Below are 272,765 nucleotides of genomic sequence, written 5' to 3' on the forward strand. Positions count from 1 at the left end.
CTAGGAATCTTTGTGTTGTCCGAAAATGTATAGCATAACTTTGGATGATCCTTGGTTGGAGTCTGAGCAGATTATTTGTTGCGATTGCAAATGTAATAAAATGGTGGTCCAACAGTCCAGGATTATGAGGAAAACATTAAGATCCACAACATTTATTCCACGGGACAAAACTAGGTCCAGGGTATGACTGTGGCAGTGAGTAGGTCTGGAGACATGGTGAACAAAACCCGCTGAGTCGATGATGGCTCCGAAAGCCTTTTGGAGTGGGTCTGTGGACTTTTCCATGTGAAAATTAAAGTCACCAAAAATTTGAATATTATCTGCCATGACTACAAGGTCCGATAGGAATTCAGAGAACTCAGTGAGAAACGCTTTATATGGCCGAGGAGGCCTGTAAACAGTAGCTATAGAAAGTGATTGAATAGTCTGCATAGATATCATGACTAGAAGCTCAAAAGACGAAATTGAAATTTGCTATAATAAATGTTAGCAACACCTCTGCCTTTGCGGGATGAGCATGGGGATATGGTTACTAGTGTAACCAGGAGGTGAGGCCTCATTTAACACAGTAAATTAATCAGGCTTAAGCTATGTTTCAGTCAGACCAATCACATCAAGATTATGATCAGTGATTTGTTCATTGACTATAACTGCCTTGGAAGTGAGGGATCTAACACATTGAGTAGCCCTATTTTGAGATGTGAGGTATCACAATCTCTTTCAATAATGGCAGAAATGGAGGAGGTCTTTATTCCAGTGAGATTGCTAAGGCGAACACCGCCATGTTTAGTTTTGCCCAACCTAGACCGAGGCACAGATACGGTCTCAAAGGGAATAGCTGAGCTGACTACACTGACTGTGCTAGTGGCAAACTCCACTATCCTGGCCTGCACCTTATCTCATTGTGGAGCTAGGGGAGTTAGAGCCCTGTTTATCTTCGTAGATATGATGAGAGCACACCTCCAGCTAGGATGGAGTCCGTCACTCCTCAATAGGCCAGACTTGGTTGTTGATTGTAATGTGTGTCTGTGTTTGTATTTGTGTTTGTCAGGGTGACTCCACCCTCAGTACTCCTTCAAAGATGACGAGGAATGAAAGCTATGCCATCATGGACAGATCTCTCAGCACCAGCTCACTGGAAGGTACTGTATGATGGCCCACATGGGACATGCAGTGCACAAACAAAAATACCAAATATCGCTAAAAGTACAAGAACAGAAGAGAAAATAGAGCGATATTGAACTCATTTTAATCTCTCTCTTCCTATTTCTTTTACAGTTAAAGGTATGTGCATGCCTGGGGGTGTTGACAAGTGTCTCATTCCCCTTCAGCGGCACAGGAAGTCTCGGTATCCAGGATGTGTAAATGGTACATCCAGAAAATCCTTCCCCAAACAGTGTTGCAACTACAAAGAATACCGTATGCTGCCCTCCTCCAAAACAGAGGGTAAGTTTAGCTTGTTCATTTCAGTTGTTATGTTACTCCCATGTGTCGTATGTCGTTAAAAAAAGATTGACTGATTAAACCAATAACAACCAGTTGGACAGGCTGTGACCAGGCAAGGAAAATGCATTCATGATAACTTGGCGATTTTGGAAATAAATAATAATAATAAAACATGTAGAAATCTATTTTTAGACAGGCACGCAATTGATTTGGACAAATTATATCCTTTGTTTTGTAATCACAGTCCTTTTCCATGACTTGGTGCCAGTCAATGAACTGTCCTCCTCAGATGATGGTTGATTGGTGGTTGGCCCAAAGCCATTTCCTCCCTACTTACGTACTGACTCCATGTTTTGTTGAGTGTGTAGGGGTTGACTTTTTGTGCAAAGTTACATACGTACAAATATCATACCCCCTCAAAACGTATAACCTCCCCTGTTATTGTAATGGTGAGAGGTTAGCATGTGTTGGGGGTATGATATTTGTGTGTCTAACTTTCACACTCATCATTATTCACAATTAATTCAGGATTATGCGTAATTATGGTAGCATCCACATTAATGTGTTTAGAAACATATTCAATAACTATTTACAATAACAGTGACTCCAAAATGACTTACCTACTCCCTAATGATGGACTGACTTTGTTGTGTGTGTAGGGGTTGCCAGTCGGCTGTTGGGCCCATCCATTGAGACCTATTGTCTGCCAGAGCTCACCCGCTACGACTGTGAGGTCAACGTCCCTCTCCAGGGCAACCTACACCTGCTGCAGGGCAGTGACCTGCTGAGAGCCCTGGACCAGGCCACCTAGACCCAGCCCTATACCCCTTACTCCCCTACCCTAACCTGGACCAGGCCACCTAGACCCAGCCCTACACCCCCTACTCCCCTGCCCTGAACCAGACCACCTAGACGCAGCCCTACACCCCCTACTCCCCTACCCTACCCTGGATCAGGCTACCTAGAACCAGCACTACACCACCTACTCCACTACCCTACCCTGGACCAGGCTACCTAGACCCAGCCCTACACCCCCTAACCCCCTACCTTCCCTTGGACGTGGCTACCTAGACCCAGACCTATACCCCCTCCCCAACTTTCCCCTCCCCTACCCTACCTAGATATATCCATCTTCAACCCCACCCTTACCCATTCAATAGCCTTAGCCAATACAATCTACAACCCTGACTGAGGCCTCAGCCAAGCCCCCACCCCAACCCCCACCCCTGCCCCAAAGACCTAGCACATTCAAGATACAGTTTAAGACGGACGTTTACATACAATTAGGTTGGTCATTAAAACTCGTTTTTCAACCACTACACAAATTTCTTGTTAACAAACTATAGTTTTGGCAAGTCGGTTAGGACATCTACTTTGTACATGACGCAAGTCATTTTTCCAACAAATTGTTTACAGTCACATTATTTAACTTATAATTCACTTTATCACAATTCCAGTGGGTCAGAAGTTTATATACACTAAGTTGACTGTGCCTTTAAACATCTTGGAAAATTCCAGAAAATGATGTCATGGCTTTAGAAGCTTCTGTTAGGCTAAATGACATCATTTGAGTCAATTGGAGGTGTACGTGTGGATGTATTTCAACGCCTACCTTCAAACTCAGTGCCTCTTCGCTTGACATCATGGGAAAATCTAAAGAAATCAGCCAAGACCTCAGAAAAAAGACCTCCACAAGTCTGGTTCATCCTTGGGAGCAATTTCCAAGCGCCTGAAGGTACCACGTTCATCTATACAAACAATAGTACGCAAGTATAAACACCATGGGACCACGCAGCCATCATACCACTCAGGAAGGAGATTCTGTCTTCTAGAGATGAACATACTTTGGTGCGAAAAGTGCAAATCAATCCCAGAACAACAGCAAAGACCCTGTGAAGATGCTGGAGGAAACAGGTACAAAAGTGTCTATATCCACAGTAAAACGAGTCCTATATTGACATAACCTGAAAGGCCGCTAAGCAAGGAAGAAGCCACTGCTCCAAAACCGCCATAAAAAAGCCAGACTACGGTTTGCAACTGCACATGGGGACAAAGATTGTACTTTTTGGAGAAATGTACTCTGGTCTGATGAAACAAAAATAAAACTGTTTGGCCATAATGGCCATAATGACCATCGTTATGTTTGGAGGAAAAAGGGGGACGCTTGCAAGCCAAAGAACCTCCTCCCAACCGTGAAGCACGGAGGTGGCAGCATCATGTTGTGGGGGTGAGTTGCTGCAGGAGGGACTGGTTCACTTCAAAAAATAGATGGCATCATGAGGGAGGGAAAGTATGTGGATATATTGAAGCAACATCTCAAGACATCAGTCAGGAAGTTAAAGCTTGGTCACAAATGGGTCTTCCAATGGACAATGGCCCCAAGCATACTTACAAACTTGTGGCAAAATGGCTTAAGGACAACAAAGTCAAGGTATTGGAGTGGCCATCACAAAGCCCTGACCTCAATCCTATAGCAAATGTGTGGGTAGAACTGAAAAAGCGTGTGCGAGCAAGGATGCCTACAATCCTGACTCAGTTACACCAGCTCTGTCAGGAGGAATGGGCTAAAATTCACCCAACTTATTGTGGGAAGCCTGTGGAAGGCTACCCGAAACGTTTGACCCAAGAAAAAACAGTTTAAAAGCAAAACTACCAAACACTTATTGAGTGTATATAAACTTCAGACCCACTGGGAATGTGATGAAAGAAATAAAAGCTTAAATAAATAATTCTCTCTACTATTATTCTGACATTTCACATTGGTGATCCTAATTAACCTAAGACAGGGAATTAAATGTCAGGAATTGTGAAAAACTGAGTTTAAATGTATTTGGCGAAGATGTATGTAAACTTCCGACTTCAACTGTAGTACTACTCCTCTACACCTTACCCCACCCGACCATACCAAGCCCCATAAGAACCTGTTCCATCGGCTAATCCTCCTTGTCATCCATCCACCCTACTGCCTCTATGTATCATTAGAAAAACATGTGTTTTCTATTTTGTCAACTTTATCATCATAAATTATATACCACAGGAGGCTGGGGAGGGGAGGATGGGTCATAATAATGGCTGGATTGCAACTCATGTAATGGTATTAAAACAAATAGAAACCATGTGTTTGATGTGTCTGATAATTCCATTCCAGCCATTACCCACCATTCTCCCCAATTAAGGTGCCACCAGCCTCCTGTGGGAGGAGGCATTTTTAGTTCTGAGTCTATTTCTGTTTCATTGATCTCAAGGTCTATGTTGTCCCCCCAGTTGTGTGATCTGTAGCAGGGGGATGTCATACTTTTCCTCTTTCACAATCTCTCCCCCTCTGTCTCTCTGTCCGTCCGTCTGTCCGTCTGTCCGTCCATCCATTTGGCGCTGTTAGAGACAAATTACCAAACACAACCGTCTAAAATCTGGATGGTACATTATCTACTGTAAGCATGATATCTGGGGTTTTCCTTCCTTTTCCCTTACCGTCTACCTTCCTTCAATCCCATTGACCTAGTCTGTCTCTCATTGCCTTTGACTGGTGTCTGTTTGCACGTTTTTCACTGGATAGTTACAGTGCTTGTCAGGCCATGAAGTTGATTGGTCAAATCAGAGCATACCTTTACATTGAGAGAATAGTCCTACTTTTGGTGCCTTTGTTATGGCATTAGAGGTCATATCAGGATCAGGGAGACTTTGGCCTTGATCACAAGAGGCTGGTGAGAGGAGGACAGTGCATAATAATGACTGGAATGAAGTGATTGGAATGGTCAATACCATTCCATTCCATCCATTACTATGAGTCCATCCTCCCCAATTAAGGTGCTACTAGACGCCTGTGGTCTAGATTCAATCATATCAAACGTTAACTGGCTATAGCTGACACCCGCATAAATCACCCGCAGATTTTATTGGTCACATAAACATATTTAGCAGATGTTATTGTGGGTGTATCAAAATACCTGTGTTCCTAGCTCCAACATTGCAGTAGTATCTAACAATTCACAATAATACACACAAATAGAAAAGTAAAAGAATGGAATTAAGAAATATATAAATATTAGGACGAGCAATGTCAACAGTAGAATTGAATACCATATATACATATGAAATGAGTAAAGCAGTATTTAAACATTATTCAAGTAGCCAGTGATTCCATGTCTATGTATATAGTGCAGCAGCCTGTAAGGTGCAGGGATGAGTAACCGGGTGGTAGCTGATGCTTTGGTGGTGTCGGAGGGTTAACTGCGTTGGAGCTGTCAAAACAGAGTGGCTGCTGGTCATTGTCAGGAAGACCCACCCGTTAGATGTTCAGAAGAAGAAAGTGTATTATATATAGAAATAATGATGCTGAAATCATGAGGGTTTCTAGCATCCTAATGGTGTAGATTACATCTCACATTCCAGTGTTAGAACTTGTAAACAAAGCTGCAAGGGATTTCTCTTAATGTGACTCCATACAGCCAATGGCAACGTCCTCTTGAGGTATAATGCCAGGAGCCGCTTGTGGATTTGATAGCTCTAATACAGTTCCACCTCCAACACCACCAGTACAACTGCTATGAGGGTGTCGGCTAGCACAGATCTGATAGAATTTAGCCCTTAGTTTAAGAGATGAGGCTATCGACAATTCAGACAGTTTTTCTGGATTCCTTCTCTTTCTTCCTGTCTCTTTCTCTTTTTTGAAGGTATTTGTTTTTGTGTGCTAACCCCTTTAAAATTTGACTTTAGCTTTGTACACACATATACAGTACATTTAAAGACATAAGCTCGAAAGTTTCTACTATAATGTCAAGATAGTGTTTTAGTGTCTTGGTACTTTGTCTTATCTACCCGGTAGATACAGATTGTATTCCTGTGTTTTAGATGTTACTCCATAGTGCTGGTGTCTTTTTTCTGTACAAGTATAATGAATTACATGGCAGGCCAGTAGTGATCTGTTATTGCGCTTTAAAGAAAAAAGAAAATTGAGAGAAAAAAATATGAAAGATACACAGTATCCGTCAAAAGTTTGGACTCCCCTACTCATTCAAGGGTTTCAAAATTATTTTCTACATTGTAGAATAACATGAAGCAGGTTGAGAGAATGCCAAGAGTGTGCAAAGCTCTCATCAAGGCAAAGGACGGCTACAAGAATTTAAAATCTATTTAGATTTGCTTAACACTTTTTTGGTTATTACATGATTCCATATGTGTTTCAGTTTTAATTTTTACTTGAATGAGTAGGTGTGTCCAAACTTTTGACAGGTACTGTATAATTTTGAATATTGTAAACAAATGAAATTGACACAGTAATCTCTTTCAACAGTATCTAAAAAGGTGCTGATGCTCTATGTATAGATATAAAGTAATCTCTTTCAACAGTATCTAAAAAGGTGCTGATGCTCTATGTATAGATATAAAGTAATCTCTTTCAACAGTATCTAAAAAGGTGATGGTGCTTTATAGATATAACCATCTAGCATTTGTAGAGGAATCTTTATATGTTTATTGGATCCACTTTTATTAACACTGTATTTTGTTGTTGTTTATTTTTCTTGCTGACATTGTCTTTAAAGGTGATTTATAGCTCCAACAGGATTGGCATAGTGACACATTTGTTGTTGTTTTAGCTCTGTAATCCAGCACTTTGGATTTGATATATTATATAATATAATGAGGTCAAAGTACAGACTGTCAGCTTCAATTTGAGGGTATTTTTATCCATATTGGGTGAACCGTTTAGGAATTACAGCACTAGTTGTGCAAAGTTACAGACGCACAAATATCATACCCCCTCAAAAATGATAACCTCCCCTTTTATTTTAATGTGAGAGGTTAGCATGTCTTGGAGGTATGATATATGTGCATCTGGAACTTTTCCACTCATCATTATTCACAATGAATTCAGGACTATTCATAATCATGGTAGCATCCACATTAATGTAGAAGTGTTTAGAAACAGATTTTATAATTATTTACAATGTGACCAAAATGACACAGTACATTATTTAGCATTAACTTCTATTGCGCACAAAATACTCTGAAACTCAACCAAAATAAACAGCAAATGCATCCAACAAGTTTGTAGAGTCACAAGCTTGATTTAATCAATGCGTGCTAGGAATATGGGACCAAATATTTAACTTTTGACTGCTTTAATACTGCCCTACCAAGCAAAAAGGTAGGAACTGAGAAAAATGGCTTTTATTTATTTACCTTGGTTTACTTTGTGCAGTTACTGCTAACATGACCCCCAAAACCCAATACAATAGAGGCAGGATACTTGTCCACATGATTAAGCATGTATTTAATGTAGCAAAAATGACATTAACTCTTTGCTTGGTAGGGCACCATACACATAAGTGAATTTGCCCCAAAACCTTTGGTCAAATAAAATGGGGGGACTATGTACAAAAAGTGCTGTAATTCCTAAACGGTTCACCCGATATGGATGAAATACCCTCAAATTAAGCTGACAGTCTGCACTTTAACATCATAGTCATTGTATTATTTTAAAATCCAAAGTCCTGGAGTACAGAGATAAAATAACAACAACAAATGCACTGTCCCAATACTTTGAGCTCACTGTAATTTGCCTTAACATTGCCTTAAGGTTGTCTCAATGTTGACTCAGCCCAGTGTTATGCCCTTCAAATGCACAGATTGTCTCTGTAAACATAGACGTCCAATAAAACCCACACTATACAAATCCTGATGTTTAGCTTGGCGAGCCCTAGCTTAAGATCCGGTATGTTGACTATGTGTAATTATGTTGAGTATATGTCATTAGTCCAGTGTAGACCTCCCCTAGTTGTGATAACGAGAGATGTTTTGAGGAGACAATTCTAGAAGGATAAAGAATCTGATTCACTACGTCGACCTACAGATGTGGTCAAATATATTGGCACCCTTGTACTTTACAATGGACTGCAATGGAGCAGAATGTTGAATGGCTATTTTTACCCTGTAGGCACCTGCAACTTAAATAAATTACACAGTAATGGAGAATCATTGCCTCCAACCAAATTATACTGAACAAAAATATAAACGTCAAGTGAAAGATTTTACTGAGTTACAGTTCATATAGGAAATCAGTCAATTGAACTAAATTAATTAGGCCCTAATCTATTTATTTCACATGACTGGGAATATACATATGCATATGTTGCTCACAGATACCATAAAAAAAAGTTGGGCATAGATCAGAAAACCAGTCAGTATCTTGCCTCATGCAGCGTGACACACTTCCTTTTCAAAGTTGAATCAGGCTGTTGGTTGTGGCCTGTGGAATGTTGTCCCACTCCTCTTCAGTGGCTGTGTGAAGTTGTTGGATATTGGAGGGAACTGGAACACGCTGTCGTACACGTCAATCCAGAGCATCCCAAACATGCTCAATAGGTGACATGTCTGGTGACTATGCAGGCCATGGAAGAACGGGGACATTTTCAGCTTCCAGGAATTGTGTACAGATCCTTGTGAAATGGGGCTGTGCATTATCATGCTGAAACAAGAGGTGATGGCAGTGGATGAATGGCACGACCATCGTTCTCAGGATTTCATGTGGGTTTGGGTAGTTCAATAATAAGAGGCTGTAATGTGGTGCAGAGGGTGTTAATCAGTGAGGGTGATATGTCTGTCCTACATTGGTCCAACATCATTTCATTGAAATGAGGTGGAAACAATGTTGATTCAACCAGTGTGCCCCCAGTGTGTGAGAACTTTAACGACCAACCGTCAATATCAAATACTCAGGCACTTCCCTTGACCTTTTGGTAGCATATGTTTTGTCAATACCAGTGGAGGCTGCTGAGGGGAGGACGGATCATAATAATGGCTGGAACGGAGGGAATGGAATGGCATAAAACACATGGAAATCATTGGTTTGGTGTTTTTGATACCTTTCCACATATTCCGCTCCAGCCATTACCACGTGCCCGCATTCCCCAATTAAGGTGCCACCAACCTCCTATGGTCGATACACAAATCTCAAAATCAAAACGGTTGAACCTCAGATTATTTCTGTGTTAGACTCAGTAATAGTTACATGTAGAGCAATGGGTGGCAGAAACCTGTTGAAACCTTTTGGGACCTGTTGGGACCTGTTGGAACAAATGGTGATAGAGCTATAAGACAGTGACAGAAGTAAGACGGAGAGTTGAGGGACAGATAGAGAGGGACTGTGGTGCTGAACTGTGACTGACATATAGAGAGGGACTGTGGTGCTGAACTGTGACTGACATATAGAGAGGGACTGTGGTGCTGAACTGTGACTGACATATAGAGAGGGACTGTGGTGCTGAACTGTGACTGACATATAGAGAGGGACTGTGGTGCTGAACTGTGACTGACATATAGAGAGGGACTGTGGTGCTGAACTGTGACTGACATATAGAGAGAGGGACTGTGGTGCTGAACTGTGACTGACATATAGAGAGAGGGACTGTGGTGCTGAACTGTGACTGATGCACTTATTTCTCCACGCTACTTCACACATTATTCAGCTCATCGCTTTCTCTCCCTCCCTCTGTCATCCTCTCTCTTTCCCTCCCTCCCTCTCTCCCTCCCTCTCTGTCATCCTCTCTCTTTCCCTCCCTCCCTCTCTCTTTCCCTCCCACGTTCAATTTTAGGATCAGCCCTGTCAAGTTTAGCTATCCTGTCAACCTTAGAACATTTTAGACCAAATATTGTTTCCACTGTTAATGGAAATATAGACGCCGTGAGTTCCTCCAAAGACATGAGAAAATAAGCTCCTTGTTGTCGTTGAGCCAAAGTGAATGGAATGTGGAATGTTTCCTTAAATTAGCCATGTTCCAGATAAATAAACACAAGGATAAAATGATGGGATGTTTAATTTCATATATTTATTTATTCTATGGGAATGAGGAGGAGGAGTACATAAATGAGTTACCGATAGTTAGATCAGACCATTTCTGGTGTTGGTCCCTATATGCACAAATATGCAGTATTTAACAGATAAAAGCAAGATAAATCCCATGCTTTGCATTTGTGATTTTAAACTTCTTTGAGTGAAAATCTCTTGTTATTACTTGAATTTTAAGCGATAGAAAAACCAAAGTAAGATAAAGATAAAGTTCTCCACATTGCAGGCCATGCTCCTGTTCCTGACGGAGATGAGTCAAGGCTGATATGTCAGATAGAACTGCAGATGTGATTTGGCCTAAATTGAGTTCCGGTATGTGAGAAGAGTTGGCTAGAGGGAAGTCACAAAATAACTGCAGAAACAAGGCGTAGCACCAGTCCTAGCTGTAGCTACTGTGACACTTCAAGGGCCAAAAAACAACATTTAGCAATATGAATAATTGAACAATCTCAGTTCTCATCCTCTTTAAAGGCAATATCAGCATTCTAGGCTACTAAATATAATGAGGGTTGTTTTTTCTGCTTTTATCCATTACATTTTTGGATGTCTTAGTTATTTTAGATGATCCTATGATTTATATAGAATTCATTATATTGTTATTATTTTTGTTATTACTGTATAGGGAATTTAACCCAATAAGATGTATTTCTGCACTGATTTCTTATTAAAGTGTACTGATCTGCCATTTGTGATGTGATACATGTGTTCTCTTCCCTGTATCAACACTTCCTATACTCCCTTCATAACACATAGGCACATTTACAATAATAATAATGAGCTATACCTAATGCATAATAATGCACAACACCTTAAATTGGAAAGCCAAAATTCTAAAATATAAGTCAGGAACTTGATAAAGACTGAAAACACCTTATATTATACATGGAATGTACACTGAGTGTACAAAACATGAGCAACACCTTCCTAATATTGAGTTTAATCCCCTTTTTTCCTCAGAACAGCCTCAATTCGTCGGGGCATGGACTCTTTCAAGGTGTCAAAAGCGTTCCACAGGGATACTGGCCCATGTTGACTCCAATGCTTCCCACAGTTGGGTCAAGTCTTTTATTTTTGATTGAACCTTTATTTAACATTTCCCGACAAGATAGAACTGCTGAAAGGGGCGGAGTTGCAATCTAATGCAGAGAGAGCCTGCAGAGTTCCATCTTACTATCCAGGTCTGTGCAAACAGAAACTTGCATCCTGTAGCACTAATTCCAAAATGTTTTGAGACACTGTGAAGTCCCTGGAGAATAAGACCACCTCCTCCCATCTGCCCACTGCAGATGGACATGAAACATGGATATGAAACACTGTCACCACTGATAAATCTACGATAATCGATAGTTTCAATAAGCATTTTTCTACGGCTGGCCATGCTTTCCACCTGGCTACCCCTTCCCCGGCCAACATCTCAGCACCCCCTGCAGCAACTTGCTCAAGCCCCCTACAAATCAGCTGGGCTAGACAATCTGGACCCTCTCTTTCTAAAATTATCCACCAAAATTGTTGCAACCCCTATTACTAGCCTATTCAACCTCTCTTTTGTATCGTCTGAGATCCCTAAAGATTGGAAAGCTGCCGCGGTCATCCCCCTCTTCAAAGGGGGAGACACTCTAGACACAAACTGTTACTGACCTATATCCATCCTGCCCTGCCTTTCTAAAATCTTGGAAAGCCAAGTTAACAAACAGATCACCGACCATTTCGAATCCCACCTTACTTTCTCCACTATGCAATCTGGTTTCAGAGCTGGTCATGGGTGCACCTTAGCCACGCTCAAGGTCCTAAGCGATATCATAACCACCATCAATAAAATAAAATGTATTTTTACTTTAGTTAATTTGTAAACTCTATTTATTGAACTGCATTGTTGGTTAAGGGCTTGTAAGTAAATAGCTCACGGAATACCTGTTGAATTCGGCGCATGTTACAAATGAAATTTGATCTATCATCCTTCCCTCCCTTCATCCATCCATGCAGGCATTGAGAGAATAGCCTCAGGGCTTGCCTCCTCTCCTCTCACTCTTCCTCTCTTCCACATTTCACCCGGACAGAGGGGTTCATCAGTGTTGGTTCCCTAGGACGAGGGAGACGACGGGCCTGTGTGGTTTGGAACCTCCTCTTGATAGATTACTCACCCCTGCCCCCTCTGGCCTGAAGTCTGCCAGAGGAGAGGAGAAACAGCTTCAGAACGTTGGGCTGTTTCAGGCATTAAGTAAATTAAAGGAACATTCCTGTACTCATGGTTGGGGAGTAACTGATTACAAAAAACGGTAACTGTAATCCGTTACCAGCAACAAATATTGCAATCAGATTTCCGATACTTTTGAAAAACTAGATTCTCGAGAATTACTTTTAAATTCAGAAAGGATGTTTGCATAAACAAATCTTTGACACTTCTCTGATTTCTCAATGACATTCAAATCAACATTGAAAAAAGGCACAATTTTAAGTTTGTTCCACCTGAGTGAAGTCAGATACCACTATGATGACACATGCAATGTGTTTGATGAAGCGCAGAGAAAAGAGCAGGAATGGGCTTTTGTAGGCTACAGTACAAGCTATGTCTTCCAATGGTGTGACTGCTGTCGGCAACCAAAGATTATCCAGTTTGAGTAAACGCTTGGAGGCAAGGATGACAGTAGCCGTGTACTCTACGACGATACGGAGATAACTTATTATTGATATCTACATAGCGCATTGATGTCAATCACACTGCTGCTGCTCTCTCATTTAGCTATTTGCGCCTCACTGGTTGTGGTTGTTGTGGATGGCTGTTCACAAATCTAAATACGTAGTTGAACTCAAGAAGTTTAAGCTGCCTGTCAATCATTGTTTTTGAAACTAGTGGGCAGTCATTGAAAAATGTGCTCTTGCAACAGCTGCATAGTTTGGATCCAAGCCTACGGAATGAAAGTGTGGCTTTTATTGCTCAAAATCTAATTCATGCTGATAAATTAATTCATGCCTATTCCATAGGCCTAATGGACACATGCTCAAACTTGCACACTTTTGATAGACTTAAAGGGGCCATCTATAGTTATTACATACCATTACTGGACTTAAATTATATATACAGTACCAGTCAAAAGTTTGGACACACCTACTCATTCAAGGTATTTTCTTTATTTTTACTATTTTCTACATGAAAGTGAAATCAAAATTAGGCTTTATTTGTCACATGCGCCGAATACAACAAGTGTAGACTTCACCGTGAAATGCTTACTTACAAGCCCTTAACCAACAAGGCAAGTTAAACAAGTTCAGTATCTTTAAATATTTTTGTCAAATGTTACTTTGGAAATCTGAAGTATAATTACAAGCATTTCATATGTTTCAAAGGCTTTTATTGACAATTACATGAAGTTGATGCAAAGGGTCAATATTTTAACATTCACACCTGTGTCAATATCTTTAACATTCACACCTGTGTCAATATCTTTAACATTCACACCTGTGTCAATATCTTTAACATTCACACCTGTGTCAATATCTTTAACATTCACACCTGTGTCAATATCTTTAACATTCACACCTGTGTCAATATCTTTAACATTCACACCTGTGTCAATATCTTTAACATTCACACCTGTGTTAATGAGAGAATCACTGACATGATGTCAGCTGGTCCTTTTGTTGCAGGGCTGAAATGCAGTGGATTTTTTTGGGGGGGGGATTTGCGTGATGTATTGTTGTCTCTACCTTTTTGCCCCTTGTGCTGTTGTCTGCGCCCAATAATGTTTGTACCATGTTTTACGCTGCTACCATGTCGTGTTGCTACTATGCTGAGATGTCATGTGTTGCTGCCTTGCTATGTTGTCGTCTTAGGTCTCTCTTTATGTAGTTTTGTGTTGTCTTTCTTGTTGTGATGTGTGTATTAAACACGATCGCTGGTTGGACTACTTTGAACACGATCGCTGGTTGGACTACTTTGAACACGATCGCTGGATTGATGGTTGGACTAATTTGAAGCATGATCGCTGGTTGTACAACTTAACACGATCACAGGAGTGCTGGTTGGACTACTTTGAACAAGATCACTGGTTGGACTACTTTGAACAAGATCGCTGGTTGGACTACTTTGAACAAGATCACTGGTTGGACTACTTTGAACAAGATCGCTGGTTGGACTACTTTGAACAAGATCACTGGTTGGACTACTTTGAACAAGATCGCTGGTTGGACTAATCAAATCAAATGTACAGTATTTATATAGTCCTTCTTACATCAGCTGATATTTCAAAGTGTTGTACAGAAACCCAGCCTAAAACCCCAAACAGCAAGCAATGCAGGTCTAGAAGCACGGTGGCTAGGAAAAACTCCCTAGAAAGGCCAAAACCTAGGAAGAAACCTAGAGAGGAAACAGGCTATTTTTCACCTTTATTTAACCAGGTAAGCTAGTTGAGCACAAGTTCTCATTTGCAACTGCAACCTTGCCAAGATAAAGCATAGCAGTTCGACTCATACAACAACACAGAGTTACACATGGAATGAACAAAACATACAGTCAATAATACAGTAGAAAAAAAGAAAACAAAGTCTATATACAGTGAGTGCAAATAAGGTCAAATAAGGGAGTTAAGGCAATAAATAGGCCATGATGGAGAAGTAATTACAAATGGAAATTAAACACTGGAATGGTAGATGTGCCAGTAGAGATGCTGTGGTGTCAAAGGAGCAAAATAAATAAATACAGTATGGGAATGAGGTAGATAGATGGGCTGTGTACAGATGGGCTATGAACAGGTGCAGTGATCTGTGAGCTGCTCTGACAGATGGTTCTTAAAGCTAGTGAGGGAGATGGGAATCTCCAGCTTCAGTGATTTTTGCAGTTCGTTCCAGCCAGTGGCAGCAGAGAACTGGAAGGAAAGGCGACCAAATGAGGAATTGGCTTTGGGGGTGACCAGTGAGATATACCTGCTGGAGTGTGTGCTACGAGTGGGTGCTGCTATGGTGATCAGCGAGCTGAGATAGGGCGGGGCTTTACCTAGCAGAGACTTGTAAATAACCTGTAGCCAGTGGGTTTGGTGACGAGTATGAAGCGAGGGCCAGCCAACGAGAGCGTACAGGTCGCAGTGGTGGGTAGTATATGGGGCTTCGGTGACAAAACGGATGGCACTGTGATAGATTGCATCCAGTTTGCTGAGTAGAGTGTTGGAGGCTATTTTATAGATGACATCACCGAAGTCAAGGATCGGTAGGATGGTCAGTTTTACGAGGGTATGTTTGGCAGCATGAGTGAAGGAAGCTTTGTTGCGAAATAGGAAGCCGATTCTAGATTTAATTTTTGATTGGAGATGCTTAGTATGAGTCTGGAAGGAGAGTTTACAGTCTAGCCAGACACCTAGGTACTTATAGAGGTATTTGTAGTTGTCCACGTATTCTAAGTCAGAGCTGTCCAGAGTAGTGATGCTAGATGGGCGGGCAGGTGCAGGCAATGATCGGTTGAATAGCATGCATTTAGTTTTATTTGCGTTTAAGAGCAGTTGGAGGCCACGGAAGGAGAGTTGTATGGCATTGAAGCTCGTCTGGAGGTTAGTTAACACAGTGTCCAAAGAAGGGCCAGAAGTATACAGAATGGTGTCGTCTGCGTAGAGGTGGATTAGAGAATCACCAGCAGCAATAGCGACATCATTGATGTATACAGAGAAGAGAGTCGGCCCGAGAATTGAACCCTGTGGTACCCCCATAGAGACTGCCAGAGGTCCGGACAACAGGCCCTCCGATTTGACACACTGAGCTCTATCAGAGAAGAAGTTGGTGAACCAGGCGAGACAATCATTTGAGAAACCAAGGCTGTTGAGTCTGCAATAAGAATGTGGTGATTGACAGAGTCGAAAGCCTTGGCCAGGTCGATGAATACAGCTGCACAGTAATGAGCCACAATGAGGGGTGGCCAGTCCTCTTCTGGCTGTGCCAGGTGGAGATTATTACAGAACATGGCCAAGATATTCAAATGTTCATAAATTACCAGCATGGTCAAATAATATAATCACAGTAGTTGTCGAGGGTGCAGCAAGTCAGTACCTCAGGAGTAAATGTCAGTTGGCTTTCCATAGCCGATCAATAAGAGTATCTATATCGCTCCTGCTGTCTCTATAGAGTTTAAAACAGTAGGTCTGGGACAGGTAGCACGTCCGGTGAATAGGTCAGGGTTCCGTAGCCGCAGGCAGAACAGTTGAAACTGGAGCAGCAGCACGGCCAGGTGGACTGGGGACAGCAAGAACTCACCAAGCCAGGTAGTCCTGGGGCATGGTCCCAGGGCTCAGGTCCTCTGAGAGAGAGAAAGAAAGAGAGAATTAGCATACCTAAATTCACACAGGACACCGGCTAAGACAGGAGAATTACTCCAGATATGACAAACTGACCCTAGCCCTCCGACACACAATACTGCAGCATAAATACCGGAGGCTGAGACGGGAGGGGTCGGGAGCCACTGTGGCTCCATCCGATGATACCCCCGGATAGGGCCAAACCCCACCCACTTTGCCAAAGCACAGCCCCCACACCGCTAGAGGGATATCTTCAACTGCCAACTTACCATCCTGAGACAAAGCCGAGTATTGCCCACAAAGATCTCCGCCACGGCACAACCCAACTATTTCGCAACAACCCGTCACTTATGTGACGCACCCCTCCTAGGGACAGCATGGGAGAGCACCAGCAAGCCAGTGACTCAGCCCCTGTAATAGGGTTAGAGGCAGAGAATCCCAGTGGATAGAGGGGAACCGGCCAGGCAGAGACAGCAAGGTCGGTTCGTTGCTCCAGAGAATTTCCGTTCACCTTCACACTCCTGGGCCAGACTACACTCAATCATATGACCCACTGAAGAGATGAGTCTTCAAGGTTGAGACCGAGTCTGCGTCTCTCACATGGGAAAGCAGACCATTCCATAAAAATGGTGCTCTATTGGAGAAAGCCCTGCCTCCAGCTGTTTGCTTAGAAATTCTAGGGACAATTAGGAGGCCTGCGTCTTGTGACCGTAGCGTACGTGTAGGTATGTACAGCGGGATCAAATCGGAAATATAGGTAGGAGCAAGCCCATGTAATGCTTTGTGGGTTAGCAGTAAAACCTTGAAATCAGCCCTTGCCTTAACAGGAAGCCAGTGTAGGGAGGCTAGTACTGGAGTAATATGACCAAATTTTTGGGTTCTAGTCAGGATTCTAGCAGCCGTATTTAGCACTAACTGAAGTTGATTTAGTGCTTTATCTGGGTAGTCAGAAAGTAGAGCATTGCAGTAGTCTACCCTAGAAGTAACAAAAGCATGGAATAATTTTTCTGCATCATTTTTGGACAGAAAGTTTCTGGATTTTTTGCAATGTTACGTAGATGGAAAAAAACTGTCCTTGAAACAGTCTTGATATGTTCGTCAAAAGAGAGATCAGGGTCTAGAGTAACGCCGAGATCCTTCACAGTTTTATTTGAGACGACTGTGCTACCATCAAGATTAATTATCAGATTCAGCAGAAGATCTCTTTGTTTCTTGGGACCTAGAACAAGCATCTCTGTTTTGTCTGAGTACGTTCGCAGCCATCCACTTCCTTATGTCTGAAACATAGGATTCTAGCGAGGGTAATTTTGGGGCTTCACCATGTTTCATTGAAATGTACAGCTGTGTGTCATCCACACAGTAGTGAAAGTTAACATTATGTTTCCGGATTACATCCCCAAGAGGTAAAATATACAGTGAAAACAATAGTGGTCCTAAAACGGAACCTTGAGGAACACCAACATTTACAGTTGATTTGTCAGAGGACAAACCGTTCACACAGACAAACTGATATCTTTCCGACAGATAAGATCTAAACCAGGCCGTGTAGACCAAACTTGTCCGTGTAGACCAATTTGGGTTTCCAATCTCTCCAAAAGAATATGGTGATCAATGGTATCAAAAGCAGCACTAAGGTCTAGGAGCACGAGGACAGATGCAGAGCCTTGGTCTGATGCAATTAAAAGGTCATTTACCACCTTCACAAGTGCAGTCTCAGTGCTATGATGGGATCTAAAACCAGACTGAAACATTTCGTATACATTGTTTGTCTTCAGGAAGGCAGTGAGTTGCTGCGCAACAGCTTTTTCAAAAAATTTTGAGAGGAATGGCAGATTCGATATAGGCCGCTAGTTTTTTATATTTTCTGGGTCAAGGTTTGGCTTTTTCAAGAGGCTTTATTACTGCCACTTTTAGTGAGTTTGGTTCACATCCGGTGGATAGAGAGCTGTTTATTATGTTCAACATAGGAGGGCCAAGCACAGGAAGCAGCTATTTCAGTAGTTTAGTTGGAATAGGGTCCCAGTGTGCAGCTTGAAGGTTTCAAGGCCATGATTATTTTCATCATTGTGTCAAGAGATATAGTAATAAAACACTTGTGTCTCTCTTGATCCTAGGTCCTCCTAAAAAGGAGTCCGTAATTTGCTTTCTAATGATCATGATCTTTTCCTCAAAGAAGTTCATGAATTTCTGACTGCTGAAGTGATAGCCATCCTCTCTTGGGGAATGCTGCTTTTTAGTTAGCGACAGTATCAAAAATACATTTCGGATTGTTCTTATTTAACTCAATTAAGTTGGAAAAATAAGATGGTCGAGCAGCAGTGAGGGCTCTTCAATACTGCATGGTACTGTCTTTCCAAGCTAGTCGGAAGATTTCCAGTTTGGTGTGGCGCCCGTTTGGTGTGACTACTTTGAATACAATCGCTGATTGGACTACTTTAAACATGATCGCTGGATCCCTGGTTGGACCACGTTCGAACACGATCCCTGGTTGGACCACGTTCGAACACGATCCCTGGTTGGACTACGTTCGAACACGATCCCTGGTTGGACTACTTTGAACACGATCCCTTGTTGGACTACTTTGAACACGATCCCTTGTTGGACTACTTTGATCATGATCGCTGGTTGGACAGCTTTAGAACGCAATCTCTGGTTGGACTACTTTGAACGCGAACGCTGGATTGCTTGTAGGGCAACTTTGAACACAATCCCTGGTTGGACTACTTTGAACATTATCACTGCCAGTTTAAAGCTTTTGAAAAAGCTAAGATAGGTGCATGTGACAGACAGGAGAAATAATACATTTCCCACACTGCAATCTTCATTTAAATCCATTTTCCTATTTTAATTGGAATGACAAAACATGTAAGTGATATAATGCTCCACTACATTGTAGAATTGTATTAAAGCTGTAATATGTAACTTTTTCGGCGACCTGACCAAATTCAGCCAGTGCACTAAGGTAGATATACAACAAGATAGATATACATCACAGCCATAGAAATAAACATATTTCTCTAACTGTTATTCAGAAAGTTGTATTTGAAGTGTTCTTGTTTTTTTATGTTGTAAGATACCTTTGAACACGATCGCTGGATCGCTGGTTGGACTACTTTGAACACGATCACTTGTTGGACAGCTTTGAACACGATCGGTGGTTGGACTGCTTTGAACACGATCCCTGGTTGGACTGCTTTGAACAAGATCCCTGGTTGGACTACTTTGAACAAGATCCCTGGTTGGACTACTTTGAACATAATAGCAGGAAACCTGGCATGACATCTTTGAACATGATCCCTTGTGGGACTACATTGAACATAATAGCTGGAAATCTAGTAGGACTTTTTTTAACATGATCGCTGGTAGGACTACTTTGGACATAATAGCTGGAAATCTATTAGGACTTCTTGAACATGATCCCTGGTTGGACTACTTTGAACATGATCCCTGGTTGGACCACTTTGAACATGATGGCTAATTGGATGACTTTGGACATGAACCCTGCATGGTCTAATTTTAAAATTATCGCAGGATGGACTACTTTGAACACGATCCCCGGTTGGACTACTTTCAACATAATAGATGGAAATCTGATATGACTACTTTGAACATGATCCCTGGTTGGACAACTTTGAACATGATCACTGCATGGTCTAATTTTTAAATGATCACAGTTTGGACTACTTTGAACATGATCGCTGGTTGGACAACTTTGAACATGATCGCTGGTTGGACAACTTTGAACATGATCCCTGGTTGGACAACTTTGAACATGATCCCTGGTTGGTCTGCTTTGAACATGATCAGTGGTCAGACCACTTTGAACATGACCCCTGCTTGGATTACTTTGAACATGATCCCTGATTGGGCACTTTGAACATGATCACTGGTATGACTGCTTTGAACATGATCCCTTGTGGGACTACTTTGAACACAATCACTGGTAGGACTACTTTGAACACGATTGCTGGTTGTACTGCTTTGAGCACGAACACTGGTTGAACTGCTTTGAACACGATCACTGGTTGGACTACTTTGAACACGATCCCTGGTTGGACTACTTTGAACATGATCCCTGGTTGGACTACTTTGAACATGATCCCTGGTTGGACTACTTTCAACACGATCGCTGGATCGCTGGTTGGACTACTTTGAACATGATTGCTGGAATGGATAACACTAGAGATCCCTTCAGTCTCCACTGTTTCATACATGTGTGAGCCTTGTGTACAAGTGTAATGTGTACAAGGCTCTATTGTAAAATAGATGTTAAATCTCAATGGAACTCCCTGTTAAAAAAGGGAAAAAAATAAAAAATAAGTAAAAAATTAAGACAACCAGATGAGGGGAGTTCCTTACTAATTTGTGTCAAATACAAGGGAGGAACAAAACCCTGCAGACACTCGGCCCTCCGTGGAATGAGTTTGACACATTATCTACACTATATTTGCTTGTTTTTCCACAAACTGAAATTAGGAGAACTATTAGAATTTTAGCAACCAGGAAATGTCGGAGTGATTTCTGTATAGTTGACCTTTAATAAATGTACAGTTGATACTCAGCCATAGAAACAACAAAGTCCAGAAAATACAGATTTTACAACTTTAGTTCAGAACTGAAAATAAACCTTATTTCAACGTCTGGAAACATGTATTTTAGATGTCTTTTTACATCATTTTTCTCACTGGGTTGTGCAGAGGACTTCAGGACGACATAGCCAGGCATACAATTTAGGAAACACAGTCCAACTCTTTGTGTGTATCTTCCTTACCTTATGAAACAGATTAGAAACCAACCTTTGTCCAGACTTCCATTCTTCTCCAGCTACAAAGATGTATTCTTCGTTTCAGTAGCCTCAAACAGTTATCTTCCTTTCTTTTAATGAAAAAGAAAACAGAGGGAGGTAAAATAGGAGCAACCTGAGATACAAGCTCATCAACCTCCAGACTCATGTTTCCAGAAGAGTATTTAGGCAGCGGTGGTATCAAACAATTAATGTTGGCAGAAACCCTTTCAAAGGACTCACAAAGAATATTTTGCTTTATTTTGTGCCTTCAAACCCAATCTCTCACAAAGTCCGGTATATCCACAACACACTCAGAACAATATCTGTAAAAAACAAAAACATGCTTACACACAGGCATTCAACTTTGATAAGTACCCTTTAAAAAAGGTGTATCCAACAACCTTTCACTTAAGGCTGTGAAAACATGAACAAAAGCCTGTTGTCCCAAATTCAGTCATCTGATCACAGTGTCCTATAATTAAGTGTGTGTACATAGTGTAGTCATTCGTTAGTAAAGATCCCTTGTCTCTGGATGGTTGTAATAATAGGTAGTACCAGAACCTGTCCAAGGAACAGGCAGACTACTGCATCTCGCACATGAAGCCCTACCTAGACAGCAAGGGCTGGGAAATGCCCTCGGCCTTAGACTTTGGCGAATTCACCCGCTCGCTTTTTGTCAACTGATCCCTTGCCTCAGATGCCTGCACCATGTCTCTATGTTAATTTGTAATTCATTATAATGAGCTTGGATTTCTTTGCTTAAGAAAAAATGTCTGTACTGCCGGCCCCTTATCATTACCATCGGCTGTATCTTAACTCACATTGAGGACACTGTGATAGATCAGTCTGTGTGCAGTTAAGGGAAAAACAGAGCTCCGATCTGCCTCATGGATAATTACTTTAATAGTCCCTGAACAAGACTGAGATTGTCTGAATAGAGCTCCCCGCCTTTCTCAGCCAAAATGTTTACTATTCATTTCAAAAAATGGCACTAGCCTATTTTTTCTGGACTAGGGTGGTCTGTTCCCACCAAGGGTAAGGACAGTTCAAAAAGACAGTTCAATAGAGGCTGTGTCAGCAATGTGTTACGACCCACAAAAAGAGTGATGTCAGCAAAATGAATGGGGCAATTGTATCTGTTGAAGTTTGACTGTTCTGCAGCCAAACGATGCTGATGATGACATCCATTGTAACATTGTGGAAAGACACACTTTTCTGGGCCGTGTTAAGTAGGGAGAACACGTTTCAGAATGGTTTTAAAATACTACCTTCATTAAACTAGTACCTGAATACAGTATGTCCAATAAGAACAAAACATTTCGCTACAAAGTCGCCTCCTGAACTCGACCCAGGAAACACTAATGTGTGGTCCTATTAATGAGAGTAAACAAACTGGCTGGCAGAGCTAGACACAAAGACTGCATGGATAAAGATGTCTATTAAATACGGGATACTTCTGCCTCACAAAATACTTTGATTTTTTACTTTTAAAGTGAGATATTGTTTCGCCATTGATTCTTGAAGAATATGAATATAAAATCTTCATGAGCTTGGTTAAACCCCATCAGCACCCAAAATATGAGTTTTTACTCCATTGTTTGTAAACAATGTAATTGTGAACAGACACAATATAACTTCAAAACTATCATTTTGATATCATGGATGGTGCTTGCATCCATAGCTCTGTATAGAAATTTGAGTGGTTACATTTCTCCAGCCCCATACCACAGCTGTATACCAAATCAGTGGTGGGGTGTCAACTTTGTTTTTGTTTTTTTACTGCAGATTAACCCTTTAACTATGAACCTGCACTGTGCTTTCAATCATATTGCAGTCTGTAGTCTAACAACACGACATGAAACTCAAACTTGAATACTCAGCAAAGCATGGCCATAGACCTCTACTAGACACTGTGTAAAGGACCTCTCCTGAACCTTGTCAAATTAACCAGGAGATTAACTCTTGACGGTGTGAGTTCCACTGTGGTACCAGTCCAGTATGGTGCCATGTCCCTGCCCGCCGCATAATGCCTCCTCCCTACCCATCAGAGGGCACTGTCCTGGGCAGAGTGCTCAACGTTCCAGCTAATGTGGCCAACCCAATGCCAGTCCTCATCTCTGAATGGGCACATAGTGTCCGCATGCATAATGTTCCATCACTGCAGTTGATTATGTGCAAGCAGAGCGGAAATAATCCAATATGGATTGAACAATGTCACTGATGGGAATTGATGGCATGACACAGATCATGAAGGTTGTTAACCCCTGTGATGTCACAAATCCCTCTGCACTGCTAGAACACAGGAAGGTACAAGGCTGAGGAGAATCTACCTGCTCCTCATGTTCCAGTGCTGCTCTCTATTTCCTATCACTCTTCTCCTCTGCTGTCCTGGACCTATTTGTTCATTAGTATATAATAATAATAATAATATAATATAATATATGCCATTTAGTAGACAATAAATGCCTGGTCCCATGGCAGCTGCCTGATGGTCTGATCCAAAGGCAGTTTTGTTTGTGTTATGCCCTAATCCCAGGGCATAATGTTTATATCTCACTAGCTAGATTTCCATAAAATTGACAACATATTTTCAAGCAAATATTCTTAAAGGTACATTATGAAAAATTGCTCCGCCATTTCCTGGTTGCCAAAGTTTGAATAGTTTGCCTAATTTCAGTTTGTGACAAAACAAGCAAGTATAATGTACCGCTGTGAAAAATCTTATCCATATCCCAAAATATAATATTTTCAGCTGTTTGTAGCTGGTGTACAAAACCTAAAGTAAAAGATGCAAAAACAAAACTTAAGAATGGGAAGCATGCTTTCAATTAAAAGTATAGATCTATAACTCACATTTCTATGTGAATTTGGTCGGGTTGCCAGTTTTACATCCTTATAAAAACAATACGCTCATTTTTCCACCAGAGATGCGATTCCATCAAATTGACTTGTTGCTGATAAAAAGCTGTGTGATGTCAAGGTGCACATAAAAACACCCTTTGCTGTTAAATTCCTATGTACCAAACACAAAATACAAGTTAAACAGGTTTCCATTGCATTTTCAACAATACTGATGGTTTGCTCATAAGAAATGTTGCATTATATATGTGCCCACTGGTATTGGCACGTGCACTATAACCAACAGCTCGCTATACACCTACATCAGTGGTTACCAACCTTTTTTGGTTACTGTACCACCAACTGAATTTTGCTAAAGTACAGTGCCTTGCAAAAGTATTCATCCCCCATGGCGGTTTTCCTATTTTGTTGCGTTACAACCTGTAAGTGAAATGGATTTTTATTTGGATTTCATGTAATGGACAGACACAAAATAGTCCAAAAAGGTGAAGTGAAATGAAAAAAATCACTTCTTTCAAACAATGAGAAAAAAAACAATGGAAAAGTGGTGCGTGCATATGTTTTCACCCTCTTTGCTATGAAGCCCCTAAATAAGATCTGGTGCAACCAATTACCTTCAGAAGTCACATAATTAGTTCAATTAAGTCAAACTGTGTGCAATCTAAGTGTCACATGATCTCAGTATATAAATCAAATCAAATCAAATTTTATTTGTCACATACACATGGTTAGCAGATGTTAATGCGAGTGTAGCGAAATGCTTGTGCTTCTAGTTCCGACAATGCCGTAATAACCAACAAGTAATCTAACTAACAATTCCAAAACTACTGTCTTATACACAGTGTAAGGGGATAAAGAATATGTACATAAGGATATATGAATGAGTGATGGTACAGAGCAGCATAGGCAAGATACAGTAGATGATATCGAGTACAGTATATACATATGAGATGAGTATGTAAACAAAGTGGCATAGTTAAAGTGGCTAGTGATACATGTATTACATAAGGATGCAGTCGATGATATAGAGTACAGTGTATACGTATGCATATGAGATTAATAATGTAGGGTAAGTAACATTATATAAGGTAGCATTGTTTAAAGTGGCTAGTGATATATTTACATCATTTCCCATCAATTCCCATTATTAAAGTGGCTGGAGTTGAGTCAGTGTCATTGACAGTGTGTTAGCAGCAGCCACACAATGTTAGTGGTGGCTGTTTAACAGTCTGATGGCCTTGAGATAGAAGCTGTTTTTCAGTCTCTCGGTCCCAGCTTTGATGCACCTGTACTGACCTCGCCTTCTGGATGATAGCGGGGTGAACAGGCAGTGGCTCGGGTGGTTGATGTCCTTGATGATCTTTATGGCCTTCCTGTAACATCGGGTGGTGTAGGTGTCCTGGAGGGCAGGTAGTTTGCCCCCGGTGATGCGTTGTGCAGACCTCACTACCCTCTGGAGAGCCTTACGGTTGAGGGCGGAGCAGTTGCCATACCAGGCGGTGATACAGCCCGCCAGGATGCTCTCGATTGTGCATCTGTAGAAGTTTGTGAGTGCTTTTGGTGACAAGCCGAATTTCTTCAGCCTCCTGAGGTTGAAGAGGCGCTGCTGCGCCTTCTTCACGATGCTGTCTGTGTGAGTGGACCAATTCAGTTTGTCTGTGATGTGTATGCCGAGGAACTTAAAACTTGCTACCCTCTCCACTACTGTTCCATCGATGTGGATAGGGGGTGTTCCCTCTGCTGTTTCCTGAAGTCCACAATCATCTCCTTAGTTTTGTTGACGTTGAGTGTGAGGTTATTTTCCTGACACCACACTCCGAGGGCCCTCACCTCCTCCCTGTAGGCCGTCTCATCGTTGTTGGTAATCAAGCCTACCACTGTTGTGTCGTCCGCAAACTTGATGATTGAGTTGGAGGCGTGCGTGGCCACGCAGTCGTGGGTGAACAGGGAGTACAGGAGAGGGCTCAGAACGCACCCTTGTGGGGCCCCAGTGTTGAGGATCAGCGGGGAGGAGATGTTGTTGCCTACCCTCACCACCTGGGGGCGGCCCGTCAGGAAGTCCAGTACCCAGTTGCACAGGGCGGGGTCGAGACCCAGGGTCTCGAGCTTGATGACGAGCTTGGAGGGTACTATGGTGTTGAATGCCGAGCTGTAGTCGATGAACAGCATTCTCACATAGGTATTCCTCTTGTCCAGATGGGTTAGGGCAGTGTGCAGTGTGGTTGAGATTGCATCGTCTGTGGACCTATTTGGGGGTAAGCAAATTGGAGTGGGTCTAGGGTGTCAGGTAGGGTGGAGGTGATATGGTCCTTGACTAGTCTCTCAAAGCACTTCATGATGACGGATGTGAGTGCTACGGGCGGTAGTCGTTTAGCTCAGTTACCTTAGCTTTCTTGGGAACAGGAACAATGGTGGCCCTCTTGAAGCATGTGGGAACAGCAGACTGGTATAGGGATTGATTGAATATGTCCGTAAAAACACCGGCCAGCTGGTCTGCTCATGCTCTGAGGGCGCGGCTGGGGATGCCGTCTGGGCCTGCAGCCTTGCGAGGGTTAACACGTTTAAATGTCTTACTCACCTCGGCTGCAGTGAAGGAGAGACCGCATGTTTTTCGTTGCAGGCCGTGTCAGTGGCACTGTATTGGCCTCAAAGCGGGCAAAAAGTGATTTAGTCTGCCTGGGAGCAAGACATCCTGGTCCGTGACTGGGCTGGATTTCTTCCTGTAGTCCGTGATTGACTGTAGACCCTGCCACATGCCTCTTGTGTCTGAGCCGTTGAATTGAGATTCTACTTTGTCTCTGTACTGACGCTTAGCTTGTTTGATAGCCTTGCGGAGGGAATAGCTGCACTGTTTGTATTCGGTCATGTTACCAGACACCTTGCCCTGATTAAAAGCAGTGGTTCGCGCTTTCAGTTTCACACGAATGCTGCCATCAATCCACGGTTTCTGGTTAGGGAATGTTTTAATCGTTGCTATGGGAACGACATCTTCAACGCACGTTCTAATGAACTCGCACACCGAATGAGCGTATTCGTCAATATTGTTATCTGACGCAATACGAAACATGTCCCAGTCCACATGATGGAAGCAGTCTTGGAGTGTGGAGTCAGCTTGGTCGGACCAGCGTTGGACAGACCTCAGCGTGGGAGCCTCTTGTTTTAGTTTCTGTCTGTAGGCAGGGATCATATATACACATATTGTCTGGAAGGCCCCAGAGTCTGCAACACTACTAAGCAAGGGGCACCACCAAGCAAGTGGCACCATGAAGACCAAGGAGCTCTCCAAACAGGTCAGGGACAAAGTTATGGAGAAGTACAGATCAGGGTTGGGTTATAAAAGAATATCTGAAACTTTGAACATCCCACGCACGAAGCACCATTAAATTCATTATTAAAAAATTTAAAGAATATGGCACCACAACAAACCTGCCAAGAGAGGGCCGCCCACCAAAACTCATGGACCAGGCAAGGACAGCATTAATCAGAGAGGCAACAAAGAGACCAAAGAGAACCCTGAAGGAGCTGCAAAGCTCCAAAGCGGAGATCAGAGTATCTGTCCATAGGACCACTGTAAGCCGCACACTCCACAGATCTGGGCTTTATGGAAGAGTGGCCAGAAAAAAAGCCACTGCTTAAAGAAAAAAATAAACACGTTTGGTGTTTGCCAAAAGGCATGTGGGAGACTCCCCTAACATATGGAAGAAAGTACTCTGGTCAGATGAGACTAAAATTGAGCTTTTTGACCATCAAGGAAAATGCTATGTCTGGCGCAATCCCTACACCTCTCATCACCCTGAGAACACCATCCATGTTATCCAGATGTTTTTCATTGGCAGGGACTGTGAAACTGGTCAGAATTGAAGGAATGATGGATGGTGCATAAAAAGGTTGCCTGGTTAATGTAAACAAAACCCCTCTTTCTCATGATAGTTGCAATGGATTCTTGACCAACATTAAATTCTAGCCATTCAGATCCTTATTATCAATGTTTCCATATTTATATGCCTTCAAATAAAATCTACACAACTAACAATAAAAGATAAGACTAATCCATGTAGACAAGAGCGTCAACAGAAAAGGTCAGAAAAATCCCCCAGAAAAGGGTCCTGAAAATAATGTTCAGGCCTCTGTTTATCAGAGTAGCCAAAATAATCTAAAATGAGGTACATGCGAGAGAAAGCATCATTGTATCTTTTCATTCAAAGAATAAGATAAAATCACATGGACTTCAAGAGAAGTACCCATAATGAAGCCCTGGTACATTTGATTAGCAATCTCCTTCCTCCTTGCATTGGAGGACCAGTTTTAACAAAATTGAGCATAGATATGATCATATATTCACTAACTGTTCAAATTCGGTGTGAGAAACGCAAAGTACATTATCAGAAACTAAGCCCCTTGCCTTTCCACTGTTCAGTTTGCATGTCAGGAAGAAGCCAAAAATAAGTGATTTTACATAAATACAACTCAAGTAGACAGGGTATCCTTTACAGTACAAATGGAAATAAACTAATTCCTTCAAATAATGTGTCAGGCAGGAATCATTCATCAGGATGTGTATTATAGATAAAAAGGTTGCCTGGGTTTTCTTTCCTCGTTTTGTGTTACATAAACATTCAATATTAGGAGTTAAGATACAGTGGCATGTATTCATGGATGCCAATGTAAGCCCGGCTTCCCCCCCAAAATGTACCAATACAAAATATATAAATATTTAGCCTCTCTGTGTTTCATAATTTTCCTTCAGTTCGCAAGAAGCTGAATGTGTCTCACAGGAGAAAGCATCAGAGCGAGCGAAACAGCCCCTAATATCTGATGCTGTCTGGTCTGACAAGTATGATATTGTTGCTGCCCGTAGCATTGAAGGCAAGGGAAGCCAGCGAACATCTGACCTCCCTTGTCAAAATAATTATAAAAAATTGCCCAATCAGCGTTGAGCTAAATTGAGCGACCTCAACTGTGAATGGTCCTCGGGCACCAAAAAAAGTGTCAAAGGAAGCCAGCTTGTATTTGGCTAATGTTAACTAGCTGACGTTGTCCATGAATGGAAGTTCAGATAGCAAGCCAACATTTTAGCCAGGTACCCTAGAACAACAAAAAAATAAAAGTGTGTACTGTATTTGTATTTATTATGGATCCCCTGCTGCCAAAGCAGCAGTTACTCTTCCTGGGGTCAAGCAAAATTAAGGTAGTTTATACAATTTTAAAAACATTACAATACATTCACAGATTTCACAACACACTGTGTGCCCTCAGGCCCCTACTCCACCAGTACAACATATCTACAGTACTAAATCCATGTGTATGTATACTGTGTATGTTATCGTGTGTGTATGTGTGTCTGTGCCAATGTTTGTGTTGCTTCACAGTCCCCGTTGTTCCATAAGTTTTTTTAATCTGTTTTTTAAATCAAATTTTACTGCTTGCATCAGTTACATGATGTGGAATAGAGTTCCATGTTGTCATGGCTCTATGTAGTACTGTGTGCCTTCCATTGTCTGTTCTGGCTGTGTCTGTGTCTGAGCTGTGTGCCAGGAGTTTAGACAGACAGCTCGGTGCATTCAACATGTCAATACATCTCATAAATAAAAGTAGTGATGAAGTCAATCTCTCCTCCACTTTCATCCAGGAGAGATTGACATGCATATTATTAATTTTAGCTCTCTGTGTACATCCAAGGGCCAGCAGTGCTTCCCTGTTCTGAGCCAATTGCAATTTTCCTATGTCCTTTTTTGTGGCACACGGCTGAACAGTAGTCAAAGTGCAACAAAACTAGGGCCTGTAGGACCTGCCTTGTTGATAGTGTTGTTAAGAAGGCGGAGCAGCGCTTTATTATAGACAGACTTCACCCCATCTTAGCTACCACTGCATCAATATGTTTAGACCATGACAGTTTACAATCTAGGGTTACTCCAAGCAGTTTAGTTATCTCAACTTTTATCATCAATGTCTCTCAGCCAATCATCACTCATTTGTGTAAGTGCTGTGCTTGTTGAATGTCCTTCCCCATAAGCATGCTGAAATTCTGTTGTCAATTTGTTTACTATAAAATAGCATTGTATCTGGTCAAACAAAATTTCCAGAACTTTACTAAGGGTTGGTAACAGGCTGATTGGTCGGCTATTTGAGCCAGTAAAGGGGGCTTTACTATTCTTGGGTAGCGGAATGACTTCAGCTTCCCTACAGGCCTGAGGGCACACGCTCTCTAGTAGGCTTAAATTGAAGATGTGGCAATATCGTCTGCTATTATCCTCAGTCATTTTCCATCCAGATTGTCAGACCCCAGTGACTTGTCATTGTGAAAGACAACAATAGTTCTCTCCTCTTCCAAACTGACTTTACGGAATTCAAAAGTACAATTCTTGTCTTTCATCATTTGGTCCGATATACTTGGATGTGTAGTGTCAGTGTTTGTTGCTGGCATGTCATCCCTAAGTTTGCTTATCTTGCCAATGAAAAAGACATTAAAGTAGTTTACAATATCAGTGGGCTTTGTGATGAACGAGCCATATGATTCAATGAATAAAGGAGCCAAGTTGGCTTTTTTCTCTCAAATTTAATTCAAGGTGCCCCAAAGCTTTTAACTATCATTCTTTATATAATTTATTTGTTTCATAGTGTAGTTTATTTTTATTTTGTTTAGTCACATGATTTGCAGTACATTTGAAAATCAGTCGGGCTGCCAGACTTAATTGCCATACCCTTTGCCTCATCCCTCTCAACCATAGAATTTTTCAATTCCTCATCAATCCAGAGATTTAACCATTTTTACATAGGTTTTCTTAATGGGTGCGTGCTTATTAGTAACTGGAATAAGTAGTTTCATAAATGTGTCAAGTGCAGCATCTGGTTGCTCCTCATTACACACCACAGACCAGCAAATATTCTTTACATCAATATATGAATCACTACTAAACTTATTGTATGACTTCTCATGCACTATATTAGGCCCATCCTTTAGAACTTTGGTTTTCCTAGATATGGCTATTATATTGTGATCACTACATCCCATGCTTTTGGATACTGCTTTAAAGCAAATACCTGCAGCGTTAGTAAAGATGTGATCAATACATGTTGAGGCGACCAGTTTTGATAGCCTTTAGCCGCACCCTCATACTACTCCTTCTCTGTTCCGCGGGTGATGTGGAGGTAAACCCAGGCCCTGCATGTCCCCAGGCACCCTCATTTGTTGACTTCTGTGATCGAAAAAGCCTTGGTTTCATGCATGTCAACATCAGAAGCCTCCTCCCTAAGTTTGTTTTACTCACTGCTTTAGCACACTCTGCTAACCCTGATGTCCTTGCTGTGTCTGAATCCTGGCTCAGGAAGGCCACCAAAAATTCAGAGATCTCCATACCCAACTATAACATCTTCCGTCAAGATAGAACTGCCAAAGGGGGAGGAGTTGCAGTCTACTGCAGAGATAGCCTGCAAAGTAATGTCATACTTTCCAGGTCCATACCCAAACAGTTCGAACTACTAATTTTGAAAATTACTCTCTCCAGAAATAAGTCTCTCACTGTTGAGAGTAATAAGCTCTCACTGCTACCGACCCCCTCAGCTCCCAGCTGTGCCCTGGACACCATTTGTGAATTGATCGCCCCCCATCTAGCTTCAGAGTTTGTTCTGTTAGGTGACCTAAACTGGGATATGCTTAACACCCCGGCAGTCCTACAATCTAAGCTAGATGCCCTCAATCTCACACAAATCATCAAGGAACCCACCAGGTACAACCCTAACTCTGTAAACAAGGGCACCCTCATAGACGTCATCCTGACCAACTGGCCCTCCAAATACACCTCCGCTGTCTTCAACCAGGATCTCAGCGATCACTGCCTCATTGCCTGTATCTGCTACGGAGCTGCAGTCAAACGACCACCCCTCATCACTGTCAAACGCTCCCTAAAACACTTCTGTGAGCAGGCCTTTCTAATCGACCTGGCCCGGGTATCCTGGAAGGACATTGACCTCATCCCGTCAGTTGAGGATGCCTGGTCATTCTTTAAAAGTAACTTCCTCACCATTTTAGATAAGCATGCTCTGTTCAAAAAAATGCAGAACTAAGAACAGATACAGCCCTTGGTTCACTCCAGACCTGACTGCCCTCGACCAGCACAAAAACATCCTGTGGCGGACTGCAATAGCATCGAATAGTCCCCGTGATATGCAACTGTTCAGGGAAGTCAGGAACCAATACACGCAGTCAGTCAGGAAAGCTAAGGCCAGCTTCTTCAGGCAGAAGTTTGCATCCTGTAGCTCCAACTCCAAAAAGTTCTGGGACACTGTGAAGTCCATGGAGAACAAGAGCACCTCCTCCCAGCTGCCCACTGCACTGAGGCTAGGTAACACGGTCACCACCGATAAATCCATGATTATCGAAAACTTCAATAAGCATTTCTCAACGGCTGGCCATGCCTTCCGCCTGGCTACTCCAACCTCGGCCAACAGCTCCGCCCCCCCCCGCAGCTCCTCGCCCAAGCCTCTCCAGGTTCTCCTTTACCCAAATCCAGATAGCAGATGTTCTGAAAGAGCTGCAAAACCTGGACCCGTACAAATCAGCTGGGCTTGACAATCTGGACCCTCTATTTCTGAAACTATCCGCCGCCATTGTCGCAACCCCTATTACCAGCCTGCTCAACCTCTCTTTCATATCGTCTCTTTCACCTCTTCAAAGGGGGAGACACCCTGGACCCAAACTGTTACAGACCTATATCCATCCTGCCCTGCCTATCTAAGGTCTTCGAAAGCCAAGTCAACAAACAGGTCACTGACCATCTCGAATCCCACCGTACCTTCTCCGCTGTGCAATCTGGTTTCCAAGCCGGTCACGGGTGCACCTCAGCCACACTCAAGGTACTAAACGATATCATAACCGCCATCGATAAAAGACAGTACTGTGCAGCCGTCTTCATCGACCTTGCCAAGGCTTTCGACTCTGTCAATCACCATATTCTTATCGGCAGACTCAGTAGCCTCGGTTTTTCGGGTGACTGCCTTGCCTGGTTCACCAATTACTTTGCAGACAGAGTTCAGTGTGTCAAATCGGAGGGCATGCTGTCCGGTCCTCTGGCAGTCTCTATGGGGGTGCCACAGGGTTCAATTCTCGGGCCGACTCTTTTCTCTGTATATATCAATGATGTTGCTCTTGCTGCGGGCGATTCCCTGATCCACCTCTACGCAGACGACACCATTCTATATACTTTCGGCCCGTCATTGGACACTGTGCTATCTAACCTCCAAACGAGCTTCAATGCCATACAACACTCCTTCCATGGCCTCCAACTGCTCTTAAATGCTAGTAAAACCAAATGCATGCTTTTCAACCGATCGCTGCCTGCACCCGCATGCCCGACTAGCATCACCACCCTGGATGGTTCCGACCTTGAATATGTGGACATCTATAAGTACCTAGGTGTCTGGCTAGACTGCAAACTCTCCTTCCAGACTCATATCAAACATCTCCAATCGAAAATCAAATCAAGAGTCGGCTTTCTATTCCGCAACAAAGCCTCCTTCACTCACGCCGCCAAGCTTACCCTAGTAAAACTGACTATCCTACCGATCCTCGACTTCGGCGACGTCATCTACAAAACGGCTTCCAACACTCTACTCAGCAAACTGGATGCAGTTTATCACAGTGCCATCCGTTTTGTCACTAAAGCACCTTATACCACCCACCACTGCGACTTGTATGCTCTAGTCGGCTGGCCCTCGCTATATATTCGTCGCCAGACCCACTGGCTCCAGGTCATCTACAAGTCCATGCTAGGTAAAGCTCTGCCTTATCTCAGTTCACTGGTCACGATGGCAACACCCATCCGTAGCACGCGCTCCAGCAGGTGTATCTCACTGATCATCCCTAAAGCCAACACCTCATTTGGCCGCCTTTCGTTCCAGTACTCTGCTGCCTGTGACTGGAACGAATTGCAAAAATCGCTGAAGTTGGAGACTTTTATCTCCCTCACCAACTTCAAACATCAGCTATCTGAGCAGCTAACCGATCGCTGCAGCTGTACATAGTCTATTGGTAAATAGCCCACCCATTTTCACCTACCTCATCCCCATACTGTTTTTATTTATTTACTTTTCTGCTCTTTTGCACACCAATATCTCTACCTGTACATGACCATCTGATCATTTATCACTCCAGTGTTAATCTGCAAAATTGTAATCATTCGCCTACCTCCTCATGCCTTTTGCACACATTGTATATAGACTCCCCTTTTTTTCTACTGTGTTATTGACTTGTTAATTGTTTACTCCATGTGTAACTCTGTGTTGTCTGTTCACACTGCTATGCTTTATCTTGGCCAGGTCGCAGTTGCAAATGAGAACTTGTTCTCAACTAGCCTACCTGGTTAAATAAAGGTGAAATAAAAATAAAATAAAATGTTGATGATTTAATTCCTGTTCTGTTTGTAACTACCCTGGTAGATTGACTGACAACCTGATTCAGGTTGCAGGCATTGGTTACAGTTTGAAGTTGTTTCCTGAGTGGGCGGTTTGATGAGAGCCAGTCAATATTTAAATCACCCAGAAAATAGACTTCTCTGTTGAAATCACAGAGAATATCAAACAGTTCACACATATTATCCAGATACTGACTGTTAGCACTTGGTGGTCTATAGTAGCTTCCCACCAGAATGGGCTTTAGGTGAGGCAGATGAACCTGTAACCATATTACTTCAACAGTATTTAACATATGATCCTCTCGAAGCTTTACAGGAATGTGCTTCTGAATACAGACAACACTGCCTCCGTTAGCATTTCAGTTCTTTTGGTAGATGTTATAACCATGTATTGCTACTACTGTATCATCAAATGTATTATCTTAGTGAGTTTCAGAGATAGTCAGATTATGAATGTCCTCGGTTACAAGCAAGTTACTGACTTCATGCACTTTGTTTCTTAGGCTACATATGTTAATATGGGCTATTTTTAGCACTTTTCTTTGATGCTTGATTGATTTTAATCCTCTACTGGGAAGCTTGTCAGAGGTAGACTTACTCATGTTATTTACATTGAAACTGATAGTGAAGGGTGAGCTGCATAAAGTGGTCTTCCTACTATTGCACACCTCAGTGCTAACAGTGTAACTATGGTTTTTAGGCTCATGATTACTGCTTACAATAGCTGTAAGATAAACAGATGTATTCGGTGCAATTAGGGGTACATAAATGACTTACGTTGTGTTTGCCAATGCCCCTCAGATCATGTACATTTGATGCAGCATTATGACGACGTATTGTCACAATAGTAGGGATTGACGGAGCTGCTCTTGGATCATTTACCTGTCATTGTTTCAACGCAGTCTTGACATGTGTGGAGTCGAGGAGCCAAGATGATTTGGATGGACTCCGTCATTCCTGTAGAGTATCTTTTGTTTCCAGAAGTTGTCAAAGTTATCAATAAAAGTGACGCTACTGTAGTCTTTTAGTGAGATGTGTAATGCCAGCAGTCTGCTGAATATTTCACACCCGCGGCCCAACAATGGTACTGGACGTGAAATTATTGGCCGTTTTTTGGAGTGTTTTAATGCTAAAATCAGTTCCTTAAAATCTATTTTCAAATGTTCCGAGCTAGCCCTCCTGATGTCGTTTGACCCCACATGGACTACGACAGTGTCATCTCTCGGCATCTTTGGTAGAACCGTCAGAAGCAGCCTTGTTGTGTGCCGTACTCGCGCTCCTGGGTAGTACAGGATTTTTGCCTCGGGGACCCAGATGTTTCTCACCATAGAGCTGCCTATGATGACAGCTGGTGATGTTGAATGGGCCGGTCTCTCAGGCAGCCTCACGGTCTGGTGAGGCTGGGAGCTCCGAAGAGGATGGCATTGTCGTTTCTCTACAAGTAGGGTGATTCAACATGAAAGAGAGGAGGATGGCATTGTTGTTTCTCTACAAGTAGGGTGATTCAACATGAAAGAGAGGAGGATGGCATTGTTGTTTCTCTACAAGTAGGGTGATTCAACATGAAAGAGAGGAGGATGGCATTGTCATTTCTCTACAAGTAGGGTGATTCAACATGAAAGAGAGGAGGATGGCATTGTTGTTTCTCTACAAGTAGGGTGATTCAACATGAAAGAGAGGAGGATGGCATTGTCATTTCTCTACAAGTAGGGTGATTCAACATGAAAGAAAGGAGGATGGCATTGTCGTTTCTCTACAAGTAGGGTGATTCAACATGTTATTCTACTTACATGAATGTGCACTCACACACACACATAAATCAGAACCATGGACAACCACATCATATTTAGCTTACGTTGATTGGACTAAATTGTTTTTGGTATCTTTGAGTTGTCAATGTATTTGACTAAGCAGAGGTGACTTGATGATATTGAAATTGAAATGGTGCTGGAATTGTGGAGGCAGCTCCTGTTTACTTTGCGACTTGCGGTAACAAACTTGGTTCTAAATAAATAGTTGTTTAGTGGTCCGAAAATGTCTAACTTGCATGACCATGCTGTTACTGTTACTGTACATGCAATATGCTTGATGGACTTCACTGAACAGAGGTTGCTATCTGGATTTGGGATAAAAAAGGTGCAGTTGAATTTATTCTACCACGTCTTCTTATTGTCTCTGCCTTTAGGCCAATATATCACTTTAGCAAGGGATATGGATTAAAAGGTTATAGAGCAAACAACTCCATTTTCACAACACATAAGTTGTAATGTGGCTTTTTCTTTGGGGGGGGTCTTGGAACCCCAAGTGATGGGAAAGAGCAGGAAAAAGAGTGGGAAAGAGCAGAAATCGCTCCTAAAACCTTCCATTTCACACATTTTCAGACAGATTTTAAATTGTCTGCGTTTTCTGTCCATAAACAATTACTATTTACAGCCCTGTACAAAATTACCATTTACCCCTAGAGTAAAGGATTTGTAGTTTGTTCTTGGGGTTATTGATTTTTGTTTTTTGGGGGGGAGTTGCAGAAGTCATTAGCAGATTAGCAGAAGTTATTTAGTTCTAACCTTAGGTAGGTCATGGCATATCCCAGTGCTGCTCTCAGTTCTAACCTTCAGTAGGACATGTCATATCCCAGTGCTGCTCTCAGTTCTAACCTTTAGTAGGACATGTCATATCCCAGTGCTGCTCTCAGTTCTAACCTTTAGTAGGACATGTCATATCCCTGTGCTGCTCTCAGTTCTAACCTTCAGTAGGACATGTCATATCCCAGTGCTGCTCTCAGTTCTAACCTTTAGTAGGACATGTCATATCCCAGTGCTGCTCTCAGTTCTAACCTTTAGTAGGACATGTCATATCCCAGTGCTGCTCTCAGTTCTAACCTTTAGTAGGACATGTCATATCCCAGTGCTGCTCTCAGTTCTAACCTTTAGTAGGACATGTCATATCCCAGTGCTGCTCTCAGTTCTAACCTTTAGTAGGACATGTCATATCCCAGTGCTGCTCTCAGTTCTAACCTTTAGTAGGACATGTCATATCCCAGTGCTGCTCTCAGTTCTAACCTTTGCTAGGACATGTCATATCCCTGTGCTGCTCTCAGTTCTACCCTTGGGTAGGACATGTCATATCTCTGTGCTGCTCTCAGTTCTACCCTTGGGTAGGACATGTCATATCTCTGTGCTGCTCTCAGTTCTACCCTTGGGTAGGACATGTCATATCCCTGTGCTGCTCTCAGTTCTACCCTTGGGTAGGACATGTCATATCCCTGTGCTGCTCTCAGTTCTACCCTTTGCTAGGACATGTCATATCCCTGTGCTGCTCTCAGTTCTACCCTTTGCTAGGACATGTCATATCCCTGTGCTGCTCTCAGTTCTAACCTTCGGTAGGACATGTCATATCTCTGTGCTGCTCTCAGTTCTAACCTTCGGTAGGACATGTCATATCCCTGTGCTGCTCTCAGTTCTAACCTTCGGTAGGACATGTCATATCCCTGTGCTGCTCTCAGTTCTAACCTTCGGTAGGACATGTCATATCTCTGTGCTGCTCTCAGTTCTAACCTTCGGTAGGACATGTCATATCCCTGTGCTGCTCTCAGTTCTAACCTTCGGTAGGACATGTCATATCTCTGTGCTGCTCTCAGTTATAACCTTGGTTAGGACATGTAATATCCCTGTGCTGCTCTCAGTTAAAACCTTGGGTAGGACATGTCATATCCCTGTGCTGCACTCAGTTCTAACCTTGGGTAGGACATGTCAAATCCCTGTGCTTCTCTCAGTTATAGCCTTGGGTAGTACATGTCAAATCCCTGTGCTTCTCTCAGTTCTAACCTTGGGTAGGACATGTCAAATCCCTGTGCTTCTCTCAGTTCTAACCTTGGGTAGGACATGTCAAATCCCTGTGCTGCTCTCAGCTATAACCTTGGGTAGGACATGTCAAATCCCTGTGCTGCTCTCAGACCTACCCATTGCTAGGCCATGTCAAATCCCTGTGCTGCTCTCAGACCTACCCATTGCTAGGCCATGTCAAATCCCTGTGCTGCTCTCAGTTACCCATTGGTAGGACATGTCAAATCCCTGTGCTGCTCTCAGACCTAACCCATTGCTAGGCCATGTCAAATCCCTGTGCTGTTCTCAGACCTACCCATTGCTAGGCCATGTCATATCCCTTGCTCTCAGACCTACCCATTGCTAGGACATGTCAAATCCCTGTGCTGCTCTCAGACCTACCCATTGCTAGGCCATGTCATATCCCTGTGCTGCTCTCAGACCTACCCATTGTAGGCCATGTCAAATCCCTGTGCTGCTCTCAGACCTACCCATTGCTAGGCCATGTCAAATCCCTGTGCTGCTCTCAGACCTACCCATTGCTAGGACATGTCAAATCCCTGTGCTGCTCTCAGTTCCAACCTTGGGTCCCTATGCATCACTCAATTATAACCTGGGGTAGGACATGTCATATTGATGTGCTGCTCTCAGTTAAATTGTGGGTAGGGGATGTTATATCTCTGTATTGCTCTCAGTTCTAACCTTGGGTAGGACATTTCATATTGGCGGCAGGTAGCATAGTGGTTAGAGCATTGGACTTGTAACCGAAAGGTTGCGAGATCGAATCCCTGAGCTGACAAGTTAAACATCTGTTGTTCTGCCCCTGAACAAGGCAGTTAACCCACTGTTCCTAGGCTGTCATTGAAAATAAGAATTTGTTCTTAACTGACTTGCCTAGTTAAATAAAGGTCAAATAAATTTTAAAAATATTGCTGTGCTGCTCTCAGTTCTAACCTTGGGTAGGCTATGTCATATGCCTGTGCTGCTCTCAGTTATAATCGTGGGTAGTAGATGTCATATCTCTGTGATGCTCTCAGTAATAATTGTGGGTAGTAGATGTCATATCTCTGTGCTGCTCTCAGTTCTAACATTGGGTAAGTAAGACATGTCATATCGCTGTGCTGCTCTCAGTTCTAATTGAAAATCATGCATTGAACCTTCCCCCTCTGTGGGCCTGCCAAGAAAAGTGAAACCTTTCTTACTGTTTTGAGTCGGACATAGGCTTTGGGTAAGAAAATATCACAGCATCATGCAGAATTTGAAGGTGGAAAAAAAACTAGAGAGAGACTATCATCAGGCTAATCCCATTAAATAAGGGAAAGGGGGTATATAACCATCTCCAGGAAATAACAGACCTGCAGCTGAATTCAACCAGATTGATCAATCTACCAAATTGGTCTTCACATCTTGTCATCTGTAGCAGTTGGTATGGCTCTTACAATGCCGGGATAGTGTGTTTGTTTCCCGGGACCACTCATATGGAAAAATAATAATTATGCATGCATGACTGTAAATCACTTTGGATAAATACATCTGCTAAATGGCGTATATTATTACATCTCAAAATAATGGTTTTGGAACCATGCCTCAAACAATGTTTTCAGCTATATCTCTGTTTTGAATATCTGTGTTTTGAGTAACCTTGTGACCCAGCCAGTTGTCTGCCTAACCCTTTGACAACATGTTCAACCCAGTGTTTGAAGGTTTCCTGTGGGGGCTGATAAGGCACATGGGTCCTTTGAGCGTCAACTGCAACGAAACCACAGCCACCACAGCTTCTGGGTTGAGATGAAGTGCTGAACTTTCACAACACCTTCCTAATATTGAGTTGCACCCCCCGACCCCCAATTTGTTGGGGCATAGACTCTAAAAGGTGTTGAAAGTGTTCCACAGGGATGCTGGCCCATGTTGACTCCAATGATTCCCACAGTTGTGTCAAGTTGGCTGGATGTCCTTTGGGTGCTGGACCATTCTTGATAGACATGGGAAACTGTTGAGCTTGAAAAACCCAGCAGCATTGCAGTTCTTGACAGAAACCGGTGCGCCTGGCACCTACTACCATACACCGTGCAAAGGAACTTAAATCTTTTGTCTTGCCTATACACCCTCTAAATGGCACACATACACAATCCACGTCTCAATTATCTCAAGGCTTAAAAATCCTTCTTTAATCTGTCTCACCCCCTTCATCTACACTGATTGAAGTGGATTTAACAAGAGACATCAATAAGGGACCATAGCTTTGACCTGGATTCACCTGGCCAGTCTGTGTCATGGAAAAAGCAGGTGTTAACATTTTGTATACTCTTGTATATATAGAAAATAGGGGGGATTGATCCGGGGTCTTATAAATGGGGGTACGGGCAGCCAGTTGCCCATCCCTGGTCTAGATGTTTACCGAATACATTTTGTGACCATTTATTTGGACCAGTATTTACATTTCTTTAGACATTGATGGGGGGGGATGCACCGTTTTTGCAGGTAGCGCTGACTTCCGATATGAACAATAACGTTTGATACAAATGTAGCTTAGGCCTACATTTCATTATACAGTTAGCCTACCATTTTGCGACTGAGTAGGCTATTTTCCCTAATGCCCTGTTTGGGAAAGTTTATCATGTGCCAGGCCTACCCGGAGCAAGGGGTAGTACACACCTCCCCTCCACCCCAGTGGGAAGTCCACACAGTCCAGTCCACTAGGGATTCATATTTTCCAGGAAATCGGAAGTGCCCATTTAAAGCAAATAAGAGGGGCGCTGCACCACATCATTGGACTCCTGAACAGGTAATCAAATGGCTACCCGGGCTATTTGCGTTGTGTGCCCCCCGCCCAACCCCTCTTTTACACTGCTGCTTCTCTCTGTTTATCATATATGCAAAGTCACTTTAACTATACATTCATGTACATACTACCTCAATTGGCCCGACCAAACAGTGCCCCTGCACATTGGCTAACCGGGCTATTTGCACTGTGTCCCACCACCCACCAACCCCTCTTTTACGCTACTGCTACTCTCAGTTTATCATATATGCATAGATACTGTAACCGTATCTACATGTACCAACTACCTCAATCAGCCCGACTAACCGGTCTGTATATAGTCTCACTACTGTATATAGCCTCGCTACTGTTATAGTCTCACTACTGTATATAGTCTCACTACTGTATATAGCCTCGCTACTGTATATAGCCTCGCTACTGTATATAGCCTCGCTACTGTATATAGCCTCTCTACTGTATATAGCCTCTCTACTGTATATAGCCTCTCTACTGTATATAGTCTCACTACTGTATATAGCCTCGCTACTGTATATAGCCTCGCTACTGTATATAGCCCCGCTACTGTATATAGCCTCGGTACTGTATATAGCCTCGGTACTGTATATAGCCTCGGTACTGTATATAGCCTCGGTACTGTATATAGCCTCGGTACTGTATATAGTCTCACTACTGTATGTAGTCTCACTACTGTATGTAGTCTCATTACTGTATGTAGTCTCACTACTGTATATAGCCTCACTACTGTATATAGCCTCACTACTGTAATAGCCTCACTACTGTATGTAGTCTCACTACTGTTATAGTCTCACTACTGTATATAGCCTCACTACTGTATGTAGTCTCACTACTGTATATAGGCTCACCACTGTTATAGTCTCACTACTGTTATAGTCTCACTACTGTTATAGCCTCACTACTGTATGTAGCCTCACTACTGTATGTAGCCTCACTACTGTATGTAGCCTCACTACTGTATATAGTCTCACTACTGTTATAGTCTCACTACTGTATATAGCCTCACTACTGTATATAGTCTCACTACTGTATATAGTCTCACTACTGTATATAGTCTCACTACTGTTAGTCTCACTACTGTATATAGCCTCACTACTGTATGTAGTCTCACTACTATATATAGGCTCACCACTGTTATAGTCTCACTACTGTTATAGCCTCACTACTGTATGTAGCCTCACTACTGTATGTAGCCTCACTACTGTATATAGTCTCACTACTGTTATAGTCTCACTACTGTATGTAGTCTCACTACTGTATAAAGTCTCACTACTGTTATAGTCTCACTACTGTTATAGTCTACCTACTGTATATAGCCTCACTACTGTTATAGTCTCACTACTGTATATAGTCTCACTACTGTTTATAGTCTCACTACTGTTTATAGTCTCACTACTGTATATAGTCTCTCTACTGTATATAGTCTCACTACTGTATATAGCCTCACTACTGTATATAGTCTCACTACTGTTATTTTTCACTGTATTTTTTCCAGTTTTTATTTCTTTACTTACATATTGTTCACCTGATACCTTTTTTTCACTATTTGTTAGAGCCTGTAAGTAAGCATTTCACTGTAAGGTCAACACCTGTTGTATTCGGCGCACATGACAAATAAACTTTGATTTGATGTCAAAGCAATTTAAACTGAAATTTAGTAATGATACCCACCCATACAGACAGCGTGGTGAAGAAGGCGCAACAACGTCTCTTCGAACTCAGGAGGCTGAAGAAATTTGGCTTGTCACCGAAAACACTTACAAACTTTTACAGATGCACAATCGAGAGCATCCTGTCGGGCTGTATCGCCGCCCACAACTGTAAGGCTCTCCAGGGGGTAGTGAGGTCTGCACAATGCATCACCAGGGGCAAACTTCCTGCCCTCCAGGACACCTACACCACCCGATGTCACAGGAAGGCCAAAAAGATTGTCAAGGACAACAACCACCCGAGCCACTGCCTGTTCACCCCACTATCATCCAGAAGACGCGGTCAGTACAAGTGCATCAAAGCTGGGACCGAGAGACTGAAAAACAGCTTCTATCTCAAGGCCATCAGACTGTTAAACAGCCATCACTAACATTGAGTGGCTGCTGCCAACATACTGACTCAAATCTCTAGCCACTTTAATAATTAAAAATTGGATGTAATAAATATATATCACTAGTCACTTTAAACAATGCCACTTTATATAATGTTTACATACCCTACATTACTCATCTCTATACCATCTACTGCATCTTGCCTATGCCACACAGCCATCGCTCATCCCTATATGTATGTACGTATTCTTATTAATTCCTTTACACTTGTGTGTGTGTATAAGGTAGTTGTTGTGAAATTGTTAGATTACTTGTTAGATATTACTGCACGGTCGGAATTAGAAGCACAAGCATTTCGCTACACTCGCATTATTTGATTTGATTTTGTTCATCAATCAGTAGCGGTGCATGGGTAAAATCACTGATAAAGCCAAGCAAGGGAAACAAGCCATATTACAACATATGTATTGTGATAATGCCTTGCGACCGTGATATATTGGCCTAAAGGCCGAGACAATAAGGTGGAATAAATTCCACCACACCAACCACACCTATCCCCAAACCAGAGAGCAACATCTGTCCGTTGGAGTCCAGAAAGCATTCTGCATGTAACAAACAGTTACATGACCTACAGCACAGCCAATCAAGTTAATGTTTCCGTCATTTTGGGACTACTGAACTACCAGTGATTTAGAACTCCGGAGAGTTACTGCAAGTCGCAAACAAAACAGGAGCTGCCTCCACTATTCCAGCACCATTTCAACTTCAACATCATCTAATCCCCTATGCTTAGTCTAATACAGTGCCATCATCCTCTCTTTCATGTTGCCGAAATTGTCTGTCATACAGTACAGGCTTTTAGTTTTTTGTTGTCCTAGGCTACCTGGCTAATGCCTGCTTGCTAGCCTAACTTCTACTTATGGGCAACGATGAGGCAGCTAGTTAACATTAGCCTACTACATCTAGTTACATACATAACTTTCATCCTCTCAGGCCAGGGGCACAATGTGTGAATTTATGGCCGGATCAGAATCGCCTTTATAATCATTAGCCAGTATGGAGAATTAAGTAAAACCACAAGTCCAAATCCCTATCTCCATCCGTGGCTAATTTACGAAAGGGACAACTTTTGCTAGCTACCAGAGGACAACAACACAACAAGATGCAACAATTAACATTTTTTTTGTCAATTATGTTTTGCTTCTGAACCTATGGATTACAGAATAAAAGTTAGGATTTGGGGTTTCAGTGGAATTTGACTGGAGAGTGATAAAGCCTAGGATCAAGGACAGGGGAAGATATCCACTTGGCTCCCAAATGGATGGGCCTATGCCCTCCCAGGCCCACCCATGGCTAAGCCCCTGCCCAGTCATGTGAAATACACAGATTAGGGCCTAATGAATTGATTTCAATTGACTGATTTCCTTACATGAACTGTAACTCAGTGAAATCTTTGAAGTTGTTGCATGTTGCATTTATATTTTTGTTCAGTATACATAACATATTTTTTTGGATGGGATTACAGGACAGCCTGAAGAAAAGCAAACTCGCAGAACGTTGATTTCTCCAGGTCATATGGAAGCAAACGGACACAGACCCACCGCAGGAGACCATTACACTCCATTCACACCTGTGTTTTGATGGTTGTTCCAGCGCACATTCCCAAGTCTTATCTAGACCCATTGATTTGTTTGTGAGCTGTTCCCTCCCTCTTATATGTAAAAACTAAATAGATGTTGCGCTTGCTTGGCCAAATGGAGGATCTCATTCATAACATACACACGGCTGCATCATTATTAATAATGCAGAGACCAGAATTAGCCTCTACACCGTGACGCGTGCAGTGTGGGACTTTATAAACTAGACATTGGCCTATTTCAAATTGGAATGAGGGTGCAACTCTGGCGGTAGGGGATGTTGCCCTTAAATTAGCAATGCGGGAAATAAATAGCCAATCAACCATATCACTTGTTAATCAATCTTTTGTGTCAGAGAGAGAACCAGTCGGTAGAACTGGAGTAATGTAGAATGGCCAGTTGGTGGCGACAGAGCTCCATCTCCTGTGGTAATCTGTGTTTTGGTCTGAAGCGTTCCAGCCGGCTATTGTTTGTGATATTGAAGCAACATTTGATCCCCACACGTACTTTATGGGTTATTTTTTCTCAACGTTGCTTTAAATTGGAATTTATATCAGAAAAGTTCTCTCTCCTTTCTGATTGGGCAATGGATTACCAAGTGACTGTTGAAGGTAATACTTCTGTACTTTATTACAGTCAAAGTAGTTATTTCCCATGTTTAGAAATATTCAAATGTCGACATCAGTTTTTTTTGTACCCACGACCAGAACAGTCTTTCCCAAGACGTACAACCTTTCTCCAAACCTATTGTAGGTATCACTTCTATGATCCAGTGTAGTAACTGTTCTTACCTGCCGAACTGCATCTTGGCCTCCCCTTTTGCGAAGGCTTTGGTGCCAGTACCTGAGGGAGTTCTGGGGGAAACTCCAGAATGCCCTGAATACCCAGAGGTCCCTCACAGAAATGTCTGAGGTGACAAAGCTGACAGGCAAATAACATTAAAACGGTTATTGTCCGTAAATACAATGAGACCACACAACCGGAGGACTTTGCTGTGTGGCTGGGCAAGGACTGCAACGTGAAGTGGTCCCTGACCCAGATGAAGGATCCAGGGATCCCTGACCCAGGTGAAGAATCCAGATGGAATCAGTACGGGGACCTGGAGGGTCACTGTCCAGCAGAGAGCGGATCCCAAGGGCTATGGTGGGTTGAAAGCCATCATGTCCACCATAGTCCTCGGGGAGAACAGGTGCCATGTTTATTACCAGGGCCAGCGCAAGCTGTGATGGAAATGTAATGAACATGGCCACCTAGCAGAGGCTTGTGACAAAGTGGTCTGCATGAAGTGCTGGGAGGTGGGACACTGCTACGAGGAGTGCAGAAATGGAGGGGCGTGCCACCTCTGTGGAGAGCGGTCCCACCCAGCCATGTGAGGGGAACGGAAGTTGCTGCAGAGGTGGAAAATGTGGTTGCAGAGGAGGTTGTTGTTGTGGAGGGTGCAGAAGGTGCGGTGGTGGAAGAAAGTGTGTGGGGGGGAGATCCCCACCCCAATCCCCCCGCTCCAGACTAAAGTGACCCCTGAAGGAGAAGGGGCCAAGAAAGACGGCCTTGCAAAATCGATGAGCGAGACCTCCCCAAACGGGTCCAACAGTATGGAGATGGTGTTGGAGGGCAAAAGTGAAGAGAGCACAAGAAGCACCCTCTCCATGCTGAGGAGCTCTCTGACCCTGAATAGGTGGAGGGGGAAAAAGGTAAAGTGGGGGGGAGAGCTCAGAGGGCGGGAGGAAGACTAACTCCCCCAACCAAGCTTTCTTTTTAAGGCTGACTTTGAACCTCCTTTCCCTGCCACCTTCCCTTACCCGGAGCAAGAGAGGGAAAAAGCCAGCACCCCTCTGAGTGTCCAGAGTAACCCCTATTAAACTGTTTTAAAGCCAGTACCCCTTGATGAGAGAGACACCACAGGTGGTGGTAAAGTCAGGTACAGTGGTGGTTGGTGGGTGTGCTCTTTAAGCTAAATTGACCTTTTATAGAGAGGGATTTTAATGTGCTAAATGTTTATGGTTTGAATGACAAGAATGACCGGTGCACACATTCAGAAGACCTGCAGTCCCAGATGGTAGGGAGGAATCCTTCAGTTGTGGGTGGGTTGTGCAAGGATTTTCAAATGACTGACTGTTTCAAATCCCTGCATCCAAGAGAAGAGGGCTTCATCTGGACCAGTGGGGACGGCACCAGAGCCTTTCTATCGACTATCTGTTTACCCATGACAGCCCCCCAACTGATGCTAGAATAACCCTTGCTTCTTCTCAGATCACATAATGCTGACGTGTACCCTTTCACTGACTTCGGGTGTGACTTTCGGAAGAGGGCCCTGGAAACTGAACTGCTCCCTTTCTCATCGTCTAAGACTAGTTAGCCAGTACATGGTGCAGTTCAGCCAGCAGCAGACATTACAGGACTCTTTTGACACACAAGCACAGTGGTGGAAAATGGTGAAGGGTAAGACGAGGACCTTCTTCAGAGAGGAAAAAGACAGACGCCGCATGGTGGGACTGCAGAGGCGACTGGAACTGTGTTTAAACTTAACAAGGCCTTGATTTTAACGAAATAAATAAAGGAGGTAAAGAGAGAAATTTCATTTTTAGCAGAGCATAAAAGAAAGGAAGTAAACAGAGGGAACTAGAAGAAGGGGGGAAGTGGCCAAGGTCCTTTAAGAAAATAGTTAGCAAGGGAGGTGTAATTATGGGGTTAAAGACTAAAGATTGGTGTTTTTTCTAAACGTATTCAGAGGGAATTAAAGAAGTAGTCAAGGACTTTTATGGGGTACTGTTTGGGGGAAAAGATGTACAGTACCAGTCAAACGTTTGGACACACCTACTCATTCAAGGGTTTTTCTTTATTGTAGAATAATAGTGAAGACATCAAAACCATGAAATAAGATATATGGAATTATGTAGTAACCAACAAAGTAGCCAGGCTTTGCCTTGATGACAGCTTTTGCACACTCTTGGCATTCTCTCAACCAGCTTCGTGAGGACTACAGGAAGAAACCCAGCCCAGTCACGGACCAGGATGTCTTGCTCCCAGGCAGACGAAATAACTTTTTTGCCCGCTTTGAGGACAATACAGTGCCACTGACACGGCCTGCAACGAAAACATGCGTTCTCTCCTTCACTGCAGCCGAAGTGAGTAAGACATTTAAACGTGTTAACCCTCGCAAGGCTGCAGGCCCAGACGGCATCCCCAGCCGCGCCCTCAGAGCATGCGCAGACCAGCTGGCCGGTGTGTTTACGGACATATTCAATCAATCCCTATACCAGTCTGCTGTTCCCACATGCTTCAAGAGGGCCACCATTGTTCCTGTTCCCAAGAAAGCTAAGGTAACTGAGCTAAACGACTACCGCCCGTAGCACTCACATCCGTCATCATGAAGTGCTTTGAGAGACTAGTCAAGGACCATATCACCTCCACCCTACCTGACACCCTAGACCCACTCCAATTTGCTTACCGCCCAAATAGGTCCACAGACGATGCAATCTCAACCACACTGCACACTGCCCTAACCCATCTGGACAAGAGGAATACCTATGTGAGAATGCTGTTCATCGACTACAGCTTGGCATTCAACACCATAGTACCCTCCAAGCTCGTCATCAAGCTCGAGACCCTGGGTCTCGACCCCGCCCCTGTGCAACTGGGTACTGGACTTCCTGACGGGCCGCCCCCAGGTGGTGAGGGTAGGCAACAACATCTCCTCCCCGCTGATCCTCAACACTGGGGCCCCACAAGGGTGCGTTCTGAGCCCTCTCCTGTACTCCCTGTTCACCCACGACTGCGTGGCCACGCACGCCTCCAACTCAATCATCAAGTTTGCGGACGACACAACAGTGGTAGGCTTGATTACCAACAACGACGAGACGGCCTACAGGGAGGAGGTGAGGGCCCTCGGAGTGTGGTGTCAGGAAAATAACCTCACACTCAACGTCAACAAAACTAAGGAGATGATTGTGGACTTCAGGAAACAGCAGAGGGAACACCCCCATCCACATCGATGGAACAGTAGTGGAGAGGGTAGCAAGTTTTAAGTTCCTCGGCATACACATCACAGACAAACTGAATTGGTCCACTCACACAGACAGCATCGTGAGGAAGGCGCAGCAGCGCCTCTTCAACCTCAGGAGGCTGAAGAAATTCGGCTTGTCACCAAAAGCACTCACAAACTTCTACAGATGCACAATCGAGAGCATCCTGGCGGGCTGTATCACCGCCTGGTATGGCAACTGCACCGCCCTCAACCGTAAGGCTCTCCAGAGGGTAGTGAGGTCTGCACAACGCATCACTGGAGGCAAACTACCTGCCCTCCAGGACACCTACACCACCCGATGCTACAGGAAGGCCATAAAGATCATCAAGGACATCAACCACCCGAGCCACTGCCTGTTCACCCCGCTGTCATCCAGAAAGCGAGGTCAGTACAGGTGCATCAAAGCTGGGACCGAGAGACTGAAAAACAGCTTCTATCTCAAGGCCATCAGACTGTTAAACAGCCACCACTAACATTGAGTGGCTACTGCCAACACACTGTCAATGACACTGACTCTACTCCAGCCACTTTAATAATGGGAATTGATGGGAAATGATGTAAATATATCACTAGCCACTTTAAACAATGCTACCTTATATAATGTTACTTACCCTACATTATTCATCTCATATGCATACGTAGATACTGTACTCTATATCATCGACTGCATCCTTATGTAATACATGTATCACTAGCCACTTTAACTATGCCACTTGGTTTACATACTCATCTCATATGTATATACTGTACTCGATATCATCTACTGTATCTTGCCTATGCTGCTCTGTACCATCACTCATTCATATATCCTTATGTACATATTCTTTATCCCCTTACACTGTGTATAAGACAGTAGTTTTTTGGAATTGTTAGTTAGATTACTTGTTCGTTATTACTGCATTGTCGGAACTAGAAGCACAAGCATTTCGCTACACTCGCATTAACATCTGCTAACCATGTGTATGTGACAAATAAAATTTGATTTGATTTGATTTGAGGTAGTCACCTGGAATGCATATCAATTAACAGGTCTGCCTTGTTAAAAGTTAATTTGTTGAAGTTCTTTCCTTCTTAATGTGTTTGAGCCAATCTGTTGTGTTGTGACAAGGTAGTATACAGAAGATAGTATTTTACCAAATAAGGCTAAGTCCATATTACGGCAAGAACAGCACAAATAAGCAAAGAGAAACGACAGTCCGTCCTTACTTTAAGACATGAAGGTCCGTCAACACGGAAAATTTAAAGAACTTGGAATGTTTCTTCAAGTGCAGTCTCAAAAACCATCAAGAGCTATGATGAAACTGGCTCTCATGAGGACCGCCACAAATGGAAGACCCAGAGTTACCTCTGCTGCAGAGGGTAAGTTCATTAGAGTTACCAGCCTCAGAAATTGCAGCCCAAATAAATGCTTCAGAGTTCAAGTAACAGACACATCTCAACATCAACTGTTCAGAGGAGACTGTATGAATCAGGCCTTCATGGTCAAACTGTTGCAAAGAAACCACTACTAAAGGATACCAATAATAAGACGAGACTTGCTTGGGCCAAGGAATACGAGTAATGGACATTAGACTGGAGGAAATCTGTCCTTTGGACTGATGAGACCAAATTTGAAATGTTTGGTTCCAACCACCGTGTGTTTTTGAGATGCAGAGTAGGTGAATGGTTGATTTCCGCAAGTGTGGAGGAGGTGTGATGGTGTTCTTTGCTGGTGATTTATTTAGAATTCAAGGCACACTTAACCAGCATGGCTACCACAGCATTCTGCAGCGATACGCCATCCCGTCTGATTTGCGCTTATTGGGACAATCATTTGTTTTTCAACAGGACAATGACACAACACACCTCCAGGCTGTGTAAGGGCTATTTGACCAAGAAAGAAAGTGATGGAGTGCTGCATCAGATGACCTGGCCTCCACAATTACCCGACCTCAACTCAATTGAGATGGTTTGGGATGAGCTAGACCGTAGATTGAAGGAAAGCAGCCAACAAGCGCTCAGCATATGTGGGAAATCCTTCAAGACAAGCTGGTTGAGTGAATGCCAATAGTGTGCAAATCTGTCATCAAGGCAAAGTGGCTACTTTGAATAATCTAAAATATATTTTGATTTGTTTAACACTTTTTTGGTTACTACATGATTCCATGTGTTATTTCATAGTTTTGATGTCTTGACTATCATTCTACAATGTAGAAAATAGTACAAATACAGAAAAACCCTTAAATTAGGTGTGTCCAAACGTGACTGGTACTGTATATCGTACTGTACAACATGTGATGACATCACCTAAGGCAGACATATGGAGTACTTGCTACACAGGGTGAAGTCATCCTCAGGCGAGGTCAGCAATCAAAGTGTTAGTGACAGTCACTGCTGTTACTAGCTCTGTATTTAGAGTTGCTGTGAGGAGTGTACCACAGTGGGCTTAGAGTTGATTTGTATTTTTTTAACCTTTATTTAAACTAGGCAAGTCAGTTAAGAACAAATTCTTATTTTCAATGACAGCCAAGGAGTTAACTGCCTTGTTCATGGGCAGAACAAACCATTTTCAGCTCAGGGATTCGATCTTGCAACCTTTCGGTTACAAGTTCAACACTAATCACTAGGCTACCTGCCGCCCCTGTGAGGACTGCTGCTGTTGGCTGAGGCTACCAGTTGCTGTGAGGACTGTACCACCGTGGGCTGAGTTGCTGTGAGGACTGTACCACAGTGGGCTGAGTTGCTGTGAGGACTGTACCACCGTGGGCTGAGTTGCTGTGATGACTGTACCACCGTGGGCTGAGTTGCTGTGATGACTGTACCACCGTGGGCTGAGTTGCTGTGAGGACTGTACCACCGTGGGCTGAGTTGCTGTGAGGACTGTACCACCGTGAGCTGAGTTGCTGTGAGGACTGTACCACCGTGGGCTGAGTTGCTGTGAGGACTGTACCACCATGGGCTGAGTTGCTGTGAGGACTGTACCACCGTGGGCTGAGTTGCTGTGAGGACTGTACCACCGTGGGCTGAGTTGCTGTGAGGACTGTACCACCGTGGGCTGAGTTGCTGTGATGACTGTACCACCGTGGGCTGAGTTGCTGTGAGGACTGTACCACCGTGGGCTGAGTTGCTGTGATGACTGTACCACCGTGGGCTGAGTTGATGTGATGACTGTACCACCGTGGGCTGAGTTGCTGTGCGGACTGTACCACCGTGGGCTGAGTTGCTGTGAGGACTGTACCACCGTGGGCTGAGTTGCTGTGAGGACTGTACCATCGTCGACTCCTAATAAGATACTAACTTTTGGCTGATGATGACGTGTCAGAACGGTAGCCAAACACGTGACCTTATGATTAAAGGCAGATTGAGATCATAACATGAGATGGTAACTGTGTTGATAGATGGGTAGTATAAAGGGTAGAATGACATGTCATTGGTAGTTATGGTCCATTGGATGAAGCCAAGATTAGCAGTGTTGCACCACAGATAGAAGTGGCTGAACATTTAATACATATCTTTCACATAGATCCTTCTTAATGTGAGATAAAACACACCTACATTTCTCTCCATTTTGTCTGATAGATTCATCTGTACAGACCGAGTGTATGTGTGACAAAAGAATCACGTAACCATAGCAGGGAAAGATGGTGCAACAGAGCAATCCACTCAAGACAGTTGACCAGCCAGGATCCCAACTAGAAATTGTTGACCAGCCCGGATCACAAGGCAACCCAACTAGACATCGTTGACCAGCCAGGACCACAACAAGGCAACCCACCTAGACATTGTTGACCAGCCAGGATCACAAGGCAACCCAACTAGACATTGTTGACCAGCCAGGACCACAACAAGGCAACCCACCTAGACATTGTTGACCAGCCAGGATCACAAGGCAACCCAACTAGACATCGTTGACCAGCCAGGACCACAACTAGACATCCAAACATGCCCAACACTCCATATCGGTCCAAAAATAACTAAGCACCTTTAAAGTGATGGCTACTAATTTGCCTCTCTGTGCTACTCCAACAGTTTCTCTTGACAGGCGTATTCAACAACTCATTCTGCTATTTATTTATCTTGAATTCTGTGTTGACCTATCAAATTAGCTGCACGTTTCTTCTCTCATCTGTTAAAACACGATATAGCAACTGATCAAAAACAGTGTGAATGTATTGATCTTAAATATAATCATTTTACTTCATGTTTAATTTACATGATAAATATTAACATCTCTGCACAATGAACAAATCAAAATGGAGAAGGATGTAACGGTTGTCGTTGGTGGAAGAAGGAGAGGACCAAGGTGCAGCGTTTTAATTACACTGAACACTTGAACAAAACGTAACAAACAAAATAGTCCTGTCTGGTACAGAGACAGAAAACAACTACCCACAACTCAAGGGAAAAACCAGGCTGCCTAAGTATGGTTCTCAATCAGAGACAACGATTGACAGCTGCCTCTGATTGGGAACCATACCAGGCCAAACACATAGAAATACAGACATAGAATACCCACCCACATCACACCCTGACCAAACTGAAAATATAAACATACAAAGCAATCTACGGTCAGGGCGTGACAAAGGACAAGAGCCACTGTTATTATGGAGAGTTCTCGTTCATGTTAAGACAATCGTCTTCTTTCCAGAACATGTGTGTTTGTGACGGAACATTGCAGTGTCAATGTTTACTCAGTAAATAAGTCCCACGCAACTCATTGCCTAAAATGTACCTACTCAGAAATATAGGAGAGGAGCTGTATACAGTATAACATTTTATCAGAGATGCCTTGAAGCACTGGGCTTCACGGGATCACACAAGTTTCATCCAAATGATGAACTCAACTGTCGTCAGGTTGTCAGTTAAATGCGGATGTCACAGGGCGGCAGGGTAGCCTAGTGGTTAGAGCGTTGGACTAGTAACCGGAAGGTTGCAAGTTCAAATCCCCGAGCTGACAAGGTACAAATCTGTCGTTCTGCCCCTGAACAGGCAGTTAACCCACTGTTCCTAGGCCGTATTGAAAATAAGATTTGTTCTTAACTGACTTGCCTAGTTAAATAAAGATTAAATAAACAGAGCATCTTAATTATGCTTCATGTATCCCAGTCACAAACAAAATTACACAAGGTATTGAGGGGTTTTAGGACCCTTGAGACATCTTTACACAATGGTGCAAATATAATGTTCCCTATATCCTCCAGACCCAAATTCCCGCTGGCATGAGAGAGTGAATGTACAAAAAGTACAGTTTGAAGCCGGTAGGGAACTTTGGCCTAGATACATGTATACAGTATTTTCTGACCATAAAGCTCCCTGATGAGCAGGAAGTACGACACGGACAGCTGACGAGAGAGAGAAAATTAAGTTGTCAGATATAAATCCAACTGAACACTAAACAGATGTCAAGAGATGTCCTAAACAGATGTCCTACTTGGATTCCAATTAATATAGGCAAGAAAGAAACCGTTCTCAAACTCATCTCAGAATGCAATGACACTCTCCTGATGACAAGTCTACCAACCGGAGACTAATAGTGTTGTCAGCAACAACATCCAGAACAAATCATGGATTAGGTGCCTAATTGTCACACTTTTGCTCCAGCCCCATTTATCACACCGGACTAATCAACTAATCATGATCTTCAGTTTAGAAAGCAATTAGTTTAAATCAGCTGTGTTTTCTAGGGACGGGGAAAGTGGGCCCATCCCTGATCTAGAAACACTATCCTCCTGCCTGTCCAGCCAGACAAACAAACCAGGTAAATCGTAGTCTTTCCAACTGGACCGACCAGGAAGGGGTTCCCTAGTTTGGGCAGGAGCACTTTGTAATAAACCTATAAAACATACTTTCAAGGTGTTCATAGGAGGAAACAGAATACTAGATTAGATATGACAAGTTGCTAATTCAACAAGGACATAAACATGAGTATTGGTGAAAGCATCAGTCCTTTATCCTGACAACAGGCCCAAAGCCCGAGCAAACCAGAAACTCTCAATGGAAATTTAAGAAATTCATACACCATTTCCTGGTTTGCATAATTTCAGTTCATGTCAAACCAAGCAGTAATTGTGTAGAGAACAATCATTTCATTATACCATCTAAACCACTGTGAAATATTGCATCTTCAGCTGTTTGAAGCTGGTGGACAAAATCAAAAGTAAAAGGCAAAAATTAAATGTAGGAATGTGAAGCATAGAAATAGCGCACCTAAAGCAGATCTACCGCTTCTTAGACTTGCTTTCAATGAGAAAGACATGTGAGTTATAAATCTGTCAATGTGAACTTGGTCAGGTTGTCCAAAAAGGTACAGATTGTAGCTTTAAATCAAGACAGTAGGTAGAATACAAAACATTGAATTTATTCATGAATAATAATTATAAATCAAGTACAGATATGAACTATTTTTCTTCACAGCTCTCTCTCAAGAATGATTCAGAGGCAGTACATTTCAAAAATATATTCTACGCAGCATAAAACATTAACCATAAGAATATGTACATGTTTCCAAAAATGCATCCTATTTTTCAGCAGATGGACAGCTTGTCTTCACCTCCATGTTCTTCACATATAATCCTATGAACATAGATGAAAAGGCTAAACATGAGATGACTAGGTAAGGAAACAGATACCGTATACTCTATACTGAATTACTCTGAAAGAGACCACTTCAGTACACCTCAACGTTAATACAATAAGTTTTATGGCCAACCAGCTCTTACAGTGCACAAAGCTGTTCTTTGATCAAATATATCCAAGATCCATAATACATATATATCTTACTCTCATGTTGTAATGTCATCTATTTCATAAAACACATTTAGATCAAAGGTCTAGTAACAATATGAAATGTACACACCATTAGTTTGCCTTTAAAAACATGTAAGATAGTAGATCTCTAGTCTAAACATACTATGATCAATCTGAAAAACTGAAATGTAATACCTCCTCACTCAGAACAGTGCCAAAAAAGCTATTAGCACAAGTCTGAGATTGGCAGGAGCCAGGGTAATCACACCGCAGTATGGGTTGAGTGTGTGTGACAGAGAAAGAGAGAGAGAGGCTTAATGTTTCTCTCCCAATCCTGCAGGTTGCCCAGCCTCTGCCAGAGAGCGTTTGTAGATTTCAGCAGCTTGTCAGACTGGTTATTAACTGAGCATGGAACAGAATGAAGACGAATGGGCTTCGGTTTAGACTCTTTGAAACTTGTTGACAACATTATTAAGGTGCCCTGTCACAGGCAAATTTCCCTAATTGATTGATGGTGGGCAAATCTGTGGATATGTTATGTGCATTTATAAAAGACATAAAACATGTTTTAGTCAGGCATTGGGTGGAAGCCCTTGGAGTTGGGAGTAAATACAACTTTGATATATTCATACACCCATGTTTCAGCTAAGCTTGTCTTTAGTTACTTGTCTTGAAGATCACTTTGGCCACAAGCACAGAATGTTCCAACAACGAAGGACACAGAATGTTCCAACAACGAAGGACACAGAATGTTCCAACAACGAAGGACACAGAATGTTCCAACAACGAAGGACACAGAATGTTCCAACAACGAAGGTCACAGAATGTTCCAACAACGAAGGACACAGAATGTTCCAACAACGAAGGTCACAGAATGTTCCAACAACGAAGGTCACAGAATGTTCCAACAACGAAGGTCACAGAATGTTCCAACAACGAAGGTCACAACTAAATGAAACAGAATGAGAAAGAAAAAACAAATGGTCAAATGTAGAGAAGTTCAGAAAGGTTTGGAAGGACAGAGTTCCTGGCCGTGGCTGCATGTACATCCAGTCCTTGCTTTGTTTGTCTATGAAGGCTTCCAGGGCTTCGTTCAGCCAAAGTCTATTCGTGGCCTGTACTCCAGGACCATGGGATATCTCTGAGGAGAATGTAGAAAGAGACATTAGTGTTGTGTATTCTCAGTTACCTTCAAGTTTATTCAAAAGACAACTTGCAAAAGTAAATAGCCTAGTAGATGCTGACAAGCAGAGCGTATTTAACTAATGAGCTTTGCAATTCCATATTAAACGGCCCATATTTCACATGAATGGATGCCACGAGACAGAATTGCCCCTTTCAACAGACTTCAAGCCAAAGTTTTCCTGGATGGTGTTTTAAGGAGAACACACTTTCCTGTGAACCATCCCAGATCCCTAAGGCTGACAGTTGAAACAAGACAGGAGGCAGCATTGGACATTCAGATGCAGAGCATTGAGTAATGCTTTTATGATTTCTCTCTGAACTAACTGCAGTCAGTCCATACTTTACTGCAATTGATGTTTCCTAGGGGCTTGCTCAATATGCATCTATAAAACACTGTCTGGATTTATTTCTAAGTGTTTATATGGTAGCCATTCACCATCAAGGCATTGAGAAGTAGTATAATTAGCTGAAATGGTACAGGGAACAGAAGGCTGTCATTTAGATGTTGTGAGGACATGGCCAGTCCCCCCGCCCGCCAGTCCCCCCCCGTGTCCTGTCTCTGAGGTTAAACACACCCGTACCTGCGTCAGCTGCCTGTGAAAGGCTGTTCAGCATTGCAGGACTTGTTTTCAGCCCCAGGAGAGCAAGGCTGGATTCCAGAAACATTGAAAACCAGTTTTTACTGAAGATTAACCATAAATTCTTTAACTTCAAGTAATCAGTGGTGATGTCCTCATATTTCTACAGTGAGGTTGTGTGCAGTTCTATACATGTAATTGTGATGAGCTCATCATCTACATTTTTTTTTATGTATAGGGTTCTATAAATTTCTACAGGATGTTCAGTCTAAAGCAAAGTGACTGATCGTAACTGCTTGCGATTACTGTTTATATTCCTTCATTAAGGCATAAATATATTTTGTCTGTATGATATGTATTTTCAAGTGTTGCCTATTTGAGAATCCACATTTTTTTATCTGAGCACTTCTTGCATCCGTAAGACTGTTACCTTTCAGAAAAACTCAAGCTCAAACCAAATAAAAGGTCTGGCTGTTTTGCTTTTTGGATATACAGCTCTTACATACTTTTTCCACCACTGCCCCATGTCCACCCCCCAGTATGTCCAGTTCCCCACCATGTCCCCCATATGCAGTTGGCCCCCATGTCCAGTTGCCCACATGTCAGGCATGGGGGGGGATTGGACCTTGGTAATGACAGTTGTCTAACAAGACAGACAAACTAAAGCTGAACATGCCAAGGTAAAGACAGCTGGTCAGAGGGCAAGGAAGGTAAAGACAGCTGGGCAGGGAAGGTAAAGACAGCTGGTCAGAGGACAAGGAAGGTAAAGACAGCTGGTCAGAGGACAAGGAAGGTAAAGACAGCTGGTCAGATGGCAGGGAAGGTAAAGACAGCTGGTCGGAGGGCAGGGAGGGTAAAGACAGCTCGGAGGGCAGGGAGGGTCAGAGGGCAAGGAAGGTAAAGATAGCTGGTCAGAGGGCAAAGACAGCTAGTCAGAGGGCAGGGAAGGTAAAGATAGCTGGTCGGAGGGCAGGGAAGGTAAAGACAGCTGGTCAGAGGACAGGGAAGGTAAAAACAGCTGGTCGGAGGGCAGGGAAGGGGCAGCAAATGACATAACACAATCCCATGATGTTTATACTGTAGATTTATGATGTCATACTTTACATGGACATGGTGTATTGGGAATTTGGGTGGGTGTGGAAGATGTCAGGACATGCCAGAAAGAACATGATCAATAACCGGGCATTGAGAAGTACAGAGGTTACCTAAGAACTGGATGAGATAGGGGGAGTGTGGAGAAAAGAACAGGAAGGAATGACATAACAGACTCACGTGGTCACTGTGCAGCCTCCAGCGGGTCATGTAGATGAACTCCAGAGTGTGGTCCTTCCCCATGATCTCCCCATTACACAGCACATCCAGCTGGGGAGAGAGGACACACACAGGGGCGGACTGGGACAAGAATTCGGCTCTGGTATTTTATTCTCACCAGCCCATATCACCGCACACGCCCCCACCCCACCAACAGGTCACCATTAATACATACGCCCCATCCCCACACATACACCCTGACCCTACGTAGACACAGGCAGTAGTGCTGACACATAACATTGGCAGTACAGTACAGCGTTTCTCAACCATTTCTGTACCAGTGACTGGTGAGACATGGTCCTCTCAACTCACCACTATAACTGTTCCTCTGTCTGGAGATCCAACTCACCACTATAACTGTTCCTCTGTCTGGAGATCCAACTCACCACTATAACTGTTCCTCTGTCTGGAGATTACAACTCAGCACTATAACTGTTCCTCTGACTGGAGATTACAACTCAGCACTATAACTGTTCCTCTGTCTGGAGATTACAACTCAGCACTATAACTGTTCCTCTGTCTGGAGATTACAACTCAGCACTATAACTGTTCCTCTGTCTGGAGATTACAACTCAGCACTATAAGATGGAGATTACAACTCAGCACTATAACTGTTCCTCTGTCTGGAGATTACAACTCAGCACTATAACTGTTCCTCTGTCTGGAGATTACAACTCAGCACTATAAGATTACAACTCAGCACTACAACTGTTCCTCTGTCTGGAGATTACAACTCAGCACTATAACTGTTCCTCTGTCTGGAGATTACAACTCAGCACTATAACTATTCCTCTGTCTGGAGATTACAACTCAGCACTATAACTGTTCCTCTGTCTGGAGATCCAACTCACCACTATAACTGTTCCTCTGCCTGGATTACAACTCAGCACTATAACTGTTCCTCTGTCTGGAGATCCAACTCACCACTATAATCCAACTCACCACTATAACAGGGCCTCTGCTCTAGCCATTTTGTTGTGCTGTCCAGCTGTCTCCTCAGCATCTTCTCTGCGGTCACTGTGCTTATTCTTGTTCTGTGTGCATGTCTGCTTAAACCATGTACAATGCCTTCGAAAAGTATTCAGACTCCTTTTTCCACATGTTGTACTGTTACAGGCTCATCCTAAAATTGAGCTGTTTTTTTCCTTTATCAATCTACACGCAATACCCCATAATGACAAAGCAAAAATGGGTTTTTAGAAATGTTTGCCAATTAATCAAATAAAATGGAAATAACACATTTACATAAGTATTCAGACCCTTTACTAAGTACTTTGTTGAAGCACCTTTGGCAAAGATTACAGCCTCAAGTCTTCTTGGGTATGACGCTAGAAGCTTGGCACACGTGTATTTGGGGAGTTTCCCCCATTCCTCTCTGCAGATCCTCTCAAGCTCTGTCAGGTTGGATGGGGAACGTTGCTGCACAGATATCTTCAGGTCTCTCCAGAGATGTTAGATCAGGTTCAAGTCCAGGGCCTGGCTGGGCCACTCAAGGACCGTTCAGATATTTGTCCCGAAGCCCCTTCTGCGTTGTCTTGGCTGTTTGCTTAGGGTTGTTGTCCTGTTGGAAGGTGAACCTTTGCCCCAGTCTGAGGTCCTGAGCACTCTGGGGTAGGCTTTCATCAAGGATCCCTCTGTACTTTGTTACGTTCATCGTTGCCTCGATCCTGGCTAGTCTCCCAGTACATGCCACTGAAAAACATCCCCACAGCATGATGCGGCCACCACCATGCTTCACTGTAGGGATGGTGCCATATTTCCTCCAGACGTGACACTTGGCATTCAGGCAAAAAAGTTCCATCTTGGTTCCATCAGACCAGAGAATCTTGTTGCTCATGGTCATTAGGTGCCTTTTAGCAAACTACAAGCGGGTTGTCATGTGCCTTTTACTGAGGAGTGGCTTCTGTATGGCCACTGTACCATAAAGGCCTGATTGGCAGAATGCTACAGAGATGGTTGTCTTTCTGGAAGGTTCTCCCTTCTCCACAGAGGAACTCTGGAGCTCTGTCAGAGTGACCATCAGGTTCTTGTTCACCTCCTTGAGGTTCATTATGGCCAGGTGGCCAGCTCTAGTAAGAGTCTTGGTGGTTCCAGACACCTTCCATTTAAGATGGGAGGCCACGATGTTCCTGGGGACCAAAAATGCTGAATTCTTTTGGGGGGGTACCCTTCCCCAGATCTGTGCCTCAACTTAATCCTCTCTCCAAGCTCTACATATAATTCCTTTGACTTAATAGCTTGGTTTTTACTCTGACATGCACTATATCTATCTATTTATCAATTTTTTAATGGTACTTTTTACCCCCTTTTCTTCCCAATTTTGTGATATCCAATTGGTAGTTACAGTCTTGTCCCATTGCTGCAACTGCCGTACGGACTCTGGAGAGGCGAAGGTCGAGATCCATGCGTCCTCCGAAACACGACCCTGCCAAGCCGCACTGCTTCTTGACACACTGCCGCTCAACCCGGAAGCCAGCCGCACCAATGTGTTGGAGAACACACCGTACAGCTGACGACTGAAGTCAGCGCCCATGCGTCCGGCCTCAACACAAGGAGTTGCTAGAGCGCAATGGGACAAGGACATCCTAGCCACCCAAACCCTCCCCTAACCTGGACGACGCTGGGCCAATTCTGTGCCGTCTCATGGGTCTCTCGGTCGCTCACAGCCCGGAATCGAATCCGGATCTGTAGACCTTAGACCGCTGGGCCACTCGGGAGGCTGGGAACTTACATAGACAGGTGTGTGCCTTTCCAAATCATGTGCAATCAATTGAATTTACCACGGGTGTACTCCAATCAAGTTGGATAAACATTTCAAGGCTGATCAATGGAAACAGCACGAGCTCAATTTCAAGTCTCATAGTAAAGGGGCTGAATACTTAAGTAAATAAGGTATTTCTGTTTTCGCTTTGCCATGATAGGATATTGTGTGTAGATTGCTGAGAAAAAACAATATTTAATCCATTTTAGAATAAGGATGTAACGTAACAAAATGTGGAAAAAGGGAAGGGGTCTGAATACTTCATGAATGCATTGTACGTTATAATAATAATTATATATATATCAACTCTAACCAGCCCACCCAACTAAAAAAAAATGGTCCAGCCCATCTGGCATTTGCCAGAATTGCCAGATGACCCTGGACACACAAAACAAAGCGCACACATGCGCAAGGAAACACAAAAGGCACGTTATTTACATTATTCCCTTTTCTAAACCCATCATCAAAATAAAAGTGAAGTTACTGTACATTATAATATAAAAACAGTAGTAGCGGTCTTACCTCACAAGAGCTAGAAAGCTTTAACTTTAGACTGAGAAACTTCTTGATGGTTCCCACCGTGACTCGACTAGAGCAATGAATGAACTTCTTCATTAAACACTGGGGTGAATAACAGAAGGATGGCCAAGTTACATTCAGATAGAACACAGAGTACAGAATACCAGAACTGGTCACCTGAGCATATTGAAAGAAACACTCATGGGAAGAGGAAAACGATTCACACATACCTTCACTGTGTTGTCTGCAGCATAGCCATTGTTGTGGAGACAGTCGAGGCAGATGGCTATCTGGGGGTCGCTCCTGTGGTAATCCTGGTCATCTTCATCATCATCCTCATCACTGAGCCCAAGCTTCTTCGACCCAAGGCCGTCTCCTGTGGGATAGCAGAGCACAGGTGATTTTAGGAGATCACACTAGCAATCAGGGCAGAGAGAAGTAATGTACAATATATATATACACAGTGTATTTGGAAAGTATTCAGACCCTTCACCTTTTCCACATTATATTATGGCTGTTACATAACAAAGATAAATAAAATAAATAAATCATTCTCAGAAATCTGCACACCAATTAATGAAAAAGCAAAAAACTGGATTTTAGAAACTGTTAGAAATGTATATATTTAAAAAATATATTAAAAAAACAGAAATACCTTATTTACATACATAGGCCTTTATTTTTTAAGAATAAGGCTGTAACCTAACAAAATGTGGAAAAAGTCAAGGAGTCTGAATACTTTCCGAAGTCATTGTATATACAGTATACACACACTGAACAAAAATATACACCACATTACAGCCTCGTATTATTGAACAACCCAAACCCACATTAACTGTACATACACAGTGCCTTGAAAAAGTATTCATCCTGCCTTGGCGATTTTCCTATTTTGTTGCATTACAACCTGTAATTTAAATAGATTTTTATTTGGATTTCATGTAATGGACATACACAAAATAGTCCAAACTAGTGAAGTGAAATGAAAATGATAACTTCAACAAAATAAAAAACTGAAACGTTTTGCATGCATATGTAATCACCCCCTTTGCTATGAAGCCCCGAAATAAGATCTGGTGCAACTAATTACCTTCAGAAGTCACAAAATTAGTTAAATAAAGTCCACGTGTGCAATCTAAGTGTCACATGTTCTCAATATATATACACACACACCTGTTCTGAAAGGCCCCAGAGTCTACAACACCACTAAGCAAGGGGCACCACGACAACCAAGGAGCGCTCCAAACAGGTCAGGGACAAAGTTGTGGAGACGTACGGATCAGGGTTGGGTTATAAAAAAATCCAAAACTTTGAACATCCCACGGAGCACCATTAAATCCAATATTAAAAAATGGAAAGAATATGGCACCACAACAAACCTGCAAAGAGAGAGCCACCCACCAAAACTCATGGACCAGGCAAGGAGGGCATTAATCAGAGGCAACAAAGAGACCAAAGATAACCCTGAAGGAGCTGCAAAGCTCCACAGCGGAGATTGGAGTATCTGTCCATAGGACCACTATAAGCTGTACACTACACAGAGCTGGGCTTTACGGAAGAATGGCCAGAAAAAGCCATTGCTTAAAGAAAAAAAATAAGTAAACATGTTTGGTGTTCGCCAAAAAGGCATGTGGGAGACTCCCCGAAAACATGGAAGGTACTGTCATTTTACAGAATTTGGCAGTATGTCGAACCGGCCTCACAACAGCAGACCACGTGTATTGCATCATGTGGGCGACCGGTTTGCTGATGTCAACATTGTGAACAGAGTGCCCCATGGAGGCAGTGGGGTTATGGTAGGCAGGCGTAAGCTACGGACAACGAACACAATTGTATATTATCAATGGCAATTTGAATGCAGATACCGTGACGAGATCCTGAGGCCCATTGTCATGCCATTCATCCGCCGCCATCACCTCATGTTTCAGCATGATAGTGCACAGCCCAATGTCACATGGATCTGTGCACAATTCCTGGAAGATGAAAATCTCCCAGTTCTTCCAGGGCCTGCATACACACCACCAGACCTGTCACCCATTGAGCATGTTTGGGATGCTCTGGATCAACGTGTAGGAGATTGTGTTCCAATTCCTGCCAAAATCCAGCAACTTCACACAGTCATTGAAGAAGAGTGGGACAACATTCCACAGGACACAATTAACAGCCTGATCAACTCTATGCGAAGGAGATGTGTTGTGCTGCATGAGGCAAATAGTGGTCACACCAGATACTGAGTGGTTTTTTGATCCAAGCCCCTACTTTTTTTTTTAAAGATATGTGTCCAACCAATGCATATCTGTATTCTCAGTAATGTGAAATCCATAGATTATGGCCTAATTCATTTATTTCAATTGACACACTTCCTTATATGAACGCAGTGAAATCTGAAATCTGGCTCAGTAGTGGTGCCCCCTGTATATAGCCTTGGTATTTTCCTATGTTACTTTTTATTCTTTAGTAAATTATTTCTTAACATTTCACAGTAAGGTTGAATTCAAATCAAATTTGATGTTGCATTTATATTTTTGTTCAGAGTATACATGATTTACTCTACTAATGTCAAATAACATACTTATTACATTTTACAGTAAGACCCAGCACAATTTGTAAGAGTGACCTTAATTGAGACTAATCCCATACCTTGTGAATTTTCTTTTGACTTATTCTTCCTCCAGAAATCAATCTCCTGCTGTCCCTCTTCTGGTCAACACACACAATCATAAAGAAAAGAGGATATACAAGGTCATTTCAGTCCCACTACATCTAATGACTCTCCAAAGAGTGACTGAAATGATTGACTGACTGGGATATCATTAAGAAATATATCTTGGTTTTTCCTAGTTGATGAGAACTCACTTTCTCGTAATCCAGGCACAAGCTTGAAAATGATTTCCTCAAGAGTATTGTCCAACCTCAGAAGAAGGAGAGGATCAGTGAAGATGTGAGAGGAAGGGTAAAGATAAAGAGGAAGCAGTGGTTTGTGTTGACAGTGCACTCGCAGTATTCAAAGCAAAGTGAAGGCTAAATGTTTGGAGGACTATGTTTGTATGTGTCGTACCTTAGCATCTCTAGAGGGTTTGTTTCGTGGACTTGAATGCCACATTTGGGACAGTCATTACTGTCTTCAAAGTGCTGGATGATGCAGCTCTTACAAACTGGAAAACAAGAAAAATCCTATTACATAATGTAAGATGCTTAGAGTCTTTGGGAGAGGATGGACTGAGAGGACATAGAAGGAAGGAAGCAATAGAAAATTAGAATATTTTAAATTTGACCAGTTTCCTCACAGCAGGAAAATGCAGCATATGAATTATTAGGTGGATGATAATTAATGGACATTTTAGTAGAGGTTGATACATTTTTGATACACGTTAGTGGAAATTAAGTTTAGAACCCTTTTTAAACCTTGAATACACATTTCCTGCTGCACAGCAGGGTTCAAATTAATACAGTGAAAAGAAAACTGAGCAGAGAAATAATATTAAGAAATGCTATAGACGGAAGGAAACCTACCAAAAAACAATTAGGCAACAAATTCAATCCCTTTTAGACAACTTCCTGGACAAAACGTTCCTGTAATAGCGAAGGTGTAAACTAGGCAGAAGAAAATCTAAACTGAATATTTGACCTCTCAGCTTCCCTATCAAATAAAAAAAAATGAAACAGAAAACCAAAGAAAATTAACAATGACAAATGGTTTGATGAAGAATGCAAAAACCTAAAGAAAGAAAGAGAACTATCCAACCAAAAACATAAGAGACCCAGAAAACCTAAGTCTACACATTCACTATGGTGAATCACTAAAACAACACAGACATAACACTATGGAAAAAGAAGGAACAGCACGTCAGAAATTCTCAATGTAACTTAATAATCAACATGAAGAATTATCTATCCAAAATGGAGATGTATGGGTAAACCACTTCTCCAATCTTTGTGGCCCTATAACAGAGAACAAATAACAAAAACATATGCATGATCAAATACAAAATATGAGAATCAACTATTAAAAAGACTACCAGAACCCACAGCATTATCAAATTACATTTGAATGAACTACAGGACAAAATACAAGCCCTCCAACCCAAAAAGCCTGTGGTGTTGATGGTATCCTCAATGAAAATATACACACAACAAAACACAATTGGCTATTTTAAAACTCTAACATCACCCTTAGCTCTGGCATCTTCCCTGATATTTGGAACTAAGAACTGATCAACCCAATCCACAAAAGTTGAGACACATTTAACCCCAATAACTACTGTGGGATATACATCAGCAACCTTGGGGAAATCATCTGTATTATCATTAACGGCAGACTCGTACATTTCCTCAGTGAAAACAATGTACTGAGCAAATGTCAAATTGGCTTTTTACCAAATTACCGTACGACAGACCACGTCTTCAACCTGCACACCCTAAATGACAAACAAACAAACCAAAACAAAGGCAAAGTCTTCTCATGCTTTGTTAATTTCAAAAAAGCCTTTGGCTCAATTTGACATGAGGGTCTGCTATACAAATTGATGGAAAGTGGTACTGGGGGAAAAACAAACATTATAAAATCCATGTACACAAACAAGTGGGAGGTTAAAATGGGCAAAAATCAAACATTTTTTCCACAGAACTATGGGGTGACACAGGGATGCAACTTAAGACCAACCCTCTTCAACATATATATCAACGAATTGGCGAGGGCACTAGAACAGTCTGCAGCTCCCGGCCTCACCCTACTAGAATCTGAAGTCAAAAAAAAAAAAACCCAAAAAAAAAACATACCTTTGGCGTTGATATTTAGGCCAAGGTAACTTCCACAAAGCTGTGAACAAGCTGAGAGACGAGGAAAGAAGGGCCATCTATGCCATCAAAAGAAACATCAAATTCGACATACCAATTAGGATCTGGAATAAAATACTTGAATCAGTTATAAAATACTTGAATCAGTTATAGAACCCATTGCCCTTTATAATTGAGGTCTGGGGTCCGCTCATCAACCAAGAATTCACAAAATGGGACAAACCCCATATTGAGACTCTGCATGCAGAAGTCTGCAAAAATATCCTCAGTGTACAACGTAAAACACCAAATAATACATGCAGAGCAGAATTTGGCCCATACCCTATAATTATCAAAATCCAGAAAAGAGCCGTTAAATTCTACAACCACCTAAAAGGAAGCGATTCCCAAACCTTCCATAACAAAGCCATTACCTACAGTGAGATGAACCTGGAGAAGAGACCCCTAAGCAAGCTGGTCCTAGGGGCTCTGTTCACAAACATACCCCACAGAGCCCCAGGACAGAAACACAATTAGACACAACCAAATCATGAGAAAACAAAAAGATAAATTACTTGACACATTGGAAAGAATTAACAAAAAAAACAGAGCAAACTAGAATGCTACTTGGCCCTAAACAGAGAGTACACCGTGGCAGAATGCCCAAGCTTAAGGAAAGCTTTGACTATGTACAGACTCAGTAAGCATAGCCTTGCTTTTGAGAAAGCCAGGTCTGACTACGGTGGCCTATCAAGAGAAGGCAGGCTATGTGCACACTGCGCACAAAATGGAGGTGGACACTGAGCTGCACTTCCTAACCTCATGCCACATGTACAACAATATTAGAGAGACATATTTCCCCCAGATTACACAGAGCCACAAAGAATTTGAAAACAAACCCAATTTTGATAAACTCCCACATATACTGGGTGAAATACTAGTGTTCCATCACAGCAGCAAGATTTGTGACCTGTTGCCACAAGAAGAGGGCAACCAGTGAAGAACAAACACCATTGTAAATTCAACCCATATTTTTTTTTCACATTGTTACACACACAAAATATGACATGTCTTTATTCTTTTGGAACTTCTGTGAGTGTAATGTTTTCTGTAAATTTGTATTATTTATTATCTATTTCACTTGCTTTCGCAATGTTAACATACACTGCTCCAAAAAATAAAGGGAACACTTAAACAACACAATGTAACTCCAAGTCAATCACACTTCTGTGAAATCAAACTGTCCACTTAGGAAGCAACACTGATTGACAATAAATTTCACATGCTGTTGTGCAAATGGAATAGACAACAGGTGTAAATTATAGGCAATTAGCAAGACACCCCCAATAAAGGAGTGGTTCTGCAGGTGGTGACCACAGACCACTTCTCAGTTCCTATGCTTCCTGGCTGATGTTTTGGCTACTTTTGAATGCTGGCGGTGCTTTCACTCTAGTGGTAGCATGAGACGGAGTCTACAACCCACATAAGTGGCTCAGGTAGTGCAGCTCATCCAGGATGGAACATCAATGCGAGCTGTGGCAAGAAGGTTTGCTGTGTCTGTCAGCATAGTGTCCAAACGATGGAGGCGCTACCAGGAGACAGGCCAGTACATCAGGAGACGTGGAGGAGGCCGTAGGAGGGCAACAACCCAGCAGCAGGACCGCTACTTCCGCCTTTGTGCAAGGAGGAGCACTGCCAGAGCCCTGCAAAATTACCTCCAGCAGGCCACAAATGTGCATGTGTCTGCTCAAACGGTCAGAAACAGACTCCATGAGGGTGGTATGAGGGCCCGACGTCCACAGGTGGGGGTTGTGCTTACAGCCCAACACAGTGCAGGAAGTTAGCCTAGTGGTTAGAGCGTTGGACTAGTAACCGGAAGGTTGCAAGTTCAAACCCCCGAGATGACAAGGTACAAATCTGTCGTTCTGCCCCTGAACAGGCAGTTCCAGCAGGCCACAAATGTGCATGTGTCTGCTCAAACGGTCAGAAACAGACTCCATGAGGGTGGTATGAGGGCCCGACGTCCACAGGTGGGGGTTGTGTCGTACCTTAGCATCTCTAGAGGGTTCGTTTCGTGGACTTGAATGCCACATTTGGGACAGTCATTACTGTCTTCAAAGTGCTGGATGATGCAGCTCTTACAAACTGGAAAACAAGAAAAATCCTATTACATAATGTAAGATGCTTAGAGTCTTTGGGAGAGGATGGATTGAGAGGACATAGAAGGAAGGAAGCAATAGAAAATTAGAATATTTTAAATTTGACCACTGTTCCTAGGCCGTCATTGAAAAAAAGAATTTGTTCTTAACTGACTTGCCTAGTTAAATAAAGGTAAAATAAAAAATAAAAAAAGTTTGGCATTTGCCAGAGAACACCAAGATTGGCAAATTCACCACTGGCGCCCTGTGCTCTTCACAGATGAAAGCAGGTTCACACTGAGCACATGTGACAGAGTCTGGAGACGCTGTGGAGAACATTCTGCTGCCTGCAACATCCTCCAGCATGACCGGTTTGGCGGTGGGTCAGTCATGGTGTGGGGTGGCATTTCTTTGGGGGGGCCGCACAGCCTGTGTTACCTCTGAGGTAGCCTGACTGCCATTAGGTACCGAGATGAGATCCTCAGACCCCTTGTGAGATCATATTCTGGTGCGGTTGGCCTTGGGTTCCTCCTAATGCAAGACAGTACTAGACCTCATGTGGCTGGAGTGGGTCAGCAGTTCCTGCAAGAGGAAGGCATTGATGCTATGGACTGGCCCGCCCGTTCCCCAGACCTGAATCCAATTGAGCACATCTGGGACATCATGTCTCGCTCCATCCACCAACGCCACGTTGCACCACAGACTGTCCAGGAGTTGGCGGATGCTTTAGTCCAGGTCTGGGATGAGATCCCTCAAGAGACCATCTGCCACCTCATCAGGAGCATACCCAGGCGTTGTAGGGAGGTCATACAGGCACGTGGATGCCACACGCACTACTGAGCCTCATTTTGACTTGTTTTAAGGACATTACATCAAAGTTGGATCAGCCTGTAGTGTGGTTTTCCACTTTAATTTTGAGTGTGACTCCAAATCCAGACCTCCATGGGTTGATACATTTGATTTCCATTGATAATTTGTGAGATTTTGTTGTCAGCACAGTCAACTATGTAAAGAAAAAAAGTATTTAATAAGAATATTTCATTCATTCAGATCTAGGATGTGTTGTATTAGTGTTCCCTTTATTTTTTTGAGCAGTGTATGTTTCCAATGCCAATAAAGCCCATGAATTGAAAGACAGGTGGAGAAGTACAGGATGTGTGTCTTACATGTGTGCAGGCACTCAGTGACCGTGGTGGGTTTGATCAGGTAACCTCTGCACAGGTAGCAGGTAATGAAGTGGTTAAAGTCTTTGACCAAGCTGGTTTGGACCAAGGGTGTCCTCCGAGTGGCCATGGTGAGCCCCTGCAGAGCTGGGGAGATCAGGGATGAGGTAGGGTCAACAATCACAGAGGTCCCTGCAGCCCCTGACACTGCTGGGGTGTCCCCTGTATATGCGTCATCTTAATCATCCTCAGCCAGTCCTCATCAGCTGGGAAACACAATCTGAAGATATTTCCACTCTCAGATTACCTGTCAGACACAGAATACAAGGGAAAAGAGAGAAGAAAGTAGATGATTATGCCATATGCTACATGCAGATGATGCACAGGTTCATTCACCTCTTGGATTGGCATGTTCATTCAAATACAATGTGCAAAATAAAATAAATAAATACAAGTATTTACCACGTTTCTGAATGCATGACTTGCCTACATGCCTGACAAAATTCTATTTACTGTCACGCTGCCACTAAAACATGCCAAAAACATGCCTCATCTATCCCCATACTATACCACGCATTGACAAGCAGATAACAGTTTAGAAATGTCCTATTGACAAAACACACCTGTAAATGAACTATAAATAGTATTCGTACAAATAACGTAATCGTACAAATGCCTCCCTCGGTTTACTAAAAAAAATAATTGATACACAGTTAAGAAATACAAAAGCTTTGTGAAAATCGGTAGGCTGCACTAGGCTCATCGTAGAGGACCTCAAGCTTTGCGTGACCTGTATCACGGTGTGCATCACCAAAACAGCATTAAAGCACCAAACATATAGCTTGTAGCCACGACATTCGCGACGACCACATACTCGAAACTAAGTTGCGAATCGCAAGGAGATAGCGGAATGAAGTCAAGTCAAATTCTATAACGTAAAAAAGAAAAAGCACTAGCAACCTAAATACAGTTATGTCACACACGACACATACGCAATCATCCCACCCCCAAAGTTTGACTTTAACAGGGATGATGTGAAAGCCGATTTTTTGTAGGCTATTTCTGTCTGAAATGTTTGAACAATATAGGCTACATTTAATCTTACCTCGTAACCTCTCTAATTTTTCCATTAGGTTATTATAGCTGGTAGAATGGGAATAATAGAGTGACCATGACACTGCGTTCTCCTGGTGATATCAGCGACGTAGGCTAGTATGAAACTAGTGGCAAGAATACGGAATTTAAGTTTCGTTCAAGACAACTTGGAACTCGAAAAAAAACGACCTCGTGACGTTATTAATCTTCAGCTCGGGGAGGTAGGAGCTCTAGGAGGATGGGCGACTTTCCGAATTTTATTTACGAGTACGATTACCAATCGGAAATAGTTTTTTTCCAGAGTACCCACTTTGCATGAACGCACGGATGTCGAAGGTCGTAGATATTAATAGTTCCGAGTTCCAAGTTGTCATGAACGCACCATTACCCCAGCCACCAGTTTATGCAGATAGGAAAAGTGGGGAGGGAGATCACGAGCATGTGTGATTTTGCTAATTCATAGGCCTACTACAGTGTTTCCTCGACACCCCAAGGGGTGCATATTTTGTTTTTTGCCCTAGCACTACACAGCTGATTCAGATCATTTAAGTTTAGTTAATTTTTTGAATCAGCTGAGTAGTGATAGGGTAAAAAACAAAATGTGTGCCTCTTGGGGTTCCAAATAACTCATATTTCTCGTTTTGGCAAAAAACTGGATTAAAACAAGCAGGGGCACAACTTTTCATAGCCCCACTTAAAACAGGAAATGAGAATGAGCAGACCTACCAAAAATGTGACATAAGGTTGTACAGCAAACTCAGATTTGTTAACCTACCAAACGTTTTTATAATTTTGGGGGACGGATAAATTTTGGGGGACGGGTAAACACTCCAAACAGCCTACCCAACCATTCGGAGGCGTCTGCATGGTCCCAAAGCACACCATTGCCTAGATTTGTATCACATTCCAATGATAAAACTGGACAAAAATGCCATTTCAGAATGTGGAGGGAATATGCTGCATTAATTATCACTAATAGGGACGTTAACAACATTTAATAGAAAGAAAAAAAATTTGATTATGGAAAGTTTCTGTGACCTTTTACTTCAGCTAATGAAACATGGGACCGACATTTTAAATGTTGCATTTATAGTTTTGTTCAGTATATATATACAGTTGAAGTCGGAAGTTTACATACACCTGTTATTTTCTTTTATTTGCACAACGCATCACCGGTGGCAAACTACCTGCCCTCCAGGACACCTACACCACCCGATGTTACAGGAAGGCAATAAAGATCATCAAGGACAACAACCACCCGAGCCACTACCTGTTCACCCCGCTATCATCCAGAAGGCGAGGTCAGTACAGGTGCATCAAAGCTGGGACCGAGAGACTGAAAAACAGCTTCTATCTCAAGGCCATCAGACTGTTAAACAGCCACCCCTAACATTGAGTGGCTGCTGCCAACACACTGACACTGACACTGACTCAACTCCAGCCACTTTAATAATGGGAATTGATGGGAAATGATGTAAATATATCACTAGCCACTTTAAACAATGCTACCTTATATAATGTTGCTTACCCTACATTATTCATCTCATATGTATACGTATATACTGTACTCTATATCATCGACTGCATCCTTATGTAATACATGTATCACTAGCCACTTTAACTATGCCACTTTGTTTACATACTCATCTCATATGTATATACTGTACTCGATACCATCTACTGTATCTTGCCTATGCTGCTCTGTACCATCACTCATTCATGTATCCTTATGTACATATTCTTTATCCCCTTACACTGTGTATAAGACAGTAGTTTTGGAATTGTTAGTTAGATTACTTGTTGGTTATTACTGCATTGTCGGAACTAGAAGCACAAGCATTTCGCTACACTCGCATTAACATCTGCTAACCATGTGTATGTGACAAATAAAATTTGATTTGATTTGATTTGACCTTAGCCAAATACATTTATACTCAGTTTTTCACAATTCCTGACATTTAATCCCAGGAAAAATTCCCTGTCTTAGGTCAGTTAGGATCACCACTTTATTTTAAGAACGTAAATTGTGAGAATAATAGTAGAGAGAATGATTTATTTCAGCTTTTATTTCATTCATCACATTTCCAGTAGGTCAGAAGTTTACATACACTCAATTAGTATTTGGTAGCATTGCTTTTAATTTGTTTAACTTGGGTCAAACGTTTCGGGTAGCCTTCCACAAGCTTCCCACAATTAGTTGGGTGAATTTTGCCCCATTCCTCCTGACAGGGCTGGTGTAACTGAGTCAGGTTTGTAGGCCTCCTTGCTCACACACACTTTCAGTTCTGCTCACAAATGTTCTATAGGATTGAGGTCAGGGCCTTGTGATGGCCACTCCAATACCTTGACTTTGTTGTCCTTAAGCCATTTTGCCACAACTTTGGAAGTTTGCTTGGGGTCATTGTCCATTGTCCGAAGACCCATTTGCGACCAAGCTTTAACTTCCTGACTGATGTCTTGAGATGTTGCTTCAATTTATCAACGTAATTTTCATTGCCATCGACTTTTAGAAGTGCACCAGTCATTCCTGCAGCAAAGCACCCCCACAACATGATGCTGCCACCCCAGTGCTTCACGGTTGGGATGGTGTTCTTCGGCTTGCAAGCTTCCCCCTTTTTCCTCCAAACGTAACGATAGTCATTATGGCCAAACAGTTCTATTTTTGTTTCATCAGACCAGAGGACATTTCTCAAAAAAGTACGATCTTTGTCCCTGTGTGAGGTTGCAAATCGTAGTCTGACTTTTTTATGGCAGTTTTGGAGCAGTGGCTTCTTCCTTGCTGAGCGGCCTTTCAGATTATGTCGATATAGGACGTGTTTTACTGTGGATATAGATCATTTTGTACCTGTTTCCTCCAGCATCTCCACAGGGTCTTTGCTGTTGTTCTGGGATTGATTTGCACTTTTTGCACCAAAGCACGTTCGTCTCTAGGAGACAGAACGTCTCCTTCCTGAGCGGCATGACGGCTGTGTGGTCCCATGGTGTTTATACTTGCATACTATTGTTTGTACAGATGAATGTGGTACCTTCAGGTGTTTGGAAATTGCTCCCAAGGATGAACCAGACGTGTGGATGTCTACAATTGTTTTCTGAGGTCTTGGCTGATTTCTTGTGATTTTCCTATGATGTCAAGCAAAGAGGCACTGTGTTTGAAGGTAGGCCTTGAAATACATCCACAGGTACACCTCCAATTGCCTCAAATGATGTCAATTAGCCTTTCAGAAGCTTCTAAAGACATAACATAATTTTCTGGAATTTTCCAAGCTGTTTAAAGGCACAGTCAACTTAGTGTATGTAAACTTCTGACCCACTGGAATTGTGATACATTGGGTTATAAGTGAAATAATCTGTCTATAAACAATTGTTGGAAAAGTTACTTGTGTCATGCACAAAGTAAATGTCCTAACCGACTTTCCAAAACTATAGATTGTTAACAAGAAATGTGTGGAGGGGTTGAAAAACAAGTTTTAATGATTCCAACCTAAGTTATGTAAACTTCTGACTTCCACTGTGTTTATATATACAGTGCTGCTTGAAAGTCTTGGTGTCATCAGACCAGATAATCTTGTTTCTCATGGTTTTAAAGTCCTTTAAGTGCCTTTTGGCAAACTCCAAGCGTGCTGTCATGTGTTTTATACTGAGGAGTGGCTTCCATCTGGCCACTCTACCATAAAGGCCTGATTGGTGGAGTGCTGCAGAGATTTTTGTCCTTCTGGATGGTTCTCCCATCTCCACAGAGGAACTAACGAGCACTGTCAGAGTGACCATTGTCTTCTTGGTCATCTCCCTGACCAAGGCCCTTCTCCCCCGATTGCTCAGTTTGGCCGAGCGTCCAGCTCTAGGAAGAGTCTTGGTGGTTCAAAACTTCTTCCATTTAAGAAAGATGGTGTTCATGGGGGCCTTCAATGCTGCAGAATTTTTTTGGTACCCTTCCCCAGATATGTGCCTCCACACAATCCTGTCTTGGAGCTCTACGGACAATTCCTTTGACCTCATGGCTTGGTATTTGTTCTGACATGCACTGTCATCTGTGGGACCTTATTTAGACAGGTGTTTGCCTTTCCAAATTATGTCCAATTAATTGAATTTACCACAGGTAAAAATCAAGTTGTAGACACATCTCAAGGATGATCAATGGAAACAGGATGCACCTGAGCTCAATATCAAGTCTCATAGCAAAGGTTCTGAATATTTATGTAAATAAGTCAATTCTGTTTTTGCATACATTTCTTTAAACTATTTTTTCCTTTGTCATTATTGGGTATTGTGTGATGATTGATTATGGAGTATGAATACTTTCCAAATGCACTTTATATTCATTGTACATATTCCTCTCTCTGCCCGGCTTGCTAGTATTATCTCTTAAAATCACCCATTCTCTGCTATCCCACAGGAGACGGCCTGAAACATGGGACCAACACTTTACATGTTACGTTTAAATTTGGCATACGTGTTGAGACAACTCAAGAATGCAGCCTATGTAAGCAGAACTTCCCTGCCCCAGAGTTGAGAAAACTACAAATTGTGTGGTTTTACATTTTTAAAAGGCTGTGGTTGTGTACACAGTGGAGGTATAGTTTGCAACTGAAGGACTAGGTCAAACAGTCAGGGTTATTGTTCACCACTACAGTGCCTTGCAAAACTATTCATCCTGCCTTGTCATTCTTCCTATTTTGTTGCATTACAACCTGTAATTTAAATGGATTTTTATTTGGATTTCATGTAAAGGACATACACAAAATAGTCCAAAGTGGTGAAGTGAAATGAAAAAAATAACTTGTTTAAAAAAATTCTAAACAAATCAAACTGAAAAGTTGTGCGTGAAAATGTAATCAGCCCCTTTGCTATGAAGCCCCTAAATAAGATCTGGTGCAACCGATTACCTTCAGAAGTTACATAATTAGTCCAATTAAGTCCACCTGTGTGCAATCTAAGTGTCACATGATCTGTCAAATTATCTTAGTTTATATACACCTGTTCTGAAAGGCCCCAGAGTCTGCAACACCACCAAGCAAGCAGCACCATGAAGACCAAGGAGCTCTCCAAACAGGTCAGGGACAAAGTTGTGGAGACGTACAGATCAGGGTTGGGTTAAAAAAAAATATCAGAAACCTTGAACATCCCATGGAGCACCATTAAATCCATTATTAAAAATGGAAAGAATATGGCACCACAACAAACCTGCCAAGAGCGGGCCGCCCACCAATACTCACAGAACCAGGCAAGGAGTGCATTAATCAGAGAGGCAACAAAGAGGCCAAATATAACTCTGAAGGAGCTGCAAAGCTCCACAAAGGAGATTGGAGTGTCTGTCCATAGCAACACTTAAAGCTGTACACTCCACAGAGCTGGGGTCAGAAAAAGCCATTGCTTAAACCTTCTTTGGGACTGGAGGGCAGTATTGAGTAGCTTGGATGAATAAGGTGCCCAGAGTAAACTGTCTGCTACTCATGCCCAGTTGCTAATATATGCATGTTATTGGTATATTTTGATAGAATACACTCTGAAGTTTCTAAAACTGTTTGAATGATGTCTGTGAGCATAACAGAACTCATATGGCAGGCAAAAACCTGAGAAAAAAATACAACCAGGAAGTGGGAAATCTGAGGTTTGTAGTTTTTTATCGAATATACAGTGTCTATGGGGTCATATTGCACATCCTAAGGCTTCCACTAAATGTCAACAGTCTTTAGAACCTTGTTTGAGGCTTCTGCTGTGAAGGAGGGGGGAATGAGAGCTGATTGAGTCAGGGGTCTGGCAGAGTGCCATGAGTTCAGTCTCGCACGCTCCCGTGAGAGTTTGCTGCGTTCCATTGCATTTCTACAGACAAAGTAATTGTTGAAGATTTGATAAAAAACATCCTAAAGATTGATTCTATACTTTGTTTGACATGTTTCTACGAACTGTAATATGACTTTTCGTCTGAACCTTCGCCTGGACTTACCTGCGCCTCGTGAGTTTGGATTGTGTACTAAACGCGCAAACAAAAAGGAGGTATTTGGACATAAATGATGGACTTTATCGAACAAAAAAAAACAAATTTATTGTGGAACTGGGATTCCTGGGAGTGTATTCTGATGAAGATCATCAAAGGTAAGTGAATATGTATAATGCTATTTCTGACTTCTGTTGACTCCACAACATGGCAGGTATCTGCATGGCTTGTTTTTGTGTCTGAGTGCCGTACACAGATTATTGCATGGTTTGCTTTTTCCGTAAAGTTTTTTTGAAATCTGACACAGCGGTTGCATTAAGGAGAAGTGGATCTAAAATTCCATGCTGTCACGTCCTTTTTTTATGTCTCTATTTTAGGTTGGTCAGGGCGTGAGTTGGGGTGGGTATTCTATGTTTGTATTTCTAGGTGTTTGGCCTGGTATGGTTCCCAATCAGAGGCAGCTGTCAATCGTTGTCTCTGATTGAGAACTATACTTGCACCAGACAGAACTGTTTCGTTTGTTCCGCTTTGTTGTTTTTTTGTTCTAGTGTTCAGTTTCTTTATTAAATTTACCATGAACACGGACCACGCTGCACCTTGGTCCTCTTCACCTTCTTCCACCTACGACAACCGTTACACATGCATAACACTTGTATCTTTTAGCAATGTTTATTATGAGTATTTCTGTAAATTGATGTAGCTCTCTGCAAAACCACCGGATGTTTTGGAACTACTGAACATAATGCGCCAATGTAAACTGAGATTTTTGTATATAAATATGAACTTTATCGATCAAAACATACATGTATTGTGTTTCATGAAGTCCTATGAGTGTCATCTGATGAAGATCATCAAAGGTTAGTGATTAATTCTTTCTCTTTCTGCTTTTTGTGACTCTCTCTTTGGCTGGAAAAATGGCTGTGTTTTTCTGTGACTAGGTACTGACCTAACATAATCGTTTGGTGTGCTTTCGTCGTAAAGCCTTTTTGAAATCAGACACTGTGGCTGGATTTACAACAAGTTTATCTTTAAAATGGTGTAAAATAGTTGCATGTTTGAGGAAATTTAATTATGGGATTTCTGTTGTTTTGAATTTGGCGCCCTGCAATTTCACTGGCTGTTGGTGAGGTCGGACACCACCGTCCCACATATCCCAGAGAGGTTAAAGAAAAAAATAAGCAAACATGTTTGGTGTTTGCAAAAAGGCATGTGGGAGACCCCTTAACATATGGAAGAAGGTACTATGGTCAGATGAGACTAAAATGTAGCTTTTTGGCCATAAAGGACAATGCTATGTCTGGCGCAAACCCAACACCTCTCCTCACCCTGAGAACTCCATCCCTACAGTGAAGCATGGTGGTGGCAGCATCATGCTGTGGGGATGTTTTTCTCGGAAGTGACTGGGAAACTGGTCAGAATTGAAAGAATGATGGATGGTGCTAAATACATGGAAATTCTTGAGTGAAACGTATTTCAGTCTTCCAGAGATTTGAGATTGGGACAGAAGTTCACCTTCCAGCAGGACAATGACCCTAAGCATACTGCTAAAGAAACAGTCGAGTGGTTTAAGGGGCAACATTTAAATGTCTTGGAATGGCCTAGTCAAAGCCCAGACGTCAATCCAGTTGAGAATTTGTGGTACGACTTTTGATTGCTGTACACCAGCGGAATCCATCTCAAAGGAGCTGGAGCAGTTTTGCCTTGAAGGATGGGCAAAAATCCTAGTGGCTAGATGTGCCAAGCTTATAGAGGCACCCCAAGAGACTTAGTTATGCATACTCAAGTGTTCAATGTTTTTGTCTTATTTTATAAATATTAATAAATAAAAAATATTTTGCATCTTCAAAGTGGTAGGCATGTTGTGTAAATCAAATGATACAACCCCCCCCCCAAAATCCATTTTAATTCCAGGTTGTAAGGCAACAAATTAGGAAAAATGCGAAGGGGGTGAATACTTTCACAAGCCACTATATCTGGATTTCTGCATAAATTGGTCATAAAATTAGATCTGATCTTCATCTAAGTCACAACAGACAAACCCAGTCTGCTTTAGCTAATAACACACAAATTATTGTATTTTCTTGTCTAAATTGAATCCATAATTTAAACATTCACTGTGTAGGCTGGGAAAAGTATGTGAACCACTAGGCTAATGACTTCTCCAAAAGCAAATTGGAGTCAGGAGTCAGCTAACCTGGAGTAAAATCACTGAGACAAGATTGGAGATGTTGGTTAGAGCGGCCCTGCCCTTTACATTTTTTTATGTATGTATGTATGTAATGTATGTATGTATGTATGTATGTATGTATGTATGTATGTTTTCAATATATTTACATTTGAGAGGGAACAAGATTTCCTTCCTCCTTGGGATAAACTGACTAAAACATGTTCATTCATATTCTATACTACTGCATTGTGAAGAAACCTGTAGGCTACTATTTAACAGTAGTCATGTCATTCAGCCATCCCATAGTATCGGCTGAGTGCACATCTCCGTGGCGTATCAAAGTCTTAAAGGTCCAATGCAGCCATTTTTGTATCCATATCAAATTATTTCTGGGTAACAATTGAAGGTAGACTCTGCTAAATTACGTTACCACGAGCAGCACCACAGATATTGAGATTCCAGACTTTGCTCTCACACAGTCACACACAGTATCTGCTCATGGATTTGCTTCGGCAAATTACAGCGTGGTAGCTCGGGGACCAAACCAGCTGAGAATTTACTGGTGATGTCACCACACAGGCCAAAACTCCATCCCACCAAAACAGCCAGAACTTTTCAAACAGCTCTTACACTTCCAACCTCATAGTATGGAAATATTTATAAAGCACACGTAAATCACGGTTTTTGACTGCACTGGGCCTTTAAATACCATCTTTCTGTTCTCAATCTATTTTGGAACTATTAGCCTTCCCTATAAAAGCAGCCAGAGAGAAGAGGAATGGAGGGAGGGAAGGAGAGAGTGAACGAAGGCTTTCTCTACTCTTGAGATCCTGCATGTCTACTCTCCCTCAGTCTGCTTTGGCCAAGATAAGACTGGCATCATTTGAATAATGAAAAAGGTGGTTGACGCAATGAGCCAAGGGAAATTACGTGTCAGTCATGCACTCTGACTGGTTTAATATTAAAGGACAGTTATTATGATTCTGGACTATCAGCATGCTAATTCCACACACAGTACTTAAGCCCACCTATGGTCAAATCATGCAGATAGTGCAGATTTATAACAAAACCACAAGTACACTGTAAAGGGGTTACTCTGAATTTGACAGTAGCTTACAGGCAGGTCAGTTGCAAATAACATTCTGTATTTCATATTACAGTAGATCTATTGTAATGTAAACACAGTATCAAACCAAGTACTGTGTAATGATACACAGTACAATAGTGTAAAATATACTGTATTATACTGTAAAAAAAAGTAAATGCTACTGTAATCAGAATTAATGAATGAAATAAATTAATTGAGGGGAGGGGCTTGCATTTCACAATATTTTACTGTAACTACAAGGGATTGGTGGAAGCAGGTTGGCTGCTAGGTAAAGTGTTTACACATTACATTATGCATATTGGTGTTTTATATCACTTGCACTTCCAGGCCAAACTTCTTCGGGATCGGTGTCCCGTCCACGGGACGGTTAAGCTAAAATAGGCTAATACGATTAGCTAATACGATTAACAACACTGTCCAATTTACAGTAGCTATTACAGTGAAATAATACCATGCTATTGTTTGAGGAGAGTGGACAATTTTGAGCATGAAAAGTTATTAATAAACTAATTTGGTACATTTGGGCAGTCTTGATACAACATTTTGAACAGAAATGCAATGGTTCATTGGATCAGTCTACAACTTTGCACATACACTGCTGCCATCTAGTGGCCAAAATCAAAATAATACCTGGGCTGGAATAATACATTATGGCCTTTCTCTTGCATTTCAAAAGTGATGGTACAAAAAATACAAAAGAACGGTTGTTTTTTTCTTTGTATAATCTTTTACCAGATCTATTGTGTTATATTCCTTTCACATTTCCACAAACTTCAATGTGTTTCCTTTCAAATGGTACCAATAATATGCATATTCTCACTCCTGGGCCTGAACTACAGGCAGTTAGATTTGCGTATGTCATTTTAGGCAAAAATGGAAAAAAAGTGGCAGCTCCTTAAGGGGTTTTAACAGAGGTTCCATACTGGCAGTGACTACAGGACAGCACAGACCTAAAGGACATGGCTAAATGCTCAACTGTGGAAAAGGAGTTAGACTAGCTGCTCCTCCAGTCTGTTCTCTATAAATTTTAATGGGCCACTGTAAGACCATCGGAGTACAGCATTCTCACTCACGGGTGCAACAAATATAACCTCTTAAAAGGCATGCCTCAAAATATGTTAATGAGTCACAAACAACAATACCATGCACCCACTAGTGGTCAAAAGAAGATACAGTACTGTATTCTGTGGGCTGGAATTACAGTACCAATCGAAATACAGCAATTCTTTAGTTGCATTTTCCCACAATGCATCACAATTTACAATATGCCTCAGTAAAACATTTCAGAATATTAAAACGGTTGATAATACCCCAAACTACTGTAGAATTTACAGTTTTACATTACAGTGTAGGCTATTTTACTTATTATACCACATGCACATGTTTCATAAAGCATAGCGTTTAAAGTAATATGTTTTTGTTGCTCCACTCTGCCTGAGACATATATGAAAGTTGGGCAATGATCAAAGCTGAAGAGTCCATTTGTATTCCCTTCATCCAGAGACATCACAGATCCATTCCTGAAATAGGCTGGGTGACAGCAGAAATGCTTTTATCAACAGCTGAAAGGCAGATAGGCCTATGTTTACTCCACCACGGCTGTGAGAACAGGCTCAATATAAATAATAACACTGGTTCTTTTGGCAGCATCTATTCAGTAGCCTCTGAGGGCATGCAGCATGTTTCTTGCCTGTCATGCTCTGTTTATTGCGTAACACAAAGAGGTATGTACTGGGTCTTTCCACCAATTCGGTGCCTTTTGAGTAGTGTAACTTGGTCAATTTTTGGGGGGGATTTCACCTCATTTTAACAATCTGTCATAAAAAGCATATTCTCAACCTCGTAAAAAACATGTTTTTCCATGTCAATAGGTTACATTTAAAAAATACTAATTGAAGTGCCTAAGTGCCATATAAAGTATTAGTGTTTACTGTAACAGGGTTGACGGTTGACAATTTCATCTTAAGCAGCCATAAATCCCCTTGTTGTGTGCAACAGGAAGTGGCAATTGAATGCAAGCTTCACAAAAAGAATGAAATTGTTAAAACATTTCTAGCTTGTCTATCTATCTATGGGTAACAGGGTTGATGTGTTATGCTAGACCTGTTCAGTTTTCCACCACAAAACACCAGAAAATGGAGGGCTTCCTGATTGTGTTGTGGTGTCTCTACAGCCTGGGGTTCACTTCCAGGCTGTGTCACAACCGGTAGTCCCATAGGGCACACTATTGGCTCAGCATCGTCTGGGTTGGGAGAGGGTTTTTTGCCACAATATTCATTGTAGTCTATATTAAAGGTCACTTCGTTTAATATAACAGGCTTTTAAAATTCAATATTGGTAGACAATTTCTACTTAAAGTATCAAAGGGACTCAAAAGGCACTCATTTCGTGAAACGACCCAAACGATCAGTAATGCTTCCGCCCTCGTGAAATGAGGACCATTCTGTTCACAAAAAAACAAACCATCTTTCGCATCTTTGAAAATATTTGAATTCATATTTTGAACACACTTGTAAAAACAATGTCCCTATGATCTCTTTGCTCCACAAATAGAAAACAATCAAAGTTATCGCTTCTATTTCAACACAGTACATACTGTAGGATTGTGTCATTGTACACTACCGGACACAAGTTTTAGAACACCTACTCATTCAAGAGTTTTTCTTTATTTGGACTATTTTCTACATTGTAGAATAATAGTGAAGACATCAAAAATATGAAATAACACCAAAAAAGTGCTCAACAAATCAAAATGTATTTTATACTTGAGATTCTTCAAACAGCTACCCTTTGCCTTGATGACAGCTTTGCACACTCTTGGCATTCTCTCAACCAGCTTCACCTGGAATGCTTTTTCAGAAAAAACATACCTGACAGTTATTCTATGGAAGTGACACTTCACATTATTTATGCTATATAGCCTACATAGTTTATCTTCATGTAACAGTTTTAACACAATTTGAAATTGTGAGATTGGCATATTGGTAGTTGCCAAATAGTCAGGTTATGACTGCACCATTATTGATTAGACCTATTATTATTATTATTATTATTATTATTAGCTAGTAGACTTATATATAGACAATGATGTGAAGTGTTAAACATCGCCTCTGATAGGACCATCCATATTATATAGTAGCCTTGTCCAAATGACTCATTGTAAGTTCTATGATATACTTGAAAGCACCAAGCTGAAGGCTAGAGCTGCTGCTTTCAAGATGAGGTACACTTATCCGGACGCTTATAAGAAATCTCAAAACCATCAAACAGGCAAGGCATCAATACAGAACTAAGATTGAATCCTACTACACCAGCTCTGACACTTGTCGGATGTGGCAGGGTTTGAAAAATTACAGACTACAAAGGGAAACGCTGATTCTCAATACTTGGGCCCCTCAGGGGTGCGTGCTTAGTCCCCTCCTGTACTCCCTGTTCACCCACGACTGTGTGGTCAAGCATGACTCCAACACCACCATTACGTTTGCTGACGACAAAACAGTGGTAGGCCTGATCACCGACAACGATGAGACAGACAGCCTATAGGGAGGAAGTCAGAGACCTGGCAGTGTGGTGCCAGGACAATCTCTCCCTCAATGTGAGCAAGACAAAGGAGCTGATTGTGGACTATAGGAAAAGGAGGGGCAAACAGGCCCCCATTAACATCGATGGGTCTGAAGTGGAGCGTGTCGAGATTTTCAAGTTCCTTGGTGTCCACATCACCAACAAACTATAATGGTCCAAACACACCAAGACAGTTGTGAAGAGGGCACGACAAAACCTTTTCCCCCTCAGGAGACTGAAAAGATTTGGCATGGGTCCCCAGATCCTCAAAAATGTATTCTGCTGCTCCATCTAGAGTGTCCTGACCGGTTGCTTCACACCTGGTATGGCAACTGCCTGGCATCTGCCCGTAAGGCTCTACAGAGGGTAGTGTGTACGGCCCAGTACGTCACTGGGGCCATGCTTCCTGACATCCAGGACCTATATACTAGGTGGTGTCAGTGGAAGGCCCAAAAAATTGTCAAAGACTCCAGTCACCCAAGTCATAAACTGTTCTCTCTGCTACCGCACGGAAAACAATACCAGAGCACCAAGTCTAGGACCAAAAGGCTCCATAACATCTTCCACCCCCAAGCCATAAGACTGCTGAACAGTTAATCAAATGACCTTTGTTTTTACACTGCTGCTACTCACTCTTTATTATTTATGCAGTCACTTTACAAATGACCTTTGTTAACCTGTACCCCCACACATTGACTCCCTAGCCTGGTTATTGTTATGTAATTTTATTGTGTTACTTTTTGTATATATCTATACATACATATATATTTTACTTTCGTTTATTTAGTAAATATTTTCTTAACTCTATTTCTTGAACTGTTTTGTTGGTTAAGGGCTTGTGAGTAAACATTTCACAGTTAAGGTCTACACCTGATGACATACAATTTGGTTCGATTTATTTTTGTGGCAGTTTTCTTTTTGTATTAAAATGGCATATGTGCGTTAAGGACCTCTCTTCATGTACTTTTTTTTAACCGTATGACCTCGTGCATATCAAACTGGAGTAAGTCAGCTCAGCTCTTCCTGGCAAACGCAAGTGGGTATCACAAACGGAAGCACATAGCTGAGCCGTTTTGTCACCCGCCGCACAGTAAATCTGACTAGGCATTTGGCAGGCATTATGCGATGTCGCCTTATATATGAGGAGAGTGCGAATGATTGAAGGTGTCCAGCAGTTTAGGAATTATTTTCTTACACGCCGCCAATGGTGACATCGGCGCATACCAGGGACGCATGCCAGGCTGGACGATTGACTAGACACCCTGTGTCGTCACTAGTTACCACAGCCACAAAAACAAAAAAACTCTTTCTGCATTTCTCTTCTTAAAATCGTATTTGAAACCTAACCCTAACCTCAACCACATTCCTAACCTTATGCCAAACCCTGGCCTTAAATTAAGACCAAAAAGTACATTTTAGTTTTCATACATTTTCCCGCAATATAGCCTATTCTGACTTTGTTGCTGTGGTAACTAGTGTAAACCGACACCATGAAACATGACCTCACTTCTGTTTTTAGAGGTACCAATACCAAGCGCGTAAGCTATATAAAAGATGATGGATCTCAGCCTCACTCAGAACAGAATTGACACTGACCACTTTGGAAGTGGATCCACTGGACTACTTCTCACCACACAGACAGACTAGATATGGGACTGAATAGCGTTGAAAAACTGGTAGGTTGTTTCTCGCGTGTCAAGATGATTCACTCTGCATCAGTTAGGCAACAAATCGATGATTTCCTCTGGGTTTGGTCTGTCTGGATGTTGTTACTGATAGTATCAGTCTCTGGTTGGTAGGCTTGTGACACTTAGGAGAGTGTCATTACATTCTGAGATAAGTTTGTGAAAGGTTTCTTTCTCGGCTAAAACGGGCATATAAGGCCGAATTGGAATTCAAGTAGTAGTCTCTCTTGACAGCCATTAGTTCTGACATTTCAGATTTTTTTTGTTTCAGTTCGATTATTAGAATTCCATTTCGTTCTGTTCTTTTCGACTAGCTCAATGTACACATTGCACATTTTTTGTTGTTGTTGAGATAAACTGTGCGATGTAGTAGAGTTGTAGTTTCCAACAGGCAACATTCAACAGTGCAGAAAACATGGTAATTAAACACATGTATTTATTTGTTTTTATTTACCTAGGCAAGCCAGTTAAGAACACATTCTTATTCAAATATATAATCCATTGCACGCCTACTTGTCCAGCCTGTGTTTATTTTATGCCTGTAAAGGAGACAGAAGAACGCATAATCAAGAGCAGTTGCTTCTCGAGGTATCTCTACCTGAAAATACAAGATCTAAGTGATTGATAGTTGGTATTCAGCAGTCATAGAAGTATGCCTTATTTACTTTGAGGAACTACTAAAATAGTGATCTTATCAGACAGCACAGGCTGTCTGACAAAGAGATGAGATGATGACTTGGAATGAAATAATAAAGTCAAATAAAACACATTTAATATGGTGTTGTTTTTGAGGTTTAAAAAGGCTTCTGAAGTTGTTCATTTCCAATTGTCCTTCATGAAAAATGTATCAACCCCTACAGAAATGTCCATGAATTATAATGCACATTTCCTGTTGCTGCAGGATTATTTTCACCCTGTAGCAAACTGGCTCTAATTAAGATCCTACAATTAACAAAAAGTGATGGTTTTCATTTGGTCCAAAAGAATCCATCAGTTGGTCACCTAACAGGGTTCACTTTGATTAGTCTCTAAATGGGTTGGACACTGCTCTATTAGCAACATCCATCCTTCTTTGGCCCTTGATTAAGACAGAAACATCTCACAAAGGGAAGGCTCTTGTGTGAATGGCTACCTGACCTCCATTCTGCCTTTTCCTCTCTTGGAATAGAAAGTAGTGCTTAGGAGGATGATCATCTCATCTCCAATCTGTTTTCTCTCCCAGGTCACTGGTAAGAGGTGTGAGGGGAAGGGGGCAGGCGAGCACCTGTCAGGGGCGTGTTCAGAGAGTCTGTACGAGGCAGCCGTCAACCAGGAGAAGCAGGATGGCCGGAGGTCACACAAAGACCTCATCCCAGAGGAGAATGAGAACAACACTCAGGAGGAGATCACAGTTGTCAATCTCAATGTGAGTTTTTATAGCACCTCATGTGCTTTGTACTCAATTTTAAACACTGAACATTCTACTCACCTTCCAATGCTTGATTGCTTCCAAGCCATATCATCTGTTTAAAATGAACCTACTGTATACCTTGTTCCTTTTCAGACAGACAAATCAGGCCGGGTGAAGATAGAGACCGTGGATGACCTTTTCAACATCTTGAAACTGAGGAAGAGGAGGAGGGAGAGGAAGGTGCAGAACAAGAAAGAACCTGAGCCAGAGATCATTGTACGTCCCACCACTTCCTGTTCACAATCTCTCTCTCCCTCAGGCTTAAAGTTCCTAACCATAATCAAGACGAGGGAATTCAATACAAAAGGACAACAATAGACTAAAACAAGTCAAACTACACTAAGCTAATGTAACAAGTCTCTTTTTGTTGTCACACAGCCCGACACAGTGGATGAAGACACGTTCCTGAAAGCAGCAATGGAGAATAAGTTGCTTGTGATTGAGAAGTACCTGTCAGGTGGAGGTGACCCCAACGTCAGTGATCATGTGAGTACTGCATCACGTCTCTCTTATGATGACACATCGACTGCCATGCTACATTGATTGAGATACTAAATATTGAATTACAGGCAGCCGAGGGCCAATATATCCCTAGTCTCACGATGTCATAGGACACGTAACAGGCAGCCGAGGGCTAATATATTCCTAGTCTCACGATGCCATAGGACACGTAACAGGCAGCCGAGGGCCAATATATCCCTAGTCTCACGATGTCATAGGACACATAACAGGCAGCCGAGGGCCAATATATCCCTAGTCTCACGATGTCATAGGACACGTAACAGGCAGCCGAGGGCTAATATATTCCTAGTCTCACGATGCCATAGGACACGTAACAGGCAGCCGAGGGCCAATATATCCCTAGTCTCACGATGTCATAGGACACATAACAGGCAGCCGAGGACCAATATATCCCTAGTCTCACGATGCCATAGGACACGTAACAGGCAGCCGAGGGCCAATATATCCCTAGTCTCACGATGTCATAGGACACGTAACATGCAGCCGAGGGCCAATATAGTCCTAGTCTCACGATGCCATAGGACACGTAACAGGCAGCCGAGGGCCAATATATCCCTAGTCTCACGATGCCATAGGACACGTAACAGGCAGCCGAGGGCCAATATATCCCAAGTCTCACGATGTCATAGGACACGTAACAGGCAGCCGAGGGCCAATATAGTCCTAGTCTCACGATGTCATAGGTCACGTAACAGGCACCCGAGGGCCAATATATCCCTAGTCTCACGATGTCATAGGACACGTAACAGGCAGCCGAGGGCCAATATATCCCTAGTCTCACGATGCCATAGGACACGTAACAGGCAGCCAAATGAATGTGCCAATCCGGTCTGCCCTCCCTCTCTTTTAAAGTTCCTAAGGACAGCGCTACACAAAGCCTCATCTAAGGGCCATGTGGAGGCTGTGAAGAGACTGCTGGAGGCTGGGGCTTCTATTGAGAAGAAAGATAGAGTAAGTTCTCTCTCTGTTACACTCACTCATCAGAGCTCTATTTGTATACATGGAAAATGGTTCGGAATGGATGGGAACTGTCATCATCCTAACTCTTTATGTCCCACTCCCTCCAGTTGGACGCCACAGCAGTACACTGGGCCTGCAGGGGAGGCAGCCTGCCTACTCTGGAGCTGCTACTCAACGAAGGAGGGAGGTTCAACTCCAGAGACAAGGTACATCATTGAGACAGAGAGCCCTTAAACTCCATTTGTGATGCCTAACATTAGAAACATATGGAGTTTTCTTCCATATATATATATATATATATATATACAGAGCAATGTAAAGAGTGTATTTGATTTGTGGTCCCCCCCCTCTCTGGGTTCTCTCAGCTGCGCAGTATATGGATGCTTTGTGGTCTGACCCCCCCCTCTCTCTGGGTTCTCTCAGCTGCGCAGTATATGGATGCTTTGTGGTCTGACCCCCCTCTCTCTCTCTGGGTTCTCTCAGCTGCACAGTATATGGATGCTTTGTGGTCTGACCCCCCTCTCTGGGTTCTCTTAGCTGCACAGTATATGGATGCTTTGTGGTCTGACTCCCCCCTCTCTGGTTTCTCTCAGCTGCGCAGCACTCCTCTCCACGTGGCAGTGAGGACTGGACATTATGAATTAGCTGAGCACCTCATCCATTGTGGAGCAGATGTCAACGCTAAAGACAGAGTAAGACATTCAAACCCTAATATGACAAAATACAATCATCTCAGTACGGCTTCAGAAACCCACCATTGCACTTCTTGTAATATGGTTGTGTTGCTATTAACTATTTTTAACCAGGATGGAGACACACCCATGTAATATGGTTGTGTTGCTATTAACTATTTTTAACCAGGATGGAGACACACCCATGCACGATGCTGTGAGGATAAACCGATTCAAAATGATCAGGCTGCTGATGATGTATGGAGCCAGTCTTAAAACTAAGAACAGCGTTAGTACTTCCTAATCATCCAATTCTCATCTTTTCACATTCATTCAGTATATTCCAGGTTGGTATGATTATTAGTGGCTATTGTATGAGCATAGCACCCCCTACAGTGCATTTGAATATTGATGTTTGCTACGGTAAGGTGATCTATTTTACAAATGCTTAGTTCATTTGAATGTTTGTTTTTTCCCATGCAGGAAGGCAAGTTCCCTAGTGAGATTCTTCTGGCTTGGCAGAGTGGTGCTAAAAACATCCTGTGTAACGTCAACAATGACAAATCTGTCAAGTAGAGCAATGACTGAGGTCTTGGGAAAATCCACCCAATGACTGAGGTCTTGGGGAAATCCACCCAATGACTGAGGTCTTGAGAAAATCCACCCAATGACTGAGGTCTTGGGGAAATCCACCCAATGACTGAGGTCTTGGGGAAATCCACCCAATGACTGAGGTCTTGGGGAAATCCACCCAATGACTGAGGTCTTGGGGAAATCCACCCAATGACTGAGGTCTTGGGGAAATCCACCCAATGACTGAGGTCTTGGGGAAATCCACCCAATGACTGAGGTCTTGGGGAAATCCACCCAATGACTGAGGTCTTGGGGAAATCCACCCAATGACTGAGGTCTTGGGGAAATCCACCCAATGACTGAGGTCTTGGGGAAATCCACCCAATGACTGAGGTTTTGGGATAATCCACCCAATGACTGAGGTCTTGGGAAAATCCACCCATTCATTCAGATGATCATTAATATGTGATACTGATTGATTTGTTGAATGCTGATATTGCTGGCCAGTATTAGGGCTGTAGCTTCCATCCATTTTGATTTTGTTTACAGTGCTACAGTATATTTAGTTTGAACATTTGTTGGAGGAAATTATAGTTGAAATGATTAATTATGTATACATTTCTTTAAGAACCATTTATTTTAATACTATTATGTTATGGTATGAAATGTATGGGTTCTTGGTTAAGCTGTTACTGAAAATGTAAGTAAAACAAATTAATTGTCTGTACCTTTCGGGTTTAAGGGAGAAAGGAGGGCATATATCTTTTCAGACAGATAAGAATGTTTGTTTGATGTTCCATTAGTGGAGAAAAGTATATCTTTTAGACAGATTGGAATGTTTGTTTTATGAGGGGAGTAGAAGACATGTCCAGACCTGAAGACACTGCGCTATTGTGGGGATCGGAGAGAGTGTGTGAAACTGATGACGTCATTTTATGTTCTCTCTAAAATCAAATGCTCTTTGTATTTTGGGTCAGTACTCACTTGAATTAATCGCTATTACCTGACTTTTAAGACTGGTCTCGATCTATTTCATGCATAATTAATACATTTACAACTTATTAATGAAATAGAGAGAGTGCGAATTTGGTTTTGGCTACAAAACATATAGGAATTTAGAATTCCTCTAACAACATTCAAATAAGTTTTAACCAAAACTAGTTTCTGGTTACATTCAGCTGTTTAAACACACAGACAGAAGTGATAACAGTGAGCTGGTAAGGAAAGTTGTTGTTGGTTAAGAGGATGTTTTGAACAGGAAATCGTTTGAGTAATATTTTTGATGTTTTTTAGAAGAGATTCTGGAATGCAAAGCATCAAGAGAGCTCACTGAGTTTTTTATGTATTGTAAAGTTCATCGGTATATTTTGCTTGTTATTTATTGTTCAAGTCAATAAAACAATCTTATGTTTTAAAATAGTTTTTTTGTGATCCATTGTAAATATTTTTGTTGTTTGAGTCTCAGTAAATTAACAATGTAGCCTATAACTTCAAAGTATGAAACTGGGTGGTCCTTGCATTCATAGCGCCTCTCAGTGGCGACCCATCAATCAGGGCATGTTGGGCAGAGCCCCATCTGCTTGGAGCCTGTCACGTATACTCCCTCTCCGGCCTCTATGTCATCAGAATGCTGATTATCCCGCACACCTGTCACCATCATCAAGCACAGCAGCGCCTCATGACACTCACCTGGACTCTATCACCTACTTGATTATCTGCCCTATATCTGTCACTCGCCTTGGTTCTTTCCTCAGGTGTTATTGACTCTTTTCCATGTCGGTGCGTTGTTTGTGTTTATTTATTAAAACACTTCCTGTACTTGCTATCCGACTCTCAGGGCACTCGTTACAGAATAACACCTCACATAAGGGAAGCATCAGTGTTTTTTTGTGACAGTGTAAATGACGTCGGATCAGGGAGCTGCTACATGCTTCAGCCAGATCGCCAGGTTCCCCCTGCCTCCGCCGGCTCGCCAAGCTCCCCTGCCTCAGCTGGCTTGTCGGGCTTTCATGCCTCAGCCAGATCGCCAGGCTCCCCTGCCTCCGCTGGCTCGCCAGGCTCCCCTGCCTCAGCTGGCTTGTCGGGCTTTCATGCCTCAGGCAGATCGCCAGGTTCCCCTGTCTTAGCCGGCTCGTCGGGCTTTCATGCCTCTACCGGATTGCCAGGCTCCCGTGCCTCAGCCGGTCTGTCAGGTTCCCACGCCCCAGCCGGCTCGACAGGTTCCCGCACTTCAGCAGATGTGACCGGTCGGCTCCTGGTCCCCGGGTTCATCCCCTTTATTGGTGTCGAGGAGGGGGTACTGTCACGTATACTCCCTCTCCGGCCTCTAGGTCGTCAGGCTGCTGATTATCCCACACACCTGTCACCATCGTCAAGTGCACCAGCGCCTCATGACACTCGCCTGGACTCCATCACCTCCTTGATTATCTTCCCTATATCGGTCACTCCCCTTGGTTCTTTCCTCAGGTTATTTTGACTCTGTTTCATGTAGGTGTGTTGTTTGTGTTTATTTTGTTAATTTATTAAAACACTCACTCTCTGTACTCAGTGTACGAGTTACAGGGCCCCACATTTTTTGGGCTTGCCTGTTTTGCATGTTATTTTTTACCATTAATATGTGCGACATCAGTTTGCAAAAAATGTAAAAAATAATATAAACTCAGCAAAAAAACACTGTGCTATGAACCATAAACAATTAATGAACATGCATCTGTGGAATGGTCGTTAAGACACTAACAGCTTACAGATGGTGGGCAATTAAGGTCACAGTTATGAAAACTTAGGACACTAAAGAGGCCTTTTTACTGACTCTGAAAAACACCTGGTCATCTAGATGAACGTGCCTTAGGCACGCTGCAAGGAGACATGAGGACTGCAGATGTGGCCAGGGCAATAAATTGCAATGTCCGTACTGTGAGACGCCAAAGACAGCGCTACAGGGAGACAGGATGGACAGCTGATAATCCTCGCAGTGGCAGACCACATGTAACAACACCTACACAGGACTGGTACATCCGAACATCACACCTGCGGGACAGGTACAGGATGGCAGGATGGCTGATAATCCTCGCAGTGGCAGACCACATGTAACAACACCTACACAGGACTGGTACATCCGAACATCACACCTGCGGGACAGGTACAGGATGGCAACAATAACTGCCTGAGTTACACCAGGAATGCACAATCCCTCCATCAGTGCTCAGATTGTCCACAATAGGCTGAGAAAGGCTGGACTGAGGGCTTGTAGACCTGTTGTAGTAAGGCAGGTCCTCACCAGACATCACCGGCAACAATGTTGCCTATGGGCACAAACCCACTGTCGCTGGACCAGACAGGACTGGTAAAAAGTGCTCTTCACTGACGAGTCGCGGTTTTGTCTCACCAGGGGTGATGGTCAGATTCACATTCCACTGAGGCTTGTACTCTGGAGTGGGATCGATTTGGAGGTGGAGGGTCCGTCATGGTCTGGGGTGGTGTGTCACAGCATCATCGGACTGAGCTTGTTGTCATTGCAGACAATCTCATCGCTGTGCGTTACAGGGAAGACATCCTCCTCCCTCATGTGGTACCCTTCCTGCAGGCTCATCCTGACATGACCCTCCAGCATGACAATGCCACCAGCCGTACTGCTCGTTCTGAGCGTGATTTCCTGCAAGACAGGAATGTCACTGTTCTGCCCGGATCTCCCATTGAGCACGTCTTGGACCTGTTGGATCAGAGGGTGAGGGCTAGGGACATTCCCCCCAGAAATGTCCGGGAACTTGCAGGTGCCTTGGTGGAAGAGTGGGGTAACATCTCACAGCAAGAACCGGCAAATCTGGTGCAGTCCATGAGGAGGAGATGCACTGCAGTACTTAATGCAGCTGGTGGCCACACCAGATACTGACTGTTACTTTTGATTTTGACCCCCCCTTTCATCAGGGACACATTATTCCATTTCTGTTAGTCACATGTCTGTGGAACTTGTTCAGTTTATGTCTCAGTTGTTGAATTTTATGTTCATGCAAATATTTACACGTTATGTTTGATGAAAATAAATGCAGTTGACAGTGAGAGGACAATGAAAGCACTTACAATATTCAATGATTACATTTCTCTAAAACAGTTTATAGGCTACAGTAGAACTGAAATTAAGAGCGGTCAATGGACCAAATTATTAGGGTGAGGCACATGGGCTACTAACAGCTTACTACACAACATAAAGTTAGTATTACTTTCTTAGCTACAGGATACATATCTCCATGGCATATTAAATTATTTATGCTGCAGCATACAATACATTTTTGGGCTCACCTTGTTGGGATGTGCACATTTGAACAGGAAGATGGCACGGTGGTCATTTTTGGCATCAAACTGGGCAAATTTTGGCATCAAACTTACCCATCAAAGTCTGGCATTCTCTGGATTTCTGGTGCTTTCAAGACAACTGGGAACTCAAGTAAAAGACCAGGTTGAATCATGATGATGTCAGTGATCTTCAAGTCGGAGCTCTAGAAAGAGGCTAGAGTTCTTGACTTCAAAATGTATTTTCCCAGTCGGAGCTCGGTTGTCTTTCCCAGTTGTCTTGAACTCACTGAAGTCTGAGATTTCCCAGTTTCGAGTTTGTTTTAGTTGTTTTGGTCAATTCTCCCCCTTCAGAACATGTGTAATTGCTGTCTCAAAAAAGCAAAGTTTGGAAGAATTGGGCTTGTGGATCATGGTCATACCAACTCTTTAGGGAAATATGTGGGCACAGTTGAAATTTTATTTTTTTATTCAATCAAGTAAATGTTTTTGGAAAAGTGCTGTTTTACACCGCCCCCTGAAGATTGATGTGTTAAAATCCATTTTATTTTTTTAAATGTTTGAGTAATTGACCCTTAAAAGCCCATGTCTAGGTATCGTATTTTAATTAAATAAATTAAATATGGAAACAAAATGGCATTGCACATCTCACTATTAATGTTGTCAATATGATGAGGTTTTGATGTAAGGTGAGTCTTTTCATTTTAATACTTCCTGGAAGTATCTAAAAAGTATCTAAAAATTGATTGTGTAACTCAATGAAGTCACTTATTGATGATTTGGAAATTATTTGGAAAATGCTAATATAGAGTTGAAGTCGGAAGTTACATACACCTAGGTTGAAGTCATTAAAACTCATTTTTCAACCACTCCACAAATTTCTTGTTAAGCAACGGCTATCTGTGCAGCTTACCGATCGCAGCAGCTGTACACAACACATTTCCAGTAGCACATCATCATCTGCACATCTATCACTCTCTTGTTAATTTGCTAAATTGTAATTACTTCGCTACTATTGGCCTAACCTTCTTACGCTATTTGCACACACTGTATATAGACTTTTTCTATTGTGTTATTGACTGTACATTTGTTTATTCTATGTGTAACTCTTTTTTAAATTTATTTAACTAGGCAAGTCAGTTAAGAACAAATTCTTATTTTCAATGACGGTCTAGGAACAGTGGGTTAACTGCATGTTCAGGGGCAGAACGACAGATTTGTACCTTGTCAGCTCAGGGGTCTGAACTTGCAACCTTCCGGTTACTAGTCCAACACTCTAACCACTAGGCTACCCTGCCGCCTCTGTGTTGTTGTTTGTGTCACACTGCTTTACTTTATCTTGACCAGGTCACAGTTGTAAATGAGAACTTGTTCTCAACTGGCCTACCTGGTTAAATAAAGGTGAATCAAAAAAAATGTACAAAAATTGCGACCAAGCTTTAACTTCCTGACTGATGTCTTGAGATGTTGCTTCAATATACCCACATAATTTCCCCACCTCATGATGCCATCGATTTTGTGAAGTGCACAAGTCCCTTCTGCAGCAAAGCACCCCCACAACATGATGCTGCCACCCCCGTGCTTCATGGTTGGGATGGTGTTCTTCGGCTTGTAAGCCTCCCCCTTTTTCCTCCAAACGTAACGATGCTCATTACGGCCAAACAGTTCAATTTTTGTTTCATCAGACCAGAGGACATTTATCCAAAAAGTACGATCTTTGTCCCCATGTGCAGTTGCACAACGTAGTCTGCCTTTTTTATGGCAGTTATGGAGCAGTGGCTTCTTTTTTGCTGAGCAGCCGTTCAGGTGATGTCGATATAGGACTCGTTTTACTGTGGATATAGATCATTTTGTACCTGTTTCCTCCAGCATCTCCACAGGGTCTTTGCTGTTGTTCTGGGATTGATTTGCACTTTTTGCACCAAAGTATGTTCATCTCTAGGAGACAGAACGCGTCTCCTTCCTGAGCGGTATGATGGCTGCGTGGCCCCCATGGTGTTTATACTTGCGTACTGTTGTTTGTACAGATGAATGTGGTACCTTCAGGCGTTTGGAAATTGCTCCCAAGGATGAACCAGACTTGTGAACGTCTACAATTTTTTTGGAGTTTGAAGGTAGGCCTTGAAATACATCCACAGGTACACCTCCAATTGACTCAAATGATGTCAATTAGCCTATTAGAAGCTTCTAAAGCCATGACATCATTTTCTGGAATTTTCCAAGCTGTTTAAAGGCACAGTCAACTTCTGTTTGTAAACGTCTGACCCACTGGAATTGTGATACAGTGAATTATAAGTTAAGTAATCTGTCTGTAAACAATTGTTGGAAAAATTACCTGTATCATGCACAAGGTAGATGTCCTAACCGACTTGCCAAAACTATAGTTTGTTAAAGTTAGTGAGGGAAATATATAAGACTCCAATTATATATAAGACTATATATAAGACTCCAATTTCAGCAATTTTTGCCATTTTTGCCATTCGTTCCAGTCATTGGCAGCAGAGAACTGGAAGGAAAGGAGGCCAATGAGGTCTTGGCTTTGCGGATGACCAGTGAGATATACCTGTTGCTACGGGCGGGTGTTATGGTGACCAGTGAGCTGAGATAAGGTGGAGCTTTACCTAGCAGAGACTTATAGATGACCTAGAGCCAGTGGGTCTGGCGACGAATATAAAACGAGGGCCAGCCGACGAGAGCATACTTGTCGCAGTGGTGAGTAGTATATGGGGCTTTGGTGACAAAGCAGATGGCACTGTGATAGACTGCATCCAGTTTGCTGAGTAGAGTGTTGGAAGCTATTTTGTAAATGACATCGCCAAAGTCGAGGATCGGTAGGATGGTCAGTTTTACGAGGGTATGTTTGACAGAGTGAGTGAAGGAGGCTTTGTTGTGAAATAGGAAGCTGATTCTAGATTTAATTTTGGATTAGAGATGTTTAATATGAGTCTTGAATGAGAGTTTATAGTCTAGGCAGGTACCTAGGTATTTGTAGTTGTCCACATATTCTAAGTTAGAACCGTTCAAATCAAATCAAATCAAATCAAATTTTATTTGTCACATACACATGGTTAGCAGATGTTAATGCGAGTGTAGCGAAATGCTTGTGCTTCTAGTTCCGACAATGCAGTAATAACGAGCAAGTAATCTAACTAACAATTCCAAAAAAACTACTGTCTTATACACAGTGTAAGGGGATAAAGAATATGTACATAAGGATATATGAATGAGTGATGGTACAGAGCAGCATAGGCAAGATACAGTAGATGATATCGAGTACAGTATATACATATGAGATAAGTATGTAAACCAAGTGGCATAGTTAAAGTGGCTAGTGATACATGTATTACATAAGGATGCAGTCGATGATATAGAGTACAGTATCAACGTATGCATATGAGATGAACAATGTAGGGTAAGTAACATTATATAAGGTAGCATTGTTTAAAGTGGCTAGTGATATATTTACATCATTTCCCATCAATTCCCATGATTAAAGTGGCTGGAGTAGAGTCAGTGTCATTGACAGTGTGTTGGCAGTAGCCACTCAATGTTAGTGGTGGCTGTTTAACAGTCTGATGGCCTTGAGATAGAAGCTGTTTTTCAGTCTCTCGGTCCCAGCTTTGATGCACCTGTACTGACCTCGCCTTCTGGATGACAGCGGGGTGAACAGGCAGTGGCTCGGGTGGTTGATGTCCTTGATGATCTTTATGGCCTTCCTGTAGCATCGGGTGGTGTAGGTGTCCTGGAGGGCAGGTAGTTTGCCCCCGGTGATGCGTTGTGCAGACCTCACTACCCTCTGGAGAGCCTTACGGTTGAGGGCGGTGCAGTTGCCATACCAGGCGGTGATACAGCCCGCCAGGATGCTCTCGATTTTGCATCTGTAGAAGTTTGTGAGTGCTTTTGGTGACAAGCCGAATTTCTTCAGCCTCTTTAGGTTGAAGAGGCGCTGCTGCGCCTTCCTCACGATGCTGTCTGTGTGAGTGGACCAATTCAGTTTGTCTGTGATGTGTATGCCGAGGAACTTAAAACTTGCTACCCTCTCCACTACTGTTCCATCGATGTGGATGGGGGGGTGTTCCCTCTGCTGTTTCCTGAAGTCCACAATCATCTCCTTAGTTTTGTTGACGTTGAGTGTGAGGTTATTTTCCTGACACCACACTCCGAGGGCCCTCACCTCCTCCCTGTAGGCCGTCTCGTCGTTGTTGGTAATCAAGCCTACCACTGTTGTGTCGTCCGCAAACTTGATGATTGAGTTGGAGGCGTGCATGGCCACGCAGTCGTGGGTGAACAGGGAGTACAGGAGAGGGCTCAGAACGCACCCTTGTGGGGCCCCAGTGTTGAGGATCAGCGGGGAGGAGATGTTGTTGCCTACCCTCACCACCTGGGGGCGGCCCGTCAGGAAGTCCAGTACCCAGTTGCACAGGGCGGGGTCGAGACCCAGGGTCTCGAGCTTGATGACGAGCTTGGAGGGTACTATGGTGTTGAATGCCGAGCTGTAGTCGATGAACAGCATTCTCACATAGGTATTCCTCTTGTCCAGATGGGTTAGGGCAGTGTGCAGTGTGGTTGAGATTGCATCGTCTGTGGACCTATTTGGGCGGTAAGCAAATTGGAGTGGGTCAAGGGTGTCAGGTAGGGTGGAGGTGATATGGTCCTTGACTAGTCTCTCAAAGCACTTCATGATGACGGATGTGAGTGCTACGGGGCGGTAGTCGTTTAGCTCAGTTACCTTAGCTTTCTTGGGAACAGGAACAATGGTGGCCCTCTTGAAGCATGTGGGAACAGCAGACTGGTATAGGGATTGATTGAATATGTCCGTAAACACACCGGCCAGCTGGTCTGCGCATGCTCTGAGGGCGAGGCTGGGGATGCCGTCTGGGCCTGCAGCCTTGCGAGGGTTAACACGTTTAAATGTCTTACTCACTTCGGCTGCAGTGAAGGAGAGACCGCATGTTTCCGTTGCAGGCCGTGTCAGTGGCACTGTATTGTCCTCTACTCTGTCTTCAGAGTAGTGATGCTAGTCGGGCGGGCGGGTGCGGGCAACGATCGGTTGAAGAGCATGCATTTAGTTTTACGAGCTTTAAGAGCAAATGGGTCTTCCAAAGGAACAATGAGATGAGACAAATAAAGTGTTTAGTTCAGCAGGAATAGTCGTAGCCAGGGATAGTGTTGGAAAAATGTGTGACATAAAGGGTTTCTGTGAAAATTACAGGGCATGTTCACATGCAAGCGATAAATTGCCATGTGCCGCCCATTGTGACTCGCTTGTAGGCGTGCTGGCAACATATGGCACGTTCAATTGTGCATTAAGAATTCAGCATAGCAAGTTTGCATGAAGGTCTGGTTATTAAATGGGTAAATAGTTCAATAGTAATATGCTCTAAAACGCTCTGGTGACAAACAAAATTTGCTGCCCTGTTTCCAATTGCCCACATGGGTGGGAGAACATATTCAAGTAAGTGAATGCATTTAAAAAATGTAAATTAAAACAAAAAAGTACTATTAGCTAACTAGCTACAGTGCAGGCTAACTCAAATGAGCTAACTAGTTGGCTTGCTATCTAGCCAACTTAACATACTGTATAGATAGCTAGCTAAGTTAAGTATCACCAGCTACCTAACTATATATTAGCTAGTTAGCTTGATGTATTTATCATTGTAAAAAACAAACTCCAAATGCATTTGTAGGTCACTAGCTAACAACCATGGAGGGGGGTGAAAGGATAGCAGCCCTAACTGTCAAAGTGAGAGAGTAGGCTATGCTGGACAGGGCAGGTACTTGTGTAGTTTCAGTCCCTAGAAGTGAGGACGGAGATGGTTAAGCGGAGCAGCACAGGGGAACCCAAGAGCAGACTCAGACGAGGAAACAGAGATGAATGAACCAAGGTATTTATTGTAACACAGGGAGATATGGAGTTCCGATCTGGGGAAGCTTGGATGAGTTGTAGGAAACCAGATGTGGAGGCTGAGGTTGGAGTGTGCTGGGTTGGGACAGGATAAACAGGTTCGGAGGGGAATCAAAGGAAGTGGTGGTGTGGTGAGTCCGGAACAGCGCAGCGAGATGTGAAACAGGAGCCAGAGTCAGGGCGGCAAAACTGCAGTGAGAGGATTAACAGAATCAAGCAGGGAAAAGGGTACAGCAGGGTAACAGGATCTTTAATAATAATAATGGCTAGAAGCATAAACTGACTGAGCAGAGATTACGATCTGGCCGAGTAGAGGTGGCAGAACTGAGTATTTGTAGAGGTCTTGATAATTGAACGAGTTGCAGCTGGTAGGGATCTGCTCTGACTCCAGCACACCTGTCTCCAACCACACACAAACAGAAAGGGAGGGGGAGATGGAGAGAGAGAGAGTGTACTGTGGGAATGGCTGAGGGTCAAGCAGACACCGGTTGACCACTAGGGGGTGTGGCAGAAGCAGATGTGACAGAGATAATAGTAACATAAGTCTGTTTCTTGAGAGGTTTTCAGTCCTCAGATAGAGCTGTGAAAGCCTTTCTATAGATGAAGAGGTCCCAATGAAGAGCAGTGGCTCTCAGTCCTGGTCCTGGGGACTCAAAGGGGGTGCACATTTTTGTTTTTGCAAACGACTCACTCTTCATCAAGCCTCAAGTTGTATTTATGTATTCATTTGTGATGCTATCCTTGATATGATCCTGTTATTGTCACATGCTGCACATGCACATGTGTGCACATGCATCTATCAATCCAATTTGATCATTATTTGTTATAAGGGATATTATACTTTAGTAATCCACAGTTACCTGGTGATGTGAAAGTCAAATAATGACTTTATCTTCCATATTCCTACAGATACCTTGCAACTGGAGATTTTTTCAAAATGATTTCCAACAGTTACCGTGTAGGGCACTGCAAGGTTGGGTGACCAGGGCCATCTGGGACTGCCTCCTGGAGGAATTCAGGCATGTGAAGGCTACCTGTGTCCTTCATATCTTCATGAGGATGGAGACGAGGACCAGGAGGGGATCTGCAGCTCCCGGCGTGTGCTAGAGGAGAAGTCTAGTGCTCTGTAGGATGTTTCAAGGATGGGGTCCAACAACGAGGTAAGACGCAATCTGTGTGAGGGAGATCTTCACCACCTACTTCTTTGAAGAGGGTTCTGTTCCCTAGCAACACCATAGACTACACTATGCACAACCAAAGGCTCTTTTAAAGAGTCATTCACATTACAATAAGAGTATTCTTCCATTTACTTAGCTATGTCAACTGCAGTTATTCAATTCAGTTTCTCTCCCTTTGACTTCTACTTCTCAGGTGAGGGTGCTGTTTAGGTAAGGGTGTAATGTCTGTACAAAAACAAAACAATCTATTTTAAGTCACCCATATTGAAAAAATGTAGAACAATTAGACACCCTGTAACCCACACCGACAAACTCATGCATCAATCTGATTGATGGATTGTGTTGTGCAGTAAGCAGGTTCAGGTGTATAACTGTGGCTCCTTCCACCTTCAAAGAATAGGCAAGAGGGCCAACCATGGGGAATAGTAAGACACTTCATTATTTCTATAACTACGCTATATTGTTTGTCCTTGTGTGTCCGTTCATGTTTTTCAGCATAGAGTACTCTGCAGCCACTGAGTGTGGCCACCAGGTGAGGACACACACACTGATTCCTGTTGAACACTCTTTAACTTCCTTATTTTCTCAATAAATCTCTCTCCTTCACTTCATCCCTCTCTCCCCTTCTCCCTAAATCCTCTAGGTTATAGCAGCTGTGTTGGTGAACCCCTCCAGCATCTGAACTGGCTACATAGAGGGCACAGCATGATCAGAGGTGAGAGGTCACTTGGTCAGGTCAACAGGAAGTATTATTAAAGAGATGCTTTACTTTAAAATCGAGATGCAGTAGTCCCAGAGTTAATGGTCCAAGGTCAGTTTTGCATTTCACCTCCTGATGATTATGACTGACAGTGTTAGAATTTTAAAAAACACACAAGGCTTTAACCTGCTATCTCTCTCTCTCCATCTGTCTCCCGTCTGCAGGTATGTTTTGATGTGAGAGAGGATGCCAACCCCCAGTCCCATCATCGGCACCTCACCCCCTCTTAATAAGATAACCTTCGGGCCGACTGGGGGCCCATGGCTGATAAGGAGACACCTCTAGAGACACTATTATGTAATTGTGATGAACTGAGAGAATGTTAGGGTAGCACTGATTCATTAATCATATGCTGTCTTCCCTGCTTCTGTGTTCTTACCTCTTTCCCTTTGTCTTTTACACCTCTAGCCACCTCATTCTTCCTCTGTTTTTATAATGCACAACAGATGTGCATTGAAGTAAAGATTGAACTTGTATTTATAATATAATATACAATTATAATATTTATAATGCATGTATTTATAACACTTGGATAATGAACTTCTTTCAATAAAGCATTTCACATTCTGTACCGGTTGAAATTAAGTCTCTCATTTGATGAAATACTACACCTATCCTGTATTTATCAGATCAATGCAGATTGATAAGGAAATTAGATATTGAGATGAAGCAGTTCTAGAGTATTTGCATTATGCATAGGAATTGTGATGTACTGTAAATTCTATTTCTGTATATATGAATTACAAATCAGCCTTTAACTAGTTAAATACTGGGTTTTCTGCATGCTAACACTAGAAGCTTATTACCTAAAATGGATCAATTGAAAGAGTGGGTTCACTGCTCCAATCCAGATGTGTTGGTCATTACTGTGATGTAGTTATGGAAGAGTGTTTTGAATACTGATATGAACCTTTCTGGTTATAACCTTTTTCAGAAATACAGATCTTCCACAGGTGGGGGACTGACAATCTTTACCAAGGATCACCTTCAGTGCTCAGTTGTCTCCACCAAGTCTGTCTCCAAACAATTTGATTTGCTGGTATGAAGCATTAAACTTTCAAATAGCTCTTTGTTGACTGTTGCTGGGTGTTATCGTCCTCCATCACCACCAGCCTGAAGCCTACCTGCCCTAAGCTCTCTCCTGTCCCCTTACACTAAGTCTGAATTTGTCCTGCTATGTGACATAAACTGGGACATGCATAAACCACCTGACCAAGTCCTAAAGCAATGGGACTCCCTAAATCTTTCTCAGATTATTACCAATCCCACAAGGTATGACTCCAAACACCCAGAAAAGGCTACACTCCTCAATGTTATCCTCACAAATAATCCTGATAGGTACTGTATCAGTCTGGGGTAATGACCTTTGTGATCCCTGTTTGACAGCCTGTGTTCGTAATGGCTGCTCAGTGAACAACCTATCCTATGTTGTCATAGACGCTTGCTAAAACTTTTTAATGAGCAAGCCTTCCTTCATGAACTGGCCTCTGTAAAATGGTATGCAATCAGCTTGACCTCTGTCGAAGATGCTTGGACATTCTTTTTTGATATTTTCAGTGGTATTGTTAACAAACACACTCCCATAAAGAAAATGAGAATTAAGAACAGGTTCAGCCCCTGGTTGGACAGTAATCTGGCAGAGTTACTCCACCTCAAGAACTGCATTTGGCTAAAGGCTCGGGAAACACGCATAATAAGAGCCGACTGGCTCTCCTTCAGGCAAATGATAAATAAGTGCACTCAGGCTATCCGGAAGGCCAAAGTTAGTTACTTTAAGGAGCAGTTCTCTCTCTGTGGGTCTAACCCCAAGAAGTTCTGGAAAACGGTTAAAGAACCTGGAGAATAAACCCTCCTCCTCACAGCTGCCCATGTCCCTTAAAGTTGCTGACAAGAAGCACATGGCTGAGCTCTTTAATCACCAATTCATTAAGTCAGGATTCCTATATGACTCAGCCATGCCTCCTTGCAAATGATGTAAATATATCACTAGCCACTTTAAACAATGCTACCTTATATAATGTTACTTACCCTACATTGTTCATCTCATATGCATACGTTGATACTGTACTCTATATCATCGACTGCATCCTTATGTAATACATGTATCACTAGCCACTTTAACTATGCCACTTGGTTTACATACTTATCTCATATGTATATACTGTACTCGATATCATCTACTGTATCTTGCCTATGCTGCTCTGTACCATCACTCATTCATATATCCTTATGTACATATTCTTTATCCCCTTACACTGTGTATGACAGTAGTTTTTTTTGGAATTGTTAGTTAGATTACTTGCTCGTTATTACTGCATTGTCGGAACTAGAAGCACAAGCATTTCGCTACACTCGCATTAACATCTGCTAACCATGTGTATGTGACAAATAAAATTTGATTTGATTTGATTTGATTTGATTTTTGCACATCCAACTTTTCCTCATCTCCCACCCCTTCTAATGCGACTATCCCCGATGCTTCTCCCTCTTTTTCCACTGCTCTGCAACGTTTCTCCCTGCAGGCAGTCACTGAGTCTGAGGTGCTAAAGGAGCTCCTCAAACTTGACCCCCAGAAAACATCTGGGCCAGATGATTTTGACCCTTTCTTTAAGGTTGCTGCCCCTATCATCGCCAAGCCTATCTTCAACTTTTTTTTAACCTGTCTCTCCTTTCTGGGGAGGTTCCCATTGCTTGGAAGGCAGCCACGGTTCGTCCTTTATTTAAAGGGGGAGATCAAGCTGATCCTAACTGTTATAGACAGATTTCTATTTTTCCCTGTTTATCAAAAGTATTTGAAAAACTTGTCAATAATCAACTGACTGGATTTCTTGATGTCTATAGTATTCTCTCTGGTATGCAATCTGGTTTCCGCTCAGATTATGGATGTGTCACTGCAACCTTAAAGGTCCTCAAGGATGTCACCATCAACCCTTGATTCTAAGCAATGTTGTGCTGATATTTTTATTGACTTGGCCAAAGCTTTTGATATGGTAGACCATTCCATTCTTGTGGGCAGGTGTCACGACTTCCGCCGAAGTTGGTCCCTCTCCTTGTTCGGGCGGCTTTCAGCGGTCGAAGTCGCCGACCTTCTAGCCATCGCTGATCGACTTTTCACTTTTCAGTTTTGTCTTGTCTTCCATCACACCTGGTTCCAATTCCATCAATTACATGTTGTGTATTTAACCCTCTGTTCCCCCTCATGTCCTTGTCGGTAATTGTTTCTTGTAGTGCTTTTGCACGGTATGCTGGTATTTACCGGGTTTTGTTTGACCCATTTATTGTATTGTTCTGTTGACGGTGGTTTATGGATATTAAACGACACCGTTGTAAATCAGACGCCTGACTCCTCTGCCGCCAGTATGCACCTCACTACAGCAGGCTAAGGAGCATTGGTGTCTCTGAGGGGTCTTTGGCCTGGTTTGCTAACTACCTCTCTAAAAGAGTGCAGTGTATGAAGTCAGAAAATCTGCTGTCTCAGCCACTGCCTGTCACCAAGGGAGTACCCCAAGGCTCAATCCTAGGGCTCATGCTCTTCTCAATTTACATCAACAACATAGCTCAGGCAGTAGGAAGCTCTCATCCATTTATATGCAGATTATACAGTCTTATACTCAGCGGCCCCTCCCCGGATTTTGTGTTAAATGCTCTACAACAAAGCTTTCTTAGTGTCCAACAGGCTTTCTCTACCCTTACCCTTGTACTGAACACCTCCAAAACAAAGTTAATGTGGTTTGGTAAGAAGAATGTCCCTCTTCCCACAGGCGTTATTACTACCTCTGAGGGTTTAGAGCTTGAGGTAGTCACCTCATACAAGTACTTGGGAGTATGGCTAGACGGTACACTGTCCTTCTCTCAGCACATATCAAATCTGCATGCTAAATCTATATCTAGACTTGGTTTCCTCTATCGTAATCGCTCCTCTTTCACCCCAGCTGCCAAACTAACCCTGATTCAGATGACCATCCTACCCATGCTAGATTACAGAGCCATCATTTATAGATCGGCAGGTAAACGTGCACTCGAACGGCTAGATGTTCTTTACCATTCGGCCATCAGATTTGCCACCAATGCTCCTTATAGGACACATCACTGCACTCTATACTCCTCTGTAAACTTGTCATCTCTGTATACCCATCGCTCGACCCACTGGTTGATGCTTATTTATAAAACCCTCGTAGGTCCAAAGCTGCATGTTGTAAATGAGCTCAAACCAAATCTCATTGGGAGAGTATAGAGACCATCTCTTGCAGTCAAGTTTCCATTCATGGGATAGTTCACTTATCTGAAGTTTAGCTTAGCATTGCTACATTACGCAAAAAAATGTTCGCCAGATTATTCTTGAAATTGCTAAATAACCAGCTAATGGATTGACATTTTTTTGGAGGACACAACACTCCATAGAGAAGTAGAAAATAAGCTGAACATCAAAGGGGAACTGTCTGTCTGTCTGTCTGAAAGACATATTTGGCAGACAGACTGTTTATAAAACCTCTAAGTCTTTTTTTAACCGATACCATGCCATTAGGTCTTGTTTTGACTATAAGTACAACATTGTCATTTGTGAAGACCACATGGACAGGATTCAGTAAGCATTTTTCATACTTCAACTGTTTTAATATTTCTGCTCCTTACAGTGTGTGTGATCATGAACAGGGTATGAGCCACACAACCCTTTTTCATGACCAATGTAGCTGTGAGGAAGGGTAACAAAAACATTGTTTATCACACCTTATACCTTGAACTTCAATGTTTTTTTTTTCAAGGCTCAGATGCCATTCATTCTGCAAGGTAACAGGAGATCAAGCAATGTCTTTTTTGTTGTGCATCGTTGCTTTTTCTTATATAACAAAAATGACTCCAATTACCTTACAGTTTCTACTACACAACCTCCATCAGCTTTCTACAGTCCAGAACCATCAATTTGAAATGAATCACATTCTGCAGATGGAAAAAGTAACATTACCATCATACCACAGAAGCAGCAGCATTCTACGAAAAATTAAATGAGTTTTCCCTGGTCTTTTGTATTGCCCGCATTGTGATTGTGTGTGTGCTTTGCAGATCATTTACTACAAGAAGCAGATCTGACCACAGGTGGGCCCCAGCAGGTAGTCGCAATCTTATTGGCAGGCGTCAACGCAAAACCTGTTTGCGTAGCATAGATCGACATTTATCATTCTACATGATTTTTACTAGTAGTGTGTGTGTGTGTGCAGGCTTTGTACATAATGTTGCTGCTACCGTCTCTTATGACCGAAAAGAGCTTCTGGACATCAGAACTACTCACCTCATATTAGAAGAACTGTTTTTCTTCAATGAGTCGGAGGGGAGGGATATACTACAGACACCCGGCCAGGCCCAGAACCCCGTCATTCGCTGGACAAGGAAACTGAGATTTTGCGGAAAAAGATCAGGGTGCCTTGTAAGGATCAGGCGACAAGTGGCTAATCTGCCTTTGCCTTCCATAGCTAATGTTCAGTCGCTGGAAAATACATAGGAGGAAGTGAAAGCACGTATATCCTACCAACGGGACATTAAAAACTGTAATATCTTATGTTTCACAGAGTCGTGTTTGAACGACAACATTAAGGACATAAAGCTGGCTTTACAGCCAGAACAGCAGCCTCTGGTAAGACACGGGGCGAGGACCTATGCATATATGTAAACAACAGCTGGTGCATGATATCTAAGTAAGTCTCGAGGATTTGCTCGCTTGAGGTAGAGTATCTCATGATAAGTTGTAGACCACAGTATCTACCTAGAGTGTTTCATCTGTATTTTTCATAGCTGTCTACATACAACCACAGACTGATGCTGGCACTAAAACCTAAAATCAATGAGCTGTATACCGCCATAAACAAACAGGAAAACGCTCATCCAGAGGGGGCTCTCCTAGTGGCCGGGGACATTAATGCAGGGAAATTTAAATCAGTTTTCCCTCTTTTCTATCAGCATGTTAAATGTGTAACCAGAGGGGAAATATTCTAGACCACCTTTACTCCACACACAGACACGTACAAAGCTCTCCCTCGCCCTCCATTTGGCAAATCTGACTAGAATTCTATCCTCCTGATTCCTGATTACTAGCAAAAATTTAAGTAGGAAGCACCAGTGACTCGATCTATGAAAAAGTGATCAGATGAAGCAGATGCTAAACTACAGGACTGTTTTGATAGCACAGACTGGAATATGTTCTGGGATTCTACTGATGACATTGAGGAGTACACCACATCAGTCACTGGCTTTATCAATAAGTGCATCGAGGATGTCGTCCCCACAGTGAATGGAAGTACATACCCATACCAGAAGACATGGATTACAGGCAACATTCGCACTGAGCTAAAGGGTAGAGCTGCCGCTTTCAAGGAGCTGTACTCTAACCCGGAAGCTTATAAGAAATCCCGCTATGCCCTCCGACGAACCATCAAACAGGCAAAGCGTCAATACAGGACTACGATCGAATTGTACTAAACCGGCTCCGACGCTCTTTGGATATGGCAGGGCTTGCAAACTACTACAGACAACAAAGGCAAGCACAGCTGAGAGCTGCCTACCAGACGAGCTAAATAACTTCTATTTTCGCATCGAGGCAAGGAAATGGAGATGATTGTGGACTACAGGAAAAGGAGGACCGAGCACACCCCCATTCTCATTGACGGGGCTGTAGTGGAGCAGTTTGAGAGCTTCAAGTTACTTAGCGTCCACATCACAAACTAACATGGTCCAAGCACACCAAGACAGTCGTGAACAGGGCACGACAAACCCTATTCCCCCTCAGGAGACTGGAAAGATTTGGCATGGGTCAGATCCTCAAAAGGTTTTACAGCTGCACCATCGAGAGCATCCTGACGAGTTGCATCACTGTCTGATATGGCAACTGCTCAGCCTCCGACCGCAAGGTACTGCAGAGGGTAGTGCGTACGACCCAATACATCAGTGCGTACGACCCAATACATCACTGGGGCCAAGCTTCCTGCCCTCCAGGACCTCTATACCAGGCGGTGTCAGAGGAAGGCCCTAAAAATTGTCAAAGACCCCAGCCACCCTAGTCATAGACTGTTCTCTCTGCTAACACACGGCAAGCGGTATCGGAGCGCCATGTCTAGGTCCAAGAGGATTCTAAACAGCTTATATGCCCAAGCCATAAAACTCCTGAACTGCTAATAAAATGACTATTTGCATTACCCCCCACCTCTTCTACACTGCTGCTACTCTCTGTTATTATCTATGCATAGTCACTTTAATAACTCTACGTACATGTACAGTGGGGCAAAAAAGTAATTAGTCAGCCACCAATTGAGCAAGTTCTCCCACTTAAAAAGATGAGAGGCCTGTAATTTTCATTATAGGTACACTTCAACTATGACAGACAAAATGAGAAAAAAATCTAGAAAATCACATTGTAGGATTTTTAAGGCACCTACAGTACTCAGACCATGAGCAACAATATTATCTGGTCTGATGAAAACAAGATTGAACTCTTTGGTCTGTATGCCAAACGTCACGTTGGGAGGAAACCTGGCACCATCCCTACAGTGAAGCATGGTGGTGGTGACAGCATCATGCTGTGGGGATATTTTTCAGGGACTGGGAGACTAGTCGGGATCGAGGGAATGATGAACAGAAAAAAGTACAGAGGACCTTGATGAAAACATGCTCCAGAGCACTCAGGACCTCAGACTGGGGCGAAGGTTCACCTTCCAACAGAACAGGCAACAACCCTAAGCACACAGCCAAGACAACTGTCACGCTCGTTGGAAGCATACTTGGACCAAGGCGCAGCGGATGTTGAGTTCCACATAATTTATTAGAAAATTAAACTTAACAAAACAATAAACAATAAACGAACAACGAACCGTGACTACAGAGGTGCTACGTGCACTAACTCAAAATACATTCCGACAACCCACAGGTGGAAAAAAGGCTACCTAAATATGCTCCACAATTAGAGACACCGATTACCAGCTGCCTCTAATTGGGAATCATACAAAATCACCAACATAGAAAAACAAAACTAGAACCCCACATAGAAATAATAAACTAGACTAACCCCCCAGTCACGTCCAGACCTACTCCATCATAGAAAATAAGGACTCACTATGGTCAGGACGTGACAACAACCCATGAGTGGCTTTGGGACAAGTCTCTGAATGTCCTTGAGTGGCCCAGCCAGAGACCAGACTTGAACCCGATTGAACATCTCTGGAGAGACCTGAAAATAGCTGTGCAGCTTCACTCCCCATCCAGTCTGATAACACTTGAGAGGATCTGCAGAGAAGAATGGGCGAAACTCCCCAAATACAGGTGTGCCAAGCTTGTAGAGTCATACCCAAGAACACTTGAGGCTGTAATCGCTGCCAAAGATGATTCAACAAAGTACTGAGTAAAGGGTCTGAATACTTATGTCATATTTTTTTTATACATCTGCAAACATTTCTAAAAACCTGTATTTGCTTTGTTATTATGGGGTATTGTGTGTAGATTTGAGAAAAAACAAACAATTTAATCAAATTTAGAATAAGGCTGTATCATAACAAAATGTGAAAAAAGTAAAGGGGTCTGAATACTTTTCGAATGCACTGTAGCTAGCTGCATCTATGGGTGGGCTTTAATGCTTTTCTGTCGTGCATAATGTGCTGTAGCCTATATATTGAATAACGATACAATCGTTTGGGCTTTTTTGGGCTTTGGGCTAATTAAATGTCATTCATTTAGGGCTCATAAATGCATATAATATATGGCTCATCAGGCTCAGGTAGCAACAGGTTTGAATTTAAATGCTGATCAAAGCTGTAATCAAATCCAGACATAATTATGTGCTTTATAATGCTTTTGAATGACACTTTCGGTTTTGGCCGGAAATACCGGGTTGCCCAGGATAAGTTTTTTTGTTGACAGGGCAGCGGTGCTGAATATTTTCTTTTGCTTTAACAGATGGCTATATCGTTCCTCTAATACATGACTAGAAAAGGCCCAGTGCACTACTTTTGTGATAAAAATATATATATAAATTCAATTTTTATTTTGTATTAGTAGGATTTTTCAGGGCTTGCTGCAGAACCCTCAGCACCCTTACTTCCCGCGGCTATGTTGGTGGGAGGAGCTATATGAGGACAGGCTCATTGTAGACGTTGGAATGGATGATATGGAATGGTAAACGCATCAAACATATGGAAACCACATGTTAGACTCTGTTCCATGAATTCCATTCCAACCATTACATTGAACATGTCGTCCTATAGCTCCTCCCACAAGCCTCTTCTGATTCACACAAGTGTAATGGGAGGGATCTGAACCTGGGTGTCCCATGGGAGAAACCAGCATCTTAAAAGGAAACTGTCATTTGGGCAGAGGGACACAGATTCCCACTATGTGAGGGATATAACTAGTAATTAAGTGCACTATTCCTGGTAGAAGTTTTGTAATGAATGAGACTAATCCCATTCATTGTTCAGAGACAGAGAGAATTCATTACCATAACAGGATGTCGCTTGAATAAAACATGTATGCAGTAACAAGGGAATTAAATTCCAACATTCTATTATCAACATACAGCATAAGGGCTCATGAGGTTCTCATGTATGGTGAAATCTGCATCTCCCAGGAAGACATTATGACTTGGTGTTGTGGTACCTGGCAGGACAGCTGTTGGTAGTAAATCTAAGGTCTTCTGCAGTAGTTTGGACCCAAAACAACTCTCTTGAAACACTCCACCGTAGCTCTCTTAGCCGTATGCCCCTACATCAAACATTGTGAACCTGTAGTGGTCATCTTCTCTGTATCTGGCCTATTAAATGTGTTGAAAGGTACATCAAATCTAGCAGATCCCTATTATATGTGTTGCTAGGTACATCAAATCTAGCAGATCACTATTATATGTGTTGCTAGGTACATCAAATCTAGCAGATCACTATTATATGTGTTGCTAGGTACATCAAATCTAGCAGATAACTATTATATGTGTTGCTAGGTACATCAAATCTAGCAGATCACTATTATATGTGTTGCTAGGTACATCAAATCTAGCAGATCCCGAGCAATTTTCACAAATTACTCGTCAGTCAAGTGTCTTCTTCTTTTAAAGTTGTTATGTCTTTACTATGGATTAAGTGATATATGACATGCTATTTTATCAAATCAATTCTCTGTAATTAATATCACCTGATTAAACTAATGTAATTAACTAGGAAGTCGGGGCACCACGGAAGAATGTTTATAGAGCTATTGTCTTCCAAATAAACTCTTAAAGACCTTGTAATCAATTATCAATTGTCACCTCATTCAGTCTCATCTGAAAGTTGTACAATTCTTGGTTATCTTCACAAACCCTGGCTAACAAGTTGAATCAGCAATGCAAAATTTGATTTAATTATTTATTTACTAAATACCTAAATAATCACACAGAATTACATATACACAGGATGGATCAAACATTGATTACTAATTATGTCATACAAGAAAACGTCCCTAGCAGACGGAAACAATATGACGGCTGGTTACACAAAGAAAGGGGGTTGGATTTGAATGAAAGTGCGGGAAGACTGAGGAACAAAAGGATTGGGTCTCTATCGGACCTTATGAAGCTATGCTATCGTAAATACAGAATCTTATGCATTCTAAATAACTGCCCATTTGGAAAAGGAAAATGCTAAAAATATATTTACTCTGAGCTGCGCTTTGATAGATTGGTCAAAGATGGAAGACTGGGTTGCCCAGCAGAGATCTCCCTTGTCCTTTGAAGAATATGTCTTGTGGTAGAATGGATATGTTGTAGTACCCTGTCTTTCTGAAGAGATTGTCTGTCCTTTCCTAGCCCACGTTTACAGCTGCTTCTGATAACTCAACGTCTAGGATGTATCACTTCTTTAGTGAATAAGAGCTCAAAGTTCATACCAAGTTGCCATACTGTAAGCTCATGCTACATTCTGGCTGGTATAGTCAAAATCATCCTTCCAGCATGTTGATCGCCACCTCCACATTGAAATGATCCCTTTTAAACGTATGACCAGCGGCCCTCATGTCCTCGGGAACACAATGTTAATTTCGTTAGGTTGTATTCGTTCAACCATTCGCAACCATAACTCACATTGAAGTTGGCTTAGTTCTGTTGTTGATATGAGCCCTTTTAAACATATGGACAGCAGTCTTCACGTCATCAGGGACACAAATGTTGACTTTCGTCAATGGGCTTTTGTAGTGGGGGAGAGAAGGGTGTGTTTCGCAGTTCACAACCGATGCTTGTTCACTTGGGCGGGGCCACTGAGTGAGCATAGTTCACTTATGAAAACAAATCTCTCATTTAGAAGCTAAAATTAACTTTAATCTTTTAACAAATAGTTTCATATTTAAACATTTAAATTGCACAACAATTCCATGTGAATCTAATGACTAGAATGTGTAGACTTCCCAAGATACAGTTTATGTCGTCCTATCATCAGACGACAACTGATCTGACATAATATTCTTTAAGTACCAACGGATATTTTCAACTGGTTGGATTACCGAAATATGGTTCCATAACTAACCTTTTGATGTTACCAGACTCTCTCTATGTTAACAAAGGGCTTTCCAAGAGTCCAATCTGTAGAGTAGAGAGAGAAAAGGGGGAAAGGTATTTATGGGGCTCATAAACGTCACCAACAGGGCAACGCCATAACAAAGTGTTATGGCAGACTTCACCTATTGGTGTATTACTGCCCCATACTGCACGGCGTATTGAAACAAAACAAAAATGTGATATTCCATTGTGATATTCCATATTGCGGGGGGCATGGGTTTGGGCATGAAGGCTCTCACAAGGAATCTCACATAACCCAAATACACGTGAGAAGGGAGAGACTCTTCATCACAAAACAATAGAGGGGATGGACTTCCTCACTCCATCCACCAAGCAGGTCAGTCGTTGTGCACCAACCACTTGATCCAATTCTTTACGTATATATCCTTTGCATTTACTTCTAGCACACCACCCCAGAGATTACACCCTTGATAGGCGCCCTGCTTCGAAGATCCACACATCACGCAATCCAATGACCATACCAGAGATAGCACCCTGCTTCGAAGATCCACACATCACGCATTCCAATCTGACATCTTTTTGAGGAGCAGAGCATGCTCCTGTTCTATAGAAACACAAAAAAAAACAAATAAGCCCACTTCTCGTTATTCTCATCCAACGCATCCACAATTATAATAGACACTTCAAACGTACATCCCAGGTAACAACCCCTATTCCAACCAAAAAAGACTCAGAACTAGGTTTGGATTTACTACATTTCACTACCACTTTACTACTCTTACTTCCTTCTGCTTTCTCCTCTGAAATCCAATTCTTCTCACGCTCATCTCCACTCAACACGTCATCCGATTCAAACCGAACATCACCCTCTACTGTCCCAGGGTATTATTGTTTGCTCATAGATGGCTATTACCAGCTCATCACCCCCTACTGTCCCAGGGTATTATTGTTTGCTCATAGATGGCTATTACCAGCTCATCACCCTCTACTGTCCTGGGGTAATATTGTTTGGCTGTAGATGGCTATTACCAGCTCATCACCCTCTACTGTCCTGGGGTAATATTGTTTGGTCGTAGATGGCTATTACCAGCTCATCACCCTCTACTGTCCTGGGGTAATATTGTTTGGCTGTAGATGGCTATTACCAGCTCATCACCCTCTACTGTCCTGGGGTAATATTGTTTGGTCGTAGATGGCTATTACCAGCTCATCAGCCTCTACTGTCCCGGGGTAATATTGTTTGGTCGTAGATGGCTATTACCAGCTCATCACCCTCTGCTGTCTCAGGGAAGCTCATCTGCGTGCTTGTTGTCCTCACCAGGGTCTTGACAGACTTCAGTGGGCAAATGCTCAACTTTGATGGCCACTGGCATGCTGGAGAAGTGTGCTCTTCACAGATGAATCCCAGTTTCAACTGTACGGGTCAGATGGCGTTGTGTGGGCAAGTGGTTTGCTGATGTCAACGTTGTGAACAGAGTGCCCCATGGTGGCAGTGAGGTTATGGTATGGGCAGGCATAAGCGTCGGACAACGATCACAATTGCATTTTATTGATGGCAATTGGAATGCACAGAGATACCATGACGAGATCCTGAGGCCCATTGTTGTTTCATTCATCTGTCGCTTCATTCATCTGCCGCCATTACCTCATGCTTCAGCATGATAATGCACAGCCCCATGTCGCAAGGATCTGTACACAATTCCTGGAAGATGAAAATGTCCCAGTTCTTCCATGGCCTGCTTACTCACCAGACATGTCACCTATTGAGCATGTTTGGGATGCTCTGGATTGATGTGTACGCCAGCGTGTTCCAGTTCCCGCCAATATCCATCAACTTCGCACAGCCATTAAAGAGGTTTTGGATAACATTCCACAGGCCACAATCAACAGCCGGATCAACTCTACGCAAAGAAGATGTGTCATGCTGCATGAGGCAAATTGTGGTCACACCAGATAATTACTGGTTTTCTGATTCACGCCCCTATTTTTTTTTTGTGACCAACCGATGTGACCAACCGATGCATATCTGTATTCCCAGGCATGTGAAATCCATTTATTTCAATTGACTGATTTCCTTATATGAACTATAACTCAGTTAAATCTTTGAAATTGTTACAGGTTGCATTTATTTTTGTTCAGTTTATCTGTGCCATCATGGGCAGTGCCATTGTGGACTTTCTTCTGGCAGGTGAAGTGTAGTTCTGGGTCTTCTGGGAACAAGGGCACTCTGCTTTGTCCTACACTAAGGACTGACCCCCTGCCATCACAGTCTACTGTTTAGGGCCTTTTTACACCACACTACTTTGATGACACAAACGAGGTCCAGGAGAGATTCCTGTGAAGTATAAAGAGACAGATATAGATTCAAATCTCTTTTTAAAGATGTCTCCCACACTTCCTCCAGAGGTAGTGTGTGAGATATCTACACCACATACCCCCCTCTAAGTGGTAGAGTGTAAAGACAACGGTTCTCCCACACCACATGTCCCTGCGAGAATGACCTTAACACCAGTAGACAGCATGTTTGCTCAATTAGCCAAATTGAAAATTAAAGGCTTTTAGAATATCCACACATTTGTGGATCATTGCATTAATCGAGTGTGCAACACTGGCTGCGTTTAGACATGCAGCCCAATTCTGGTCTTTTTTTTCATGAATTGTTTTTTTGACCAATCAGATCAGCTCTGAAAAAGATCTAATGTGAAAAGATGAGATGTGATTGGTCAAAAGACCAATTAGTTGAAAAAAGATCAGAATTGGACTGTCTGTCTAAACACAGCGTGCAACATGGTTTAGATGAGAAGCTCCTGTATAGTTTGAATTGCACTGCTTATTTTGTTTGTCTATATACTATGGCAGGGGTTTTCAAACTTTAATTGCCGGCGACCCAGGGACCCCCATTATATGTTAGCCCCCCAAAAAAGTAATGTCTTGTGAGTATTTGTTTTGTAGAGTATTTCTGTCTGTAATAAATCCCCTTTGTCAGAAAGAATGTATTTTGATTGAATGGGTCTGGCTCCCCAGTGGGTGGGAGTCCTATGGAATATCGTCAAGCAGAGGCTGTTGTAAAGGCTGTCTGTGGACCATTAGAATGTGACAAACTGTCCACGAACAGTCGTTAGACCAAATGTAAACCAGCCTTGAATTTTACATAGTCAAAGGGCGCCGCACTGTGGACGTGTTGCACGTATGGAAATGAAACTACATCAATAGCAGATAATGTTGTGTTGTTATAAAATGTGCTGTTAATGCAAGCCAATATTTTCTTTATTGTTTTCATCTTAGTCAAATCCTCTATTATCCCAGTCTTGCTAACACCAGTCAGCCATGCTACTATTGTCCTTAGACAGAAGACAACGATTTTTATTGCTTGATTTTTGTAAAGACTCATCAACAATGTTAGTGGTTAGATCACCTGACTACATTTTAATTGTTTTGTCATTGAATTATTGGTGGAAAAGTGCGACAGTAGTCTAACTTTTGATGAGCAGTTATCAATATTTGCAGCAGCTACTGTCCAGGCTGTATCACAACCGGTCGTGATTGGGAGTCCTATAGGGTGGCGCACAATTGGCCCAGCTTAGTCCGGGTTTGGCCGGTGTAGGCTGTCGTGGTAATTAAGAATTTGTTCTTAACTGACTTGCCTAGTTAAATAAAGGTTACATTTAAGAAATGTTTTACTGTGCTTAGCGTAGATAAGGAGATCAATCAATATGGGTAAGCATTGAAGGGAAAGAAGAGTCCCCGCCCTAAAATGTGATCCTTCAAAAACCTCTAGTGACGTTAGGTCACCAAAGAAAGTATATCTTCGCCATCCAGAGAAACGTAATTTCCAGATTCGCCATTCTGAGAAACGTTATTTCCAGATTCGCGTCCAGAGAAACGTGATTTCCAGATCTCCAATCCTGGATCTTCTCCGAACGAAAACAGCTGTATTGTAGACTGGGGTAAAATTAGTTTCAGTGTTAATGATGTTGAGAATTATAACTATTTGTGGTAACGTGTCAGAGCGCTCCAAATTGACTTATAGATAATAGTTTTTTTATTGGAGAGGAGCTGGTAGCGGATCAATTCCCCGTCTGTGCGCACTGCACCCTATTTACTATGGCAAAAAAGTTGAATAAGTTATCTCTATTGACTGTTTTACGTTCTACAAGTTTTTGCATCGTTTTGGGGAATCTGGCCAATGGTAAATTACAATTTAACCATTTTGCGGTTTCGAAGGACTTTGAACACAACTCTTTCTGTCAAAAGTGATTTAAAAAAACTATAACCAGGCACTACCACACTATTTACAATGCCAAAAACGTGGACTACAATACTTCTATGGACTATTTTACTTTTTCATAATTTGTGGGAATCTGAACAGTGGTAAACCTGACCACTGGCCTGATTCCCCCATGATTGTGCTAACACTCATAGAAAGTAAAATAGTCCATAGACATATTGTAGTCGTCTTTTAAATGCAATTTAACCATTTGGGTTTTTTGGAGGACTTTGACCACAACTCTTTCTGTCGAAAGATAATTATGTATTTGATAAATCAACTGCTGTTTTTCAATCAGTTAATTTTCAATTTGTTCAATTTTCATATTTGTTCATTTTGAAACTTGAGTTTAGATTTATTAGATTCTAAATTAATTTCTTGTGATCTTGTATTTATGAGTAAACATTTTCAATATTTACATTAAATGTATCCTGGCTTCAAGCTATTAATGCGAAACCAACTTCACAACGTACAGACTGCCCCAACATAGATTGATAGAGAAAATATTTTTGATAGCATTTATTCTGTTTCTACTGCAACAATATTTCAATAGAAAAAAAGGGCCATAGACTTTTCTAGACCCATCTCCTCTTTCACCATAAATCATCTCCAACCCAATTTTGAGATGTGCGGACTGGCCTAATTTATATTGCTTGTAAAAGGACTTTGTGTTGGGACCCCAGCCCACGCTTTGGTGTTCATGTTATCCTGCAGTGTGTGTTTAATCCCAGCCTACAGTATAGGCTTGTCAGGATTTCCCAGATTGTACATAAAAAACTAGTCTTACTAGTTACACTTCGTCAGTGCAACTTCTTAAGTATTCTAAGCCTGAGCAGTTACTTGGAAAGCACAGCCCTGTAAGGCAGGTCTACACTCCAATCTGTTTCACTGCAGCATAGTGTCTGGATGTATTGTGAAGGGTTTTGCTGATCAGTGAAGTGTGCTTGACTCTATGGTAAGGATTTTGTCCAGTGCTGAATAGATTCATCCATCTTTTATTCTCCTCCTGTCATGTTTGACATACACACAATAGTGGGTATGTGAAGGGTACATAGTCTATGCCACTGTGGCTGCACTTAAACAGGGAGCCCAACAGAGCCCCACAATGGAGGTGTCATAATACCCAGCGGTCAAACAGGGAAATGGTTCCAGTTGTTTTTCCACCATGAATTAATTAACTTTAGAAACACTTAAAATATGGGCTGTGTTTTGTGTAGGCTTACCCTGGCGTAATGTTTTGATCATGTAAATATGTCTCGGACAAGGTGACTTTTATCAATATATTCGTCTCTATTTACTCTGATTAAAACATGCTAATTAGTATTAAAGTAGACATCATGCAAGACTACAAATCCCTGCAAGCTCCTGCACGCCATCTCTAGTTGGCTCCTTTGCTAACAGGTATTGTGTCAATTTAAAACTTGCACAAGACATTTCAAAGAATTGTCAATTTTAAAGATATTTTGGCAATTTATTAATTGCTACATTTAGCTAACATTAGATAGTTAATCCAGAGATTCTTACTTTTGCCTCAATTTATCAGTCTCATTCAGATCATTATGGCATTTGTAGTTCTTTATAATGGCCAAATTAGCAGCTAATTAGCGTTTCATTTGTGGGAGGTAAATGCAGTGAATATAATGATACAAGTCTCCTTGTCCTTTTGCAACTAATTGGTCTTTTGAATAATCAGATGGTGGCATGTCTTGTGGGGTATGCATGGGTGTCTGAGCTGTGTGCTAGTCATTTAAACCGACAGCTGGGTGCTTTAACATGCCAATACCTCTCACAAATACAAGTATTGATGAAGTCAATGTCTCCTCCACTTTGAGTCATGAGAGATTGACATGCATGTTATTAATGTTTGCTCTCTGTGTACATCCAAGTGCCAGCCGTACTACCCTGTTCTGAGTCAATTGCAATTTTCCTAAGTCTCTTTTTGCGGCACCTGACCACACGACTGAACAGTAGTCCAGGTGCGACAAAACAAGGGCCTGTAGGACCTGCCTTGTTAATAGTGCTGTTAAGAAGGCAGAGCAGCGCTTTATTATTGGCAGACTTCTCTGCATCTTAGCTACTGTTGTATCAATATGTTTTGACCATGACAGTTTACAATGCAGGGTTACTCCAAGCAGTTTAGTCACCTTAACTTGCTCAATTTCCACGTTATTTATTACAAGATTTCGTTGAGGTTTAGGTATTAGTGAATGATTTGTCCCAAAAACAATGCTTTTAGTTTTTGAAATATTTAGAACAAAATTATTCCATGCCACCCATTCTGATACTTACTGCAACTTTTTAAGTGTTGCAGTCATTTCAGTCGCAGAAGTAGCTGACGTGTATAGTGTTGAGTCATCCACGTACATAGACACGCCGGCTTTGCTCATAGCCAGTGGCATGTCATTAGCAATGATTGAAAAAAGTAAGGGGTCTAGACAGCTGCCCTGGGGAATTCCTGATTCTACCTGGATTATGTTGGAGAGGCTTCCATTAAATAACACCCTCTGTGTTCAGTTAGACTGGTAACTCTTTATCCACAATATAGCAGGGGGTGTAAAGCCACAACACAAACATTTTTCCAGTAGCAGACTGATCGATAATGTCAAAAGCCGCACTGTCTAACAAGTCTAACAAAACAGACCGCACAATCTTTTTATCATCAATTTCTCTTTTGTAAGTGCTGTGCTTGTTGAATGTCCTTCCCTATAAGCGTGCTGAAAGTCTGTTATCAATTTGTTTTCTGTGAAATAGCATTGTATCTGGTCAGACATCATTTTTTTCCAGAAGTTTACTAATGGTTGGTAACATGCTGATTGGTTGGCTATTTGAGCCAGTAAAGGGGGCTTTACTATTCTTAGGTAATGGAATTACTTTTGCTTCCCTCCAAGCCTGAGGGCACACCCTTTCTAGTAGGCTTAAATTGATGGTATGGCAAATTCGAGTGGCAATATCGTCCACTATTATCCTCAGTAATTTTCCATCCAAGTTGTCAGACCCAGGTGACTTGTCATTGTTGATAGACAACAATAATATTTTCACCTCTTCCACACTCACTTTACGGAATTCAAAATTACAATCCTTGTCTTTCATAATTTGGTCAGATATACTTGGATGTGTAGTGTCAGTGTTTGTTGCTGGCATGTCATGTTGCTGGCATGCCTAAATCTTGCCAATGAAAAAATCATTAAAGTAGTTGGCAATATCAGTTGGTTTTGTGATGAATGAGCCATCTGATTCAATGAATGATGGAGCCGAGTTTGCCTTTTTTCCCCAAAATGTCATTGAAGGTGCTCTTCATCTTTTTATTCAGTTTAGTCACATGATTTCTCAATTTACAGTACATTTGCCAATCGGTTGTGCAGCCATACTTATTTGTCATTCCTTTTGCCTCATCCCTCTCAGCCATACAATTTTTCAATTCCTAATCAATCCACATGGATTTAACAGTTTTTACAGTAATTTTCTTAATTGGTGCATGTTTATTAGTAACTGGGATAAACAATTTCATAAATGTGACAAGTGAAACGTCTGTTTGCTCCTCTCTGCAAACCATAGACCAACAAATATTATTTACATCAACAAGATAGGAATCAAAGCTGGGCCTGATTCCAACATAGGAATCAGGCCCAGCTTTGGAACTTTGGTTTTCCTAGATATGGCTACTATATTGTGATCACTACATCTGATGGATCTGGATACTGCTTTCAAGCATATTTCTGAAGCATAAGTAAAGATTTGATCAATACATGTTGATGATTTCAGTAGGTTTACTGTTTACTGTTTGGAGCTTTTTCTTGAGTGGGCAGCTTGATGAAAGCCGGTCAATATTTAAACCAGGAGACACTAGGCCTTCCATTGAATGGGTTTTACACCCCTGCTTATCAAATTTTATTTGTTACATACACATGGTTAGCAGATGTTAATGTGAGTGTAGCGAAATGCTTGTGCTTCTAGTTCCGGCAATGCAGTAATAACCAATGAGTAATCTAATCTAGCAATTCCACAACTACTACCTTATACACACAAGTGTAAAGGGATGAAGAATATGTACATAAAAATATGTGAATGAGTGATGGTACAGAACGGCATAGGCAAGATGCAGTAGATGGTATAGAGTACATAGAGGGTTACAGTGTACAATACTGAATAAATTCCATCTATTTTATTATCGCAAATATTTACATCAGCCATAAAATATACCTCTCTGTTGATATCACATGCATTTCACACATGTTATCCAGATACTGACTGTTAGCACTCGTAGTCTATAGCAACTTCCCACAAGAATGTGCTTTAGGTGAGGCAGATAACCCTGTAGCCATATTACTTCAACAGTATTTAACATGATATCCTCTCTAAGCTTTACAGGAATGTGGTTCTGAATATAAACGGCAACACCTCCACCACTTCCATTTCTGTCTTTTCTGTAGATGTTTTAACCATGTATTGCCACCACTGTATCATCAAATGTATTGTCTAAATGAGGTTCAGAGTTAGTCAGAATATGAATGTCGTCTGTTACTAGCAAGTTATTAATTTCATGAACCTTGTTTCTTAAGCTACATATGTTAACGTGGGCTATTTTGAACACATTTCTGTGATGCTTGCTGGTTTTCATTGCTTTACTGGGAAGCTTAGCAGAAGTATATTTTCTAGGGCCTCCCGGGTGGGGTCAATGGTTAAGGGCGCTGTACTGCAGCGCCAGCTGTGCAATCAGAGACTCTGGGTTCGCGCCCAGGCTCTGTCGTAACCGGCCGCGACCGGGAGGTCCATGGGGCATGGCGTCGTCCGGGTTAGGGAGGGCTTGGTCGGTAGGGATGTCTCATCGTCGGTAGGGATGTCCCATCGCGCACCAGCGACTCCTGTGGCGGGCCGGGCGCTAACCAAGGTTGCCAGGTGCACGGTGTTTCCTCCGACACATTGGTGCGGCTAGCTTCCGGGTTGGATGTGCGCTGTTATTCCCCAATCCCCCTGTGATGTTATTTGGTGTTTTTATGAGAGAGATCAATACCTGGATATATAAGGTAGGAGAAATGACAGAGATGGTCTAATATTGTAACCGTTAAGAAGCAGTGCGGCTAGGTTGGGTTGTGTATCGGAGGACGCATGACTTTCAACCTTCGTCTCTCCCGAGCCTGTACGTACGGGAGTTGTAGCGTCTGTCTTGTGATTTTATTAAGAAATAGCCAAACTGATATTTGCCTGATTCCAGATCTGTTTGTACAGTCTTGCCAACAACAACCATAGCAGTTAGCAAGATGGCACATACAGATGGAACGCGGCTATACAAAAAGGTAACTTGGCTGAGACCCAGAAAATGACTAAAATACTCCAGATATTGGGGAGATTTCTCTGTTTAGTGAATGTTCTTCCCTTAGCACAGGGACATGTATTGAATATAAAATGAACTCTGTTCCACCTCATCCTGTATAGTCTCCGTAACATTTGAGTTAGTCTGGCTTGAATCATTTGAGTAGATCCAACTCTGAGGGAAAGACTATCTAAATGTAGGGAACTGAAATGTTAGTTTCAACTGCAGATTATTCCCCAATCCCCCTGTGATGTTATTTGGTGTTTTTATGAGAAATATATCCAGGTATTGACTATTGATCTAAGGTAGGAGAAATGACAGAGATGGTCTAATATTGTAACAGGCTTTGGAAATGACCGTCTCTTCCTGCTCACATACAGCTGAGCATCATGGGAGTCCCTATGTTTACCGTGTCTCTGGAGGACCTGGTCGTGGCCGAGGCACTGTCTCCCCCAGCATGCCAGGACGTCAGGTTCGCTCCACCGTACCTCCCGAGACCCTCATCATACCAGCCCACAGCACGAGGGTCCACCTCAGCCAGGATGACATCAAGAAGCTGAGGTTACTATCTATCAATAACTGTCAGCAAGAAGCTGAGGTTACTATCAATAACTGACACCAAGAAGCTGAAGTTACTAACTATCAATAACTGGGCGGCAGGGTAGCGTTGGACTAGTTGCAAGTTCGAATCCCTGAGCTGACAAGGTACAAATCTGTCGTTCTGCCCCTGAACAGGCAGTTAACCCACTGTTCTTAGGCCGTCATTGAAAATAAGAATTTGTTCTTAACTGACTTGCCTAGTTAAATAAAGGTCAAATAAACTCACATCAGGAGGCTGAGTTTACTATCTATCAATCACTGTTGATGTTGTAATGGTTGTCTTATCATCATTAGGTAGATATTAGATATCCATGGGTTTTTATCCATCAATCTGTGTGCTAACTCTGAGATCCATATGCACATCTTGTTGAGGTGTGTTTCATGTGCAACCCTAAAATTGAAACTCAACTTCTATTCTTTCCCATCCAGGTTCAAGCCCACGGTGGGATCGGTGCACCTATCAGAGGGGCACGACGCCAAGTTCAACTGCTCCATCGAGGTCCCTGACAGCCACCTGGACCTCACCGTGCTGTGGTGGAAGAACACCATGGAGCTGGCTGAAAACCTGCAGGTGGTCATCAACGAATTACAGACCGTCACACACGGGTTCATGACCCTGCTGTCCACTGTCAGGTAACTGTGGCGGGAGCAGGGGACCATGACCGACACAGCATGTGAAGAAAAGAGTGTTAATATTTGGGTTGGTTGGATACTTAGGTCATTTGGGTCAGTTGGATACTTAGATCATTTGGGTCGGTTGGATACTTAGGTCATTTTGGTCGGTTGGATACCTAGATTATTTGGGTCGGTTGGATACTTAGACCATTTCGGTTGGATACTCAAATTATAAAATGTGCAATGATCTAACTGACAAGTTTTCAGCTACAGTCAATCTTCATCAGAGCATCGATAGACAAACGCAAAAAGCGAGTGCAGTCAGTATTATAAATCAGATGTAAAAGTTCTGAAATGTCAGGATTGCTACATTTCACCTCTACTTGTGTGTTTCAGCATAACTCGTGTGCAAAGAGCTGACGCTGGGGATTACCGCTGTAGACTGAGAGTCCGTGACATAGAGATAGAGTCCCAGCCTATCAGCATTCAGGTCGAAGGTGAGTCCCCACATCATACCAGGACATTAAATTATGACTAGAGTTTCCATCAGTGGTTCTTAACATAATTTATTGAATGTGTTTGAGGGGATCAGTTTGGCACAGAATTACCGATCGTGATCATAATGAGTAATTCTTGATCATAATGAGTAGTTATTTGGGATGTAAGGTGACTTGTAGAGCAGTGATTCTGCCAAGTCTGACTGCAATGTAGTCCATCTCAAACATGTACTGTGTGTGTGTGTGTGTTTAGGTCTACCAACGTTCACTAGACACCCAGATGACATGAACGTAACTTGTAACAGCCCCTTTAACCTGTCATGTGAAGCGGTGGGTCCCCCGAATCCTATCACAATCCGTTGGCTACGCAACGGAGTTCCTGAGATGGGGTACCTTACCTCCCGCAGCAACTACACTGTACCAGGTCAGGGAGAGAGAGGGAGACATGCAAGCATGCACACACACACGCACACACACATGGGCGCATGCACAGACGAGCACATGCACGCACGTATACATGCATGCACAGAATGCACATGCACAAAAATACACATATATGTACATACAATCTCTTGCTCTCGTGAGGTAGAGATGGCCGCCTCGCTTCGCGTTCCTAGGAAACTATGCAGTTTTTTGTTTTTTTACGTGTTATTTCTTACACTAGTACCCCAGGTCATCTTAGGTTTCTTTACATACAGCCGAGAAGAACTACTGAATATAAGATCAGCGTCAACTCACCATCAGTACGACCAAGAATATGTTTTTCGCGATGCGGATCCTGTGTTCTGCCTTACAACCAGTGTAACCGAGTGGATCACATGCAGCGACCAAAAAAAAAACGACTCAGAAAAAGAGGGAAACGAAGCGGTCTTCTGGTCAGACTCCGGAGACGGGCACATCGTGCACCACTCCCTAGCATTCTTCTTGCCAATGTCCAGTCTCTTGACAACAAGGTTGATGAAATCCGAGCAAGGGTAGCATTCCAGAGGGACATCAGAGACTGTAACGTTCTTTGCTTCACGGAAACATGGCTAACTGGAGAGACGCAATCCGAAGCGGTGCAGCCAGCGGGTTTCTCCACGCATCGCGCTGACAGAAACAAACATCTTTCTGGTAAGAAGACGGGCGGGGGCGTATGCCTTATGGCCAACGTGACATGGTGTGATGAAAGAAACATACAGGAACTCAAATCCTTCTGTTCACCTGATTTAGAATTCCTCACAATCAAATGTAGACCGCATTATCTACCAAGAGAATTCTCTTCGATTATAATCACAGCCGTATATATCCCCCCCAAGCAGACACATCGATGGCTCTGAACGAACTTTATTTAACTCTCTGCAAACTGGAAACGATTTATCCGGAGGCTGCATTCATTGTAGCTGGGGATTTTAACAAGGCTAATCTGAAAACAAGACTCCCTAAATTTTATCAGCATATCGATTGCGCAACCAGGGGTGGAAAGACCCTGGATCATTGTTACTCTAACTTCCGCGATGCATATAAGGCCCTGCCCCGCCCCCTTTCGGAAAAGCTGACCACGACTCCATTTTGTTGATCCCTGCCTACAGACAGAAACTAAAACAAGAAGCTCCCACGCTGAGGTCTGTCCAACGCTGGTCCGACCAAGCTGACTCCACACTCCAAGACTGCTTCCATCACGTGTACTGGGAGATGTTTCGTATTGCGTCAGACAACAACATTGACGAATACGCTGATACGGTGTGCGAGTTCATTAGAACGTGCGTTGAAGATGTCGTTCCCATAGAAACGATTAAAACATTCCCTAACCAGAAACCGTGGATTGATGGCAGCATTCGTGTGAAACTGAAGGCACGAACCACTGCTTTTAATCAGGGCAAGGTGTCTGGTAACATGACTGAATACAAACAGTGCAGCTATTCCCTCCGCAAGGCTATCAAACAAGCTAAGCGCCAGTACAGAGACAAAGTAGAATCTCAATTCAACGGCTCAGACACAAGAGGTATGTGGCAGGGTCTACAGTCAATCACGGACTACAGGAAGAAACCCAGCCCAGTCACGGACCAGGATGTCTTGCTCCCAGGCAGACTAAATAACTTTTTTGCCCGCTTTGAGGACAATACAGTGCCACTGACACGGCCTGCAACGGAAACATGCGGTCTCTCCTTCACTGCAGCCGAAGTGAGTAAGACATTTAAACGTGTTAACCCTCGCAAGGCTGCAGGCCCAGACGGCATCCCCAGCCGCGCCCTCAGAGCATGCGCAGACCAGCTGGCCGGTGTGTTTACGGACATATTCAATCAATCCCTATACCAGTCTGCTGTTCCCACATGCTTCAAGAGGGCCACCATTGTTCCTGTTCCCAAGAAAGCTAAGGTAACTGAGCTAAACGACTACCGCCCCGTAGCACTCACATCCGTCATCATGAAGTGCTTTGAGAGACTAGTCAAGGACCATATCACCTCCACCCTACCTGACACCCTTGACCCACTCCAATTTGCTTACCGCCTAAATAGGTCCACAGACGATGCAATCTCAACCACACTGCACACTGCCCTAACCCATCTGGACAAGAGGAATACCTATGTGAGAATGCTGTTCATCGACTACAGCTCGGCATTCAACACCATAGTACCCTCCAAGCTCGTCATCAAGCTCGAGACCCTGGGTCTCGACCCCGCCCTGTGCAACTGGGTACTGGACTTCCTGACGGGCCGCCCCAGGTGGTGAGGGTAGGCAACAACATCTCCTCCCCGCTGATCCTCAACACTGGGGCCCCACAAGGGTGCGTTCTGAGCCCTCTCCTGTACTCCCTGTTCACCCACGACTGCGTGGCCATGCACGCCTCCAACTCAATCATCAAGTTTGCGGACGACACAACAGTGGTAGGCTTGATTACCAACAACGACGAGACGGCCTACAGGGAGGAGGTGAGGGCCCTCGGAGTGTGGTGTCAGGAAAATAACCTCACACTCAACGTCAACAAAACTAAGGAGATGATTGTGGACTTCAGGAAACAGCAGAGGGAACACCCCCATCCACATCGATGGAACAGTAGTGGAGAGGGTAGCAAGTTTTAAGTTCCTCGGCATACACATCACAGACAAACTGAATTGGTCCACTCACACAGACAGCATCGTGAGGAAGGCGCAGCAGCGCCTCTTCAACCTCAGGAGGCTGAAGAAATTTGGCTTGTCACCAAAAGCACTCACAAACTTCTACAGATGCACAATCGAGAGCATCCTGGCGGGCTGTATCACCGCCTGGTATGGCAACTGCACCGCCCTCAACCGTAAGGCTCTCCAGAGGGTAGTGAGGACAACGCATCACCGTGGGCAAACTACCTGCCCTCCAGGACACCTACACCACCCGATGCTACAGGAAGGCCATAAAGATCATCAAGGACATCAACCACCCGAGCCACTGCCTGTTCACCCCGCTGCCATCCAGAAGGCGAGGTCAGTACAGGTGCATCAAAGCTGGGTCCGAGAGACTGAAAAACAGCTTCTATCTCAAGGCCATCAGACTGTTAAACAGCCACCACTAACATTGAGTGGCTACTGCCAACACACTGTCAATGACACTGACTCTACTCCAGCCACTTTAATCATGGGAATATATGGGAAATTATGTAAATATATCACTAGCCACTTTAAACAATGCTACCTTATATAATGTTACTTACCCTACATTGTTCATCTCATATGCATACGTTGATACTGTACTCTATATCATCGACTGCATCCTTATGTAATACATGTATCACTAGCCACTTTAACTATGCCACTTGGTTTACATACTTATCTCATATGTATATACTGTACTCGATATCATCTACTGTATCTTGCCTATGCTGCTCTGTACCATCACTCATTCATATATCCTTATGTACATATTCTTTATCCCCTTACACTGTGTATGACAGTAGTTTTTTTTGGAATTGTTAGTTAGATTACTTGCTCGTTATTACTGCATTGTCGGAACTAGAAGCACAAGCATTTCGCTACACTCGCATTAACATCTGCTAACCATGTGTATGTGACAAATAAGATTTGATTTGATTTGTGGCCACCAATATTATCCCAGTACCTCCTCTTTCTGGGTTTCAGATAGTCTGAAGGTGGACTGATTTGTTATCCTAGTCAGCATCTGGTCTAAATTGTTGCACTACATAGGGAATATGGTCTAAAATAGTGCACTACAAAGGGAATATGGTCTAAAGTGGTGCACTACATAGGGAATATGGTCTAAATTAGTGCACTACATAGGGAATATGGTCTAAATTAGTGCACTACATAGAGAATATGGTCTGTACTTCCTGTTCACCCACGACTGTGTGGCCATGCACGCATCCAACTCAATAATCAAGTTTGCAGATGACACTACAGTGGTAGGCTTGATTACCAACAACGATGAGACAGCCTACAGGGAGGAGGTGAGGGCACTCGGAGTGTGGTGTCAGGAAAATAACCTCTCACTCAATGTCAGTAAAACAAAAGAGTTGATTGTGGACTTCAGGAAACACTAAAGAGAGCACCCCCCTATTCACATCGATGGGACAGCAGTGGAGAAGGTAGAACGTTTAAGTTCCTCGGTGTACATATCACCGACAAACTGAAATGGTCCTCGCACACAGACAGTGTGGTGAAGGGGGCGCAACAGCGCTTCTTCAACCTCCAGGAGGCTGAACAAATTTGGCTTGTCACTGAAAACCCTCGCTAACTGTTACAGGTGCACTATTGAGAGCATCCTGTCAGGCTGTATCACCGCCTGGTATGGCAACTGGACCGCCCACAACTGCAGGGCTCTCAGAGGGTGGTGCAGTCTGTACAACACATCACCGGGGGCAAACTACCTGCCCTCCAGGACACCTACACCCGATGTCACAGGAAGGCAAAAAAGATAATCGACAATAACCACCTGAGCTAACCACCTGAGCAACTGCCTGTTCACCCTGATTCCATCCAGAAGGCGAGGTCAGTACAGGTGCATCAGAGCTGGGACAGAGAGATTGAAAAACAGCTTCTATCTCAAGGCCATCAGACTGTTAAACAGTGATCACTAGCACAGAGAGGCGGCTGCCTACATACAGACTTGAAATCATTGGCCACTTTAATGAATGGAAAACTAGACACTTTAATAATCCCACTTTAATAATGTTTACATATCTCGCATTACTCATCTCATATGTACAGTGGGGCAAAAAAGTATTTAGTCAGCCACCAATTGTGCAAGTTCTCCCACTTAAAAAGATGAGAGAGGCCTGTAATTTCCATCATAGGTACACTTCAACTATGACAGACAAATTGAGAAAAAAAATCCAGAAAATCAAATTGTAGGATTTTTAATGAATTTATTTGCAAATTATGGTGGAAAATAAGTATTAACAGGCAGTTAACCCACTGATCCTAGGGCCGTCATTGAAAATAAGAATTTGTTCTTAACTGAATTACCTAGTTAAATAAAGGTAAAATAAATTAATCACTACTGTAAATCGCTCTGGATTACAGCATCTGCTAAATGACTAAAACATGGCGGGAGGGGAGGGTCCTGGCAGTCCGGCACGTTGTGTTATTCCGAAAAGATGTCTGTGTGATCAGTGTAAAATGTGCAGAGCTGTGTCCTAACCCCCTGGGTTACAGTGCTGAAGGACTACCACTTTCAACCGGACTCACTCATGCTTTTACACTGCCGATGTGTATGTGTGGACTATATACTGAGATAACCATGTTGGGGGAAATGGATCCTTTCAGTTAGTCTTGGTGGGGGAGGAATCTGATACTGTTAGGGGTCAACATAAGCTTCTTCTGCAAGGATAAATGTTTTTTTGTGGTTTAATGAATGGGGATGTGCTGTCTGCCAAGACTAAGTAAGGCTACACCATTTTGGAGATTTGCTAAATGGGTTTTGGTTTGAATCTTAAAGGGGCCCTAAAGGGGCCTTAACGATTAAGGGTGAGCAGTGTTGTGAGCATAAACCTTGAGGTTACATGACATAATATTGGTTCTATGCAATTTACAGCAGTTCATTTACTTGGTGCCCTGGAGCAAATCATTCTTGTTAAATCCCCTTGCTGGGAGATGGAGGGTTAAAGGTCAGAGTGGTTATTTTGCCTAGCATGTGCTGTGGCTAGGGTTGTGTGTGTCTGTGTGTGTGATGGGGATTGTAGGGCGATGGACAGATCAGGGGATGGCCCCTTGGCTAAAAGCCTCATTCACGGAAAGGCCAACCACCCCGCTCTGCTCTGCAGGGAGGGCCTGTCTGGGGACTGCCTGGCTGCAGGCTGGCATGGTTGCTTACATCCACATCTCTGGATGTTACCGGTAGCCTTTCCTCCCTCAAAACAGTTTCTTTCCCTGACTCGATTTTGATTTGAAGTTGGGGCCTGTTTAGCTTTTGTTACTAGGGTGGTAGTCCACTATTATTATGGGCAGCCTTTCCTCCCTCAAAACACTGATCAAATAAAATTAAATGTTATTCGTCACATGCTTGGTAAATGACAATGCAGAGAGAGAGTAAACAACAGCTGTGGACTAACAGTGAAATGCTTTAAGGGCCCTTCCCAACAATGCAGAGAGAGAAAGTCAAATACCAGTTTCCATTCCTGTGTATTAATGTCCAGTAAGCCACTGTTCTCTCCCAGAACAATACCCAGCAAACATGATACTATTGGCCCCATGTAGGTATTTGGAGGGCAAGGTGTGCATGGGCTAGTCCACACCAGGCCCTGCACGGGCTAGTCCACACCAGGCCCTGCACGGGCTAGTCCACACCAGGCCCTGCACGGGCTAGTCCACACCAGGCCCTGCACGGGCTAGTCCACACCAGGCCCTGCACGGGCTAGTCCACACCAGGCCCTGCACGGGCTAGTCCACACCAGGCCCTGCACGGGCTAGTCCACACCAGGCCCTGCACGGGCTAGTCCACACCAGGCCCTGCACGGGCTAGTCCACACCAGGCCCTGCACGGGCTAGTCCACAGTGTGATGCCCTAATTTGTCGATCTTGTACATTACCATTGATGAAGTCTAGATTTGGCTCTTTGCCTGGAAAGACTTGATTTTCTGCTCTATGAAACCAGTATCATAGATTTAGTGTGTGTGTGTGTGTGTGTGACCGTACACTGGCTGGTCTACAGTGTCTGTTTGTAGTGGGAGGTTAGTTTGTTTGTCTGATTGAACAGCTTCAAACCTGCTGGATGTATTTACTAACTCCTTGCTTTGGAAAAATTCAAAGTGGACATACAACTAACATTCCAAGGGGCCTTCCGTGGTGGTACCAAGTCGATGTGCGGGGGTACAGGTTAATCGAGGTCATTTGTAAAGTGACTATGCATAAACATATGACCAGCCTTTCAAAACACTTCATGGCTACCGATGTGAGTGCTACGGGGCGGTAATTATTATTTACGTATTAGACTGGGTCAGGGAGAGGTTGAAAATGTCAGTGAAGACACTTACTACACTCACAACACACCACACTAATTCTCTTTAGGCCTACTCAGCACTAAAGCTCTTCCCCCTATCCAGCTGACACAGCTCTCATCAGACTTTTTCATGGTGACTAACACTTTACTCACTACAGTACATGCAGTCCTGTATTCTGTTACAGTTTTTGACAGTTGCTTCCACATGATGTCTGAAATTATGGCTCCTTTTCTCTAGACTCTACACACACAACCCCAAAACACACACACACACACAACCCCAAAACACACACACACACACAACCCCAAAACACACACACACACAACTCCAAAACACACACACACAACCCCAAAACACACACACACACACACAACCCCAAAACACACACACACACACACAACCCCAAAAACACACACACACACAACCCCAAAACACACACACACACACACAACCCCAAAACACACACACACACACACAACCCCAAAACACACACACACACACAACCCCAAAACACACACACACACACAACCCCAAAACACACACACACACACAACCCCAAAACACACACACACACACAACCCCAAAACACACACACACAACCCCAAAACACACACACACACACAACCCCAAAACACACACACACACACACACACACAACCCCAAAACACACACACACACACAACCCCAAAACACACACACACACACACAACCCCAAAACACACACACACAACCCCAAAACACACACACACAACCCCAAAACACACACACACACACACAACCCCAAAACACACACACACACACACACACACAACCCCAAAACACACACACACACACACACACACACACAACCCCAAAACACACACACACACACACACACACAACCCCAAAACACACACACACACACAACCCCAAAACACACACAAACACACACACACACACACACACAACCCCAAAACACACACACACACACACAACCCCCAAAACACACACACACACACACACTACCCCAAAAACACACACACACACACACACACTACCCCAAAACACACACACACACACACAACCCCAAAACACACACACACACACACACAACCCCAAAACACACACACACACACACACTACCCCAAAACACACACACACACACACACACTACCCCAAAAACACACACACACACACACAACCCCAAAACACACACACACACACACAACCCCAAAACACACACACACACACACACACTACCCCAAAACACACACACACACACACACACAACCTCAAAACACACACACACAACCTCAAAACACACACACACACACACACAACCCCAAAACACACACACAACATGCAAAACCAAACACTTCATTCAAAGCTATTTTAACTCTTCTCAAAATGGGGTTTTTGCATCAATTCTACACACAAACCAACAAATGATTAGCTCTTATACACGGCAACTACACATGGATGTGACAAATGTAAAACACTATTTTGTGTCTTTTGCATGTTCAGTGTGCATTGAAGTCCACTTTTTATAGCACTCATACGTACATGTATGTGCACAAATATATACAGTCTGTATGCATATTCAGTATATATTTACACTATAAACAGAAATGCACATGTGGAAAAAATGTAATGTATTTCTTTCTCAAAGCATTGTATTTTCATCTAGATTCTGTGATGAACAGTAACAGACAAAACAAATACAGTAGAAGATAAACAAATAGGTTAGTTACTATGAAGAAAAAAACAATTAGGGTGCATCCTGTCTCCTATTTGGATCTGATCACAGCACCTCATCAACATCACAAGCGATGTTCTCTCTGGCTTAACAGTGGGGGAAGTAGCATCTGGAGTGGCGTATCCAGCCCTGGCATGGCATGCCCCCTCATCTATGTCACCACAATGCCACTCCGAAAATAACTCTTCTATTGGGTTTAGAAATGGACAATATGGTGGCAGGTTGAGCATCAAAGCTTGCAGATGGTCAATGAACCAAATCTGGACTGCTCTGGCCCATTCCTCTGGTCATTGGGAATGAGGATATTAGGCAGGGTGTCAAGGAAGGTGATAATGTGGGCAGTATTGTAAGGACCAAGAGTAACAAGACAATGAAGGACACCGTTCTGACTAATGGCTGCACACATTGTGATGTTGCCACCATGCTGTCCAGGGACATTGACGATGGCGCGGTGTCCTATGAGGTTTCTTCCCATGTCTTGTTTTAGCTAGGATAAAGCCGACGTCATCAACATAGACGAAATCATGATGCTCTGCAGTAGCATCTAGTTCCTAGAAACAGACGAGACAAAACATTATTGTATGAATAGACATAGAGCAGTCAATATGTAGCAGAATACACTGGAATACAGTACCAATGACAGGATCGTATAGCTTACTTGTACGTATTCATAGCGCTGTTTCGCTCTGTCAGAATTTGGCTCAAATGGTACTCTGTAGAGCTGCTTCATACAAATCTGATGGCGTTTCAGGAGACGGCAAAATGCGGATAAATTCACCCTATTTATGTTACTGAATGTTGTGTTATCAGTGATGTGGTTTTGCAGTTGTCGTAAACGTATGCTGTTGTTTGAAGTGACCATATTCACTATGTGTTGTTCCTGCTCTGCTGTGAATAGCTGGTTTCTTCCTCCATTGAAAGGTTGTTTTTCAATTCTGCAAAAACATGATGTGAATGGTTTGGGTGCAATAATTCTTTCATATGAAATTAAATGTACTGTAGTGCTGTAAGTGCTGCAACTACAGTTGCATGGTATAGAGGGTAGGTTTACTTACCTGTTCTCATTTCGAAATGTCCGGATGACACTTGCGGCTCAAGTTAGGCTGGACCCTCTGCCCAGCCTCCCTGAAACTCAAACCATGGTTGACCACATGGTCAACCAAAGTGGCCTGGATCTCATCTGTGATTGTTCTCCTTCCTCCTCTTCCTTGCCCTACTCCTTATCCTCTTCCCCCTCCTTGTCATGGTCCTCTTCCTCGTCCCCCTCTTACTCATACTCTCACTCCCCTGACTCTCTCTCCAAAATTGGCCTCCATTATTGTCCAAACCAAGAACGCCAACCTGAAGCCTATTTATAGTGCTCAATCTCTGATTTCTGTAGGTAATTGGTAAATGAGTGTGGCATTTTGAATGGCAGTGTTTTCCAAACGAACCACAAGACCGGTTAGTTTTGAATGACGTGTCTAATGTAGAGAACTGTTTAGTGTTTTGCAAAAAGTGTGTTTTACAATTGCAAACTGATTGTAAAGCAGATAATGTGCTTGCAGTTTTGCAGACTTGGTCTGAAGATCAGGTACATGAGTTAATGGTTTCACTGAGTGTGCCTCAAGTACCACATTTAGTGTGTAAGAGATTGTAAAAAACTGTAATGATCAATTATTATGAGAGACATCCACTTTCAGTAGTTTCTGTACTGTATGCACATGATGCATGTATTGTTTGTAAAAGTTTCAGTGGTTGAGTTGAACACATTTCAGTGGTTGAGTTGAACTTGAAGAGCTGAATAAGACACTACTACATTTGACATTTTAGTCATTTAGCAGACGCTCCTATTCAGAGTCATTTACAGGAGCAAATGACAGATTCTTCACCTAGTCAGCTCGGGGATTCGAACCAGCAACCTTTATCTTACTGGCCCAATGCTCTTAACCGCTAGGCTGCCGGCCGCCAAACCTTTATTTGGTTATACACCCAGGGTATTACCTTGCTCCAAGCACAGGATGGTCAGAGCATGAATCCAAGTCAAAGTATGCGAAACGGAGCACGGAGGGCACTTCTTGGATGTGTACTATGCTTGTAAACATTTTCATAGCATCGACGCAAGCTTCAACTAAAAGTATTTTTACACCACGTAAAAAATGACACAACATTTCATGAAATCAATGGCAGCCATTATTTGAGCTGAAGCGAGAGAAAATTAACTCTGACTTTGGAATGAAAGGTTGCCCATTCTTATCTCATATGTTGCCTGACTACAATATTGTATCTTGAAAATGTTAATAAATACATTCTGTGTTATTTTGTTTACTTGCCTACAATACGCACTGTAGTGTGCATGGATTGCAAGCCCATAGTATGTCAATAGGGAGAACTGGCTAACTACTACTGTCAGGTAGCGAGCCACAAGGAATTGATAGCTAGCTACCCACAAAGAATGTAAATCTGCCTACTACAGTGCCTTGCAAAAGTATTCATCCCCCTTGGCATTTGTCCTATTTTGTTGATTTCATGTAATGGACATACACAAAATAGTCCAAACTGGTGAAGTGAAATTTTAAAAATAACTTATTTCAAAAAAATAATAATAATAAAAAATGTTAAAGTGGTGCGTGCATATGTTTTCACCCCCTTTGCTATGAAGCCCCTAAATAAGATCTGGTGCAACCAATTACCTTCAGAAGTCACACAATTAGTTAGATTGCACACAGGTGGACTTTATTTAAGTGTCACATGATCGGTCACATGAGCTCAGTGTGTATATATACACCTGTTCTGAAAGGCCCAAGAGTCTGCAACACCACTAAGCAAGGGGCACCACGAAGACCAAGGAGCTCTCCAAACAGGTCAGGGACAAAGTTGTGAAGTACAGATCAGGGTTGGGTTATAAAACAATATCAGAAACTTTGAACATCCCACGGAGCACCATTAAATCCATTATTAAAAAATGGAAAGAATATGGCACCACAACAAACCTGCCAAGAGAGGGCCGCCCACCAATACTCACAGAACCAGGCAAGGAGGGCATTAATCAGAGGCAACAAAGAGACCAAAGATAACCCTGAAGGAGCTGCAAAGCTCCACAGCGGAGATTGGAGTATCTGTCCATAGGACCACTTTAAGCCGTATACTCTGCAGAGCTGGGCTTTACGGAAGAGTGGCCAGAAAAAAGCCATTGCTTAACGATAAAAAAATAAGCAAACAGGTTTGGTGTTCGCTAAAAGGCATGTGAGAGACTCCCCAAACATATGGAAGAAGGTACTCTGGCCAGATGAGACTAAAATTGAGCTTTTTGGCCATCAAAGAAAACGCTGTGTCTGGTGCAAAACCATCACCTCGAGAACACCATCCCCCCCAGTGAAGCATGATGTTGGCAGCATCATGCTGTGGGGATGTTTTTCATCGGCAGGGACTGGGGAAACTGTTCAGAATTGAAGGAATGATGGATGGCGCTAAATACAGGGAAATTCTCGAAGGAAACCTGTTTCAGTCTTCCAGAGATTTGAGACTGGGACGGAGGTTCACCTTCGAGCAGGACAATGACCCTAATTATACTGCTAAAGCAACACTTGAGTGGTTTAAGGGGAAACATTTAGATATCTTGGAACGGCCTAGTCAAAGCCCAGACCTCAATCCAATTGAGAATCTGTGGTATGACTGGAGCAGTTTTGCCTTGAAGAATGGGTAAAATCCCAGGGGCTAGATGTGCCAAGCGTATAGAGAGACTTGCAGCTGTAATTGCTGCAAAGGGTGTCTCTACAAAGTATTGACTTTGGGGGGGTGAATAGTTATGCACTGGGGGGTGACTAGTTATGCACTGGGGGGTGAATAGTTATGCACTGGGGGGTGAATAGTTATGCACGCTCAAGTTTTCAGTTTTTTTGTCTTATTTCTTGTTTGATTCACAATAAAAAAACTGTTGCATCTTCAAAGTGGTAGGCATGTTGTGTAAATCAAATGATACAAACACCCCAAAAATTCATTTTAATTCAGAGGTTGTAAGGCAACAAAATATAAAAAATGCCAAGGGGGTGAATACTTTTGCAAGCCACTGTATGTGATGACATCTAGCTACTGTCTGTTGACATCTGCAAAACATTAGTTTAGTTTAAGGTAATTTGGCTGTTAAAGTAGCTGGCTAGCTAGATTATTACGGTATACATGTAGCTATCTGATAATTTTGAAGTAAAATGTTTGCTTTGTGTATTTCTTTGTCTCTATTGTCGTTGTCCTGGCTGGAAGAAGGTTCAGGGCCGGTTAGGAAATCATAGGCACAGAGCTTTTTAAAAAGTTATAGGCCACTGACTCACTTAATGACGAAGTTGAAGCCATAGGCTACTCACGGTGATGGCCGATGCAGGACATTCAGAGACTTGTCCTGAAGCAACTTCTGCGTTGTCTTGGCTGTGTGCTTAGGGTTGTTGTCCTGTTGAAAGGTGAAACTTTGCCACAGTCTGAGAACATGAGCGCTCTGGAGCAGGTTTTGATCAGGGATCTCTCTCTACATTTCTCCGTTCATCTTTCCCTCGATCCTGACTAGTCTTCTAGTCCCTGCCACTAAAAAACATCCCCACAGCTTGAGGCTGCCACCACCATGCTTCACCATAGGGATGGTGCCAGGTTTCCTCCAGACGTGACGCTTGGCATTCAGGCCAAAGTGTTCAATCTTGGTTTCATCAGGTGTAGGAGGATTCTTTGTGGTACCAAACATCTTCCATTTAAGAACAATGGGGGTCACTGTGTTCTTAGGGACCTTCAATGCTGCAGAAATAATTGTAAAAAATGTTTTCACTTTGTTATTATGGGATATTGTGTGTAGATGGATATTTAATAGATTTTAGAATAGGGCTGTAACATAACAAAATGTGAAAAACATCAAGGGTTCTGAATACTTTCCGAAAGGACTGTATATAATGTGTGTCCAAAATTTGATTATTATTTTTGTGTATACCGTGGGCCCCCCAAGGTCCTGGGCCCAGGGTCTTCAGCAGAGTGTGTGAAGTAATACAGTAGGGGGAGTGTGAGTGCTTCTCAAATGTAATGTGTTATGCATTCTCCATACCCTCGTCCTCACAAGAATGGACTCGAGAACGTCCTCCAAGAATGTACAAGGAGCATGAGAGTGTAGAGTATGGTAGTAAGCATATTGAGAAACACCCACAGTTAAACTTCACATTGGCAGCATGATTATTGTAAAACTTCTCATTACAATATCCTTCTGTACAATTCCATTAACATGCTAATGTATTATGTTTTTATCTGTAGGTGTGGACAAGTATACCCAGTTCAACTGTGAGGCACGCAACAAGAAAGGTGTCACAACTTCCAGGGAGGCTAACATCAACATTAAAGGTAATTTGGACTACAAAGTCTCCTCCCACACTTTGAACTGTTTGAATAAGATAATAATAAGATAACATGGACAGGGGAGACCATCCTACTCTGAGACTCTTTGTGAATATGGCCTTTGATATTTTTTGGTGCACATTCAGACACGGCAAGCTCTCAGAGCAATTATAGTGCCCTATACCTCAGTAAATCAGAATCGTCGTCCGGGTTAGGGGAGGGTTTGGCCGGCAGGGATTTCCTTGTCCCATCGCGCACTAGCGACTCCTGTGGCGGGCTGGGTGCAGTGCACTCTGACACGGTTGCATGGTGTTTCCTCCGACACATTGGTGCGGCTGGCTTCCAGGTTAAGTGGGCATTGTGTCAAGAAGCAGTGTGGCTTGGTTGGGTTGTGTTTCGGAGGATGTACGACCTTTGACCTTCGCCTCTCCCGAGTTATTACGGGATTTGCAGCAATGAGACAAGACTGTAACTACCAATTGGATACCACGAAATTGGGGAGAAAAAGGGAGAAGTTTTGTTTTGTTTTTGTGATGATTCTGTTTGGTATATTTGCAGTGCTTCCAGCTCCTGTCTCTGATGTCACAGTGATACAACATGAATCTAACAAACTAGTTCTGAGTTGGACCCCTGGACACGATGGATTCTCCCCACTCACTATCTGCCAGATCAGAGTAAGCAAAGCTCCACACCTCCCACTCACTACCTGCCAGATCAGAGTAAGCAAAGCTCCACACCTCCCACTCACTACCTGCCAGATCAGAGTAAGCAAAGCTCCACACCTCCCACTCACTACCTGCCAGATCAGAGTAAGCAAAGCTCCACACCTCCCACTCACTACCTGCCAGATCAGAGTAAGCAAAGCTCCACACCTCCCACTCACTACCTGCCAGATCAGAGTAAGCAAAGCTCCACACCTCCCACTCACTACCTGCCAGATCAGAGTAAGCAAAGCTCCACACCTCCCACTCACTACCTGCCAGATCAGAGTAAGCAAAGCTCCACACCTCCCACTCATTACCTGCCAGATCAGGGAAAGTAAAGCTCCACACCTCCCACTCACTATCTGCCAGATCAGAGTAAGCAAAGCTCCACACCTCCCACTCACTACCTGCCAGATCAGAGTAAGCAAAGCTCCACACCTCCCACTCATTACCTGCCAGATCAGGGAAAGCAAAGCTCCTCCCACTCACTACCTGCCAGATCAGGGAAAGCATAGCTCCACACCTCCCACTCACTACCTGCCAGATCAGGGAAAGCAAAGCTCCACACCGCCCACTCACTACCTGCCAGATCAGGAAAGCAAAGCTCCACACCGCCCACTCACTACCTGCCAGATCAGGGAAAGCAAAGCTCCACACCGCCCACTCACTACCTGCCAGATCAGGGAAAGCAAAGCTCCACACCGCCCACTCACTACCTGCCAGATCAGGGAAAGCAAAGCTCCACACCGCCCACTCACTACCTGCCAGATCAGGGAAAGCAAAGCTCCACACCGCCCACTCACTACCTGCCAGATCAGGGAAAGCATAGCTCCACACCGCCCACTCACTACCTGCCAGATCAGGGAAAGTAAAGCTCCACACCTCCCACTCACTACCTGCCAGATCAGGGTAAGCAAAGTCCCACACTCTCAGCCTAGATAATGTATGATGACAGAGAGACAGCACCAGCCCAAATACAGTGCACTTGGAAAGTATTCAGACGCCTAGCCTTATTCCACATTTTGTTACATTACAGCCTTATTTTCAGAAGTATTCAGACCCTTTGCTATGAGACTTGAAATTGAGCTCAGGTGCATCCTGTTTCCATTGATCATCCTTGAGATATTTCTACAACTTGATTGAAGTCCACCTGTGGTAAATTATTTGGAAAGGCACACACCTGTTTATATAAGGTCCCACAGTTGACAGTGCATGTCAGAGCAAAACCAAGCCATGAGGTCAAAGGAAATGTCCGCAGAGTTCCCGAGACAGGATTGTGTTGAGGCACAGATCTGGGGAAAGGTATAAAAACATTTCTGTATATAGATTTTTCTACTGTATTATTGATTGTATGTTTGTTTGTTCTATGTGTTCTTGCATGTGTCGAACTGCTTTGCTTTATCTTGGCCAGATCGCAGTTGCAAATGAGAACTTGTTCTCAACTAGCCTACCAGGTGAAATAAAATGATAAAACGGAGAAAAGTACAGCGAGATCCTTGATTAAAACCTGCTCCAGAGCACTCATGACCTCAGACTGGGGTGAAGGTTTACCTTCCAACAGAACCACGACCCTAAGCACACAGCCAAGACAACGCAGGAGTGGCTTCGGGACAAGTCTATGAATGTCCTTGAGTAGCCCAGCCAGAGCCCGGACTTGAACCTGATCGAACATCTCTGGAGAGACCTGAAAATAGCTGTGCAGCAACGCTCCCCATCCAACCTGACAGAGCTTGAGAAGATCTACAGAGAAGAATGGGAGAAACTCCCCAATACAGGTATTCCAAGCTTGCAGCAAGAAGAATCAGGGCAGTAATCACTGCCAAAGGTGCTTCAACAAAGTACTGAGTAAAAGGTCTGAATAATGTATATTTATATACATTTATATATGATATATACATATATTTATTTTTATAAAATCCTGTTTTTCCTTTGTCATTATGGGGTATAGTGTGTAGATTGATGAGGATTTTGTTTTAAATCCGTTTTAGAATAAGGCTGTAACGTAACAATGTGGGAAAAGGCAAGTGGTTTGAATACTTCCCGAATGCACTGTACACAGTTTCCTGACAGCATCAGTCAGTTCGGAATAGAAACAAATGTTTATCTGTTCGTTTGAATCCCTCCCCAAGGGTTGTTTAGTGTGGTTCCTAAACAACTTTGTGATATTTTTGCACAAATGTATTTTTGTGAGAAAATTCTAAATGTCTGTGTACAGTAGGCTACTGTTGTGATGAACATAGAACCTGTATCTTACCCTTCACTCCCTCCAAGGTGAAACAGGTCAGCCAGAGGAGAGGAGAGGTCAGGCTGGCTCGGATCATCAACACTACAGCTCCTCCTTTCCAGTGTGATGTCCCGGGGTTACAGGCCATGACCTGGTACAACATTAGTGTCTCCTGTAGCAATGAGCTCGGCCAATCGCCAGTCAGTACCTGGGTCCAGAGCAACACTACAGAAGGAGGTGGGTAACATACACTCTGCGCTATTGGCCCTGGTAAAGAAAGTAGTGCACTATGCAGGGAATAGGGTGCCATTTAGGGCACAGACCCATTGTCTGAGCAGGTCCTGGATATCAATGTTCAATACAAGGTGAAAAGAGACTCTGTACACTGCATTATATGCTCCCATGTGAATAATTATTGACAAGGTTTCAACCACTCAGGTCATCATGTCTCCTCTACACTGCAGCCAGGCCATGGCTCAGTTGGGAGATTTCTCTTGTGTTTTCATGCATAGAGAGTGCATAGGTCGCATGAGCATCCTGTCAAAGTCATTGCCTTGTCAAGTCTGCATACATCATGCACACTGTCCTGTATGGGGTTCTGCATAACTTCAGTTGACCCCATAAACGGTAGCTCCTGTGTGAGGTCCTGCCTCAGCATAAGATGCAGTGTGTTGTTATTGTAGCCTGGATCCAAATTGAATTGTTACATTTCACTGTTGTTTCACATCACGAAAGAGAGCAACTCAGTTTGGATCCGGGATAGTTTCCCCCTCGTCCCAATAAGTATTAAGAAAGCAGTTTTAAATTCATTGATCAGAAATTGTTAGAAGTACATATTATATTTTGCATGACGGGGTTCCTAGTGAAACCTGCGTCACATCCAGAATATGTCTGATATTATCTTTGCATATCTTCCAGAGTGGCCACATAGGAAGCTGAATCAGGAGCAGTCATAGTGTACTGGGTGGGGCCACTTCCAACGTCCTCCCTAACTAAGGCTGCCAGTGGGGATATTTTATCAAACAGATCTGACAGAAATCTTTTCATGGTGTGGGAAACATCAGAAGGGGTTGACCCGAATGTGGCCTCATCTCCAGTTGTGTTCTTTGTGGACTAGACATATTGAGAATGATTCATTTGTTTCATTACCTCATATTCAGTAACTGTGATGGAACTGTGGAGCCGTGAAGAGCCGTGCACATTAATCAACATTTTAGTGTTCACATCAATGCGACTGTGCCGGAGTTGGCAAAAGTAATCGGTATTATGTGAGTTCTAGTTCAAATCAAACTTTCTTTGTCACATGCGTCAAATACAACAAGTGTAGACCTTACTGTGAAACAAGCCCCTAACCAACAGTGCAGTTTGCTATTATCACAGATCATATTTGAGTGTGTGACCCGCTCTGCCACTCTTTTTCCCTTGTCATCCCAGTACCCTCAGTCTACCCCCACAACGTGACTGTTCAGCTCAACGAGTCAATGCTGGTGATCCAATGGAACGCCCCGCCTCTGGACAGGGTCAACGGAATCCCCATGGGGTATGATGTCATCGTCACGTATGGGACGCGGGTCAACAATGTGAGTCTCCTCCTGGAACCTTGAAGACAGTGACGCTATCACCAAGCAATGCAGGCGTAGAAGCACGATGGCTAGGAAAAACTCCCTAGGAAGGCCAGGACCTAGGAAGAAAGTCCAGTCCTCTTCTGGCTGTGCCAGGTGGAGATTATAACAGAACATGGCCAAGATGTTCAAATGTTCATAGATGACCAGCAGGGTCAAATAATAATAATAATAATCACAGTGGTTGTCGAGGGTGCAACAGGTCAGCACCTCAGGAGTAAATGTCATTTGGCTTTTCATAGCCGATCATTCAGAGTATCTCTAGAGAGTTGAAAACAGCAGGTCTGGGACAGGTAGCACTGCTTCCATTGCTGCAGGAGAGAGAGAGAGAGAGAGAGAGAGAGAGAGAGAGAGAGAGAGAGAGAGAGAGAGAGAGAGAGAGAGAGAGAGAGAGAGAGAGAGAGAGAGAGAGAGAGAGAGAGAGAGAGAGAGAGAGAGAGAGAGAGAGAGAGAGAGAGAGAGAGAGAGAGAGAGAGAGAGAGAGAGAGAGAGAGAGAGAGAGAGAGAGAGAGAGAGAGAGAGAGAGAGAGAGAGAGAGAGACAGAGAGAGAGAGAGAGAGAGAGAGAGAGAGCCAGAATACAGAGAGAGAGAAAGAGAGCTTCCTGTTAATCAGACAGGAGAGAGAGTCAGGTTTCAGCTGAAAAGAGTTTTTACAACAAAAGCATACCATGCGATTATCTGAGGACAGCGCCCGCTTACAAAAAGCATACAAACATTTTCCAACCAAGTAGAGGAGTCACGAAAGTCAGAAATAGCGATAAAAGTAATCACTTACCTTTGAAGATCTTCATCTGGTTGCAGTCACAAGAGTCCCAGCTACACAATAAATGTTTGTTTTGTTCGATAAAGTCCCTCTTTATATCCCAAAAACTCAGTTTTGTTGGCGCCATTTGTTCAGTAATCCACTGGCTCAAAGGCGGTCAAAACATGCAGACGAATACATCCTAGTAGTACAGGTAAAGTTTGTCGAAACATGTCAAACGATGTTTATAATTACTCCTCAGGTTGTCAATTGTCTAAATAATCGATAATATTTCAACCGGACAATAGTGTATTCAATAGAAAGGAAAAAGAACGAAGGGCGCGCAAACCAGCACTGCATGATTCTACAGTCCCCTGACAGAAAGGTCTCATTCTTCTTCATTTTTCAGAAAACAAGCCTTGAACAATGTCTAAAGACTTGACATCTAGTGGAAGCCATAGGAACTGCAATCTGGGTCCTTTTGATACTTAATGGGCATCCAATTGAAAACCACCCACATAAAAAAAAATCCCACTTCCTGGATGGATTTTCCTCAGGTTTTCGCCTGCCATATCAGTTCTGTTATACTTACAGACATTATTTTAACATTTTTGGCAACTTTAGAGTGTTTTCTATCCAAATCTACCAATTATATGCATATCCTTTGGGCACACTTTTCATCCAGACGTCAAAATACTGCCCCCAAGCCCAAATAAGATTGACCCTAGCCCCCCAACACATAAACTACTGCAGCATAAATACTGTAGGCTGAGACAGGAGGGGTCGGGAGACACTGTGGCCAAACAGGCAGGATATAACTCCACCCACTTTGCCAAGCAAAGCCCCCACACCACTAGAATGATATCTTCATCCACCAACTTACCATCCTGAGACAAGGCAGAGTATAGCCCACAAAGATCTGCGCCACAGCACAACCCAAGGGGGCGCCAACCCGGACAGGAAGATCACGTCAGTGACTCAACCCAATCAAGTGACGCACCCCTCCTAGGGATGGCATGGGAAGAGCACCAGTAAGCCAGTGACTCAGCCCCTGTAATAGGGTTTGAGGCAGAGAATCCCAGTGGAAAGGGGGGAACCAGACAGGCAGAGACAGCAAGGGCGGTTCGTTGCTCCAGTGCCTTTCCATTCACCTTCACACTCCTGGGCCAGACTACAGTCTATCATAGGACCTGTTTTTAGGGGTGCGACTGCATCTAGGGTATTTCGCAAGGTTAAATTGAGTTCCTCAGTTAGGTGGTTAACTGATTTTTTTTACTCTGACGTCCTTGGGTAGGCGGAGGGAGTCTGGATGGGCATCTAGGAATCTTTGGGTTGTACAAGAATTTATAGCACATCTTTTGATGATCCTTGGTTGGGGTCTGAGCAGATTATTTTTGCGATTGCAAACGTAATAAAATGGTGATCCGTTAGTCCAGGATTATGAGGAAAAACAGTAAGATCCACAACATTTATTCGACGGGACAAAACTACATCCAGAGTATGACTGTGGCAGTGAGTAGGTCCGGAGACATTTTGGACAAAACCCACTGAGTCGATGAGGGCTCCGAAAGCCTTTCGGAGTGGGTCAATGGACTTTTCTGTGTGAATATTAAAGTCACCAAAAATGTGAATATTATCTGCCATGACTACAAGGTCTGATAGGAATTCTGGGAACTCAGTGAGGAATGCTGTATATGGCCCAGGAGGCCTGAAAACAGTAGCTATAAAAAGTGACTGAGTAGGCTGCATAGATTTCATGACTAGAAGCTCAAAAGACAAACATGTCTGTTTTTTTTTGTAAATTGAAATTTGCTATCATAAATGTTAGCAACACCTCCGCCTTTACGGGATGCGCTGGGTATATGGTCACTAATGTAACCAGGATTTATGTAACCTCATTTAACACAGTAAATTCATCAGGCTTAAGCCATGTTTCAGTCAGGCCAATCACATCAAGATTATGATCTGATCAGTAATTACTTCATTGACTATAACTGCCTTGGAAGTGTGGGATCTAACATTAAGTAGCCCTATTTTGAGATATCACAATCTCTTTCAATAATGAAAGGAATGAAGGAGGTCTTTATTCCAGTGAGATTGATAAGGTAAACACTGCCATGTTTAGTTTTGCCCAACCTAGGTCGTGGCACAGACACCGTCTCAATGGGGATAGCTGAGCTGACTACACTGACTGTGCTAGTGGCAGACTCCACTAAGCTGGCAGGCTGGCTAACAGCCTGCTGCCTGGCCTGCACCCAATCTCATTGTGGACTTCGGGGAGTTAGAGCCCTGTCTATGTTCGTAGATAAGATGAGAGCACCCCTCCAGCTAGGATGAAGTCTGTCACTCCTCAACAGGCCAGGCTTGGTCCCAGAAAGAGGGCCAATTATCTACAAATTCTATCTATCTCTGCTCTTCCCTACTCTGCTCTACCCGTCTCTGCTCGGCCCTTCCCTACTCTGCTCTACTCTTCCCTACTCTGCTCTACTCTTCCCTACTCTGCTCTATTATTCCCTACTTTGCTCTACTGTTGCCTTGCCTACTCTGCTCTACTCTACCCTGCTCTACTGTTCCCTACTCTACACTTCTCTGCTCTACTCTACCCTACTCTACTCTTTCCTACACTGCACTACTCTACCCTACTCTGCTCTACTCTACACTTCTCTATTCTGCTCTACTCTACTCTACTCTTCCCTACTTTCCTTTGCCCTGCTCTGCTCTGCTCTACTCTTCCCTGCTCTACTCTTCCCTACTCTTCCCTGCTCTGCTCTGATATACTCTTCCCTGCTCTGCTCTGCTCATTCTCTGCTCTGCTCTACTCTGCTCTACTCTGCTCTACTCTTCCCTGCTCTGCCCATTCCCTGCTCTGCCCTACTCTGCTCTACTCTTCCCTGCTCTGCTCATTCTCTGCTCTGCTCTACTCTTCCCTGCTCTGCCCATTCCCTGCTCTACTCTGCTCTACTCTACTCTTCCCTGCTCTGCTCCGCTCTGCTCTACTCTGCTCTACTCTTCCCTGATCTTCTCTACTCTTCCCTATTTTGCTCTACTATATTCTACTCTTCCCTACTCTATCAACAAGATACATTTTAATTGCTTTGATGTAATACATGTTCTTGTTCAGATATATACAGTACATTGTGTTTCTGACTGTGACTAGTCATGCTGTTTCCAAAATAAAAGTTCTGGTATGAAACGTTGTCATAGAGAGATGGTACATTGTGTTACTGTGTGTCTTCTGTGTTTCCAAGTTTTTCTGGGCCTCCAGTTCCACTGTCAGCACTTTGGCTATTGGGAGAGGAACCGCAGATGTTGCCATGTGGCAGTGCTGTGCAACCAAGGGCTTTATCTACTGTCACATGTTCCCCAACAATCCCCCTCTCAGCTCTCTGTAAACACCATTCAGATCACCATGTCAGCTGCCCAAATTGTAACCTACAGTGGCTTGCGAAAGTATTCACCCCCTTGGCATTTTTCCTATTTTGTTGAATTAAAATGGATTTTTGGGGGGGTTGTATCATTTGATTTACACAACTTGCCTACCACTTTGAAGATGCAAAATATGTTTTATTGTGAAACAAAAAATAAATAAGACAAAAAAAGTGTGTATAACTATTCACCCCCCAAAGTCAATACTTTGTAGAGCCACCTTTTGTAGCAATTATGGCTGCAAGTCTCTTGGGGTATGTCTCTACAAGATTGACACATCTAGCCACTGGGAATTTTGCCCATTCTTCAAGGAAAAACTGCTCCAGCTCCATCAAGATGGATGGTGTCCGCTGGTGTACAGCAATCTTTAAGTCATACCACAGATTCTCATTTGGATTGAGGTCTGGGCTTTGACGAGGCCATTCCATGATATTTAAATGTTTTCCCTTAAACCACTCAAGTGTTGCTTTAGCAGTATAATTAGGGTCATTGTCCTGCAGGAGGGTGAACCTCCGTCCGAGTCTCAAATCTCTGGAAGACTGAAACAGGTTTCCCTCAAGAATTTCCCTGTATTTAGCGCACCTCGCCCTGCCGATGAAAAACATCCTTACAGCATGATGCTGCCACCACCATGCTTCACTGTGGTGTTCTCGAGGTGATGAGAGGTGTTGGGTTTGCGCCAGACACAGTGTTTTTCTTGATGGCCAAAAAGCTCAATTTTAGTCTCATCTGACCAGAGTACCCTCTTCCATATGTTTGGGGAGTCTCCCATATGCTTTTTGACAAACACCAAACGTGTTTGCTTATTTTTTCTTTAAGCAATGGCTTTTTTCTGGCCACTCTTCCATAAAGCCCAGCTATGTGGAGTGTACAGCTTAAAGTGGTCCTATGGACAGATACTCCAATCTCAGCTGTGGAGCTTTGCAGCTCCTTCAGGGTTATCTTTGTTCTCTTTGTTGCCTCTCTGATTAATGCTGTCCTTGCCTGGTCCGTGAGTATTGGTGGGCGGCCCTCTCTTGACAGGTTTGTTGTGGTGTCATATTCTTTCCATATTTTATTAAGGTGGACTTTATTCAACTAATTATGTGACTTCTGAAGGTATTTGGTTGCACTAGATCTTATTTAGGGGCTTCATAGCAAAGGGGGTGAATACATATGCACGCACCACTATTCCGTTTTTTATTTTAATTTTTTTTTTTTTAAACAAGGTATTTTTTTCACTTCACCAATTTGGGCTATTTTGTGTATGTCTATTACATGAAATCCAAATAAAAATCCATTTACATTACAGGTTGTAATGCAAGAAAATAGGAAAAAGGCCAAGGAGGGTGAATACTTTTGCAAGGCAGTGTACTAATATTTTTTGATAACAGACTTTTACTTCACTACCTTCATGAATAAAATCATGTACTTTTTACTCCATACATTTTCCCTGACACCCAAAGTATTTATTGCATTTTTAGTGCTTAGAAGGACGGGAAAATGGTCCAATTCACACACTTCTCAAATGAACATCCCTGGTCATCCCTACTACCTCTGATCTGGCGGACTCACTACACACAAATGCTTCATTTGTAAATTATGTCTGAGGTTTGGAGTGTGCCCTTGGCTATCCATAAATAAATTTAAAAAACAAGACAATTGTGCCATCTGGTTTCCACTCCCCTCAAAGTAGCCACCCTTTGTCTTGATGACAGCTTTGCACACTCTTGGCATTCTCTTAACCAGCTTCATGAGGAATGCTTTTCCAACAGTCTTGAAGAAGTTCCCACATATGCTGAGTACTTGTTGGCTGCTTTTCCTTCACTCTGCTGTCTAACTCATCCAAAACCATCTCAATTGGGTTGAGGTTGGGTGATTGTGGAGGCCAGATCATCTGATGCAGCACTCCATCACTCTCCTTCTTGGACAAATAGCCCTTATACAGCCTGGAGGTGTGTTGGGTCATTGTCCTGTTGAAAAACAAATGGTAGTCCCACTAAGCGTAAACCAGATGGGATGGCGTATCGCTGCAGAATGCTGTGGTAGCCATGCTGGTTAAGTGTGCTTTGAATACTAAATAAATCACAGAAAGTGTCACCAGCAAAGCACCATCACACCATCAAACGTCCTTCTCCGTGCCTCACGGTGGGAACCACACATGCAGAAATCATCTGTTCACCAGCAGCAGTCAGTGCTTTTTAAGATGAGGGAGGACAAAAAAACAATTCATGACCATTGCCTTATTCCTATTACAGAATATTAGAAGACTCATTCATATTCCATTCACCCAGTTCAATGTAATAGTGATAGGTTTAGGCTACTACATGATACTCTAATTTTCCCTATACCCATCATAACATGGCCTATGAAAAGTTTACAATATAGGTCCACACAGGTTGAGAGGCAATTTTGAGGTGACAGACAGTGCCATTCTATACCGCCTTGGACACTCTTGCCTGCATCTAGCTGACATAGGGTGTAATCATTTGTCCAACAGTTGCAAAGGAGAGTTTCTATTCGACATGTTCAGGTATGTTTATCCCTGTTTTGCTCCATTTGCTTCTGTTTTTAAGAAACGTTTTTCAACAGAATCAGCAGAATGAATACACCCCTGATCACTCATAAACAGAGTTCACTCTCATAACAGCCACGTTGTATTTCTCAACTTCCCTTCGCTTGTGAACTTCAATGCACAACACATCAGCTGTATGTGACCAGGCAAAAAGGCATTGTTGTCACCATATTACCTAAAGTAACATCCTAGTCAACATAGCTAATAGAACTAATGCGTTAGTAAACCGCTACAATCATACAGCAACGTTACAGTGTACAGTCAGAAAGCAGTTACAACGGCGGGCCCCAGTGGCAATAAATTAGTAATACCAAATGCTTACCTTGACTTGGAAGAGTTCCAGTGTTGTGTTGGAAAGTCATAGCCACCTAGCTAACATAGCATCCCTCTGTTTGAGCAGGGTGTTTCAGTAGGCTAAACTAGCGAGCTGCATTTGCTAGCTAAGTAAGTGAAAGTGGGGAAAAAATGACTCTCTCTTGTTTCTCCTTCATTTTGGAAGAAATGGATATGTTCCAAAACTGTTCAACTATTGTCCTTATCTCTCTTTGAGTCAACTACTCACCACATTTTATACACTGCAGTGCTAGCTATCTGTAGTTTATGCTTTTAGTACTAGATTAATTATCTGATCATTTGATTAACAACATGTTAGTTCATGTTGCAAGAGCTCTGATATGCTGGAGGATGTTCTCCCGAAGTTGTCATGATTACTGTGTAAGTCTATGGAAGGGGGTGAGAACCATGAGCCTCCTAGGTTTTGTAATGTCAATGTTTATTTTTTATTTTTTTATTTCACCTTTATTTAACCAGGTAGGCTAGTTGAGAACAAGTTCTCATTTGCAACTGCGACCTGGCCGAGATAAAGCATAGCAGTGTGAGCAGACAACACAGAGTTACACATGGAATAAACAATTAACAAGTCAATAACACAGTAGAAAACAAAGGGGGGAGTCTATATACATTGTGTGCAAAAGGCATGAGGAGGTAGGCGAATAATTACAATTTTGCAGATTAACACTGGAGTGATAAATGATCAGATGGTCATGTACAGGTAGAGATATTGGTGTGCAAAAGAGCAGAAAAGTAAATAAATAAACACAGTATGGGGATGAGGTAGGTGAAAATGGGTGGGCTATTTACCAATAGACTATGTACAGCTGCAGCGATCGGTTAGCTGCTCAGATAGCTGATGTTTGAAGTTGGTGAGGGAGATAAAAGTCTCCAACTTCAGCGATTTTTGCAATTCGTTCCAGTCACAGGCAGCAGAGTACTGGAACGAAAGGCGGCCAAATGAGGTGTTGGCTTTAGGGATGATCAGTGAGATACACCTGCTGGAGCGCGTGCTACGGATGGGTGTTGCCATCGTGACCAGTGAACTGAGATAAGACGGAGCTTTACCTAGCATGGACTTGTAGATGACCTGGAGCCAGTGGGTCTGGCGACGAATATGTAACGAGGGCCAGCCGACTAGAGCATACAAGTCGCAGTGGTGGGTGGTATAAGGTGCTTTAGTGACAAAACGAATGGCACTGTGATAGACTGCATCCAGTTTGCTGAGTAGAGTGTTGGAAGCCATTTTGTAGATGACATCGCCAAAGTCGAGGATCGGTAGGATAGTCAGTTTTACTAGGGTAAGCTTGGCGGCGTGAGTGAAGGAGGCTTTGTTGCGGAATAGAAAGCCGACTCTTGATTTGATTTTCGATTGGAGATGTTTGATATGAGTCTGGAAGGAGAGTTTGCAGTCTAGCCAGACACCTAGGTACTTATAGATGTCCACATATTCAAGGTCGGAACCATCCAGGGTGGTGATGCTAGTCGGGCATGCGGGTGCAGGCAGCGATCGGTTGAAAAGCATGCATTTGGTTTTACTAGCGTTTAAGAGCAGTTGGAGGCCACGGAAGGAGTGTTGTATGGCATTGAAGCTTGTTTGGAGGTTAGATAGCACAGTGTCCAATGACGGGCCGAAAGTATATAGAATGGTGTCGTCTGCGTAGTATGTACCCAAAGGAGGATGGAAACTAGCTGTCCTCCGGCTACACCATGGTGCTACCCTACAGAGTGCTGTTGAGGCTGCTGTAGACTTTCTTTGCAAAATTGGTGACGTGATTATTTTGTGACATGATTATATTTACTGTAGTTTTATCTAAAAATTGTAACTTTTTAAATGTTTTACCATTTTTTTATTTTATGAAATTCACAGAGGAGGATTATCCTCCCCTTCCTCCTCTGAGGAGCCTCCACTGCCGTTCACCTGGTCTGCGTCTCACAAAGGCCAAAAATCTAAACATTTGAGCTCATGGCACCAAAGGACAGATTTCCACTGGTCTAACGTTCATTGCTCGTGTTATATGGAAAAAGCAAGTCTCTTCTTGATGTCTTTTTAGTAGTGGTTTCTTTGCAGCAATTCGACCATTCAGGCCTGATTCATGTCTCCTCTGAACAGTTGATGTTGAGATGTGTCTGTTACTTCAACTCTGTGGAGCATTTATTTGGCCTGCAATCTGAGGTGCATTTAACTCTAATGAACTTGTCCTCTGCAGCAGAGGTAACTATGGGTCTTCCTTTCCTGTGGCGGTCCTCATGACAGACAGTTTCATCATAGTGCTTGATTGTTTTTGCGTCTGCACTTGAAATCCGTATTGACTGACCTTCATGTCTTAAGTAATGATGGACTGTCATTTCTCTTTGCTTATTTGAGCTGTTCTTGCCATAATATGCACTTGGTATTTTTACCAAATAGGGCTATCTTCTGTATACCACCTCTATCTTGTCACAACACAACTGATTAGCTCAAACACATTAAGAAGGATAGGATTTCCACAAATTAACTTTTAACAAGGCACACCTGTTAATTGAAATGCATTCCAGGTGACTACCTCATGAAGCTGGTTGAGATAATGCCAAGAGTGTGCAAAGCTGTCATCAAGGCAAAGGGTGGCTACTTTGAAGAATCTAAAATATATTTTTATTCAACATATCTTTGGTTATTACATGATTCCATATGTGTTATTTCATAGTTTTGCTGTCTTCACAATTATTCTACAATGTAGAAAATAGTCAAAAATAGGTGTGTCCAAACTTTTGACTGGTACTGTAGATATATTAGTGTTTCTTAATTTTGGTCCTAGGTACCCAAAGGGGTGCACATTGTAGTTTTTGCCCTAGCGCTACACATCTGATTCCAATAATCAAAGGTTTGATGACTTAATTAGTGGAATGAGTTCATGGAATAGGTCCGTTTGAGAAACCCCGATCTAAACTGCTGAATACAACCCCGATTTCTGATTGTAAACTGCTGAATATAACCATGATGTTGTATTCCTCAGATCCACAGCTCCTCCAACACTGCCGCTGTGGCCCTACAGGAGTTCAACACTACATACAGTGTTCAGGTAGCTGCCGTTACTCAGGCTGGGCGTGGCTTGCTCAGTCCACCGGTTAGGATCTTTGTACCAGAGAGCAGTGAGTAGTCTGCACTACATAAGGAGTTCATAACCCATACATATGCATTCAGAAGCAGTGCACTGTCTTGCTGCTGTTGCAAGACAATAAACATTGTAAAATGGGCAATACAAGAGTTCAATACAATACAGGGCTCATACTTCTCCTTACTGTTTGGAATATCCTCCGTTTAAATGGTGTGTTGATTTTAATCACTGCTACAGCTCCTCAACTGGGACACTTAAGACACAGATTGTAATTATTGTAATTAAAGAGAACACTTTCAGAGTACAGCCTGGGAGAATGAGGAGGATGTTTCTCTATCTAATCTACATTATATTCTACGCTGTACAATGCTGTGTTCTGTTCTATAAATCAACCATACTTTGATTTGATTGATTGCCTGTTGTGTTCCAGGTTGGCTCCTGTTTCCCTCCTCCAGTCCAAACACCAGAGGATCAGACTCTGTGTACATTGTACTAGGGGTGGTGTGTGGCTTCTGTCTCCTGCTGCTAGTATTCTGGGCTGCTATCTGCATGAGAGGCCAGATACTAGACACACGCTTTGGGTACGTTTGTATGCTTCTTCACATATTAAAGTCGTAATTGTATCATGATGTACAAGAAGGTGTACACTGTACTACAGTGTAGGCGCAGGGTTCCTTCCTCTGTAATTGTTTCTTGGCAGTTTTCTTCACTCAGTTTCATGATCAGGAAACCCGATTTGGCTGTTGCAGCAGGAGTAGAAGTTACTCGGTATTTTGATCCCTGGAGTTGCTGAGGGGAAACGGTGTATTGGTCACTCGTAGTGGAAATGGTTGTAGGCAGGGATACAGTTACTCAGTATATTTGGATGCCTGGTTTCCTCTTAATTACACACAACAACTGCACCTGAGGTAATGGTTGCCAAGATTGTACTGAATGGGTCATGCTCATTAGGCACCAAATGGAAGAAAACAGACTGAAACAGCTGGACTAACTCAGCAGTGAGATCTGGGTGGTGTTAGTTTGGGCAGACTATGGAATTTTCTAATGTTTTGCAACAGAAAATGAAAATGGGCTTTTCTCATTGAACAAGCCCAGTAGTCCGTCCCTGTTTCATTCTGTTTTCTTCCGGTTGGTGCCTAATGAACACAACCATCGCTGGTCTTACTACTGATGACAGAGGTAGTCCAACTGTGTTGAAAAGAAAAACCAAAACAACACTCTCTCTCCCCTTTTTTCCAGTCCTCTACACTCCTTCCCTCTATTCTGCACTCTTGTCCACTCCTCTCCTCTCCCCTCTTTTCCACTCCCCTCCTCTCTACTCCACTCCTCTCCTCTCCCCTCTTGTCCACTTCACTCCCTCCTCTCCCTTCTTTTCCTCTCCTCTCCTCTCCCCTCTTTTCCACTCCCCCTCTCTACTCCTCTCCTCTCCCCGCTTTTCCACTCCCTCTCCTCTACTCTCCCCTCTTGTCCACTCCCCCTCTCTACTCCACTCCTCTCCTCTCCCCTCTTGTCCACTTCACTCCCCTCCACTCCTCTCCTCTCCCTTCTTTTCCTCTCCTCTCCCTGCTTTTCCACTCCTCTCCTCTCCCCTCTTTTCCACTCCCCCTCTCTACTCCTCTCCTCTCCCCGCTTTTCCACTCCTCTCCTCTCCCCTCTTTTCCACTCCCCCTCTCTACTCCTCTCCTCTCCCTGCTTTTCCACTCCTCTCCTCTCCCCTCTTTTCCACTCCCCCTCTCTACTCCTCTCCTCTCCCCGCTTTTCCACTCCTCTCCTCTACTCTCCCCTCTTGTCCACTCCCCCTCTCTACTCCACTCCTCTCCTCTCCCCGCTTTTCCACTCCTCTCCTCTACTCTCCCCTCTTGTCCACTTCACTCCCCTCCTCTCTACTCCACTCCTCTCCTCTCCCTGCTTTTCCACTCCTCTCCTCTACTCTCCCCTCTTGTCCACTTCACTCCCCTCCACTCCTCTCCCTTCTTTTCCTCTCCTCTCCCCTCTTGTCCACTCCACTCCTCTCCCCTCTTGTCCACTCCACCCCCCCACTCCACTCCACTCCACTCCACTCTTGTCCGCTCCTCTCCTCAACACTAAAACAATCCACTCCACTCCTTTCCTCTCCACTCCACAAAATAACCCTCTCCACTCCTCTCCTCAACACCAAATCAATCCACTCCACAACACCAAAACAACTCTCTCCATTCCACTCTTTTCCTTTCCTCTCCACTCCACCAAAATGACCCACTCCACTCAACATCAAAATAACCCACTCCTCTCCTTTTCTCAACATCAAAACAACTCAATATCCTGTAATTTCTGCTGTCTCTGTTCTGGAATGTATGAAGTTAGAGGTGACTCAGTGTTGCCATTCAGGATATACAGATAAGAATGTGTTACGCGCCAAAACTAGCAAACAACCTCTCATCCCTCAGAGGCAGGAAAACATCAGGTCATAGAGCTAGCTTCCTGCTTCTAGATGAATTCTCCATCTAACCTTAACCTAAACTAACTCGGAGGCAAGCTCTTGTTAACCTTAGTGAGTTCGTGACTCACTCTGTCTGCATTCCAAATGGCACCCTATTCCCTATATAGTACACTACTTTTGACCAAAGCAATTCTGGACGAAACAAAGTAAGAGTAACGGGTTTTGAGAAGGAGACAATGCGAGGAATCAAGGAAATGCAATTGAGATTCTCCCTTAACGTTTTTTCTACTTCATGTTAGTAACTTGTGTCTCTCTGGCGCCCACTCCAGTCAGATGTTTGGAAGGGCAGAGAAGCTTCCACCCATCGTCCAGTACAGGCCCCAGAGGTCCTACAACCGATCAGCCATTGAAATCACACGTATGTTAATAAATGTTCTACTCTGCTCTATACTTTATCTTCTCCATAATTTAAAGTGGATAATTGTTTTATATCTATATCCACAGCCCAATAATACCAATATGAGCTATATTTTCCTTTTATAGTTGGTAACCTGGGTGTGAGTGGAGAGCTCCAAGCCAAACTACAGGACTTCATGATTATGAGAAATCTGCTTTCCATCGGGAAGGTTCTGGGAGAGGGTGAGGATGGCATTAATTTGATATCTTATTACACAAAATGATTAGCCTCTTTTAAATTATAAAATGTATATTATAAAGTAGGTCAAATAAAACATTTTCTCAATCATATGCCATTTCTTTGTTGCTACTGGAAATTTAGAGGTATTTCTGACGGGTTACCTCTATAGTAGCACATTTTAATTTTTTTATTGAATAGGTGAATTTGGCTCTGTGGTGGAGGGACGTCTGAAACAACCTGACGGAGCGTCTGAGAAAGTGGCTGTGAAGACCATGAAACGTGAGTTTCTTCAACCACTATCAGTTTATCTTAATCTGACGATGTCATTTAGGTCAGATCCAGAGGTTTTTTCTCCTTCTTTATCCTAGATGGTTGATTAATTCCACAGCCTGGTCCCAGATCTGTTGGGCTGTATAACTATGTAGTTCATGAAGTGTTTTCCAAGAGTTGGCAAGCCCGCGCAAACAGATCTAAGACCAGAGTAAATAGCAAATACAATTTGTATTAATTTCCTCTTTGTTTTCTAGTGGATAACTTCTCCCAGAGGGAAATAGAGGAGTTCCTGAATGAGGCTGCCTTCATGAAGGACTTTGACCACCCTAATGTCATCAGGCTGCAAGGTACTGTAGGTCTTCTCTGCTGTCATCATAGGCCATCCGGCTCATTCCTGGTCCATTGAAGACAAATTACTTGTATCAAATCAAATCAAAGTTTATTTGTAACGTGTGCCAAATACAACAGCTGTAGACCTTAAAGTGAAATGCTTACTTACAGGCTAAAGAATAGGTATTAGGTGAATAATAGATAAAGAAATAAAAACAACAGTAAAAAGACAGTGAAAAATAACAGTAGCGAGGCTATATACAGTAGTGAGGCTATATACAGTAGCGAGGCTATATACAGTAGCGAGGCTATATACAGTAGCGAGGCTATATACAGTAGCGAGGCTACATACAGGCACCGGTTAGTCGGACTAAATTGAGGTAGTTTGTATATGTACAGTAGATATGGTTTAAAGTGACTATGCATATATGATAAACAGAGAGTAGCAGTAGTGTAAAAGAGGGGTTGGCGGGTGGCGGGACACAATGCAGATAGTCCGGGTAGCCAATGTGTGGGGGTACCGGTTAGTTGGGCTAATTGAGGTAGTATGTACATGAATGTATAGTTAAAGTGACTATTCATATATGATAAATAGAGAGAAGCAGCAGCGTAAAAGAGGGGGTTGGGGGACACACACACAATGCAAATAGTCTGGGTAGCCATTTGATTACCTGTTCAAGAGTCTTATGGCTTGGGGGTAAAATCTGTTAAGGAGCCTTTGGGTCCTAGACTTGGCGCTCTGGTACCGCTTGCCATGCGGTAGTAGAGAGAACAGTCTATGACTGGGCTGGCTGGGGTCTTTGACAATTTTTGGGGCCTTCCTCTGACACCGCCTGGTGTAGAGGTCATGGATCGCAGGCAGCTTAGCCCCAGTGATGTACTGGGCCGTACGCAATACCCTCTGTAGTGCCTTGCGGTCAGAGGCAGAGCAGTTGCCGTACCAGGCAGTGATGCAACCAGTCAGGATGTTCTCGATGTTACAGCTGTAGAACCTTTTGAGGATCCTTGTAAATAGGCGGAATAGGCTTTGTCGTGCCCTCTTCACGACTGTCTTGGTGTGTTTGGAGCATTCTAGTTTGTTAGTGATGTGGACACCAAGGAACTTGAAGCTCTCAACCTGCTCCACTACAGCCCTGTCGATGAGAATGGGGGTGGCTCGGTCCTCCTTTTCCTGTAGTCCACAATCATCTCCTTAGTCTTAGTTGCGTTGAGGGATAGGTTGTTATTCTGGCACCACCCGGCCAGGTCTCTGACCTCCTCCCTATAGGCTGTCTCGTCGTTGTCGGTGATCAGGCCACTGTTGTGTCGTCTGCAAACTTAATAATGTTGTTGGAGTTGTGCCTGGCCAGCAGTCAGGGGTGAACAGGGAGTACAGGAGGGGACTGAGCACGCACCCCTGTTGAGGATCAGCACTGCAGATGTGTTGCTACCTACACTCACCACCTGGGGCCGGCCTGTCAGGAAGTCCAGGATCTAGTTGCAGAGGGAGGTGTTTAGTCCCAGGATTCTCAGCTTAGTGATGAGCTTTGTGGGTACTATGGTGTTGAACGCTGAGCTGTAGTCAGTGAATTCTCATGTAGGTGTTCCTTTTGTCCAGGTGGGAAAGGGCAGTGTGGAGTGCATAGCTGGATTTCTTATAAGCTTCTGAGTTAGAGTCCCGCTCCTTGAAAGCGGCAGCTCTACCCTTTAGCTCAGTGCGAATGTTACCTGTAATCCATGGCTTCTTGTTGGGGTATGTACGTACAGTCACTGTGGGGTCAACGTCCTCGATGCACTTATTGATAAAGCCAGTGACTGATGTGGTGTGCTCCTCAATGCCATTGGAAGAATCCCGGAACATGTTCCTGTCTGTGCTAGCAAAACAGTCCTGTAGTTTAGCATCTGCTTCATCTGACCACTTTTTTTATAGACCGAGTCACTGGTGCTTCCTGCTTTAATTTTTGCTTGTAAGCAGGAATCAGGAGGATAGAGTTGTGGTCAGATTTACCACATGGAGGGCGAGGGAGAGCTTTGTATGTGTGTCTGTGTGTGGAATACAGGTGATCTAGAATTGTTTTCCCTCTGGTTGTGCATTTAACATGTTGATAGAAATTAGGTCAAACTGATTTAAGTTTACCTGCATTAAAGTCTCCGGCCACTAGGAGCTCCGCCTCTGGGTGAGTGGTTTTATGTTTGCTTATTTCCTTATACAGCTGACTGAGTGGAGCCTTAGTGCCAGCATCCATCTGTGGTGGTAAATAAACAGCCACGAAAAGTTTAGATGAAAACACTCCTGGCAAATAGTGTGGTCTACAGTTTATCATAAGGTACTCTACTTCATGCGAGCAAAATCTAGAGACTTCATTAGAATTCGTGCACCAGCTGTTGTTTACAAATATGCACAGACCGCCCCCCCCTCGTCTTACCTGAGTGTGCTGTTCTATCTAGCCAGTGCAGCGTATATCCCGCTAGCTGAATATCCATGTCATAATTCAGCCACGATTCCGTGAAACATAAGATGTTACAGTTTTTGATGTCCCATTGGGAGGATATTTGTGATCGTACCTCGTCTAATTTATTGTCCAATGATTGTACCTTGGCGAGCAAAATATTGATGGTAATGGCAGCTTTCCCACTCACCTTCCGCGGATCCTTACGTGGCATCCCTCTCTGTGTCATCTGGACCTGCGTCTCTTCCTCTTGCCAACAACAAGGATGTTGGCCTTGTCGGGTGTTCGAAGTATTTCCTGTGCGTCCTGCATATTGAAGAAAAAATATTTGTCTAGTCCGAGGTAAGTGATCGCTGTCCTGATATCCAGAAGCTCTTTTTTGCCGTAAGGTGGTGGCAGAAACATTATGTACAAAATAAGTTACAAATAATGCAAAAAACCTGTAAACACGTTATTATTAGGTATAAACCTGCTATTCCATTGACCTGCTCCTGCCAGGTGTTTGTCTGGAGGCGAGGTCTGGTCACTTCCCCAAGCCCATGGTTATCCTGCCCTTCATGAGATATGGAGACCTCCACAGCTTCCTGCTGCGCTCACGCCTCGGAGACAGTCCATTGGTGAGCTGTCCGATGCTTTCTGAGGACCACATTGGAAAAAATGCTGTGTTTACTGAATATGGTTAATGACATTGTAATGACTTCTTCTTCTCTCAGTTCCTGCCCACTCAGACGCTCCTGAAGTTTATGATTGACATCGCCATGGGGATGGAATACCTCAGTGGACAGAACTTCCTCCACCGCGACTTGGCTGCACGCAACTGCATGTCAGTTTACATTTCCCATGAAACATATATATATATATCTATATATATATATCTATATATATATATATATATATACCTGCAATCTATATATCTATATATCTATATATCTATATCTATATATATATATCTATATATATATCTTTATCTATATATCCTTATATATATATCTTTATCTATATATCTTTATCTTTATCTATATATACTTTATCTTTATATATATATATATATTATATATATATATATATATATATATATATATATATATATATATAGATAAAATATATATATATATATATATATATATATATATTCTAGAGTTACTTAGAAATGTCCTTGTTTTTGAAGTCAACAGTGAAGAGGCGACTCCAGAATGCTGGCCTTCTAGACAAAGAAAAAGCCATATCTCAGACTGGCCAATAAAATGAAAAGATTAAGATGGACAAAATAACACAGACACTGGACAGAGGAACTCTGCCGAGAAGGCCAGCATCCTGGAGTCGCCTCTTAATTGTTGACGTTGAGACTGGTGTTTTGCGGGTACTACAGTATTTAATGAAGCTGCCAGTTGAGGACCTGTGAGGCGTCTGTTTCTCAAACTAGACACTCTTAATGTACTTGCCATCTTGCTCAGGTGTGCAGTGGGGCTTCCCACTCCTCTTTCTATTCTGGTTAGGGCCAGTTTGCGCTGTTCTGTGCAGGGAGTAGTACAAAGCGTTGTATGAGATCTTCAGTTTCTTGGCAATTTCTTGCATGGAATAGCCTTCATTTCTCAGAACAAGAATAGACTGACAAGTTTCAGAAGAAAGTTATTTGTTTCTGGTTATTTTGAGCCTGTGATCGAACCCACAAATGTTGATGCTCCAGATACATAACTAGTCTAAAGAAGGCCAGTTCTATTGCTTTTGTAATCAGGACAACAGTTTTCAGCTGTGGTAAGATTTTCTAATAATCAATTAGCCTTTTAAAATGATAAACTTGGATTAGTTAACACAACGTGCCATTGGAACACAGGAGTGATGGTTGCTGATAATGGGCCTCTGTACACCTATGTAGACATTCCATAAAAAATCTGTCATTTCCAGCTACAGCGACATTAAAAAGGTCTACACTGTATTTCTGATCAATTTGATGTTATTTTAATGGACAAGAAAAGTGCTTTTATTTAAAAAACAAGGACATTTCTGAGTGAGCCCAAACGTGTGTGTGTGTGTGTGTGTGATAAATAAATATGTATATATACACAGTACCAGTCAAAAGTTTGAACACACCTACTCATTCAAGGGTTTTTCTTTATTTTTACTGTTTTCTATATTTTAGAATAATAGTGAAGACATCAAAACTAAGAAATTACACATATGGAATCATGTAAACTCAGCAAAAAAAGAAACGTCCTCTCACTGTCAACTGCGTTTATTTTCAGCAAACCTAACGTGTAAATATTTGTATGAACATAAGATTCAACAACTGAGACATAAACTGAACAGGTGCCACATACATGTGACTAACAGAAATTGAATAATCTATCCTTGAACCAAGGGGGGGTCAAAATCAAAAGTCATAGTCAGTATCTGGTGTGGCCACCAGCTGCATTAAGTACTGCATTGCATCTCCTCATGGACTGAACCAGATTTGCCAGTTCTTGCTGTGAGATGTTACCACACTCTTCCACCAAGGCACCTGCAAGTTCCCGGACATTTCTGGGGGGAATGGCCCTAGCTCTGACCCTCCAATCCAACAGATCCCAAACTTGCTCAAACTTGCCATGGCAGAACACTGACATTCCTGTCTTGTAGGAAATCACGCACAGAACGAGCAGTATGGCTGGTGGCATTGTCATGCTGGAGGGTCATGTCAGGATGAGCCTGCAGGAAGGGTACCACATGAGGGAGTAGGATGTTTTCACTGTAACGCACAGTGTTGAGATGCAATGACAACAGGCTCAGTCCAATGATGCTGGGACACACCACCCCAGACCATGACGGACCCTCCACCTCCAAATCGATCCCGCTCCAGAGTACAGGCCTCGGTGTAACGCTCATTCCTTCGACGATAAACGCAAATCCGACCATCACCCCTGGTGAGACAAAACGGCAACTCATCAGTGAAGAGCACTTTTTGCCAGTCCTGTCCTGTCTCAGCCTCCAGTATTTATGCTGCAGTAGTTTATGTGTCGGGGGGCTAGGGTCAGTTTGTTATATCTGGAGTACTTCTCCTGTCCTATTCGGTGTCCCGTGTGAATCTAAGTGTGCGTTCTCTAATTCTCTCCTTCTCTCTCTCGGAGGACCTGAGCCCTAGGACCAAGCCCCAGGATTACCTGACATGATGACACCTTGCTGTCCCCAGTCCACCTGGCCGTGCTGCTGCTCCAGTTTCAACTGTTCTGCCTTCTTATTATTCGAACATGCTGATCATTTATGAACATTTGAACATCTTGGCCATGTTCTGTTATAATCTCCACCCGGCACAGCCAGAAGAGGACAGGCCACCCCACATAGCCTGGTTCCTCTCTAGGTTTCTTCCTAGGTTTTGGCCTTTCTAGGGAGTTTTTCCTAGCCACCGTGCTTCTACAACTGCATTGCTTGCTATTTGGGGTTTTAGGCTGGGTTTCTGTACAGCACTTTGAGATATCAGCTGATGTACGAAGGGCTATATAAATAAATTTGATTTGATTTGGTCCAGCGACGGTTGGTTTGTGCCCATAGGTGACGTTGTGGCCGGTGATGTCTGGTGAGGACCTGCCTTACAACAGGTCTACAAGCCCTCAGTCCAGCCTCTCTCAACCTATTGCGGACAGTCTGAGCACTGATGTAGGGATTGTGCGCTCTCTGTAGCGCTGTCTTAGGCATCTCACAGTACGGCCATTTCAATTTTTTGCTCTGGCCACATCTGCAGTCCTCATGCCTCCTTGCACCATGCCTTAGGCACATTCATGCAGATGAGTAGGGACCCCGGACATCTTCCTTTTGGTGTTTTTCAGAGTCAGTAGAAAAGCCTCTTTAGTGTCCTAAGTTTTCATAACTGTGACCTTAATTGCCTACCATCTGTAAACTGTTAGTGTCTTAAAGACCGTTCCAGCGGTGCATGTTCATTGTTCATTGCACAAGCATGGGAAACAGTGTTTAAACTCTTTACAATGAAGATCTGTAAAGTTATTTGGATTTTTACGAATTATCTTTGAAAGGCAGGGTCCTGAAAAGGGACGTTTCTTTTTTTTGCTGAGTTTAGTAACCAAAAAGTGTTAAACACATCAAAATATATTTACATTTGAGATTCTTCGAAGTAGCCACCCTTTCCCTTGATGACAGCTTTGCACACTCTTGACATTCTCTCAACCAGCTTCACCTGGAATGCTTTTCCAACAGTCTTGAAGGAGTTCCAACATATGCTGAGCACTTGTTGGCTGCTTTTCCTTCACTCTCTGGTCCAACTCATCCCAAACCATCTCAATTGGGTTGAGGTTGGGTGATTGTGGAGGCCAGGTCACTCTGGGTCTTCCTTTCCTGTGGCAGTCCTCATGAGAGACAGTTTCGTCATAGCACTTGATGGTTTTTGCGTCTGCACTTGAAGAAACTTTTTTCAGTTCTGCCCACAAATTTTCTATGGGATTGAGGTCAGGGCTTTGTGATGGTCACTCCAATACCTTGACATTGTTGTCAGCAAGCTATTTTGCCACAACTTTGGAAATATGTTTGGTGTTATTGTCCATTTGGAAGACCATTTGCATCCAAGCTTTAACTTCGTGACTGATGTCTTGAGATGTTGCTTCAATATATCCACATAATTTTCCACCTCATGATGCCATCTATTTTGTTAAGTGCACCAGTCCCCCCTGCAGCAAATCACCCCCACAACATAATGCTGCCACCCCCGTGTTACTGTGGATATAGATAATTTTGTACCTGTTTCCTCCAGCATCTTCACAAGGTCCTGTGCTGTTGTTCTGGGATTGATTTGCACTTTTCGCACCAAAGTACGTTCATCTCTAAGAGACAGAACACGTCTCCTTCCTGAGCGGTATGACGGCTGCATGGTCCCATGGTGTTTATACTTGCATACTATTGTTTGTACAGATGAACGTGGTACCTTCAGGCGTTTGGAAATTGATCCCGAGGATGAACCAGACTTGTGGAGGTCTCCAATTGTTTTTTCTTATGTCTTGGCTGATTTCTTTTGATTTTCCAATGATGTCAAGCAAAGAGAAACTGAGTTTGAAGGTAGGCCTTGAAATACATCCACAGATACAGCTCCAATTGACTCAAATGATGTCAGTTAGCTTTAGAAGCTGCTGATAGACTATGACAATTTTCTGGAAATTTCCAAGCTGTTTAAAGGCTAAAGGCACAGTCAACTTAGTGTATGTAAACTTCTGCCCCACTGGAATTGTGATACAGTGAATTAATCTGTCTGTAAAAATTGTCCCAAAAAAATTGTAAAAAATTACTTGTGTCAAGCACACAGTACATGTCCTAACCGACTTGCCAAAACTATAGTTTGTTAACAAGATATTGAGGTTTAATGACTCCAACCTAAGTGTATGTAAATTTCCGACTTCAACTGTACATACACTTAGGTCGGAGTCATTAAACTCGTTTTTCAACCACTCCGCAAATTTCTTGTTGACAAATTATACTTTTGGCAAGTCAGTTCGGACATCTACTGTGTGCCCATCCAAGAAGGCTCAAGGTCATTGGCCACAGATAAAATGTTGTCAAATCACGTGATATCTAAAGTATCTCTGATTAAGACATGTCAACATCATACTTTCAAAGTCTTAGCTAGCTAGCAAGCAAGCAGTCATCATCATGAATCAAGTCGACAATCTACTGGGAAATCCTTTTCAATCCTTGTCATATGAAGCAAAATTATAGATTTTTATTATAGATTTTTTTTGGACATTTTTTACAGACAGATCAATACATGGGGCTCATACAAATTACACAACAAGTTGGAAATCAAAAATTCAACGATGAGTGGTTTGGAAGGAATCAGTGGCTATCTGCTAGCATTGCAAAGCAATCACTAGTCTGTTATTCAGTGGAGTGGAGGTGTGGTCCAAGTCTGGGTTTAAGGGTATCTTTTGCAAGCTTGAAAGGATAAACATTCAACATTGGCCATGCTGTCAAACCAGCATGTCTTCTGCCACGCTCAAAACAATGGGAAACTGGGAACTGGGAAATCTCAGACTTCAGTGAGTTCAAGACAAATGTGAACTCTGGACAAAAACTAGCTCCAACAGGGAAAATATGTTTTGAATGGTCATCCAACTTGGAATCCCAACTTGGAACTCTGGCCTCTTTTCTAGAGCTCTGACCTGAAAATCGCTAATGTCATGATTCAACCTTGTTTTATACCAAGTTCCCAATTGTCTTGAAAGCACCATAAATCCAGAGAATGCCAGAATTTGATGATGCAGTTGATGACAAAATGTGCACACGAAGGACCGCCGCTCCACCTTCCTGTTTAAGTGAGAAAAGCACAAGGTCCAAAAATGTATTATATGCTGCTGCATAAATGATGTAATATGCCAGGGAGATATTTATACTGTAGCTAAGAAAGTAGTACTGAGTGTATGTTGTATAGTAAGCTGTGCATCACCCTAATAATTTAGTCTGTTCTGACTTAGTGGTGTACATGTAGCCTATAGCCTGTTTTAAAGAAATGTCATCATTGAATATTGTAAGAGCTTTCATTGTCTGCTTACATGCTCCCTTTATTCTTTCTATGGTTCTGACTTGGTATACCGGGAGAATATTGTAAGAACGGCCCATGTTCTGAATTATGCCGCTGAACAAATAGTTATATTGACTACGTCCATCCTAGCTCTCTCATGAATGTCTTAATTGAAATTACTGATTGTCTCTTATCCGCTCATCGTCCCCTTATACCATAGTTTGTACATCTCAAATGTCAGTAGAAACCAGATTTGTTTAAGCAAGTCAACCATATCATCTATGTTTTTTTTAAGGCAGTAAATGAGACTGAATGAAGTGTTTCATTGCCTTACAAGGCTCTGCTGACGTAGCAGTGGTAAGTGGTAAGGTGTCGGGACTCTGCTGTTGGGACAGCTTTATGTAGGCCCTAACAGTTGGTGGGCACTGTTTGTCACCGTTATAGTTCAGTTAATGTATCGTTGTGTTGTGTAGTGGCTTTGCTGGCATGCATCTCAAAACTTTTTGGGAGTTTGCCCCACCAAGATTAACATGCTAAAATAGCCACTGTATTGAGACCCTAAGCATGATACGAGGTTAATTGCATAATTAACTCAGGAACCACACCTGTGTAGAAACACCTGCTTTCATTATACTTTGTATCCCTAATTTACTCAAGTGTTTCCTTTATTTTTGGCAGTTACATGTACATACTGTATATACAGTACAGCTCTGACCTGAACCTTGTCACAATGTAAAGATGTAATCACTATGTTAATGCTTAATGTAAACACTTTGTCACAATGTAAAGATGTAATCACTATGTTAATTATTCATGTAAACACTATCACAATGTAAAGATGTAATCACTATGTTAATGCTTAATGTAAACACTTTATCACAATGTAAAGATGTAATCACTATGTCACAATGTAAAGATGTAAACACTTTGTCACAATGTAAAGATGTAATCACTATGTTAATTATTCATGTAAACACTATCACAATGTAAAGATGTAAACACTTTGTCACAATGTAAGGATGTAAACACTTTGTCACAATGTAAAGATGTAAACACTTTGTCACAATGTAAAGATGTAATCACTATGTTAATTATTCATGTAAACACTATTACAATGTAAAGATGTAATCACTATGTTAATTATTCATGTAAACACTATTACAATGTAAGGATGTAAACACTTTGTCACAATGTAAAGATGTAAACACTATGTTAATTATTCATGTAAACACTATTACAATGTAAAGATGTAAACACTTTGTCACAATGTAAAGATGTAAACACTTTGTCACAATGTAAAGATGTAAACACTTTGTCACAATGTAAAGATGTAATGTAGATGTAGATGTCATCGCATCTCACCATGATGACCGCCTTGATATGGCTGTGGTCTTATCTGGCAACTTATTCAAGTAGAAACTCACTGTTCCTGTCCACCATATTACCAAACTCACTGTTCCTGTCCACCATATTACCAAACTCACTGTTACTGTCCACCATATTACCAAACTCACTGTTCCTGTCCACCATATTACCAAACTCACTGTTACTGTCCACCATATTACCAAACTCACTGTTACTGTCCACCATATTACCAAACTCACTGTTACTGTCCACCATATTACCAAACTCACTGTTACTGTCCACCATATTACCAAACTCACTGTTACTGTCCACCATATTACCAAACTCACTGTTACTGTCCACCATATTACCAAACTCACTGTTACTGTCCACCATATTACCAACGTTTCATTGTTATGTAAACACATTGCTCCTGACTTTTTTTTTATAAGTGCCAAATGCTTATCCTGACTAGTCAACTTTGATCTGTTTCTAGTAAGTTGTATTGATTGGTTGGTTGATCTGGTCCTACAGGCTGCATGATGACATGACGGTGTGTGTGGCAGACTTCGGCTTGTCTAAGAAGATCTACAGTGGTGATTACTACAGACAGGGCAGGATAGCGAAGATGCCTGTGAAATGGATTGCAGTGGAGAGCCTGGCCGACAGAGTCTTCACTGTAAAGAGTGATGTGGTAAGGAGCCCCTCCCACACACTCATGCACACACACACACACACACACACACACACACACACACACACACACACACACACACACACACACACACACACAGTGATGTGATAAGGAAGGACTGAGAGAGCTCCCATCTGTTCGTTTCACATCGTTCAATCCTTTACTGATGGTGGGAATACATGTAATTGTGTCAGAGAGAAAGAACATGTACTGTTATTCCACTAACCAGTTCCCTTTCTGACCAGTTCCCTTTCTGACCAGTTCCCTTTCTGACCAGTTCCCTTTCTGACCAGTTCCCTTTCTGACCAGTTCCCTTTCTGACCAGTTCCCTTTCTGACCAGTTCCCTTTCTGACCAGTTCCCTTTCTGACCAGTTCCCTTTCTGACCAGTTCCCTTTCTGAAAATATGAATCAGCCAGCCTGTGAAGTTCAGCCCACAGCCACAGCTCTGGTCATTGCAAAGTCCTTGGGTAGCTTAACAGAGTTCTCACCAGAATAAACAGCATGTAACATGGTGTGTAACATGGTATTTTAGTGGTAGCTAGCATAACCTTGTAACCCAAAACCAAATATTGCATGTGTAATTCTCAATTTTTACTTTTATACACCTAGGGAAAAAAGTATTTGATCCCCTGCTGATTTTGTACGTTTGCCCACTGACAAAGAAATGATCAGTCTATAATTTTAATGGTAGGTTTATTTGAACAATGAGAGACAGAATAACAACAAACAAATCCAGAAAAACGCATGTCAAAAATGTTATACATTGATTTGCATTTTAATGAGGGAAATAAGTATTTGACCCCCTCTCAATCAGAAAGATTTCTGGCTCCCAGGTGTCTTTTTATACAGGTAACGAGCTGAGATTAGGAGCACACTCTTAAAGGGAGAGCTCCTAATGTCAGTTTGTTACCTGTATAAAAGACACCTGTCCACAGAAGCAATCAATCAGATTCCAAACTCTCCACCATGGCCAAGACCAAAGAGCTCTCCAAGGATGTCAGGGACAAGATTGTAGACCTACACAAGGCTGGAATGGGCTACAAGACCATCGCCAAGCAGGTCGGTGAGAAGGTGACAACAGTTGATGCGATTATTGGCAAATGGAAGAAACACAAAAGAACTGTCAATCTCCCTCGGCCTGGGGCTCCATGCAAGATCTCACCTCGTGGAGTTGCAATGATCATGAGAACGGTGAGGAATCAGCCCAGAACTACACAGGAGGATCTTGTCAATGATCTCAAGGCAGGTGGGACCATAGTCACCAAGAAAACAATTGGTAACACACTACGCCGTGAAGTACTGAAATCCTGCAGCGCCCGTGAGGTCCCCCTGCTCAAGAAAACATAAATACATGCCCGTCTGAAGTTTGCCAATGAACATCTGAATGATTCAGAGGACAACTGGGTGAAAGTGTTGTGGTCAGATGAGACCAAAATGGAGCTCTTTGGCATCAACTCAACTTGCCGTGTTTGGAGGAGGAGGAATGCTGCCTATGACCCCAAGAACACCACCCCCACCGTCAAACATGGAGGTGGAAACATGCTTTGGGGGTGTTTTTCTGCTAAGGGGACAGGATAACTTCACCGCATCAAAGGGACAATGGACGGGGCCATGTTCCGTCAAATCTTGGGTCTGAACCTCCTTCCCTCAGCCAGGGCATTGAAAATGGGTTGTGGGTGGGTATTCCAGCATGAAAATAACTCAAAACACATGGCCAAGGCAACAAAAGAGTGGCTCAAGAAGAAGCACATTAAAGTCCTGGAGTGGCCTAGCCAGTCTCCAGACCTTAATCCCATAGAAAATCTGTGGAGTGAGCTGAAGGTTCGAGTTGCCAAACGTCAGCCTCGAAACCTTAATGACTTGGAGAAGATCTGCAAAGAGGAGTGGGACAAAATCCCTCCTGGGATGTGTGCAAACCTGGTGGCCAACTACAAGAAACATCTGACCTCTGTGATTGCCAACAAGGGTTTTGCCACAAAGTACTAAGTCATGTTTTGCAGAGAGGTCAAATACTTATTTCCCTCATTAAAATGCAAATCAATGTATAACATTTTTGACATGCGTTTTTCTGGATTTTTTTCATTGTTATTCTGTCTCTCATTGTTCAAATCAACCTACCATTAAAATTATAGACTGATAATTTCTTTGTCAGCGGGCAAACGTACAAAATCAGCAGGGAATCAAATACTTTTTTCCCTCATTGTACATATACGTGTGGTGTGTGTGTGAGAATATAATTGTGTGTCTTCTTGCAGTGGGCGTTTGGTGTGACCGTGTGGGAGATATCGACGCGGGGCATGACGCCGTACCCTGGCATCCAGAACCATGAGATTTATGACTACCTACTGGAGGGCCACAGGCTGAAGCAGCCAACTGACTGCCTAGATGAACTGTGAGTGTTTATTCTTCTGTCTACATGGTTTGGGCTTTCGTGGATAGGAACATGTATCCTGGTCCCAGAGCTGTTTGTGCTGTGTTGTCAACATATAAGGTCATTGTCAATTAATATTGACCATACAGCACAAACAGATCTAGGACCAGGCTAAGGAACACTATGATACAGCCAGAACAATATAGACCAACTGAAGAAGTCATGTCTGCAACTCTCCCCAGTGGTTTATTAAGACACAAAACAGACAACGTTTGAATGATTTACATATTTACATTTGAGTCATTTAGCAGGTGCTCTTATACCAAGCGACTGACAGTTTGTGCATTCATCTTAAGACCCCCTAAGGATGATGTCCATGCGCGGGTGGAAATCTAATAGCATAATACAAAAATCCCAATAAAAATCTGTCCGTTTATACTACAGTTTTCTGTTTTCTTTTGCATTGTATGTGTCTCAATCTACTGCCTCCGCCTTTGTAGCATTTCCACATCTGTGGTGAAAGGTGACAGAGCTACAGTGGTGTTTGTCAGACCATGACACATCCCGAAAATCTGTTTTCTAACAAAATCAACTGTAGCGTTGGAACGGTTTGGCTGTTTTTGCTCTACGACCCCCCCACACGCGTCTTGGGACTCGTCTGAAGTCGGTACAGCCGATCTGCCAACTTCTGTCTGTAGCATCCAAACAGTTTGGGCTACACACTAATATGAACCCTCTGTGTAAAGGTGAGACATGTTATATGAACACGTACATGTTTTGCTCTAGGATGTCCACAGGCCTCACACTACTCATCTGAAGGTCCAATTAATAGAAGTATGGAAGTATGGAGACTGTTTAGTGCCAAAAATAAGGGGTTAAATGCATGTAAAAAAATAAAATAATAATAATTCCAGAACATACTATTTTTTTTCTCCTGATCTTTCTTATATCTCTCAAATATAGGATAGACACTTAAGAACAAACTTCCTGTACATTTTTTGGGGGACTTCTTTTATACTTTTCGAGGGACTGTCTGTGTAGTGAATCTGTTATTCAATGCGCATGTATGGGCTAATAGCTGTAAGCCCAAACATTATTATTATTGTTTTTTTTAAAGGGTATTCAAATTCTAAATCAAATAGCAAACTGGTCCTTGGTATGACCTTCTTAAAACAATTCCATATAGCTTAGTAGGAGTGTTCACAAAAGGCTTTTTTTGCGGGGGAGGTGTGAGGAAGGGGTACATTGGTGGGGGATGAGGTGAGTTTCCCCCTACTATGTAAAGCGCTTTGAGAACCGCAGTTGGTAGAAAAGCGCAATATAAATCCAATCAATTATTATTATTACTGTACTGAGCTACACTCTACTTTCCTTTACTGTATAGTCATGTTCAAAAGTTTTGAGAATGACACAAATATTAATTTTCAGTCTGCTGCCTCAGTTTGTATGATGGCAATTTGCATATACTCCAGAATGTTATGAAGAGTGATAATATTAATTGCAAAGTCCCTCTTTTCCATGCAAATGAACGGAATCCCCAAAAAACATTTCCCCTGCATTTCAGCCCTGCCACAAAAGGACCAGCTGACATGTCAGTGATTCTCTTGTTAACACAGGTGTGTGTTGACGAGGACAAGTCTGGAGATCACTCTGTCATGCTGATTGAGTTCGAATAACAGACTGAAAGCTTCATAAGGAGGGTGGTGCTTGGAATCATTGTTCTTCCTCTGTTAACCATGGTTACCTGCAAGGAAACACATGCCATCATCATTGCTTTGCACAAAAAGGGCTTCACAGGCAAGGATATTGCTGCCAGTAAGATTGCACCTATATCAACCATTTATTGGATCATCAAGAAGTTCAAGGAGAGCTGTTCAATTGTTGTGAAGAAGGCTTCAGGGCACCCAAGAAAGTCCAGCAAGCTCCAGGACCATCTCCTAAAGTTGATTCAGCTGCGGGATCGGGGCACCACCAGTACAGAGCTTGCTCATGAATGGCAGCAGGTAGGTGTGATTGCATCTGCATGCACTGTGAGGCAAAGACTTTTGGAGGATGACCTGGTGTCAAGAAGGGCAGCAGTGAAGCCACTTCTCTCCAGGAAAAACATCAGGGACAGACTGATATTCTGCAAAAGATACAGGGATTGGACTGCTGAGGACTGGGGTGAAGTCATTTTCTCTGATGAATCCCCTTTCCGATTGTTTGGGGCATGCGGAAAATAGCTTGTCCGGATAAGACAAGGTGAGCGCTACCATCAGTCCTGTGTCATGCCAACAGTAAAGCATCCTGAGACCATTCATGTGTGGGGTTGCTTCTCAGCCAAGGGGAGTGGGCTCACTCACAATTTTGCCTAAGGACACAGCCATGAATAAAGAATGGTACCAACACATCCTCCGAGAGCAACTTCTCCCAACCATCCAGGAACAGTTTGGTGACGAACAATGCCTTTTTCAGCATGATGGAGCACCTTGACATAAGGCAAAAGTGATAACTAAGTGACTCAGGGAAGAAAACATTGATATTTTGGGTCCATGGCCAGGAAACTCCCCAGACCTTAATCCTATTGAGAACTTGTGGTCAATCCTCACGAGGCGGGTGGACAAACAAAAACCCACAAATTCTGACAAACTCCAAGCTTTGATTATGTAAAAAAGGGCTGCCACCAGTCACAAATGTGGCCCAGAAGTTAATTTACAGCATGTCAAGGTGGATTGCAGAGGTCTTGAAAAAGAAGGGTCAACACTGCAAATATTGACTCTCTGCATCAACTTCATGTAATTGTCAAAAGCCTTTGATATGTATTAAATGCTTGTAATTATACTTCAGTATTCCATAGTAACATCTGACAAAAATATCTAAAGACAATGAAGCAGCAAACTTTGTGGAAATTAATATTTGTGTCATTCTCAAAACTTTTGGCCACGACTGTATGCCTTAATTTCAACAACAAAAATATAGACTCTTAGCTTTCCTTTGACACCCAATTTGACATGCTCCTATGAACTTCACATGTTGGTGCTCATGTAACCTTTTACATAGAAATGGCCTTAATCCTTCTCCTGTCCCACTGTCTGCCCACCAGGTATGAGATCATGTACAGCTGTTGGCGTACTGACCCCCTGGACCGCCCCATCTTCACTCAGGTAACAAAGAGTGCGCTAGACAAATGTGTGTCCCAAATGGCACCCTATTACCCAAGGGGCTCTGGTCAAAAGTAGTGCGCTATATAGGGATGGGGTGCCATTGTGATGCAGCCATAGACATAGACACCCTGGTCAAAAGTAGTGCACTACACTCTTTAGGGGGGAATAATATGTTTTATTGTCACATACACCTTTCTGGTTAAGGCATACAGTGGGGCAAAAAAGTATTTACAGCAGGGGTGTCAAACTCAATCCACCATGTGTCTGCAGGTTTTTGTTTTTTCCTTTCTATAAAGACCTAGACAACAGGTGAGGGGAGTGTCATACTAATCAGTGACCTTAATTCATCAATCAAGTACAACGGTGGAGTGAAAACCCACAGACACTTTGTCCTCGGTGGAATGAGTTTGAGGCGTGTCTTACAGGGTCAGCCATGGTAGTATGGCACCCCTGGAACAAATTAGGGTTAAGGGCCTTGCTTAAGGGCACATCAACAGATTTTTCACCATGTCAGCTCGAGTATTAGAACCAGCGATCTTTCGGTTACTGGTCCAACAGCTCCAACCGCTAGGCTCCCTGCCACCCCTATCTAGAACCTATAAGGGTTCTTTGGCTATCCTTATAGAATAACCCTTTTTGGTTCCAGGTAGAACCCTTTCCACAGAAGGTTGTACTGGGAACCCAAAAGGGTTCTAACTGGAACCAAAAAGGGTTCTCCTATTGGGACAGCCAAAGAACCATTTTCTTAATCTGAGTGTGTATATAATGAATAGGGTGTAATTTGGTACGCAGACATAAACAAAGACTGCATAAACATGAATCTTCCCATCTTCCCTTAGGTAAGAGAACTGTTGGAGAAGCTGACAGAGAAACTTCCAGAGGTTTCTACCAGCAAAGAGAACATCATCTACATCAACACCAGTTTCGCCGAGGAGGAGCATGGGGTTTGTGCAGACCCCCACCTAGATTTGCCGCTTTTTAGCACCTCCCCTTCCTGCAGTCATAGCAACCAATTCAGCCCCTCCCCTTCCTGTTGCCACCCATTTAGCTCCTCCCCTTCCTGCAGCCAAGCGAGACCGGACCTCCCCCTTTTCAGTTCCTTCTCTTCCTGCAGTCAAAGTCAGAGACCAAATAACAGATCTGGTGACAGCAGACATCCACGAGAGTAAGGAAGATGATCGTTACGTTGTTGTCATCTCTAATGCCAATCGGAGTGGAGACCCCGCTGTCGCCAAGACCGCAGCAACAGCAGCAGCTGTGGACAGTGACACTCCCCCGTTCTCGAAGGAGGGCTTGGGTGGGGCTGTGCGTGGAGCTACCCGTGACTCAGTGGGTGATGTCACTGGAATGGAGCAGCACGCGAGTGACACCACGCTGTTACTCTGAAGGGCATGGAACATTGGGACTAGAAATCCAGGGATTTTAAAGCAGAAAAGAAAAGCTCTCTCTCAGGTGTCATAACTGATGATAATACACATCCTTCTTGTCTGCACTCTGATCTGTTGAGGACATTATAGGTATGGTAATGACCCGGCCGGTGATAAGCACGATTACCGCATGATTACCGCCGGTAACGTGTCCGGCTCTGGACTCTATGCTACTGGGTTCGAATCATGCCTCGGAATATCATGCTACTCCTTCATTTTATTCCAGTATGAAGAGATGTTACTGAGGATCATGAGCACATAGGCTTCCAACTTGGTGCAGCATGTGCAGTCTTGAGTTGCCACCCTTCCAAGTCCTGTTTCACCAAGGATCTGCCCAGTTCCCATAGAAATGGAATACCTATGTATGATTCTGTCTTCTGGCATTATTAAAACAGTATTACAGGCTTGTCTATTCCCTAATGCTTTGCATTGAAGTTATTCTGACCAGTTTTTCGGTGGATATTTATACCTCAAATAGTTACCACTAGCTATCAGTGTGCAAGAGATGTACATAAGATATTCTACATTTGCACATCTCTCATAGTATACAGCATTTCCAATGAGATAAGCTTTGCTCACAAATTAAATCAGTGTATCCCTAGCAAATATTTTCCCTCCTGCAGCAAAGCACCCCCACAACATGATGCTGCCACCCCTGTGCTTCACGGTTGGGATGGTGTTCTTCGGCTTGCAAGCATCCCCAAAAAGTACGATCTTTGTCTCCATGTGCAGTTGCAAACCGTAGTCTGGCTTTTTTATGGCGGTTTTGGAGCAGTGGCTTCTTCCTTGCTGAGCGGCCTTTGAGGTTAAGTTGATATAGGACTTGTTTTACTGTGGATATAGATACTTTTGTACCTGTTTCCTCCAGCATCTTCACAAGGTCCTTTGCTGTTGTTCTGGGATTCATTTGCACTTTTCGCAAAGTACGTTCATCCCTTGATATTGAAAGCTGTGAACAAGACATAAATACGGCCAACCACTGTTCTAAATCAGTGTACTACACTCCCAACTAAATGCTTACATTCAAACCGTATGTAAATTGCCTTTTTATATATTGAAGTATTTTTAAAGTGGCATTGTGTATATGAACTTTACCTACTAAGTGTATAGAGAATATTGTGTACATATGTTTTATAGTCTGAACAAAAAAAATCTGTTTTTGGATCTCTGAGGACCCTGTGCAGCCTTGAGGTACTCCACCAAGTTCAGGCTGTAGACCTTGGAATGTGCACAATATCTAATAGTTTCAATTAAAGATTTTAAAACAAGTACAACTTTTGTCAAATATAGTCAATGTTGATATTGACTTGTTAGTGATTTGCATTATTTTGACATAACGCAATAAACGATTGCAAATACAAAAATGTGCTATTTTGTTTATCCTTCTGAAAATAAATCCATCCTGAAATGAATAAAATACACACACAATATGATGATGATCATTGAAAGGTAAATGAATAACAGATTTCAAGTTGCTATCGTTTTTATAAAGTATATGGTAAGTGGCACTGCTTTACATGGTGTATGGTGCAATGCATCTAATGCCAAAACGTCAACTCAAAGATACCCAGGTGTGTGACATTTTCCACTCAGGTGAGTTGGCCAGCCAGCCACGCAACACTGGAGCTACTGAAAACATGGCTGCTTCTGTACGGGTGAGGACGTGGAACAGCAAGGCTAGCTCAGTCAAACCCTGGCTCCTTCTTTTGACAGGGATCATTTTATTGGGCGATGTAAATAGCGGGGTCATGGCAGCACCAGAACCGGGACAATGGAGTATTACAGTTGTCAATGTGAGTATTGAAATATTCAATGTATCTAGCTGTCAAGCTAAAGTTAGTTTTCGAGTTAACTAGCAGGAACAGCAGTGCGATTCATCCGTCCTAGCAATCTAGCGAGCCAGATTTTCTGTTCATTAAAATTGAACATTAACAGTATTGATTGATAATGCATTTTCCTGAACATATTCAGGCTATCGATTTGCACAAGCCATTGTACTGTCTATGCACCGTTAGCTCACTCACCAGATAGCTAACGTTAGCTAACTAGTTAGCTAACGTTAGTTGGTTTGGGGATATTCTTTGAATGATATACCATGCTACCTCGGACAATTAGGCAAGCTGTTTTAGTTTAGACCGTAGTTATAACGTTACCCCAAATGTTTTCTTAATGTATTGCCCAAACATAGCCGAGCTAGTTTAGGCAGCTACCTAACGTAACATACAACGTAGGCGGTATGTAAACAAATATCAGAGAGACCACTGTCCTGTACTGGGCTAGATCATTGCCTGCAATTTAGCCCCGATATAAGAAGTCTAACAACCATTTAGCTAGCTAATGTCCAGATTAGAACATGTAGCTAACTAGGCTATGCCAGAAGTCTATTGCTATAGTAACTATATAGCTAACGTTACAATGTCCAATGAATTGAAGGGGTAAGACAAACATCGTGTCTACCAGTCATTGGCTTTCAAGTCAGTGAAGTGAACAAGTGCACACTTTAGGAGGAAGGTTTTGCCTATGCTAATTGGGACGTAGCCCCAATTTTCCATGGAGCTGGTCAGATGTCTGTCCACCACCATATCCTGTTGCAGAGTAATGTGAGAGCTGCCATTGTCTGCCTAGGGACTCCCATTAATGGTCACCAGGGCCCATATAAAGTGTCTGAGTAGCAATCAGTGCTGATCTAGGATCAGGTCCCCCGTCCTTTAATCTCATTCATTGTGATCTGATTTTAAATCATCACTGTTACTCTGAGAGGATGGAGACATAGGTCACCAGACCAGTGCCTGTGTTTTGTTCCAGTGCTGGCATTAATCAGACCTGACTCTAGTGTAGGCCTATCACTCAGTTTATCTAACTAATGTAAACACTGTTTCCTCTTCTCAGACCTCAAGACCATTACTTTTGAGGAAATCCATGTATAAAGACACTGATATCAAATTGAAAGGTAAGATTAGCAGGTCCAGGATTTGTTTCAGACAGACTACCAAGCACTCCCAGGATCTGGATCACAGAAGGGATATGAAAGCGCCCAAAGAACTACCTCTGTAACACCAATTTATTGTTTCTCTTTTAGTTGTGTCCTTTGGTTGTCCAGAGGAGATGACTTTTACCATTCAATGGTACTTGAAATACTATCCCTGCCACAATGAGTTCAATAATATTGAGGTAAGTAAAGTACAGGTAGTAATTACAGTAAGTGACTAGTACTAAGTTATAGGCTATTTAATGTCTATAGGCTGACATATATGGGTGTGGAGCAGAAAGTGAGTTTGCCGTAGTCATCTTTCATTATCAATACCTTGAACATTTTCATAATGACTCATTTGTTTAGAATTCCTATGGTAGTGCCACATTTTGACAGTTGGTGTGAATTACCAGTTGACTATACTAACTGTAAGAGTTATTTTTAAATCCCGTCATTCCTCATAGGAAATGTATGTCTCCCTACATTCAACTACTAATAAATATGGTTGAATATTTTCTGTATTAAATAGATGTGAAACATTGAATATGAATATAAATCATTACTTTAAAGGAAATGTATGAGAGGACGCCACTGAGTCGAGGACAGAGTATGGATCCTAACCCTCTAGGACAAGGGGAATGCATTGAGCACAAGCACAAGCCCTTGAGCTGCAACAATGACCTGCGATACTTCCCAATGCTAAATGTAAGGGCTTATAGGTTACATACATGAGTTCCATTACATTACAGTGCTTTTCACACTCCTGAGCTGGCCTGGTTACTCCTTTTCCATAGTAGCTGAAACTGTGCTGAAAGGGAAAGTGTGAAAACGAAATATTCGGGTCGCCTCAATAGTTTGAAAAGGATATATTGGGAAGAATAATTTGTTTTGGAACTTTGCGTTTGACTTACTGACAACTTACTGTATGACAACTTTGTTTGTTTCAGAAAGCCAAGGCAGAACCACGGCCAGTTGTCCCTCCCATGGAAGGAGCAGCACCGGTGAGATGCTACGATGAGGTCATGATGTTTCACTATGATGATGCATGTAAAAAAAGTTTTACACACACACTTACTTTCGGCTACATTGCAAGTTGCTAAGGTTGTTGTCAATGACCGTTGGAGTTGGCCATATACCGCATGCACAAAGAGATCTGGAACCAGACTATCACTTTTCACATTCTCATTACTTCCTGTGTTCTTCATTGCATAATGCATATAACCCCCTTTCAAAACAAATGTTGGTTCAATCCTACCCAGGGCTCAGATGAAAACTACACGAAGTGGACGATGGAGGAGTACGACAACATGACGCTTAAACATGACGTCATCGCCACCACGTGGAAGGACGGCCCCTATCTGCTGGTGGTGGTGATTAAGTCTAACAAACAGGAAGCCAACTGGAATCTAACAGGTGGGTTCACTGCATTAACCCCAATTTCACTTCAACTGGGTTGTGTTCACCAGGCACCAGACGGAAGAATGCAGACTGAAACAGGGAGGGACCACCAGAACTAACAAGAGAATTGACTGTAACGGGAAGGTACTAGCTGGACTCTGCAACATTTTTACGGTGATCTACCCTAATGAACATGACCCAGTTATTGAATACTTGGAATGTTAAACTTGCTTGTGAGGCTTATCAAGAAGAAAATTAAGTTTCTTTAGGCAGCCTAAATACTAATTAAAATGATATAAAGGACATTGGCCATTTTGATCACATTGCTCCATGTTATATTTTTAAAATATTATTTCACCTTTATTTGACCAGGTAGGCCAGTTGAGAACAAGTTCTCATTTACAACTGCGACCTGGCCAAGATAAAGCAAAGCAGTGCGGCACAAACAACAGCACAGAGTTACACATGGAATGAACAAACATAGTCAATAGGAAAAAAAAGTATATATACAGTGTGTGCAAATGGCGTGAGGAGGTAAGGTAATAAATAGGTCATAGTAGCAAAGTAATTACAATTTAGCAAATTAACACAGGAGTGGCAGATGATGTGCAAGTAGAAATACTGGTGTGCAAAAAAAGTAAATTAAAACAATATGGGGATGGGTTAGGTAGATTGGATGGGCTGTGTACAGCTGCAGCGATCGGTTAGCTGCCCAGATAGCTGATGTTTTAAGTTAGTGAGGGAGATATGTCTCCAACTTCAGCGATTTACATTTTTATATTAAATTTGTACTTTTTTTGCAATTCGTTCCAGTCATTGAAAGAAAAGAACTGGAAGAAAAGGGGGCCAAAGGAGGTGTTGGCTTTGGGGATGACCAGTGAGATATACCTGCTGGAGCGCGTGCTACGTGTGGGTGTTATCGTGACCAGTGAGCTGAGATAAGGCGGAGCTTTACCTAGCAAAGACTTACAGATGACCTGGAGCCAGTGGGTCTGGCGACGAATATGTAGCGAGGGCCAGCCGACGAGAGCATACAGGCCGCAGTGGTGGGTGGTATATGGCACTGTGATTGACTGCATCCAGTTTGCTGAGTAGAGTGTTGGAGGCTTATTTGTAAATGACATCGCCGAAGTCAAGGATCGGTAGAATAGTCAGTTTTACGAGGGTATGTTTGGCAGCATAAGTGAAGGAGGCTTTGTTGTGAAATAGGAAGCCCGTTCCAGATTTAATTTTGGATTGGAGATGTTTAATATGAGGCTGTAAGGAGAGTTTACAGTCTAGCCAGACACCTAGGTATTTGTAGTTGTCCATATATTCTAAGTCAGAACCGTCCAGAGTAGTGATGTCGGGCGGGCGGGCGCGGGCAGCATCGGTTGAAAATAATGCATTTAAAGCTTGTTTTGGAGGTTTAAGTGTCCAAAGAAGGGCCAGATGTATACAGAATGGTGTCGTCTGCGTAGAGGTGGATCAGGGAATCACCCGCAGCAAGAGCGACATCGTTGATATGTACAGAGAAAAGAGTTGGCCCGAGAATTGAACCCTGGGGTACCCCCATAGAGACTGCCAGAGGTCTGGACAGCAGGTCCTCCGATTTGACACACTGAACTCTGAGAAGTAGTTGGTGAGGCAGTCATTTGAGAAACCAAGGCTATTGAGTCTGCCAATAAGAATGCGGTGATTGACAGAGTTGAATCCTTGGCCAGGTCGATGAAGATGGCTGCACAGTGCTGTCTTTTATCGATGGCGGTTATGATATCGTTTAGTACCTTGAGCGTGGCTGAGGTGCACCTGTGACCAGCTCGGAAACCGTATTGCACAGCGGAGAAGGTACGGTGGGATTTGAAATGGTCAGTGATCTGTTTGTTAACTTGGCTTTCGAAGACTTTAGAAAGGCAGGGCAGGATGGATATAGGTCTGTAACAGTTTGGGTCTAGAGTGTCAGCCCTTTGAAGAAGGGGATGACCGCGGCAGCTTTCCAACCTTTAGGGATCTTGGACAATACGAGAGGTTGAACAGACTGGTAATAGGGGTTGCAACATTGGCGGCGGATAATTTTAGAAAGATAGGGTCTAGATTGTCTAGCCCAGCTGATTTGTACGGGTCCAGGTTTTGCAGCTCTTTCAGAACATCTGCTATTTGGGTGAAGGAGAAGCCGGGGAGGCTTGGGCAAGTAGCTGCGGGGGGTGCGGAGCTGTTGGCCAGGGTTGGGGTAGCCAGGAGGAAGGCATGGCCAGCCGTAGAGAAATGCTTATTGAAATTATCGTGGATTTATCGGTGGTGACAGTGTTTCCTAGCCTCAGTGCAGTGGGTAGCTGGGTGGAGGTGCTGTTATTCTCCATTGACTTTGGTGTCCCAAAACTTTTTGGATTTAGAGCTACAGGATGCAAATTTCTGTTTGAAAAAGTTAGCCTTTGTGTTCCTAACTGACTGCGTGTATTGGTTTCTGACTTCCCTGAAAAGTTGCAAATCGCTGGGACTATTCGATTCTAGTGCAGCACGCCACATGAAGTTTATTGTAACCCTAATTATTGTGTTATGGATAGCTGATTGTGTCTTTTATATTTCCAGTCAACGTCGTAATGAAAGGAACTCACGGCTATATCTCCATCACGGAATGGCCTCTCATGATCGTGAGTATACATACAATTAAACATAGTCAGTGACACATTGAATAAACAACAGTGGGATGCATTGCACCACGACATTTTAGCTCACGCTAATTTCCAGTGCTTGTCCCTAGCCACATATACATTGTAGGGTTAATCATTGTCATAGATATCAGACGCCTGTTTTGTGTTGTCTTCATGTAATAATATATTAGCTGACTTTCATCCAAAGCTTTCAAGCACACAATCCTGCCGTTGCTTGTGCCATGCTCTACTAACTGAACCGTACAGGACCTTGTGGTTTGTTCAGAAAAATACCTTGTCTGTTATTTTGTTTTAACACGCATCTCAGTTCTACATGGTGATGTGTACATCCTGTACGGTGTGCGTGTTACTCTGGTTTATGTATTCAGCCTGCTACTGGAAGAACCAATATTTTTCTCTCACCCTTTGTCTCTGTCTCAGTTCTACATGGTGATGTGTACAGTGTACATCCTGTATGCGTTACTCTGGTTCCTGTGGGCTGCCTGCTACTGGAAGGACTTACTGAGGATCCAGTTCTGGATAGCTGGAGTCATCTTTCTGGGCATGGTGGAGAAGGCTGTGTTCTGTGCTGAGTACGAGAACACCAACGGTGTCGGGGCAGCTTGTAAGTCTACACTACAGTTACACCTAACTCAGTTGTCTGACTGGTTTAAAGAAAGTACTAAGATCCTCTGTATAGTAGCATGGTGGAACGGATCACATTGATCTGGTCCCAATTCCCTCCCTGCCCCTTGGCCCTAAACTTTCAATGTTGGCAGATCTGAAGGGTCTGGATAGGTATCAGCAGTATAGTAGTGGAGAGTCCACCATATTAATTCTACCTTACAGATTTTCAAACATCGCATGCTTGGGGCCAAGGGGGAGGTTTGGGGAGTGTTATTATTCTGAGCAAGTTTTTTTCTGTCTCGTGTGTGAGAGAATTAATTCCAATGTGAATGTTGTTTTTAGCTCCAGGCCTGTTGATCTTTGCTGAGCTCATCTCTGCCCTGAAGAGAACCCTGGCACGGCTGCTGGTCATTATCGTCAGTCTGGGATATGGTATAGTCAAGTAAGTTGAGAAAATAAAGGTCGTCACACACTCTTACTCCCTGTCCTTTGATAGGTGACCCCAGTGACGTTATCGTGCTGTATGTATTTAGTCATTTTTCCTGCGTTGTGTGCGTTTCCCATCAGACCTCGACTGGGTACAGTGATGCACAGAGTGGTGGGACTAGGTGTGATGTACTTTGCCTTTGCTGCCATCGAAGGTGTGCTTAGGATCACTGGGGTAAGGTGTATTCCTGAGCTTGCTTGCATTTTGAATGTGAACCTTCATTTCTCGATGGCGTGCTGTTTTGCTAATGTGTGGGTTATGGGAATTCTGTTCAATACGTGTATGCATTCACTAAAGGTTCGTGACAATGGCCCCGCCCTCATCACATCCATTGGTCTAGCATTGATGGACTTCTGTATCATCTGGTTCATATCCTTCCTTATTTAGAATATTTACCCCATAATGCACCTCTAGTGGTCTATCATAACTTAATGGCCTACTTGGCTGTATCACTTGTCTATCAGTGTTACAGAATGACACCTTATTGTGTTGCATACTAATGATTCTCACTGAAAGTCATGATGCTGGAGTTATAATGTATCTTGTACAGTTTGGATTGTAAACTTATATTGTACATTAAATCATGTTTCACTAGGTAATTTTCTTTGGTTAATGCTGTTATTTTTCTCTCCCCCACTCACTCTCCATCACTTTCACCTTCTGTCTTCTCTCTTTCTTCCCCCCATTATTCCCACCTGTCTCTCCATCCTGTCTCTCTCAATCCCTTTCTTCTTTCTTCCTCTCAGGCGAAAGACTCTGACCTTGCTCTGTTGGCCAACATTCCTCTGGCTCTGCTTGACTCTTCTCTCTGCTGGTGGATATCCTTTGGTGTGCTGATAGCCCTGTTTGAGGCTACTCTGTCCCCTGGGGGCCCCCTTATCCCTACCAGGGCTTTTCTGGTCCTCAGCCTGAGCCTTGGGCTACTCTGTCCACTGGAGCCCCCCCCCCAATCCATGGTCCCTACCCAGGGCTACACCGTCCCTCCCTGTGCCAATCCAAAGGGTCTCTGTATGAGGGCAAATAATCTATTCTTGCACGCTATAGCACAGCTAGCTAACCTGGAGGTCTGTTAGTAGAGATCTAGTAGTCTGGGCCAAGCCCTTGGCCCCTATCCCTGCCCAGGGCATCATCTGTACACCTTGCATGTTATCATCCCTGCTGATTTTTGCTAGGTTCTTCCATGATTCAAACCCCCGAACTGACAAGGTACAAATCTGTCATTCTGCCCCTGAACAGGCAGTTAACCCACTGTTCCTATGCCGTCATTGAAAATAAGAATTTGTTCTTAACTGACTTGCCTAGTTAAATAAAGGTAAAATAAAAAGGTCTGTTAGTTACATACTGTGAAGCCCAGCTGCTGTTTCCTTGACTGCCCCCTAACATATTTGTGAGCCTGGCTCACACTATAAAGACACTGAAGCTGAGGAGAAACCCAGTGAAGCTGTCTCTCTACAGACATTTCACAAACACACTCATCTTCGCCATTATAGGTGAGTACAGCCAGGAAGACAATTTTCATGTTTTTATAGTTCATGAGTATCATAACACATTACTACTGTATAAGGCATTATGAACAACGTTATAAAGCAGTATATGTATGTAGCCTACTTCATTCAGAATTAGTCTCACAATTGAATGGAAATGGTCTGATGCAGTTTTGGTTTTATTTTTTTCCCCACCTTCAGCTTCAATCATTTTCATGGTGTGGACGACGAAAAAATTCAGACTAGCCGTCTGTCAATCTGTGAGTATGTCTTCTTGTAATGGCAGCAAATGGTCCAGTTGTGTGATATCAAGTTTGACTGCTCTGTGCATTTCTTAAAGGTTCCAGGCAATGCAAATAGTCCAGGTAGCCATTTGATTAGATGTTCAGGAGTCTTATGGCTTGGGGGTAGAAGCTGTTTAGAAGCTTCTTGGACCTAGACTTGGTGCTCCGGTACCGCTTGCCATGCGGTAGCCGAGAGCACAGTCTATGACTAGGGTAGCCAGAGTTTTTGACAATATTTAAGGCCTTCCTCTGACACCACCTGGTATAGAGGTCCTGGATGGTAGGAAGCTTGGCCCCAGTGATGTACTGGGCCATTCGCACTACCCTCTGGTGCCTTACAGCTCAGCATTCAACTGCTGAGCAGTTTCTGTACCAGGCAGTTATGCAACCAGTCAGGATGCTCTCAATGGTGGCTCTGAGGAACCATGCCAAATCTTTTCAGTCTCCTGAGGGGGAATAGGTTTTGTCGTGCCGTCTTCGACTGTCTTGGTGTGCTTGGACCATCTTTGATGATGTGGACATCAAGGAACTTGAAGCACTCAACCTGTTCCACTACAGCACCGTCGAGGAGATTGGGGGTGTGCTCGGTCCTCTTTCCTGTAGTCCACAATCATCTCCTTTGTTTTGATTACGTTGAGGGAGAGGTTGTTGTCCTGGCACCGCACGGCCAGGTCTTTGACCACCTCCTTAAAGGCTGTGTTGTCGTTGTCTGTGATCAGGCCTACCTACCACTGTTGTGTCATCTGCAAAATAAATGATGGTGTTGGACTCGCTCCTGGTCGTGCAGTCATAAGTGAACAGGGAGTACAGGAGGAGACTGAGCACGCACCCCTGAGGGGCCCCTGTGTTGAGGATCAGCATGACAGATGTGTTGTTACTACCTTTACCACCTGGGGGTGGCCCGTCAGGAAGTCCGGGATCCAGTTGCAGAGGGAGGTGTTTAGTCCCAGGGTCCTTAGCTTAGTGATGAGCTTTGAGGGTACTATGGTGTTCAATGCTGAGCTGTTGTCAATAAATATCATTCTCACATAGGTGTTACTTTTGTCCAGGTGGGAAAGGGCAGTTGCAGTAGAGATTGCATCATCTGTGAATCCGTTGGGGCGGTATGCAAATTAGAGTGGGTCTAGGGTTTCTGGGATAGTGGTGTTGTGAGCCATGACCAGCCTTTCGAAGCACTTCATGGCTACAGATGTGAGTGCTATGGGTCGGTAGTCATTAAGGCAGGTTAGGTTACCTTAGTGTTCTTTGGCACAGGAACTATGGTGGTCTGCTTGAAACATGTTGGTATTACAGACTCAGAGATGTTTAAAATGTCAGTGAAGACACTTGTCAGCGCATGCTCGCAGTACACGTCCTGGTAATCCTTCTGGCCCTGCGACCTTGTGAATGTTGACCTGTATAAAGGTCTTACTCTGCGTAGAGCGTGATCACACAGTCACCCGGAACAGCTGGTGCTCTCATATGCATGTTTCAGTGTTATTTGCCTCGATGCGAGCTGTAGCTTGACCAGCTGTAACTATCAGTCGCACCACAGATGAAAGGTTACAAGTATTCTGCTTGAGATTTACATTGACATTTGTCATTTAGCAGACTCTCTTATTCAGAGCCACTTACAGTAGTGAGTGCATACATTTTCATACTTTTCCCCCCATACTGGTCCCCCGTGGGAATCGAACCCACAACCCAGGGAGGACCAGTAACTTTATGATCAACTTTATCAGTGTACCAGCTACAGTCATTTTTCATACTTGGGTCACCTTTCTTTGAACTGATACTGGTTTCATCCAAATTTCATTTAAATTTGATGAAAACATAATTTTCACATAATTAAGACATTGAATCAACAGCATTGAATCAACGTATTGTAAAAAATGGCAGCTCAAGACTGCCGTATTGGGTCATGTATTGAACAGTATCATGGATGACATTGTTTGTATTATTCCATATAACAGGACTGGGTGGAGCTGTGGGTAGATGATGCCTTCTGGAGGTTCCTGTTCTCCATCATACTGCTGGTTATCATGTTCTTATGGAGACCCTCTGCTAACAACCAAAGGTGAGGTTACATGGTGTGTGTGGCTATCCTCGTGGGTACCTTTTTATTAAACCTTTATTTAACTGGGCAAGTCAGTTAAGAACAAATTCAATGACGGCCTAGGAACAGTGGGTTAACTGCCTGTTCAGGGGCAGAATTCCCCACAAGGATAGTAAAAAAATGGCAGTCTATTTTCAGGGTCAGGGAAAATTAGGATTTTGAATGGAAGTACTTTTGAGGTCCCAACTAGGATAGTAATATCAAATGTGTGTGTGTGTCCTCCTATATGTGGACAGTGTTGTATTGGAGAACGCCTAATAAAATTTTATTGGGGGTGGGTAGCCATTTCATTAGTTGTTCAGGAGTCTTATGGATTGGGGGTAGAAGCTGTTGAGAAGCCTTTTGGACCTAGACTTGGCACTCCGGTACCGCTTGCCTTGCGGTAGCAGAGAAAACATTCTGACTAGGGTGGCTGGAGTCTGACTGTTTTTAGGGCCTTCCTCTGACACCGCCTGGTTGACAGGTCCTGGATGGCAGGAAACTTGGCCCTAGAGATGTACTGGGCTGTACGCACTACCCTCCAGTGCCTTGCGGTCAGCTAACAACTAGCGTTGATGATTGACCTGCCTATTATATTAGTGAAATGTGCTTTGATCTAAGTGTGTGGAGACCATTGTCTACATCCTGCACCTTAGCTACCTTGTTGAGTGTGCTGTAGATTTATCAATGGCAATATGTTGACATATCAAACAACCAACAGTCAGTCAGGGAGAAAGTGCCTCACCTTACCACTCTTCAAAGCTTCAGAGGAAACACAAACTTACACAGCCTTTAAATGTTCCGGAGCTTTAGAACAATTCAAGGCTTTATAACTGTTCATAATGTAACTGTTCCTTTGTTCTCCTCAGATATGCGTTCACTCCACTGATGGATGACTCTGACGATGAGGAGATTGAGGAGTTCCTGGTGTCAGCTAATTTAGGTATTGTACATGTACTTCTGTTTTTGTTTAACTTCTTTAGTGATAATGTGTTTGAACCTTGGTGATCTTTCTCTCTGTGTTTCTCTAAACACACACAGCTGATGGCATAAAGCTGAGAGCCTCCAACTTTAAGAGTGAGACGAACGGCTCAGCCAAACCTTCAGGATCTAACCAGGTTAGTATCAAACCTTCAATTCAATTAATACAACTTGATTTGTTTCCTCGGGGAATTAAGTCCATTTCCAATTATCCAATCAATATGAACACAATATCTCCACATATAAATACAGCATACCAACAAGCCAACCTTTTCTGTCAGTCAATAAAGTTTCACTTTCAGGTAACTGACACTCAAATGTTTGCTCTGACCTGTGATGCAATTCAAGCACAAAAATTACCTTCAAGAACAAATGACCATCTACTGTATATACTGAACACAAATGTAAATGCAACATGTAAAGTGTTGGTTTCATGAGATGAAATAAAAGCACAAAAAGCTTCTCAAATTTTGTGCACAAATTTGTTTACATCCCTGTTTGTGAGCATTTCTCCTTTGCCAAGATAATACATCCACCTGACAGGTTAGGCATATCAAGAAGCTGATTAAACAGCATCATTACACAGGTGCACCTTGTGCTGGGGACAATAAAAGGCCACTAAAATGTGCAGTTTTGTCACAACGCAATGCCACAGATGTCTCAAGTTTTGAGGAAGCGTGCAATTGGTATGCTGACTGCAGGAATGACCACCAGAGCTATTGGCAGAGAATTACATGTTAATTTCTCTACCATAAACTGCGTCCAATGTAATTCTAGAGCATTTGGTAGTATGTCCATCCGGCCTCAAAACCGCAGACCACGTGTAACCACACCAGCCCAGGGCCTCCAAATCCGGCTTTTTCACCTGCGGCATCGACTGAGACAAACCACCCGGACAGCTGATAAACTGAGGAGTATTTCTGTCTGTAATAAAGCCCTTTTGTGGGGGAAAAACTCATTCTGATTGGCTGTGCCATACTCCCCAGTGGTTAGGCCTGGCTCCCAATTGGATGAGCTTATGCCCTCCCAGGCATGTGAAAATCCATTGATTAGGGCCCAATGAATTTATTTAAATTGACTGATTTCCTTATATGACCTGTAACTCAGGAACATTGTTGCGTTTTATGTTTTTGTTCAGTATTTTTAGTCTAGTGAATGACATCCGAGTTCAAACAACAGAGGGCAGCGTTGAGTAGTTCTCTTTTTTATTTTCACTCTTACCCACCTGTCCAGGATGAAGACTTGAAGTGGGTGGAAGAGAACATTCCTACCTCTCTAACAGACGTGTAAGCATCACTTATCAAGAAATATTTCTACGAACACCAAAATAGCAGGTGTGTTTATAGCAGCGTTTTCCAAACTCAAAGGGTGCACGTTTTTACCCTAGCACTACACAGATGATTCAAATAACCAACTAAACATCAGGCTTTGATCATTTGAATCAGCTGTGTAGTGTTAGGGTAAAAACCAAAACCTGCACCACTTGGGGTCCCCAGGACCGAGTTTGGGAAATCCTGGTTTAATGTGGTCACCATTATTAGGTGGTGGTTTCATAAAAACAAATGTTTTCTCCTTATTTTCCTCCATTGTAGAGCGTTGCCCGTCCTTCTTGATTCAGATGAGGTGTGTATATTTTTAACACGGGGTCATTTCTGTCAATGGCAAAATACACTGAGGATACAAAATATTAAGGACACCTGCTCTTTCCATGGCATGTGCTATCAGGTGAAAGATATGATCCCTTATTGATGTCACTTGTTAAATCCACTTCAGTCAGTGTAGATGAATGGTTGGAGATTGGTTAAAGAAGGATTTTTAAGCCTTGAGAAAATTGAGACATATTGTGTACGTGTGCCATTCAGAGGGTGAATGGGCAAGGCAGACAGATTTAAGTGCCTTTGAACAGTAGGTGTCAGGCTCACCGGTGTGTCAAGAACTGCAATGCTGCTGGGGTTTTCACGCTCAAGTTTCCTGTGTGTTTCAAGAATGGTCCAACACCCAAAGGATATCCAGCCAACTGTGGGAAGCATTGGAGTCAGCATGGGCCAGCATCCCTGTAGAACGCTTGAGACACCTTGCAGAGTCCATGCCCTCGGCGAATTGAGGCTTTTCTGAGGGCAAAAGGAGGATGCAACTAAATATTAGGAAGACTTTCCTAATAAGGGTGGCAGGTAGCCTAGTGGTTAGAGTGTTGGGCCAGTAACTGAAAGGTTGCTGGATCGAATCCCCTAGCTGACATGGTAGAAATCTGTTTTGCCCCTGAGCAAGGCAGTCAACCCACTGTTTCCCGGGCGCCGTGGATGTTTATTATGACATCCTCCCGCACCTCTCTGATTGAGGGGTTGGGTTAAATGCAGAAGACACATTTCAGTTGAATGCATTCAGTTGTACAACTGACTAGGTTTCCCCTAATGTTTTGTAACTCAGTATATATGGTTTATTTCACTGTGCATTTCCTATAATGTTATTAAATTCCCAGTAGGCAATTTTATATGTACAGCCACTATGGTATTCGAGAGAGAGAGATTATATATATTTTTTCCCACTGTATTCCTTACCTAGGAAATCATGACTACAAAATATGAAATGTCCAAGATGGAGTAACATGGGGAAATCTTCCTACTACCCACGATGGATGCAGAGCATCTCTTCCTTCTGAGATTGGTTCCTCCTGCATGGCATGGAAGAGACAGATCACCAGGAGCGCGACACCTCTCCCGTCCTAGGCCTGTTTAGGCTGAGAGTCAGACCTCTGTCTACAACACTACTGGGGCTTAACACCTCTGACTTGGCGATCAGCAGGGTCTTATTCATTCGGTATCAAATGGAAGAAAACTGATTTAAACAGGAGGTACGACCTGAACTTGTCCAATAAGAAATGCTTGTTATAGTTTTCCGTTGCAAAACATTTTTGCTGCGGTGTGCCCTAATGTGTTTAGCCCTCTCACCCTCTCCACAAACCAATACATGACAATTGAGTGTGTCCCAAAGTGCACCCTATTCCCTATTCAGTGCCTTCGGAAAGTATTCAGACTCCTTTACCTTTTTTTCACATTTTGTTACGTTACAGCCATGTTCTAAAATTGATTAAATGTTTTTTTTTTCCCTAATCAAACTACACTCAATAACCCATAATGACTGAATGAAAATAGGTTTTTAGAATGTTTTGCAAAATAAAAGAACTGAAATATCACATTTCCATAAGAATTCAGACCCTTTACTCAGAACTTTGTTCAAGCATTTTTGGCAGAGATTACAGCTTCGAGTCTTCTTGGGTTTGACACTATAAGCCTGCCAGTCCTGTATTTAGGGAGTTTCTCCCATTCTTCTCTGCAGATCCTCTCGAGCTCTGTCAGGTTGGAAGAGGAGTGTCGCTGCACCGTTTTTTTTACAGTCTCAAGTGATGTTAGCTCGGGTTCAAGTCCATGCTCTGGCTGGGTCCCTCAAGGACATTTAGAGACTTGTCCTGAAGCCACTCCTGCATTGTCTTGGTTGTGTGCTTAGGGTCGTTGTCCTATTAGAAGGTGAACCTTTGCCCCAGTCTGAAGTCCTGAGCGCTCTGGAGCAGGTTTTCATCAAGGATCTCTCTGTACTTTGCTCTGTTCATCTTTCCGTCGATCCTGTCTAGTCTCCAACTCCCTACTGCTGAAAAACATCCCCACAGCATGATGCTGCCACCACCATGCTTCACCGTAGGGGATGGTGCCAGGTTTCCTCCAGATGTGACGCTTGACATTCAGGCTAACAAGTTCAATCTTGGTTTCATCAGACCAGAGAATCTTGTTTCTCATGGTCTGAGAGTCCTTTAGGTACCTTTTTGTGAAACTCCAAGAGGGCTGTTATGTACTTTTTACTGAGGAGTGGCTTCTGTCTGGCCACTACCCTAAAGGCCTGATTGGTGGAGTGCTGCAGAAATGGTTCTTCTTCTGGAAAGTTCTCCTATCGCCATAGAGGAACTCTGGAGCTGTGTGAGTCACCATCGGGTACTTGGTCACCCCTCTGACCAAGGTCCTTCTCCCTTGATTGCTCTAGGAAGTTCTTCCATTTAAGAATGATGGAGGGCAGTGTATTTGGGGACTTTCAATGCTGCAGACATTTTTTGGTACCCTTTCCCCAGATCTGTGCCTTGGCACAATCCTGTATCAACCCCTAAGGACAATTCCTTCGACAACATGGCTTGGTTTTTGCTCTGACTTGCACTGTCAACTGTGGGACCTTCTATAGACTAGGGTGTGCCTTTCCAAATCATGTCCAATCAATTGAATCTACCACAGGTGGACTCCAATCAAGTTGTAGAAACATCTCAAGGATGATCAATGGAAACAGGATGCACCGGAGTTCAATTTCAAGTCTGATAGCAAAGGGTCAGAATACTTATGTAAATTAGGTATTTCTGTTTGTTTCATACACTTTCAAACATTTCTGAAATCCTCTTTTCACTTCGTCATTATGGGGTAATGGTCAAAAGTAGGGAACTATGGACCCGTGTGGCTCAGTTGGTACACCATGGCGATTGCAACGCCAGGGTTGTGGGTTCGATTCCCACTGGGCGTCCAGTACGATAAAGTATGAAGATGTATGCACTCACTTCTGTAAGTTGCTCTGGATAAGAGCATCTGCTAAATGACTAATGTGTATAGGGAATAGGATGCCATTTGGGACAGTTTTTGTGATATAACTTGACTTTATACTGTATCTTGGAGAGGGGAACAAGCTGGTATATTATTTCTACACCAATTGGATACATTACGTAATATAGGACCAATGTGATATTTTGATGGATGATAATTCAGAGGTGTGTGTGTGTGTGTGTGTATATATAGTGTTTATTATTTCTCACTGAGTGAAGCTTTATTGCTTCCTAACCAAAGTATAATGTGTTGTGTGGGGGAGAGTTGTCTGCATTGTGTTTTCTAGGCTGGGACACAGGATTCATTTGTTTAGTGTGAGTTACGCAGTACTAAACAGAAGTGTTGATGTAAGTGTAGGATCACAGGGCTTGGGTCTGTTCAGATAGAAATATCTTGTGTAGAATCTGATTGTCTGTCAGAAGAATAATGCTAGAACGGAATTGTGTCGGCTCTATCTGCTATTGATGTTCAGAAAGTTTCACATCACTGATGCACCCCTGAGGTTGGTTAGTAGAGGCAGTACATTAGTTGAGGCCCATGGCATTGAAGTTATAATGAATAATAATTTATTCAGCTTCTATAGTGCTTTTCATTAGACAGAATCTCAGAGTGCTTGTTAAGCAAAATAACCAACAAGCATGTATTTAGAGATATAGGCTACAACAGTAGATGGGTCAAGTCTGAGTGTTTCCTGAAACCTCCAGATGGACAGCTGCTCTCATGAGAGGATTTGGAAGCTCATAGCTAGATGGTCAGCAGCGGTGGTGGTCTGGTCAGCATGTCCAAGGGCAGGCAGGTAGGCCGGCAGCTCCATGTCATCAGGGCGTCTCCGCCGTCTGCAGATCCTCTGTATTGGGACTGTGATGAGCTTTGAGATCCCCACAGAGTACAGTCATCACTTCAGAAGTATCCTCCAAAGGAATGAAAAGCTGTCCCACTGCCTCTTGGATCACCGTTGGTGAAAAGCAACCCTGAGTCATCGGTGTAATTCAAATAAACACACCGGCTAGCTTGTATTACCTAGCTTGTTGACAATGCTGATTTTCATACATTTCCTAGCGGTAGAAAAAGTACCCAATTATCATACTTGTGTAAAAGTAAAGATACCTTAATAGAAAATGACTCAAGTAAAAATCATCCAGTAAAATACTACATAAGTATATTTAGAACTAAATACTTTTCCTCAAGTATCAACATTAAATGTAATTGCTAACATATACTTAAGTATCAAAAGTATAAATCATGTCAAATTCCTTATATTAAGCAAATCAGATGACACCATTTTATTTGAACATACAGATAGCCAGGGGCACATTCTAACACTTAATTTACAAATGAAGCATGTGCGTTTAGTGAGTCTGCCAGATCAGAGGCAGTAGGGTTCTTTAAGAATGTAGTGGAGTAAATGTAAAAGTTGTCAGAAATATAAATAGTAAAGTACAGATACCCCAAAAAACTACTTAAGCAATACTTTAAAGTATTTTTTACTTAAGTACTTTACACCACTACAATTTATGGGCATGACTCAAATTCTTGATATCAAGACTTGATCTGCACTCATTTAGCTATTGAAAAATGTAAAACTTGGTACAAAATATTAAATATGATTACATATGTACATGAGTTCTCTGCCGAGGCACCATGGCAATTATAGAACCCAGGAGCTCCGTACTACTATGGCTGACCATGTAAAACAAATAATTTCACTGCACCTATCAGGTGTATGTGACAAAACATTTTTTTTTTCTCCTGGTACCCACTCCCTTTTTTTAACATTGTTTGTGCCCTAAATGGTATCCTATTCCCTATATAGTGCACTACTTTTGACCAGAGCCCTATGGGCCCTGGTATAAAGTAGTACACTAAACAGAGGATAGGGTGCCATTTGGGACTAATATTGTTTTTTGTTTAAGTGTACTTCCACCTTGCTCCTGAGTTGCACAGCAGTCTAAGGCACTGCATCTCAGTGCTAGAGGTGTCACTACAGACCCTGGTTCAATTCCAGGCTGTATCACAACCGTCTGTGATTGTGCGCCGCCCTATGGGACTCTCAATCAATTGGTCCAGCGTCCTCCGGGTTAGGGTTTGGCTGGGGTAGGCTGTCATTGTAAACAAGAATTTGTTCTTAACTGACTTGCCTAGTTAAATATTTTTTGGGGGTATATGTGCTAAAGCCTCTAGTTTACTCTCTTGGTTAATTTATGGGGATATTGTTATTGTGTGTTTTAATTTGATCCCTGATTTACTGTCTATTCCTAAACTCATTTTCAAGGAGAAACTATTAGAAATGACAGTCTCTGGTTAATACATGCATTTGTTTTGCCATTGAAAAGGGGATGTTGGTATGACTCCAACATAGCTATCCCAATCCCTATGTTTTGTAGTAGTTGAACACTTTCAAAGTACACATTTGTTGTCCGTCATTTATGAAATGGTTCTGGTACTGGTGCCAGTTAGATGGTTCTGTTGAAGTCTTCATATGCATGTTATGGTGTATGAGACGGCACAAATGTAGGGGTGTTAGTTTCATGTGGACCAACAATCCCAATCTTTATTTATCCAGGTAGGTCAGTTGAACAAGTTCTCATTTACAACTGCGATCTGGCCAAGATGATAAAGTAAAGCAGTGCGACAAAAACAACACTGTGTATGCAAATGTAGTAAGATTAGGGAGTTAAGGCAATAAATAGGCCATAGAGGTGAAATAATTACAATTTAGCATTAACACTGGAGTGATAGATGTGCAGATGATGATGTGCAAATAGAGAGTCTGTTTTCACCCCAGAATATGGTTACCAGTGAGCTGAGAAGGTAGGGCTTTACCTAGCGAAGACTTATAGAGGACCTGGAGCTAGTGCGTTTGAATATGTAGTGAGGGCCAGCCAACGAGAGCATACAGGTCGCAGTGGTGGGTAGTATATGGATGGCACTGTGATAGACTGCATCCAATTTGCTGAGTAGAGTGTTGGAGGCTATCTTGTAAAGGACATCACCGAAGGCAAGGATCGGTAGGATAGTCAGTTTTACGAGGGTATGTTTGGCAGCACGAGTGAAGGAGGCTTTGTTGCGAAATAGGAAGCCGGTTCTATATTTTGGATTGGAGATGCTTAATGTAAGTCTGGAAGGAGAGTTTACAGTCTAACCAGACACCTAGGTATTTGTAGATGTCCACATATTCTAAAGTCAGAACTGTCCAGAGTAGTGATGCTGGACGGGTGGGCAGGTGCGGCAGCGATCGGTTGAAGAGCATGCATTTAGTTTTACTAGCATTTAAGAGCAGTTGGAGGCCATGGAAGGAGTGTTGTATGGCATTGAAGTTCATTTGTTAACAGTGTCCTAAGAAGGGCCAGATGTATACAAAATGGTGCCGTCTGCGTAGAGGTGGATCAGGGAATCACCAGCAGCAAGAGCGACATCATTGATATATACAGAGAAAAGAGTCGGCCTGAGAATTGAACTGTGTGGCAACCCATAGACTGCCAGAGGTCCGGACAACAAGCCCTCCGATTTGACACACTGAACTCTATCTGAAAAGTAGTTGGTGAACCATATCCCTATGTTGACACCTATGGAAACGAGAAGTGGTGAGTGACAGCCACAGCCCGTCCCAATTCATTCCCTCCCTCTTGGCCCCAGAGGTTTGCTGATCTAAAGGGTATTGGGGAAGTATGCTGTGTAGAGGAGGAGCTTACACCTTACAGATCTGCCAACATCGAAGGGTTGCTTAGAGGTTTGTCACTAGTTAACACAGCCACACTAGTGAACTAGTGAAGTGAAGACCTACTCGGGGCCAAGAGGGACGTAAAGTTTGGCAGGGAATGAATTGGGATCTACAGACATTGTGGAGCCCAGGGCCCATATTCACAAAGCGTTTCAGAGTATGAGTGCTGATCTAGGATCAGTTTTGCCTTTAAGATTATAATGAATAAGATTAGAGGGGCAGCAGGTAGCCTAGTGGTTAGAGTGTTGGGCCCGTAACCGAAAGGTTGCTGGATCGAATCCCTAAGCTGACAAGGTAAAAAGCTATGGCAGCCCCCCGCACCTCTCTGATTGAGGGGTTGGGTTAAATGCAAAAGACACATTTCAGTTGAATGCATTCAGTTGTACAACTGACTAGGTATCCCCCTTACATGGACAGAGGAGATCTGATCCTAAATCAGCATTGGGCCCTGACTGTAAGTAACCTGCAGAGGCCCCTGTGTTTGACATTTTTACGTCAGGGTACCCCTATGTACCATCACCTTCCACCCTGTGACCCCTTTTCTAGTGATCAGGCACTTTTTAGAACCTCCTTTAGTGGCTAATGTAAACCTCTAAGAGATGCTTGTCAATGATGGCCTCACAAGTGACGATCATGAGGTCTGTTTCTTCGTGTTCCCATAATGCGGCATTTGTTGTTTCTCTGATGCTGGCTGGAGTTGAGTGTTAGCTTTGTTGCTGATATGTTGGAGGTTTTGAGGTAGAGAGAGTGATAGAGAGACTAGAGTTCTACCTGAAAAAAAAGATCCTCATCGTCTTCTCTACTGTTGGACTACCTCCAGACATTTATCCCACATCGATCCACAGCCGACCTCACCGTCCTCCAAATTGTTTTCTGAAATAGCCCACTGACAAAAATCTCACTGCTTTTCTGTTTTCGTGAAGTGACTCACGCTCCGGGGGAAAGAACAATTGAACCCTGTGGGTACCCCCATAGAGACTGCCAGAGGTCCGGACAACAGGCCCTCCGATTTGACACACTGAACTCTATCTGAAAAGTAGTTGTTGAACCAGGCGAGGCAGTCATTTGAGAAACCAAGGCTATTGAGTCTGCCAATAAGAATGCGGTGATTGACAGAGTCGAAAGCCTTGGCCAGGTCGATGAAGACGGCTGCACAGTGCTGTCTTTTATCGATGGCGGTTATATCGTTTTGGACCTTGGATAGGCACAAGGGGTTTATGTTGGATTGGTCAATGTTGTCCTCTGCAGCCTAGGCACAAGGTTAGCGGGTTTATGTTGGATTGGTTCATGATGTTGTCCTCTGCAGCCTAGGGACAAGGTTAGGGGGTTGTCCATTTACTCGTTCTCAACTCCAACTATTTCCTAGGACCAGTCCAGAAACAACCCCTACCCCCTAGATTTTCCAATCTTTCCCCTCCGATCTCGTGTGTAGGCAGTAGGGTCTAGGGATGCGTTTGGGAATCAGACCTAGTGTATTTGGAGCTTTTCTTAACTTGTAGAAAATCAGAATGAGATGCTTCTTCTTACTCAGACCCTGGCTGCCTTCATGCTCATTCTTTCCTTGTCATGTAGCCTACGACTGTATTCACTTGTCTGTTATTTTCACAGAACAGTCTGGTTTTGGCTGACTGTTAGTCCTGTTGTTTCCTAAGTCACCAGGTGACTGAATATTTATTGCCTTGTACCTATTTTTGGAAGGTTTGTCTTCAGAACTATGCTTGAACATTTCATTCCAGGGCTGCTTCTGAAATGGCACCCTATTCCCTGTAGAGTACACTACTTTTGACCAGAGTTATTCCCTGTAGAGTGCACTACTTTTGACCAGAGTTATTCCCTGTAGAGTGCACTACTTTTGACCAGAGTTATTCCCTGTAGAGTGCACTACTTTTGACCAGAGTTATTCCTGTAGAGTGCACTACTTTTGACCAGAGTTATTCCCTGTAGAGTGCACTACTTTTGACCAGAGTTATTCCCTGTAGAGTGCACTACTTTTGACCAGAGCCCTGTTCCCTGTAGAGTGCACTACTTTTGACCAGAGCCCTATTCCCTATAGAGTGCACTACTTTTGACCAGAGCCCTGTTCCCTATAGAGTGCACTACTTTTGACCAGAGCCCTGCCCTATGTGCACTACTTTTGACCAGAGCCCTGTTCCCTATAGAGTGCACTACTTTTGACCAGAGCCCTGTTCCCTATAGAGTGCACTACTTTTGACCAGAGCCCTGTTCCCTATAGAGTGCACTACTTTTGACCAGAGCCCTATTCCCTATAGAGTGCACTACTTTTGACCAGAGCCCTATTCCCTATAGAGTGCACTACCTTTGACCAGAGCCCTATTCCCTATAGAGTGCACTACTTTTGACCAGAGCCCTATTCCCTATAGAGTGCACTACTTTTGACCAGAGCCCTATTCCCTATAGAGTGCACTACTTTTGACCAGAGCCCTATTCACCCTGGTCAAAAGTAACTCACTAGATCGGTGCCATTTGGGAAGTAAAAAATGTATTTGCCTGTATGTCTATTTATTTCTGTTGACTTGGAGAGAAAGAGAATCTGTATTTCTGATTGTTATTGTAAATAAAACATGTTTATTTGACCAATATGTTTTTGTATTATTGCAGTCACAGGAAAATATTATAACCACTGATCATTATAAGATCTTGGTTATTTCAGCGTCCTGAACCCAGCCATGATCTAGTCAGGCAGATGTGCTATCATCATATGATGTCATATTGGTGCTCACGAGGTGGTATACTGTCCCATCTGGCAGGACTGTTCCCTCAGTCAGATTTCTTTCCAAACCAATGTGTTCCTGTGTTGACTGAGTGACGTTCTCTAGGAACTCAGTCCGGCTTTAAACTTACTCTTGAAAGTTGTAATAGTAGAATTCAGTTCCTCTTGTCATGTCAGTCATTGCATACCTTAGAGCTATTTGTAACTTGTCAGAAGTGTCCAGATCAAGTAGCCCGTGTCAGCTGTAAAACAATAACATTTCCCATAGGTATTGTATTTTCTTTTTGTCACATATCACATGAATACACGGCAAAATGTATAGAATTGCAAGACAATTAGCTTTAAACCTGCAAAATTCTCTTCACCGATGAGGGGTGTGAAGTTTGTTTCATGAACAGTGCTTGTGCGCGCAGGGGGGGCGCTGGATGTTACCCAATGCTGGAAAGGGAACCCCTGTTTTAGTCTAGTGGAATGAGATGTTCGTGTGCCGCAGATAGCAAAGACAAACTCATTTCCATCCGAAGTCAGAGAAACCGCTCAGAACATTTACATATACTGTATTTACCATGAGGGGGTTTTAGGACATCCTTTTGATAACCAGACTAAGCTGTTTTTTAATGGTATTTGAATCTTATTTTTAAAAGTGATATGTCTTTTTCTTGACTGTTCAGTAAGGTAATGGGGTGTAGGGACTCCTATACAGAATCAACGTGTTCCTGACTTGCGTGAATAAACCCAATCTGTTCCACAGAGGACTATAGGCTGTGAATGTTGTGAAGGCACTTATGTAGGAACACCTCGTGAACTCTACAATCGCATGCACCTGCAGTGTGTGTCCTGTCACAATGAAAGCTTGTTTTTCACTAACATGTTTTTAAAGAAAGCTTTCTTTCTTCAAAGGATCAAGTAAGAAACGTTTGTTAAATGACACAGTGTTTGTTAGAAAGCTGACTGCTCCGGGCCAGGGTGAATGTAGGGTTATGAAATCCCTCAGCCAACCATATCCCTATGTTGACACCTACGGAAACGAGAAGTGGTGAGTGACAGCCACAGCCCGTCCCAATTCATTCCCTCCCTCTTGGCCCCAGAAGTTTGCTGATCTAAAGGGTATTGGGGAAGTATGCTGTGTAGAGGAGGAGCTTACACCTTACAGATCTGGCAACATCGAAGGGTTGCTTAGAGGTTTGTCATTAGTTAACACAGCCACAGCACCATTTAAAAGTTATGACTTTGTGGCTGTGTTAACTAGTGAAGACCTACTCAGGGCCAAGAGGGACGTAAAGTTTGGCAGGGAATGAATTGGGATCAACAGACATTGTGGGGCCCAGGGCCCATATTCACAAAGCGTTTCAGAGTATGAGTGCTGATCTAGGATCAGTTTTGCCTTTAAGATTATAATGAATAAGATTAGAGGGGCAGCAGGTAGCCTAGTGGTTAGAGTGTTGGGCCCGTAACCGAAAGGTTGCTGGATCGAATCCCTAAGCTGACAAGGTAAAAAGCTATGGCAGCCCCCCCGCACCTCTCTGATTGAGGGGTTGGGTTAAATACAAAAGACACATTTCAGATGAATGCATTCAGTTGTACAACTGACTAGGTATCCCCCTTACATGGACAGAGGAGATCTGATCCTAAATCAGCATTGGGCCCTGACTGTAAGTAACCTGCAGAGGCCCCTGTGTTTGACATTTTTACGTCAGGGTACCCCTATGTACCATCACCTTCCACCCTGTGACCCCTTTTCTAGTGATCAGGCACTTTTTAGAACCTCCTTTAGTGGCTAATGTAAACCTCTAAGAGATGCTTGTCAATGATGGCCTCACAAGTGACGATCATGAGGTCTGTTTCTTCGTGTTCCCATAATGCGGCATTTGTTGTTGTTTCTCTGATGCAGGCTGGAGTTGAGTGTTAGCTTTGTTGCTGATATGTTGGAGGTTTTGAGGTAGAGAGAGTGATAGAGAGACTAGAGTTCTACCTGAAAAAAAAGATCCTCATTGTCTTCTCTACTGTTGGACTACCTCCAGACATTTATCCCACATCGATCCACAGCCGACCTCACCGTCCTCCAAATTGTTTTCTGAAATAGCCCACTGACAAAAATCTCACTGCTTTTCTGTTTTCATGAAGTGACTCACGATCCGGGGGAAAGAAGGTTCTACTGTTGGCCTTTCAGAATCACTTTCTGGTTTTCCATAGTTTCATACTTTTGGTTATTACTGGGCCATTTTGAAATGGGTACAAAAGTAAAGAGGAGAAGAAGGAAGGAGGGATGATGTTTCAGGAGGATGGAGAGCACATGGTCGACGCCCATGCCGTCAGAATCTGGACAATTTGGAATGTTGGAGATGATCATTTCTTCATTTTGTGTGTAAAGGGAACACAAGCTGGGAATGCTATATGTGACAGCTTTATATGACAACTTTCCATTCTGATAATGTTCATGTCTCTCTTTTGACATTGTGACAGACAACAGAAAAATGTTGCATGCTACCCTACACATAACTTGGTAGGAAACCCCTGTGCTTGGGTTTCTCCTGGAGGCCTTGACTCCAAGAAATGCATATTAGCAGGGTTCCCCAATAGGTGGCCGGCAGGTGATTTTATTTGGCCCCGTACTTTGAGTATTTATTTTCATATGTCTTTCTTGTATTTATTTTCATATATATAAATGAAAATAAATACTCAAAGTACGGGGGTCAAATATATACACTGCTCCAAAAAATAAAGGGAACACTAAAATAACACATCCTAGATCTGAATGAATGAAATCTTATTAAATACTTTTTTCTTTACATAGTTGAATGTGCTGACAACAAAATCACACAAAAATTATCAATGGAAATCAAATTTATGGATTTGGAGTCACACTCAAAATTAAAGTGGAAAACCACACTACAGGCTGATCCAACTTTGAATGTAATGTCCTTAAAACAAGTCAAAATGAGGCTCAGTAGTGTGTGTGGCCTCCACGTGCCTGTATGACCTCCCTACAACTCCTGGACAGTCTGTGGTGCAACGTGGCGTTGGTGGATGGAGCGAGACATGATGTCCCAGATGTGCTCAATTGGATTCAGGTCTGGGGAATGGGCGGGCCAGTCCATAGCATCAATGCCTTCCTCTTGCAGGAAATGCTGACACACTCCAGCCACATGAGGTCTAGCAGTGTCTTGCATTAGGAGGAACCCAGGGCCAACCACACCAGCATATGGTCTCACAAGGGGTCTGAGGATCTCATCTCGGTACCTACTGGCAGTCAGGCTACCTCTGGCGAACACATGGAGGGCTGTGCGGCCCCCCAAAGAAATGCCACCCCACACCATAACTGACCCACCGCCAAACCGGTCATGCTGGAGGAAGTTGCAGGCAGCAGACCGTTCTCCACGGCGTCTCCAGACTCTGTCACGTCTGTCACATGTGCTCAGTGTGAACCTGCTTTCATCTGTGAAGAGCACAGGGCGCCAGTGGCGAATTTGCCAATCTTGGTGTTCTCTGGCAAATGCCAAACGTCATGCACGGTGTTGGGCTGTAAGCACAACCCCCACCTGTGGACGTCGGGCCCTCATACCACCCTCATGGAGTCTGTTTCTGAGCGTTTGAGCAGACACATGCACATTTGTGGCCTGCTGAAGGTCATTTTGCAGTGCTCTGGCAGTGCTCCTCCTGCTCCTCCTTGCACAAAGGCGGAGGTAGCGGTCCTGCTGCTGGGTTGTTGCCCTCCTACGACCTCCTCCACGTCTCCTGATGTACTGGCCTGTCTCCTGGTAGCGCCTCCATGCTCTGGACACTACGCTGACAGACACAGCAAACCTTCTTGCCACAGCTCGCATTGATGTTCCATCCTGGATGAGCTGCACTACCTGAGCCACTTGTGTGGGTTGTAGACTCCGTCTCATGCTACCACTAGAGTGAAAGCACCGCCAGCATTCAAAAGTGACCAAAACATCAGCCAGGAAGCATAGGAACTGAGAAGTGGTCTGTGGTCACCACCTGCAGAACCACTCCTTTATTGGGGGTGTCTTGCTAATTGCCTATAAATTCCACCTGTTGTCTGTTCCATTTGAACAACAGCATGTGAAATTTATTGTCAATCAGTGTTGCTTCCTAAGTGGACAGTTTGATTTCACAGAAGTGTAATTGACTTGGAGTTACATTGTGTTGTTTAAGTGTTCCCTTTATTTTTTGGAGCAGTGTATATACAGTGGGGCAAAAAAGTATTTAGTCAGCCACCAATTGTGTAAGTCCTCCCACTTAAAAAGATGAGAGAGGCCTGTAATTTTCATCATAGGTACACTTAATTTTTTTATTTTACCTTTATTTTACTTTTAAGAACAAATTCTTATTTTCAATGACGGCCTAGGAACAGTGGGTTAACTGCCTGTTCAGGGGCAGAATGACAGATTTGTACCTTGTCAGCTCGGGGATTTGAACTTGCAACCTTCCGGTTACTAGTCCAACGCTCTAACCACTAGGCTCCCCTGCCTCCCCACTTCAACTATGACAGACAAAATTAGGGGGAAAATCCAGAAAATCACATTGTAGGAGTTTTAATGAATTTATTTGCAAATTATGGTGGAAAATAAGTATTTGGTCACCCACAAACAAGCAAGATTTCTGGCTCTCACAGACCTGTAACTTCTTCTTTAAGAGGCTCCTCTGTCCTCCACTCGTTACCTGTATTAATGGCAAATGTTTGAACTTGTTATCAGTATAAAAGACACCTGTCCACAACCTCAAACAGTCACACTCCAAACTCCACTATGGCCAAGACCAAAGAGCTGTCAAAGGACACCAGAAACAAAATTGTAGACCTGCACCAGGCTGGGAAGACTGAATCTGCAATAGGTAAGCAGCTTTGTTTGAAGAAATCAACTATGGGAGCAATTATTAGGAAATGGAAGACCACTGATAATCTCCCTCGATCTGGTGCTCCACGCAAGATCTCACCCCGTGGGGTCAAAATGATCACAAGAACGGTGAGCAAAAATCTCAGAACCACACGGGGGGACCTAGTGAATGACCTGCAGAGAGCTTGGACCAAAGTAACAAAGCCTACCATCAGTAACACACTACGCCGCCAGGGACTCAAATCCTGCAGTGCCAGACGTGTCCCCCTGCTTAAGCCAGTACATGTCCAGGCCCGTCTGAAGTTTGCTAGAGAGCATTTGGATGATCCAGAAGAAGATTGGGAGAATGTCATTATGGTCAGATGAAACCAAAATATAACTTTTTGGTAAAAACTCAACTCATCGTGTTTGGAGGACAAAGAATGCTGAGTTGCATCCAAACTTCATGCTTTGGGGCTTCATGCTTTGGGGCTGTTTTTCTGCAAAGGGACCAGGACGACTGATCTGTGTAAAGGAAAGAATGAATGGGGCCATGTATCGTGAGATTTTGAGTGAAAACCTCCTTCCATCAGCAAGGGCATTGAAGATGAAACGTGGCTGGGTCTTTCAGCATGACAATGATCCCAAACACACCGCCCGGGCAATGAAGGAGTGGCTTCGTAAGAAGCATTTCAAGGTCCTGGAGTGGCCTAGCTAGTCTCCAGATCTCAACCCCATAGAAAATCTTTGGAGGGAGTTGAAAGTCCGTGTTGCCCAGCAACAGCCCCAAAACATCACTGCTCTAGAGGAGATCTGCATGGAGAAATGGGCCAAAATACCAGCAACAGTGTGTGAAAACCTTGTGAAGACTTACAGAAAACGTTTGACCTCTGTCATTGCCAACAAAGGGTATATAACAAAGTATTGAGATAAACTTTTGTTATTGACCAAATACTTATTTTCCACCATAACCATGATAAATTCATAAAAAATCCTACAATGTGATTTTCTGGATTTTTTTCTTCTCATTTTGTCTGTCATAGTTGAAGTGTACCTATGATGAAAATTACAGGCCTCTCTCATCTTTTTAAGTGGGAGAACTTGCACAATTGGTTGCTGACTAAATACTGTTTTGCCCCACTGTAGCAACACGTCCCCCATAAGCATTTATGTCTCTTCTATAGATGTTATATCCTTGTGTTGCTACTGCTGTATCAAAGGAATTATCTAAGTGAGTGTCAGAAATGGCTAATATACTGTATGAATGTCATCAGATGTTAGCAAGTTGTTGATTTCATGAACCTCATTTCTTAGGCTAAATACACAATATATACAAAAGTATATGGACACACCCCTTGGAATTAGAGGATTTGGTCATTTCAGCCACACCCGTTGCTGACAGTTGTGTAAAATCGAGCACACAGCCATGCAATCTCCATAGAAAACACTGGCAGTAGAATAGCCATACTGAAGAGCTCAGTTCAAAGTGGCACTGTCATAGGATGCCACCTTTCCAACAAGTCAGTTTGTCAAATTTCTGCCCTGCTAGAGCTGCCCTGGTCAACTGTAAGTCCTGTTATTGTGAATCTGGGTTTGGAGGAAGTCAGGAGAACGCTACCTGCCCCAATGCATAGTGCTAACTGTAAAGTTTGGTGGAGGAGGAATAATGGTCTGGGGCTGTTTTTCATGGTTCGGGCTAGGCCACTTAGTTACAGTGAAGGGAAATCATAATACTACAGCATACAATAACTTTAGATGATTCTGTGCTTCCAACTTTGTGGCCACAGTTTGGGGAAGGCCCATTCCTGTTTCAGTATGACAATGCCCCCTGCACAAAGCGAGGTCCATACAGAAATGGTTTGTGTGGAAGAATTTGACTGGCCTGCACAGAGCCCTGACCTCAAACCCATCCAACACCTTTGGGATGAATTGGAACGTTGACTGCGAGCCAGGCATAATCGCCCAACATCAGTGTCCGACCTCACTAATGCTCTCTTGTGGCTGAATGGAAGCAAGTCCCTGCAGCAATGTTCCAACATCTAGTGGAAAGCCTTCCCAGAAGAGTGGAGGCTGATATAGCAGCAAAGGGGGGACCAACTCCATATTAATGCCCATGATTTTGGAATGAGATGTTCGACAAGCAGGTGTCCACATACTTTTGGTCATGTAGTGTATATTAATATGGGCTATTTTCAGCCCTTTCCTGGGTAGATTCTCAGAGATAGATATAATATGGAAAAGAGCAAACAAAGCAAGATAAAAAAAACATCAATTTCGCAGTCAATTAATCAGTTGGTGTGTGTTAGTCCGCTGTGGGGTTGAAGCTACGAACCCATAGGCTTGGCTCTCTCATCCCTTCCAGGCTTCTGGGAGGGAGGCTGGACATTGAGCCTGTCTTATCGGATGTAAGCAATGTCCCCACATGCTCTTGCAGTTTTCATAGCAGGGGTAAGTTATTTTTATTCTGACGCACAGCTTCAGGATAGTCCTCGTTGAGGAAGATGTACGTTCCCCTCAAGTTCTTGGCTCTTTCCAGAACCACTACCTTGTCCTTTTGAAACTCAGGAATTTGATGAATATCGGCCTGGGCCTGTCACCTGAGCCGGTGGTGGGTTTTCAAGTCCTGTGGGCGCGCTCCAACTCAATCTTCCTGTGGTCAATCTTCAGTTTCTCCAAGATCATTTCCCTCACTTTGTCCTCAGACTCCATCCAGGTCTCATGTGGAGATTCTGCAATAAGGTTTTTGGCCTTGATTGTCCCTCGAGACAATGTGATTTCTCTGTAATTGTTATCATGGATTCACATACAGAACTAATGTCCTCTCTCAGTGACTTACAGATTGTTGTATCTTGCCGTTTTCCTGTTTAAACTCATCGAGCTGATCCTGGGAGAACAGCAAACTGTTCTTCAGGTACTGGACCACTCTGGTCAGGTTGTCCATTCTTTTATTAGTTGAATCCACCAGTAGTTGGACAAAACACTTGACGCTATTTTCTTGATGTTGTAACAACTGCTTGTAGAACTCTTTTCGTTCATTTGAAAGAACCTTCCCCTGTGATAGAGAGACACCCCTGTCCTCAACAGTACCCACTCCCACCAGCTTTGGTCTTTGTCATGGCAATGTAGGCTATGCTGTTAATCCCCACAATTCCAGACAGGTCAGGTCACAGGGAAGATGGAAACAGCAACAAACAGTAGGATTCCAGACAGCTACAAGCCTGGGACAATCCGCAGTTCCAGCCACAAGGGCTAACTGACGCGGGATACAAAATCAAAAGATACTAACCAAACTTTTCCAATACATTTTTTCAGACACTTTCAAAACTTTCCAAACCAACAAACCGAGCGCGGCGTCATTTCAAAATGTAAACATACAGTTGAAGTCGGAAGTTTAAATACACTTAGGTTGGAGTCATTAAAACTAGTTTTTCAACCACTCCACAAATTTCTTGTTAACAAACTATAGTTTTGGCAAGTCGGTTAGGGCATCTACTTTGTGCATGACACAAGTCATTTTTCCAACAATTGTTTACAGACATTAATTCACTTATAATTCACTGTATCACAATTCCAGTGGGTCAGAAGTTTACATACACTAACTTGACTGTGCCTTTAAACAGCTTGGAAAATTCCATAAAATGATGTCATGGCTTTAGAAGCTTCTGTTAGGCTAATTGACATAATTTGAGTCAATTGGAGGTGTACCTGTAGATGTATTTCAAGGCCTACCTTCAAACTCAGTGCCTCTTTGCTTGACATCATGGGAAAATCAAAAGAAATCAGCCAAGACCTCAGAAAAAAAATTCCCAAGTCTGGTTCATTCTTGGGAGCAATTTCAAAAGCCTGAAGGTACCACGTTCATCTGTACAAACAATAGTACGCAAGTATAAACACCATGGAACCACACAGCCGCCGTACTTCTAGAGAGGAACGTACTTTGGTGTGAATCAATCCCAGAACAACAGCAAAGGACCTTGTGAAGATGCTGGAGAAAACCGGTATAAAAGTATCTTTATCCACAGTAAAACGAGTCCTATATCGACATAACCTGAAAGGCCGCTCAGCAAGGAAGAAGCCACTGCTCCAAAACCCCCATAATAAAGACAGACTACGGTTTGCAACTGCACATGGGGACAAAAATCATACTTTTTGGAGAAATGTCCTCTGGTCTGATGAAATAGAACTGTTTGGCCATAATGACCATTGTTACGTTTGGAGGAAAAGGAGAGGCTTGCAAGCCGAAGAACACCATCCCAACCGTGAAGCACGGGGTGGCAGCATCATGTTGTGGGGGTGCTTTTCTGCAGGAGGGACTGATGAACTTCACAAAATAGATGGCATCATGGGGAGGAAAATTATGTGGATATATTGAAGCAACATCTCAAGACATCAGTCAGGAAGTTAAAGCTTTGTGACAAATGGGTCTTCCAAATGGACAATGACCCCAAGCATACTTCCAAACTTGTGGCAAAATGGCTTAAGGACAACAAAGTCAAGGTATTGAAGTGGCCATCACAAAGCCCTGACCTCAATCCTACATACCATTTGTGGGCAGAATTTAAAAAGGTGTGTGCGAGCAAGGAGGCCTACAAACCTGACTAAGTTACACCAGCTCTGTCAGGAGGAATGGGCCAAAATTCACCCAAATTATTGTGGGAAGCTTGTGGAAGGCTACCCAAAACGTTTCACCCAAGTTAAACAATTTAAAGGCAATGCTACCAAATACTAATTGAGTGTATATAAACGTCTGACCCACTGAGAATGTGATGAAAGAAATAAAATCTGAAATAAATCATTCTCTCTCCTATTATTCTGACATTTCACAATCTTTTAAATAAAGTGGTGATCCTAACTGACCTAAGACAGGGAATTTTTACTCGGATTAAATGTCAGGAATTGTGAAAAACTGAATTTAAATGTATTTGGCTAAGGTGTATGTAAACTTCTGAATTCAACTGTAGCATTCAAATTCCCACTAGCAGTTAGTGGTAGAGGGAAAATGGTATTGAACAAGGTAAAAGTACTGCCCATTTCTGTTGTAATAGAAGGGAGTGGCGCTTGGGGGCTGTGTGTGGCTGTGCATTTGAGTGAGAAAGACACAGAGGAGAACCAACCAGTAAAATCAAAGCCCCGTTCATTGTTGACGCATTGTGCCGACCGACAACATCAAAGAGTCATTCCAGACTCTGAAGTCAGGAGGAATTGGAGAGTTCGGTGTTACCCAGACTAGACAGTACTCTGCTCTCTAACTGTCTCCAGCAATATCACCCTCCTCTGAACTTCTACAAAACATGTGTGCATCATCAAATAGGCCAAGCATACAGCTTCAAACGAGGACAGTAAGCTTAGTGCAGGAGGCATGTTACTAATGATAAGTATTGAGTCGGCCATTAAAGAGCATTGTCATTTTGAGGCAGGGGTGTAGTGAGTACACGATCAGGGCATGTCTTTCTCTTCTCTCTATCTCTCTCTCCTCCACCCCTTCACTGGAGGAGTGGAGGAGTGGAGACAGACGGAGAGTAAGAAAGACAAGAGAGAAAGCACATGTGGTAAACATTACGCCCTTTCTCTCTCTCTAGTCTCTCTCTCTCTAGTCTCTCTCTCTAGTCTCTCTCTCTCTATCACTGTCTCTCTCTCTATCGCTCTCTCTCTCTAGTCTCTCTCGGACAAATAAATCATTGAAAAACACACTGAAGTATATCTTTAATATCCATATGGCTATTACTCCAGTCAAAACTAAGTGAAAGCTCTGACGTGACATTCATTTGGTTCTAACATTGACCAACAGTCCAGTATGTGCAGGCTTTGACCTCCATTCTGGTTTGTGATTTCAAAGGACTTTCCTGATAAACATGCTTTTTTTCTGATCAATTCTTCTTTAGACCTGAACATAGATCATATTACTGATCATTTGATTGTCCTAACTGATGTGTTTTGGATAGGGACATGGGTGTAAATCAGATCAAACTAACTGATGTGTTTTGGATAGGGACACAGGGTGTAAATCAGGTCAAACTAACTGATGTGTTTTGGATAGGGACATGGGTGTAAATCAGGTCAAACTAACTGATGTGTTTTGGATAGGGACACAGGGTGTAAATCAGGTCAAACTAACTGATGTGTTTTGGATAGGGACACAGGGTGTAAATCAGGTCAAACTAACTGATGTGTTTTGGATAGGGACATGTGTGTAAATCAGGTCAAACTAACTGATGTGTTTTGGATAGGGACATGGGTGTAAATCAGGTCAAACTAACTGATGTGTTTTGGATAGGGGCATGGGTGTAAATCAGGTCAAACTAACTGATGTGTTTTGGATAGGGACACAGGGTGTAAATCAGGTCAAACTAACTGATGTGTTTTGGATAGGGGCATGGGTGTAAATCAGGTCAAACTAACTGATGTGTTTTGGATAGGGACACAGGGGGTAAATCAGGTCAAACTAACTGATGTGTTTTGGATAGGGGCATGGGTGTAAATCAGGTCAAACTAACTGATTTGTTGGGTGTAAATTAGGTCAAAGTAGTAGTGAAGGACAGTCTTTATTTCAGGAGAAATAGTTATGTGCGATAATAAAGACTCCTTAAAACATCAGATGATATTGTACACTGCATTGGCAAGGCTGCCAAATCACTGTAGTTACCCTGTAATAGCCCAATATGATACTAGAAATACGTCAAAGTACAATGCTATTGTTAAAAACTAAATCCAAACCGCCTTAAGTTGTTCTTAGAGTTTTGGTCCTATAATCACAAAGCGAGCCAGTAAAAACAGCTGTACCTGATATAAGGTAACATCACACTGCATTGAATCACTGACTGTGTCAAAATAAACAACAACAACATATTCTGATAAATCAGGGCGATGTGAGTCCTTCATGTTTTAAAGGGTCTACGTCCCAAATGGCACCCCATTCTCTACATAGTGCACTAAAAAGTAGTTTATTTAATAGTGAATAGGGTGCCACTTTGGACGCATACTGTGATATTTTCAGCCGTTTTGATAAACAGCTTTAAAGGAACAGTGGGCCTTTAAACTGATCTACACAATGTCATTGCATATATACGAGCAAAGCCTTCAGTCACCATGGCAACCTCATTACCATTCCATTACCACTCTGTTAGTTTGCTTTACAAATGTTTACTCACTCACCCACTCACTCATTCAGTAATTAACTCACTCAATACACCATTCATTAATTTCCGTTCCATCCTCACTCATATACTTCATAATCGACAGTCAGTCCAAACCATTCTGTCCTCCCGCTCTGTCGTTTCCTTCCAACTTCTCCCTCTCTCGCTCCGTCCTCCTCCCTCTCTGTCCTCCTCCCTCTCTCCTCTCTCCTCCCTTCTCTCTCTCCATCCTCCTCCCTCTCTCCATCCTCCTCCCTCTCTCCGTCCTCCTCCCTCTCTCCGTCCTCCTCCCTCTCTCTGTCCTTCTCCCTCTCTCCTTCTCTCTCTGCCCTCCTCCCTCTCTCCGTCCTCCTCCTTTTCTCCATTCTTCTCCCTCTCTCCTCCTTCTTCATTCCTCTTCTCCCTTCCTCCCTCTGTCCCTTTCACTCGTTCCTCTGTCCGTCCATCCTCCTCAGAAGTTATACGCTGATACCAGAATATGCACCTTCGCCACATGCTTAGCCTGGAAGGTGCGATCACTATACTCTGACATGTCCACATCAACACTGATATCCTGTGGTCCTCTTAACCTCTGAACTAGGATCAATTCACCCGTCTGGCGGTCCGACCTTTGCATCACGAACATCCCGCGGCTGTTGCCCCCGACAATGCCGAATCTCAGGCTATCGGGGCCGGGTCGGCCGGGGGCGGCTGCGGTTGCCATGCGGAACAGGGTTGCCGGGGTCTGGAGGTTGGAGGGGAGGGAGAGGTAGTGGAAGGAGACCGTCTTAGGAGCCAGGTGACAGGAACGACTCTCCATAGGGCAGGGGTTCCTCTCACACTGACTGTGAGGGAGAAGAGGGGAGATGTTGAGACCAAGTTTAACCTCTTGACGCTTACTGTGGAAAGATCCATACACATTATAACATTGTGATTAAAGTATTGTTACACAAGTCAGTCTCCTTGGGAAAATAAACAAGGAGGAAAGTGTACATAATTTTCCCTCCCTCCCTACACTCTTAGATCAAAGACTTCCAAAAGGGTTCTTCAGCTGTCCCCATAGGAGAACCCTTTTGGTTCCAGGTAAACACTTTTGGGTTCCAGATATATAGAACCCTACATGGAACCCAAATGTGTTCTTCAAAGGATGATCCTATGGGGACAGCCAAAGAACCCTTTTATGTTCTAGATAGCACCTTTTGTTCGAAGACTGTAGGCTTGTGAATTAGAGTGAAATGGAGAAACCCTGACAACAGTATTTCTCTGTCTCCGTGTACTTATTCACCCTGCCTCTCCCTCTCTTTCTCTCTCTCCTCCACTGGCAGTCCTGCAGTCTTTCAGCACAGTGATGGTTCAGTAGGAGTGGACAGAGCTACATTTCATACCTTTATTGCCTTTAAATGAGGCAATTTGTGAGGAGTTGGCAAACACTATCTAAGACTGAGGCCAAGGCATCTTGGAAAGGATGGTGGTTGTGGTCATATAGCCAGGAGGCCAGGACACAGAACCCTGAACTAGAACAGCTGCTAGTGGGATTCTAGAAGACAAGGCTAGAGATTCTACATTTATTCTTGGAGAGTTTGAGACTGCTTCAAATAAGGTGGAAACATGAAGATGTCATTTTCACTTATTTTGGACTCTAGTGACATGAACAGACAAATGCGTACAGCAGACAGATCAATCACATGATCACACACACACACACAATCTGGTACCATCGTTTCCAGACAGAGGACAATTCATTCCTTTCCCCATTAGTACTGAGTCAAGTCTCCAGCGTCCCTGGTCAAAATGTTTGAAATGAAAGATGAGATGTTTCAGTCATGATTCATCCTGATGAAGAAACAATATTGTTTGAGAGAGTTTTTTACTTGCATACTTTGTTTGTCCTGCTGGTATGGTTTTATGAGCATTTCTATGAGTTCTTGTATCATTTTAAGGGACTTGCCTATCAATGACTCCAAGAGTTGGTATGTTTGTTTTTCTAAGACGTATAGCAATAACTCTGTAGGAGAGACTTGTTTCGTTTTATATATCTGAAGATACACACACACGCACACACACACACACACACACACACGCACCAGGCGGTGTCTATCTGAACTACTTACAAGGGAGACGTCTTGACGTAGCTGATGTTGCCGTGTGATCGGGGACACTCTGGGCTCACACACTGGAACCCTCCTCCAGTGTTGATACATGTTGTTCCTCTACTGCAGTTGTGCTGCTGGGTCAGACACTCATCCACATCTGGAGGGCAACATGAGGGGGAGGGAGAGACAGAGAGGGAAAGAGAGGGTGGATGGGAGGTAGGAGAGAGAATAAATGAAACAGAAAAATAAAGAGTGAAACATTAGTGTTCAGTTTAGTCTCTCAAACGGCTTGTCTCGCATCCTGGACCAACACATTCCTTCTGTTCTGCTGCGAAGTGGTGAGGTCATCTGTTCCACTGGCCAGCAGAGAAAGTAACGATTCTTAAGCTTACAGGGCAGATGAAACAGGCCTGGGGAGTAAAGCCTATGGCCAGGCCAGAGAGAGGGACATGGGACACCTCCATATAAATACATACAGCCATCTGCCTCGTCTTTCACTCTTGCACTCCTTCTTTTTCTCCCCTTCTTTCCAAACACCTTCACCCATAGCTAAGCTGAACCATGATGTTTGTTTATCCCTCTATTCTCTCCACCCTTCATTCCCTCCCTCCTCTACCCTTCTCTAATTTGTTCCACTGGCCAGAAGTAGAGCAGGGTAAGAAACGACGGGGGGGGCAGGCAGAAGAAACTGGATTGAGGTCTACGGTCAGGGCAGAGGCTGGAGGACGGACACCTCTACAGATATATCTTCCTCTACCATGATCGGCCTTCCTTTCCAAAGAACTCCATAGCTAAACCAACCATGATGTTTGTTTATCCCTTCATCCCTCCATTCCCTCATCTCCATTCTCCATTCTCTCATCTCCATTCTCCATTCCCTCATCTCCATTCTCCATTCTCTCATCTCCATTCTCCATTCCCTCATCTCCATTCTCCATTCTCCATTCCCTCATCTCCATTCTCCATTCTCTCATCTCCATTCTCCATTCCCTCATCTCCATTCTCCATTCTCTCATCTCCATTCTCCATTCCCTCATCTCCATTCTCCATTCCCTCATCTCCATTCTCCATTCCCTCATCTCCATTCTCCATTCCCTCATCTCCATTCTCCATTCCCTCATCTCCATTCTCCATTCCCTCATCTCCATTCTCCTCATCTCCATTCCCTCATCTCCATTCTCCATTCCCTCATCTCCATTCTCCATTCTCCTCATCTCCATTCCCTCATCTCCATTCCCCCTCATCTCCATTCTCCATTCCCTCATCTCCATTCTCCATTCCCTCATCTCCATTCTCCATTCCCTCATCTCCATTCTCCATTCCCTCATCTCCATTCTCCATTCCCTCATCTCCATTCTCCATTCGCTCATCTCCATTCTCCATTCGCTCATCTCCATTCCCTCATCTCCATTCTCCATTCCCTCATCTCCATTCTCCATTCCCTCATCTCCATTCCCTCATCTCCATTCTCCCTTCTCTCATTGCACCTTTATTTATGTTCTGGATCTCCATTGGTGTTCTGATGGGTTTAGTCATATAAATCACTGCTATCCCTGTAGCTCCAGAAGGGTAAGCCCCACGACCCTATCAGACCCATTATACAACGCCTTAGCCAGGACCCAGGCTGTGTCTGAAAGCATTACTAGCTGTCAAATCCTTGCTTCTTCCGTCCTCCAGACACACGGATTTGACAGCTAGAAATGTTTTCAGCCAACCCCAGTGTGGCGCACCCTGCCTGTAGCGTTGTAGTTCTAAGCCTAGCTCTAAAGTCCCTTGCATAGCTCCAAGATCAAGACCATGGAAATGAATGGGCCATTGTCCTCTATCCCTTCCTACCCTCCTTCCATCACCCCTACCCTCCCTACTGCCCTCTATCCCTCCATCCCCTTCTACCCTCCATCCCCCCTCCATGCACTCCTACCCTCCATCACCCCTACCCTCCGTACCGCCCTCTATCCCCTTCTACCCTCCATCTCTCCTATCGCCCTCCACCCCTCTCTCCTACCCTCCATCCATCTCTCCTACCCTCCCAACATCCATCTCTCCCTTCCTCCATCCTTCTTTCCATCCCTCCTACCCCCCCTCCATCTCTCCTACCCTCCCTCCCTCCATTCCTCCTACCCTTCCACCATCCCTCCTACCCTCCCTCCATCGCTCTTACCCTCCCTACATCACTCTTATCCTCCATCTCTCCTACCCTCCATCCCTCCCACCTACCCTCCATCCATCCCTTCTACCATCCATCTGACCCTTCCTCCTACCATCCCTCCTACCCTACCCCAATCCCTCCTACCCTTCCTCCTACACTCCCTCCTACCCTCCATCTCCTCCTACCCTCCTGTCACTCACCCTCACAGCTCCTACCATCAGGCAGCAGCTTATAGTGGCTGGGGCAGGAGCAGTGGTAGGAGCCTGGTATGTTGACACACTCGTACACACACAGCTTGCCCCCCTGGTCCAGCCGGTACACCTCACACTCATTTACATCTGGGAGGAGAGAGAGAGGGGGGGGACATACACGTCAGTCACATGATCAGACATGTGGGGGTAAAAACAACAGGGTGGAAAGGAGGAGAAAGAGAGAGAAAAGAGAGTTATATAATTAAAATGTTAGCACTATAGAGAGATACAGTAGCTAGAAGGATTTGGGGTAAAGGGCATCTGTTCTGTCTGGCTGTCCAGGAGGGGGGTAAGAAGGGATGGTAAGAGTTGTTGAATGCCTAATTGAGAGTCATCTAATCTAGCCAATCCCAACTAGTGTTTAGTGGGTAGGTGCTACGGGTTGTTTCTGTATAAGGCCAGTCTTACCCTGGCAGAGTTTTCTGAAGTACCACTCATATGAAACAGACGCTTTGCATCATTATGTAGGATGGTTAGATGTTGGCAAGTTCTATCAAAGACCCTAGATACACAGCTAATCGATATGGACACATTTTGTGTGGACACCAAAGTGGACACCAAAGTGGAGCACGAAATGATTGACACCCTTGATAAAGATGAGCAAACATGACTATAAAATAAATCATTCAAATACTGGGCTATATTGTACGCTCAATTTTTTTTACAATTCTATTATTTTATACTAATACAATTGCTCCGGGAAGAAAAGTACAAATTTATTTCCCTTTTTATCTATTTTTTACCTTTCAATACCTCACCTTTTTCTAATATATTTTGTAAGTTGGAGAACACATTGGGAGGGATCTTAGCCCATTCCTTCATACAGAATCCTTCCAGATCCTTGATATCCTTCGCCTGTGTTTATGGACTGCCCTCTTCAATTCAAACCACATGTTTTCCATAGGTCTCAATTCCGGAGACTGACATGGCCACTGCAAAATTTAGATTCCGTGGCCAATTAACAATTTCTTTGTCGATTTTGATGTGTACTTGGGGTTATTGTCTTGCTGAAAAATCTCCAGCTTTTTGAAAGGTATTGAAAAGAGGGGTGTCAAATCATTTTGACCCCTGCTTTTTTAAGGAGAAAAAAAAGTATTACTTGTTAAATAAAATATATTTATCTGAACAATTGTATAAGTGTAAAATAATATAATTTCCCAATTCTTTTGAGCATACAATATAGATCAGTATTTTAGTTATTCATTGTATACAGTCAGTTTTGTTATCGGAGCCCCACAGGCCCTTTCCACCATGGCTTACCGTGGTTAAACCAGACTGAACACTTAGCTTGGTTAAACCAGACTGAACACTTAGCTTGGTTAAACCAGACTGAACACTTAGCTTGGTTAAACCAGACTGAACACTTAGCTTGGTTAAACCAGACTGAACACTTAGCTTGGTTAAACCAGACTGAACGCTTAGCTTGGCTAAACCAGATTGAAAGCTTAGCGTAGTTAAACCAGACTGAACGCTTAGCTTGGTTAAACCAGATTGAAAGCTTAGCGTAGTTAAACCAGACTGAACGCTTAGCTTGGCTAAACCAGACTGAACGCTTAGCTTGGTTAAACCAGATTGAAAGCTTAGCGTAGTTAAACCAGACTGAACACTTAGCTTGGTTAAACCAGACTGAACACTTAGCTTGGTTAAACCAGACTGAACACTTAGCTTGGTTAAACCAGACTGAACACTTAGCTTGGTTAAACCAGACTGAACACTTAGCTTAGTTAAACCAGACTGAGCGCTTAGCTTAGTTAAACCAGACTGAACGCTTAGCATAGTTAAACCAGACTGAGCGCTTAGCTTGGTTAAACCAGATTGAAAGCTTAGCATAGTTAAACCAGACTGAACGCTTAGCTTGGCTAAACCAGACTGAACGCTACACACACTATAACCAACCAGGCTCACAAAGTATCTTGGGTAAGGTGGGGACTCACTTCATCCAACACTAAAGCATCTCATATCTCACCCTGGCAGATACTGTTGTCAGATGTCCCACTCATGTGAAAGCCAGCATCGCAGCTGCAGTGTTGGGCGCGGTCCACTTTGGCACAGCGAGGACGTCTGCTGAACGCCGGGTCATTCATGACGCTCCACTCGGGTGGAGCTGAACACGAGAGAGGGAGAGGGAAGAGCTTAAACTTCACCCAGTGGCCCGGAGAGGGCCTTGAGGGCCCTTGCACCACTGGACAGCATAAACACACACATAAAGCACAAACAACACCACCATGCAGACGTACTGTACATGACAATACATGGACAAACAACACAGACGAGGACATAGACGTATAAACACAACACAGACCAACAGCACAACACAGACCAACAACACAACACAGACCAACAGCACAACACAGACCAACAGCACAACACAGACCAACAACACAACAACAAAACACAGACCATCAATGTAACACAGACTAACAACGCAACACAGACTAACACAACACAGACTAACAACACAAAATAGACAACACAACACAGACTAACAACACAACACAGACTATCAACACAACATCAAATCAAATATTATTGGTCACATACACATGGTTAGCAGATGTTATTGGTCACATACACATATTTAGCAGATGTTATTGGTCACATACACATGGTTAACATATGTTATTGGTCACATACACATGGTTAGCAGATGTTATTGGTCACATACACATGGTTAGCAGATGTTATTGGTCACATACACATGGTTAGCAGATGTTATTTTTCACATACACATGGTTAGCAGATGTTATTGTGAGTGTAGGGAAATGACAGTGACAGTGGCAGAGTGGCTAGATGTAATAGATAGTGAAGGATACAGTATACAGTATATACATATAAGATGAGTAATGCGAGATATGTAAACATTCTTAAAGTGACGTTATTAAATTGACTAGTGTTCCATTTATTAAAGTGGCTAAACCAGACTGGGAGTACAGGAGGGGGCTGAGAACGCACCCTTGTGGGGCCCCAGTGTTGAGGGTCAGCGGAATGGAGATGTTGTTTCCTACCTTCACCCCTGGGGGCGGCCCGTCAGGAAGTCCAGGACCCAGTTGCACAGGGCGGGGTCAAGACCCAGGGTCTCGAGCTTAATGATGAGTTTGGAGGGTACTATGGTGTTGAATGCTGAGCTCTAGTCAATGAACAGCATTCTTACATAGGTATTCCTCTTGTTAAGATTGGATAGGGCAGTGCGCAGTGTGATGGCGATTGCATCGTCTGTGGACCTTTTGGGGCGGTAAGCAAATTGGAGTGGTCTAGGGTGACAGGTAGGGTGGAGGTGATATGATCCTTGACTAGTCTCTCAAAGCACTTCATGATGACAGAAGTGAGTGCTCAGGGCGATAGTAATTTAGTTCAGTGACCTTAGCTTTCTTGGGAACAGGAACAATGGTGGCAATCTTGAAGCATGTGGGGAGAGCAGACTGGGATTGGAATTAATTGAATATGCTCTGTGGACGCAGCTAGGGATGCCGTCTAGGCCGGTAGCCTTACGAGGGTGAACACGTTTAAATGCTTTACTCACGTCGGCCACGGAGAAGGCGAGCCCACAGACTTTGGTAGCGGGCCACATCGGTGGCACTGTATTGTCATCAAAGAAGTTGTTTAATTTGTCTGGAAGCAAGACGTCGATGTCCGCGACGAGGCTGGTTTTCTTTTTGTAATCCGTGATTGTCTGTAGACCCTGCCACAGACGTCTTGTGTTTGAGTTGTTACATTGCAACTCCACTTTGTCTCTATACTGACGCTTTGCTTGTTTGATTGCTTACGGAGGGAATAACTACACTGTTTTGTATTCAGCCATATTTACCGTCACCTTGCCATGATTAAATGCGGTGGTACGTGTTTTCAGTTTTGCACAAATGCTGCCATCAATCCATGGTTTCTGTTTAGGGAAAGTTTTAACAGTCACAGTGGGTACAACATTTCCTACACACTTCCTTATAAACTTGCTTACAGAGTCAGCATAAACGTCAATGTTATTCTCTGAGGCTACCCGGAACATATCCCAGTCCACGTGATCGAAGCAATCTTGAATGACTACTAAATGACTATCGCCTGGTTCCCCTCTTTCCACTGGGATTCTCTGCCTCTAACCCTATTACAGGGGCTGAGTCACTGGCTTACTGGGGCTCTCTCATGCCGTCCCTGGAGGGGGTGCGTCACCTGAGTGGGTTGATTCACTGTTGTGGTCATCCTGTCTGGGTTGGCGCCCCCCCTTGGGTTGTGCCGTGGCGGAGATCTTTGTGGGCTATACTCAGCCTTGTCTCAGGATGGTAAGTTGGTGGTTGAAGATATCCCTCTAGTGGTGTGGGGGCTGTGCTTTGGCAAAGTGGGTGGGGTTATATCCTTCCTGTTTGGCCCTGTCCGGGGTGTCCTCGGATGGGGCCACAGTGTCTCCTGACCCCTCCTGTCTCAGCCTCCAGTATTTATGCTGCAGTAGTTTATGTGTCGGGGCTGGGGTCAGTTTGTTATATCTGGAGTACTTCTCCTGTCCTATTCGGTGTCCTGTGTGAATCTAAGTGTGCGTTCTCTAATTCTCTCCTTCTCTCTTTCTTTCTCTCTCTCGGAGGACCTGAGCCCTAGGACCATGCCCCAGGACTACCTGACATGATGACTCCTTGCTGTCCCCAGTCCACCTGGCCATGCTGCTGTTCCAGTTTCAACTGACCTGAGCACTAGGACCATGCCCCAGGACTACCTGACATGATGACTCCTTGCTGTCCCCAGTCCACCTGGCCATGCTGCTGCTCCAGTTTCAACTTCTACCTGACTGTGCTGCTGCTCCAGTTTCAACTGTTCTGCCTTATTATTATTCGACCATGCTGGTCATTTATGAACATTTGAATATCTTGGCCATGTTCTGTTATAATCTCCACCCGGCACAGCCAGAAGAGGACTGGCCACCCCACATAGCCTGGTTCCTCTCTAGGTTTCTTCCTAGGTTTTGGCCTTTCTAGGGAGTTTTTCCAAGCCACCGTGCTTCTACACCTGCATTGCTTGCTGTTTGGGGTTTTAGGCTGGGTTTCTGTACAGCACTTTGAGATATCAGCTGATGTACGAAGGGCTATATGAATAAATTTGATTTGATTTGATTTGATTTTGAAGTGTGGAATCCGATTGGTCAGACCAGCGTTGGATAACCTAAGCACGGGCGCTTCCTACTTTCTGCCTATAGGAGGGGAGCAACAAGATGGAGTCATAGTCAGATTTGCCAAAGGGAGGGTGGGGGAGGGCATTGTATGCAATGCGTAAGTTAGAGTAGCAATGGTTGAGCGTGTTACTCGCTCATGTACTGCAATCGATATGTTGATAGAATTTAGGTAGCCTTGTTCTCAAATTAGCATTGTTAAAATCCCCAGCTACAATAAATACAGCCTCAGGATATATGGTTTGGATAAAGTCCAGTGAAGTTCCTTGATGGCTGTCTAGGTATCCGCTTGCGGGGGGGATATACACGGCTGTGACGATAACAGAGGAGAGTTCTCTTGGGAGATAATACGGTCGAATTATACGGTCGTATCGGCATTTGATTGTGAGGAATTCTAGGTCAAGGTGAACAAAAGGACTTGAGTTCTTGTATGTTGTTACAATTACACTATGAGTCGTTAATCATGAAACATACAGTCCCGCCCTTTTCTTACTGGAGAGATGTTTGTTCCTGTTGGTGCGATGCACTGAAAATTCCATTGGCTGTACGGACTCCGACAGCATGTCCCCAGCTAGCCATGTCTCGGTGAAACAGAGTATGTTACAATCCCGGATACCTCTTTGGAAAGCAACTCTATCCCTGATTTTGTTGACTTTGTTAACTAGGGACTGGACATTAGCGAGTAAAATATTTGGAAGAGGTAGGTGGTGTGTGCGCATCCGAAGCCTCACTAGAAGACCGTTCCGGCAACCTCTCCTCCGACTCCGTTGTTTTGGGTTGGCGTCTGGAATCAATTCAAATGCCCTGGGAGGTGCAGACAAAGGATCTGCTTTGGGAAAGTCGTATTCCTGGTCGTGGTGCTGGTAAGTTGACATCTCTCTGATATCCAATAGTTCTTCCCAGGCTGTATGTAATAGCACTTAAGGTTTTCTGATCTAACAATGTAAGAAATAATACATAAAAAAATAAATACTGCAGTTTTCTAAGGACTAGAAGCGAAGCTGCCATGTCTATTGGCGCCATCTTGCGTATACATAGACTACCAACACAACACAGACTAACAACGCAACACAGATTAACAACGCAACACAGACAATCAATGCAACACAGACTATCAACACAACACAGACTAACACAAAACAGACTACCAACAGATATCCACTAATACAAATAATAAGTGAGATAGTAACGAATAGCAATGTCATGCAGTTGTCGCTAGTTCCTATGTGTTCTGGTAGGGAATCAGGTGTATGATGTCTGGTACTGCTGACCTGTCTGTGTCTGGTGCTGACAGTTGGATCCATTCCAGCTCTGTGAACAGGTGCACCTGTACTGGTTTACTCCCTCTACACAGGTCCCTCCGTTCTGGCATGGGTTACTGGAGCACTCACTCACATCTATGGACAAAAGGGAGAGCTGAAAGAAGGAAAGATGTCCCTGAACAAGATGCAGTTGCATTTCCTGGCATGTGGAAACCCAATAACCATTCTAGTGTTCTATTTAACTCTGTAGTTGAAACTGCTGAAAATACATACTTTGTCCCAGTGTCAGTTCTCTGCTTGTCTTAGACCCATCTAGGAGCTGTACAGTTGAAGTCGGAAGTTTACATACACTTAGGTTGGAGTCATTAAAACTAGTTTTTCAACCTTTCCACAAATTTCTTGTTAACAAACTATAGTTTTGGCAAGTCGGTTAGGACATCTACTTTATGCATGACACAAGTAATTTTCCCAACTATTATTTACAGACATTATTCCACTGTATCACAACTCCAGTGGGTCAGAAGTTTACATACACTAACTTGACTGTGCCTTTAAACAGCTTGGAAATTCCATAAAATTATGTCATGGCTTTAGAAGCTTCTTATAGGCTAATTGACATCATTTGAATCAATTGGAGGTGTACCTGTGGATGTACTTCAAGGCCTACATTCAAACTCAGTGCCTCTTTGCTTGAAATCATGGAAAGATCAAAAGAAATCAGCCAAGACCTCAGAAGAGAAATTGTAGACATCCACAAGTCTGGTTCATCCTCGGAAGCAATTTCCAAATGCCTGAAGGTACCACATTCATCTGTAGAAACAATAGTACGCAACTATAAACACCATGGGACCACGCAGCCATCATAGAGCTCCGGAAGGAGACGCATTCTGTCTCCTAGAGATGAACGTACTTTGGTGCGAAAAGTGCAAATCAATCCCAGAACAACAGCAAAGGACCTTGTGAAGATGCTGGAGAAAACAGGTACAAAAGTATCTATATCCACAGTAAAACGAGTCCTATATCAACATAACCTGAAAGGCCGCTCAGCAAGGAAGAAGCCACTGCTCCAAAGCCGCCATAATAAAGACAGACTACAGTTTGCAACTGCACATGGGGACAAAGATTGTACTTTTTGGAGACATGTCCTCTGGTCTGATGAAACAAAAATAGCTGTTTGGCCATAATGACCATCGTTATGTTTGGAGGAAAAAGGGGGAGGCTTGCAAGCCGAAGAACACCATCCCAACCGTTAAGCATGGGGGTGGCAGCATCATGTTGTGGGGGTGCTTTGCTGCAGGAGGAACTGGTGCACTTCACAAAATAGATGGCATCATGAGGAGGAAAATGATGTGGATATATTGAAGCAACATCTCAAGACTTCACTCAAGAAGTTAAAGCTTGGTCCCAAATTAGTCTTCCAAATGGACAATGACCCCAAGCGTACTTCCAAAGTTGTGGCAAAATGGAAGGACAACAAAGTCAAGATATTGGAGTGGCCATCACAAAGCCCTGACCTTGCAAGCAAGGAGGCCTACAAACCTGACTCAGTTACACCAGCTCTGTCAGGAGGAATGGGCCAAAATTCACTCAACTTATTGTGAGAAGCTTGTGGAAGGCTACCTGAAATGTTTGACCCAAGTTAAACAATTTAAAGGCAATGCTACCAAATACTAATTGAGTGTATGTAAACTGCTGACCCACTGGGAATGTGATGAAAGAAATAAAAGCTGAAATAAATCATTCTCTCTACTATTATTCTGACATTTCACATTCTTTAATGATCCTAACTGACCTGAAACAGGGAATTTTTACTAGGACTAAATTTCAGGAATTTAAGGAAGGAAGTTTAAATGTATTTGGCTAAGGTGTATGTAAACATACGACTTCAACTGTATATCTGCTCTCTGTCCAGGGGAGGGGTGATACATTATACAGCAGAATCAGACCAGACTAACCTGGCACCATCATTTACGGACGGAGGACAATTAATTCCTTTCCCCGTCAATACTTCCCTTCAAGTCTCCAGCCTCTCGGTTTAAAGTGCTTTAAATAAGAGATGAAATGCTTCCCTCCTGATTCATACTGTATAAAGAAGTGGTATAGTTTGAGCTAAATGGACTTGCAGGGATGGATGGTGATTATGTGAGCATGGTGAATAAAGTTCTCCAGAGATGGTTGGAATGGCTTTTTTAGCATTATGGTTTTAATGGTTTTAACACTATAATTTTAAGAGACACGTGCCTTCCACTGACTCGGTTCATGTCATTGCTTATAACAAGTGAAAAACTATCTAGAAGAGATGTGTACTGTTTTATAAACATGAAGAAAAGGTTACTCCTCTAGCTTGGAAACTTAATCCATTACAACAAGAATGTCTCTTCAAGTGCAAAGTGGACAAAGTTAGAAGAAAGCTGTCTTTCTCTTGAGAGTAGTGGCTCTATCAGGGGATTAAGAATAACACATACACACCCTACTCTACCCCCCACCCTGTATCCAGCGCCACCTCTCTCTGGATTGGTGGAATACCTGGAACAGGACTACTGAGGTCTGCCAAATTATTCTACTGCTGGAGGAAGAATAACACAAACACACAGGGTGACCTTGTCTGACCTGGAGCGGCCAGCTAAAAGGGAGAAGGCAGCCGACCGGACATCTAAAAGGGAGAAGGCAGCCGACTGGACATCTAAAAGGGAGAAGGCAGCCGACCGGACATCTAAAAGGGAGAAGGCGGCCGACCAGACATCTAAAAGGGAGAAGGCAGCCGACCGGACATCTAAAAGGGAGAAGGCAGCCGACCGGACATCTAAAAGGGAGAAGGCCGCCGACCGGACATCTAAAAGGGAGAAGGCCGCCGACCGGACATCTAAAAGGGAGAAGGCAGCCGACCGGACATCTAAAAGGGAGAAGGCCGCCAACCGGACATCTAAGAGGGAGAAGGCGGCCGACCGGACATATAAAAGGGAGAAGGCAGCCGACCGGACAGCTAAGAGGGAGAAGGTGGTCGACTGGCCAGCTAAGAGGGAGAAGGCGGCCGGCTGGCCAGCTAAGAGGGAGAAGGCGGCCGGCTGGCCAGCTAAGAGGGAGAAGGCAACCGGCTGGCCAGCTAAGAGGGAGAAGGCGGCCGACTGGCCAGCTAAGAGGGAGAAGGTGGCCGGCTGGCCAGCTAAGAGGGAGAAGGCGGCCGGCTGGCCAGCTAAGAGGGGTTACTAGTCCTTCCACAAACAGACAAGTGGAGCAGAAGAAAAGTTCCATTCTTCAGTCTGGAGCTCAGATCCCTCCCTGAATGAAACCATTAAATGTCTCAGTGGACTCAGAAAACACCTGTACAGTACTAGACCACATTCCAGAGCAGGGCACATTCTCCTTCCCCTCTACATGCTGCTGCTATTCCACCATAATAACCACTACATCCTAAATAGCACCATATTCCCTAGTGCAATACTTTAGACTAGGGCCATTAATTTGTGCACTACATTGTGACTATGATGTAATTTGGGAAACAACCCAGGACTGGCAGCAGGGCTACTGTAAAATAACCCCTTCTTGTGTTTCTGTTTCTCCCTACAGTCTCTTTGTTTTGGGGTTCCAGGAAGCAGAGGCTAAGGCCATGCATGCTGTCATTACAGCACCACGGCCCATGGTCTGATAGCATGCAGCTATGTTAAGCATGCTATTGATGGCTCACATCTCTGTCCCGCCATCGCTACAGGCAGAAGCCCAGACATTCCAAGGCTATGTAACAAATGGCATCCTTTTCACTGTGCACTGCTTTTGACCAGGGTATAGGGCTCTGGTCAAAAGTAGTGCACTAAATAGGGTGTAATTTGAAACATATCCCAAGTGGTTCAGTCAGTTCAGTCAGAGTGTTCTCAGGTCTCTATGTAAAGGGGTTCAGTCAGTTCAGTCAGAGCATTCTCAGGTCTCTATGTAAAGTGGTTCAGTCAGTTCAGTCAGAGTGTTCTCAGGGCTCTATGTAAAGTGGTTCAGTCAGAGTGTTCTCAGGTCTCTATGTAAAGTGGTTCAGTCAGTTCAGTCAGAGTGTTCTCAGGTCTCTATGTAAAGTGGTTCAGTCAGTTCAGTCAGAGTGTTCTCAGGGCTCTATGTAAAGTGGTTCAGTCAGTTCAGTCAGAGTGTTCTCAGGTCTCTATGTAAAGTGGTTCTGTCAGTTCAGGCAGAGTGTTCTCAGGTCTCTATGTAGTTGGTCTATACATCGCTACCTGTCCTGCGGTCTGGTGGCCCCTGGGGAAGGCAAATTAGCACCATGGAGGAGCCCAAAATACAGTAAGCTCTCAGAAGCAAAGACCTCCCACTCTCCCTCCCTAGTCCAAAATACAGTAAGCTCTCAGAAGCAAAGACCTCCCACTCTCCCTCCCTAGTCCAAAATACAGTTAGTCCACAGAGCTAAAGACCTCCCTCTCTCCCTCCCTAGTCCAAAATACAGTTAGTCCACAGAGCTAAAGACCTCCCTCTCTCCCTCCCTAGTCCAAAATACAGTTAGACCACAGAGCTAAAGACCTCCCTCTCTCCCTCCCTAGTCCAAAATACAGTTAGTCCACAGAGCTAAAGACCTCCCTCTCTCCCCCCCTAGTCCAAAATACAGTTAGTCCACAGAGCTAAAGACCTCCCTCTCTCCCTCCCTAGTCCAAAGTACAGTTAGTCCACAGAGCTTAAGACCTCCCTCTCTCCCTCCCTAGTCCAAAATACAGTTAGACCACAGAGCTAAAGACCTCCCTCTCTCCCTCTAGTCCAAGATACAGTTAGTCCACAGAGCTAAAGACCTCCCTCCCTAGTCCAAAATACTGTTAGTCCACAGAGCTAAAGACCTCCCTCTCTCCCTCTAGTCCAAAATACAGTTAGTCCACAGAGCTAAAGACCTCCCTCTCTCCCTCTAGTCCAAAATACAGTTAGTCCACAGAGCTAAAGACCTCCCTCTCTCCCTCCCTAGTCCAAAATACAGTTAGTCCACAGAGCTAAAGACCTCCCTCTCTCCCTCTAGGCCAAAATGCAGTTAGTCCACAGAGCTAAAGACCCAGATACTCTGCCCTCCTATACTTCTCTCTCCCTCTCTCACTCACCCTCTCTCGCTCTCACCCTCTCTTTCACTCCTCCTCTCTCTCTTCTTCCTTTCTCTCACCCACTCGCTACCCCTCTCTCTCTCTCTACCCCTCTGCCTCTACCTCTCTCTCAACCTCTGTCTCCCTCTGCCTCTACCTCTCTTTCTCTCACCCGCTCTCTCCTCTTCTTCATTCTTCCTCTCCTTCCCTCTCTCTTCCGCCGTCATCAATCTTTACATGTCTACAGGACCCTCCGTCTGAAGAGACTACTGTAGATTCTAGAATAACAATGGGTTGGTGTTGCAGATGGCAGCTTTCTGTCCAGTAGTGTTCTTTCTACAGAGTAACAAACTAAACATGCCCTAATGAACACGACCCAGGTTAAGTGTGCATAGTCACATTGCATTTACCCAACAGTGAGTGTTTGTGTAGCCGCTGCAGCCGCTCTGACCACAGTTTTAAAATCTTCACAGGCCAAATTGTGAAGAACAGGATGGGAGTTTACAGTCATAGTGATGTCTGTAGTAAAAGCTAAGAATTTACAGGTGAATGGATGGATCTCTACTGTGCAAACACATACTGTGAAAACACAGCCCCAATACATAAAAGCACTCTGATATAACGTCAGCATGTAGTTAACATTTTTCCCTGTTACCTTCCCTCCTTACACTTTACGAACACCCTTTCTCTATCTCTCCCTCACCATCTCTCTCTCCCCAGCTCCCTCTCTCCCACTCTGTCCCCCTCTCTGCTCTCTGTCGCCCTGTAATACCAGTAAATTCCTGTGCATTGTGAGGACAGAGGCCATGGCAGCAGCAGTAGTGAAATAACAACTGTGTGAGACCTTTACAGTGACTGGCTGCTGTATAACTAAAGTCCTTTTAAAGAGAAACGTGTGTGTAGGAGACAGCAAAACAACACACTGACAAAAGGTTGTGTTGGTGGAAACTGCAATCTAAAGAGTGAGATGGGCTCTGGTATCAGGTGGACAGACACATTGAAACATTTATTAAGTTACTGGCCAAATAGAGGTATGGTGGAGCAGTGTGTGCCGGTCCATCTCTTCATGAGTCCCTCAGCCCAGCATTACCTAAAGTGATGTGTGTTTGTCTATATTATCTGTTTGGACAGACAGACAAACAGTACTGTACCTTTACCTTTACAGATGGTGTTGACACCGCTCCAACTCCCGTTCTCCTGACACACATGTGTCTCGGGGCCCACCAGGTGGTAACCATGGGAACAGGTAAAATGGACCTCATGACCGATTAAATAGTTGGAGCCAAACTTCCTCCCGTGGACAGGGGCTTCCAGGGAGGGGCAAACGGACGGAGCTGGGGGAGAGAGGGGAGGGAGGGAGGGAAGGAAAGAAAGAAAGAAGAGGAAGGGAGGGAGGGGCAGGGAGAGAGAGGATTGTCACATGTATGCATAAGGAGTCGTGCACCCAGCATACTGTGGTATTTAGTGTCTGTGGACATACACAGACACTAAATGCCTCATTTCATCCAACAATACCAGCACTATAACAAATAAAACTTCAAATAGTTATGAAAAAATTTGTATTTTATTGAGACAAACTACTACAAATAATGGCATCAATAATACAAAGGCAGCACACAATTGTCCAGAATTAACAGCCAAGGTGTTAATGTAATAACATCAGTATGTGCTGCTTTTCTAAATCTATTCAAATAAAGATGTTTGACTTCTAGTACAGTATAGCCTACGAGTTATTAAAAATAATGAGCTTTGCCTTCTAGTACAGTACAGCCATCACTGGTATGGCAACTAATCGGCCACCAACCTCAAGGCACTACAGAGGGTAGTGCGTACGGCCCGTACAGCCAAGCTTCCTGCCATCCAGGACCTCTATATCAGGCGGTGTCATAGCAAGGCCCTAAAAATGGTCGAAGACTCCAGCCACCCTAGTCATAGACTGTTTTCTCTGCTACCGCATGGCAAGCGGTACCGGAGTGCCAAGTCTAGCTCCAAAAGGCTTCTTAACAGATTCTACCCCCAAGCCATAAGACTCCTGAACAGCTAATCAACCGGCTACCCAGACCCCTCTTTTACGCTGCTGCTACTCTCTGTTTATTATCTATGCATAGTCACTTTAACTCTGCTTACAGTGCCTTGCAAAAGTATTCATCCCCCTTGGCATTTCTGCTATTTCGTTGCATTATAACCTGTAATTGAAATACATTTGTATTTGGATTTCCTGAATTGGACATACACAAAATAGTCCAAATTGGTGAATTGAAATGAAAAAAAGAACTTGTTTCAAGAAATTGTAAAAAATAAAACAGAAAAGTGGTGTGTGCATACAGTATGTATTCACCCCCTCTGCTAAGATCTGGTGCAACCAATTACCTTCAGAAGTCACATAATTAGTTCAATAAAGTCCACCTGTATGCAATTTAAGTGTCACATGATCTCAGTATATATACACCTGTTCCGAAAGGCCCCAGAGTCTGCAACACCACTAAGCAAGGGGCACCACCAAGCAAGTGGTACCGTGATAACCAAGAAGCTCTCCAAACAGGTCAGGGACAAAGTTGTGGAGAAGTACATATAAGGGTTGGGTTATAAAAAGATACTGAAACTTTGAACATCCCACGGAGCACCATTAAATCCATTATTAAAAAAATGAAAGAATATGGCACCACAACAAACCTGTCAAGAGAGGGCCGCCAACCAAAACTCACAGACCAGGCAAGGAGGGCATTAATCAGAGAGGCAACAAAGAGATCAAAGATAACCCTGAATGAGCTGCAAAGCTCCACAGTGGAGATTGGAGTATCTGTCCATAGGACCACTTTAAGCCGTACACTCCACAGAGCTGGGCTTTAAGGAAGAGTGGCCAGAAAAAAGCCATTGCTTAAAGGAAAAAATAAGCAAACACGTTTGGTGTTTGCCAAAAGGCATATGGGAGACTCCCCAAACATATGGACGAGGGTACTCTGGTCAGATGAGACTAAAATTTAGCTTTTTGGCCATCAAAGAAAACGCTATGTCTGGAGCAAACACAACACCTCTCATCACCCCAAGAACACCACAGTGAAGCATGGTGGTGGCAGCATTATGCTGTAGGGATGTTTTTCATCGACAGGGACTGGGGAAACTGGTCAGAATCGAAGGAATGATGAATGGCGCTAAATACGCAGAAATTCTTGAGGGAAACCTGTTTCAGTCTTCCAGAGATTTGAGACTGGGACGGAGATTCACCTTCCAGTAGGACAATGACCCTAAGCATACTGCTAAAGCAACACTGGAGTGGTTTAAGGGGAAACATTTAGATATCTTGGAACGGCCTAGTCAAAGCCCAGACCTCAATCCAATTGAGAATCTGTGGTATGACTTAAAGATTGTTGTACACCAGCGTTACCCATCCAACTTGAATGAGCTGGAGCAGTTTTGTCTTGAAGATTAGAAAAAAAATCCCAGTGGCAAGATGTGCCAAGCTTATAGAGACATACCCCAAGAGACCTGCAGCTGTATTTGCTGCAAAATGTGTCTCTACATAGTACTGACTTTGGGGAGGTGAATAGTTTTCAGTTTTTTTGTGTAGTTCCTTTTTTTGTTTCACAAGAAAAACTATTTTGCATCTTCAAAGTGGTATGCATGTTGTGTAAATCAAATGATACAATCTCCCCAAAAATCTATTTTAATTCCAGGTTATAAGGCAATGAAATTGGAAAAATGCCAAAGGGGGTGAAAACTTTCGCAAGCCACTGTACATGTACATATTACCTCAATTACATCAACTAACCGGTGCCCCCACACACTGACTCTGTACCGGTACCCCCTGTATATAGCCTCGCTTGTTATTTTACTGCTGCTGTTTAATTATTTGTTACTTTTATTTTCTATTTTCTTTTTCTTTTTACCAAATAGTTATTTTTATTTGTTTTTCTTAACTTCTTAAAGCATTGTTGGTTAAGGGCTTGTAAGTAAGCATTTCACTGTAAGGTCTAAACCTGTTGTTATCGGCACATGTGACAAATACAATTTGATAAGTTATTAAAATAAAGATGTTTGACTAGTACAGTACAGCCTATGAGCTTAAAGTAAAGTAATTTCAAGAGAGGAAGAGAGTGAGAGAAAATGAAATAAACAACAAAATTTTTTACAGTAAACGTTAAAATAATAGTTTTTCACTTTTGTTTATTATCTATTTCACTTGCTTTGACAATGTAAACATATGTTCCCATGCCAATAAAAATGTACATTTTATTGAGCGAGAGAAACATACAGTCAGACAGTCTCCTCAGTCTAGCGCTGATGAATAACTAATTTCACCAGTTTTCACAATAGAACAGAATAGAACAGTATAGTATATACTTAAATAGAACAGAATAGCATAGTATAGTATATACTTAAATATAACAGAATAGAACAGGATAGTATATACTTAAATAGAACAGAATAGTATATACTTAAATAGAACAGAATAGTATATACTTAAATAGAACAGAATAGAACAGTATAGTACATACTTAAATATAACAGAATAGCATAGTATATACTTAAATAGAACAGAATAGAACAGCATAGTATATACTTAAATATAACGGAATAGCATAGTATATACTTAAATAGAACAGAATAGAACAGGATAGTATGAACAGAATAGAACAGCATAGTATATACATAAATAGAACAGAATAGAACAGTACAGTATGTACTTGAATATAACAGCACAGTATATACTTAAGTAGAACAGAACAGCATAGTATATACTTGAATAGAACAGCACAGTATTTACTTAAATAGAACAGAATAGAATAGTATATACTTAAATAGAACAGAATAGAACAGTATATACTTAAATATAACAGAATAGCATAGTATATACTTAAATAGAACAGAATAGAACAGGATAGTATAAACTTAAATAGAACAGAATAGAACAGCATAGTATATACTTAAATAGAACAGAATAGAACAGGATAGTATAAACTTAAATAGAACAGAATAGAACAGCATAGTATATACTTAAATAGAACAGAATAGAACAGGATAGTATAAACTTAAATAGAACAGAATAGAACAGCATAGTATATACATAAATAGAACAGAATGGAACAGTACAGTATATACTTGAATATAACAGCACAGTATATACTTAAGTAGAACAGAACAGCATAGTATATACTTAAATAGAACAGCACAGTATATACTTAAGTAGAACAGAACAGCATAGTATATACTTGAATAGAACAGCACAGTATGTACTTAAATAGAACAGAATAGAATAGTATATACTTAAATATAACAGAATAGAACAGGATAGTATATACTTAAATAGAACAGGATAGTATATACTTAAATAGAACAGGATAGTATATAGTTAAATAAAACAGAATAGAACAGCATAGTATATACTTAAATAGAACAGGATAGTATATAGTTAAATAAAACAGAATAGAACAGCATAGTATACACTTAAATAGAACAGGATAGTATATACTTAAATAAAACAGAATAGAACAGCATTGTATATACTTACAGTGCCTTGCAAAAGTATTCGGCCCCCTTGAACTTTGCGACCTTTTGCCACATTTCAGGCTTCAAACATAAAGATATAAAACTGTATTTTTTTGTGAAGAATCAACAACAAGTGGGACACAATCATGAAGTGGAACGACATTTATTGGATATTTCAAACGTTTTTAACAAATCAAAAACGGAAAAATTGGGCGTGCAAAATTATTCAGCCCCCTTAAGTTAATACTTTGTAGCGCCACCTTTTGCTGCGATTACAGCTGTAAGTCGCTTGGGGTATGTCTCTATCAGTTTTGCACATCGAGAGACTGAAATTTTTTCCCATTCCTCCTTGCAAAACAGCTCGAGCTCAGTGAGGTTGGATGGAGAGCATTTGTGAACAGCAGTTTTCAGTTCTTTCCACAGATTCTCGATTGGATTCAGGTCTGGACTTTGACTTGGCCATTCTAACACCTGGATATGTTTATTTTTGAACCATTCCATTGTAGATTTTGCTTTATGTTTTGGATCATTGTCTTGTTGGAAGACACATCTCCGTCCCAGTCTCAGGTCTTTTGCAGACTCCATCAGGTTTTCTTCCAGAATGGTCCTGTATTTGGCTCCATCCATCTTCCCATCAATTTTAACCATCTTCCCTGTCCCTGCTGAAGAAAAGCAGGCCCAAACCATGATGCTGCCACCACCATGTTTGACAGTGGGGATGGTGCATTCAGGGTGATGAGCTGTGTTGCTTTTACGCCAAACATAACGTTTTGCATTGTTGCCAAAAAGTTCAATTTTGGTTTCATCTGACCAGAGCACCTTCTTCCACATGTTTGGTGTGTCTCCCAGGTGGCTTGTGGCAAACTTTAAACGACACTTTTTATGGATATCTTTAAGAAATGGCTTTCTTCTTGCCACTCTTCCATAAAGGCCAGATTTGTGCAATATACGACTGATTGTTGTCCTATGGACAGAGTCTCCCACCTCAGCTGTAGATCTCTGCAGTTCATCCAGAGTGATCATGGGCCTCTTGGCTGCATCTCTGATCAGTCTTCTCCTTGTATGAGCTGAAAGTTTAGAGGGACGGCCAGGTCTTGGTAGATTTGCAGTGGTCTGATACTCCTTCCATTTCAATATTATCGCTTGCACAGTGCTCCTTGGGATGTTTAAAGCTTGGGAAATCTTTTTGTATCCAAATCCGGCTTTAAACTTCTTCACAGCAGTATCTCGGACCTGCCTGGTGTGTTCCTTGTTCTTCATGATGCTCTCTGCGCTTTTAACGGACCTCTGAGACTATCACAGTGCAGGTGCATTTATACGGAGACTTGATTACACACAGGTGGATTGTATTTATCATCATTAGTCATTTAGGTCAACATTGGATCATTCAGAGATCCTCACTGAACTTCTGGAGAGAGTTTGCTGCACTGAAAGTAAAGGGGCTGAATAATTTTGCACGCCCAATTTTTCAGTTTTTGATTTGTTAAAAACGTTTGAAATATCCAATAAATGTCGTTCCACTTCATGATTGTGTCCCACTTGTTGTTGATTCTTCACAAAAAAATACAGTTTTATATCTTTATATTTGAAGCCTGAAATGTGGCAAAAGGTCGCAAAGTTCAAGGGGGCCGAATACTTTCGCAAGGCACTGTAAATAGAACAGGATAGAACTGGCTCTGAAAGAAGCACCTGATGATAGCCTAACTAGTTGTCTGGAGAAAAAAAGTTAAACCAAAGGGACGAGGTAGTAAACTGGACAAACACACAACCACCATAAGATCAACGCATCCCACATCGACCCAATGCACTTCCTGAGGTTTATGTGCTAAAGGGCCAAAAGCAGGTCAAAGAGAGTTCAGATGCCCTTTAGTGGTATGTAGAAGCTTGGGTTTCATTGGTAAACTTGAACTTTGCAATTTGTCTCCTTGTTTTGTTGATTTATTTATCACAACACCAGGAAGGGGGAGATTTGGATTGTATAAATGCACATTACCATGTAGTAAACAATACCATAATTTCCCAAATACCCAATGATTGTAGACCATACACTACTATCTAGGCTTTAACACTCCTCCCCTTCTCCTCTGGTTAGAATGTTATGTCTCTACAGTAGAGAGGAGAACATTCAGACACTCTTGAAGACAATGGAAGTGGACCAGGCCAGGAGCAGGCTAGGTGGTCTTTCTCTCTAACCAAGGTGCTTCAATAGAGACGAAAAGTGAAGAAAATTGAAGGTCAATCGAAGTAGATTTCGGGTTTCAATATTAAAGAAGCATTTCCAAAATCTCCTTCAATTAACTCCAGTTTTCTCCTCTATTGATTCATCTTGTTTAGAGAGAGCAAGACAGCGACAAGAACACCTAGACTGGTCCCAGATCTCTACATGGCTATAGAAGACCTTCATGTCAGGTGCGGCAGAGTGGTGGAGAATGGTTATTCTCTCTGTCTACTCACCAGCCGACTGATCGGCCTGCGGTAGCTTGGACACAGAGTTCTGTAGGGTTGCCAGTTTGGACTTCATGATGCGTAGTCCCTCTGTGAATCTCATCTCCTGTCCCTTCAGAAACTTCTCCATCTGACGGAGAACACCAACCAACTGGTGTTTGTCCATGCAGTTCTGGAGACAGAGACGTACAGTACATATGTTAATATAGCAGAACAGAAAAGTTTACAACTGTCCATGCAGTTCTGTAAAATAAAGAAATATATTACTGGTCAAACATGAAAACAACATACCATTTACAGTTGAAGTCAGAAGTTTACATACACCTTAGCCAAATACATTTAACCTCAGTTTTTCACAATTACTGACATTTAATCCTAGTAAAAATTCTGTGTCTTAGGTCAGTTAGGATCACCACTTTATTTAAAGAATGTGAAATGTCAGAATAATAGTAGAGAGAATGATTTCTTTCAGCTTTTATTTATTTCATCACATTCCCAGTGGGTCAGCAGTTTACATACACTTAATTAGTATTTGGTAGCATTGCCTTTAAATGGTTTTACTTGGGTCAAACGTTTCGGGTAGCCTTCCACAAGCTTCCCACAATAAGTTGGGTGAATTTTAGCCCATTCCTCCTGACAGAGCTGGTGTAACTGAGTCAGGTTTGTAGGCCTCCTTGCCCGCACACACTTTTCAGTTCTGCCCACAATTTTTTACACAGGATTGAGGTCAGGGCTTTGTGATGGCCACTTCAATACTGTGACTTTGTTGTCCTTAAGCTGTTTTGCCACAACTTTGGAAGTATGCTTGGGGTCATTGTCCATTTGGAAGACCCATTTGTGACAAAGCTTTAACTTCCTGACTGATGTCTTGAGATGTTGCTTCAATATATCCACATAATTTTCCTCCTCATGATGCAATCTACAGTGCATTGCGAAAGTATTCGGCCCCCTTGAACTTTGCGACCTTTTGCCACATTTCAGGCTTCAAACATAAAGATATAAAACTGTATTTTTTTGTGAAGAATCAACAACAAGTGGGACACAATCATGAAGTGGAACGACATTTATTGGATATTTCAAACTTTTTTAACAAATCAAAAACTGAAAAATTGGGCGTGCAAAATTATTCAGCCCCTTTACTTTCAGTGCAGCAAACTCTCTCCAGAAGTTCAGTGAGGATCTCTGAATGATCCAATGTTGACCTAAATGACTAATGATGATAAATACAATCCACCTGTGTGTAATCAAGTCTCTGTATAAATGCACCTGCACTGTGATAGTCTCAGAGGTCCGTTAAAAGCGCAGAGAGCATCATGAAGAACAAGGAACACACCAGGCAGGTCCGAGATACTGCTGTGAAGAAGTTTAAAGCCGGATTTGGATACAAAAAGATTTCCCAAGCTTTAAACATCCCAAGGAGCACTGTGCAAGCGATAATATTGAAATGGAAGGAGTATCGGACCACTGCAAATCTACCAAGACCTGGCCGTCCCTCTAAACTTTCAGCTCATACAAGGAGAAGACTGATCAGAGATGCAGCCAAGAGGCCCATGATCACTCTGGATGAACTGCAGAGATCTACAGCTGAGGTGGGAGACTCTGTCCATAGGACAACAATCAGTCGTATATTGCACAAATCTGGCCTTTATGGAAGAGTGGCAAGAAGAAAGCCATTTCTTAAAGATATCCGTAAAAAGTGTTGTTTAAAGTTTGCCACAAGCCACCTGGGAGACACACCAAACATGTGGAAGAAGGTGCTCTGGTCAGATGAAACCAAAATTGAACTTTTTGGCAACAATGCAAAATGTTATGTTTGGCGTAAAAGCAACACAGCTCATCACCCTGAATGCACCATCCCCACTGTCAAACATGGTGGTGGCAGCATCATGGTTTGGGCCTGCTTTTCTTCAGGAGGGACAGGGAAGAAAAATTGATGGGAAGATGGATGGAGTGACCATTCTGGAAGAAAACCTGATGAGTCTGCAAAAGACCTGAGACTGGGACGGAGATGTGTCTTCCAACAAGACAATGATCCAAAACATAAAGCAAAATCTATAATGGAATGGTTCAACATATCCAGGTGTTAGAATGGCCAAGTCAAAGTCCAGACCTGAATCCAATCGAGAATCTGTGGAAAGAACTGAAAACTGCTGTTCACAAATGCTCTCCATCCAACCTCACCCAGCTGTTTTGCAAGGAGGAATGGGAAAAAATTTGTCGATGTGCAAAACTGATTCTTACAGCTGTAAAAAAATACAAAGTATTTTTATATCTTTAAATGTGTTTGAAGCCAAAAAATACAGTTTTATATCTTTATGTTTGAATGAAATGTGGCAAAAGGTCGCAAAGTTCAAGGGGGCCGAATACTTTTGCAAGGCACTGTATTTTGTGAAGTGCACCAGTCCCTCCTGCAGCAAAGCACCCCCGCAACATGATGCTGCCACCCCCGTGCTTCAAGGTCGGGATGGTGTTCTTCGGCTTGCAAGCCACCCCCTTTTCCTCCAAGCATAACAATGGTCATTATGGCAAAACAGTTCTATTTTTGTATCATCAGACCAGAGGACATTTCTCCAAAAAGTACGATTTTTGCCCCCATGTGCTGTTGCAAACCATAGTCTGGCTTTTTTATGGTGGTTTTGGAGAAGTGGCTTCTTCGTTGCTGAGTGGCCTTTCAGGTTATGTCGATATAGGACTTGTTTTACTGTGGATATAGATACATTTGTACCTGTTTCCTCCAGCATCTTCACAAGATCCTTTGCTGTTGATCTGGGATTGATTTGCTCTTTTCGCACCAAAGTATGTTCATTTCTAGGAGACAGAATTATGTCAATTAGCCCATCAGAAGCTTCTAAAGCCATGTCATTTTCTGGAACTTTCCAAGCTGTTTAAAGGCACAGTCAACTTAGTGTATGTAAACTTCTGACCCACTGGAATTGTGATACAGTGAATTATAACTGAAATAATCTGTCTGTGAACAATTGTTGGAAAAATGACTTGTGTCATATACAAAGTAGACGTCCTAACCGACTTGCCAAAACTATAGTTTGTTAACAAGAAATTTGTGGAGTGGTTGAAAAATGAGTTTCAATGACTCCAACCTAAGTGTATGTAAACTTCCAACTTCAAGTGTATATGTAAATCAAGAAGCACTTACCAGTTGTACATACCGGTAACCAGGAAATGAGAAACTAGGGAATGTTGGCTTTCAGTTTACCAAGCCACAACTTATTTCTAAGTCACACATAACTGGTCAAATAACAGTCAGCCATGTTTAATATCCATTTAATGGGAAGCATATAAATAAACCATGATTTGCAATACGACAGCATAACTACATAATTAAAATGAGAAAACGTCAATAAATAACTTCCAATAAAATCCACAGTACATGTAATCATCATAAAATGTGAGTAGAGGCAGGTATGATTTAACAAGCAAAGGACAGCTGTGGTACTTAATGACATCACCCGATCAACGCCAAGTCTCCATCCCAAGTGGCACCCTATTCCCTATGTAATGGATTTTGACCAGAGCACTAATTTTGACCAGAGCACTATGGGCCTTGGTCTAAAGTAGCGCACTATATAGGGAATAGGTTGCCATTTGGGACACACTCCAAATTGAACTTTAGAATGTCTGGTGGTGGGTGGGTTCTGTGGTGGCTGTAGTTACAAATGTTGACATTCCGCCAGTGTTCCCTAGCATTTTCATCAACCGTTACCAAAACAAATCACAATCCAATTCCACAGCTGCACAGGTGTCTGCGTTTCCAACAAGACCAGTAACATGTTCTGAATATCATTGTATTGTTATTATTATATGATGTGGCCACCTGGTTATGAATTCAGACTTAAAAACAAATCCACAGCTGCAAGGTTCTGAACTCCCAACAAGACCAATGTAAAAACATGAACGTAATAATTACTGTTTTATTGTTATACTGTGGCATGCCATCAGGTTATGGAAGATGCAGAAGTCATGATATTGTTTATTAAGATTCAGAAGCCATTATATTTTTTATTAAGATTCAGAAGTCATGTTATGTTTTATTAAGATTCAGAAGTCATGATATTTTTTATTAAGATTCAGAAGTCATGTTATGTTTTATTAAGATTCAGAAGTCATGTTATGTTTTATTAAGATTCAGAAATCATGATATTGTTTATTAAGATTCAGAATTCATTATGTTTTATTAAGATTCAGAAGTCATTATATTTTTTATTAAGATTCAGAATTCATAGATGTTTTATTAAGATTCAGAAGTCATGTTATGTTTTATTAAGATTCAGAAGTCATTATATTTTTTATTAAGATTCAGAATTCATATAGATGTTTTATTAAGATTCAGAATTCATATAGATGTTTTATTAGGATTCAGAAGTCACACCCTGGATTCCTACCATACAGTCAGTAACCCATGTTAACCCTTCTAGCCTCCGCTGTCTCCGCTAGCCCTCCAGCCCTGGTACTCACCTGAAGGAACATGTTAGTAGATGCCATGCCTCTCTCTCTCTCTCCTCTCTCATCCCTTCTCCCTTCTCCACTTTTTTCTTCTTCTCCAGTGGCAGACCATACAGCAGCTGGACCAAAGCTGTTTGGCAGATGTCTATCAGTCAGACCTCTGTCCAGAACCTTGGCCCTCTGTATATTTTGTATGGCAAGAGAGACACAGGTTGCTTCCCAAATTACACCCTATCCCTATATAGTGAGCTACTTTTGACCAGAATCCATACAAAGTTATGCACTATATAGGTAATTGGGTGCCATTTGGGACACAGCCACAGACTCCTTGGATAACAATGACTGAATGGACCAGCTTTGTATTCCGTTTCAGCACATAGCCTGGATGCAATGAGCCTATGAACAGTGAGCTATTTGAGAGCAGGCTACTTACTGACAGATAAGCCCATTCCAAAGGCTCAGAGAACAGTGAAATGGCAGTTTGCTAATCCTTTTCAATAATAATAACAAGTCTGTAGAAAAGCATAATGTCAGGTGAAGGCATACCTTACATACTTGAAATGACACTTACCTAACCTTAACTGATCACATGTGTTTCTGCCCTTGAGGCAGAGCTGCCCTTAGAACAAGATGGAATAAAGAAAACTCCAATCTGCATCCAATTTCTAAGGGTTCTCAGAGGTGGACTGCCCAAGAGTCCTATACTTCAATCCCCTCCTCTTATTTTCTTTGACATGTCTTCCCCCATTGGCTAAAGGGGAATGCCAACAGCTGACATAGTAGTGGACTCATATTCATCCTAGCAACACACACACACAACCCCCACACAGATACACACACACGTACACAACCCACATACACACACACACACACACAATCCACACACAAATACACACATAACCACACAGCACACTCACACATACCCACACAACACACACACACACAACAATGTGAACAGTGGACTCATATCCAAATGGATTGTTTTAGACTCCTGGCCAAAGATGCCAAAATGAATCCAAGAGTCAGTGCTCATGGCTTCCCTCTTATATACTTTCAATGGGTAATTTACCACACTCAATGGGACATTTGTGTCATCCTGTAAGCACAGTCCTTCCTCATTTCTGATGAGGACATTGATAATAATAATAGGCGACATGCTCAAATCATGGCTGAAACTGGAAACAGAACATGTGTAACAGTTTAGCATCCGTCCCTCTCCTCGCCCCTACCTTGGCTCAAACCATCGACAACAGTTACCCTCGAAGCATCGTTACCCATCACGCCACAAAAGCCGCAGCCCTTGCAGAGCAAGGGGAACAACTACTTCAAGGTCTCAGAGTGAGTAGCAAGGGGAACAACTACTTCAAGGTCTCAGAGTGAGTAGCAAGGGGAACAACTACTTCAAGGTCTCAGAGTGAGTAGCAAGGGGAACAACTACTTCAAGGTCTCAGAGTGAGTAGCAAGGGGAACAACTACTTCAAGGTCTCGGAGTGAGTAGCAAGGGGAACAATTACTTCAAGGTCTCAGAGTGAGTAGCAAGGACAACAACTACTTCAAGGTCTCAGAGTGAGTAGCAAGGGGAACAACTACTTCAAGGTCTCAGAGTGAGTAGCAAGGGGAACAACTACTTCAAGGTCTCAGAGTGAGTAGCAAGGGGAACAACTACTTCAAGGTCTCAGAGTGAGTAGCAAGGGGAACAACTACTTCAAGGTCTCAGAGTGAGTAGCAAGGGGAACAACTACTTCAAGGTCTCAGAGTGAGTAGCAAGGGGAACAAATACTTCAAGGTCTCGGAGTGAGTAGCAAGGAGAACAACTACTTCAAGGTCTCAGAGTGAGTAGCAAGGGGAACAACTACTTCAAGGTCTCAGAGTGAGTAGCAAGGGGAACAACTACTTCAAGGTCTCAGAGTGAGTAGCAAGGGGAACAACTACTTCAAGGTCTCGGAGTGAGTGAAGTCACCGACTGAAACACTATAAGTGCGCACCACCGCTAACTAGCTAGCCATTTCACATGGTTACACATGGATAGCAATCCCAAGTTATGGGTTGTTTTGTCTGAGGCAGAACATGAAGAACTAAGTTTACAGTCAACAAAACACTTGCAACACATATTTATACAGGCCTGGGTGTGTTAATGTAGCCTACTTTTCTGACCCTAACATAAAGAGTTGTGATGAGTATGGAAGTCCAGAGAGCACATATGAATACAAATAAAAAAGACCCTTGTTGTGTTAAGAACCACAAATTATTTTTCTCTCTTGATCACGACATAATCAAAAGTTGTGTTGTCGAGATAATGTCAGGATGCTGCCTTGTAGGCTGTTTCATAGGTAAGGCTCATTGCAGGGAGCCTAATTCACTAGCTAGCTAGTTCGCTCACAAGACTAACCAAGTTAGCTGCGTTGTTGCTTGCATGTGATTGGCTGTGGTCTTGGGAGTTGCACCGCCTGGGAGACAGGACTGCCTGTCAGGCATCGTTCAGTGCTGAGCAGTATTTGTCTGTAATAAAGCCTTTTTATCTATGCATAGTCACTGTACCCCCGCACATTGACTCGGCACCAGTACCCCTTGTATATAGCCTAGTTATTGTTATTTTATTGTGTTACTTTGTATTAGATTTTTTACTTTAGTTTATTCAGTAAATAGTTCCTTAACTCTATTTCTTGAACTCCATCGTTGGTTAAGGGCTTGTACGTAAGCATTTCACTGTAAGGTCTACACTTGTTGTATTCGGAGCATGTGACAAATAAAATGTGGTTTTATTTTTTTGTGGGGAAAAATGTATTCTGATTGTCTGAACCTGGCTCCCAAGGGGTGTGCCTATGCCCCCCCCTCCCAAGCACTTAATGTATTCATTTTAATTGACTGATTTCCTTCTATGAACTGTAACTCAGTAAACTCTTTGAAATTGTTGCATTTTGCGTTTTAATTTTGTTCAGTATAATTTGTGCAACACTTTTCCACCAAAATATTCTCCAACATTATTAATCTCTAAACATGTTATAAGCATGTAGCCTAATGTTACCATGCACTTGTCCACAGATGATAATGTGTTAAGTAGGCTACTAACCTGTCCGCCACCATGACAAGTTTGGATAGTTGTCACACATAGCAAAAGCAAACTGCTGCGCAGCACTGATAGGGCCATAACTTTAAATCCAACTGAATTGATGTTGGATGATGTCCGAGTTTTTCTCCAAATAGTTGAATTTAGTCAGGTGTTTAAATAATAGAAAACCAACGAAATCCACTCCGATTTCCGACGCTCCTCTGCAGAGTTTGCTCAACTGAACTGGCAGTTGGTGGACTCAGGATGGAAGACCCTGCTCGTCAGAAGCGCGTTGTGGTGCAGAGCGACCGTTGGGATGCGGTGCCGTGCGCTTTTAGATGGGCTATGATGATAGTGAACCTGCATCTACTACCTAACCCTAATTGACGACTCCTAGACTTTGAAAAGCGATTAAATGGATAATGTAAGAATAATCCCTCCCACCGCTCGACAACACATTTGCGTCACTCTCTCCAATGTTCTGTCCTTCTCATAGGCTGTGACGCGATCCCCAGACTCAGACGGCAGAATAGAGCAGGCAACTATCGTTGAGTTCATGGGGTGGAACAAAACTATTGCTATGGGAGTTCTTATGACTGGGGAGCTATTATTATACAGGGACAGCGATCAATTTAAAACAAGTCATTGCAGAAGTTGATTAGTGAGTTTGTAAACTTTATTTGCGCGTAAAGGGGGTGCTTTGCCATTTAGCCTTAGGATGGAATTATTTTCATTAGGCCAAATCAACTCCCCATTATTAATATATGCTGTAATGCCTTTGTCCCGTTACATTTATTCCTAGGAAAACATCAAGGAAGTGGAGCAGGTATACGCCAAACATAAACATATTACTGCGCAATAACGCATTCATAGCCTAATAATGCATTCAGCTAAATTATTGTTTTGTTATACCCCAGAAACCTAGCAAACTGGTTTGGTTGAACAGCATAATATGTTAGTCTAGAAGCTGCATGAAACTACTCGAATCTGTTTATGGTCAAATTCACTTTTGAGTTTGGTTGAAGCGACACCCGCTGGTGGTACCTAGAACAACCATTCTAGTGCGCGAATATACCTACATTGACGCACCGCCTTCTCCCACCAGCCCCTCTCACCTCTCTCAATTGAATTGAATTGAATTGAATTTCATTGACCTTTAAGTCTAAATATCGATTTATCTTAGACGTTATATTTTCTTCTTCCTTGGTTATTCTCTACAGACCTGTTTCAGTTGAGATATGCACCTGTTTCAGTTGAGATTATGCACCTGTTTCAGTTGAGATTATGCACTTACAACTCCAATTGTTGTTTACTAATGGGAGTCTCAAAATGTGCGTGAATCGTGCAGTCCCAAGCCAGAATACCATATTAAATATCCTCTCTCTTTCCCAGCACCACTCCCCTTCAAGTAGCTCCAGTTCTGACAGCTATGACTCCTCCCTGGAGAGACCGAAGAGACCAGAGAGAGACAGGCCCAAGAACAAGAAGAACCAAAATAGGCCACACCATGGTGACTACAATGGCCAGTCAGCTCAGGTAAATATTTCTCAGGTAAATATTATTTTCTAACATTTATACACATTACAATTCATAAGCATTTAGAACATTTATAATACAAAAAATGTATGAGCATTCAAATCAAATCAAAATCAAATCAAATGTATTTATATAGCCCTTCATACATCAGCTGATATCTCAAAGTGCTGTACAGAAACCCAGCCTAAAACCCCAAACAGCAAGCAATGCAGGTGTAGCAGCACGGTGGCTAGTAAAAACTCCCTAGAAAGGCCAAAACCTAGGAAGAACCCTAGAGAGGAACCAGGCTATGAGGGGTGGCCAGTCCTCTTCTGGCTGTGCCGGGTGGAGATTATAACAGAACATGGCCAAGATGTTCAAATGTTCATAAATGACCAGCAGGGTCAAATAATAATAATCACAGTAGTTGTCGAGGATGCAGCAAGTCAGCACCTCAGGAGTAAATGTCAGTTGGCTTTTCATAGCCGATCATTAAGAGTATATCTACCACTCCTGCTGTCTCTAGAGAGTTGAAAACAGCAGGTCTGGGACAGGTAGCACGTCCGGTGAACATGTCAGGGTTCCACAGCCGCAGGCAGAACAGTTGAAACTGGTGCAGCAGCACGGCCAGGTGGACTGGGGACAGCAAGGAGTCATCATGCCAGGTAGTCCTGAGGCATGGTCCTATGGCTCAGGTCCTCCAAGAGAGAGAAAGAAAGAGAGAAAGAGAGAATTAGAGAGAGCATACTTATATTAAAGACAGGAGAAGTACTCCAGATATAACAAACTAACCCGACACATAAACTACTGCAGCATAAATACTGGAGGCTGAGACAGGAGGGGTTAGGGAACACTGTGGCCCCATCCGATGATACCCCCGGACAGGGCCAAACAGGAAGGATATAACCCCATCCACTTTGCCAAAGCACAGCCTCCACACCACTAGAGGGATATCTTCAACCACCAACTTACCATCCTGAGAGAAGGCCGAGTACAGCCCACAAAGATCTCCGCCATGGCACAACCCAACGGGGGGCGCCAACCCAGACAGGAAGATCACATCAGTGACTCAACCCACTCAAGTGACGCACCCCTCCTAGAGACGGCATGAAAGAGCACCAGTAAGCCAGTGACTCAGACCCTGTAATAGGGTTAGAGGCAGATAATCCCAGTGGAGAGAGGGGAACCGGCCAGGCAGAGACCGGCCAGGCAGAGATTAAAAGTTCATAATCATTTACATCTATTATTACAACAATTATTACAAGTATTTATAGGCATGTGCAGTACCTTCAGAAAGTATTCATACCCCTTGACTTATTCCACATTTTTTGGTGTTACATACTTAATTGAACATAAATTCAAAAGCAGCAGCTACTCTTCCTGGGGTCCATCAAAATGAATGCAGTTTATACAATTTTTAAAACATAACAATACATTGACAGATTTCACAACACGCTGTGTGCCCTCAGGCCCCTATTCCACCACTACCACATATCTACAGTACTAAATCTATGTGTATGTAGAGTGCGTATGTTATTGTGTGTGTGTGTGTCTGTGCCAATGTTTGTGCTGCTTCACAGTCCCCGCTGGTCCATAAGGTGTTTTTTAAATTTGTTTTTAAATCAAATTTTACTGCTTGCATGAGTTACTTGATGTGGAATAGAGTTCCATGTAGTCATGGCTCTATGTAGTACTGTGTGGCTCCCATAGTCTGTTCTGTACTTGAGGACTGTGAAGAGACCTCTTGTGGCATGTCTTGTGGGGTATGCATGGGTGTCCGACCTGTGTCTCTAAACTACTGTCACACAGCTTGGACACCCATACATACCCCACAAGACATGCCACAAAGAGGTCTTTTCACAGTCCCTCAACATGTACCTCTCATAAATTAAATTAGTGATGAAGTCAATCCCTCCTCCACGTTCAGCCAAGAGAGATTGACATGCTAAAATTAATATTAGCTCTCTGTGTACATCCAAGGGACAACCATGCTGGCCTGTTCTGAGCCAATTGCAATTTCCTTTTTCTTACACCTGCTTTGGCAAAGAAGGCAGAGCATCGCTATATTATAGACAGACTTCTCCCCATCTTAGTTACTCCTGCATCAATATGTTTTGACCATGACAGTTTACAATCTAGTGTTACTCCAAGCAGTTTAGTCATCTCAACTTTCTCAATTTCCACGATTTATTAAAGATTTTTGCCGCTCTTTGTTGAGTGTTGATTTTTGCCGCTCTTTGTTGAGTGTTGATTTTTGCCGCTCTTTGTTGAGTGTTGATTTTTGCCGCTCTTTGTTGAGTGTTGATTTTTTTTTGTTGAGTGTTGATTTTTGCTGCTCTTTGTTGAGTGTTGATTTTTGCCGCTCTTTGTTGAGTGTTGATTTTTGCCGCTCTTTGTTGTGTGTTGATTTTTGCCGCTCTTTGTTGAGTGTTGATTTTTGCCGCTCTTTGTTGAGTGTTGATTTTTGCCGCTCTTTGTTGTGTTGATTTTTGCCGCTCTTTGTTGAGTGTTGCAGTCATTTCAGTTGCTATTGTACCCGACATGTTTAGTGTTGCGTCGTCCACATACATAGAAACTCTGGCTTTACTCAAAATGTTAAAAAGCAAGGGGCCTGTCACTCCCTGACCTTAGAGATCCTTTTTTTGTTGGTTAGGTCAGGGTATGACTCGGGTGGGAAAGTCTGTTTTCTATTTCTTTGTTTTTGGCCGTGTGTGGTTCCCAATCAGAGGCAGCTGTCTATCGTTGTCTCTGATTGGGGATCACATATAAGTTGTCCTTTTCCTTTTGGGTTTTGTGGGATCTTTTTTTCTGTATAGTGTCTGTATCTGACAGAACTGTGCGCTTTTGTTTTCACTTTTGTTATTTTGCTAGAGAGTAAAAAAAATAAATCATGAACACTTTCCATGCTGCGCTTTGGTCCACTCCTTTTGACGAGAGCCGTTACAGGGCCTAAACAGCTACCCCGGGGAATTCCTGATTCTAACTGGATTATGTTTGAGAGGCTTCCATTAAAGAACACCCTATGTGTTCTGTTAGACAAGTAACTCTTTATCCACATTATAGCAAGAGGTGTAAAGCCATAACACAAGTTTTTCCAGCAGCAGACTTTGATTGATAATGTTAAAGCTGCACTGAAGTCTAACAAGATAGCCCCCACAATCATTTTATCATAAATTTCTCTCAGCCAATCATCAGTTATTTGTGTAAGTGCTGTGCTTGTTGAGTGTCCTTCCCTATAAGCATGCTGAAATTCTGTTGTCAATTTGGTTACTGTGAAATAGCATCTGGTCAAATACAATTTTTTCCAGAAGTTTACTATGGGTTGGTAACAGGCTGATTGGTCGGCTATTTGAGCCAGTGTAACCGAAGTGAAATGGCTAGCTAGTTAGCGGTTTGTGCGCGCTAATAGCGTTTCAATCGGTGACGTCACTCACTCTGAGAACTTGAAGTAGTTGTTCCCCTTGCTCTGCAAGGGCTTTTGTAGAGCGAGGGGTAACGATGCTTCAATCGTGCTTGATGTCAATGTGTGCAGAGAGTCCCTGGTTCAAGCCCAGGTAGGGGCGAGGAGAGGGACAGAAGCTAAACTGTTACACCAGTAAAGGGGGCTTTACTATTCTTGGGTAGCGGAATGACTAGCTTCCCTCCAGGCCTGAGGGCACACACTCTCTAGTAGGCTTAAATTGAATATGTGGCAAATAGGAGTGGCATTATTGTCTGCTATTATCCTCAGTAATTTTCCATCCAGATTGTCAGACCCCGGTGGCTTGTCATTGTTGATAGACAACAATAATTGTTTCACCTTTTCCACACTGACTTTACAGAATTCAAAATTACACTTCTTGTCTTTCATAATTTGGTCCGATATACTTGGATGGGTAGTGTCAGCGTTTGTTGCTGGCATGTCATCCATAAGTTTGCTTATCTTACCAATGAAAAGTCATTACAGTAGTTTGCAATATCAGTGGGCTTTGTGATGAATAAACTATCTGATTCAATGAATGAAGCCGAGTTGGCTTTTTTCCCAAAAATTTAATTTAAGGTGCCCCAAAGCTTTTCACTATCATTCTTTATGTCATTTAACTTTGTTTCATAGTGTAGTTTATTTTTATTAAGTTTAGTCACATGATTTCTTAATTTGCAGTACGTTTGCCAATCAGTTGGACTTAATTGCCTACCTTTTGCCCCATCCCTCTCAACCAAACAATTTTTCAATTCCTCGTCAATCCAAGGGGATTTAACAGTTTTTACAGTCATTTTCTTAATGGGTGTATGCTTATTAGTAACTGAAATATGTAGGTTCATAAATGCAAATATTCTTTACATCATCAACATATGAATCACTACAAAACTTATTGTATGACCTCTTATACACTATATTAAACCCAGCCTTTGGAACTTTGTTCTTTTTTTTTAGTTATGGCTATTATATTGTGATCACTACATCCTATGGATTTGGATACTGCTTTAAAGCAAATATCTGCAGTGTTAGTAAAGATGTGATCAAGATGTGATTAAGTTAGATGGGGAGCGGTGGTGAACAGCAATCTTCAAGTCTTTCCACATATTCTCAATGGGATTCAAGTCCACTCACAGACTTTTACATTCTTGTTCTTAAGCCATTCCAGCGTCGCTTTGGCTGTATGCTTGGGGTCATTGTCCTGTTGGAACGTAAATATTTATGGGTATTGTGTGTAGATGGGTGAGAAAAATGAATCTATTTAACACATTTTGAATTCAGGCTGTAGCACAACAAAATGTGAAATAAGTCCAGGGGTATGCATGGTTAGTTTTAGCAGAATGTACACAAACCATAAGCAAAACCTTTTCAATAATAACATTACTGTCTCTTCTGACTGACCCAGCATGCGTGTGATCCTTCAACTGGTGGCCATGGCAACCCACAGAGGTCAGAGAGGTCAGCAGGCCAACACAGGAGCGGTAGCGGTGACTATGACAAGTACAGCGACTACAGCGAAGACAAGTATAACTATTATGACGAGGAGGAGATGTGGCAGGTGAAAGACTCTACTTCTCTCAGCCAAGGCCTGGGCAGGGTACACAGTTCCAAGAACCAGATGAAGAGGGGTGGCATGAAGGTCATGTAGAAACAACAACAGTGTATGTATGGACTGTATGGATTTCGTGTTGAAGGGTCTTGTCGAATGGTATTCAAGTTTGTCGAGGTTAACAGTCTAGTGGCTATAGTAGTGTAAAGTGTGTGTCCATTTTGGATTTTCATATCACCTCTGACAAATGTGTTTTGTGCAGCTTACATAAATGTTTTACAAAGATCTACGTATTAGATCCTATTGTTCTGACTTTTAATGGTTGTTGTGGTCAGTGGTGGGGGGCAAGATGATGAGGAGTGGGGGGAAGGGGGCGGGGCAACATGCTCAACAAGAAGCAGATGCAGCAGATGATAGGCAACAAAAACTGGGGGCGTGGTCATGGGAGAGGAGGGGCCAAGCAGGCCAGGAAGGGGATGAAGCATGTAAGGAACAAAGATGGCCTCCTAAAATGGCTTCGTAAGCTTTTTTCCAATTAATATTTCCTTTATTTCTTGCATCCTTTCTCCTCACCTCCTAGAATGTCAGAGGGGAGGAACCTTGGATCTTCTCCAATGCAGTTTGAGAAAGTGATGAGGAGAGAAGATGAGAAGAATCTAGGAAGGATTTATTGAGAAAGAACGCTAGAATGTACCTCGGTTTAGAGTTCAGACCAATCCATTTTGTCTGTTTGGTGACCTTTCCAATAGGAAAGAAATTAAGGGCCCTCCTGGTGGTTTTCAGAAGAAACGTCAGGGAAAAGATTCCCTTTGGTTGTCTTATCCAATAGGAGGGACAGAGGAAGGGTCCTGGGGGTTTTCAGGAGAAGCATCCCATCATGACCAATGAGTTCATCAACCAATACACACTGGAGCACAACAGGAGATACATCTGTAAATACTTCCTGGAGGGACGATGCATCAAGGTAAGACAAGTCCAGTCAAGCACCTCTGCGATGAATGTAACAACAGAAATGTAAAAAAACTGAAATGTAGATTACACTACCTAAGGTCTACAAGTAAAATGCATTATGATGCACTCATAATTCATTAAGCCTTGTCACAAGTATCTATGAACTGCTTATATTGTGTTAGTATCATGACAGTGCAGATTAAATCAATTCACTTTTAATGCTGTTATTTCGATTTGCTTTTAAAAACAGTCTTGTATTCCATCTCCCACACCTCATACTCACCCTCAAACTGTCTTTTCTGTTTCCTCAGGAGGACCCGTGTAAGTTCAAACTCGAGCTGGTTACACTAGACAAGAAGAAGGAGCTGTGTATGTGTAAATTATACCTCCAAGGATACTGCAGTAAAGGGGACAATTGCATCTACATGTACAATATCCTTCAACATGGATCACCAGCAAATATTCTGGATTTGTCTATGGGTGGAATGAACCTGGGTTGGGGTCAATTCCATTTCATTAAATTAATTCATGAAGTAAACATAAGCAATGGATTGGAATTCTACTTCCAATTTACTTCCTGAAATTACTGGATTGAAATGGACCCAAACCCTGGAAAGAACACATTACTCCGCCTCTTGAGGGTTTACACTTATCTGATCATGATGAAAGGAGATTCAGTTGTTGACTTCCCTCATGTCTTTAGTCATGATGACTCAAGGGGTCAGTAGATGGCCATCAGATATATGGACTAGGTTAAAGATGGAAATGTCTTTATAAACCACTTTATAAACCACTGTGTAATATGTGTGTTATAGTATGTGAGATAAGTAGGTGATGTCCTTCATAGATATGCAATGTAGCGTGTGTAATAATATTAGAATAAGAAAAACTTTGTCTACACAATATAGAAATTTGTCTTTGGGTTCAGCACATAAAAAGACAATTGTAATACACGTACTCCTGCATACGTGTCCTTGTCCTTGACTTGTGGGTGTATGTGAATATCCCTGGAAGTTCTTTCAAGTGTTATCAGGGAGACAACTGTACATTCTCCTACGATCCTTTGAATGTCATGACCAAAGACCTGCTTGATAAGGTAAGAAAAAGTTGATCAGAAACTTCACAAACTGAAATAATCTCAGTCTAAACGTTCTGCATCTACATGTAGTGGATGTGCCTGGATAGAAACTGTGACATAACAGCAACATCAGTAGTCAGTAGTCTAAACAGTAGTTAACAAGTCACTAGGTCTCTACCCACAGCCACAAAGTGAAAGTATTTATTTTGCATCAGATTGTCTGGTTCATTATGGGCTGGTTTCACAGACGGGGCTGAGATTAAGCCAGGAGTAGGCTTTATTAGGACATTTAAGTAGCTTTTATAAACGTGGCTTAAATTTGGCTTAGTCGGAGACTATGGAGTCCTAGAGTAATTTAACTAAGCCTAAATGAGAACACCTGGGATAAGACTGATTAGGTTAAGTATGAGCACATGCTGTTGGTCTAATGGTGCTCATAAAAACCCGGAATGGAATAGAAAACACAGTTACTGGTGTGAATCTTGAGACAAAACAAACAATAATTTGTTCAAACAACTACAGTGAGTATGAAAAAATGCTACTAAAAAACATTTTGTCAAACAATCCAGTTATTGAAAGTAAAAACCATACTGCTGCTACTGAGCAGAAGAAAGAGTGGTTGGGCTGCAATTTGCAGTGAATTCAATGCAAATGAAAATGTAACCACAAGAAGAGCACAACAACTTCAGGTGAGATATCTTCATTTATCAGTATTTCACATTTCTCATTCATGTGACATCACTTATATTGAATGATATCTGCCCTTATATACTCTGTAGAAGAACCTTGAACTGGCTTTAAAAGAGAGAATGCAGAGATCAGAAGAGAGGGATTTACTGCTGGGACCAAAAAAAGACAAGACTGATGAATTGAGAGAGAGAGGGGGGGGGTGGGTACTGTCATGTCTGCTCCCACTCTTCCGTGCTTCTACACCTGCATTTCTTGCTGTTTGGGGTTTTAGGCTGGGTTTCTGTACAGCACTTTGAGATATCAGCTGATGTAAGAAGGGCTATATACATACATTTGATTTGATTCCTTCCCCCTGGCGCTTGAGGGCGCCAGGTTGTCCTGCATAACGCACTCCTGCTATCCATCACGCACACCTGCCTTCCCTCATCACGCGCATCAGCGTTATTGGACTCACCTGGACTCACTTATCACCTGTTCATTTCCTCCCCTATATTTGTTTGTTCCCCGCTGCAGCATTGTATTGTTTTTGTCTGTATTATTAGTTTGCTGACGCTGTTCCTGTCTCGTTCTATGTCCGTCTTTATTAAATGTTTTACTCCCCGTACCTGCTTCGTTTCTCCAGCGTCAGTTCATGTGACAGAGAAGATCCTGCCACCACCTTTCAGCAGAGAACAAAAAAGATGACAATGCATGAAAAATTAGCCAGAGAATTTCATGAGCATAAAATAAAATATCTGAAGGAAGAACATGAAATGAGAATTCTACAGGCTGAATTTGATAGGAAGTTGGAAGAGAGGTATGATCCAAAAAATATACAGTAATGAGACAATTGTGATTACCAGCCATGGTTTACAATAAACAGTGCCTTGCGAAAGTATTCGGCCCCCTTGAACTTTACATTTTAAACCAGCCTTGGTTTAGTCACTCATTACATTTTGAAGCACACTATTTAAATCTTGTACAGAACAATATTATCAAAGCAGAAAATTAGCCATAATGAATTACATTTCATATTTAAATGTATCTTATCTAGTTGAAGTGTTGCAATGTGAAAGCATCTCTGTGTGCATGTCCTTGTTGGTCATTGCCTGCCTCAGCTATGGGCACATCTGCTTGATCCTGATCTTCCATTGGAGGACAGCAATGGTGTATCAGGTAGTTGTGCAGCACAGCTGTAGCAATGATCACCATGCAGCATCTTCTTGGCTTGAAACTAAGTGTATTGCATGAACACTGGAATCGATTTGTCCTTACTCCAAACATATCCTTGACCATCGCTCTCGTGCAGCTATGAGCTCTATTGTATCTTTGCTGCTCAACTGTCGTGGGATTTATGTATGGCGTGAATAAAAAGTTACTCTGAACATATCCACTGTCACCAAGTTGTAGTCCACTATGTTGTCCTCTCTGAAACTGAGCACACAATGAAGAATTGAGAAAAATCCTTGATCATGAGTTGCAAGTTTCCAAAGGGCAACAATGTTTAAAAACTCTAAATTAGGAGTGCATATACCCTGAACATTGGAGAACCAGTTCTTACGGTTCCTGTACTCCTCAGCATCAGGAGTTGGACACTTGATGGGAGCATGACATCCATCTATACAGGCAATCACTCCTGGAAAGTGCTCATCTTCATAGAATTGCGAGACTCCTCAGTTCACAAATGGCCCTGCAGACCTTGAACTATTCTACACACAGTTGCTTCACTGGCACCACACAAATCACCAGTTTCACGATGAAAGATTCCAAATGCCAAAAACCTCAAAGTGATCAGAACTTGGAGAGAATTGGGTAAAGGCCTTCCTCTTTGAGTCAGAGAGGAAAGTCTAGGCTCAAGCAAAGATATTATCTCCAATGCATTTTCTTTGTACTGTACATACGAAAGCGGTCTCAAAGCTATTTCATCAAAGTAATTTAATGGATTACTCCTATCCCCAAGTACTCATCTGGCTGGCCTCTTGTCTTCATTTGGATATTCCAAATAGTCCATGCTCCCTCACAAACAGCATTAAGCAGAAATTAAACCTGCCTCTTTGAAGGATTCATTTCAGCTACAATTTAGTCTGATCCTCCCTCTTGCAATCGGCTTTGTTTAGAACAGGCTAAGTCTACGACTATTTTAAGATAACTCAAAGCGACTTATACAGACTTAAGACAGTTCAAACAGGAATTTTAGTCTGGGACTAGGCTTAAGCCTTGTCTGTGAAACCGGCCCTTTGTGTCCTACGAATCGTCTTCAGATCATTAACACGGAGGAAGAGATTGCCTATGAATATGAGATGGCATTGGAGGACTTGAGGAAACAGGGGATCGCCCCCCTGCCTAAACCCTCTCCTGGGGTGGGGCCGCTGCCCACACCGGGCCCTGGTGGTCCTGGGTCTGGAGGTCCTAACCCTGGTCCTTGCCCTGGACCCTCCAGTCCACACGAGGGATGAAGCAGTGGGAAGAATTCTGGGGGTAAGAAGATCCCTCTCTGTTTGAGATTGTGGTTATGCCTACGGTGGACTCACAAGATGGCTCAAAAGGTAACTACTTTTACCTGACGGACTCATGTATTCTTCAATATAATGGAAAGGTTTCTGTTAGCTATAAATAACATAACGATTTATGATTCTAGATAATATAGAACGTTATATTGTATATCATATATATATTATATATACAGTGGGGGGAAAAAGTATTTGATCCCCTGCTGATTTTGTACGTTTGCCCACTGACAAAGAAATGATCCGTCTATAATTTTAATGGTAGGTTTATTTTAACAGTGAGAGACAGAATAACAGCAAAAAAATCCAGAAAAATGCATGTCAAAAATGTTATAAATTGATTTGCATTTTAATGAGGGAAATAAGTATTTGACCTCTCTGCAAAACATGACTTAGTACTTGGTGGCAAAACCCTTGTTGGCAATCACAGAGGTCAGATGTTTCTTGTAGTTGGCCACCAGGTTTGCACACCTCTCAGGAGGGATTTTGTCCCACTCCTCTTTGCAGATCTTCTCCAAGTCATTAAGGTTTCGAGGCTGATGTTTGGCAACTCGAACCTTCAGCTCCCTCCACAGATTTTCTATGGGATTAAGGTCTGGAGACTGGCTAGGCCACTCCAGGACCTTAATGCGCTTCTTCTTGAGCCACTCCTTTGTTGCTTTGGCCGTGTGTTTTGGGTCATTGTCATGCTGGAATACCCACCCACGACCCATTTTCAATGCCCTGGCTGAGGGAAGGAGGTTCTCACCCAAGATTTGACGGTACATGGCCCCGTCCATTGTCCCTTTGATGCGGTGAAGTTGTCCTGTCCCCTTAGCAGAAAAACACCCTCAAAGCATAATCTTTCCACCTCCATGTTTGACGGTGGGGATGGTGTTCTTGGGGTCATAGGCAGCATTCCTCCTCCTCCAAACACGGCGAGTTGAGTTGATGGCAAAGAGCTCCATTTTGATCTCATCTGACCACAACACTTTCACCCAGTTGTCCTCGGAATCATTCAGATGTTCATTGGCAAACTTCAGACGGGCATGTACAGTGGGGCAAAAAAGTATTTAGTCAGCCACCAATTGTGCAAGTTCTCCCACTTAAAAAGATGAGAGAGGCCTGTAATTTTCATCATAGGTACACTTCAACTATGACAGACAAAATGAGAAAAAAAATCCAGAAAATCACATTGTATGATTTTTTATGAATTTATTTGCAAGTTATGGTGGAAAATAAGTATTTGGTCAATAACAAAAGTGTATCTCAATACTTTGTCATTGCCAACAAAGGGTATATAACAGAGGTCAAACGCTTTCTGTAAGTCTTCACAAGGTTTTCACACACTGTTGCTGGTATTTTGGCCCATTCCTCCATGCAGATATCCTCTAGAGCAGTGATGTTTTGGGGCTGTTGCTGGGCAACACGGACTTTCAACTCCCTCCAAAGATGTTCTATGGGGTTGAGATCTGGAGACTGGCTAGGCCACTCCAGGACTTTGAAATGCTTCTTACGAAGCCACTCCTTCGTTGCCCGGGCAGTGTGTTTGGGATCATTGTCATGCTGAAAGACCCAGCCATGTTTCATCTTCAATTCCCTTGCTGATGGAAGGAGGTTTTCACTCAAAATCTCACGATACATGGCTGCATTCATTCTTTCCTTTACACGGATCAGTCGTCCTGGTCCCTTTGCAGAAAAACAGCCCCAAAGTATGATTTTTCCACCCTCATGCTTCACAGTAGGTATGGTGTTCTTTGGATGCAACTCAGCATTCTTTGTCCTCCAAACACGCCAAGTTGAGTTTTTACCAAAAAGTTATATTTTGGTTTCATCTGACAATATGACATTCTCCCAATCTTCTTCTGGATCATCCAAATGCTCTCTAGCAAACTTCAGACGGGCCTGGACATGTACTGGCTTAAGCAGGGGGACACGTCTGGCACTGCAGGATTTGAGTCCCTGGCGGCGTAGTGTGTTACTGATGGTAGGCTTTGTTACTTTGGTCCCAGCTCTCTACAGGTCATTCACTAGGTCCCCCCGTGTGGTTCTGGGATTTTTGCTCACTGTTCTTGTGATCATTTTGACCCCACGGGGTGAGATCTTGCGTGGAGCCCCAGATCGAGGGAGATTATCAGTGATCTTGTACAGTGCCTTGCGAACGTATTCGGCCCCCTTGAACTTTGCGACCTTTTGCCACATTTCAGGCTTCAAACATAAAGATATAAAACTGTATTTTTTGTGAAGATTAAACAACAAGTGGGACACAATCATGAAGTGGAACGACATTTATTGGATATTTCAAACTTTTTTAACAAATCAAAAACTGAAAAATTGGGCGTGCAAAATTATTCAGCCCCTTTACTTTTTCTTCTAATTTTGTCTGTCATAGTTGAAGTGTACCTATGATGAAAATTACAGGCCTCTCCCATCTTTTAAGTGGGAGAACTTGCACAATTGGTGGCTGACTAAATACCTTTTTGCCCCACTGTATATGTGCTTTCATGAGCAGGGGGACCTCGCGGGCGCTGCAGGATTTCAGTACTTCACGGCGTAGTGTGTTACCAATTGTTTTCTTGGTGACGATGGTCCCAGCTGCCTTGAGATCATTGACAAGATCCCGTGTAGTTCTGGGCTGATTCCTCAACGTTCTCATGATCATTGCAACTCCACGAGGTGAGATCTTGCATGGAGCCCCAGGCCGAGGAGATAAACAGTTATTTTGTATTTCTTCCATTTGCGAATAATCGCACCAACTGTTGTTACTTTCTCACCAAGCTGCTTGGTGATGGTCTTGTAGCCCAATCCAGCCTTGTGTAGGTCTACAATCTTGTCCCTGAAATCCTTGGAGAGCTCTTTGGTCTTGGCCATGGTGGAGAGTTTGGAATCTGATTGATTGCTTCTGTGGACAGTTGTCTTTTATACAGGTAACAAACTGACATTAGGAGCACTCCCTTTAAGAGTGTGCTCCTAATCTCAACTCGTTACCTGTATAAAAGACACCTGGGAGCCAGAAATCTTTCTGACTGAGAGGGGGTCAAATACTTATTTCCCTCATTAAAATGCTAATCAATTTCTAACATTTTTGACATACGTTTTTCTGGATTGTTTTGTTGTTATTCTGTTATTCTGACTGATCATTTCTTTGTCAGTGGGCAAACGTACAAAATCAGCAGGGGATCAAATACCTTTTTCCCTCACTGTATACTGTATTTTTGGATACATTCTACATTATCCTATTTAAAATGTTTTTTTTTTTTTTAAATCCCTGGAATTAATAATGCAAATTTTTGCATTGCAGTGGGTCCAACTTCAATTCTCAGTCCAGGGGACAGTTTCAAGGTGAGGAGTTCGGTGGAGGGGGTCCCAATGACAACATGCAGCAGAGTGGACCCAACGGCACACCCCCTGTCCTCCCCTGGCTCCATGGGGGGTCTCTCTCCTCCCTATCCATTCTACACTGAGCCACCAATGCAGGAACAGCAGAGCCCCCCTGGACAGTAACACCAACCACCCCATGGGTTCCCATGCCACCACCTCCAGGTATCAACTAGCTTGTTCCCAATGCAATCACCTCCAGGTATCAACTAGCTTGTTCCCAATGCAATCACCTCCAGGTATCAACTAGCTTGTTCAAATCAAATCAAATGAAATTTTATTTGTCACATACACATGGTTAGCAGATGTTAATGCGAGTGTAGCGAAATGCTTGTGCTTCTAGTTCCGACAATGCAGTAATAACCAACAAGTAATCTAACAAACAATTCCAAAACTACTGTCTTATACACACAAGTGTAAGGGGATAAAGAATATGTACATAAAGATATATGAATGAGTGATGGTACAGAGCGGCATAGGCAAGATACAGTAGATGGTATCGAGTACAGTATATACATATGAGATGAGTATGTAAACAAAGTGGCATAGTTAAAGTGGCTAGTGATACATGTATTACATAAAGATGCAGTAGATGATATAGAGTACAGTATATATGTATACATATGAGATGAATAATGTAGGGTATGTAAACATTATATTAGGTAGCATTGTTTAAAGTGGCTAGTGATATATTTTACATCATTTCCCATCAATTCCCATTATTAAAGTGGCTGGAGTTGAGTCAGTGTGTTGGCAGCAGCCACTCAATGTTAGTGGTGGCTGTTTAACAGTCTGATGGCCTTGAGATAGAAGCTGTTTTTCAGTCTCTTGGTCCCAGCTTTGATGCACCTGTACTGACCTCGCCTTCTGGATGATAGCGTGGTGAACAGGCAGTGGCTCGGGTGGTTGTTGTCCTTGATGATCTTTATGGCCTTCCTGTAACATCGGGTGCTGTAGGTGTCCTGGAGGGCAGGTAGTTTGCCCCCGGTGATGCGTTGTGCAGACCTCACTACCCTCTGGAGAGCCTTACACAGCCCGCCAGGATGCTCTCGATTGTGCATCTGTAAAAGTTTGTAAGTGCTTTTGGTGACAAGCCGAATTTCTTCAGCCTCCTGAGGTTGAAGAGGCGCTGCTGCGCCTTCTTCACGATGCTGTCTGTGTGGGTGGACCAATTCAGTTTGTCTGTGATGTGTATGCCGAGGAACTTAAAACTTGCTACCCTCTCCACTCCTGTTCCATCGATGTGGATAGGTGGGTGTTCCCTCTGCTGTTTCCTGAAGTCCACAATCATCTCCTTAGTTTTGTTGACGTTGAGTGTGAGGTTATTTTCCTGACACCACACTCCGAGGGCCCTCACCTCCTCCCTGTAGGCCGTCTCGTCGTTGTTGGTAATCAAGCCTACCACTGTTGTGTCGTCCGCAAACTTGATGATTGAGTTGGAGGCATGCGTGGCCATGCAGTCGTGGGTGAACAGGGAGTACAGGAGAGGGCTCAGAACGCACCCTTGTGGGGCCCCAGTGTTGAGGATCAGCGGGGTGGAGATGTTGTTGCCTACCCTCACCACCTGGGCCGGCCCGTCAGGAAGTCCAGTACCCAGTTGCACAGGGCGGGGTCGAGACCCAGGGTCTCGAGCTTGATGACGAGCTTGGAGGGTACTATGGTGTTGAATGCCGAGCTGTAGTCGATGAACAGCATTCTCACATAGGTATTCCTCTTGTCCAGATGGGTTAGGGCAGTGTGCAGTGTGGTTGAGATTGCATCGTCTGTGGACCTATTTGGGCGGTAAGCAAATTGGAGTGGGTCTATGACGGAAGTGAGTGCTACCTTAGCTCAGTTACCTTAGCTTTCTTGGGAACAGGAACAATGGTGGCCCTCTTGAAGCATGTGGGAACAGCAGACTTGGATAGGGATTGATTGAATATGTCCGAAAACACTCCAGGCAGCTGGTCTGCGCATGCTCTGGGCGCGGCGCCCTCTAGCCCCCTCTAGCTGAGTGAACTGTTCTGGTCCCCCTACCCCCTCTAGTTGAGTGAACTGCTCCGGTCCCCCTACCCTCTGTAGCTGAGTGAACTGTTCTGGTCCCTCTGGCCCCCTCTAGCTGACTGAACTGTTCTGGTCCTTCCAGCCCCCTCTAGCTGAGTGAACTGTTCAGGTCCTTCCGGCCCCCTCTAGCTGAGTGAACTGTTCTGATCCCCCTACCCCCTCTAGCTGAGTGAACTGCTCTGGCCCCCCCTACCCTCTCTAGCTGAGTGAACTGTTCTGGTCCCTCCGGCCCCCTCTAGCTGAGTGAACTGTTCTGGTCCCCCTACCCCCTCTAGCCGAGTGAACTGTTCTGGGTCCTCTGGCCCCCTCTAGCTGAGTGAACTGTTCTGGTCCCTCTGGCCCCCTCTAGCTGACTGAACTGTTCTGGTCCTTCCGGCCCCCTCTAGTTGAGTGAACTGTTCAGGTCCTTCCGGCCCCCTCTAGCTGAGTGAACTGTTCTGATCCCCCCTACCCCCTCTAGCTGGGTGAACTGTTCTGGTCCCCCCTACCCCCTCTAGCTGAGTGAACTGTTCTGGGGTCTCCGGCCCCTCTAACTGAGTAAACTGTTCTGGTCCCTCCGGTCCTCTCTAGCTGAGTGAACCTTTCTGGTCCCTCTAGCCCCCTCTAGCTGAGTGAACTGTTCTGGTCCCCCTACCCCCTCTAGTTGAGTGAACTGCTCCTGTCCCCCTACCCTCTGTAGCTGAGTGAACTGTTCTGGTCCCTCTGGCCCCCTCTAGCTGACTGAACTGTTCTGGTCCTTCCGGCCCCCTCTAGCTGAGTGAACTGTTCAGGTCCTTCCGGCCCCCTCTAGCTGAGTGAACTGTTCTGATCCCCCTACCCCCTCTAGCTGGGCGAACTGTTCTGGTCCCCCTTCCCCCTCTAGCTGAGTGAACTGTTCTGGGTCTCCGGCCCCTCTAGCTGAGTGAACTGTTCTGGTGTCTCCGGCCCCCTCTAGCTGAGTGAACTCTTCTGGTCCCTCCGGTCCTCTCTAGCTGAGTGAACTGTTCTGGTCCCTCTAGCCCCCTCTAGCTGAGTGAACTGTTCTGGTCCCCCTACCCCCTCTAGTTGAGTGAACTGCTCCGGTCCCCCTACCCTCTGTAGCTGAGTGAACTGTTCTGGTCCCTCCGGCCCCCTCTAGCTGAGCGAACTGTTCTGGTCCCCCTTCCCCCTCTAGCTTGGTGAACTGTTCTGGGGTCTCCGGCCCCTCTAGCTGAGTGAACTGTTCTGGGTCTCCGGCCCCCTCTAGCTGAGTGAACTGTTCTGGTCCCTCCGGTCCTCTCTAGCTGAGTGAACTGTTCTGGTCCCTCCGGCCCCCTCTAGCTGAGTGAACTGTTCTGATCCCCCACCCCCTACCTGGGTGAACTGTTCTGGTCCCTCTGGCCCCCTCTAGCTGAGTGAACTGTTCTGGTCCCTTTGGCCCCCTTTAGCTGAGTGAACTGTTCTGGTCCCCCTTCCACCTCTAGCTGGGTGAACTGTTCTGGTCCCTCCGGCCCCCTCTAGCTGAGTGAACTGTTCAGGTCCCTCCGGCCCCCTCTAGCTGAGTGAACTATTCTGATCCCCCTACCCCCTCTAGCTGGGTGAACTGTTCTGGTCCCCCTACCCCCTCTAGCTGAGTGAACTGTTCTGGGGACTCCGGCCCCTCTAGCTGAGTGAACTGTTCTGGTCCCTCCGGCCCCTCTAGCTGGGTGAACTGTTCTGGTCCCCCTACCCCCTCTAGCTGAGTGAAATGTTCTGGTCCCTCCCCCTCTAGCTGAGTGAACTGTTTAGGTCCCTCCGGCCCCCTCTAGCTGAGTGAACTGTTCTGATCCCCCTACCCCCTCTAGCTGGGTGAACTGTTCTGGTCCCCCTACCCCCTCTAGCTGAGTGAACTGTTTAGGTCCCTCCGGCCCCCTCTAGCTGAGTGAACTGTTCTGATCCCCCTACCCCCTCTAGCTGGGTGAACTGTTCTGGTCCCCCTACCCCCTCTAGCTGAGTGAACTGTTCTGGGGTCTCCGACCCCCCTCTAGCTGAGTGAACTGTCCTGGGGTCTCTGGCCCCTCTAGCTGAGTGAACTGTTCTGGTCCCTCCGGCCCCCTCTAGCTGAGTGAACTGTTCTGGTCCCTCTGGTCCTCTCTAGCTGAGTGAACTGTTCTGGGGTCTCCGGCCCCCTCTAGCTGAGTGAACTGTTCTGGGGTCTCCGGGCCCCCTCTAGCTGAGTGAACTGTTCTGGTCCCCCTACCCCCTCTAGCTGCGTGAACTGTTCTGGTCCCCCCTACCCCCTCTAGCTGAGTGAACTGTTCTGGGGACTCCGGCCCCTCTAGCTGAGTGAACTGTTCTGGTCCCTCCGGCCCCCTCTAGCTGGGTGAACTGTTCTGGTCCCCCTACCCCCTCTAGCTGAGTGAAATGTTCTGGTCCCTCCGGCCCCCTCTAGCTGAGTGAACTGTTTAGGTCCCTCCGGCCCCCTCTAGCTGAGTGAACTGTTCTGATCCCCCTACCCCCTCTAGCTGGGTGAACTGTTCTGGTCCCCCCCTAGCTGAGTGAACTGTTTAGGTCCCTCCGGCCCCCTCTAGCTGAGTGAACTGTTCTGATCCCCCTACCCCCTCTAGCTGGGTGAACTGTTCTGGTCCCCCTACCCCCTCTAGCTGAGTGAACTGTTCTGGGGTCTCCGACCCCTCTAGCTGAGTGAACTGTCCTGGGGTCTCTGGCCCCTCTAGCTGAGTGAACTGTTCTGGTCCCTCCGGCCCCCTCTAGCTGAGTGAACTGTTCTGGTCCCTCTGGTCCTCTCTAGCTGAGTGAACTGAACTGCCCCCTCTAGCTGAGTGAACTGTTCTGGGGTCTCCGGCCCCTCTAGCTGAGTGAACTGTTCTGGTCCCCCTACCCCCTCTAGCTGCGTGAACTGTTCTGGGGTCTCCGGCCCCTCTAGCTGAGTGAACTGTTCTGGGGTCTCCGGCCCCCTCTAGCTGAGTGAACTGTTCTGGGGTCTCCGGCCCCCTCTAGCTGAGTGAACTGTTCTGGTCCCCCTACCCCCTCTAGCTGAGTGAACTGTTCTGGGGTCTCCGGCCCCCTCTAGCTGAGTGAACTGTTCTGGTCCCCCTACCCCCTCTAGCTGAGTGAACTGTTCTGGGGTCTCCGGCCCCCTCTAGCTGAGTGAACTGTTCTGGTCCCCCTACCCCCTCTAGCTGAGTGAACTGTTCTGGGGTCTCCGGCCCCCTCTAGCTGAGTGAACTGTTCTGGGGTCTCCGGCCCCCTCTAGCTGAGTGAACTGTTCTGGTCCCCCCTACCCCCTCTAGCTGCGTGAACTGCTCTGGTCCCTGCGGTCCCTCTGCCACCTCACACAGCAGGACCAGGTGGGCTGCGATGGGGGCTACCACCTTCTCTACAGCAACTGTCTTTATCAGACCAGTCTGGTCCAGGAGAGATGCCATACCTGGACACTGGTCTTGGACCCTGTCAAGGTACTGCAGGAGTGATGGTCAGAAGGTTAGTAATGTTATATGAAGCTAGATTTACAAATGAGACAGATTGCCCATCATGTTGATTTGTTTCTATTTGCAGCAGTTTAAACAAAATAATAACTAGGTCTCCTTACAAACATCTTCAAAGTAAGCATTTCATTTTCTTAACAAGAGAACAATGAAAGCATTCTGGTTCAGCTCTGCTAACTTGCATCATGTAGCAATACTACTTTATTAAAATCCTGGCATTTTAAAAATAAATTAAATATTGAATTTACCTGTGAGGATAACAGCTGTGTTGCAGCATGTTGCTGTAGTCTGGTTGTCTCAACTCACATGAATTATTTACAGGTAACTGAGTGAAGAGCCATGTGCTTGATGTGCTGATGTATCAGCTGACGTTTCCCACTTCTCATTTTGACTGTGTGAGAAAAGACTGCTAGCAGATCTTACCAAACAGCACAAAAAAGCAATTCGCTGCAGCAATGTCAAAGTGGGAGAACATTTCTTGATTAAAGAAAAAGAGAAAACCACAGATTTAATTTCAAATTTATCAACAGATAAATATAAAGCTTGAACATGAGCTTAAACATCAAACATATAGACAGTAGTTTATCTAATACAACATCCTAATGTGTGATTATAGGTGAAACGACATAGAAATACAAAACTAAACCATCACAGTTAAAATACAACCCAACATGTAAAGTGTTTACCTCTCTGCTAACATGATTAGATAACTAAATCAGGTGCAGAGGAGATGGTGAATGTGTACAGTATTTGCCATGCCAGTGAAAGGAAGGAGTGACATTAAAATATAGGGTGTATTTCTAACAAATCAACCAATCAAAGATCAATTCAGCATGATTGAGATAGACCTAAGCCATCATAGTGAGCACAGTAAAGTGTTTTAGCCTTTTAGTCGGGTAACAGAGCACTGCACAAACTGGCTTTCAAAAGCTATACTTAATTTCGGGCTCTATTCAATCTGCGGAAGTTCAGCCTTCCCGCATTACGGCCCGTTTATACTAGCAAGTAGCATCGCGCAGTGGAATGAAGTGGAATGGGCGGGAGGACCGCTGAGTGATGCGAGCATGGGCGAGGGAGCTGAAGTTTGGGAAAGACAAACTTTATTCAAATCCTCTGCGAAATCGCAACACGAGTGACCAATCAAAGCTCACCATAGCTTCCACTCCTACTGGATTGGCTGACAATGGCTGTTGATATGTACCACTACATTGCTTGCTTGCAAGCTTGTTAGAACGCACACAAGTGCGATGGTAGCGTGGCTAGGCAAGTGACCCTTGTGTAGTATAAAGCCTCTGTTAGTTGAAACTGCATTCATGGTAAACACTGCATATATTGACTTAATCAGAAATGACCTTTACATTTCTATGGCGCAAACTGTAACGCTTCAGCGACACAGACTGAATGAGCCCTAGTTAGAGCGATGCTGAGACACTTATCTAATTTCAACACCATCACACAAAGGCCCCTCTGAACATCCGAAGACCGTTTATATATATATGTGCCAATTATATTTTTATACCCATCACATGCTTAATTTGGGATTGCACATTCATAAACTCTTCAACTCTTTCATAAGCGCACAACCTGTCAGTCTAAAAAGACAAACTGCCTTCAAAAAGTATTCACACACCTTGACTTTCTGTTGTGTTACAAAGTGAGATTAAAATGGATTTGTCCTTTTTTGGTCAACAATATGCACACAATCTGTAATTCCAAAGTGGAAGAAAAGTTATATTTATTTTATGTATTTTATATATTTTATTTTAATGGAAGTAAAACTAATATCTTGATTAGATAAGTATTCAACCATATGAGTCAATAAATGTTAGAATCACCTTTGGCAGCGATTACAGCTGTGAGTCTTTTGGGGTAAATCTCAGAGTTTTGCACACCTGGATTGTACAATATTTTCCCATTATTCTTTAAAAAATTATTCAAGCTCAGTCAAGTTCGTTGTTGATCATTGCTAGACAGCCAAGTATTGCCATAGATGTTCAAGCTGATTTAAGTCATAACTAGGCCACTCAGGAACATTGAATGTTGTCTTGGTAAGCAACTCCAGTGTATATTTGGCCTTGTGTTTTCGGTTATTGTCTTGCTGTCTGTTGGAACGCAGACTGAACCAGGTTTTCCTCTAGTGTTTTGACTGTTCTTAGTTCTATTACGTTTATTTTTATCCGGAAAAAAAAACTCCCTGGTCCTTGTCGATGACAAGCATACCCATAACATGATGCAACCACCACTATGATTGAAAATATGAAGAGTGGTACTCAGTGATATGCTGTGTTGGATTTGCCCCAAACATAGCGCTTTGTATTCAGGACCAAAAAAATAATGTATTTCCCGCATTTTTTGCAGTATTACTTGAATGCATTATTGCAAACAGGATAGAAGTTTTTCTTCTGTACAAGCTTCCTTCTTTTCTCTATCATGCAGGTTAGTATTGTGGTGTGACTATAATGTTGTTGATCCATCCTCAGTTTTCTCCTATCACAGCCATTAAACTCTGTAACTGTTTTAAAGTCACCATTGTCCTCATAGTGAAATCTTTAAGTGGTTTTCTTCCTCTCCTGCAACTGAGTTAGGAAGGACGCCTGCATCTTTGTAGTGACTGGGTGTATTGATACACCACCCAAAGTGTAATTAATAACTTCACCATGCTCAAAGGGATATTACATGTATGCTTTTATTTTTACCCATCTACCAATTGGTGCCCTTCTTTGCAAGGCATTGGAAAACCTCCCTGGTCTTTGTGATTGAATCTGAGTTTGAAATTCACTGCTCGACCGAGGGACCTTACAGGTCAATTGTATGTGTGGGATACAGATGAGGTTGTCATTCAAAAATCATGTTAAACAATTATTACACACAGAGTTAGTCCATGCAACTTATTATGTGACTTGTTAAGCACATTTGTACTCCTGACCTTATTTAGGCTTGTCATAACAAAGGGGTATAATACTTATTGATGCAAGACATTTCAGCTTTTCATTTTTAATTCATTTGTAAAAATGTATTAAAACTAAATTCTACTGTGACATTATGGGGTATTGTGTATCGATAAGTGACACAAAATCTAAATTTGATCTATTTTAAATTCAGGCAACAAAATTTGGGAAAAGATCAAGGGGTGTGAATACTTTCTGAAGGCACTGTATCTCACAGCCAAACACATCTCACTTGTTCGTCAATTACATAATTCCATGTAAGGAACGTTTTGGATTAAATTGGGTTTACTCCTATTATCAGATAACACAGATTCACTGTCTGAGAAAGAGACACTGGGGTTTACAGGGCTATGGGTCTCTTACAACTGATTAATGGACCATTTCTCAAGGATACAATCCCAGATTGTAGCTCTCGTTATATACCAGTACCACTCATCCCTCAGCTGTATAACCCAGACAAATGAATCCCAGATTGTAACTTTAAATGGTAGTATTCTAGACTGTTCAGTCAGATCGGTTCTTATTCCTTACAGTACATTCCAACATGTTGACTTCAAAACAAGTTGTACCCATAAGTCTTATAGAGCTAGTAGTCTGTGCATGATGGAGTAGAGTGAAGCACATTCCCTACCTTCCTATTTATAGGGTACTAGTCAACACTGTTTCTCTGCCATGGGGAGGGGCCTTTAGTAATGGGTGTAGGTACAGTAGGTATGCAATGCCCTGTGCCTCTAGTAATGGAATTGGTGTAGTTAGGTAGGTGTAGTTTACTCCGATCTTGGAAATTCATCCTAGCCTGGATTCAAACTGAATTGTCCAGTTTCACTATTGTAAAATTGAAATGAAACAATAGTGAAATGGCACAATTTAGACCCAGGCTATGTTCACCTGGCCACAAAGTGTAAACCATCTTATAAGGTTCAGTACTAGCCTGGTCCCAGATCTGTTTATATTGCTCTAGCCTGGTCCCAGATCTGTTTATATTGCTCTAGCCTGGTCCCAGATCTGTTTATATTGCTCTAGCCTGGTCCCAGATCTGTTTATATTGCTCTAGCCTGGTCCCAGATCTGTTTGTGCTGTATAGCCAACTCCTATTTGGTCACTGTCCTGTTTGGCTTTATAATCACTACATTGAGAATCATAAAAAATTGTTTACTGAAATTGAAAACCTTTTTGAAAGAGGCTAAGCTTGTGATTGATCATCTGCATACCTGAGCAATAGTTACTTGCCAAAACAGCTTTTGACACTTGATTCTCATAGAATATAGCCTATATTGCACTTTTTCTTTATACATTTCTAGTAGTTTCCACAGATTGTGTATTTTTACACACACCCCACCATTTTAAATGTCAACCAAACTGTTCTAACTAGCATCCAATGCATGGCCCTATACCATTACATTATATTACAATGTAACTACAATTTTGTTATTGCTGTTTAGTTACATAGGTATAACCCCAATTTAAAGGTACAATGTTAGCTTTTCTACTCATCTCTGCCCCTAGTTCATATGATAGGATACATTTAAAACATTTTGTTGGAAAAGACCATGATTTGTGAAATGTTCCAGACTATCACCGTATTCATGGTTCTTCTCAGCTTAATTGCGACAAGTAGAATGCGTTATTGAGCTAAAAATGATTGTTAGTGGATAGATAGCTTAAACAGATATACTATCTCCACGGCCTAACTCAGAGTACATTCAACACTGTCAGTCTGAAAACACCACACTTTGTGAAAGGTGCCAAATGAAGTGTAAATGATATTCTCTAGCTACAGTTGATGATGTCAACGGGTTGATGATGTCATGGTGTTGATGATGTCAATGGGTTGCTGGGTGGTGGATGATGTGTGTTTCCTCTTTACTGTATAAAGCACTTTGAGGGCCCGGAAAAGTGTTAACTTATACAGTGCATTCCGAAAGAATTCAGACGCCTAGTTTGTTTGTTCCTCATCAATCTACACACAATACCCTATAATGACAAAGCATTGTTGCAAATGTATTAACAATAAAACTGAAATATCACATTTACATAAGTATTTAGACCTTTTACACAGAACTTTGTTGAAGAACCTTCGGCAGTGATTACAGTCTCAAGTCTTCTTGGGTATGATGTTACAAGCAAGGCACAACTGTATTTGGAAAGTTTCTCCCGTTCTTCTCTGCAGATCCTCTCAAGCTCTTTCATGTTGAATGGGAAGTGTCGCTGCACAGCTTTTTCTGATCTCTCCAGAGATTTTTGATCAGGTTCAAGTTCGGGCTGGGCCACTCAGGGACATTCAGAGACTTGTCCCGAAGCCACTCCTGCTTTGTCTTGGCTGTGTGCTTAGGGTCGTTGTCCTGTTGGATGGAGAACCTTCGCCCCAGTCTGAGGTCTTGAGCGGTCTGGAGAAGGTTTTCATCAAGAATCTCTCTGTACTTTGCTCTGTTCATCTTTCCCCTCGATCCTAACTAATCTCCCAGTCCCTGCCGCTGAAAAACATCTGTACAGCATGATGCTGCCACCCCCATGCTTCACTGTAGGGATGGTGCCAGGTTTCGTCCAGACGTGACGCTTGGCATTCAGGCCAGAGTGTTCAATCTTGATTTCATCAGACCAGAGAATCTTGTTTCTCATGGTCAGAGTCTTTAGGTGCCTTTTGGCAAACTGTCATGCCCCTTTTACTGAAGAGTGGCTTCCGTCTGGCCACTCTACCGTAAATGCCTGATTGGAGTGCTGCAGAGATGTTTGTCCTTCTGGAAGGTTGTCCCATCTCCACAAAGGAACTCTAGAGCTCTGTCAGAGTGACTATCGGGTACTTGGTCACCTCCCTGACCAAGGCCCTTCTCCCCTGATTGCTCAGTTTGGCCAGGTGGCCGGCTCTAGGAAGGGTCTTGGTGGTTCCAAACTTCTTCCATTTAAGAATGATGGAGGCCACTGTGTTCCTGGGGACCTTCAATGCTGCAGAAATGTTTTGGTACCCTTCCCCAGATCTGTGCCTCGACACAATCCTGTCTCAGAGCTCTACGGACAATTCCTTCGACCTCATGGCTTGGTTTTTGCTCTGATATGTTCTGTCAACTGTGGGACCTTATATAGACAGGTGTGGGCCTTCCCAAATCATGTCCAATCAATTTAAATTTACCACAGCTGGACGCCAATATAGTTGTAGAAACATCAAGGATGATCAATGGAAACAGGATGCACCTGAGCTCAATTTTGAGTCTCATAGCAAAGGGTCTGAATAATTATGTAAATAAGGTATTTCTGTTTTTTGTTTTTAATAAATTTGAAAACATTTCTAAAAACTTGTTTTTGCTTTGTCATTATGGGGTATTGTGTGTAGATTGCTGAAGATTTTATTTAATCAATTTTGGAATAAGGCTGTAATGCAACAAAATGTGGAAAAAGTCAAGAGGTCTGACTACTTTCCAAATGCACTGTATAATCAATTAAACATTTCATAGAGCTCTTTTGCTTGGTTATCAGCATTTCTTCATGACAGTGACAACTTCGATGTGTGACAAAAAATATATCTCTGTTTATGGTGAATGGAAGGTCTACACACAGAAATATAATTTTGACTTGAATGGGAATGTCTGCTCCTGTAATTGTATTTCTGTGGACCTTCATAGGACTTGCTTGGCTGCTTGCCCATATAGCTATCTATCTATCGAAAGGACAGGGAGATGTGTGAGATATTAAAGAGATATTTGTGAGCAGGAAACAGTACAGAATTAAAAAGACACAATCTTTCACACTCCAGAAAATCCACGTCTCACGATACTGGATAATATACAAATGGACTAATTTACTAAACATAACATGCTGTATCTTTGCCCTGGAAACTAAAGGAAAGACGCTGAAATATAGCATCAACTCGGACATCAGTGCTTTAAAAAAAACATAGATATTCTTACATTAGACTTCAAAAACTCCAACCAACCATTTCACAAAGCCCCAATTTAATACAATATGGCTATAATATGTATAAAAATAAATGTTCACTACTATTAAAACAGAGCCCTGAGGGGTTTTGTTGTCCCGTCCGATAATATCTGCGTCATTGCCACATCCTGTCCAAGGACGTCTATCTCCTTGGGTGTATTCAGTGACGTGAAACACTAAAAACATTGCAGATAGAAATAGAATATTTAGAGCTAACGCATCATGTCTGTTCTGCACAATATATTTATATCTGAATGTTCTGGAACATTACAGCATCCTGAACAGGCCAGTTGTTTCTTTAACAGTTCAATTTTGTTTATTTCCGTTGGCAGGAAGTTTCCTCCATAGGGACTAATTGAATTCTATTGGGAGTGTTGTATTAATTTGACACCAAACGAAAGAAAACAGACAAACAGGAATGTAATCCTTGGGTTTGTTCAATAAGAAACACTCATTTCCAATTTCCGTTGCACTGAATTAGCGTCTTAATGAATCTGACCCGAGCGAGCGACACCAACCTCCACCTCAGATTTCTGCCTGTTAGTTCCCTCGATCCCCAGTCTCCCACGCACAAAAAAAGTCTCCCTCCAAAAAATCCAGAGACCATTTATTTATCTTCCAGATATGGAAGATTGAAGGGTTCTTATTCCTGATTGGCTGGCTGTGGTGAAAGCCCTCAGCTCATTGGATCCTCCATTGACCCAATCCCCACACCCTGTGCTCTCATTGTTTTCTCTTTCCCTCAGTGGTTCTTTTCCACCCAATCCCAGCTCTCGTCAGCTCTGTCCTTCCTGTTTTTCTCGGCCTCGATGATCTCCTGGTAGCGCCGGCGGAAGAAACCCATCTGGGAGAGGAATGAGAAGAGGATGAGAAGGAGAGGGGGAGAGAAGAGGATGAGAAGGGGAGGGGGAGAGAAGAGGATGAGAAGGGGAGGGGGAGAGAAGAGGATGAGAAGGAGAGGGGAATGAGAAAAGGAGGAGAGAAGAGGATGAGAAGGAGAGGGGAATGAGAAAAGGAGGAGAGAAGAGGATGAGAAGGAGAGGGGAATGAGAAAAGGAGGAGAGAAGAGGATGAGAAGGAGAGGGGAATGAGAAAAGGAGGAGAGAAGAGGATGAGAAGGAGAGGGGAATGAGAAAAGGGGGAGAGAAGAGGATGAGAAGGAGAGGGGAATGAGAAAAGGGGGAGAGAAGAGGATGAGAAGGAGAGGGGAATGAGAAAAGGAGGAGAGAAGAGGATGAGAAGGAGAGGGGGAGAGAAGAAAAACACTTGCTGTTAGCTCCAGTTCAGTGGTTAATGAGGTGAACCTATGACCAGATGTTAGACCTGTTAAGATTGATAGTCTATAACCTCTGCTCATATGGGCCTCAATGGTCAACAGTTGCTTAAATCTCAGGTGCAATGGTTAGTGAGTGAGATGGACCTTTGACCCCTGTCAGCTGTTCTTAGGGTCAGTGGCTTCATATGTTTTTTTAAATGTACTATATAGGACAATGAGACCGAGGGTTTGCTAGCAGTGGGTCAGATTCGAACCCTCGCTTGGACTGGTGCATGTATTCCTGAGGCTGTAACTTAGACTACTAGACCATCCAGGCAACGCAGTCAGGTGTTCTAAGGGCCAATGGGAAGGAGCAGTGGTCAGTGAGATGGACCTACGGCTAGATGTTTGACCTGTTAAGATTTACTAGCCTCTATTATACTGGCCATCAGGCAGAAACCACCAGGTTAGAGCCATGTGGAATGAAGGTTTCCCTGGCTGGAGAAGCTGCTCTGGGCTCTGCTTATGTGGAATGAAGGTTTCCCTGGCTAGAGAAGCTGCTCTGGGCTCTGCTTATGTGGAATGAAGGTTTCCCTGGCTAGAGAAGCTGCTCTGGGCTCTGCTTATGTGGAATGAAGGTTTCCCTAGCTAGAGAAGCTGCTCTGGGCTCTGCTTATGTGGAATGAAGGTTTCCCTGGCTAGAGAAGCTGCTCTGGGCTCTGCTTATGTGGAATGAAGGTTTCCCTGGCTAGAGAAGCTGCTCTGGGCTCTGCTTATGTGGAATGAAGGTTTCCCTGGCTGGAGAAGCTGCTCTGGGCTCTGCTTATGTGGAATGAAGGTTTCCCTGGCTAGAGAAGCTGCTCTGGGCTCTGCTTATGTGGAATGAAGGTTTCCCTGGCTGGAGAAGCTGTTGAGGCCCTTTGTTCCATTAGGAGCTCGAAGTGAGCTTCCAGGCTCTGCTCTTGTGGTGACACTAGTTGGGCTGTCTTTGTTGTGCGCCAAGTTTAAAATGTTGTTTTATGTAGTTTCTACTATTCTAAATGTTTTATTTGATGATGAAGTGATGGTTGTGTGGTATTGTGATGGTATTGTGATGGTATTGTGGTATTGTGATGATATTGTGGTATTGTAACGGTTGCGTGGTATTGTAACGGTTGCGTGGTATTGTAACGGTTGCGTGGTATTGTGATGGTATTGTGG

The 272,765-nt window shown here is 43.0% G+C and overlaps 7 protein-coding genes across 22 annotated transcripts in view; 4 read left to right on the top strand and 3 right to left on the bottom strand.

Annotated features, from left to right (window-relative positions):
* Positions 1-2,838, top strand: part of LOC112260055 (endothelial PAS domain-containing protein 1) — an 87,858-nt gene extending 85,020 nt beyond the window's left edge. For both annotated transcript variants that reach the window (XM_024434856.2, XM_024434863.2), the window contains exons 14-16: positions 1,052-1,142; positions 1,279-1,446; positions 2,106-2,838. In XM_024434856.2, the coding sequence (XP_024290624.1) occupies positions 1,052-1,142; positions 1,279-1,446; positions 2,106-2,257 (411 nt within the window). In that variant the 3' untranslated portion in view covers positions 2,258-2,838. The remainder of the gene's footprint in view (positions 1-1,051; positions 1,143-1,278; positions 1,447-2,105) is intronic.
* Positions 2,839-55,265: 52,427 nt separating this feature from the next.
* LOC112260066 (polycomb group RING finger protein 5-B) lies at positions 55,266-71,518 on the bottom strand. Of its 7 annotated transcripts, none has more exons than XR_006084151.1 (10): positions 71,207-71,518; positions 70,105-70,408; positions 68,849-68,945; positions 64,881-64,936; positions 64,665-64,724; positions 62,255-62,400; positions 62,028-62,126; positions 59,687-59,790; positions 58,706-58,795; positions 56,791-56,811 (listed from the first exon to the last, which is right to left on the bottom strand). XR_006084151.1 is itself a non-coding variant. In XM_042327345.1 (9 exons), exons 2-9 carry the CDS (start codon positions 70,229-70,231, stop codon positions 56,613-56,615), a joined length of 681 nt encoding a protein of 226 aa, XP_042183279.1. In that variant the 5' UTR covers positions 70,232-70,408; positions 71,207-71,506; the 3' UTR covers positions 55,266-56,612. The 7 variants fall into 7 exon arrangements, 5 of the variants coding, with proteins under 5 accessions (XP_042183279.1, XP_042183276.1, XP_042183265.1 ...); XR_006084152.1 differs by having other exon boundaries at positions 56,792-56,811; positions 59,687-59,778; XM_042327345.1 differs by lacking the exons at positions 56,791-56,811; positions 59,687-59,790 and adding an exon at positions 55,266-56,618 and having other exon boundaries at positions 71,207-71,506.
* Positions 71,519-85,492: 13,974 nt separating this feature from the next.
* LOC112260081 (ankyrin repeat domain-containing protein 1-like) lies at positions 85,493-91,242 on the top strand. Of its 4 annotated transcripts, XM_042327353.1 has the most exons (10): positions 85,494-85,643; positions 86,875-87,057; positions 87,196-87,318; positions 87,481-87,588; positions 88,477-88,575; positions 88,692-88,790; positions 89,178-89,276; positions 89,446-89,544; positions 89,739-89,844; positions 89,903-91,242. In XM_042327353.1, exons 1-9 carry the CDS (start codon positions 85,617-85,619, stop codon positions 89,829-89,831), a joined length of 930 nt encoding a protein of 309 aa, XP_042183287.1. In that variant the 5' UTR covers positions 85,494-85,616; the 3' UTR covers positions 89,832-89,844; positions 89,903-91,242. The 4 variants fall into 4 exon arrangements, with proteins under 4 accessions (XP_042183292.1, XP_042183287.1, XP_042183304.1 ...); XM_042327358.1 differs by lacking the exon at positions 89,903-91,242 and having other exon boundaries at positions 85,493-85,643; positions 89,446-89,602; positions 89,739-89,818; XM_042327352.1 differs by having other exon boundaries at positions 85,495-85,643; positions 89,739-91,242.
* A 26,017-nt stretch (positions 91,243-117,259) lies between these two features.
* LOC112260089 (tyrosine-protein kinase Mer-like) lies at positions 117,260-176,218 on the top strand. 3 transcript variants are annotated; one of them, XM_042327377.1, is made up of 21 exons: positions 117,260-117,665; positions 123,435-123,615; positions 124,084-124,287; positions 124,666-124,766; positions 125,020-125,190; positions 139,172-139,258; positions 139,811-139,926; positions 142,228-142,417; positions 143,615-143,760; positions 153,852-153,987; positions 154,384-154,534; positions 156,702-156,790; positions 156,916-157,011; positions 157,208-157,288; positions 157,537-157,629; positions 160,540-160,658; positions 160,755-160,864; positions 168,413-168,557; positions 170,830-170,966; positions 174,028-174,088; positions 174,928-176,218. In XM_042327377.1, exons 1-21 carry the CDS (start codon positions 117,581-117,583, stop codon positions 175,255-175,257), a joined length of 2,829 nt encoding a protein of 942 aa, XP_042183311.1. In that variant the 5' UTR covers positions 117,260-117,580; the 3' UTR covers positions 175,258-176,218. The 3 variants fall into 3 exon arrangements, with proteins under 3 accessions (XP_042183311.1, XP_042183309.1, XP_042183312.1); XM_042327375.1 differs by having other exon boundaries at positions 117,261-117,665; positions 168,413-168,572; XM_042327378.1 differs by having other exon boundaries at positions 117,261-117,423; positions 168,413-168,572.
* An 830-nt stretch (positions 176,219-177,048) lies between these two features.
* LOC112260094 (transmembrane protein 87A) lies at positions 177,049-191,552 on the top strand. 2 transcript variants are annotated; one of them, XM_024434949.2, is made up of 20 exons: positions 177,049-177,108; positions 177,229-177,308; positions 178,405-178,465; positions 178,595-178,686; positions 179,057-179,191; positions 179,434-179,487; positions 179,746-179,899; positions 182,453-182,514; positions 182,956-183,139; positions 183,484-183,583; positions 183,709-183,802; positions 184,375-184,446; positions 185,010-185,118; positions 185,314-185,372; positions 187,349-187,452; positions 188,340-188,413; positions 188,512-188,588; positions 189,685-189,737; positions 190,044-190,074; positions 191,014-191,552. In XM_024434949.2, exons 1-20 carry the CDS (start codon positions 177,057-177,059, stop codon positions 191,053-191,055), a joined length of 1,689 nt encoding a protein of 562 aa, XP_024290717.1. In that variant the 5' UTR covers positions 177,049-177,056; the 3' UTR covers positions 191,056-191,552. The 2 variants fall into 2 exon arrangements, with proteins under 2 accessions (XP_024290717.1, XP_024290708.1); XM_024434940.2 differs by lacking the exon at positions 177,049-177,108 and having other exon boundaries at positions 177,118-177,308; positions 191,014-191,551.
* Positions 191,553-211,828: 20,276 nt separating this feature from the next.
* On the bottom strand, positions 211,829-243,379 carry LOC112260107 (fibulin-7). 3 transcript variants are annotated; one of them, XM_024434968.2, is made up of 8 exons: positions 242,885-243,379; positions 235,363-235,525; positions 228,579-228,755; positions 222,377-222,502; positions 217,926-218,063; positions 215,924-216,046; positions 213,578-213,716; positions 211,829-212,365 (listed from the first exon to the last, which is right to left on the bottom strand). In XM_024434968.2, the coding sequence occupies exons 1-8, from the start codon at positions 242,960-242,962 to the stop codon at positions 211,939-211,941; spliced, it is 1,371 nt and encodes a 456-aa protein (XP_024290736.1). In that variant the 5' UTR covers positions 242,963-243,379; the 3' UTR covers positions 211,829-211,938. The 3 variants fall into 3 exon arrangements, with proteins under 3 accessions (XP_024290736.1, XP_024290726.1, XP_024290744.1); XM_024434958.2 differs by having other exon boundaries at positions 211,830-212,365; positions 215,909-216,046; positions 242,885-243,374; XM_024434976.2 differs by having other exon boundaries at positions 211,832-212,311; positions 215,909-216,046; positions 242,885-243,365.
* Positions 243,380-270,122: 26,743 nt separating this feature from the next.
* The window catches only part of LOC112238315 (integrin alpha-9-like), a 166,294-nt gene continuing 163,651 nt past the window's right edge, over positions 270,123-272,765 (bottom strand). The window contains exon 28 of the mRNA XM_042327389.1: positions 270,123-271,154. Coding sequence (XP_042183323.1) covers positions 271,053-271,154 — 102 coding nt within the window. The 3' untranslated portion in view covers positions 270,123-271,052. The remainder of the gene's footprint in view (positions 271,155-272,765) is intronic.

The sequence above is a fragment of the Oncorhynchus tshawytscha genome, linkage group LG01, assembly GCF_018296145.1.
Source record: "Oncorhynchus tshawytscha isolate Ot180627B linkage group LG01, Otsh_v2.0, whole genome shotgun sequence".
NCBI lineage: Eukaryota > Metazoa > Chordata > Actinopteri > Salmoniformes > Salmonidae > Oncorhynchus > Oncorhynchus tshawytscha.

What these genes read in the sequence shown, in the direction of transcription:
- LOC112260066 (XM_042327331.1), bottom strand. Translation starts at nt 70,231, where the DNA reads ATGGCCACTCGGAGGACACCCTTGGTCCAAACCAGCTTGGTCAAAGAC. An exon ending in AACCCTCTAGAGATGCTAAG is followed by an intron (nt 64,937 to 68,848) that starts GTACGACACAAC and finishes CCTTCTTCTGAG; the next exon opens with GTTGGACAATACTCTTGAGG. An exon ending in TGTGCCTGGATTACGAGAAA is followed by an intron (nt 64,725 to 64,880) that starts GTGAGTTCTCAT and finishes TGTGTTGACCAG; the next exon opens with AAGAGGGACAGCAGGAGATT.
- LOC112260081 (XM_042327353.1), top strand. Translation starts at nt 85,617, where the DNA reads ATGGGACTGAATAGCGTTGAAAAACTG. An exon ending in TGAATAGCGTTGAAAAACTG is followed by an intron (nt 85,644 to 86,874) that starts GTAGGTTGTTTC and finishes TTTCTCTCCCAG; the next exon opens with GTCACTGGTAAGAGGTGTGA. An exon ending in TCACAGTTGTCAATCTCAAT is followed by an intron (nt 87,058 to 87,195) that starts GTGAGTTTTTAT and finishes GTTCCTTTTCAG; the next exon opens with ACAGACAAATCAGGCCGGGT.
- LOC112260089 (XM_042327375.1), top strand. Translation starts at nt 117,581, where the DNA reads ATGGCAAAAAAGTTGAATAAGTTATCTCTATTGACTGTTTTACGTTCT. An exon ending in GATGACATCAAGAAGCTGAG is followed by an intron (nt 123,616 to 124,083) that starts GTTACTATCTAT and finishes TTTCCCATCCAG; the next exon opens with GTTCAAGCCCACGGTGGGAT. An exon ending in ATACTAGACACACGCTTTGG is followed by an intron (nt 154,535 to 156,701) that starts GTACGTTTGTAT and finishes CGCCCACTCCAG; the next exon opens with TCAGATGTTTGGAAGGGCAG.
- LOC112260094 (XM_024434940.2), top strand. Translation starts at nt 177,153, where the DNA reads ATGGCTGCTTCTGTACGGGTGAGGACGTGGAACAGCAAGGCTAGCTCA. An exon ending in GTGTGCTTAGGATCACTGGG is followed by an intron (nt 183,803 to 184,374) that starts GTAAGGTGTATT and finishes TCTTCCTCTCAG; the next exon opens with GCGAAAGACTCTGACCTTGC. An exon ending in GACTAGCCGTCTGTCAATCT is followed by an intron (nt 185,373 to 187,348) that starts GTGAGTATGTCT and finishes TCCATATAACAG; the next exon opens with GACTGGGTGGAGCTGTGGGT.
- LOC112260107 (XM_024434958.2), bottom strand. Translation starts at nt 242,962, where the DNA reads ATGGCCCTATCAGTGCTGCGCAGCAGTTTGCTTTTGCTATGTGTGACA. An exon ending in GCAGGCCGATCAGTCGGCTG is followed by an intron (nt 228,756 to 235,362) that starts GTGAGTAGACAG and finishes TCTCTCCCCCAG; the next exon opens with CTCCGTCCGTTTGCCCCTCC. An exon ending in TGATGGTAGGAGCTGTGAGG is followed by an intron (nt 213,717 to 215,908) that starts GTGAGTGACAGG and finishes GTTGCCCTCCAG; the next exon opens with ATGTGGATGAGTGTCTGACC.